Below are 255,586 nucleotides of genomic sequence, written 5' to 3' on the forward strand. Positions count from 1 at the left end.
CCTCATTTCCATAGCTGCCCTCACCCAAAATGATGCAAATGATAATGATGTCAGAGGAAATTCTACTATTTGTGGTAAGATTTCCAATTAACTAGAGAATAAGCAATGTCACAAAAGCACCAAATGCCAGCATCTAATCATAGTGGTTCCAAGTCTCAGCACATCTACTTTTTTTCTTCTCTTTCATACTTGTAAGAGATGTTATGTAAGGACTGTGAGTGGGTTTATGAAGTGGGCTTCTAAAGCAGTCTGTTTCACTGCCTTATACAGAATTTGTCCCCGGCCTTCAGCCTCCTCGCTCCTTTCTTTCAGAGCACCTTTTCTCTCAAAAAATGCTTGTATACAAAAAAGATGTGAGATTATCCGCACTCCTGGCTGCATGTTAGGAAGCTTCTCCACTTTGGTTGAGTTTTCAAAGGCTTCTGTATGATGACCACGTAATGTGGTCGTTTCTACACTCTCCTTGTGTTCCTGTCACCTTTCTAGAGGTATGATGATCTGATGATCTTGCCTGTCATCTGGAGGGCTCAGAACTTTCTGAAAAAGTTTGCTTCTCTGAAACCCTTCTACCCCACTGTGATTTGTTCCAGAGGTATTAACTGTTGTAATAATGAACAACTTGGTCACTTCTGTAGAACAGTTTTTGGTATTGTCCAACATAAATGGAGAAAAATAAAATAGTTCTCAGCCCCATACCACCTTCATTTAAAACCTAAATAACAGCAAAATAACATGGAAGGCATCAACTAATGGTGGTGAAAGCTCTTCAACGAAATACCACCATTGGTTACAGCCTTATTGCAGTGTCCAGGGTCAGATCTGTGCCGTCGTCACTCCAGGTGTAGACAAGCAATAACAGCAGTTGTCACTTGGTGGAGCCAGATCACTCCGCAACTGATATGTGCCTTAAAAATGTCTTGCAAAATGGTCTGGAAGTCAGGATTTGCTAAGAATGGTATGGAAAAAGAAAGCTGGGTATTCGGGGACTTAAATCTTTTGAGAAATAACGATATTTTGCATTTTTCCTTTTAGTTAGTGTGGCATAGGAGAAGTAAAGGTCTTACCAGCTGAGGGGATGTTGTTTGGCTGGAGAAGGGTAGAAGTGCAGTGGTAAATGGATGCATTTGGGAATCTATGTGCAAATGTGTGAGATGCAACCAAAGCTGTCACTTTTTGGTTTTGTACTCTTTGAAGGAGTTCAGGTGACTGTTGCTAAACTGTGCCACCTTTTTAATCAATTACGTGTCTTTAAAAACACTTGACTCTTTTTCTCATTTCTCTGTTACCTTTTCTTAATGAGGGAGAAATAACCAAATTTATTTATGGTGTTAAACAGTATCGTAAAAGGAAAAAATGAAAGGGTTCTAAACTATAAATACCTTCTTTCTACTCTTCTGATATGAACTTTTCCTCACAGTATGTTCCTTTCCTTTCCTGTACATATGTTTTTGGGTATTTTAATTAATGAGGTGTTATTATTAGAAGCTCCTCTGGCTTCTGTGCTATATTTACTGTAACTGCTGTAACAGAGCTCAGGCAATTTGCATCTCTTTATCTTCAATGAGCAGGAGGATGTACATTCTCTCTGCCATTTTTGTATCTTCTCATTACACAGCTTTTCCTTGTATTGAATTGCTCCAAACCAGACAGATAATGCTAGGAGGGTCTGCTTGTGAGGACGTGTGCTGACTGGCACTTACATGAAGTCGTACTTGTTCTTTCCATGTAGTTTTTTAGATCCATCAGATCTCACATACTGGGGAAAAGGCTGTTAGTTTCTCCAGCTAAGTACTTTTTTCAAAATATATTGAAAACAAAGGGAGAAGAGCTTTTTTTTATTTATTTATTTTTTTATTCAGTTACCTCACAAGCCAGAAGAGGCAGGTTGACTTAGTCTGATGCCAGCAACAAAATGCCCAGCATCCCAGTCCCACGTGTTTGGCTGGACTCAGCTCTCATGCCCCCCTGGAAGTGCATTTCCTTCCATGACACGCTGGATCAGATGGAAGCTGAGATTTTCATGTTCTCAAGATACTGGCAAGCCTGGCACTGAGTCTGGTTGTAACAGGTCCTATCCTATTATACAAAAGGATGAGAAATAATAGGAGCTATTTACAGATTTAAAGTATGAAAGTATATTAAGGATTTTATTAAATTCTACCTAAGCTTTCCCGATAGTTAATTTTTTCAATTATTTCTACATAAATCCCACTCTTCCTAGATGGATGAAAACATAATCATAAACGGTATGTGATGAACAATTTCTTGTGTTACTACAGGCAGTAACAGGATTTTTAATGTGGATTTAATGGCTTTAGCATTATGCCTGTCAAGGAAAGCACATATCATGGAAGTTAAACCTACATGTAAGGAATACATCACATGTAGAAAAGCAGAATAAGAGAGAATGAATTGACTAAGCAAAATAAAGATGTGATTTTGCCATGTCTAGAAGGGCAGCGTGGGCTCTCCAAATGCTGTGAGATAGAGTAGGGACAGGATGAAAATTGAACATTGGCCTCTACGATGGCAAAGTCAAGCTGAAAATCAGTATTCTCAGATAGCGTGTTGGTAGCTTGCTCCCTCTTGATGTGTAGCTTGGGCTGAGGACGGGGCTGGGACCTGGGCCTTGGGTGACAAGAGCAGTCCCTCAGCTAGCTGTGAGAGTAAGGAAGCTGGAGCTGGAGATGTCTCTTATTTGACCTGGGCCTGTTCAGCCTGCTCTGTTCTGAGGGAGGTGGTTGTGCCTTGGTGTCAATCTCAGTTGTAAATCTGGTAAAGTGTGATGAGCTATGTTTCTGTATGATCCCATGAAGTGAACACAGCAGGATGTAGTACAGGAGCTTCAGACTGTCTCTGCCTCTTTTTCCTAGGAGCAGTAATTGATGTGAAGCCAGGCTGCGCAGGATGTTGAGCTCTGAGCTCGGGTGGGCTTGTCAGTGAACAGTAGAGCTCAACATGGCTGTGCACCTCAGCTTTCCTACTGACTTTGGGGATCTTCTAGCACGAAGGATCCCTGTACACCAGCCCTTTTTCTTAGTTTCAGGAATGTAGTCTGAAGTGGCTCAGGGGTGACCTCATGGCTCTCTCAACTACATGAAGGAAGGTTCTGGTCAGGTAACAGTTGGCCTCTTCTTCCAGGTAACTAGCAATAGGACTGGAGGGAATGGCCTCAAGTTGTGCCAGGAGAGGTTGGACGTTAGGAAATAGTTCTTATCTGAGAGAGTGGTCAGGCACTGGGGTGGGCTGCTTGGGGAGGTGTTGGAGTCACCAGCCCTGGAGGTGTTCAAGGAACGTGTAGATGTTGTACTGAGGGACGTGGTTTAGTGGGAAACATTGGTGATGGGTGGACAGTTGGACTGGATGATCTTGGAGATATTCTCCAACCTTGGTGATTCTTTCCTATGATTCTACTCCATTCTATTCTATGTCCAGAGAGAACATAGCAATGACTGGAGCTGTGGCAGGCATTTGAGGTCTGTTCCTATTTCTGGAGAGCCTCTCTGGCACTTGAAGAGAATAATTTGACTTTTTTTTTTTGCTTTTATGGCCTGCTTTGCTGTTTTTCAAGCTTCAGCGGCCATCTGAAACTCAGTATTTAATCGAGTTCCTCAGTTTGAAGCTCTCATGATATATCAAGCTTTTTGCATAGTCACAGGATTTCAGATTTCCCCCAATGAAGGGCAGAACACACATTGAGCTGGATTGCTTCACTCTTTGTTTGAAAAAATTGATCTCGTGTCGTCTTCTTTTCTGAACTTTTATTATTTTTATAACCCTCAAGTCAATATTTAGCATTTTCCAATCAGTGAATCCTTTTTAAACTGAGCATTCAGGATTCCTGTGGTGTAAGAGTTTCCTGTTTTTCACTTTATGGAGTTTTCAGCTCTCCAGTCATTTTAGCTATTGGTTTGGGCAAAACTCGTCTGTAAAAATGACAGCATTCCTTGCAAAACTTGTGAAAAACCAAAGACTTTGCACAGGAGGGTAAGTTTGAGTAGTTAATTTCTAAATCCTGGTCAACGTATATTTTGGCATGCTCCTTGTCTGGGATTTGCTGCAGTTTCGGTTAGCTGGTTTTTTCCTCCTTCTGTGACTTTTGTAGTTTTGGCAAGACTTTGGGCAAAAAAAAAAGTGGCTGAGAAAAATCTTTCAATTCCCCTCTCTTCTACCGTTTCTCTCAGAAATGTCAGAGTGCTCCACCAGCATGTAGAGTGAGTGCTGTGTCCCTGTTCTCCTGCACAGGAGAACTGTTATGAAAACAGATCCAAGATTTGGGTCTTACTGTCAGTGATCAGTTACTTTATACAAAACTTACGCCTGATGCTCCAGCAGGCCTGAAGGGACAGAAAAAACAATGTAGAATTTAGTACAAACCACTCAGTATCCATTTTGGGGATGCCATGGAAGCTCAGAAGGAAGGCAACAAGCAGATTTCTCAATACAATAATATTACATCAATTTGTAAAATTAGGATCAAGCAAATTAAAGCACTGAATATGCTCTTGTGTTCAGTGCTCAACTACTTGAAATTTGGTCCAAGAATAATACAGTCTTGAGCCATCCCACAGTTTGCAACAAAAGCGGTTTTCCTAATTGTTTGTGAGCTTTTGCAATAGCAAAAGTCTCACCGTGCTTCTCTTCACCAAGAATGTAACTTCTTGTGGTGTAACACTCATCGAGGGCAGACGCACTGCAGAGAACTCCAGCATACCCTCAGAAGAGCCCCCACTCCAGGGAGGGGGTGCAGTCACAGTCCTTGGAGGCGTTCATGAACTGTGGAGATGTGGCACTGAGGGACGTGGTCAGTGGGCATGGTGGGGATGGGCTGATAGTTGGACTAGGTGATCTTAGAGCCCTTTTCCAACCTGGATGGTTCCATGATTCTGTGAGTCTATAAAACCTTGGTCCCTGGCCTCTGGTAAGGGCAGGAGTTACTGCTACCTGCAGGAAAAAGACAACCTTAAAGTTGCAGGAGCGATGGCCAACTGATCAGTGCAGGGAAGTGTTCCCTTAAATAACTGAACAACTGTGTGCTTGAAAAATGCCCCGACTGGGCATTGGGGAGACCTTTCTCTGTTAATAGATGCACCACAAAACAACAGCAGCTGAGAGGGGCTCACTAGTGGAAGTCAAGCATCTCCTGAGTCTCTTCTGAAGCCCAGAGAAAGGAAGAAAATCTTTTTTTCTTTATGTCAATAGCAAAAATGTTACTAGGGAGGGGTAAACATGCAGAAAGTAACTGAAAAACCTGGCTTATTTGTCCAGCCACTTGTCCCATCCCAGCAAGCAGGAGAGTCTTCATCTGTTTTATCAGTGTTGGCTGTTGGGGTGATGGATCAGCCAGTTTGGACTTTTAGGCCTATGCTCCATCTGAAGTTACCATGCAAACACAGTGCCTGCAGTGAGCTCAGAGCCCTCAGCCTCTGCTGGAATGGCTTCTTCCTTTGAACTGACACTGCGGGACTCATTGACAGGTCTTTAAACTAGGAATGAAGGGGGAAGGGGACAAAATAAGGGCTACTGGGGTTGAACGGGTCATTCGAGGGCTTGTACCAAACTCCATGGGCAATGACGGCAGAGTGCATAGGGAAGGACTAGGGCAGGGGGATGCTGGGGATGCTGCTGTTCTAGGGGATCCTAGATCCCTTATAAAGGTGGCGAGACGGATAGCCCGGCTGAAGTGCCTTTATACCAATGCACGCAGCCTGAGTAACAAGCAGGAGGAACTCGAAACTGTGATGCACTCAGAAAGTTATGACCTTGTTGCTATCACAGAAACATGGTGGGATGACTCCCACAATTGGGATACTGCCATCGACCGCTATAGACTCTTTAGGAGAGATAGGCAAGGTAGGAGGCGTGGGGGAGTTGCTCTCTATGTCAGAGATTGGATAAACTGTGAGGAGCTCCCTACGAGAAACAGTCAGGAACAGGTTGGGAGCCTGTGGGTTAGGATTAGAGATGGGACTAATATAGGTCAGCTGGTGTTAGGGGAATACTACAGACCACCTGATCAAGGGGAGGCTGTTGATGAGGCTTTCTTGCTCCAGATGCGTGAGATGTCTGGCTCACGGGCTCTTGTCCTGGTGGGGGACTTCAACCATCCGGACATCTGCTGGGAAAACCACACGGCAAGCTGCAAGAGCTCCAGAAGGCTCTTGGAATCCATTGACGATAGCTTTCTGGTTCAGGTATTGGACAGACCGACCAGAGGTGAAGCACTGCTAGACCTGCTGCTTACCAACGCCGAGGAGATCATCAAAGGCGTCAAGGTTGGAGGCTGCCTGGGCTCCAGCGACCACGCCCTGGTTGAGTTTGTGATCTCAAGCGATGTGGGCCTGGCAAAGAGCAGGATCAGGACACTGAACTTTAGAAAAGCAGACTTCAAGCTACTCAATGGATTGCTGGCCAAGATCCCCTGGCGCCCTGCCCTCAAAGACAGGGATGTTGAGGAGAGCTGGCGGCTCTTCAAAGATGCCCTCCTGGAAGCACAAGAGGTCTCCATTCCTCTGAATAAGAAAGTGGGCAGGCGAGGTAGGAAACCGGCATGGCTCAGCAAGGACCTGCTGAGAGAACTGAGGGTGAAGAAAGGGGTGTACAAGCTCTGGAAACAAGGCTGTGTCACCTGGGAAGAGTACAGGAACGCCGTCCGGACTTGCAGACGTGGGATCAGGGAAGCCAAGGCGCAGGCAGAACTGAACTTGGCAAGGGACGTGAAAAACAATAAGAAAACCTTCTACAGGTACATTGGCCAGAAGAGACAGGCCAAAACGGGCGTACCAACTTTGGTAAATTTAAAAGGAGAACTGGCTTCAACAGATGAAGAGAAAGCTGAGGTGCTGAATGAGTTCTTCACCTCGGTCTTCACTGGTGGCCAGGAATCTAGTCTTCTTCACGTCCCTGAACCCTGCATCCCCAAACCTCTATGTGGGGACCAAGGAGGTAAATCCCTCCCCAATGTAAGGGCAGAGCAAGTCCGAGAGTGCCTCCTTAGACTGAATGAATACAAGTCTATGGGGCCAGATGGCGTGCATCCCAGGGTCCTGAAGGAGCTGGCTGAGGTGGTTGCCGAGCCGCTCTCCATCATATTTGAGAAGTCGTGGCTGTCAGGTGAGGTCCCGGATGACTGGAGGAAGGGTCACATCACTCCCATATACAAGAAGGGGAGCAGGGAGGACCCGGGGAACTACAGGCCAGTGAGTCTCACCTCCGTGCCTGGGAAGATGATGGAACAGATCCTCCTGGACAACATGCTCGATCACATAAAGAATGAGCATGTGATCCGAGACAGCCAGCAAGGCTTCACCAAAGGAAGGTCATGCCTGACTAATCTTGTGGCCTTCTATGATGGAGTGACGGCATTGGTGGACGAAGGGAAGGCGACCGATGTCATTTACCTGGACCTGAGCAAGGCCTTTGACATGGTCTCCCACCACATCCTCATCTCCAAATTGGAGGGAAGTGGATTTGATGGGTGGACGACGCGATGGATAAGCAATTGGTTGAAAGGCCGCAGACAGAGGGTGGTGGTCAATGGCTCTATGTCCAGCTGGAGGCCGGTAACAAGTGGTGTCCCCCAAGGGTCTGTCTTGGGACCAGTGCTCTTTAACATCTTTATTAATGACATCGATGAGGGAATTGAGTGCACCCTCAGCAAGTTTGCTGACGACACCAAGCTGAGTGGTGCGGTTGATACGGTGGAAGGAAGGGATGCCATTCAGAGGGACCTCGACAGGCTGGAGGGCTGGGCTCGGGTGAACCTAATGAGGTTCAACACGGCAAAGTGCAAGGTTTTGCATTTGGGCCGGAAGAACCCCAGGCACCCGTACAGGCTGAGAGGAGTGGTCCTTGAGAGCAGCTCGGCAGAGAAGGACCTGGGGGTCCTGATGGACGAGAGACTGAACATGAGCCAGCAGTGCGCTCTGGCAGCTCGAAAGGAAAATGGGATCCTGGGCTCCATCAGGAGAGGGGTGGTCAGTAGGGAGAGGGAGGTGATTGTCCCTCTCTACTCGGCTCTTGTGAGGCCCCACCTGGAGTACTGTGTCCAGGTGTGGAGCCCTCAGTACAAGAAAGACATAGAGATCTTGGAAAGGGTCCAGAGGAGGGCGACTAAGATGATCAAGGGGCTGGAGCACCTCCTCTATGAGGACAGGCTGAGGGAGTTGGGCTTGTTCAGCCTGGAGAAGAGAAGGCTGCGGGGTGACCTCATGGCAGCCTATCAGTACCTGAAGGGAACCTACACCCAGGAGGGGAGTAAACTCTTCAGAAGGGCTGACAACAGCAGGACTAGGGGAAATGGATCCAAGTTGAAGGAGGAAAGATTTAGGTTGGATGTTAGGGGGAAGTTCTTTACAAGGAGAGTGGTTAGGCCCTGGAACGGGCTGCCCAGGGAGGTTGTGGATGCCCCGTCCTTGGACGTGTTCAAGGCCAGGTTGGACGGGGTCCTGGGCAACCTGATCTGAATGTGTACGTTTGGTGTCCCTGCTGGGCAGGGGGGTTGGAACTACATGATCCTTGAGGTCCCTTCCAACCCGGGTGATTCTGTGATTCTGTGATTCTGTGCCCACTGGGGGTTGGCAGCACTGCTCACACCTTGGGAGCCCTGGTGATAGGACAGCTCTGAGGAGCACAGACAAGTGAATAATGTGGACTTTTATAGCAGCCATTTACTCATTTTAACCCTAAAGTCCTGATAAACAGTACGTTGTGCCTGAGCTTTGCACACAGGGTTCAGAGGCAGCAGCTTTGTTCTTGTCACCATTCATTTCCTCTAGACTCATGTTAGTGATGGTGTCTCCAGCACTGTACCTGTAGAAGTCTGCTCTGGTGCCCCTTATTCCATCTTTGGTGTCAGCACGACTTCCAGGGATAGCTCATGCCTCTGGGCTGTGTTTATTCTGCATGTATACAGAGATGCTGGTAACTTCTCTGGCTCAGATACCTAGCAAGAGGGTGCTGATACACTTTCTGCCATCTTTGGACACTCCCTTGGAGCTTCCGGGCATCACGGCAGCTTCACAGGCATCCAGCACTCCTCTGTGTCTGTTGTATGCCTCACATCCCCAGTACCTCAAGGCACATGTGGAGCACAGAGCCCTGTCCCCATCCATTAGCACAGTGCAGGCCAAGGGCAGCCCCTCGGCCACTCATGTATTGATCCTCCCTTGCTACAGGCAGCCCCACATTGACTTTGTCGGAGCAACTAAGACTTGCTGAGCTGGATACTAGCCGTGCTCTGCTCTCGGGTCAGGCTGCATCTGTGTGGACATGAGCAGAAGAGCAAAGGCAAATTTGGTGCCTTGGGGAGCTCAGCAATGTGTCTGACATGTATAGCTTCACAGCCAAAGTGTCTGGTGAGGGGGATGTGATTCACATGGAGGAAACGCCAGACGTGGGGTAAGGAACAATCACCAGGCTTCAGCCTTGTAGGGTCTCCATTGCTCATGCTCACCATTCTAGGCGTGGAGTATATTCCTGCAGTAGAGCAGCAGAACACTTTCTTCTGTGTTTTGTGAAAGCAACTAATAGGATCTGTGAGCTCCTGTGCATTCCAGCAGCAAAGAACAACCTTACCATGCCCAGAACCTGGGCCTCAAATGGCCTCAGGCTGCACAAGATTTGTTCTCTGACACTGTAATGCACAAGTACTTCTGCAAAAGGTTTACCAACCCCAAGGAAAATAGGCACAGGCATTCAGTTTAACAAGCATTCACAAGCATTCAGTTTAATAGAGAGGTACTCAACGCTACTGCCTGGTCAGTCTCTGCCAGGTTCTTGGTACTGGTGGCATCTGACTGGTATAGTGTTTGCCCTGGGATTACCCCCAGTAGATAGCAGCAGCAGCAGGCTGGCAAGATGTCCATTTCACCCCCTTAACAGTGTGGCCATATATACCACAGCAGGAGTCTATAAAGCATCACATATCAGAATAACCAGTCATTCACAGAAAGCAAGGAGACTTAATTACAGAGCAGTTCTCAAAAACAAGTTACTTCTGCATGTAAAAGCTAAAGGCAGTTTACTTGTGCTCCCAAGTTAATATGAGCTCTTTTTCACAGGCTAGTCATCTGTTCAGGCTGTGATCTGTACTTTTTCCACACAGACACTCATCTGTCACTCCCCACTTTGTGACTGAATGAGGCCATGCAGCGTCTCAGCACAATTCAACCTCCTCAAGTGGGTTCCAGCCCGAAGCGCTCACCTGTAGCTGGGTGGTACAAAATCAGGCAGTGAGGGCCGACCCTTCAGCTTCTCCCTGCCTCACAGCTTTGCCTCATCAGCATTAGCTCTGCCCCTGGCTAACGAGGCTGCAGGCTGTGCTCAGAGCCACTGCCCAAGCTGCAAAGGACTTGTGTTGTCACAGATGGTCCTTTGCAGCGTGCTGAGCACTGAGCCACGATGTGATGTTAGCTTGCTCCAGATTCTAAGGATGGAGAAAATGACAGCCTAAAGCCACTATGTACACTTTCATCCAGAGCAAGCAAACCTAGGATTGCTTGGATCGCATCAAATCATTGTGCTGAATTGCTCTCCCAGGGTACGCACTTCGTCTGATCCCTGTGTTCTCCTAACAGTGCTCTTCCTCTTCCCTCACTGGTCTCCACTGTCTCTAGATAGATCTTCACTTGCCAGGACTTGCTGCAGCCTTAGATATTTTGTTTTATTTCTTTTTTTTCAGATCTTTGGCTCCTTATTTTCCTGTTTTCCTCCACCTTAGAGTGGAGTCTGTCTCTGAGGTTTCACTTGGGCGTGTTTTCAGCATTAGACAAATCCTTTGGTAACATTTAGACATACATTCAGGTATGCACAGACTCTTGTTTCCATATTGCCATTGCAGTAGCCAGCAAAGCTTGCTGCACTCATATTTATTCCAGCAAAGAAAACTTCTTCCCCTTTTGCTGCTACCTGTGAGCAGGGACATATCAAAGACCCTGCAGCTACAGAGCACCTGCAGTTCTTTTTCCCTTCATACATTGTTTTTCCGTGGAGTTTGCAACACTATTTTTTACTTCTTGCAACTCAGAATTTCTGTTCAGGTGGACACTGCTCTGAGCTACTCTTATTCCCCATCATCCATTCCCACCATCTCTTGCAAGTTCAGATTCCACTGGCATTTGGGGTAGCACTCATTCACGGCTTTTGCTGGAGTCCTTTTCTGTTGTTAGTTGTATTTTTTTTTTAACTGTGTTTTCCAAGCAAACCTCACTTACAGACTGGCGCGCTTTCCCTGTAACGTCCACCCTGGCTCTGTACAGCAGTGCTGAACTTGTAGTCCTTTCCAGGCCTGTGGTTTCCCAAAGCACTCAAAGGTCAGGGTGTTGCAGGCTTCCATCTCCTTTGGGGACCTCAGAAATATTTCACTGTTGCTTGTTCAAAGTCAGTGACTCTGCAGGCACTCTGTACGAACACTGTTAATTCTCCATCACTGATGCTATCGAGCATACCACACTGCACAAATGACCATGAGGGTAAGATTTGGGTATTTAATGTTAGACTCGTAAATCCATGCTGGGAAAGCATCCAAGACGTGGCCCATTTTTGAAGGCAGTCTCACCTGCTGCTCCCATGAGGCAGAACCTGGTGCAGCTGTGCACAGAATGGCTCAGAGTGCACAGGGTGGCTCGCACCAGCCTGCTCTGGTCACTCTCATTCTGGCAGTGCCCAATGCTCACCGTCTGTCTCAACCTTTGCAATGATGTAGACGTGCTGGAGCAAAGCAGCTGACAGACTTCTGCTCCTGTCCACAGACCTCAAACCACTTCTGGGTGAGCACGACCTTCATCACCGCTGCCAACAACAAGGCCTGAAGACGTCACCGCCAACACCGTGAGGTCTGCGGCAGCAGAATTCCTTCTTCCCTCCAGCCAACAACTGTGCTGCAGCAAATCTGTGCCTTGCTCCATGGTGGGACCAAGCAGCTCACAGCTCCCACATCCACTGCACAGCAACCTGCCCTCGGGCTGTGGCAGCACCTCCACAGTCGGAGGCCCAAAACCAGGTGCTTGAAAGGGATTTAATTTAGGGAGAACATGAATGCTTTCCCTCAGGATCCTCAGCTCCTCAGCATGAGCTTCGGCCCTGGAAGGCAGGCCCCATTCCCACAGGCAGCAGTGCCCAGTGCCTTCCCTTCGGGATGGTCCAAGTGACCACTGTGGACCTGGGCTCCAGGCTTTGCTTTACCTGCTGAGGAGGTGAAAGACCCCTTGAGACCATCACAAAGGAGCATGAGAGCAGAGGGAAGATTTGAACGAGGAGATCTCCGACAGATAGCTGACTGAGGTACGGAAAATGTGAGGAGACAAGACGACTATTGTCACAGCAGCCCCATCTAGACTGGGAACAAATACAGAAAGAAAGGGCGTTCCCTTGAAAACTGTAATTGAATGAGACATAAATCACAGCTCACCAAAGTGGGTTAGGTTTGGCCGATGTACAGAGCCGGGAAGTGAAAGTCACTGGCTGGGTGCCCAAGGGAGGGGAGGAGATTGGGCACGAGATAGGCAATGCAGGGTGCAGGCGGATAGAGGGCGAGCAGGTCAGTGCCAACACAACACATCGCTCTGGGCCCTACTTCTGCCATGCCAGCAGCGTGAGCTGTGCGGCAGAACTGCACAGCCTGGAACAAAGAGAAGGAGAGACCAGGACCACCATTCAGTTATAAGCTTTTTCTTTTTTAGAATTCAAGCTTACACAGTTATCTATGCCCACTATATTCATAATTACATTTTAATATCTGCATACAAAAGCTATGTAAAAATTATTTTCTTCCCCCAAATATACAAATTTTCTCTTTAGATAGTTTAAAACATTTGTGATCACAGATTTTTAATATATTTTAGGCTGAAAAAATATTACCAATCTAGCATAACTCTTAACACTGCTTGCAAAAAAATACATCATCCAAGGTAACTTTTTTTTTACTGTACTGCGTAACGTTTGCCTTACCCTCAGGGCACGAAACCGGTATAAAAAAATAAACCAAATAAGCAAAACCCACAAACCTCACAGACAAAGTAAGAAGTCCTCCCACCTAACTTCATAGAAACAAACAAACAACCCAAACCACCCTTCTCTTTAAAAAAAAAAAAAAAAAAAAAAAAAAAAAAAAAAAAGAATAACTAATCTGATGTATTCGTGAGCAAACTAAAACTGAAGAGTGCTAAGGAAGTAGGAAAAGAGAAAAAGAAATTACAGCATGTCAGCTAGTTCATGCCCTGATACTATCTTCACCAACATTAAATGTGTAATTAAATAAAGTGTCTTTTAATGTTTTACATTGTGCTCAGTAATTTACATGAATTTAATCTACACCCGGGTGTTGATGTAGATTTACATTTGATTGTCTTGTGCATAAACAAGGTTAGCTTTTGAAGAAGGTAAACTGTGCAATGGACAGTCACAAACAACTTATTACCTGCACAATATTGCTTTTTGAAGGCGACATCAGTCAATGTGGATACACACGAATAACGCATACTCTTTGCATTTGCTAACATCTATACGACACACTAAAACTTTGTGGTAAGGCCAAACCTTTTTTTTTTTTTTTTTTTTTGTTTTTAATTTTAAAGCAAAAATATACCGTAGTAAAAAAATGTGCTCACATCGCTTTGAGTCTTTAAGTGGAAAATAAATCTCTATCACACTAGAATAAAATTTCTCTCTATAAAATTTAAATACGGATCACTTCATCGCTATATCAAAAGGAAACGTCTGGCAATCATTTCCAGATGATCACAATAACAAGACACATCAAGAGGTCCTACTGCCTCTTCCTTTGAGAAAAGATAAAGGTTCAACTCTTTCAACTGCTCTCACAGTGAGAGGAGTACGTTCCTTGGTTGTGGATTTTGATTCAGTCAATGAAAAAGGTTTAGCCTTAGGAATGCTGGCTACATCTCAAAACCATAGGACTGATTTTTATAATTTATGATTCATGCAGCAAAAAGTCAATATGACACATACAGGTTAGAGTTCCATAGCATAAAAATGCATCGCTAGCAATGACATGCTCTGCTTGTGATCAACAGCCCTGTCTTGGCAGATTTCGGATACAGCTGATCATTCTGGACAGTTTTTTTTTTCACTTTCTGATGCCTGCCTCTGCAGAAGCAAGCATTTTGCTCAAGGATGGTTTTGGCTCTCGGAGGTCTAACTCTAACGCCTACATTTTGGCAGAATGTAAACAAAGATCATTATTATGCATGTTGTATGTCATTATGAATACCGTAACTTAACTGAGATGACACATGAAATGAGTATCTAAATGCGTGTTACTCGGGGCAAAACGATGACAATCAGGTTGATAGGAAGCATTTCTTATGCAAGACCCACGCATAGATCACAAAGCAAAAACAAAGGGTATGTGGCACATGAGAAACAAGACCCTGAACTGCAGTGAAAAGTGCCGTCTGTTGTTTCCCTCAGAAGGACAGGTGCTACAGACCCTGCAGACTGATGTCTGCCACTCAGATGGTAAATCCAGCAGCATCCTACAGTGACCCGAGTCATCGCAGGACTAAGTTCAGCATTCACCAGTAAGAGACTGCAAAAGCATCCTCACAGATTCTAGTTTTGCTCTTGTGATCATGTAAATCAGGAGGCAGACTGAGGAAGTCAACAAAGACACACAGAGTAAGACTGGTAGGAGATCAGAGGTCATTAGATACCAGACTAAGAGCTTGGTCTTAGTCTTCTGTTAAGGAATGCTACTAATCCCCCTTGGTTAATCAAAACCAGATTCCAACGTAATCTAAAAAGCTAGAAAAGTACAATGATGGTATCCTTAGTGCTTAAAGGACTGCTGAACTTTTCCAAGTTGGATGCCTAATGGCCCATCTGCAATCATCAAACAGAGGACGCTCGGTTTTCTGAATCCTGATTAGCTGCAACCCCAAACTGCTTCAGTATCAGGAAGTCAGGCCATGAGCTTGGATGCCTAAATGCAGTTTGACATGCTTGAATTCAGACATCCAGCTGTGCAGGCTGTGTTTTAAAACTTCTTGACCTGCTATAATAACCTTGTCAGACAAATTCCTGTCTGAGCAATGATTTTTACACCAGCCTGTGCGAAGCGTTTGTTCTCAGCACTACCTCAAGCTGCAGTTCTGTCAAGGTGTTGCAAGTTTCTTCATCTCTCGCTGCTTCCCCATGCCAATCCAGTAACTCTCACATTTTTTCTAACTTCTGACCTTTATTTTTTGATTAACTCAGTCCCAACACTCCCAAGTGTTCAAAAGCCAGCAGTCTGGGCCCCAGTAGTTAAAAGGCAGTAAGAAGTCTGAGTATTCACTGAGTATTGACTTCCAACCTCAACATTTAGGCTGCTGTTTTTCTTTATAACCCAGAGGATGAGAAACGTTGATCTTAATGACAGATTGAACCTCCCAGGCAGCAGTGTGACTCTAAGAAACTGAGGTTCTGAGAAATACATAAAATACTATGGAGCCTACAGTGAGGTCACTGTGAATGCTACCAGACGAAAGTGACTTTCCTTCTCCTTGATCTCATCTGCAGCACAGTTACAAGTTTTTACACTAACTCAAGCTCACATTTAGCAAGTAGATGAGATACTCAGGCTGGTTTCAGAAGGAACTCCATGATTCTGGGAGTACAAACCTCCAAAAGATAACTTCTTGAAAGCCATTTGGGTATAGGTGCTGGGTTTTTTTTTGCTTTCCCCATATACTATCAGTGCCCTACCAAGCCACCCTCAAATCACATATTTAATACTCTTCACTTACTGCAGATGCTGCTCATCTGAGACTGTACAGAACTGAAGACACGTAAGCTTTTCTTGTTGTGTGATCTCTTGTTCCAAAGGCTAGAACTTTTCCTGATTGTTGTCTCCAAGATGTAATGCTCTACACAGAATCTGTGCTGTTAGCACACCTTTTGAGATTGAGCAAATGGAGCCAGCCCACAACAGAGGTTCTTCAATTTCAGCAAGCATTTAAAGACTTCTTATTTCTGAAGGCCTGCCTCCTTGATTCCTGCAAAAAGCCCTGAACATCCCATTGTGTTTTATATTCTCATGGAATTATGGGCATAACTCCTAAGGAATAACATCAACACTCACCACAGGTGCATATGATATCAAAGAACAGGCACAACAAGATTCCATAACCCTGACGTAGAGCCAAAAGCACTCCAAACACTTCATCAATGTTAAAGGGAAATGGAGGTGAAAAGAATGTAATCCCTGGCACAAGATACTGTGCTCCACCTATGTATTTTCCTGAGTATCGTGATCTTATGAGGAGACAAATATATAACATATGGGTTTGGACATGGGGCATGAGCTTTGAAAATCAACACATCAGTTCTAACAGTGCCCACTGAGTTACCAGGCAGATGTATCAATGAATGGCAGAGACAGAAACTGGTACAAATGAATGCACAACACAAAAGAATGTGGGATATGAGGAAGTGCAAAACAGGTCTCTTGAGTTCCCAGGAAGAACAGAAGAATGCTTTTGATGTATCATACAAATTCAGAGAATGGTTTAATGTCAAGTTTGTAAAATCCAGGGACAACAGCCCTGAATGGTGATGGATAACAGAAAGGAATCACTCTCTACCAACAAAGCCCTCATTACCGGCTTCAAACAGTCCAGCATCACTGAGTACCGACTCGCAGATTTTGGCAGCTGGATTTCCTATCTTTCAGTTCAGTTTCTGCTAGTGCAGTTAGTGGAAATAAATTATGTGAAGGAATCAAGTGAGAAACTAGCCAAAAAAACCACATACACACACCGAGGAGGGGAGAACCTAGCTGATCAACGCACATACACACACAGGAGAGGGTAAGAGAAGGAATGAGAGAGAGATGATAAAAACACGGAAATACGTTTAAGACATCTGCTGAAGATTCATAATTATATATATATAAAATATTATATATATGTGCATATAAACTTTATATATATATAAAACAAAAGATTACTGCCAAGCAATACTATTTGTACTACTGGGACAAAGCTGGACAGTCTTGAGTGTCATCAATAACACAGCTGGTTTCTGTTCCCTCTGATGTTCATCCCATACGTTTCATTCATTCACATCCCTGAATAACTCATAGGAAATACTGCTATTCTGACAAACAGCCTACTCCTTCAGAGTGCTGAATTTACCACAAACCTCAGAAAAAGCAGACTTCCCTACTCAGGAAAAAGCGTATCAGAGAATCAAATCTCCCTCCTTCCCCCAACAGAACTTCCAGCGAAGTTACCTGGAGTAGTAAGAGCCAAACAACCTTACCTTCCGTACACATGGGAAAAAATGATTCCGTCCCTTCCCTCACTTTGCATACACTAATTACTTGATTTATGGGGCACTGTTAAACCACATCCATTGGAACAATCCTAAGATAATGATGGTATCATGACAATGATGAAGGTCCTAGATCATAAGGGTGATCGTTACAATAGAAACAACCATAAACATTAGAGATTTCATCTCATGAAATGGTCACTAGTACCCTGCAAAGTGAGGTAACAGCAGACAGGATTGCCAGGATCAAATTATAAATAGCTGTTTAACTTGGAGGCCAATTTATTTTCTGCCACTTCAATTTATCTCCCATACTTTCCAAGCAATGATGCACGTGAGCTGGTGACCACGCAAGTGCTGGTGAATGAAACTGGTCTGTTTCTATTTTCACTGTTAAGCTGTCAAAGCATTCACATCAAAGGACTGAAGAACAAATTGCAATAGTCACAAGTACCAGCAGAAAGGGATGTTTTCATCCATGTGTATACAACTGCCCCCAGCAACCCCAAAGAAAAACTCAAACAAAAGCCCAATCCCATCTCAAGAACCAGAAGAGAACAAAAGAAGAACAAACAGGTGTGAGAAGAGCTGGGCAATGGAATGAAATGACAGCCAGTAGTGCGACAGGGGTGCAGAGGACCGCTCCAGTCTCTCTAATCCTCAAACACCTCCAGGAACAACGGAGGGAAGAGTTCTGTGGGGCACTCCACCTTCATGTGCAGGAAGCGGCTGGCATGGCAGGCTCCAATCATTCGCAGATCTGTCACTTTCATCAGCAGTTTTGGCCAAAAATGTGCAACATGGTGTTTTCTGTAATTAATGTAGTGTTCAAATGCCAGGAGGAAACCCTCTTGACACTTTTCTATCCTCTCGACACAAACAAGGCCTGGGCGATCTGCAGATACAAAGAAACAGAATTATCTTTAAAATTCATTTACTTGACGGAATATCTGATCATAAATTAGGAAAAGCAGAATTATTCTGTTGTAAGAAAAGGAGCCAAGGAATCTGGCTCTGGCACAAACAATTTCTTTGACCCTGAGCATACTGTTTATTTGTGCCTCAGTATTATCCCTGATAAAACAAGGAAATAATCCCTTCCTTCTTCATTCTTTGTTTCTTTTGCCCATTTACAACATAGCTGTTTGGGAACTGTTCTTGCAGTGACTGGAGCAGCACATTCTCAATCTCAGTTGAGGCTTCTATCTATATCTTACTGTAAAAAACTAACAATTAGAAGACGTCCTTGTCAGTCATCTTGCAGTTCTTTCTTATCTGTTTCACTACAGCCTGACCAAGGCTTTGATCAGATTTTGATCCTAGAATACGCATCAAAGGAATGAATTTGTTACAGAGCACCATGGAACAACAAATGCCACAAGTTAGGCAGACTATCTGAAATAGGTCCCATGTGAGTGCTGGAAAAGCTCCTTTCATAGGTCACTCTTCAGGAGACGTTTCAGGACAGCTGATCACCTGAAATGCCTTCTGAGGCTCCCAGTTATGTATCACTGTGTGGGGAACCAAAAAAATCAGAATGTTTTGACTGAGAAAGCCAAGCACTGTGTTGTGATGAATGTGGAAACCTTCCTGTCACAGACACAGTTAATCCTTGTTAATCACTGTCTATGTACTGTTATCCAGTGCTCAATCTTTAAAATGGTCTTAAAACAAAACCCTTCTGAATCTGCCACTGCCCAAGAATGGAATTTCCTCTTCAGGCTGGCACAACCAGTAGTGCAAAGGACCAAGGGGCGAATGTGGTCACCCCTTCCTTTCTCTTATGGGCAAGATGTGACAAGCTGAAGCATATTTGAAAATATATATCATCTGAGAAGAAAAGAAACTGTTTGGAAATGATACAAAATAGTCTGTGCTGCTCCTGTGTGACATCACTGAGAGACCAGTTAAAACAGTCCCAGTGTAAGGCAGGTCTCAAACGCCACGTAGCAAGCAGTGGTTGTGTCAGTAGGAAAACAACAAAGGTTGAACTAAGCATGTGAGACTGCTGGAAACATGTATGAACTGTACTTCTCACCAGTGCATGACAGTATTTAGAGGAAACAGGAACTTAGTTGTAATGAAAAATGTACCTAAATTACTAGTTTTTCAGTCAAGGCAAACTGGCTCTAAACCAGATCTTCCTGATTTCTGTCTGATGATCAGCCCTCCTGAGTCACTAAACTGAGCAAGATGTGTTACCAATGCCACTTCTACATTTGCCTCTCTGATTTTTTCTCCTAGCACTCACCAAACTGATTTTCTGATGCATCAGGGTTTGAAAGAGAATTTCATTTGCATTACTCTGTTTAGCAATACAAGATCTAACATGCCCTATTTCTTCTAATGAGAGATTTCTGACAAAGAATGAAGTGTTTCAAAATGGCTGGAATGCCAATATATTTCTGTTCTCACCTGATGACATGAGCAGAACAGCCTGGAGAAGGGCAACCTCGGTGTCATCCAGGTTAAATGAAGAAAGAGACATGCCCAGGTCAAAAATGGCATCAGACACTACGCCAAGACCCCCATTTTTCAGCTGGCCCCTTGTCACCGCCATCTCCCCATTCAGTGTTAAAGTCTCACTCTCGGGGTCATAGCGAACTGCTGCTCGGAGGGACATTATCTCCATACAGCAGCCTTTCAGAAGGATGATCTGGTCTTCACATGGCAGCTGCAGAAATTATAAATGGTAAAGAAAAAGATGTGTTTTTCAAACTGACATGATTTACAACTACAGTAAATCCACGGTCATGAATTCACGGCGAACCCAGGACACTACCTAGCCAAGTACAGACATCCCGGAAACACGCTGCTTACCAACTAGCTTACCAGCTAGTTCTTGTGCACAGCAGAAAAGCCCAAGATTCATATTCCTGCTTTCAAAAAGTCCTAACAGGCTAACACCCCCACATGGAAATCTAGTGATGACACAGCTGTAGGAAGTGGCCCTGGGCAAGATATTCACAGCAAAGTGCAGGTGCTTAGGAGAAGTGGCTCAGCTTTCTGAAGCTCTCAATTCCACGGGATCTTTTTGTTCGTGGCAACATTATAGAATTAAGTCCAGTAAACCTAAAGGACATAGCTTCCTGTCTGCAAACATTTCACAAGGTGTGAAGGATGAGGCAGACCAGTCAGTTGCCAGGTTAGTGGTAACACAGATTGTCAGCTTTGTCTTGCATAAGGGTGAATCAAACTGACATGGCTGAAATGATCACTGTCCTCAGCTGTTTACCTTTCTCTCTTTCACTCTTGAGCTCTCTCAGCATACAGCTTGGCATTACCTGCAACTGGGGCTGGTAAAGGTATCAGCCATCCCAGTTAGATGCACTGTCAGCCATGCTTGATTTTCACCTGACCAAGCTGAAGAAAGACGTTTGAGAGAGTCCATCAGAGTAGACTGTTTTTTAAATAAACAGAATGAAATATATGTGTGTATATATATATATATTTATCTAAAAGACACATGTTAATCAGTTGAATTCTTTGTCCATTTTAAACAACAACTTATTAGGGTACGTGTAGCCTATTACAACTGATCTCCCTAGACTCTCTATATTACTGTTGGACAGACAAAAAAATCTATGGTATAGGTCCAGCTGTTATGCTGGTGCATAACTGTGATCCTCAGGGCATATAGCAAGACTCATCTCCTTCATACTTGAAAAAAAGTGGTAAGCTATCCAAATTGGAAGATGTAGGTTCTGTTTTCAGTAAAGCATATCTTCATGTTTACATAGGTAATCCAATGATAACAAAAGGAAAAAAAAAAAAATCACCAATGCTATTTTGAGACTGTCATTAAATGAACAGTAAAAACATCACATACATGGAAAAGTAATCCTAATTTCTATGGATTATTATTATACCTACCTGAATTGCAATTAGAAACGGAAAAAAAAAAAACAAACAAAACACCACAATACAAAAAACACTACAGGTTTATGTGGCAACTGTGCATTGACAAAGCACTTACACTTACTTGGTGTAAAACCGTGTAGAGTGGATACCATAAAATTACCTGACATGAATGGAAGGTCCTCTTGAAGAGAATGGAACTCTTCATGAAGAGAAGAGTTGTAAGTACAAAGCCAGCCACAGACAGCAAAAGCAGTTAAATCATGCCGCTATTTTTTCAGCAATGACAACTTCAACTTCAGGTGTAAAGTGTTTAATACACAAGAAAAATGAGTCATTCTGTTCAGGGCAATCACTCTGTTTGAAACTCATACTCAGCTCAGCAGTACCCTATGGAAGGCTACACAGCGTGGCAGTCTTGCCACCAGTGACAAAGCCACTGTGACTCTGAGACTGAAGTAAGAAAGGAATACAGTAAGAAAAAAGATGTCTAAGGGCAGCCATGAGAAATAAAGAAAAGGACATGACAGAGAAAAAGTGAACAGAAGAGAAAGAATCACAGAATCATTAAGAAATGAAAAAAGGGAGAAAAAAGGAAAGGTTCTGGAAGAACTAGCTGATGTGATTGCCAAGCCATGCCCTTTCATATCTGTAAAGGCATGGCTCTCAGGCAAAGTCCCCTGTGACTGGGAAAAAGGAGACATCATTCCAATTTACAAGAAAGGAAGGCCTGGGGAACTACAGGTCGGTAAGCCTCATGTCTGTTCTTTGGAAGATCATGGAACAAATGGAAGGGATATTAAAACACGCAAGAAGCAGTGATCCGAGGCAGCCAGCACAACTTCAGATCATGCCTGACCAATCCTGTGGCCTTCTACAGCACAGCAACAGCATCACTGGACAAGGGAAAAGCAAATCATGTCAACTGGCAGGACTTTTGCAAGGCCTTTGACATGGTCCCCCACCACATCCTTATCTCTAAATTGGAGAGAGACGGATTTGATACTGGACTATTTGGTGGATAAAGAATTGGTAGGAGGGCTGCAGTAAGAGAGTTGTGATCAACAGATCTGTGTTGACCATGTTGCTGAGGCTGATGACAAGTGTTGTTCCTCAGGGATCCATCTTGAGACATGTGCTATTCAACATCTTAATCAATGCTGAAGATAGTGAGGTTGAGTGTACACTCAGCAAATGTGCTGATGACAAAAAGCAGAGTGGTGCAGTTCACACAATGAAAAGGAAGCAATGCCACCCAAAGGGACCTGGACAGGCTCAAAAAGAGGGCCCACGTGAACCTAATAAGGCTCAACAAGGCCAAGTAAAAGGTGCTGCACATGGGTCAAGTCAATCCCAGATATATGTATAGACTGGGAGAAGAACTTGTTAAGAACAGCCCTGCAGAGAAGGATTTGGGGGTCCTGGTGGATGAAAGCTGGACATAAGCTAAACCTGCAGTCTGGAAAGCTGTTTCCCAGGCTGCATTAAAAGAGGGGTGACCAGAAGAGACAGGGAGATGATTGTATTCTACCCTCATGAAGCCCCATCTGGAATACTGCCTGGGACCCCCAACATAAGAAAGATATGGAGCTGCTGGAGAGGTTCCAGAGGAGGGCCAGGAAGACGACTAGAGGGCTGGAGCACCTCTTATAAACTCACATCAAACTCATTAAGTGCTGCTTAGTCGATCTCCTTCATAGAAACATACAGCACTCTCAGACTGAGCCTCCGTGGAAATTAAGAATTGAGATAATGTTTGAATGCTGTATAGGTCCCATGGGAGAAAGGAGTTTTTTTTGGTTCTTTTTTTTTCCTTATAAACACAGCCCATGCAGCATTCCTTCTAAGAAAAAGATATGGATTAGAAAACAAAGTTAACAAGACAGTGCTCCCTCAAAAAAGGAGCAAACATTTGTCATTTTCTTTATGCTTCAGCAGGAACTGCATGACACCTCGGGACAGCTGTCCTATCCCTTTCCATTCACTATGTGTCGTCCTTCTCTGCTGTCAAACCGTGCTGCACACAGTGTCAGGTTTACACAGTGATTCAGCTGTAAACAAAGCCCATCCTAGTTGAACTGTGCAGCCTACAAAGGTGATGCCAAACAACTCCTTGACTTCTTCAGCCTTGCTTCCTGTTCAGCTTTGACACAAGTGGGCTCATGGTAGCCAGGAGGGGTAGAAGATGTCAGATAGGCACTGCAGTCTGCGTGTGACTGGCAAAGCCTTCTAAATTGAAAAGACTACCTTATTACATCAGAGCAACTTCCCACCAACAAACACCAAATCAGAGGAGACAGCTTCCCTCAGACACTGGATGCTGCAGGGGCTTCCTGATCTATGGATACATTCCTTGTGTTTAAAGTCTTCATGCTTGGTCACTATTTCATGCTCTGATGGAGCCAATGTTAAGTAGCCAGCGAAAGCTATTTAAACTATGGCAACTATTGATATTTAACACTTCTTACTCTGCAGATGCTAAGGGATGTAAAGATCATTAGCTGACATAAATAATGCTCCTTGATTGACCTTAAAGAAAAGAACCACAGAAGAGGAAAATACTACTTAGACTTCTTTCCTGTCTGATTGTGTGTAAGAGAAAAAAGCAGTTCTCATCCTAGGGGACACAATGAACTCCCCCAACATGGTCACACTCCAGCAGAGGCAGGTGCTTCTCTGCAGTGTGGGAGGGAAGGCAAGTATACTTCCACAGCTGGGTTGAGGATATTTCTGTATTAAAACTCCAATGGTTGTGGATCCTAAGGAACTCACAAGACTTAAAATTATTAAAATTATCAAATCTGAGTTACTATTTCAGTTATATTCACGCTGCAGTTATGATAATGGTTTTTACTCTAGGAAAAAAAAATCATCAGCCATTGCATCTGCTCCTCCAATAAAAATGCTACTTTGCTGTAAATGAAATCAGCCTAGGGCCTCTCTACTCCTAATGTGCAGCCAAGCCTGTTTCAGTCTATTTACAGTATATTTTACATGTGAGTACCTACCTGGGATGACACTCTATTACTTAACTCTTTTATGCACTCCCTCCCTATTAAGGAAGAAAATGCCTAGGGAAAAAAAATGAAGCAAGCGTCACTCCTGGATAGGGATGTATTCCTGAATTTGGAGAATTTATTACTGCACACATCCAACTCCACAACAGTACACCTGTCAAGGAGCTGGAAAGCACAGAAGGAAGCCTGTGCTAAAATATCTGATTAAACGTATAAAACATAACTCTAGATGGTCTGTTTTTGTTCACTGCTTTGTTCAAGGCTACTTGTGAAGGCACATTCAGGTCTCCGGTGAATTGTGATGAATTCTAGATGAACAAAATCAGGAGTTCAGTAGTCATGGGAAAAAGAAAAGTCATAAAAATTCAAATTCAGTTTTGATTCTTTTGTTTTTTTTCTGATTTTAAACATAGTGATTTTTTTTTTTAAACTATAATCCTTCCTGTTACAGTTCTGTGCCAGTATTTTGCATACAGCATAACCATAGCTTTGTAAACGAGGGATGCAAGCAGTTTGTCTTACCTCACAAAACATAGGCAACTTTTTGGCAAAATCCACCACTCTTGTAATCGCTGGTGTGATTATTTTTGTAAACTGGCTGAAGGCTTCTAAATCCACTTTCCCCCCTTCTGGGGCATTAACTATTGGTGCTTGCCCAATGTCTTCTGGCTAAGGATATAAACAAAAATATTTAAAGGAACAATCTATCTTACAGTGAGCGTTTGATATTCTAAAATATTCTGTTTGGCAAACATTACAGTTATAAATGATACTATCCTTTTTTTAAGTGATGTCCCATTATGCCACAAAATGTGGATTCCGTGAGAGAAGACTGCACACAGAAATGGGGGTCTGGCACCACCGTGCTGTGCGGACAGCTGCATCAGAGGCACAAGTAGTTTCTTCCTTGTGCTTCCATCCAAATACTTTGTGGGTGTAGCTTGTGTGCTTTTTGATTAAAAATATAGGCATGATCTTGTTTCTCACAATGATGAGAACTCCCAAGCTGGTCTAAAAGCAAAGGGAGCTGAGATGACTTGCTACCCTTAGAATATTCTCAGAGCTTTGCAGGCAATTTAACCTACTCCAAGTTCTGAAATCTCCCCCAGAGCAGATTGCCTGGTATCACTGAGCTCCAGACAATTGCCAAGGAATGTTTCCAAAACTAGGCTAAAACAACAGATGACTAAGAACTGGCAACACAAAGCTTGTCTGGATAAAATGACTAGAATTTGAGCTTGTCAGGGTAAAATTCTTGTTGAAAATCACCTTCTGTGTGACTTCAAATCAAGGCTTCTCCAAGTGAGAAAAAAAAAAAAAAGCCAACAATTTTCAAGCTAACTACGGGAACACAGAATGCAGTAGGTATGATCAATATCCACAACGAGTAGTTCTTATTCCATTTGCATTTTTACTTGCTCACCTGATTCTATGACAGTTTGTCAATGTTACTGTGTGTTTTTAAAACACATATCAAAGTTGTTCCTCTGTTTGCTAAGTGCAGCTTTGCAGCTATAAAATACCTGCCAAAGAGTATGCAGAAATTCCATTTTGTTCGCGTTACATAGTTAAAAACTGGTTAAGACTTAGAGAAGAATGCCTTTAAAACTGATGGATTTCATGACATTTATGTAAGGGCACTTAAACAGGAGAGGTGCTGAAGCTGCTGTTGATAATGAAAACTTGTGCTCAACATTTTTTTAAAGCAACACATCATAGAAGAGCCTTCCTGATCCTTGTCAACAATCCGAATCCAAACCTAACTTCTTTCACAAAAAAACTCAGCAGTGAGCTAATAAAATAAGCATCAATTGTAGAAGAACAATGAAGAGGACTGGGTTCAATTATCTAGGAGTTCCTCCTGCTAAAAAGCTGAAATAATCCCAGTTTTAGGCTGACTCTCCCCATCTCTGAATCTTGGGAAACTAAACCACATTGTCTGTGTGCTCATGATAAACAATCTTCATCACTTTCAAGCACGAAGACCCAAAGCAAAAGCCACACATAACAGCAAGAAAAAGAGAGAACATAGCATTGCCACGGGAAAGCCAGAAGAATTCAGGATGACTAGCTAAAACCAACACACTCCAGAAAGGCAAGCTGCTGGAGAGCCCTTGCCACCTACCTCACCTCAATAGAAAAAAATGTCCAGACCTCCAGGGAGCTCCCACTGTTGAAGAACCAGCCTCAGCTGCCAGAGGGCTGACCCACTGCTGCTGGGGTGTGCAATCAGCTCCTCTTGCTCCCCAACAGCTTCTGGCAGGGAGCTTTCAAAGCCCTCTGCCTTTTGTCAAGCCATGTTGTCAAGCCATCCTGGACTTCTGTGCTCACTACAAGGTGTCAGTGAGCTCCCTACACTTACCTTGACACTGTAGGGCTTCAGCATGTGAGCCCTGAAAAAAACAAGGAGGCCCTGGAGCACTGGGAGTAGTTTGATCTGGCCTAGGAACCAGCTGTGGAAATCACAGCTAATTTGTGAGCTGCCTGTTACAGCTGTCATCCCTGCCTTTGCCCCATCTGACCTTTTTCCCACTAATCCTGTCCTCACATCACCTCATGCTCCCCTTTTTATTCTAAAGCAAGTGACACCAAAAAAACACTACTGTCTGAGTAATCAAATGTGATACCACAGCTGATGTTACAATTTCAGCTTCTTGGCCTGCTAAAAACAATGCAGGAAAACTGGAAATCTCTGTGTTGCTTCTTGCCAGCAACCACTGGCTGCATGTTCTTGACTGCACACTACCGTGAACATGTGGCCATTCGTATAGAAATTGCTACTAGAATTAACATAACTCTGTAAAAGGGATAAGCTGCTTTGAATCTAAAACTTATCTTAGCAATTTAACAGTGGGTCATGATTCTCATTGTGGATTAGGCAGTAGGAGCCTATGCTTGCAAAAAAAGAATATTTTCTACCTGATTTGGTATACACAGACTGTTAAACATGCCTGTGAATTCCTGACATTTAGTCTGTAATCCCTCTTTTGTACTGCCTAAACATTCTGTATTCTGCACAGTTTTTCCTTGAAATCTGAGTTAGAAAAAAAAACGACACACCCCACGCATTCTTTTTCTAAGCTTAAGCATCACAAATCACAGATTTTCCTCAGCAATACTCTGAAGATTCGTAATTTACAAACCTGCAATACTATAGTTCAAGTATCCTCCTGCTATCATTGAAATTTATTTTTCTTTGTCAAGTTTAATTAATGTATTCCCTTTGGAACAAGGAAACAAAAAGTACAACTTATTAATTAAAAATGTCAACTTCCATTTTAAATTTGCCACTGTTTTCAACATTTAAAATATTTTGCATGCTAGTCCCAAGACGATGACTACTATATGTAATAAATAAATAAAAGATGTATTATATATTATAGATGGATATTGCTGTTAATCAGAAGAGAATCATTTTTTTCACTTTTTCTTATCAAAGAACATTAAAAATATCCAGCTGGGTAAGCCTTAACTCATCAGAAAGCTATTTATCTATTAAATACACGGTCTGATCAAATACTGAGACTGAGCCAAGAATAAACAATCATCAGTTCTTCATATAAGTCAAAACACTGGCACATACAACAGTGGTTGCAATGCTGAGCAGGGATTTCAGAAGAAATAAAGGAACTTGACTTCAAGAGCAGTGTGAATGTCTGCAGTCCCTACCAGAAATTTCCTTTTCTGCTTCCAGTGGCTTCCTTGTGCATTGGTGGCCACGTGTGCTTCGGTGACAATTTTGATCAGCTCCCATTCCTCATCCGTTGGTTCTGGTTTGTGACCAATTGTTTTCTGCAGCTCCTCCCGACGCCTCTTCTCTCGATTTTCTTCTATCAGCTTCCTCTTGGCCAGACGCTTGCTGTCATCCAACACCACTAGCAGGGATAAAAGCATACAAGAATGGCAGGAGGTTATTAAAGTTGTCTGGACTTTGGTCTTTTCTATCTATAGCTGATGTACTAATTAGTTACCAACACCTTAATTAATGATAGAACGCTTTGAGTTGAAGGGATTTTAAAGATCATCTAGTGTACCTCTACCATGGGCAGGGCTGCCACCCACCAGCTCAGGCTGCCTGGGGCACCATCCAACCACTGTGCAATCTTGTGCCAGGGCCTCTCCACTCTCATACTGAAGAATTTATTCCTTGTATTCATTCTAAATCTCTTTCAGTCTGAAGTTAACATCCCTTGTAAAAAGTTGGTTTTCTTCTGTATATAAGCTCCTTTTAAGTACTGGAAGGCTGCAATGAGATCTCCTGGAAACCTTATTTTCTCCAGACAGAACAAGACCAGCTCCTCAAAATTTCTTCATAAGAGGTGCTCCAGCCCTCTGATCATCTTAGTGACCCTCCCTGGGATGTGCTTCAAAAGCTCAACATCTTCCCTGTGCTGGGGGCCCCAGGCCTGCAGATGGGGCCTCACGAGGGCAGAGCAAAGAGAGACAATCACCTCCCCCTCTGCGGGCCATTCCTCTTCTGATGGAACTCAGGATACAGCTGGCTTTCTGGGCTGCACGCACACACTATCAGCTCACATCCAATTTTTCATCCACCAGAATCCCTAAGTCCTTCTTGCAGTGTTGCCCTGAATCTATTCATTCTTCAGTCTGTACTGAAGTTCGGAGATTGCTGGCTTGTCTGCCACTGTTCCTCTGACACACCTGTATGTGCCTTCTACAAACGCCTCTCTATGGTACTGATAACTGCCAGTCAGAATTAGACTCAGACAAACTTCTCATTCTGCACAGCTCCTAAATGGCTGATGCTCAGTACTGTCTGATGTGTCCAAATGAGCTGGATTTGAAATGATGATCCAGAGTCATTCCGTTCTTTCTCCTTAAGTACCATCTGCCTTTGATGAAATTGCTTCACTTCTTCTGTTTCATTTTGTACAGAAAATGCCACACATTACATTATAACTGAAAAATGCTAAGTTGGAATATTTTTATTTTCCTTATTGGCTCTAGTTTTTTTGTTTGTTTTTGTTTTTGCAGAGGATTACAATGGCAACAACCATTAACAATAATGCATAGGGGGATTTACATGAGTTCCTCACATTGCACTAATTGAAGTTATTGGTGTAAATCCTTGTGCAGTGGCAGGAAAAGAAGATTCCTAAGGGTTAATCTTACAGCCATATGTTCTAGCTCTTTAGAATGAGAGTCAAATTATTTGCAGATAACTTCTTCGGGGCTAAAAATAAAACAAACAACTGCAGGATGACTCATACAACGACATTCAATTTCACATCCTCCAGAATTTTCTAAACAAGATGTTTTCTTCAAGCAAAGTGTCCATCCAGATGCATTTCTCCCTCTTTTCCTCCTAAGAGTTAACATTCCTATTGTTACTCAGTCCAGTAAGGCCAGAAGAAGGTGCAGTCTGGTGAAGCGTAAACAAAAAATTAGAGCATTCAGAAGTGGATTGCTGCAATGAGCATAATTCTCCAGAACAAATGATTAAAACCAAAAAATGTTGGCAGTTCCACTCTAGTTTAACAATCTTCACCAATTAACATACTTCAAGCAAATAAAAACATAAAAAAAAAAGAGAGAAAACGAAGAAAAAGAGAAAAAATATACTTACAATCTGTTGCCATGCCAACAAAGATGCATTTTTTGAAGCGACATTCCTGGCACTGATTTCTTGTTACTTTGTCTATCACACATTTTCCTTCATATTTACAGGAATAGGTTGGATGGAGGTTTTTCTGAATGGTTCTTCTGAAAAATCCCTAAGTGCAATAAATAAATACATTGGAAAACATAAGTACTGTGTAATTTTTTCAAATTGGTTTGGTAGAAATGTACCTATGGATGCAGCATAAAATGCTCCATTAAGCTCTCAAGGAGGAAGAGAACAAAACATTACTATAGATTATGGTATTTCTTTTCAGAGTTTCAAGAGACATCTCCTCCCTAAAAATTAAAACATACAGGCACCTGAGATATGTAAAAGCATAAGAAAAGTTCTCTTGAGGAAGAAGAGACTGATTACGTGTTTTCAAGTCCTGCATTTCCATGTGTAAATTTTATTGCTGATTTGAATTAGTTTTTATTTTGAGCCCCCTTCCAAATTACACAATGATTTCAAAGGATATTAGGAGACACATGCAATTAAAGGACAGCTTTTGCAAATAGCAAAAATGGTGGTGTATAAATAAGTGTAACTAGAGGACTAAGAATGAACAGTTTTACTCATGTCCTTCCAGTGAAGTAAAATAGCCAACCAACCAACCAAATCCGGGCAAGGCTATGAATTTTGCAGTCAAACACAATTCACTCAACCTTTGAATTAGGTCCTAAATAATGGATCCATAATTCTGAAATGATATGCATTTCTGAGAAAAGGAATTCATTCATATTTCCCACAGATGTCTGCATTCAAAACAAACATCACCAACAAAGACCTCCCTATGCATATTCTATCTATCTATAATAATATATGTACAGCCAATTGCAGTTGATAGGAGGTCAGATCCTCAGCTCACACGAAGTAATATAGCTCCAATGAAGTCTCTGATTTGAACATACCACACACCCTGGCCTTAGGTAAAGAAATCAGATACAACTTCTCTCCAAACATTGTAGACCTAATTTCAACATGAGTTTTCTCACAGACTTTGGCAAGAGCTGGATGAAGCATCCAAGAGCACAGTAGTATGGACCAGACAGACTGCTAAGGGCAGAAATTTACTTCACTTTCCACCACTGTTTGAGACTGTCTACACTTACCAACACAGTTTGGAACTGCCTTGACATAAAGAACACACTGAGATACTGGTCCAGTTTGACTGGGGCCACTGTGAATAGCTTCAGTTTCTTTGCAAACAATGGTGAAATCCAAGTGAGATGGGATTTTATCTAACATACAGTCTCTTCAGCTCAGATTTTAGTTACTGAACACCTTTTTACTTCACTAAGCAAAAAGCCTCTTTTTAATCATATTAAATAACACAAGGTAAAATCTTATAACAGTAATATCTTTTAACGCAGAACATTTAATTAAGACATACAGATAAATCTACATTTCAGCTTGAGCTCCCAACTCCTTCAAATACACTCTCATTAGAATTTTATCTTATGACAACCATCTTGAGCTAAGAGCAAAATTCTTTTTTTTCTTCATAACAAAAAGACCTAAAATCTCAATTAAATTGAGCTGCATAAAGCATAGATATTTGTCTTTCTAAGACTGGGATCTGCGGGGTTGAGTCGAAATCCAGGAAGTCAATAGTAAGATATTCTTATGTGAAGTCTGGATCTCAAATTCTCATCCTCCCAACTGGGCTTGGATCCACTCTCTACCCTGTGTCAAATTCCTAGAGATGGGGCCTGTTCCTCTTCTTCATGAAGATGGCTCTGAACACTCAGGTGCACTGGCTGACTTCTAGTTACAGCAAGAAATGGGGAAACCTCTGATGAATCTCTGAAAGTGGTACTGAACTTCTGTTTTCCAAACTTTCCATGAAACTTACTGTAGCTCAAGTTTAATGATTGTTAACACTTTTCATCACACATATGCTGTATGGAGTCCAGCTTTTTATTCTTCCATAGCTTTGCATTCCTTACATTTTTTTTGTTGTTAAAAAACATCTTTGACCATCACCAGATACAATGTGATAAGGAACTTGCTCTCCATATTGTCCAAACACATCAGATCACCATTTTTCTGCCTTGAATCACTTCCAGCCTTAGTGTTGGTGACTGCACACAAATTTATGTCACACTTGTTTCTTGCACTTTGCTCATATATGCACATGCATAAATAGGTGTGCATAGATCAGCTACGAGAAGACCTTAAAGACAGTCTACTATCTGTCCCCCTGCTATAGGCAGAGTTGTCACCCACTGGATCAGTGGCCAGGGCCCCATCCAACTTGGTCTTGAATTCATTCAGGGATGGGGTATCCACAACTTTTCTGGGCAACAACTTCCAGTGCTGCTTCACCCTCTGAGTAAAAAAAATTTCTACTGATATCTATGTCTCCTCTCTTTTAGTTTAAAGCCATTTCCCCATTGCCCTATCAATATCAGACAGTTGGTTCCTTTCTGTTTGTAAGCTCCCTTCAAATAGGAAGGCAGCAATGAGTCTCCCCAAAGCCATCTTCTTTCCAGACTGAATAAGATCAGCTTCCTGAACTTCCCCAGCTCCACAGGAGTTCTTTAATCATCTTCATGGCTCTCCTCTGCAACTGCTCCAACTGCTCCATGTCTTTCTGAAGATCACCATTCCCAAGACAGATACATGGAGGACACCAATTGTCGTTGGCCTCCACCAAGACACAGATTTGTTGACACAACCCTCTGGTTACAACCGTACAACCAATTCCTTCTCGACCAAATAACCCACCCTTCAAATCCATACCTTTCCAATTCAGAGATATAAATGTGATGTGGGACTGTATTAAAGCCATTGCAGAATTCTAGGTGGATGACATCAATCTCTTTTCCTTTATCTAGTGATGCTGTCATTCCATTGTGGAAGGCCACCAGATTGGTCAGGCATGATCTGGCTTTGGTGAAGCTGTGCTGACCGTCTCAGATCATCTCTGCTTCTTGCACGTGTCTTAACATCTCTTCCAGGAGAATGCGTTCCATGATCTTCTCAGGAACAAATGTGAGGCACACTGGCTTGCAGTTCCCTTGGTCTTCCTTTATCCCTTTCTTAAAAATTGGAGTGATACCTCTGTTTTCCACTTCAGGCACCAGGGATACTAGGGATGCAGGGATCACTAGGCCCCATAGACATGTCAGACATAGACTAGGCCCGTCAGTCTCATCAGGTGGTCTTGATCTTGCTCTCTTTTTACAGAGCGATGGATTTTTATACACTAACCCTTGCCTAGAGGTTCAGGGACCTCTCTTGAGAGAAGTGGGAAGTCTGACTGCCAATGAAGACTGGAGTCAAAGAACTTGCTGAGTATCTCTGCCTTCTCTATGTCTGCTGTTACCAGTTTTCCCTTCTCATTTAGCAGAGGAGGTCCTGGCCTGTCCTTGGACTGTTTCTGTTGACCAATGCACCTCTTCTAATTTTTCACATCCCTAGCCAGGTTCAGTTCCACCTGCGCCTTTGTTTTCCTGCTTCAATCTCTGTATGACCAGATTACATGCTTGCATCCTTCCCAGGCCACATATTCCTGCTTCCATTGATTGCGTACTTCCTACTTATCCCTCAGTTTAACCAGCAGGTCCATGCTCAGCCATGTAAGTTTCCTGTCTCCTCTGCTTGATTTCTTATGCTGGGGGATGGAGAGCTCTTGTGCTCTCAAACCGGCGTCCTGAAAGAGTTGACAGATCTGTTCCATTCCTTTGAGAGAGAGTTTCCCAGGGGATCTCATCTAACAGTTCCTTAAACAGCAAAAAGAGTTAGCTCTCCTGAAATTCAGGAGATCTTTGTCAGATCCATATTTTCCTTTCAATTTATTCTCTGCATGCACTTGCCAAAAGTAAATTTTTGGTTATCAGCCAAAATAAATTTTGCTACAAAATTAGTTTTCAGTGGAAGCAACTAGTAAATGTCAGATTTTTGAGAACTGATTACACGCAACTTTGCTGATAATTCATACAACTCAAAATGTGTATGTAGATCCTCCAAAATGTGAGTTGAAATTGTTCACACAAAATAGCTGTCAAACCATTTTGTACAGTTAATACATTTGCAAAAATAATAAAACAACGCAGTCTGGAAGCTAACTGTAAGTTGGAGAAAAAAATTAATTACTTGTTGCAAATTGTCAACTTGGCTCTTTGTGCATGAAAGCATTATTTTAAATTATACATCAGAAGATATAAGTAGATTTGTTACACTATATTTTACAATAGCTGGTGGGCATAAAAATAAATACTTCAGTTCAAATAACAAAGAAACCCTAGCAGGAAATATGGCAAGAAATACTGCTGTTCAGCTGGGAGCAGAAGCTATTTCACAATGCCACACCATTGCTTACTTGTCATTGTATCTGAATTAAGCCGTATTCCTGAGTTTTATGTGTTGTTATTGTCTGGTATATGTGATATAAATATGTAAAAATCACTTGACTGGTTCCACAATTTTTCTCACATATAAATATTTTTTAATAAATATGTGTATGTATAAAACTGATGAATATCACTACAAACCTCCTACACACAGGATATTTAAGTCTTTGCGCATTTCATAAATGTATCAAAGTGCAATGCTGTACAACAGAAGAAACTACTTCATTGCTGTTACTGTGATGTGGGGATATAATGCCAATCCAAACCCAACGTTTCATATTCAAATATTCCTGACTTTGGAGACTAACAAAACATGACTTCTGTGGTTCAGTCCCATGACACTAGTGCATGACATGTGTGGTTCCGTTTGTTTAGAAAAAAATTCTTTTTCTGTAGGAAAGAATAGCTTTCTTGCAGGATCTCAAGCCATCAGGCAAATTTATGGCAGTGAAATCATGCAAAATGTGCCCGATCATGTTATTCGTTTTTTTCATTTACTTGCCCAAAGCAATCTTTTTTTTTTGTTTTTTTTTCATTTTTCATGTAGCTTTAGAGATGAAAAAGACTGAAAGCATATTTTAATATGGTTAAGCTGAAGAAGTAAAAAAAAAATAAATTAAATCTGTTTTAACTTTGTGATGATGCTTCCTGAAGAGATGGATGTTACTGTCACATGAGCATGTGGAAGAGATTTTTGGTTTTTGTTCTTTGCAGTGATAATGAGATACACTGGAACACTGTTCATCACCACAGACTTGTCATGGCCATAGGCAGAATCTCAACTATTGCATAAAGAGTTTCATTGAAGTTCTTGTGAGGATGCTGATGTACACTGGCCAAGAACACGGTCAGAAAAAAAAACACTAAAAAAAGGGAAAAGAAAAAGCTAACAGTTAACAACAAAAGACCTAAATTCTCTGTCTTCTTTTCAGAAGCAAACACTGTTAAAATCAACTATATTCCTTATGTATATGCAGATCAGTAGCACAGCCAGATATGGCTTATCATCAGTACTGGATGTTCTTATTCGCTTCTAATCTGTCTTTGTTTTATTTGGTAGTACAGTTCAGGAAATCTGTATAAATGGAGAAGCTGGAGAGCTATTTCTGATTCCCACCTTCCCACCATGCCATTTACCTTGCAACCTTCACAAGTGATGCAGCGATAATGATATCCGGTGGCTTTGTCCCCACATACTACACATAGCTCATCCTTGTCTAAGTAACTGGGTATATACCCTGCAAAGAAAAAGAGGTTGTGGCATGTAAACTCTATATAAAATGATATGATACATTTGATATAAAAATATTGTATTAACATTCACCGCAGATATTATCTACTGGCCCCACACTTCTCAACTCACTGGATTTCCTGAATAAAAAGCTCATGCTAACAATATCACAGAAGTATTTAAACGTTGTATGCAGTATCTTCTACTTTTCAGATCGTTTCAGCACCCGCTGGTCAAGAGGGAAAAGGCATAACATAACTGCTCTCTCCTGAAATAAACAATAGCTCAGAAAAACAAATATATTCATTTTTATATCAAGGGCTTTGATGTGAAAAATTAAGTAACAGCAAAACATAGAGTCCACTTCTCTTTCTGCTTCTGAAAAACAACTGATGTGCTTGTATTCTGAGTTAAGATGCCAGGTTGCAAAGTGACTCAGGGACATGCTAGTAAGAAACATTTACTGACAGTGTATTTGTTTCAAAACAGCTCTGCAGGTGTGGTTGAGAAGTATCAGCAACAGATCGCAAAAGCTGCATAGATTATACCTTACCTGGGTGTGTTCCACTGTTGCATTTAACATAGCTTGAATTTAGGGCAAAATAGGTGGGCATTCAAATATGTGTGTGTGTACGTATATGTGTGGGAATGACGTTTTCTCTTCTGAAGTGGTTCATCAGACACCCAACGAGTGAAATCAAATATTACTACTACAAAAAACTGTTGGGAATGCTTGGTTCTTTTCCCAAAACATCATTAGTTTTGACAACATAAGCATATTTTTGCTCTTATGTAAAACAAACGAACAAAAAAAAACCAAACACAACAATTCTGATGTAATGTAATGTACTGTAATTCTGAACCAAAGAGAACTTTCAAATGTAGTAAAATACAAAGCTTTCAAAGTAAGTGTTTCCATAATTTATAATTCAGTGGAGTTATAGTACATATCTTTTCTTAATGAAAATCCTCTCTGTATGCAAAGGTCTAAGATTCATTTTGAGAGGAGAGAGGGAAATGCAGCTATTCATTTAACACTTGAAAATTACTGAGGTACAATAAGTTCTTCAGAGAATGACTGAGAGGCTGAGGCTGGAAGGCTCCTCTAGAGATCTCCTGCTCCAACCTCCCTGCTCCAGCAGGGACATCATAGGTCAGGGTCATGTCTGAGTTCTGACTGTCCATAATGATGGAGACTCTCTAACTCCTGTGAGCATTCTGTGCCCACAGTAAAATAAGATTATTTTATTACGCTTGTACGGAATTGCCTGTATGTTTATTTGTGCTCTTTAGCTCTTGTCTTGTCATTAGACAACACTGAGATGAGTTTGCTCTGTCTTTATCACTCAGCCCTGTCAAGTTCTTTTTTACACATGGATAGGATCCCAGTGAATGTTCTCTGTTCCAGGCCAACCAGTCCCAGCACTCCCAATCTCTCCTCCTATGTCACACTCTCCAGCCTCTTCTCTACCTTTGTGTTTTTACTGGACTTGTCCCACTGTCACCACATCTGTCTCAGACCTCAGAGTCTAGACTCGGTCCCAGCAATGCAGGCACATCTCAGCAGTGTAGAGCAGAGGGAAAGCTCACCTCCCTCATTCTGCTGGTGATGACCCTCCTAATTGAGACCAAGATGTTGCTGGCCTTCCTCACCTCAAGGGCACTCTGTTGGCTCACATTCAACTTGTTGCCCACCAGGAATTCCCAAGTACTTCTCTGCAAATCCCCTCCCAGCCAGCAGGCATTCAGCCTTTACTGCTGCATTTATTCCACCCCAGGCAGAGGAACTGCTATGTCCCTTTGATGGACCTCAACAGATCTCTTTGTCATTTCTACAAACTGTTTGGGTCCCTCTGAATGGCAGCACACCCATCTAGGACATCAGCCATCCTTCTCAGCATTGCATCACCTACAAACTAGCTGAGTGCAATTTATGAGTGCAACTGGGACAGTCCTTTGGACACAGCTGGCTGGGACATTATTCCCTCCATTGTCTTGCTGCAGCTATCAGCAGCATGAAACATTAAAGCAGACTCAAAGTTTGCTGCCCTGCTATCAGCACAGCTTGATGCAGCTTGGGGACTTGCATGGAGATCAACCAGCACTAGGACTCAGGCACCAGCAGGCTGTCAGAGAATGCTGCCATGGGGATGGCTGTCATCTTCCTATGACTAAAACTCAGAGTAAGCTCAGTAACAGGTGGCTTAAAGAAAGTGCTTTTTTAAGACTACACTTGCCACAGGTTCTACAGAAAGAAAAGTCCTCAACAGACAGCAAATACTTGAAATTACTTCAGCTTAAATTAAATGAACTTTCCAGGGCTGATTTGGAGAAAGGAAGAAGAAACAAGGCAGGAAGTAAGTGTAATGTCTACTTTATATTTTTGAGCATAATTCTGAGAACCTAAAATTACAGGAAACAAATACATCTCTTAGGTAACAATGTGAAACAGAGCCCAGTTGCCTGCATCATCGATTTACTAATACTCCTACCATATCAGTCTACAGTATGGCAAAATATTAGTTCACCTTTAAGTTACATTTCTATATTAAAAACTTGGGTAAAGACTGGTGGACACATGGCTCTGGTTCCTGACCTTGAGGGAAGAGAGACAGCAGGGTTTTGGTTCTAATTTGCATCATGACTGCTAACGGACATTATGCCAGTGGAGGATTAGCAGAGGCTATTATCCCCATCCCGCCCTCCTTTTGCTCACACAACACACACTGCGTGCAGCTGACACAGGAGGAAGCAGGCTCAGCAAAGGGATGCAGGATTTTCTACTAAATTTTTTGTAACAATCAATGTCTTCTCGTTACTGCTATTCATAAAAGGCAGACTTAGTTTAGCATTGACTATGCCCTCTAAAATTCAGTATCGCAAGCTTTTGCTTCCTCAAGAAATACTTCTAAATTAAATGCCTTGATATTTCATTAAGCATATAATCTGGTTAGCACTGCTCATGTAATGGCAGCTTTGTTCTATTGGAGCAGCAGGAGATGACTTGTTTAAACTGCTTCCTTAAATATATACAGCAGCCTGCACATGTGACTCATGATGTCCATTCTCGGAGTTTCAGGACTTTATCCTACTCAGGAAACAGTTCTCATTCTGGCTGGAAATAAATCCTCTACAGGCACTCTAAGTTAGAAATTAAAAATGGAATCACTACATGTAAGCACATTCCTAACTGTTCTTTTATCAGGAGTGTTAATTGCCTTCTAGTTAAATTACTTAAATCTAAGGTATCGTGTTCATCGTTTTTACAGGATTGTCCCTATGACACAAGAAAAACACATACCCTGCCCTCCTTCACTGACTCAGTGGAGAATGTGGATAGAAAAGCTTCATCCCAAGAAACCACTGGCAATAAAAGTACTCAACAAGCACCTTCTTTTTTTTCTGTTGAAAATCTGAGACCAATAGCCATATATATGTTCTTTTTTAGTGCTCCTTCCAACAGCTAATGGGGTCAGAAGTGACAGGAAAGTAAGAAAATTGGAGCTTCAGCAGTTTTTAAAAAGACTGATGCTTCAGACCAGCAGACCACACCCGAAGGGATAAGGGAAAATCAGTTCTTGCAAACTGTAACATCCACTGTAAATAATTCCTAGGAGTTGCAATTCCTGAGTAGTTAGCAATTAGCTAACACAATCATTAAAAAGCAACATAGATATCACTGAACTGTACGGTAATAGCCTGTTTTGTTGCCTTGTCTTTCAAGCCATAAGAAGGACATGGACCTGGAGTGAGTCTAGAGGAGGGATGTGAGGATGTTCATAGGGCTGAAGCAATCCTATGAAGAAAGGCTGTGGCAGCTGAGTTTGTTCAGCTTAGAGAAGAGAAGCTGCTGGGGAGACCTCATTGTGTCCTTCGGGGGGACACATAACAGGGGGCCACATGAAAGCCGGAGAAAGATGTTTTCTTTTTTCTTTTTTTTTTACAGACAACAGTCTGTAGAGATAGGGCAAAGTGTAATGGGTGTAAACTGAAATAGGGTAGACTTGAGTTAGATACTAGGAATAAATTATTTACTATGAGAGTAGTAAGGCATAGGGTGCTCAGAGAAGCTGTGGATGCTCCATTCCTGGAGGCTCTCAGGGTCAGGTTGGATGGGGCCATGTGCAGCCTGAGCTGGTGAGCAGTAGCCCTGTCCACAGCAGGGGTTGGAACTGGTTGGACTTTAATTTACCTTCCAAGCCAAGCCATTCTGTGGTTCTATCATACTATGCTGTGTTCAGATTTTCATTTGGTACATCCAGTACGATCCTCAAAGTTAAGCACTCAGATTGACTTGACATCATTGTTCATTGCTGATCTTTGATTTGAATGGAGATCACCGATGAACAACCTTGATTTGTCTTGTCTGCTGTTTCTTCTACAGTTAAGGCAGCTCCTTTGCTCTCCAGACTTCTACCTACCAGCCTGCCTAATCTTACCTTCTTGGCAAGGCTAAATGCCCAGCAGGACCAGCTGCCCCTATCCTGGAAGAGCATGTTGAGTATGTTGTATAATCCACTGAGTCTTGATGTTGAACTACGGTAACTTTTAAATTGCAGTTGCAGCTTGTAACATTCCTGGTACTGGTGTGGCAAGAAACAATTTTCTTCCACAGGAAAATGTTCTACAAATGCAAGGGCAGATGAAGATCTGCTAACCTAACCAGTTATTTGATGCAGTTTATACCTTTAACACCATATGCCTATGGTCTCATTTGTAAGAGTAACACATCAATGAGCACTGTAACAGATTGGTAGGACTTAGAAGAGACAATACAGAGGTATTCTTGCCCCCCTGCAGTAAAGCAAAGAAAAGCTATTTAAATGGAAACAACCCCTGAAAAACGGTAAAGCATTTTTTCTTTGTACCTTGCACATACTTAGACAACCACATTTTGAGAAAAGCAAATGTCAGTTTTGTTAAAGAACTGTTGCACGGACTTCTCACTTCCAGCTCTCTGTATGTATGTATGCACAATATAATATTAACTTAGGAATTAAACCATACCTTAAAAAATTTCTAGGATCAAACCGTGTTTGACTGTCCAACAGGGATATATGAGACGACACCAACAAACAGTGTTTATAAACCAGATGCTCATCGGCTTGCTCCTGATCCTTCATAGGCTTATTCCTTGCAAGCAGGGAAAGCCATTTTTGCTATTAGAGAACATTTTCAGACCATTACGCAGTATTTTGTTTTCACTGTGCATTGGCAGAGTCATGCAATAAATGTACTCCCTCAGATCTTTCTTCAAGCAAGCCGTGTGACTAGAGATCACTCAAGAAAATGAGGAGTTCAGACTTACTCCTAAGCTTGTATTCACTTACTGAGCACTGCAGTATGAAAATGAAAAAGAAGAAATTAATTACTACCTTGGGAGTCCCAAACTGTATCAGAACTGAAAAGAAAATTTATACTGCTGTAATGCTGATTTTATAGTCACATTGCAACTCCTTGCAAAGTATAAGAAAATTACAAGAACCATCCAGCTATCATCCTTGTGTAGAACTTGTGTACTTGTGTAGAAGTCTATTGAATGTTTATTGGACAAAGCACAGAGCTGAGTCAGAAAAATCACACTCCATTCCTGTTTGTATAATCATTGTTATTCATCTGAAAGGCTGTGCTGATACACTGATCTCTATTTGCCACCTTCTTTAATTCATTCCTCCTGATAAAAACTGCTGAACTCTCCACAGAGCATCTCTTTTCTTTCTGACTTTTCTTGTCAGCTAGCTGACTTTCTTGTCCACAATTTTATTACCACTCTTTGATTTATGGAATTAGTAAAATTTGGCAAGAGATTCTGCAAAGACGGTATGAGCAACATTTCCCACAGTCTCTTTTCTCTGAGTGACTTTCCTAAATATTAGCCCTTATCTTTGGGTTGAGTCTGAATCCTTGTCAATGAAGCCCAAACCCTGCTATTGCTTGAACTGCTGTGATCAGTACTGCAGTTGCACCCATTACCAGGTATAGGGACAAAATGCACTACTGTACATAATACTTGAGTGTTGGGCCATTCAACTTTTTTTCCCCCAAATTATTAAAATGGTTTCAGAGAACATGCCATAGTTATGATAAATAACTTACTTATGTAGAAATCTCAGTGAACATCAGTTGTACTGCAGATGCAAAAGCAAAGCATGACAGTTTATTCTCCCATCCTTCATTTTGTTGCACAAGGGTTACAGCAAATGAGATGAAAACACACTTTCCACTGACATTTTTCTTAAAAAAGAGATATAATTCCAACTGCATAATAATTTGCTGAAATGGATGCCAATTCTCTCATCATAGCTGCTTCTTTATTTGAGTGGTCAAAAGTGAAATTAACCATTCTTAAGCTCAAAGTGATTGTTAGGTTAGTTAGAGCTACTCAGCTACTCTCCTTTAGGAGCCAAAGATGAAAAGTGCTCAGTCTTTTTGTAACTTCATTATATGCACACATGCACCCTGTGCTGATAAGAAGACATTTTTACATAACCTCCATGTTGTGTTTTCTGAGGTATTCAAAGAGTAGCCCCGTGGTTTGGACTAATTCAGTAGCGTAAGCTAGCAGTCGTTTCGTCAGCTGCATACAAACTGCCTGAGAAAATACAAAGGGAAATCACAATGACAATTACAGTAACAACAATAACTTTCAAACCCTATCCGTCTCTATACCAAGGGCCCTTAAAAATATGTCATTAACCTCACCCGGGGAAAAAAAAGGTGACCAACAGGGCTAAGTACTGAAATTGCTATCGCATGACTCAAGAATCTGAGCCTGCAGATCAGTATTTTTCAGGGCAGCTTCCAGTTACTTCTGGCCTCCTCCACATCGCCTGAGGTTAAAGCCTAAATTCACAGACAGGAGCCGGCATCTTCTGTTAACTTTGCCTGTGAAATGACTGCGTGCAGAGGGAAGTGAAATCCAACCCTCAGCCCACATTCAACTTTGCAGACCTATTTTCCGTCTTGCCAAAATACTGCTCATGAAGCAAATATGGGGATACAGAGGACTCTGTAAACAGTTCTTTTGCACTTTCTGGACTACCCCTACCCTGGTGCTACCCCTGTGCTGTCCCAAAGTGTTCCTCCTTGCTGAACAGACCGTGGGAGGAGGCGTAGGGGTGTTCTGTGCAGCCCCTCAGCCTCAGGGCAGGGGTTGTTACATGGCATCGTACCCCAAAGGAGCCCCGTCTGCCCATTGTCAGCTCTGTTCTGCCCACTGGATATCACAGCCTTTCTTCCTTAGAAGTCACACCTTCCATCAAAGCCATCAGGAAAATATAGCTTTCAATGCACTGCAATAAGTGGAGCAGCTAGAATGTTTTATTTTCTTCTGGAACAGCTAGAAATACTTTCAAACTACTTACTTTTCCCCTTTTGTGACACCTTATTGGGGTCTTTTGTTCTTATTTTTTGAAGTTACTTTGTTACTTTTTTGGCTTTCTTTCAAAGTGACTAACACAGAGAAATAGTTAGATTCCCCTTTACAAACGTTAACTTTCTCAGCATGAAATGTTGGTGTTTCTTTCTGCTTCTCACATGGAAAGGAAGACTTCAAACATCTAAAAAACTAACAAAAGTTTTGATTTGAAAAGCCTCCATGTGTAAAGTAAAGTACATGTGTACTGTAAAGTACAATCTGATTTGAACAGCTGGAAATCTTACTGAGATTACTACAAATTTCATGGGACTAACAGAAATACCAACTGCAACAATCAGGACCCCTCATGGACACCTGCTTAGGGACTTAATTTTGCTTTAATGGGCTATTACCAAGGCTTCCCTTAACAAACTCCCTCTTCCCCCCTCAAAATCAATTCTGGATCAATACAGACACACATGCCCTGTGTGGAGCCTTCTGTTCTTACGACAGGATTAAAAGATTCGTTAGTTTTATGATAGCTTGGCTAAAAGATGGAAACTGTAACAACAACAGCAAAAAACAAAACAAAACAAAAAAGAGATAGAGAAGATGCACATGTCCCCACAGGGTTTATGTCTGTTCTGCTTAACAAACTCAGCGCTTGCAAAGGTCTGACAGAAGGTATGCAACTTCGTATTGTCACGGCAATGCGGCTCTAAGGAGTCCCAGAGAATGGTGCTCAATCTCTGTGGATGAGCAATTAAAAGCCTGCTTCCATCAAAATTCACTGCATTTTTAGGTAACATAAACTGAGCTAGCAGCAAACACGGGCAGACCAGCAGTTTTAGAAAAGAACTCCGTTCCTTTAACCAAACAAGTAAAAAACTTTAAGCAGAGCACGAACTGCATGAGATACCAGAGTACTGAAAGAACTTAATTAAAGCTCTGATATAGGTAAATTTAAGAACCTTTAGCACTATGAAAAATATGTTACTTAAATAACTTTGTAATAGTAAGACCATTTTCTTTTTGAACCAAATCCAAGACACGAAAAAAGTCCATAAAGAGTTGTAAGTTCATCAGTTATATCCCAATAGTAAGCAGCCTTAAAAAGCATTTTAAATGCTGAACAATACAAAAACATGCAGCATCCGCAGCTATTCAATCGATAATTCACTCACTTTCTTACAGTTTCCAGACATAAGATTGAAAAAAAAAAATATTTCCTGCATTATGAATTACAATGGTGTTCAAAGAATAAAACTTTTTCTACCAAATATGCAGATTTACTGCAATGAGCACAAATGAATATTACCTGCAAAAAGGAAAATACTTCAGATTTCTGTATTATTAATTAATATCAACCAGTCTACTTTTGACTAAAAAGCCACTATAAAAATAGTAAATAGTGTTTTATCTACCCAGCTAGTTACACTGCATTCATTTGGGTTTTGGATAACTGTGTACAGGAAATCTGGTCTTAATAGAAAAAGGGCATTATGTTGCTACTACAGACTGTGTATGTTTATTCTTTAATTATGAGACTGTAAAGAAACAAAAGGATGTATATTCTCTGTGCATCAATTTGCTTGTCTGACTTCAAAACAAACAACACTGAAAGGATTTTCAAGCGTTTGTTGGTATTTGGGGCTCTTCCTGAGAAGGGATACCTGCTCTGATTGCATGAAAGAAAAAGCAAATCTAAAAACAAGCAGTGATTTAATCTTAAGGGAGCTGATGCTGTATTGATTCTCTATCAGAAACATACTGATTGTATCAACTTTTTGGATGCAGAATAGTCTCTGTTACACAGAGATATGCTTGAATTTTCAGTCTTTTTTTTGCTTTGCACAATCAGAAAGTACATGGTTTTCATTTAAAAGAGTCACTCTACCAAATGCATTTATTTTTCCCACACGTATTTACAGTTCTATTTTCAAGATACTTTGCCTGAGTTGCTGAGTAAACAGAGTTCACATTTACTGGCAACAAGGACTCACACAAACCGTATCCAATTAGAAAACACAGCTTTAGATGAAGAATATACAGCGACGACATTTCAGATGAGAAACTTTCTTATCTAGCTCACTGCTGAATAGTACATGAACTTAATTGCCACAAAAAACAGAAAGCAAGCAATAGAATTGAAAATGTCTTTTACAGATAAAGAAAAAGTGCTTGGAAATCCTCATCGCTCAAAGAAAACCTTACAATCACCTAGCAACCTCTGTTACTGCTGCTTTCAATTTTGAACAGGCAGCCTTCACATTCAAAGATGTATCTGAGCCAACTGATGCAACTGTAAGTTTAAAGCAAAACAAAAACATAAACAGAGATTTTTTTTTGTTATTTAAATAAATTGCCCCTACCTTTCTTCTGAGAGTACGATGGCGACTGCACTTGAGAAAAAGTAGGTTTTTCTTCGGTGAAATATTCAGGTTGGTTGTACTGATTCAGGGCCATGTCCATGTCAGAGTACTCGCTTTTAAACACGTTTCCAGGGTAACTACAGGTATAAGGCTGATTCACCGCCCAGGCCTGTTCCATATATATGTTGTTACTGTGCAGGACCTGAGCATCGCAACTGCTGTAACCCTGATTATCTTCGATATATGTGCAATAATCAGTGGACTGCATGTAGCAATTGCTACCAGCAGCTGGGTGCACTTCATATATTTCTTGCATACAGTAGTTCATTTTGTTAGCCTATCTCAGCTCCTACTTTACGTACGCACACACACACACACAGGCATGCATACACATGGGACGGAAAGGAGCACTGAATATACAACACCGACAAAGTCGACAGCAAAGCAGCCCTTTTTACTTTGGAGCGGCACCCGATGTGCTAAAATCCTATTTATACTGGGATGGCTTCTGAACTCCCCTGCCAGTCAAACATATTGGGAAGCAGATTTATGACAGTCAAAGGTCTTAATCTGTGACTGTAAGTTAATTCCAAGGGAAGATGGCAGACAGGTAGCAATGAGCACCAGACAAAGAAGCGACGTCCCGACAACCCTCCTGTTCCACTGTTTGTCTGTAATAATCATTTTATAAACCGTTTTCAGCCCTTCACAATATGATTAGAAAATGATTACTAAGGCAAGGACACAGTTATGTCACTGTAGTTGTCAACTTAAGTGTGAAGCATTATAAAGACTGCTTAAGAACTCCCAGAGGGGACACGCTGAAAATCCTAAAATCAATAATCCTGTTTTTCAGCATTAAACCACAGAAAATCCAATAGTGCTGTACTGATGACCCAAACAGAAGTCTAGTTTTACAAAATTTAGCAACTTAATCTGTTATCAGCTTTATTGATTTTGTTTTACAGAATTACATGCATGAATCTCCCCAGCCTTCCACACACGCACAATCCTCCCTATTGCCTGCTAATGCATTTACAGGAAAGCAGCTTTTTTAAACTTCAGTGATTTGGGGAGGTAATTTCTATTGAGTTCAACAGGTGGGAAACTTCAAAATAATGTCAGTTAATCAGCAAAAGGAACCCTGCTTAAACATCATCAATAAGCTAATTGTTGGCTATTTTGCTTTGTTAACATTTACGTTTCAGTAATGAAGAGCTTTTAGAAACCCATCTTTGTGACAACGTACACAAGAGAGTAAGGAGAGATTCTCGCTTGTTTTAGCTCACGAATGAGCTATGAACCTTTTAATGCTACTACAACAAATACTATGTGTTCTTATAATTGCCAAACGTATCCCCAACATCATTGCAATTACTGTATCTTGTTTAAACAGCCTTTCTTTTTTCACCCAGAAGAAATTGCTTCTTTTTTAGCTTGAATTAGCTCCCTTTTTTTTTTTTTTTTTTTTTTTTTTCCACTAGGCAAAATGCTTTTTCTTTACAGCACAGCTGAAACATGGTAAAACTGGTGAAGTCAGAAAATAAGATGGCATCTCTTTTAAATGTCTGTACTTATTATTACAACGCAGAATTACTGATTTGACAATTGGGTCTTGGCTTTGCTATTTCACTCATTTTAAACAACGCGCAAGATTGCCAAAACAATCCTGTAGGTTGGCACTTTTCATATGCAACTTTAAGAACACATCTAACAACCTAAATCAACATACACCTTACATGTTCCTCACAAGTTTCTTAAATATGGAAGAATCGGGCATGACACATGCACATTTCTCCCCACCCAACACTGTTAAATGTTTCAGACTACTGCGAAGAGCCCACAGAGAAATGGTCTCCCTTCCAACACAAAAGCAAACTAACTCAGTTAAGAAAGAAGCGTTGCCAGTCAGTATGTAACATGTAGGCTGAACAGAACTCAAGCTTCTGAAGATGAGAGGAGTTACAGTTTACGCTCAGAATACTTCTAACTATAAAAGAAGCATTTCTCATTGACACATCCACAAAGAGTTCTACATTAAATAGGTTGAAACGTACTCTATCAAGATTAGTTCTACTGACGTCCAACTTCTAATGAAGCTGCTTCCAAAATGAACTTACTCTGATAAAACTGATAATTTAAAGTAACAATTCTCTTCACTAAAAGCAATAGTAGTTAGCAGAATCCTAGAAGTAAAACATCAGTGAACTCACATTCGCTGTACTCTTTTTAACTAACTCAACAAACAGCATTGTGAAACTGTGACGAAGCTCACACAGAAAATTTCATTTGAGCTCCAGTTCATGATCTAGATTTTACAAACAGTAAATTTGTCTACGATAAGAAGCATGTATGTATCTGGCAGGACCTGATTTTTCTAGAATGGATGTTCAGCACTTCCTCTAACAACATGCCTGTCTTTCCTAAGAAAATTTGTAATAGCTGTTTATACAGAAACCCTCAAACCATGCCCATTTATGTGATCGGCTGGTAATCCTGTACTACATAGAAATGTGATGCATACAACCTGCCAAACTTACTTCTCCACGTTTCCCAGAAAGAAAACATTCCACAAGTGAGACTGCACAAAGGTGAGGCTGTGTTTTACAGGACAGCAGAGCAGAACACTTAAGATATTTTTGCACCATCCAGAAAAACATTTTGAAGGCTGAACTTCAAGTTCTCAGTGGGTATTTCTTCCCTTGTGGATTTTTTCTGCCAGATAAAGCAAAATTTCTTCTCTCTTGTTCTTCCCGTTCATTGATATAGGTTTGTTACTGAAAAACTAAACAGAATTGAGACCATATGCAGACAGAGCCACCCCAGCCAGGATTAAACCTGAGGATATGGTATCATGATGTGACACAGTCTGTGAATTTCTTTCTATTCCAGGATCAATTCCTTAAAACATTTTTTGTTTTCTGTTGCTCTGTCAATAATATTTTGAAGTTTGTCATATGTACTACTTTTCACTGAATGACTGTGATATCAGAAGGAAATTAATTTACAAGATACTGCAAAGAATGAAGAGAAAAAGCAAAGGGGATGGTTGAGTCTTTCCTTACAGAAAACAAAACAAAACAAAACAAAACAAACAAAAAGATAAACATTGCCAGGGAATGAGTTTTCTACCTGTAAAATGCTAGCATTGAAAAGGTTGATAGCACTGTGGACTGCTGTTCCCTTGGAAACAAATCAATTCAAAGAACATTGTAAAGATTTAACTTCACTATTAAAACTGAAATATTCCTATAATATTTTCATGTGACTCTTTCAGAGTCCAATCCTGCAGGCCCCTTTCATGCATTACTTTGAATTAAATCATCTGATAAAAGGCAGTCAGACAGGTCGTTATCAAAAGTCTGAAAGTAGAGTAGAAAACAATATTTACAACTGTTCTTCATCTTGTATTCTGACTTGAACATCAGAGCCTTAAAACATGTCAAGTTGAGCTTTCACTGCTTTCAGCAATGTAGTATCATGTTTAGAATTTTCTTGGTTCACAAGTGTCTGCTTTTGGTAACGTGGAAATCGACTGCTAGTGGAACAAAACCACAGCTGCAGGCAGAGGCCAACGGTAGAACCTTTGACATCGTGGCAGAAGAGGATTCAAAGCATGAATCCTAGGAAGAAGTTGGAGGTGTCGGTTCATTGTATCCAAAGAGAAAAAAATTAATGCTAAACTCAAACCCTGAATCCCCAAACGTACTGAGATACTCACCTGATACAAATCAGAAGTTAGTGCAGTGCAGTCGGCGATGTTACTGTGGATGAACAGAACTACACAGCCTCGCTGCGTACGCCTGAGGGAGATTTCTGCAGCCAGATTGCCTTACAGTACATCACACTGCTCTCCACAGACTCGTGTTACAGTTGCAGCCTAAAACCTTTAATTATGAACAAATAAATGCCCCAGCAAGCTGCACTTCTCTTGTGACTTGACTCAGATATCAAAATATCAAAATGAACTCTTTGTTTTAAGGAAAAACTGTGTTCCTGTGGATGACTCTCACAATGGAGTACCCCAAACAGCTGAGACCTTGAACACAGAAAACACACCACTGTTCAACATAACCCACCCCACCTCGTAGCACTGCTACCTGTGGGACTGCGGCACGCTACCCACAAGAGTCACCTCCACCTCACGGCTCCTAAACTGCACTCCCTGCTGTATTGCAGGGCTATCTCAATGCAGGGCTGCTACGCTCCACTTCCAAATATTCTGCATATGTGGAAGGTATTGCACAGCATTCAGATTGTTCACGGTTCTGCAGGACCCAAGGATAGTACTGAGGCTCTGCTTACCCTTTATGCATACAGATGGAAAAAACTGAACTATTTAGTCGCAAGAGCTTTGCACATTGGAGTATGTTGTTGCAAGGATTAACCGTACCTTTCTAAATTCTGTTATCCATGTTCCTATTACCAGCACCTAGTTTTTAATATGCATCTTTACATGTTACAAAATAAATTGCATTTCCTATTTGTACTTCTTCGCCTTACCTGCATTCTCTCAGTTACTTCTAATGAAGGTTATGTGGGAAAAAAAATCAGATTGCTGCTTTTCAAAACAACTCAGGACTCCTAGCATTTAATGTGGAACACATCCCAGTCTGTATCTCTGCATATCAGGATAAGAATACACTGAAAAAAAACTTTTAAGCAGTGCTAATATGGCTTTTGCTACTCATCAACTGTCAAAGTTCAGCTATCTCCTTGCCCACAAGTTACAGCCATGAGTTAATGCATAGCTTTGCACTACTTTACAATTCATGCACTTTACGCTCTGTGACCAGAGAAGACTCAAAATGATGCTTCAAAAATACAGTGTGCAAACTTCTTGTTTGTGGAAGCCGGGTATCTGCTTATCACACCAGTTCTGACCCTCACAGATAGCATTACAAACTAAGAAAGAAAAGCTCAAACTTCAGAATCCAAAATGATACCAAGCACTCACAAGAACAGAAAAGGATCTCTATACAATATTCACCTTATTTTGAAAACTCTACTTTTGACTGAATTGAAAAGTATGTAAAACTAGGCAATTTTATTGCTGTAAAATTACAATTTGATGGTTCAGAGAGAGTGTCTCGATGGAATCAAAGACACTAAAATTGTCACTTTGTCTACCCTGAATTTGTAATATCAAGGAATGGAGCACAGGGAAAAAGAGCTGAAGCTTTCTGGCATAAAATCATTCCTTTGTTTGGAACAGATACAGCAAGTTTCAAACTAGCTGCCTCTGGTTTAAACCTGATGAAGCGCTTACTTACACAACATACGTCTCTTTTTCTCAACATGTGTCAGTTTGCTCCTCAGAACCTGCTTCTCTCACAAAAGCTGCTATACTTTGCTTATGACACGCCACCACATTTGTAGGTGACTCACAAAACGCCAGTGTGATATGCCTTTCATTGAAACACTTCAGATTCATTAGTCTGTATGGATAACAAAGAATGTAAGAGTTTGTATTTAAATTTCAGATTCACTACAACTCTCCCTTAAAATATTTGACATCTTGAATTTGACATCACATCAAGAGAACAGAGCACATGAAGAGAACAAGAATCTTCCAGGTTTTGTTCTTGCTTTTTCTTACGCTATGAATGGAGTAGAGTAGAATAGAATGGGGCAGAACAGAATTTCCTTGCACTCTTCATGACATGTGAAAATAGTATGCTGTCTTTCCAGAAAGAATTTGTTCCTCAAGATGTTTGCCAAAAAGCTGTCTAACAAAGTCCTTAAATAATGTTTGACAACTTTTAAGACAGTGTCTGAATAAATATTGCTAAAAGTAATCATAGGCCTGTGACCCAGACAACCCAATTTGTTAAGTCTCCCCGTATCTCATAATTGGAAGACCCTGTTAGCAGACATCACTTAATTACAGAGCTTATCTCGCGAGAAAGTAACTGCAAACACTTAAAATGCAAACCTTATCTGAGTCATTCCCTTCCCCAGCTCCACATGAAAACTTTAAATTAAAAAGCTTGGTTTGTTAAAAAATAGAACAGAAAAGCAGCTAATGCAGCTCCACACAACATGATTAGGAGACTCTCAGTTGGGACCGTCTGGGTTTGGCAGCCTCCTGACAGCCCCAAGTAAGACGTTAAAGCGATCAACACCTGACATCTGTTAGCAAGGAGGCATTCTGAGGTGAAGAGCAACTAAATCTAAAGAAATCAGGTACTTAGACCAGTTTAACTTTTTCATGAGGTGATATCCTTCCTGACACTTTAATCTTTCTTCCTGGAGTGACGCAAGACTTAAAACAAAACAACTTATAGTACCTCCCTTCCTCCCAGTATGCAGCATTTATCTCTTAGGCAAAGAAGAACAAAGAACGATTTATCCCAGTTTAAAAAGGAATAAAATTAACGTAAGCACTAAATTTGTGCTAATATCTAAACCGTGATTCTCAAAAGGAATTGCTTTGATGCTGCTCTAACCAACAAAAAAAGCTATCTGAAAGAGGATGGTGAATTTTTCTGATTACCAAATCAAAGAATATTCAGAACATAAAGCTGCATTTATCTGAGTTCTTAATGTGCAGTTACTGAAGCTTTGAGGGATGGTTAATAATGGGAAAGAAGAAAAGACAAACAGCGCAGTCACAGGTGAGAGATGAACACCCTCAAAGTAATAAACAAGTGCTTTACTTTGTCTACGCTTTTTTAAGGCACTAAGGGAATGCTTTATTCAAAAAGTCCACGTTCAAAAAAGATTTTTGATCTGCTTATCATGACCACAAAGAGAGAAATGAACTTCTAAAGGGCTAAAGGAATATAAATGATTTAAAATTAGATATTAAATTAGATAAAACCCCAGTAAGTTTTTATCACATTGTCATTAGAGCTCCCACAAAGCTAACAACTTATGTAAAAAGGAATACTAAAAATCACAATTATCTGTGATGCAAAACACGGCAAAACAGTAACAAGAAAACTCTCCCCACATAATAATGCTATTACCAATGGCAAATCCCATGAATGTAAACATAGATATAACAGACTTTTTCCTTTTAATACACTGCTTGCTATGCTTTGCATAGTAAAGTCAGTTACCTTTATATTTTTTTTCTTCTTTTTGATATTCCTGGGAACTTGACAAGACTTGAAAGTTTGCTTTCGCATGGCCTGGCTGGAAAACTGTGCTAGTCCAAGTTGGAGCATGCCGACACTGTGAGAGTTGCTGTCCATTCCTCTGGAGACCATCACTTCTGGAGAGTCTTTTCCTAAACAAATCACTTTCTGCTATGCCCACTACATTCCACTTCTGATTTCTTTCAGGAGGGTGAATCAGCCTGTGCCATGCCAAGAGGCCACTTTCTGGACGGCTGGCAAATACTGTCGGGCTACAAACAGTTGGCATTGCCAGAATCTTGCTCAGGTGTGGAGTTTTGGAAAGCAAGTGCTTCCCCAGCTCTCCTGCTGCCGCAGTGCTCCCATCCACTTGGCTGCACCGGTACGATGCAGAGCCTCTCAGCCATGCCCATTCAGCCACCATTGTTCCTCTCCGGTACAATTAAATATAAAACAATCCCATCTGTGAAGCCTAAACAAGCAGGCAGATCTATGTGGACTAACACCAGATGTAACTTTTACAACTCCACAACCATGACATGGGCCCCCGGGCAAGTTACCACCAATTTATTGCCCTGCCCATATGATCATTTGAGGTCTTGTAGGTCGAGGCTGGTCGTGAACAATTTTCAGATACTTAAAACACAAAACATCACGGATTCAGCCTTGTTTGACTTTGCTCTTATCGTAGGCTGACCTGAGGGACACTCTGTTACCTAAGTGTGACATTCTTATGTGGGCATGCTTAGCAGTTCCGCTTTTGCTACCTACTGCCTTTCTCTAGTTGTGGTCACACTGGAGTACCAGACACTAATTTTATCACAGGAGTTCAGACATGTGGGTCCAGTGTCAGTTAGAAAAGAGACTAAGGCAGCATGACTTGACCTAGTTGGTCAAAATACTTAGGTGAATTTATTTATCCCCTCATATAGAAGAAACCGAGATACCACTAATTGATAAATCTGCACAGATAAATACAAGCCATCTTCTATTTTAGGGAAGAAAAATTATATGCTATAGGAATTATACATTTAAAGAAATTATTTTATAGCACATGCATCAGAATTCAAATTCAAGATAGCTTTCTAACTTGCATCCTGGTAACAACGTTTACAAATAACTTTGGATTTCAGCTACCAGATCTATCATACCATCACTATTTTTGAAAGATCTGTCCTAAGAGTTAAGTCGAACGTTACTAATACAGGGCATATTTAGTTATGGTTAATATTAATTTCTGGTATTCTATATTAATCCTTGCTCACACTTACAGATTTGCTCACTGTGTTGGCTAGTTTAAGTGTATATTCATACTTTTTTTTCCTACTGGGAGCGTAAGCTCACCTGATATTTTAAGTTTAAGGTCTGCTCCTTCCACCCACTTTATCTCAGTTGGACTTTAACAGCATGAACTTGTCTGAGACACTATCTGGCATCATAGATCTCAGTGCATCAGACATGTCCAGACAATGACTGAATTTGACCATACCCACTTTCTTCAGACTTGTTTTTCTTAGCAAAATGAAAGACTGACTTTAAATGCAGGCAATATGTTAAGAGTATATCACTCGTAGGAGGATAACTAAATTTAAAATAGAATAGTGAACACAACCCAGAAAATAATAGGCAATTGAAAACAAATTAACATACTTCTTTTTTTTTTTTTTTCCCCATAGTTTTAACATTTTCTGTCTTCTAGACTCCATAATAAGCTCAGACTCAGACAGAGAGATTGGATTATTCTGGTAAAACCCTCCAGGAGCTGCAAGGAATTTCCCTGTAAGATCTGAATCAAACTTGGCCGTTCATTCTTCTTGGCACGGAGAAGAACCGTGCGCTGTAACCCAGCCTTCCACAGCCAATGGTAACCTCAGATAAGGGATCCCTCAACACAACTCTACTTTCCTCATTTTCCATCATATTCTAATTATCTCCCTGAAGAATTAATGCTGTACCTTTGTACATCTCAAATCTAGAAGTCAAGCAAGTGCACTATGTATGTAATAGATGTAGACAGTTCTATAATTCACTCGTAAATAGCTATTTCCATGTTTTGTGAGATTTCAAGAAGACCACTGACCCCACATAACCCCATGCCTTGTTAAAAAAAATAATTAGCTATATCCTCCGTTTCCCGGTTGTTGCTATTATTACTGGAAATGAGATCAATGGTTCGTAACCCAGGCTGTTCAATCTTGTTAAGCAAAACTTCCTACATCTTCTCCACTTCATCATTGTTATTAAAGGCCATCTTTGCTGTTTTTTAGCCTGTGCTATGAGTCTTTGCCTTACCTTTGATTTTAATTAAAAGACACACACACATCACAATGGTACGTCTTTCCTAAGGATTTAAAGAGGATGTCATACGAGTCTTATAGATTTTTAAATACAGCAAGAAACTCTAAAGCCCTCCTTATCTTAAAAAAGAACATCACAACAAATTTGCCAATTACTGTATTTTCAAGCATCTCTGAGATTTTTCAAACTGACACATTTCAGCTATGAGAATAAACCGATTATGTTACAGCTCCCATCATTCAGAATTTGCCCAGGCAGTTTCTCAAAGGCTAACCCATTTCAAGCTGCTTTGTCTATTCTTTTAGCTCCCTCTGAAATTTGTCTCACTATTTTGACTCCTGTCAGCTACAGTTTATTTAATTTTACAAGCCTCTATTGTATTTGTCAAATTCTCCCTGGTCATCAGGAATGTTCTACATTCAAACTTCACTAGATGAAGAGTAAGCAGTAAGGAACTAGCACTGAGGGATCTCATATTTTATCCCTTTTTCCTATACTTCTGTGATGCAGAAGATATGCATGCCTTAGTTTACCATTTAACTTATTATATTGTTAAATTACAATTTCACAAGAGGACTATATTATTTATTCTACTGCTTTTCCTTCCACATATCTCACTTCATTTTGTCTAAAGCTGTGTTTTGTTGGTTTTTTTTGTTTGTTTGTTTGTTGTTTTGCAACAGAGGGCAGTTTAACATCTGACCTTGATTTTGTCAAACCAAAACTCTTTATAAAGGATGATCATGTAATTTGTAAGAGCTCCCTAACTGCATGAGAATCATCTCTCTCCCCGCCCCTAGCCACTGTTAAAATGGCCCTGATCAAGGTAGGAAGCAGGACAGCCTATTGGGACAAATCATGACTGAAACCACAAGCTCTATATTTCAGAATGAAAGACAAACAAGAAGGGCCTAGAATTCTTCTTTCCTATGATAGTAAAGGAATCATCAAGTAATTTCAGAGGGAGAAAAGCAGCACACTGTAGGGATAACTGCCATACAAATAGTCAACAGTTCAAAAAAATTTCTCAAGATCCCATCAGTGTTTTTAAAGGTAAGCCTGTTCTAAGAAACAAAATTTTAACAGACGAAGGGCCTGCTGAGCTGAACAAGTACAGACTAGAAGAATTCCTCAGAAATTATTTACTACAGGCCAAGATAAAGACACCTTATGGATGAATGCAAAGGTTGGCCAGTTCACAGCTAGGCAATGTTGTCTGAATGACAGTACATAGTGCACTATGAAAACAGTGAAACAATTCATTTCTTTCCATCTATTTCTCTGCTAGTATCCGCTAAGAGTTATTTTCTATTCAAAAACTGCCTCAGCTTGTAAGCATTTCAACTTGTAGTTCATCAGAATTACAGCAACAGGTGAATATATAAGTTGCATCTGAATTGTCACTACCTTACCTGACTGGAAAACAAAAGATTGACAAAGGTTTACCTATTCTCATATCTGAAGTCTAATGAAAATGAGCAGCAAGTGCAACAGCATACTTGCTGGTTTTTTAAAACGTAGAAGTATACAAGCATCTAAGGACATGGAAGTGAGCTGGTTTCAGGGAGATCAACTAAGGCAAATGTAATCAGGATTAGGACTAAAGGATGCACAATAGGTTGATCAAGCAGCCTAGCTTTGTGTGGAGCCAGTCCAATAGCACTAAATGATATTTTTAACTGATGACTTAATACAAAAACAAAAAAAGCTATAATTAAAGGACACTACCCTTCCAGGCAAAATTAAAATGACATTCTTACTCTGTACAAGCATTTTAAAGCACACAGAGTAACAAAACCTAAAAGCATACAAACTTGCCATATGTTTGTGCTGGGAATGATAAAACTGTCTGTGCCAGACAGGGCGAAGGTTCCTCTTCCTCACGTTACTGTTGCATCAGTTTAGAGTTTCTTCCCTTTTTTCCCACTCATTCCCTTTCCTTCTCTTTTCTCCTAAATTACACCATAACATCTTATTTGCCCTTACAAACACCTGAACAATTCACAATGGAATTTCCCAACTTTCAAACCAGGTCCATTGCAACTCCTGAGTAAGAGGAAGGATGGGGCCAGATTTTTATTCATAAATCGCAATCCATGCTACCATACAATATGCTCAATAAATACGTGAGAACAAGAGATTTTATATTTATTTTAACATGTAAGAATAAAACCATAAGAGATAAGTGTACCATGAGCGACAAAGGGCTCTAAGCAGAAGGTGGAATTAGTGATGCCCACTGAAACCAGCAGGTGGTTTCACTATTTCAGATATGTTTGCATGTCTACTTGAACAGGGAAACAATGCAAGGATGATTTAATCCCAGACTGTTACGATGTCACTCCCTTTAGCAGTGACATTATAAAGTGCTTAAATGCTACAAGATAATATGAAGTATTGATACTACATAGTAAATACTAAAACATTTTGGAATGCGGTTTTGATTATGAAGTGTATTTCAAATATTTTCCAACAACCTTTTGGATGAATATTAAATCATTGTGCAAGAACAATGTAGAGATACTAACAGAACTGCTGCAATGTGCTCTTAGTGTGTAAGGACAGATAGTATTGAGGAACTTGCACTGTGAAGTGTAATAGCATTATCCTGGTTCTTGCTGCCAGCTGTCACAATGAGCTCTGCAGTGTGAACCACATTTTAAATAAGAACTGAACTTCTATTAACTATCAAAGTAAAACTAGGCATATACTTGTCTCATCAAGAACTTGGGCTTGAAGATACGCTTGGATACACAATGGAACTGGAAAACTGGCATCAAGCAACACAGTCATGCAGATGTTAAATGCATGTGACCCTCTCCTAGCTCTGTAGAACACAGGGAAGGTAGTTTTTCAGGGAACGGGGCGTATCAGAACATGCCAGCAAGTGCCTGGACCACAGGGCTTGTGGTGGTACTGCTCTCCAACAGCAGCCACAGGCAGACGGGTACCTGGGGCAGAACCATCCCTCTGTTTTGAACCAGGATTAATTTGTTATCAGAACAATGATCCAACTCTCCAGAACTCACCACTGATTGTGTGAATATGGGAATGTTGATGATTATTACCTTCTCCATATTATGCTGGGTAATTATTTTTGGTAATTCTCGTAATTGCCTGGAAATCTACTAATTCTCTTACTGCCCGAGAAAGGAAAATATCATTTACAGATTAGGGATAAAATAGCATAAAATATTTCTTTTTAAATGTACAATCGCAAAGGAACCACGTGGGAAACCAAACTGCCCTATAACTCACCCCCACACTTTAGGAAAATCTTGATATACTCAGTACTGCTTTGGCCACAAACCCTCAAATCCATTCACATGGTCTTTCCTCAGTCCCATGCTGAACCTTCCATCCCTGTCCACTGATGAATGGACACTGTTCACTAACGGCAAGTCCTGGGGATATGTGCACATGACTGAAGCTCTTTGGTGTTTTTTTTTTCACTATGAAGAAATAGTTGAAGTTATTTTACTTCTAGAACATTTAAAGAACTTTGTATCCTCAAATAGGACCTCATAAAACCAAACTAATAAAAAAACTAATAAACAAACTAGTAAAAGTTTGCCCAAATAATGCAAAGAAAGAAAGGCAAACAGGGATGTGAGGAGAGAATTCTTTAAAACCTAAAACAAACTCAAGTTTTGTAGAAGCCTAAAATAAATGATTTTCAAACAAGTGATCACATACACAATAAAACAGATCTGAAAGTTTGGCCTTCCTGTTTTGAAACCTGAACTCTTTAAACATTAATCTTAAATTATGTAGAAAGCTGTAGCAGATCTGTTTTACATCAGAAATGCATTTAGGGAAAGTAAAAGGTTGCTGGTTGTTTGTTTGTTTGTTTGTTTTTAACGTGGAAATAACTGGTAAATACCTGACAGGACAGGAGCTCCCCCATAGCTCACAAACAGCTTTAGACTTGGCATAACAAGACATATGCTCCTCTCTACATATCAGACTACGCATGGAGGGCAAGGAGCGTGAGCTCCCTGTTCTGACACAGTCAGAAGAAGTGAACAGCACTCTGTGGTCAGGCTAATGAAGAACATAAAACGGCAGGCCACTGCTCTGGCAGCAAGTACAGCAAACAAGTATTTTACTTTATAGGTTAGAGAAGAGTCAGGAAGAAAAAGACTTTTTTTTTAATAACTACTTTAGTAGGGCTCTTTTCTGCAAAATTAGCAAGTGTGTTATACACTGACAACATTATTCACCCCCTCTAACTGATGGCAGCAACACACAGTGATACACAGTCTAAGAATGATATTCAAAATTTTTAACAGTCTGCTGCCATCAGAAATACATTCAGAGAGATGAGTTAACAAAAAGAACCATCTCTGGTTAAAATGCAATTACTATAGAAATGGGCTAAGTATACTTGTGGATTATTTAAAAAATAGAAAAGGGAAAACCAGGGCTAACACAATGAAACATACTTAAGAAAATGGCTAGCAGATGTTGCAAAGCTAAAATAAATGCATGCTTGCTTTCTCTGTTTATTGTGAAATTTAACCAGACCTGAATGCTTTGAAAAATACATGGATCTTTTCCAGAAAATACAGCAGGTATCCATGAGTTGTAAGTAGCAAACTTAAATACCTTTAGAAACCCAGAAGTAAGATTTTCACATTAGCGTGAAGAAAAAACACTCCTTAAGAGAGCCATCCTTATGAAAACCCGAACACGTTATTAGGGATGAACATTCCTAATAACAATGTTTGAATGAACATCCAAACACTACAAAATGTCACACAGACTACTTGCCTTTTGAAACTTTTTAAAGCATATGAAACATTGAAGTTTAAAATGTAAAAGTTAAAATTAAGCCAGAATGTCTGCAACCCAGAACTTTCTAAGTGTGATATTTTTAACTGCATATTCAAAAATACGTTTCTAAGTAATAAGAGCCATCATGGAATGACTCATAACTTCATGCAAAAACATCCCACAATATAAATCTTGTTAACCTTTTGCAAATCCCCAAATGCTCATTACAAAGCTGCTGAATCCCAGTTTAACAAAACCTTATATTAAAGTATTTACTGTCCTTCTAAAAAGTCCACTGCTTAAAAGAAGCAGTACACTTGAGTTAGCAGGATTTTACTGTGGCCTGGTGGAAAAGAAGTGTCGGAGTCTTTTATCTTAAATTAAATTATTCTAGGAAAATCATTACGGAAGTTCAGAAGAAATCATTTCACAGCCGAGGTTACCCAATAAACTGCTGTCCTTCCAAATTAACAGCAAGTTTAAAGGATAATTAGCATTGCTGTGAAAAGATTCATGAAGAAAACATGCTGTATTTCCTACTCTATTATTTTTCCCAGTTCTCGGAAACTACGTACAACATCCTCGGAGGTACTGCTTTTCAAATAGATTTGTTTGCATCAGGGCTGGCTAATTTTCCTCTTTAAATGAGCAACCTGTTAGAAGAAATGTTGCATATTACATTCTGCTTATTGAAAACATTAATTTTTGACATTTAAATTATATTCCCTAATGTAAGCACTTAATTTTATCATAACTCCTATCTTGATCTAACTTTACAGCCATTACCAAATAGAACACTGTGCATATTTGAGAGTACAAGCACAATGTTTGGGTCTATTAAAGAAAACAAATCTCACTCCAAGTAAAATCAGGGGAAAATCCTGGCCTTGGTGAAGCTGGTACTTCAGACTTCATGAAGACCACAACCATGTTCATTATAATTTTTATCTACAACGAAGGGGAAATGAAAAAGATTTACAGTATTCAACAAATACTGCTTTCTGAATTTTAGACCCTGTTCTTGAACTCCTTCTTCAGTTGTCACTCTAATAAGAGGCAGATCTGACTCAGGGCCCATCCTGAATCCTGAGAGAAAATGGACAGAAAGCTGCCTTCAGGGACAGACTGTGAGTAAATAATAATACTACAGGCAAAAGCTTCACTGGAGTGTTTGGATAGCAACAACTTCGTTATGAATCATGCTGCATATTTATTTCAAACTCATCATACCAAGGGGAAAATATTATTTTCCAGCTTTAAAAATTTATTATTCTATTGTTCAAACAAATGGAAGAAAGAACAGTAGTTTTTGCTGAATTAAGACTGGTATTTAAAAACTTATAGCTTTTTTTTTTTCGGATGTTACTCCATGAACAGTAATTGCTCGTGTCATCTGTAAAGCTGCCGATGAACTCTGGGAGAGCTTCACGCAGGCATTTCCCAGTTACTTCCATTTTTTAAAAAGCACTTCAGTCTTTTAATTCTCAACATACATTACTTGTGGTCTTTAAAAGCATCACCTTCGCTACTGCATTCATCAGAAAGACCAGGAATGTTAAAAAAATAATTGTTTCAAAATAGGGAAACTAAACTTGCAGAATTTGCTTTGTTACATTCATGTATGTGACCACTTGTCGGAAAACTGCTTATTTTAGGGATTACCAAGCTTCAGTTTATGAGAACAGAATGTCTCTGTGTCTCATTTAGTGCTCAACTGCAAGATGTACATTATGTCCAGCTCTTCCCCGTCTCCAGTATAATCGTTTTATGTCAGTGTTTGGCCATCAGCACAGATACGTGTACATAAAACTGCTTAGGCAACTTCTGGCCCTCAGAACTGGCATAGCTGCAGAAATACACTGAGAAGCAGCGTTTACAAAACCTGCAGGTCCTGCTTGTCACTTCTGATGTCATCAAGTACACAACATTAAGTGCTCACTAACTCCAATTGAGTTTGTGTGAGCTCTAATTTGACTGCATTCTAAGAAAAAGCAAATGTAGTTCAGACTTCATTAACTATTTATTTTTCAGTTTATTTTTGCATGAAAAAAGGCACCCGCTACATTTTTTTTTCACTTTTTTCTATTTCATTCATTTTTAAGCAACTGCTCCTCTCTTCTGTAATCCTTCCACGTTATGTGTATCTTAAGTTCCCAAAATGATTTTGGAAAACTTGATCTGTCTCTTAACTTAACACCTTTAACACCCTCAGCACATACAAAATAATCAGACCAATAAATACTTCTAAAGTTGAGAAGTCAAAAATGCAAAATATTTTTCCTGTGGCAACTGGAAAAAGGAGCAAAGCTCAGCTTTATTACCGAGGGCCAAATTACACAATCTTCTATCAGAAAAAGTTCAGTATATTGCACAAGAAACTGGAGGCTTTGGGGCAGTGCCTACAAGAGAAAAATCCTTCCTGTAATAAAAAATATTACATGGGCAGAGCAATTGTCTGTCAAAAAATCAGAATAATACAGCCCATTATTTTATGCAACTAGTTTCACTCTGGATGTGATTTCTCTCATATTGCAGTAACAAAATCTAAGCTTTCCTTTTCATCCATTAGGGAAGGAGTCCCATGTGGCTTTGGAGGCTGGTATTTACGCAGTTTTTATAGTTTGAAAGCTTTTTTATTTCAACTATGCTTCTTTTCACATTCACTCTCATGTAGGAAATTTCATTTGTATAATGAAAAACAGGAAATATAAACTGCTTATAATGAAAAGTGCCAGGTATCAACAGCCACCTTCTACAATTAATCTTTTTTTTTTCCCCACACCATTATTATTTTCCTTGCACATATTGATTCTACTCACTTCCTTTCAATGAAATGAAGGCCCTTCCAATTACTGTCTGAGTTTCTTCCATGATCATAACAGACCTTCAATGGTGATGTCCAGAGGACAGAATTTGCTGCAAAGTCCCACCCAAAAAGAAGACATATCCCAAACTGCTAAGGTGAAGATAAAGAAGGTACACTGCATTTCCATCCGTGTCTTTTGCCATCACAAAGCATTAGATGCTAATTGTTCCCTCTAAAGCCACAGCAAAATTAAACCTTGTAGAAAAAGGTCAAAAAAACATAACATGGGACACAAGAGAGTACGTGACAGAACTGATGAGACTGAGTTACGTGTCAGTGCTGCACTCTGTTCCTGAAATAGGTATTTGCTAAATGAAATTGCTCTGACAGTAAGGATACCAATTTCCTCCAACCCTCCCGTGGTGCGATGCTAACCCAGAGCCTGACACACTACCACAGCTCAGGTAACTTTACTCCATCAAAAGCCTCAGCACCATCTGCTTCCAACTTACATTCATCCATGCCTAAATTCTGGTTCAGACAACAGCAAAGAAGCCATAAAAACAGAAGTCAAATATCATCTTTGCATGTTTTCAAATAATTCATTTTACTACGAAAACATCCATTTAAATAATACTTTGTTTTTGCCATAGACTTTACTCTCCTTCTCATACCTACAACCCAAAACCCAAAAGACCAACTCAGCTGATGAATAAAAGCTGTTACCATTTTATGGTCAGTACAAAAGGATGGGAATGGAAAGGATATTCCATCTACTCAGCCAGTAAAAATAAGCTATTCCTTGAATAGGAATTCAGCCTTGTTTGTGATGAGTTTCTCTATGTAGCACGTACTGCATTTCACAAAGAGGCTTTAGAGGTCCCAGTTATACATATTTCAAAAGATGAATACCATTGGCAAACAGTAGCAGCAGAACATTTTCTTTTCTTATGCAAATAATAAAACATAGCCTGGAAGTTTAAACTTCTCTGTGTGACCTCCATGTAATAACTGCATCTTTGCAGACGCACCGTTCCTGAATTAGAATACAGCATTTTTTTTTTAAACATGATTCATGCATAGCCTTCAAATGCTCTACAACTGACAGGGGTAAGAAGGTGAAGAGGACTTAAAATGGTTAATGGTCATCTCACTTTGGATCTTCTGCCTACCTGCAACCCTGATCAATCATTACCTAAAGAGTACTTGGCAATCTGTGTAAAAGGAATTGGATCGTCTCACTTCGAACGTCAGAAGATACATTCCTGTTACAAAATAACTTAAGCCAATACACTCAGCAGACACGGCCATTGTACTAGCGGTGGCAGGTGAACAAAAACAGAGGAGGATAAGAGTTGTGGGGCAAAGACGTTGGGGATGATCACTGTATGTCCCACAACTCTGTGCTCTGAATGGAGGATAAACCTTTCATTCTCAGCATTCCCAGTACTGCATTCAGAACTCGTGACACACTATTTCGCAGTAAATACTGAATAATAACAACTCCAACACAGAGGGAAATACTGTATATATGCTCTTATGGAATATAGTTACCTGACATACTGCTGAGAGTTACAGATGTGTAGTCATTCTTGTTCTTCTGTCACCAATGCCACCTGACAAGAAAAAAAATCCCACATGTAATACATCCATAAACGCGAATCTGCAGAACACAGTCAGTATTTAAACAGAATGGAATATTTTGGATCTTGAATACCATGCCAAAGCCCAGCAGACTGGAGGAGCTGTGGGCAACTGCGCTTCAGAAGCAAGGTCAGAATGCTGACAGCAGCAGAAAAAAATGCTTCTGCTCCTTTGTGGAACACTTTCCCCTGACTTTTTGTACAAGTTATTCAGGATTAATATGTAACTTTAGAAACTGTAAGAGAAAATATTGTGTTCCTGATGATACATGCAGATTATTTTCATGTTTAGTAACAATGGAGGAGTCAAAGGAATTACAAACTCTCTGCCGACAGTTATACTGATTCTTCCTCAAGTCACTTGAAACACAGAAACCATTAACTTTTACAAAGTCTTGAGATACACACCAGTCATTTTACTCATTCGGTAGAATGGTAGCTTACTTGTACTCCTGATGTTCTAACAATAGTTTTCGAGTGATTTTTAACTATGTCAGCTCTGCAGAGAAACAGTGTTTCTGAATGAAACATGCCGATGAGACAATACTTAAGCACTGCCCTCATAGCTGCTCTTTGGCGACAATGTATAGATCCAGGTTATCCTCAGAGGTATTTACTGACAACCAGAGATGAGAAATGTCTCCTTGGCAGGAATAAACACTGCTCTGTTTTTCCCTATCGATACATAAACCATCATCATTCAATACAGTGCTGCTGTTCTGAGAACCCTCTTGAGGTTTTACGTAGGTCAATCTGAAAGTAATGCTTCCCATCTATTTCCATGGAAACTACAACAAAGAGCACAATAACACTATTTGAAGGAACAGATTCTCAGCTACAAACCACTGTTTTTCAACACAGTCGCCACCATCAGCCAACTCACAGAGATGAGCTGATTGAAACGCTCTTCATCTCTTTGTGTGTCAGCTGTGCAAACAACACGTGTAAGGTGGCTTGTATATAGCAGCTGAAACACACCGCCCACCATCTCATTGTGTTCACATCCCTCCTTTGGTCTGAGCAAGTGTCGATGAACGCCAATTAGTACTATTTTCTTTCTCACGGAGGAATTCAGTTCCACATCTCTGCTTCATCTGCACTCCCATGTCAGACACCGTTGTGTCAGACTGCCCCTCTGCTGCCATCTGTCACACAGCAACAACATGTCACAGAATTCTGGTGGGAGGATTAAGCCACTACTGCCATACCACCACCATACGACCATTGACAGCATGGGCCAACATGACACAATGGCATTACTTTTGGAGCAGCCCTCAGAGGACTGAAGCAGCAAGGAACTGGATTTGTTCCTGAAAGTAATGGTTTTAATATTTAGAACTGTAAAATAGTTTGAATTGGAAGGGACCTTTAAATGTCATCTAGCACATCTCCCCTGCAATGAACAGGGACACCTACAGCTACAGCTACATAACGTTGCTCAGAGCCCTGTCCATCCTGACCTTGAATGTCTCCAGGGACAGGGCATCCACCACCTCTCTGGGCAATCTGTTCCAGTGCTTCACTACCCTTAGCATAAAAAACTTCTTCTTTATGTCCAATCTAAATCTCCCCTATTCTAGTTTTAAACCATTTCCCCTTGTCCTACCACAACAGGCCCTGAAAAAGAGTCCATTTCCTTCTTTCTTACAGCCCCAATTTAGATACGGATTATCACTCTCAAGTCTCCCCAGAGCCTTCTCTTCTCCAGGCTGAACAGCCCCAGCTCTCTCAGCCTGTCCTCCTTGTGGAGGATCATTTCTGTGGCCTACCTCTGGACACACTCCAACAGTCCACATCTCTCCTGTACTGAGGACTCCACATCTGGATGCAGTACTCTAGGTGAGGCCTCACCAGAGCGGAGTAGAAGGGCTGGATCACCTCCCTCGACCTACTGATCATGCATCTTTTGATACAGCCCAGGATACAGCTGGCTTTATGTGCCACAAGGATGCATTGCAGGCTCATGTCCAGCTTACCATCCATCAGTATATCAAAGTCTTTTCAGTAGGGCTGTTCTCTAGCCTTTCATCCCTCAGCTTGTATTTACAATGGGGAGTTGCTGTGACCCATCTGCAAGACCTACACTTCAATCTGCTGAATCTCATTATGTTCTCCTGCGCCCACTTCTCAAGCCTATCTAGATTCCTCTGAATTGCATCCTGTCTCTTGGGCATGTAGACCACACCACAGAGCTTGGTGTCATTCACAAACTTCGGAAGGGTGCATTCGATCCCACTGCTGATGTAACTGAGGAAGATACTAAATAGCATCAGCCCCAATACTGAATCCTCATGGACACCACTCATCACTGATATCCGAGATCTCCAATTTAGATTGTCTTTTCCTTTCCTACGTGCATATGAACATACCAAGAGTAATATTAACTATGCTCCCTTTCTGCTCGCTATCAAAGACCAAAAGCCCATGAGCTGATTTTTCTAACAGGAGAGAAAATCAGACAGCAGCCACAGCACCTTTATTTGCAGCACCTACGTTTACACCATCTACACCACTTTTCACAGGTTTCTCAGGCAGCACGTCCTCACTCAGACATCTCAGCCCCAAACAAACAGCCTCATTTGATTGTTCAAGAGAGGTACAGATGTGACATTGAGAGACATGGTTCAGTGGGCATGGCAGGAACGGGCCAATGGTTGAATTACATGATCTCAGCGATCATTTCCAACCTTAACTATTCTATGATTCTATAATTCCTGCTAGCTTTGTAGCTTTAGGATGATCCAGCCCCCACAGAGACAATACTCCAGGCATTACTCCAGAACAAAGGCAAGATCTCCTTAGATTTTTTTTAGTATGAAATCCTGGGCCCCAGCATGCAAAACTGACCCCACTAACACCAATTTAAAACTAGCAAGGTACGGCAGCCAGCTTCTTCTATCAGCAGAGAACGTATATCATGTTGGCATAGACGTGACATTTCATACAGGAATTAGAATCCTTCTTTGCTTGTCCTGATCAATACTTCAACGATCTGCTCTTTGGGCTTAATTTCTCTCTTCTCATTCAGCACCACCGTATTTCCTCTCGGCCACTGGCCCTTCACACCAGGAGTTTCCCTTCCTTGTCCCTGAAATAGTGTTCCACCAACAGCTGGCTGAAAGGACATCGAGTGCATCTGCTCTGCTTAGGCACGGACTACGAAACCAGAATTAGAAAGCAGGTGAACGACGGCGATCGCATGTACCACATAATTAATGTATCTGGGACGCAGCCTACCGGTTTCACCTCAGCACATCAGCCCTCCTGCGCAGCCCGAAAACCCTCCGACCAGCTCCGCCGCGCCCCGGACACCTGCGGCATTACAGCCGCTCGTACACGCCCCGAGAAACGGCAGAAGGCCGCCGTCGCACACCACGCTACTTCCCGACCCGCTCCTCGACGCGGGGGAAGGCCGCGTTCCGGAGGGGCCGGGGGCCAAGCGCCGAGCCTCCCGGCGGCGGGCTTCCTCACGCACCCTCTGCCGCCCCGGAGCGGGCCCGGCCCCGCGGCGCAGTACTGTGGTGCCCCCAGGCGGCCGCACGGGAGCGGCCCGCTACCCCTCCGTGCCGGCGGGCTCAGACATCGACCCGCGCCCCCCAGCCCCACCCTGCGCAACCTCGCCAGCTTTTCTTTATTATTATCATTTTTGTTTTTATTCCCTCTCCCCCACACCGTCCCATTCAACCCAGCCCTTTAAATTAACAGTTGTCTTCTCTGTAACGTTTTCCCTATCACTTCATGCCTCACTACATTAACTGGGCAGATCCGCTAAATCTTTAAGTTAAATTAATTGCTACTCCAAGATTCAACGTTGCTCCATGATTGGAAAAACAAAACAAAGCAAAAACAAAAAAATCCAACCCAAGCAACAACAACAAACAAACAAACAAAAAACCCACAAGCCTTGAAGTTCGCTGTGTTTGCAAAGCAAGTGCAAAGTGAAACCTATGGAAAGTTTACAGCAGAAAATGCCAAAATGTCCTCCAGCATACATGCTGTAATGTGTTTTTATCTCCTTGTCTTTTCTTCCACGGAAACTACTCAAGACTCCATCAGAGCTCTACTCAGAAAGACAGCATCTCTTTCAGCTCCTAGGGGAAAAGCAAATATTCTGCTTGGTATTTGCTGTGTACAAACAGCACCACCAGAGGCAATAAAACAAGTTTTCTTTGCTGCTGACACCTCATGGAACTTCACAATCCTTGACTGTCAAACAAAAGAGTAAGGGGATACAAATTTAGCTCAGCCCTCCAATTCTAATCAGCCTTTTCCCCATCCCGTGTCATGGGACCCCAGGAACCTCAACAATAAACCAGTTCCCAGAATTTAACTGTGGTTTAGTGACTCACTGACACATAAGAACTCTTGAAGTAAACAATTCAGTGTTTTATTCTGCCCCTCCTGTAAATAATTACCTACTAATCCTAAAATTATTAGTTTTGCACCAATCTATTAAAAAAAAAAAAAAAAAGAGAAATATAAAATTCCTCAGTGAATTCTGTACAAAGAGAAGAATTTGAGCCCTGCTGGGAGCTCTGCCATTTCCCTCACGGGACCAGGATTTGGCACAGAGGCAGCTGCCACTTGTGTAAAAAGTCTAATTAAGAAACTACTGTAGGAAAAGACAGCCCTTTGTTTAAAGCACTATACCAACACATCTGGTTTTGGCACAGTCTTCCCAAATCCCACAGCTCGAAATGGAGAGTGCAGATCTTTTTTTTTTTTTTTAAATCTACTGTTTATGATTAAAATAATGCTCCATTCCGGTACCCAAAACCTGGGCTACCCTCTGAGGGCTCTATGTCAGCAGGAGGAGTAGGTCACATCTCCGTTATAATTACAGCACTCGCCCCTTACAGGCATCAGTGTGGAAGGCAGTGTTGGAAATCATATTCTTTTTCAGTCTGCATGCGACTCAGGTGTCTGTGATGGGACACGAGTGGGAAGGAGGCAAATGAGTCACCACATCAGGCCAATAATATCTGGGAGTCTTTGCAAACTCTGGAGATCAAGTTTTTCTCTTGCCAGAAGTGACACAACTTTTATTTGGGAGCTTTGCTACATCTGAGCAGCATTCATTACATTATCCTTTATGTGTAGAGCACTTGCCTGCTCACAAGGAGCCAGCCAAGGTCTCATGGCTCTGAGTCATGGGCCCCAAGCAAGCAGGAGGAGCTCCAGAGGCTGCCTCATCACCCCATGAGCCCCGGAGGCCAAACAGCAGGGCCACAGGCCAGGCAGTGTGCTCCTGCTCAAACCCCAAATCAAAGAATGCCCATCTTTGGGATCTTCTCCTCTGGCCTGATAGGTCATACTTAGAATTAATTCTCAGGCTTTGGTCTCCAAGCCAGCAACAGTGTCAAGCAGTATTGCAAATTACTGCGCTTACTCTCTTCTCCTATAATGAAAGGTGATTAACCAATTAACACTAATCACTGTGGTTAAGCATTCTCCCACTCTCTCCAAGCACTACCTCCTCCATACAAACACTGCATTAACCAGTGAGCGCATAAAAGGACCGCATCCTTACTCCACCACTTCAGATGCAGATTGTGGCTGCCTCTGTTACGCCATAGGCACAGTAACACTGTGGTTTGAACCTTGGTCTCTGTGCACATCGCAAACCATGTGCTGCTTAGCAGGCCTCAGACTTCCTTTCCATGTGGTCCTTTCTATTTGGCCAAGGCTATAAAGGGAGACCAGCACTGTTTCTGCTCATCTCTTTTCAAGAGAGATAAGAGCAAAGGGTAGTTTTGCACCTCTGAGATGCACTGACAAGCCACCCAACTCCTAATCCTTAACTGCGCCATCCCTTGGTGTGTACCTTTTAAAAGACAAAGGGAGACATGTCAGACATGGTCTGACATGGCATATCCACACAGGTGCCTCCTGTTACTGTATTCATATCACTCTGTATAGCTCTTGCCAAAAAGTGAGGAATAAGGGTACAGAGTGGGACAACAGAGAGCATAAGCCCCAGGGTAATGAAAGATGAATGAAAGGGAATGTGAACATGGTAAACAGAATGATAAACAGTGCCAACTGCTGGGAGAGAAGATAGTGCAGAGGAATTGAGCACTACTCCCTTCTGGAGATCTATTGTTTTCTTCAACTGACCCTTGAATCTAGAAGTTCAAATTGAAGAAAATAAGAAAATTATAGGCAGGTGTGTTTCCTCCAAAGGTTAAAAAAAAAAAAAAAAAAAAAAAAAAAGAGAGAGAGAGAGAGAAAGAAAAGCAACTTTCTAATTTCTGTCATGTTCATCTAATATTTTGGAAGCCAGCTTTATTATTTTTTGCAGGCAGCACCAGTACAGTACCTGAGGGCACTGGGCTGATCACACAGACACAAAATCAGGCCTTACTTTTGGGAAGAACAGTGAGAACACCAGCCAGCAAAGGGAGAATAAAGTTCTTGCTAAACTTCAAATATCTAAGTAACATCACGAGTAATGGCCAAAGGCAGCAGTAGATTTAACATCCTGACCTGTATGAGGATATGACAAAGGATATCAGAGCCTTTGTGGGGCTGTGCCCAAGAAGTGCAAAAAACTAGCAATGCCACAATAGAGAAATGACCACATAACCTCTGGGCTGTGTTAGTACCAAACTGAACTTTTAAATGATTTCAGTATATAGCAGGAAAGCCAAATCACTATTTTGGAGCACATTAATATAGAGAATTTTTAATAATACATATTCATGGAGACCGTACTGGGCCATGACTTATAGAACATGATACATAATATAATGAGCAAGCTGTGTAAAATACACTGAACAACTGCATGTCACATGAAAAGTGAAAATCTATGTAGTATGAGATATGTTTAAAGAAAAGCCCCCATCAGAACTGGCTTGTAGGCACAGTCTCAGCAGCAGGCTCACTCATGTTTTTTATTGCTAGCTTAGTTCAACCCACAAAAACATAAAGTGCTACAAGGAACAAAATAAAAAATGAAGTACATTATCCATATAAATGTTTGCAGTCTATCCTGAAATGCTTAATCCAAAGGCAAAGAACTACTGACTTTTCTGATACGAACATTCAGTAGTTCTGTGTGATCCCTTTCTCATCACACAGACCTCACAGTGGCTCGGATTTGTTACCGTTCAGGCCCAGAAATTCCTGTTTTAACTTGCTTCTTGAACACTCCAAAAATTGCAGAGCACTAACAAGTCAAGATTATAATAGCTCTGCAACAGTCAGGATCAGACCATTATATGGTATGTGCTCCCTGCTGGGCAGGCTTCAGCAGCTATTTTACAGCATAAAAGCCAGAAAATTACTATATACAGGCAACGAGCATGATATGTTATAATTGTAACCTCAGTGTTTTACAGGTTTTTGAAAACACTTGGGCTTCAATGAGCAGAACATGTTAATTCAATGGATAAAATCATTCCTCCTGTAGTCCAGCACTGGTTGGACCCCAGGTGTGGCACACCCTTTGCAGACTGAACGACGAAGCCAATGTGCTGAACATTACCTGCAGGAAACGGAGGTGTTCCAGGCCAAGCTGGATGGGCCATGGGTAACTTGATCTAGCATCTGATCTAGAGGCTGGCAACCCTGCCCACGGCAGGGGGTAGATTATCTCTGAGGTCCCCTCCGGCCCAAGCCGATCTACAATTCTGCAGTTATGGAGGTAAATATTGTTTTTATGGCTTCAACATAACTTCAAGTCTTATTGTATTTAGTCAATGTATCTTTTTATAAAAAAACAGGAATTATTGTTGTCTTGGCAAAAAAAGAAAGCTGCAGAATGGTGTTAGCAACACAAGGAGCTCCCCAGCAGCCAGATCACAGCAGAAAAGCAGTTTCATAAGTCATCAAAACAAGCTAGGAGAATAGTGCAGTGTTACCTTTAACCCTCTTAGGCATCAAGCAGAAAACTGCATATGCAATGCTTCTCTCAATCTGTATTCATAGAAATGAAACATCATCTCACTCACTGTTTCTCCACCATTTATAATTGATGATCCCCACGTGGAGCCACTGCCTTTCCCTGAGATGCATACGCCCAAAGAAATCTGCGTGTAATCTGCTTAGGACTGTGTCAGAGCAAGGAGTGCAGCCTCCTCTTTGTTTTACAGCAAGCCTGGCAGAGATGTCAGCAATCTCACTACTTCACGCCGCTCTGGCCTACTGCATGTGTACACAGGAGGGCATGCGAGGAGCACAGAACTGGCAGCAGCTCTCTAGCCACTGGTCTGATAACCCATGCTGTGCTCTCATAAACCAGCTCTCTTACAGCTTAGCAGGAGCTCCATCTCTGATGAGGTTATCAGCAATGAAGTTGCACGACTGTCTTCATACGGCACACAGGAATTACACACAGCACAAACACCCTGCACTCACTTCTGCTGTTGCTTGCAGTGGGGGTGAAGAAGACCTAGTATGATAGGCAGTGAAGTGTGAAACTTCAAGGGAAGAAAGAATTTGGAGCATTAGTGCCAAATATTCCTTGTGGGGCTTCTTAATATGAAGCGGTACAGTGAAAGCTGTAACACAGTTGTTAAAGCTGATCCACAACTGCATGTTAGGAGATATTTATCAGGAGAGATTTAGCCTTAACTCAGAAAGACCTCTGCAAACTTGCCTAAACATCCAAGTGAGCAAGGATCCTGGAGGGCCATTGATGACAGAAAAGCAGAAGAGATTGCATAAACCGTCTCATAATCAAGTGATTATTCTGTGATTTTTGAAGAGCCTTACAGATATTTCATGGTTTATATACTCCTGTGCATGGGAGTATCATTCCGGCAACAGCTCTGACGTAAAGCTTTTCTTCTTTTTCTGTTTTGTTCTGTCAATTCAGGAAATTCTAGCTCTCACCGAAATTTCAACAAGGGATAATTTATCTTTGATGCTAATTTCTCTTATTATCCATTTTGAAGAGTGTATTACACAGTTGTCTTGAGTTACCCAGCAAACCTCCACAACCAATTAATTGAAGATAAGCCCAAAGATACTGAATTTTGAATACTTTTGTTGAAACTGGTGATTTTTCACCATCAACATGATGGTAGTTGAAAAAAATGTTTTCTGAACATCAGGAGGGAAAGTATACCTAAATGAATTTTGCTAACAATAATGAATTTTGCCAATGCACTATATGCACTGTGCCTAAAAAATAAAAAAATAAAATCAATGAAGCAGAAACGAGTACATTGCAAACACAAATGTCACTCTCCTGAATGGGGATAAGCATTATCCTCAAGATTAGTAACGGCATTTGCCTGCGCTATTTCAGGGGTTCAGATATGAACAGCAGAATTAATGCAGCTTTAGGCTCTCTTCTTCTTAGTTTCAAAAAGAAATTCTGAATACAGCAAAAATCATTGCCTCTATTGCAGTCCTTCAGTTACAGTGTGCACATATATAGAACTCTGCAGAAACCTTTGGAAAAATTGATCAGAGATGTGGTCACAGATATAGCTTTAGCTCTACTGGGGTTTGCATACTGTACTACTTGAGTTTCCAAACCCAAATCCATTTGTCCTAAAAGCTGATAGCTGATAAATGATAGCTAATAACTGCAAAATCATTGAGTTCTGAAATGTTCCACATGGTTTCCAGACATGAAATGTATGGCTTACATTCAATTATAAGTGGAAACCACCATAAAGAACCTTATTTCCAACAAAATTAAGGTAACAGATGAGAACAAGTTAGCTGTTTCCTTAAATACATAACCCTAACCAGCAAAGCCAATGCTAGGGAGAAAAGGACAAGCTGAACATCTACCCAGATCATTTCTCAATCTCTAAAGTCAACTCAGTGGTCCTGGAGTGTTCATCAGCCACTGCAGTAGGAGCTCAAAAGAAGCAGGCATTAGACATAAGCTCCAAGTACACTCTGCACCTGAAGAGGACCACGCATCTCTGGATCTGTGCACTAAGGCCCCATGTCAAGCAGCACAGTATGGCAGAGGCACAAAAAGTATCAGCTGCAGAAAAGGAGGGACAGACAAAGTTAAAAGACTGAAGGGTCGACAGACCCTTCATCAGTTCAGAGCTAACTACACCTTGGCAGGAAAGCAAGCAAACGATAACTCTGTTCAAAAGAGAGCAAGGACTGATGGAAGAACGAGACTTATGGGAAACTCAGTTAACTTATACTAATGGTTACTAGTGGACATGTAATTAGGTTAGGAGGCAGCTATATTTAAAAAGTATTCCTGTCTGGTTTTAATTGATATTTTGAAATGGAGAAGCCCATATTGCTATTTCTGAGGTTTACCCAAAGCTTATTTTTCAAAAGAAAAATTCCATGACTTCAGTAACAATTAGACTCAAGTTGGAGAAACTTTTCTGCACACGTTCTCTCTGAAATTTCAAAATACAAAACATATGTTTTATATATACATAAACGTATTTGTAATTATTATAGATAAATAAAGAGTTTTGAGTTACCTGGCAATAAGCTGGCGGTCACAAAATATGACTGTATTAAAACTATATCAGTGCCCATTTACTTATGGTTTTGGGCAGAGGAGAGTCATGGAGAGAAAGAATAATACTTATGAAAACGAAGCAAAAGCTCTTATTTTGCTGATTTTAACAGAATACTGCTTGCATCCTCTGTACTAGGGTGCAACACTGCATGAAGTTAACTGATTTCAACTGAGAATTTTCACAGGTCAGAAGTTGCCCTGTTCAAAGTTCTGTCCCTTTTTATCCTCACTTTTTGAGAACAAACACATTATGGCACCTTCCCAACTATATAATTCACTCACTTAAATCAGGCAGTTCCCTGGGAGGTGTGCTCTGATCTCCACTGCTCTTCATACCATTTTTATTGTCTTCACTGGTGCCTCGGTGTGGACGGTAGGGCTACCAATACCACTACACCTTTGAAAAGCGTATGTCCTAGCATGGCACAGAAGCTTATGGATGCAAACCTACTTTTTGGGGTACAGGCTGGAAACAAACTACCCAGCCTCAGTACTAACAATGGTCTTTCAGTACGTCTGACAAAACTGATATTTTTTTAAGCCTATATTCTTGTTTGCTGCCTCATTTACAGCTAACAATAGTAGAATCAGACCCAGAAATTAAAAGAAAAAGTTTAATTGCTGATGATTTCGCTATCTGTCCCAAGCAAACAACAAAAGTCCGCAACCTTTTAACCTTTTCCATCCTATTTGCTAATTACTTGTTTTGTAATTAACCCATTATGCATCTGTCATTGTATTTTAAATTAAATCACGTTAATTGCTAGTAAGTAGGGTCTATTTAGTTCCTGGTATGGTTGCATGGGGTCATGAATGGGGAGCTGTTGAACACTGAGTTACAGGTGGCTCTCCGCAAAACTGCTGAAGTTGCTTAAGATAGATGAGTTAAGCTGCTTTCCTTAGGTGATTTGATTTTAATGTCTAATGGCATATTTCTAAAGAAGAAGAGTTTACTGTGAATACAGCTTTTATTCCTCGTATGTCACATCGAGCACTTTATTTTTGTCTTGAAGAAAAAAAGGAAAAGTAAGTAAAATGAGATTCATGGCAACTCAAATGCCCAAGATTCTCAAATGCCCAAGAAAGACACTAAAGAATGCATGTGGTATGCTCTGTACAATGGTGATATCAGTAAGATCAGTCTTCCCTTTAATACTAACCAAAGTCAAGAACCTAGTACCAAATGCCTTGGACATGAGAGTATATTTCTAGCAAGAATTCAAGTCCACGCCTTTGCCAAGTAAGCATTTGTCTGACTTGTAGTTACATTTAGGTAAATTAAGTCCACATAAATGAAAGTTGGCTGATTTTTTAAGCTCCAAAACCCATGCAGACTTTGTTCTGAGAATTTATTAACAATGTTAGCATCCATGATTAGCCAAGATGTTAAACATTTGCTGGCTCCTACCATAATAAAGTGCATGAAAAGGAGTATAACCTGCATAATCCTTCCAAAAGGCAATCTCTGACCAATTCAACTTTTCAGCTTGCTAGGTCATCTCTGCATTTTTACACTGACTCTCCCAAAACATGGTGCATAGCATGGAGATGATTCTGGTACGTATGCAATACTTTGTTGCTGCCAAATGTGTACTGCCGCATCCATTCTGATGAGCAACTTCTCAGTGCAGCGGGCAGCACACAGGGCTTGCCTTGTCACAACCCTTTTCTCATCATTGTGCCGTACTTCAGCAGAGCAACCCATCTCAGCATTCCCATTGCTAGCTAGAACTGCAAGACCAGACTTATAGGTGCAGGGGAAGAAGGTTAGGAACAGCAGAATGATGCAGAGGGGAACGAGAAGCAAAGTGGTGACTTTCAGACTTGGAATTAGGAGCCTTTGGAGAAGCTTCAAGTCATCACAGCCTGTCAGAGGGACACCACCAAAGGCTCAATACATGGATAAACTTGTTGTACAGAGCCAAATGACGACATTAGAAAGCTTATAATTGATTAGAAAAGGGGAATAGGGGCAAAGATGCATCCATAGAATTAAATTACAAACCACATACACCTGACAGTTTTATTCTGAATATGCTTAGTACATTGTATGACTCATCTCGAGACTGAGGTGAGGATCTCAGCAGGCATTCTAGAAGTTCAGACCAATACAGAAAACCCAAATTATAGAAGACAACAACTTGAGAAGCACACAGCTCTGAGGGAGGCCTGTGTGTAGGTGCAGAGATAGACTCATGCTAAAAACAGGCCTAAGTCTACAGGAGAACAGCAGGGAAAGAATGAGGAAGGAGAAATGCAGTTGTAAAGCTGTATTCTGTACCACTTACTTTGCTTGAGGTTTGAGAGGGACATTTGTATCTCATTTTTTTTTGGTTTGCCAGCTGTTGGCTTGGTACCCTCAAATCCTTCCGGTTTCACCAAAACCTGCATTCAGCTTCCACAAGAGGTAACACGCTGGGACCTCAAAAACTTGTTCATCAAAGCACTAATATTAGAGTTCCTCAAAGGGGAGGAGGAGATGCACATAAAAACAACACTCTCCCAGTTATTCAGATGGACAACATTTTCTTATAAGGCACAGTTTCTTCTTCTGCCCCCTCCCTCCCTGCCTTTTTCTCCTGCTTTCCATTCTGCCCTCATCTCTTCCTGTTCTAGTTTCTAGCTGCGTTTGCATGAATGTGTAGATAGGAAAACTGCACGCTGCATTTCATTCCGAAGGAAATCAGACCTATGTGCTCTCTGACCCATTAAAATACCAAACACCAAAGTTACAGCCCTCATTATTCAATCTTTGTCTACTGCTCGTGTGTATCTGCCACGTGAAGAACAAAGCCTCAATGAACACAGCTGCTATAAAGGGCAACCAGTCAAAGAAAGCTCAACTTTATAACCTAAACTAACCTAGCTATATACATATATAACCCCAAATAAACCTAGCTGACTTCCAAAGGTTAGAAGGGAGACGCTGAATCTGATTCAGTCTAGAGCCTTGAGAGCTAGGCAGCAATAGAACAGGGTGTGTGAGAAGCATGTTGGTTAGACTGAAAACCCAGCAGAGTACTGAACAGATTAAAAAAAAAAAAAAACAACAAAAAAAAACCCAAACTATTTCAGAATTTTCTGTTATGAAGCTCCATGGAGGCCAGTAACAAGCAGCATCCCCCAGGGGCCTGTCTTGGGATCAGTGCTCTTTAACATTTTTATCAATGATGGAATCAAATGCACCCTCAGCAAGTTTGCTGATGACACCAAAGCTGAGCGGTATGGTTGACATGGTAGAAGGAAGGGGTGCCATTCAGAAGGAGCTTAACAGGCTTGAATGGTGGGCCAAAGTGAACCTGAGAGGTTCAACACAGCAAAGTGCAAAGTTTTGCACCTGGGTCGGAGGAATCCCAGGCATCCATACAGACTGGAAGGAGCAGTCCTTGAGAGCAGCCCTGCAGAGAAAGACCTGGGGGTCTTGATGGATGAAAAGCTTAACATGAGCCAGCAGTGTGCTCTTGAAGCTTGGAAAGCAAATGGTATCCTGAGCTCCATCAAAAGAGAGGTGGCCAGCAGAGACAGGGAAGTGACTGCCCCTCTCTACTCTGCCCTTGTAGGCTCCATCTGGAGTGCTGCATTCAGGTCTGTAGCCTCCCAGAAAGACAGGGAGCTGTTGTAGAGGGTCCAGAGGAGAGCCACAAAAATGGTCAGGGGTCTGGAGCACCTCCCCTATAAAGACAGGCTGAGGGAGCTGGGCTTGTTCAGCCTGGAGAAAAGAAGGCTGCAGGGTGACCTCATTGCAGCATTTCAATACCTAAAGGGAGCCTACAAACAGGAGGGGAATCAACTCTTTGAAAGGGTTGATAACTGCAGGACAAGGGGAAATGGTTTTAAGTTGAGGGAGGGGAGATTTAGCCTGGATGTTGGGGGAAATTCTTTACAGAGAGAGTGGTGAGGTGCTGGAACAGCTGCCCAGAGAGGTTGTGGATGCCCCGTCCCTGGAGGCCAGATTGGATGGGGCCCTGGGTAGCCTGGTCTACTATTAAATGTGGAGGTTGGTGGCCCTGCATGTGGCAGGGGGGTTGGAGATTCATGATCCTTGAGGTCTCTTCCAACCCTGGCCATTCTGTGATTCTGTGAAAATGTACTACACAAGACAAGGTAAAAATTGCTGCTTTTTCAATAGATTTTATTCCTCCAATTAGGGTCATCTCTGTTTAATGTGGAGTTCGATTTTAGCCAGGCACTCAGAGATTGCTTTTATACCACTTGTTTCAGATGCAGAATTGGATGTCATCCCTCCACTGCTGATAGTCTGGCTTCTCTGATTTATCTCAGCAGCATCACACGGATACTGAAAAGGACAGCAGAAATATACGATCCCACAAGTGATATGGCTGATGGAAAGCCTGTGGGTTACCTGGACTCATGCTAAAAAAAAAAGTATGAGAGACATCTTTTTCCTTTCACTTTCCACAGTGTCATAAGCAGTAAAATGTTGAAAGTATCAAATACGATGCAGCAATATAAATTAAGGATGTAGACATCCTCCCATCCTGTGACGGGAAGACGCTAATCTATCAGAACAGTTTTAGAGTGAATCAGTTTCATAATTATTAATATATGGATCTAATCTACATTCAATTCTGTCCAAATTACCTTCTGCTGAAAGAATAAGTCCTGTGTAATGAAGAGAAACAAATGAAGCTCAGAGAAAAATAATTAAAGCCAGGAGTTGGAACGGGAATTGGAATCAGCATGTCTTCATGCTCCCTGTTGAAAATTTATTCTTACAGTAACTCAGCTTCCTCATCCATAGGTGGAGATGATAATTCTCATCTAAGTTCCAAGAGTATGCCACGAAGATCTACAGATAAGCTATTAGAATTGCTACTATTAATACTATGTATAGCCAACACGCAAATTAGAAACAAACAAATAAATGAAAAACCCAACTTCAAAGCAGTTTCACAGACTGCATTTCTGGTGTACTCTCTTTTGGAGACTGCTCCCATAGGTTTCAGAAAAGGGAAAAGTTATTCTTAATTTATTTACTACATTTGAGCACATCTTTCACCATTGACTCCAATTCTATTTTACAGCTTATTAGTTTTACAGGACTTTGTTCCCTTTATGATGTGGAAACACAGTAGCACAGTGATTCAATGAACACCAGTTTTACCAACCTGCCAGATTTAACAGGCTATTTCTTGTTGTATCCTATAAACACAGGGAGCAGCCAATCTGATATTTAATGACACAAACCATAAGCAGAGGTACTGTTTTGTGCCAAGATACAGTATGTGGTGATTGCAAAAGTTTATAGAGAAATTTAGTTGAGGAAAAAAAAAAAAAAATACAGCATGTAGTTTCTGTGTTGTTCTTCCATGGGTATAAAAAAAATAAAAGCTATCTTTGGTATGAGAAGCAGATAAATTAGAAAGCTTCCAAAGGTTCTAGCAGAGAGAAAACTTCTTGTCCTCCTAATCTATGGAAAGTATTTGCAATCAACTGTACTTTTTATGGGAAAACTTTATCAGAAAAGGATTCATATTTTCATGTTCTGCCATCTGCTAGCTAAGAGACTTTGGTATGAACAATAAAGCAACTTGATTATAGGGTAAGACTAAATTTACTACCTTCTAAAAGGTATTTATAAAAGTATTTTTCAGATTCTTAAAGGTTCTTCAATAACTTCATGAAGTTCTTTATAATGACACAAAATAAGGATTTTCTTTAAGGCATCCTAGCCAAATTATAACCTACTCTGTTTCACAAGCCTTTTTTTGGTACCTCTTAGGAGAAGTTAGTTGTTGTCTCTTTTTCTCCTTAAAAACATCCCTGTACAACTCTCAGAAGTGAGATTTTTATACCATTAGGATTTTCTGAACTGGCATAAGAAGTACAACTTTATAGACTGGGGTGGGCACTGCAGTGCTGTTCTTGCTCATATACAGACAATAAAAAGAAACAACAGAAGTCCTAAAAATTCAAAATGAAAAGCAGAGTTGCCAGTAATGACCTGGTGTGTGCTAGAAGTTGGCAGCACTGGATCACTGGAAATGTTTTAATGATACAGAAATCTGTCCCCTCCTGCACAAACTGTTATCAACATCATCCATTAACTTGTTGGAATTCATGGATCTTTATTTCTGAGCTATTGTGTTAAAAAGCTATAGCCAAAATACATGTTTTCACTCAGTTCTCTTATTTCACTGATATCCTTTGACTACATTTTACGTTTCTTCATTTCAGTTTTATTCATCCCTGTGCTTTTTGTAGTCATGAACTATAACCCTACAGAGCTGTACAAACAAATACTCTTTCATGCTCCAGGACAGATTTAAGCTGTCACTGTCAGCACTAGGATATCTGTCAGTATTGCCATCCTGCCAGCTTTAAGGCAGTAAGAAAAATGATAAGGCCCACAGAAGCAGATTGAGTCTATTGATGTCAGCTATTTTGCACCATGTTCTTCTAGCCTGGATTAGGGCACAAAGAGTAGCTCCTCATGCCAAATTCTATACTTAATTTTTCACATGCACTCAGTTTTATTGAGCAGACTCAATAAAGTCTACCGAGACCACCATTCCTGCAACCTTTGTGCAACTTTTACCTTACTTCATGTATTCTCTCTGGGCAAGTAGCCAGGCCTTCATATTTTACAAAGCCTTTTTCTCCGCCACTCTGAGTTCATTCCTTTGCTTCATTCTTGTTTACCGTACTTCCATCACCAGGTTCAAAGAGGTTGGTTCTTTGTCAGACATTTACCCTTTGGAAACAATAAAACTGGCAGCAACGTGCCTTTGTCAAAATCGGGCCCAAAATATTTGTCCACAGGAATACATCATTAGAGACATTATCTCTGCGGACAAAGCAGCCTGCCTGCTGAGCACCACAGCCCAGCTCCCCTCTGACACCTTGCCAGCTGGGCTCATGCCTGCTTTCAGGCAGACTGCTGCCTCAGCCACGGGTCACATGGCAGCCAGCAATATTCCTCTGCTCTCCCAGTCCCATTGCCATGTCCAAGGATTGTCCAGAAAAACTACTGTTTTATGCTCCATACTGGAGATGTTCAGAGCCAGTCTGAATGGAGATCTGAGCACCTGGATCTATTGGGTGGCAGCCCTGCCCACGGCAGTGGGGTTGGAACTACATGATCTTTAAGGTCCCTCTTTACCCGTGCCATACTATGATTTTATGATAGAAGGCCACAGTTACATAAGTAAAGTGTCTGAAATATAAACTGAGAGCTGCCATGGTGCCCATGCCAGTGCTGACAGTACCAACCCCTCCCTGACCATTCCCAGGTGGGCACAAGAGCAGCAGCAGCCCTCTCCCATCAACCCTGCATTATTTTCCCAAATAGCTGCAGCTAAACCAACAGAAACAGTGGTACTTTGACACTGGCAGAGCTTCATACATATTAGCGACTGCCAGAATAATTTCACTGGCTAGATGGGGAAGATTATTTTTCTATGCCCCTACAGAACATATACATGCTGGCAAAATCATCAAAAGCCACTTCACTGCTTGCCCAGTCACAAAGGAGTTAGTACCTACAAATTAAGTAAGTGGCAGAGTTGAGGAATGAAACTGAATTGCACACATTTCTCCACAAAAACGCTGCATGAAACAACTGCATTCTTGTATTTCAAGCATTATATTTTTGTGGCAATAGGGAGCGAAGAAGAGAAGTCTCTTCCTTTCAAATGCTATTTTTTCCACCAGCACTTTTAAAATTAGATCTTTTTCCAGCTGGTTACATGCAGATACAGTTTGCCTTACAAGTATTAGTCTTTGCATACTGCACAAATTAAAAGAGTACACAGTGTATTATCCTCAGAGATAGACAAAACCCACCACCAAATCTGAGTGTTGGTCACTGATGCTGATCAGTGAAAACAACCATGGCTTAATATGCAGCTGAGTGCCAGCTAGGCTTCTGAGTTTTTTACTTCAAAGACAAAGTGAGATAACTGAGAAGAAAATGCATTTGTGTACAAGAGTCAACAATCTCCAAAATAAAAGGGAAGTCCTACAACTCTCAACCGAAGATAGGTAAGTGGAAGAAAAAGGGGCTGAGTAAGGAGAAGCCTTAATAAAATCCAGAGACCAGCACGCCGAATAACATCTGACTGGCTCCAAATCAAGACGTTAACACTGGATATAAACCCAGGGACTTCACTAAATAGACAGTCTCTTACTCACTATGGGGTGTTCACGCAAAGCAATTCCATTTTCCCAGAGACCATGACTGGGCAACATAGCACCTCCTGCATTCATATCACATTTACATTTCCAACAGAGCAAAGCAATGATGAATGCTACAGATGCACAGAGCTGCACAAAGCTGCACAAAGCCGTGCAGCACTGGAGAATCCAGCCACTCCTAAGAAGAATCTGGGATAAGGGATGTTCACAGTTGCCAGCATTTTTGTTTGGTTTAGCAGCCCACTAGAATATTTAACAATACAATACATTTCTTTTTTAAACACACTGTCATGAGGAGCAGTATTTTATACATAGTTCACTTGTAATAAGAATAAGATTCTGAATTGCAAAAGAAAAAATTCCATTTGCTGGGTTTTGTCAACAGTTTGGAAGCAGATCAGTGCAAACACAATGTGAAAAATCTCATTTACAAACTAAGTAAAGTAAGATTTATATGCAGTTTTTCATTGCTGCACTGTGAGGAAAACTTCTGACACACAGGTGGAACAATTTTTGTTTCTCATTAGAAACCACTGAATTCCAAACAGATTTTAAAAATTAAAGAAATTAGATGGGAAGAAGTTGCACTGACTCCAGTTCAAAAACCAACACGATGGCTGGTGCGACTGCTCACCAGAAGATGAGATTCACAACTGGAATACTCTGACTCTGCCAGAAGTACAAACTGACAAGCAGGCTGATCCTGTTCCCATTTATCTTGGGAGAACTTCTACTCACTGTTTATATTCTTTCGCAGAAAAGCAGAAAGCTCAAGGCAGCAGGCAAGGTAGGCAGCAGCCTCCAGCCGAAAGCTGCCTACACCCAGAAGATGGAGCAGGGCACTCATTTGCAATTCCATAGCCCTTCCTAGCTTGTCTCAAATGCACTGGCTGAAACAAAGACCTTCATCTAAAATTGGAAATGATAAGAACAGGCATCAATTACAAGTCTAAACTGTTCTGGAATTTGATAGCTGATTTCTGAAATATTCTTACAAATCTGCATTATTGTGTAATTTACCTCCTGAATAAATCTGTGCTTTCACAAAGTGATTGAATGAACCCTTACTTCAGGCAGGGGAATATTTGTTTCTCTCAGCATGCTTTCCATGCTGTCTTTTAAAATTCATGTAAGGCTCTAGGCTGACTTCTGTTCAATCCTGCACAGATTTCTCCCAGAAAAGACTGACATTTTTCTCTTTGTACAGAAGTTGTACGGAATATTTAATATATATAAAGAGAACAGCAGCTTCTGCTGAGATCCTGAGAGACCTTGCCCTGGACAATGCTATCTATCTGTTAAAGAGATGCAAAGCCAGAGCTCACATCAGGGAGGAGATGAGGGGCTACAGGCAGTGTCAGTGCTACCTCCACCCTGCAGTGCACAGGGCATTTCCTTCTGGTTTCGGGAGACAGCGTCTGACCTGACTTAGCTGGCCCCAGAAACAATGCTGTGGATCTGAATCCTGAGACACAGAAGGAGCAGTCCACTCAAATTCATTAGCCATGGAGCACGACTTGGCTTCAATTCCTTGCCAGTGTATTGCTCCTATGGGCAGTCAGACCAGATCTATGTCTAAGTGCCATAAACTGACCTTCAGACTCTGAGGAAAGAGTGCCATAAAGCAGAGCTTCCATGCCTTTACCTACAAAGGACTCTTGTACCATACTCAGCATTCTGAGCTCCAAACTTACTGCCCCCTCCTTGAAAGAATGTAGAATAAAGTCTATTTCAGTTTGATAAGAGTTGCTTCATTCCTCCCGTGTACAAACTCCTAAAACTTCAACTTTCTGGTCTTCCGTAAGAGCCAGAAAATACTAATAAAAAAAGAAATCAATGAGTGTTTTTAAACATTTTAGTTGCCAAAGTATGACTTGAATGGTTACAATCTGTGATTCAACCCAAATGAGCTTCTCTATGTTCTCAATGTTTAAAGATTACCCAAGAGACAGCTGTTTGTATCACCAAATCCAAGAAATCAAATGAATATCTGGCATAAGCAAATTCTTAGTCAGAAACCATAGCAAGTGTCATCAGCTTTCCAAAGAATGGCATACAGAAAGCAAAGTTCACCAGTAAGGAAGGAAACTTTAGAGGAATCCATTGACCAGAAAGCATTCATGTCACATTCAGCACTTACACGCAATAATATATTTTTGTTTGACAACAGCAGGAAAAAACCCCCACAAAAATAGCCCTGAAATAGAATGACAAAGATGTCACAAAAGTACCATCAAGGAGTCCAGCTAGGAAAAAGTATTCTTGAATGTTGCCAAGAGAACTGGGAACATTTTTAGAGGGAAACATTCTGGTCTGCTTTCCCAAATGTGAATACTTGCCCAAAATAAAGGCAATAGCAGATTTCCCCTTTGTGGCTTCAGTCTTTCAGCAGTGGTCAGTCCATCATCACTTGCACGAACACTGGCTTGCAAACAGAAACCTTAGATTTTTGCATATTTCCATAGCTGGTTGCAAAGGATTTCAGTACAATGCCACACTGAGAATGTGCTAACATGCTTCATCCTTCTCTATATTGCCATTACAAGTCAGCCTGCTGTTAAGGAAATCTGAGTTAATCTTGCCAATATTCTGTGCTGTGTCATGTGCTGCTTGTTAGGAACTGTGGACAATCAGACAGTCTCAGCTGGTCAGCTGCAGGAGCTGCAGAAGTCTTCCCCATCTCTCTGGTGGCAAAGATGCCAAGTCTGTCACTATCACAGTTCTCTTCAGGAGAAGCAATGCAGAAAGCACTAATTACGTAAGGTGCTATGGTAGGCAGCACAGCAAATGCCATTCAGAATGAACAGTCGAGTGTGAAGGACAGAAAGTTCGCTTTGTCTTTCCAAGAAACACCACAGAAAGTTGAACGCTGGATACCCTCTCTGAAATACTACAATCTGCTTGCATTTTTCCTAATTTATGCACTGCAATGAAACACTCTTAAGTCTTCCATTAGAAACTTATTTGCAACAGGCTCTCACTATTCCAACAAACCTGAAGATCCCCATGCAGACATCAGCTAACATCCAGCAGCAGATCTCCTTCACCTGGCCGTACGGACACAGTAGTGAGCTGGGTACCACTGCAACTAATTCATGAGCAGGGTTTGCAGTAAGTGGTTTTGGGGCCAGGCAAAGTAGTGGAGGACAGAAATGTTTTAAAAAAGGCTTTCACCTGACAAGGCTTTATATAAGTTCTGGTAGGCAGGTTACCTATCACGACTACAGGAAATGACTTACATGAGACAAATCACACACCTCACTGCATGGGACTAAAGGAGATTCACTTCTTGGTGGATATCTCTTGTAAGCCCGATGCCATTTATGTTAGCATCAAACTCCACACCTTAAGAAATCTCTTCTAATGCTCACTTCTTTTTTCAGTTACAGCCTTTCCTCCCTGATATGGAGTTCTCCTGCTGCAAATTCAACTCTTGGTATTCTGCTATATTTATGAACTGGCCTTTTCTCTCCTTCACAGCTAATTTTTATGCATTTCTAGAGAAATATCATGGTCTTTCAAACAGTCTTTCTGAGTAACTAGCAGCTGTGCTTCTCTAACTCTTTACTCAGAACTCCACTTTCCTAAACTTTCAGTATTTCTTGCTGCCACTCCTACTTCTCTCCCTGGTTCTCCAGCCAGGACATCAGCAGGGAAGCATCACGATGTGCATGTCTTCGAGCCATTAATAGAAGGAATCTATACATTAATCATTCCTCTGGAGTAAGTCTGTTCCTTCAGTTCAAATCAAACTATGCTGAGATTACCCCGAAAAAAGAATGAAAGCATCCCTTTATATAGTACCTCTGAAATAGCTACTCTGCCTCATGTATTTACTGACATTTCCAAATTAATTTCTGGTTGCACTCCTTAGTCAATACGTGCACATGCACCAATTTATTCATTCCTCCATTTTAGACTTGGTGCCTAGATCCACACTGTAATACATGGTTAGACTTCTAGCAGTTCTGCATTTAGTGACAGCTACTGAAGGCAGAAGGAGAATTTCAGTGAGAATTTCTGAAAGTAAAACCTAGCTTTGGATCATTCTTTTTCTGGCTACCTAGAAAGCAAATGACACATTTTTATTCTTCTAATGGATTGGATATCATTATGATATCATTATTGTTCAAGAAAGATCATACTTAAGTGAAGTCCTAAATGTGATTTTATGGGAATAACCAACACATCACAGCCCCAGTTTTCATTCACAGCACTGTAAAAGGCCAGCATGCAAATGCAGTGTACTAAAAAAGGATCTGCTCTGAGTAATACCCAATAAAGTTAATGAAACTAAATCCTGAAGACAAAGTTAATATTTTTGTTTTACCTCTGATATTTTGAATTTGTCCTACAGACTAAGGCTTGATTAAAATGTCAGAGGAAAAAAGAAGAGAAATTAAGTAATGCAAAAATAACATTTTCTTTCATTATGCATGATCTATTTATACAGTAGCTATCTCTGCACTACTTTTTCCAGGAAAAGCACCAAAATTATGAGCAAAGTTTATTCTGCTTTTTTTTTCCCCCCCAGCTTCAGTCTTGTTCTATTTCAAATTGAGTATTTATGCAACCCATTAAATGAACATTAAAACAATGTTGATATACCCTCCTTTCTGCCAGGCAAGAAATAAGCCATTAAGCCACCCAAAAGCAACAGGACTTTGAAGAGTAGCTCATCAGCATAACCTTCAGAGCTTTGTGGGTGACAGACCTAATTTTGCAATTTTATTTTTGGTGAAATGGGGCACGTCAAACGTGGAATAAAATATAAAGCCATAAATGAAATGATCCAAACACCAGAGAGTCACAAACACATGACTGAAATGTATTTTTTTCTATAAACACTTAAACTCTTCAGGAGAGAGGGGAGGGAAAAAGGGAAATAATTAAGCACAGTATGAATACCCAACTTAATGTGCAGGTTTGAAACTAGAACAACTGAGATATACACAGGATTTACAACAACTGCTGTATCTGAGAAGTACTTGCTACATCTCTGTGCTTAACACCTACAGGCATGAGTTCCGTTGGGTTATACTACTCCTCAGTTAAAGGAATAAATACAGGATTTGATCAGTGTAATAGCTGTATGCACATACATCTGAATACTCCTGTTCAAGAAGTCCTTCGAGACTACCACATCCTGGAATAAAACTTAATGGAAGACATGCTACAGTAAAGTACATACAACTGTAGCCAGCTAAACTATCCTTATTTACTAAGGATGGCTTCTGCTCTGCATGAAGTTATTTGTATCCATAATTCCTGTAATTCCATCTGTATGAGACTTCATAAAGATAAGGCTTGATTTTTTTTTTTCCAGATAGCTTTTTCATATTTTTCTTTGTTATTCACCAGTACGATTAACTGCCAGATCTTCCTTCAAAATGTAGCAATACTGACAAGCATTCATACTGGAAAAAGTAAAAAAGAATAAGATGCAGAGTCTACCTGAACCCTCTCTTCAGTATTACAGGAGTTTTAGGTTATGCGACACCAAGGTTCATCTATGGTTTGAAAATACTGTGTTCTCCAACACCCCTTTACAGAGGGTGCTTTACTGAAAGGTGCTGCGTGTGCCCTGATGTTACAGACAAAATTCCCATAGGTCAAAAGGGACAAAGATCCCATCCACTGAATGCAGTCATATGTGCACAGAAATATGGAGAATCTGGCACTTTCCTTCACTCTATTCCTAAAAATTTCCACTGCTTGTTTATGACCTTTGATAGGCACTCAGCTATAACTGTTAAACACTAGCACCTTTCCCTGACTGCTAGCTCATCAGCCATGACCCTAACTCTCCTCTGTGTAAAAATCTTATTTACTTTCACTGAGTTTCCTTTGCCATCTCAGTACGCAGTCACACTGCCAGATCCCTTTGCAACTCTTCCTGGCTGACTGTAGGGCTGTCGGAAGGTGTTACTCCTCTAATCTGACCCTTTCCCATACACCAAACACAGACTCTTGGACAGACGCCGTCAGGACTTCATTGGTGATTTCCCTCAATTGTAAACCTCAACCACTTACTCCCCTTTACTTCCTAATGTATAACCTGTTGTAAATTTGGGACAGGAGTTTCCCTTTCATTGCACGGCAGCTTTACTTCTGTATGAGCCTTAAAGAAACTTACTGAAAGCTTTTGGAAACTAAACAGATAAGTGGATCACATGATTTCCCCTCAAATCTTTTTCTCTCTTGGATAACCAAGACTTGATTGGCTGTTAGAGAAAAAATGGTTAAGAATTATGGAATTATTATTTTTTAAAGATCATTATTTCCCCTATCCACTTTTTACATGCTTCTTTCTCCAATGAAGTAGAAATTAACAGGGAAGGGAAAGAGGAGAAAGTCTTCCACCAAGTCTCCTTGGTGAAAGGAGCTTTCATGGAGATTGTGGGGAAAAAAGCCAATGAGCCACAAGCAGAGATGCCCAAAATGAAGGCTTCCAAGCCGATGGATTACATCAAACCTTTGAGGGACTGAGAAGGAAAACCGGATGTCTTCAGAAAAAAAGGCATTAGGGAACTCCCTCCCCGGGTCTAGCACAGACTTATCTCACTAGCAAAGCTTTGAATTGAACCTTTCATTCAGTAAATAGTAATTTTCCATTCAAAATTACAACCCAGGACTCATAGCTAGTTCAGATACTAGAGCTAAGGTGCTGCACTTTGTGCTCCTGCACAGCATTAAAGCTGTTTTGCCACGTTGCATGACACTGGGGCTGTAGGTATAGGCTGATGATTTAATATTGCATTTTAACTGTAATGTCTAAAGAATTTTGGCTGGCTGGTAAAGACGACAGTAGACAAAGGCCAAAGTACAGTTACTCACACCCTGTTTTATGGCTTGGTTTTCCTCATGTCATGACATGAGATGCAAGAAACATAGTACAGAGGTTTCTATCAGCTAGAACAGATAAATGCATGATCCCTTACAAAGTCTATAGCAATATCCTGACAAATATTACTGCATTTATCTTTGAGATGCATGTAAATGCTCAAATATATTCAGAGACACAGATAAATGCCTACACAGAGGAAAAACAGAAAACAAGCTTGTTAGTCTAGACAATAATTGCAACATACTGAAAATAGTTCAGTTGTAACATACCTTGTACAACTAGAATATCTTTTAAAAAGTGCTTACATTGTTATAGTTCAATGTTCATCCAAATTATATGCTAATCAGCTAGTGCTTACTTAGAAGGGTAATTTTCTCTCTACTGTTTATTGTTACAGATATTGCAAAAAAATTCTTACACATCAATCTTGCAAAAAATACTTGAAAGTAAGGAAATAGGAGCCGATGCTACTGTTTCCAGAGCTGTTTTCCAAGGAAAAGCCAGTTTCTTATTCCCCATGTTCTGATGCTGGCAGTCTGTTACTTTTCCTCTAACATCCCAAATCTGACAAAATTACCATGCTCTAAGAATATTCATGTCTAGAAACACAGGCTACACAAAACTTTTTAAGTGAGATAGCCTTCCTTAATATTCCTTAATATTACATATGTTTTCAAAGAAAGCAAAGGCAATATCCCAACAAATCAAAGCAGAATGCTGGAAGGACAGCAACAGAGGGAAAATCTTCCACAAATTAAACAACTGTACACTGCAGAGTTTTGCAAAAACCCATAAGTAGGTAAGACAGTGAACAAAAACACATGAAAGAGTTGAAAACTGAACAATGTAGTTGTTAAGAGCCAAAATTAATCGTCGCTCTTTCCTCTGAAAAAGAGCATTCCAAAAAAGCATCACCAAAATGTAAGTAAGACACCACAACAGAAAGACATATTATGTACCAACAAATACTGAGTGTTTGAAGAGGCATCACAAAAACTGCATTGCAGTCTTGAAATAGATATTTAATCCCACAGCAGACAATCCTTGGTTTAACTGGGTACAAAGAAGAGTGGCTTAGATGTCAGTCTGTCTATATTCAGCTCACAAAAACAAGCATTTGCTTTTATTTTAAATTTTTGCTGCTGCTGTTACCAAAAAAAACAAAACAAAAAAACAATACAGAAGAAATAGAGTTTTGCTCTTTCTGTACATCAGGGCATATCTTTGCTGTGTTAACTTGAAAGATCTTTTCACTCTAAATTTGAGTTTTCACTTAAATATCAGAGAGGCAATACAGATAAAAATGAACCTGGTTTAGTCCTGCCAGGGCACAGCACAGATAGGGAGTTAACTTTCCCCTTCCCAAATCACAACATATTCAGTTTTGTTGCATTCTTCAGAGCGTTAATTTTTAATTCCCTAGTTGCATCCTTTACTACTCTCACCTGATTTGAGGGCAATAGGTTACAGTAACTTTTATTGCTGCAGTGGACGTTTTTCTTTTTTGAGTGCGGGCTTTTATGTTACGCCAAAATTGCCTGAAGTGCATATGAATAAGTATGGTGGGTGGGTTTTTTTGTTGTTATTTTTTAAGAATGTGTGTACATCATTCAAATGAACAATTTTGCTTTTTGCTTGGATGCTCAACAGGCACGATTTCTGAGCATGTCAGCATCGCACTATTGTTCCTGTCTGCACCCACCGCATCTGTTCCACAGAAATCACACTTCTCCCTCTCTACATCAGGTTGGGTGTTACATGGAAACATCCCAAGGAGCTGAGGAGGGTCTAAGGGCCTGCTCTACTCATCCCATCGTAGAGCTGCGTCCCGTGCAGGAAGGCGGCAGCAGTGTGATCCCGGCTCGGCATGGGCTTTGCCTTTCCCTGCCTGGCTGGCTCTCGTTCTGGCAGAAGGGAGCCCACAAGAGAACTGCTGCCTTCCAACAAGTTTTCTGAATGCTGCATCTTGAAAAGCACAAAGAGCACGTTTAGGAACCAATCCATTGGCTGCTGCTGAGCCTGAAGAGGAGTGAGGGAGAAAAAGCAGAGAGGACTCACCAAGGCGCATCTTCACGTAGGGAGCACGGCTTTCGTAGCACCCATCAACAGTCTGAAGCCAATTTGCTTTTCCTCTGGTCTTTGACTTTCTCAGTCCCCCCCACTCCTAATTTCCCCATTTAAGGCAGAAAATAACAAGGCAGAAGATGCCAAGAGACTTTCATGACATAAACAATAAGGCCTTCCTGTGCCAACATTTCCTTTAAAAACACTTGCCAATAAAGCTCCTGGAGGCCAGCGAGAGAAAGAAATGCCGAAACAGCCGTGACATGAACTTGGCATATTTTCTGACTCACTCACTTCCCTTGAGACAATCCCGCCAAGAGAACGTTGAAGGATAATGGGAAAATTTCTTCCTCTGCAGAGGACCACGACTACCCATGCTGTAGAAGAAAACTGCCAATTAACTTTATTTCTGTTTACCTACAGGCGCGCTCACGCAGCCATCTCAGCTGGCATCTTTCCTGACTCACATGCTCGAGTTCATGCATTGATCTTGCAATTCTGACATCTGAAAAGAGAGGCTTCTTTTTTCCCTACAAATACTGGAGAACCCCTGACTCCACATAATTTCTGCAGAGCTGAAAAAGTGATCAATAATTTATAGATAGTCATCTGTTTCAAATATTGCACCCAGTTTTCCTTTTCCCTTATCCCTGCTACTTAGACTTCTGTAGAGAATCACAGAATAGTTTAAGTTGGAAGGGAACTTAAAGCCCACCCAGTTGCAACCCCCTGCTGTGGGCAGGGCTGCCACCCACCAGATCAGGCTGCCCAGAGTCCCATTCAACCTGGCCTTGAGCACCTCCAGGGACGGAGCAAGCACTCACTCACTGCTGGGGCGAGACTGTCCCTTGTCCAAAGCAGAAGTTTCTTGTCGCAGGGGGAGATGTTGATTATAGGTCTCAGCACTGCAGTGGCAACACAGCTATCTTCCTTTCATCAGACTCAGCGGCAGGCACGGAGTGAAGGTCCAGCCACCCCGTCACACAAACCTTGTGTCCTGTCGCCACGTGAGTTTGCACTCCGAAGAAGGCAGCCAGCACTGCCAGGCACTCCTCACTCAGTGGGGGTTGTTGCTGTTTCTGAGGTTTCTCTGGATTTGCATTCAACTTATTAGATTAGCATCAGAGTATCGCATATCAAAATAACCACTAGTGAGGATTTGCTGGCCCTTTCACAAATGAGAGTTCACCGTACCTACAGCTGCATAATTTCACTGCAATGTAGTCTGCACCTCCTACTTTCTAATTTCTAGTAACTTGCTTGCTTCTTTAGCATTTCATCTTGTATCGGGGCTCAGTAGCCTCCTGATGTTCCCTTAGGACCACTGAAGACTCTCAGCAATTACACCTGTGTTACCTTTCCTATCAGCACAAGGGAACCGCTTTTCTCATGGCACTGCTCTATCCACCCGAGAATCTGCTGATACAGCAACAGTGGCTGGTGGTCACTGTTGTATTGTTACTTTTTGTATTGCCAGCTGGAATGGCTCTTCTTGCTAAATACTATACCATGCTTTAATATATACAATCAACAGTACAACTACCTACTAGCTCACCTTTTCTCCTGCTAAGAGCCTTGTCAATGCACATATGTACTGCAAGCCTCTTTTTCCTCATTCATTTTTTCCTGTCCACTGGATAAGCTAACACTGGCTTGTTTTAGGTTTGTTTTCATCAAAACCTGAGAAAAGAGGTGTTTTTTTTTGTAGTGACACAGCAGCAAGCTGCTTGTGGTTGGTTGGCAAACTCTGAAATTCAGGGCTGGGGCAGAAATATTCAGGAGTCAAAAAAAGCTGACTTGCTCAAGAAATTAAAGCCCTTCTGACAATCTTCCAACGAACCCCTGAGGAAAAGGGAGGGAACCAGAGAGACTCAAGGAAAATGGATGGGAGCCCAGCATGGAGATTCAAGCCAGAGCAGTTCCCAGCCAAGAAGGAAGGTTGGCAAGTAGACAAATACAGGCTTTCATAGGCAGCATTGTAAACAAGACATTAAAAATATTAATCCATTTAGATTTCAAGCACCAAGATGAGATTTACTTAAAACGCAGAATTTTGCTGCTAATGGCTCCTCAAACATTTCAGCTGAATGTCAAAACTTTTGCTCAGCTGTATCAAGTGAAAACACAGAGTTGTTGACACTCTAATATTCAAACAGGCAGTCGTATGGTAGAGCTGGAAAAACACAGGGGATGGCAAAGAAACACTTCAGCCTTGGGCAAAAGCACAAGTCCTCACAAGGAAACTGCATTCACAAATTATTTTTACCTTCATTTCTGCATCAAAATAATAAACTGAAAGAGCGAGATGGTTTCTCAAAGCTAAACTTCCTTTCAGAAATCTTTGCAAATAAAGTGTAAATTACTTCTGACAAAATACTTTGTTTTCAAGTAGGAACAGTCACCTAGAACAGAATGTCTTTTTGTGTGAAAGAAAGTTCAAGCAGACTTTGAACACCTTGGACTTCTTCTCATTTTAAAAAGAAGTTTTTTCTCTCTGACAGGAGCCATTACGTCTTCTCCATTAGAAAAGACACAATCATTTGGAGTATTTCAATGTTTGTAATGCACTAGACATCTCCGTAGAAAATAAACCAGCATTCAGGATGATCCTGAATCCATGCTTCCTACTATTGTACAGGAGGCCTGAAATACAGAAGACATGTGCATGCTGTGGTTCAGTCAACTCAAGTCGGGCATGGCCAGAGGACCCATAAGTTGTCTTCCACAAGCTGGTGTACTGAGGGGTAAGCATGTCAGGGGAGATTACATGGCACAAAGCAAACGCCTTGACTCGAGAGAAAAATGGGGGCTGCAGTCGCTGTAGAAGGTAACTGAGAGACTCAGGAATGGTTAAAGGAGTGCCCAGTAATTCTTGACTCAACCAGGCTGCCCTTCATCCAAGCCTCTTCTCAAAGGAAGACCTCTTCCCTCCCAGAAGCACCAATGAACATTTTGAAGTGTCATGCACAGAGAGAACAAGGTATCTCAAAGCACTAAAAATATTCTAAAGGAGAAGCTAAAATTCTCCATTATGTTTAGTAGCTTAAAGAAACATTAACTTCGTAAAAAAGGATAGAAGAGAATCCCATCTCTTGCAAACTCAGACACAGCACACATTCCTCAGAATTCGACTTCTTATCAGGTTCCCTAAGAAGAACGAAATGAAAAAAATAAAGCCACTAAGCTCTTTTCCCTACTTATATCTTCAGCCAGCCACAAAACTTATCCCAAACTTTCCACAGCATCTGAAATGGAAGATCTGAGCAAAAGAAAACCTCAAAGCACAGAGTTGAAGGATCAATAGCTTCATTCTGGTTAGAAGTAAAAAAAAAAAAAAAAAAGTTTAAAGAACCTAAAATTTTATAACATTTTAAAGATTCAAAAGCAAATGTAAGTCACGATATATTAATTATAGAAATACTGTAGCACTGCTGATCTCATGAACCATACTATGAAGTCTGCTTTCTGCACCCTTAGTGCACTCTTAGTGCCAGAGTGAACTACTGGCATCTCAGATATCTTGCAGCAATACACAAATAGCCCATTTAATAAAATGCTTAGTTATTAAAATTAATACTCAGAGATATGTTTCAAAATGTTCTAGCTGAAGGTTGAGGCAGCAATTAAAGCTGCTTGCCCTTTACATACCACAACCAGCACAGCTTCACAGCTGGGGAGCCCCATTCATCCTACAAAAGGAGCAGCCCCAAGCAGAACGCTGCTTGGCAAACAGGAGCTCACACGCTGGAGCTGCAGTATTATCCTGGCTTCCCTACACATTAAGCATAGGACTACATTCAAAGTAAACATGTGGTTATAATTAAACAATAATTACGACTAACATTTGTGTAACACCACTCATCCACAGAGTTTAAAGCACTAGGTAAATCTGCAAACAATGGGCCTAATCCTGCACCCTTTACTCGCATAATGCCCTTCAGCCCAAATGGCCTACGTAGATCTTGTCTACACAGACTTAATTGCTCTCAATTAACTTCAGTTCATAACAGTCCTTCCAGCCTGTCTTGATCCCACTTAGCTTGATTCACCCACGGTCTACCACAGGTGAACGCTGTTCCTCTGTTCTCGCTGATTTGAAATCGCTATTACAGATCCTTTCCTTAACAGATCCTGCTGTGCTTTTCAAACTTCAGCACAGCCCTGCATCTCCCACATTTCTAATGAGACAAATTGTTTTTTGAATGTAAGGATACTCATTTCTTCACGGTATACTTAAAGGGCTGATCATCATCCAAGATTGCATCTGTAACCTCAAGATGTACCACTTCTATTCTCATACCTAAATTACACAAATAGCCTTCTTCATGCAACACACTTCAGAATAAAACCACAGGAAATGGTTAAGAGCAGGGGAAAATTCTGCAGTTTCTAAAAATATAACATATTTGGAAGCAGACAGACATACAACTACTTCTATGCATCTGTGATACAAATAATGTCTGTTTCAGAGAACCAAAGTTGCTAAATGAGTTAAAAATCAAGAAGAACTTGTAGACCTTCTGACATTTTGGTGTCAGTCTGCCATGACTGTCGGGGAACTGGAGAGCAGGAACACCACAGTCAGATCTCATTTTGGCTCTGCTATGGACAGTTACTGTTTTGCCTCCAGCTGCAGCGTTCATGAACCAAGCCTGGCCATGCCCCCTTCAGACAATTCTTCATGGCCCTTTGAAGACAAATACTGCTTACGAGTAGCTATTATTCACCTTTTATTATTTTTATTCCTTTTCTCCCTGTCTATCTTAAATTTTGCAAAGACGGTCACTGCTACATCTCACTCACACCTTGATTTAGTATGCTTTCCTGCCAATTCTCATCTCTTCTTGCAAGAAGTATGCTCTTATTTGTACTCCACGTAACTCTGGCATGGCATACATCTGAAAAGATTCATTCCAGCATTAGACAAAAACACTGACTGTCAGGAAAGCTCACAGTAGGGCAACAGTGAAATAAGGTTCTCCCCATAAAATCCTGTGATAGGATTCAGCATTTCTCTGCTTTCTTCATTCAGAGAAAACCTGCAGTAATTGTGTTAACAAGACATAAAGCAGTAAACAGTCCCTTCTTATTATAGTTGCACCTGCATCTCACTATCCCTCTCATCATTTATTTATTATATGATTCACTTATACACATACCTCGGTACTCAGTTTATCATAGCAGCACATAAAAGTTTAAAGTCAGTGATATTTTAAGACCCTTACTTACCCAAAAATGTAGTACTCCGAATCTCAGCGAGCACCATGGGTTCTGAACAACCCCACAGTATGAGTTTCTGACATCAAGTACATCCAGCGCACAGAAAAATGCAACATCAAAACTTTTTGTCAGATCTGACCAAAATGCTGACTGCATTTAACACTGTATAACAGAACAATGACTTCTATCTGTTTAAGAGAGAGGACTGTAAAACACAGGCCAGAATCTGCCGAGATCCTTCTGTTAGCACTCACTGTCTTGGACACTTTTTTTTTTTTTTTTCAGGATGAAATCACGTTGTGACAGAATTAAGAATTAAGATAAGAGTTCAATTCAGCTGTCCCCACAGGGCCTCAGGAATCCACAATAATCATGAGATGAACAAAGATCCTTTCGTATTACACAAACTTTTGAGTTTGTCCTCTTCCTGGGGTACACGCTGACAGCAATCAAGCTAAAAATTCCTCCAGAATCTTCAGGTAGTTTCCACCACACTAGAATCTAGAGGAAGGCACTGGCAATTCTTTGCTATCTGTCCTTGATCTGCTGCACCATGACATCTTAGGCCTTCAAACTCAGAACTTTTACTAAGGATAACCTGATGAGGCTCTTTCTCATTGGAGGGGTGTATTTCAACTTGAAGCTAAAAATAAACTTTCTTTCCACTGAGAATTTTTTTTTTTTCTTTAAACAAAATACATTTCCTTTTAGTAAAAAGGAAAAAATGAACTTCGGACTAAACTTCTATGTAAACTGTAAAATGTGATACAACTACATTACAGCTGCATCTTCTAACAAACGTAATGCAGCAGTGGGAGGGTGTTTTGTGAAGGGAGGAAAGTCCTAGGAAACAAAATGCTCTTAGTAGAATGCTGAATAGTTTCATTGAGTATTTTTAGTCTGGCCTCTTGAGATGCTCTGCAAACATTTGCAAAACTATAAAACAGAGCCAGGGTTATGTCACTGTCTTTGGTACAAATAATTTGTGAGGAACTACTTTGTTCTGGCAAAGGGATATATCAAGAGAGGATGCGTGAACTGGCTTGTTTTCTTTTGGATTAGTGTTGTTTGTCAACTGAAGGCTGTCTTTATGAGGAAAGAGCAAAGTGCCAAGAAGTACATTTCACCATGCCAAAATTAGAGGGAGGAGTTCAGAAACAGTCTTTTATCACCTAATTACTTTTATCAAATGACACAGATCAACTAACAGGAGATAACTAATAGGAAAAAAGGGTCTAATGAAAAAGTAAGTTATCAGCTGGATTCTCTCCAGAAAACAATTATCTCTAAGTAAACAAGTGCTGCGGCTGGGAGGTCAGACACACAGGGCAAGGAATGGAGGTCTTCTCAGGATACTGGCCTTCAGAGATGAAAAGGGGGGAGCTGAAGAAAGTCGTGGCACTAAGAAAAAGGGAAGACTTGTTACTGAAGAAGCTAGGATCCTTAGATCAATTTATTCCTATTTAGCCTGTAGATATCCTACAAGTCTGCTTTGTCAGTTTTTTTTTTTAAACCAATCAAATACAGCTTGTGAGATTAGTATCTCTATTCATAATGGACGCTCACGTATCTTTTTTTAATCTTCATTGTCCTTGTAATAATGGAAGGGGTGATAAAAAGAAAAGCAATACAGAATTTTAGATGATACTCAGCTTTACCTAGAACAGCTAGATGTGGTATCTGAAAGGTATTTCAAATACATATATGTTGCTTTCTCATCATTTTTTCATTGCGTGATGTAAATCAGTCAGACAATTCAAACTCAGGTGGCCCACATTCAGATTACATCAACTTTCAATTCTTAATCTGAACAATACATCTAGAAATATGCAAAACCTGCCTAATTATTTTAGCTAGTAAAATGACACTAGACACATGTAACAGCACAAAGGCATTTAATAAGTCTTGCAGGGAAAAAAAAAGTTCTCCCCAAATAAGGATTTAATTGACTAAAGATCTGTGCCCCCCAGCAGCTTGAAGAGAAGCAGCATCAATTTTTAAAAACATTCTTTGAGAATTATGAGTGATGCAACCAAAGAGTTTTATTATGCTATTCTTTCCCTGCACTCTCTTCCTTCATCCTCCATCATCAGTTAATCTGAAAACAGGGCACAGAAATTATGGAAAAATGCTCCATCTATTGGGATTTACAGCTTGCTGCAGAACAGTAGGGACCACAAGGAAGTGTACTGTAAGTAATACATGCAGTAACCTCTAACAAGGCATGATAGAAATAAAACTACTGAAGAAACCTAAAAAACTAGCCACTGTAATTGAAAATACCAACCACTGCCATCCCAAAACTATGCTGAGAACAGGCACGAGATATTTACAAGGCATATCCAGTGCAGGGCTGGGTAATACTGATGGGAAGTGCTGGTCCATTGCCAGCATGCCTTTCCCTTCACGGATGGACTGAGCTAGGTATGAAGTTCTCATTAGGACAAAGTTTCCACACAGCCCCACACCTTACTGACAGCATCTGCTGAGATACAGACCTCATCCTCAAGTGGCCTCATGGGTCCAGGGCATCATGGCCCTTCCATGGGAATACATCTCCATTTGGCTGCAAGTGGAAATGGGTATCACCACCCCACTATGTCTAAGTGGAATTAGAATCTGATAATGGATTCTGGGGGCTCTGCAATAAGAGTCATGGGAAAAAAATAAAGAGCACAGTATTGGAACACAAATGAATGATCTCACACAGGCACAAATAGAAAGCAGGTTTAGCCGTGGAATGAAATAACCAGAGAATGAACTTCATCCGTCTGCCATCTACCTTTAAAGCCCTGCAAATAAAAAGACTGCAAGATTCACAGTCTTTGTACGTCTCTAAGTGATTCCATGAGGAGCAAAATTCTCTGCCAAAAGCAGCCCCAGCCTTCATTTTCCTTCAGAGTCAACTCTTTGCTGGCAAACCTCAGCCACTTGTGCTCTCCTGACCTACACACAGATGAGGTCACTGACCACAACTGGCACATGTGGTGTAGATCTCAATTCATATGTCAGCTTTTCCCCACTGCATGATCCTCTGTTTCCACAGAACACTGCAGGGCTTCTTTTCCCCGTGCCTCACCACCTTCTTGTTCTTCCTTCTATCACTTCCCATCACACTAAGGCTGACTGCAAGGCATAGTGTCATTTTACTGGGGCAGAATGATCCTGAGCTCTGCCCACCTGGAAAGCCTATTGGGGAAGGAAAAGCTTGACAAAGCCACTACTCTGTGCTAAGACAGTAAGCAAAACCAGAAAAGTACCCACCATTTTCACTACAGCCACCTGAAAATCCAGAGACATGGCTTTCCTTTCCATACAGAAGTTCTGCAGCCAAACTACCATTTTAGCTGTGCATCCTTACAAAGGGTTTGATCATACGTGCTGTGCAATGACAATGAATTTCCAAACTTCAGCTAACTTTTCTTTTACTTCTTTCCATCATGTACCCTAAGCAGCAAATATCCACCTGAGAGCCAAGTAGCAGAGGCTTCTGGAATCGTCCCAGATCCATTTGTTTAATGCTGGGCAATGATTTACTGGGTTTGATCAGATCACCCAAATTATCCAGCCCTACTGATAACACTGCAAGAAAAGTCCCCATGAAGGTGTGTACATCCCAACTGCAGACAGGCACTTGGGAGGAGATTATCTGTACTCCAGATGCACCTAACACCCAGGTTCATATGCTACTTTCCAAAAGGAAAAGTTGTCATAAGGCAACAAATCGCTTTTCATTTAAGAAAAAAAACCAGTTTCTTATTGTTTAAGACACAGCCAAAAAAAAAAAAAAAGTACCAAGGGCTTTTTGCAATTAACAGTGAATGATTATGTGAGGCAAACATAAGAGACTCTGCTGTATTTTCATTATGTAGGGTAGATAATATTTAGCCAAAGCCTTCCTCTGCCTCCTGCTGAGAGCAGCACAATATGGAAATAACCAAATTATGCCATTAGAAGATTGAAGACAGAAGTCTTTCTGATAAGTTATTGTTTTCATGAATCACAAAATGCAATACAGCTTTCTATGTCATAATAACCTTTTACATGATAAATCCATGGTACATTTTTAAGGATGGACAAACATTTTATAATTATTCTATTATGTGTAGAAGTAACATCTATAAAGGACACTGAACATTTGGTCCTGATCTTTCCAGTACAAAACTTAAACTAGGCCAACAGCTGACAGCCAATTAACAGATTTAACAATGTGCAATTAGCTGTAGTCATATTATAACAGAGGGATTCTTGAGCAAAAGAAGACTATTGAATTAAGTGATATGAATTTCAGCAGAAGCTATTGGGTAAGGGTGTGTGCTATCTGCATGTAGGCTTAAAAGGTTTTCTTTCAAACTCAGCACACACAGATGCTAACTGTAATGCAGCCCGTTACCAAGGATTATCCAGTGGTTCTCGTAAGATCCAATTTTCACTTGCTTAGAATTTCACCTAATTGTTTGAGCTGAAACACTCCACACTGGATCTGTGTCTCAGGCTATTTTTTTTTTTCCTGACATCAGCCAAAACTGTTCAATGATTTCCAAGATAAAAGCCAGGAAAAAAAAAATACATATTTTTTACATTTGTTGAGAAAACAATATCTGGTAGCCCCACTCTTCAAGAACCCCAATATCCTCCTTGTTTTAAACAGGGAAAATATATTTTTTGGGCAGGGAAACATCTTTTGCCAGACCAGTTAAAGCCAGTTAAGACCTGGTCTTACTTCAAAGCTCCACAAAGTTGGTGAGAGATGCTGAGTCTATTTACAGAGAAAACCAAGATAAGGATCCGCTGAAGAGGTGGGTAGAATGAGAAGGTTTTGATTAGCTAACTGAAGGGACTTGCAGAGCTGCAGCCCACCACAGGCACTGCCACGATACAGTGGGCTGCAGCTCTGACCTCTGGCAGAGGAGCAGGGTGAGCCTTCAGCCTCCGCAATGAAGGGCTTCCGAAACTTTTCATCAATTCCTGCAATGATTTTTGTATTACAGCCAGACAGCAAGGGTTGGTTTACTATTTATCCCTCTGGCACTGCTTGCACAGTGCTCATGTACCTACACTGTGGTCCTGAAGTAAAACAGCACAAAATAGGGTAGATGAACACCTGTGGCTGTAGACTCAGAATGGTACCAGAACATTATACTTAGAAGTATGCACAAGAACGAATTAATTTTCACAAACTGTCATTGATAGTAACGTTTCTTCCCCCCTCTCATCTTCAGTTCATGTTCTACATCGCTTATTTCTTCTCTTTAAGCAGTGGAAACTGCATTGCACAACTAGCTGGTTATACAACAACTCAGTCTAAAGATCGGAGAATGCTGGATGAGAAGCTGCACCCCTTTTTCATTTCTACCCTGTCATCATTTATTCTGGCAGATATAAACTTCCATGTCCATTACAATACTGTTGTCACTGATTACATGCTTATTAATGTCAACTTTCCTGCAACAAAGGAAATCATATCCTCTCAGGAGAAAGATGATTTGCAATTTCAGAATAATTGCAGTGTCTCTTAAGTAGATTCAATTTTAAAAGGACAAAGTACATCTTGTTTCACAAGGATGGCAAAATCATTACACAGCACAGTGCTATGGACTTTGCAGAATACAAATATTTCCATAGAGACAGAAGAAAAGCAAATCTAATTCCCTGATTTTTTTTTTTTAATTTATTTTACTGAAGAAACATATTGAGACTCTAGATACTACACATCTCAGAAGACAAATACATAAAAACAAGAGATTCAGAAAAGGCCCCTGAATAACCTTCCTGTGTTGTTTTCCTACATTCCTTTCATATAAATAAATGATTTTAGGTATTTTGGTGGTGAAAAGGAACACACTGAGTGTTACACAAATTAATTTATCAAAGTGATGCATTCACCTAAGACAGACACCCTGTTCCCCAGCCTTGCTGCTCCAGTACAGAAATTCGCTCCAGGCAGTGCTGCCCAACATGGCACAAGCTTTCCATTATGGGGCAGCCAGTGGTACAGAGCCTTTTCTCAATTCCGGCTGCATTCAGTCCTAATACTTGTCACCGACATCTGCTTCTTCTCCATGAAACTAGCTCTAGAGCTAGCAGGGGAATCGAGTTAAAAAAAAAAAACTAACACAAAAAAATTCAATTGCACCATTACTATTTGAATCACAGCTGATGTAGTCGCTAAACACTCTACTAGAGATTCGCTAGATCTGGTCCAGAAGTTACCATGAACAAATTATGACAAAATATGTGTTGATACACATAAAGTGAAAGGAATTGCCTCAGAAAATCAACACAAAGCACCAAGTGAATTGGAAACAGTGAACTGAAAGGCAGAGGGCAGAGCACTGAAGCTCCTTCTTGCTCTTTCAAGCAGTACATGGTAACAACCAAAACATGCTGCCACAGAGCAAGCCCAAACTCCCCTCCAGCACAAAATCTACCCTCCTGTCTCCCCTCTGCTCCTCCTATCATTATAGGGATGAAAGAAATTCATAAACTGTAACTCCAAGTCTAGCACTGCTTTGGCCAGATTTCAAGCTCAATAATTAATTTCTTTCTGCTTCTCCAAATTCCCACAGTAGGTTGATGAAGGGAAATAATTCTTCTCCTCTCAGACAAAGTTCTTATATGGCTAATGGAGAAGATATTCTACCACGGATAGAGCTGGCAGGGGAACTGGAGGGAAATAAGATATATGTATAATACATATAATATGAGATGACAGCAGCAGATTAGAAGAGAATAATATTACATTAAGTTTGAAGATTATGTCAACCCAAGAGCAAAATCATTGCTACATTTTCTGTAAGGGAATAAAAGTGCAGATGATCACACAGGATGGGCAGCTGTCAGGACTTGGTGTCTTGGGACAGTAATACAGACTGAAAGACTTCAAATAGCAAGCTATTGAGACAACTCAGAAGGATGGTAAGTTCACGAGGTAAAACAGATTTAAACACAGCATTAGACTGTGACAAGGACAGAAAGCACCCAAACCACTTCTGCCTGAAGAACACAGAGAATTTAAACTAAGCTATGCCATTAGACAGCCGCAAAATGAAACCGCATATGTTAACAGACAGATGCTGCAGCCTTAAGTAGCGTTCTTGCAAGGTTTTATTTATAGTATATTGCATGTGTATTTCTAAAGGACTTCATTAGTTTCTTTCCCTTCCGGTACAACAACAAGCATGCATCAGCAATAAAATAAATAAGGAAATAAAACCAAAGGCAAGGCTACTGTGAAGGGTCTTGCTTATACTGTATTTATTTTATGGTGACAAGAACCAGTACATCTTCTTCTGAAAACTTCATCTGTCTTCAAAAAAAACTTGTGTTGCTCCTCCCTGACTCCAGTCTGTCATATCTGCTGCCTGTGCTGCCCTTTGAAGGATGGCCTGTACCTGCAGCCCAGAGGTTGTATGTGTGCAAGCAGTAACATATTAATAAATGGTGACAAACTACTTTTTGCATTAACCAGGTTACTACAGAAAAGATACACCCAAGATGTTGCCAAAACTACAGGATTGCTCCCCATAAACCAGACGGTAAATTTCAATCCTCTGTTTGTGTTTAGTTTCGGTGCCTTGAACCGCTCCAATTCCAAATCAAAAGCCAGGTGATGCAAGTCTTTCTTCCCTTGAAAGCCAGCGTTGGAACAATTAGTTCAACTCTGTTCCAGTTGTTCATTCATTCCACTCATTTCTGAGTGGAATTCTGCAAGGCTGAACACCTTCACATTTTTCTTCAAATAATGTCCAAGATGCTACAAGCACATCACCCAGTGCCTTCTGCAGATGTGTTCTTCTGGGCTCTCTGTGCACGGCACTCGGATTTACTGCAACAAACTCAAGGCTTGAATGAATTCAAGGCTGCAATGAATTCAACACATCTGGACTCTGTGTCACCTTCTCTATGTCAACAGCACATTGAGTAACCATGCAGAGACTCAGCAGAACTGCTCAGGTAGTACGATTAGTACTGTGAACTGCACTACAAATAAGTCATCTTTAGCAGCAAATATGTATATATTGGCTGAGAGAATTAATAAAGTTTCCTGAGCATGGAAACAGTAAACAATATTTTGGGAAATGCTTCTCTTATTCTGCGCTTTGACTTAGTATATAGGGTTTAACATTAATTCAGCAAAACAAATTAGAGTCATATCTTGATAATTCTCAGTTTTATATTTCATATGAAATAAACTTGTACATCATTTTCACATTATTTTACGTAAAAGCCTAAACCATCCCACCTATGAAATACATGTAAAAAACTATGACAACTGCCTGTCTGAATATACTACATTTGTCACCAGTTGCAAAGGACAGAGCCATGAGACATTTACCCCTATGCCAGCCTTTATTTCAAACAGAAACCTGTTCTCAGCACTCTCCCCCAGTCATGTCCCAAAACTGATATCCCCACAGCTCATAATGCAAGAACTTGACTCGCACTTCTCCTCCTGATCAGTTTTATAACTTATTTGTTCATTTTGGTTTCTTAACCATTCATATTAATGCCTGATAACAGTGAGACCACATACTGTGCCTTCAATATGTGAACTGGAAGTGTTCAGATCTCCAGTAACCAGCTAGAAAGAGTTAACCCCCACGTTTTGTAGAGTTGCAATATAGTTCCATCAACTTAGGTGCAAGCCAAAATACATGAAAAAGCACCATAAATCATGTTTATTTGCACTTCTTGGTCACAAGATGTAATTATAGTTGAATCTAAGCACAATGCATAAGTTTTTCCTCACAGTATTTTGATTCTAATGCTCCTTATAAGTCTGAATGTACATCTGCAGACTCCCCACAACACAGAGCTAAGAGAGCTACAAAAAAACCCAAAACCATCATCACACTAGGACACACAAAAGAGGTGCTTTATTTGAAATGGATTTCCTAGCTTGAAGAGGATTCACATCTATTTCAGACAATGCAATGAACAACTCCACACTCCCACCTGTAATCTCAAACACGCTCCATGAAATGTACACTTCTAAACTCAGCATGATCAAAGGAGTCTGAAAATAAAGTGAAAAGGCTGTTACCTACTGAGGATCTGGCTGGTTATCTCCATTAGGAGGGTGGCAGATCTCAGTAGCCACAACGTAACAAGGATATGCAGGAAAATATCTTTACTTGGAGAGTGACACGGCACCAGAAAATAGGGTGCCCACAGAGGTTGTGGAGTCTCCTTCTCTGGAGATGCTCAAAACTTGCCTGGGTGCTTTCCTGTGTGCCTACTGTAGGGAGCCTGCTTTCACAGCTGCTAGCTCTTCCCAACACTGGAGAAACCTCTGGAGCACCTCAGCTGCTCAGCAAGCAGAGTGCAAACTACCAAATACAAAAATAAGACTTAGAACTTTTGCTAACTAGCAAATGCAACATGAATGCTGTCAATTAATGCCTAATTTTTTAATTGAGCAGCAACAACCATGGAGGCTATTGCACTTGCCCAACATTTTTCGGCTGTTTGTGAGCTTCAGAAAATATCCAGCAAAAATCCTCTACCTTTCTCAGGAGGTCCTGGGACTCCAAATGAATATGATAATGAGATCAACTCAATCTAAAATAAGGAGAGTTCAAAAAATTTGTAAAAATATAAAAATGTCATAATCTATGAATGAAACACATTGCAGTAAAATGGCCAGTCCATTTCTCCAAGATTTGCACAGCACCTGAGACACCAGTGAACTTTAGAAATTTAACTAGCAATAGTTTCATGTAAGTGATATGTGTGGGTTTAAAAAGCTTTCTTGATCTTGAAGAGCAGACTGAAACATCACCTGGAAAAGTGACTCTTCAGTAATACAACTCTGCTGATTATTTCTGTTTACTATATTGTTTTTAATGTGTATGATTCACTCTGTTTCGTCATGGGGGTTATGGACAACAGGTATTTAACCTAACTGCTTGGTGTCACTGCGAAAAAGAGTGAGATTCGGAGATTTCAGCTGAAAGAGTGACCAAGAACACCTCAAACAGAAAATTCAAAGTGCCTCTCACAGTGGAGCCATTACTTTATGAAGTTACTGTACATTAGATACATAATGTAAGTGTTACTTACATTTTATTTTGTTGACATGGTAAATTGCCAGTCTTGCTCACTGTAACACATGCTTTTAAATCATCTGTTCAAATTTATCAGCAGAGCTACATTTGTTACACACACATAGACCTCTGCTTTATAAACCAGACAAACCATGCTGGAATGACCACATGGGAATCCTCTGGCTTTCATCCAAGAGGAAATGCATTACAAACTTCTCCGAAACTCCCAAAGAACATTCAATTTTATAACGAAGGGACCATCAGTCAAGCTAAAGACCATTTCAGCATTTGCTAGTTTGCATGGTAAATAGGATAGGCAAAAAAAAGTTTTGGTCATCTGAAAGACAAAATGAATGCCAAGTCTTCATCTGCACTGAAAAGAGGCTGATATTTGCTGTCTGTATGGTCCCCTCTAGAATAGATACACACGCCATATATAATGTTGGGAAAAGTCCAAAGCTCAAAGGTGAAAAAAAAAACAAAAACCCACCACACACACAAAAAAAAACCCCAACAAATAAAAAAAATGACACCAAGATACTAAGATAACTTCAAATGATGTCATGCCCTACTCTGCTCCTCATTTTCATACACCTTCTCAACACTCCCTAGTGGCTATCTTCCATACAAGACGATCTTTTGCAGCCACTGTCAGAGACCAAACGGGACCTTCTGTGACATTTTAAAGCATCACTGGCCATCAGTGTATTGGCAATTAAACTGAAACATTAGTTATATCCCAAAACATGAGACTGCTGTCACTCAGGCACTCTTCATGATTAAGATTTGTTGATCATAAGCCTTCTATATTAGGAGTCTAATAGAAAAAGTGTCAGAAAATAACCTCTGAGGAATTGCACACACCACACCACTCAATGAAAGGATGCTTCCAAAAGGTTTTTGCTGCTGTGCCTACCAAGGTACCTGCTTTGCCTGAGGCACACCTTGGTACTGCAGTAAATGGAGTGGCCAGTATCAATCCAAGTACAATAAAACAAATGACAATCACAAGTTCAAAAGTCTGTATTCAGTTTGCTTTTACTTACTGCTGTGAAAACTGCTAACAGGTAAAGCTTTCATTCAGGCCATCTCTACCATGTACAGATTTCCACCTGATAGATTTCAAGGTTCTCTTCAGCTCTGAAGGTTAGTAATTCCTGCACTACAGCTGACCTCTCAAACTAAGCCAAAGATTCCTTGTGAAATTTCCAGTGATTAAAAAGCATGCATATGTACAGAATAACTTCTAATGTTGTTTCCCAGCCAAACTAATTGGAAAAGCCTTTCTTTATACCCACAGCTTTAAGATTTCACAAATGTGATACAGAAGTATGGTACTATTACTTGTTCAAAGTCAGATGTCCAGAAAGGGGCACATAGGGAAGAGCATTGGTATAGTGTGGCGTAATGGACTTCATATGGTAATGGCAAACAAGGATGCCAGTTATCCAGACAGTGACACCGATACTCAGTACTGAGCAATCGTATTCCTCTGTAGCTCATTTCCATTCTGGTTAAGCAAGCTTTACTATTTTTAAAACTTAGTGCTAAGTAGAATAATAGACAAATTCGTTCTTAGAGAAAGAGTCACTTCCAGAGGATTTGAGAATAAACACATCAGTAGACTATGTTGATGTCTCTGTGCACAAGAGACATAATATACAGACAAAGGTAGGAAGGAAGTGAAGACACTCTGGAGATATTGTTATTGCAGGACAGTGACATAAAAAAATTAATAAATAACTAGAAAAATGAGAGGAAGATACCTCTGAGTAAAGTACTGCTTAAAGTATATTTGTAGTTGTGAATTAAGGAAGTTCTTAAAAGTTAATGAAAAAGAGTTTAGGGGTGGTTTTGTGCCTTTTATTTTACTTCATTATTATTACTATTTTTAAACAACACCACGTGACAGACATAATCCCTCTTCCCTCAACAGTCAGGAAGACCTCAGAAGTAAATTTTGATAAGCTACCTGCCATACAGCATAAGATGATGACTGGTACATATTGACTACTGAATGTTCCACAGATAGCAATGACTTCTCTCTAGTAATGAAATGCTTCAGCCTTAGGCAAACTGAGATTTTCTGCTTTACAGTGCTCAGAGGAAAGAGTTATCACACTTCAAGAGAAATATTTCCAAGTTCAGTCAAGAGCTTTACTCAGATTTTAGACTTAATGTTTTCTTTTACCTGAAGGGCTAATTTATCTTATTTTCCTCCATATGCTTTCCTGTTAAGGCTGTGTGTTTAGGTCTCAAGTCTTTCTTGTATGGGACTTAATAAAACAATGTTTTGATACTAAGAGTAAACAGATTTTGGAATGCTACAATGACAGAATAAAACAGTAGAGTTATTAATAGATTTAACAATTTATAGTCACAAGTTTAAGGATTATCACTGTTGGGTCAGCTTGAGCTAACAAGTAGGATAACGATCCATTTCATTTTTGAATGGCACTGTCAAGCAATTTTGAGAAAACATTTTTATGGGACTATTCATTTTTAAGAGTTTTGTGGAAACTAGAAATGGAAGGATTTTATTTTCAGCATTTCTGCTCTTGTTTTAAACATGTAGTAATTGTTTAGTGGCTCTGCTGTAAAGAGTTCAACATCTGGTATTTGCTGTAAAACTGTAAACACAAGAGAGCTATCTGGACTTCACAAAACTCAAAGAAAAATAAGAAAACTGAAATGGAACATGTTGCAGCTCCAAGGTGATTTTTTCCTAGCTCTCTGCTTACAGCTTTCACATATCATTAGAGTTGCAATATAAGTGTGACTCACATCACACTTTTACAAACAGAACAGAGTGTCAAAAATCAATGCTCAGTGTATTTTGTGGCATTGGTAATGGGCATAACCAACATCGAACTCTGGGCTTCCTCAAGCACAGCACAGGAAAAAAAAACTAACTAGGTAGGTAAGTTCTGATCACAAGAAAAGTTTAAAATGCTTTCACAGAAATTATTTCTCCAGAAAACAGTGGGAAAGACTGCTATAAAGAGGAGTGCAGCGAGAACACGATCCTGAAGCTTCTTATTTAGTGCAAAAGACTGATTTCTGATGGAAAGGAAAAAACAAGATAGCACTATAGTAACCTACACTCAGTTCATTTACTAAAGCCTGCTGAGCTATGTGCAGTGCACTAGATCTGCCTCTTAGCCATCCAGGAGAGGCACACAATTCTGACAAGCAAGAACAGTGAACTGTCTCTCCAAGATACTGGAAAATCAGCAAGAAGTACCACATTTCCAATGACATCTCCAATGAGAAATTTCACATGATCTTAGCCAGCTCACACACACTCATGGTCCGAATCTAGATGAAAAGTCTGCATTTAAACCGCCCTGATCTAGGTGTGAGAAGACAGTAATCTGTAAGCACCCATCTTTTCCCACTGTTTAGGGCAAACAATACTACAAAGTTCTTTCCCATTTAAAAATCATTTCCAAGTGCATGACTCAAGATTTATTCCTGTTTCAGTATATTAGATTTGATTTGCTAAGATGATAGTGAAAGCCCTTTTGCCAGCTGCAACTGAAATGGCTAAAATCCAAACACTTCTGGAGATCAATCTCACTGTAAAAAAAAAATTAAACAGTTATATTTGATTACCTCTCAAGTGTCTCAAGAGTAACAGTTGTTTATCATTCACTACAGGATACAAAACACTACACAAAATTACAACTTGCACAAGGCAGCGGGCTGCAGACCACTGTAATTTTTAATGAAAACTGTGAAATTGCTTGTAGAAGTGCAGACAGGTAGCATAATGTAACATCACCTCACTGATGTATAATTTGAACATTGTGCATTCCAAAGAGATCTGTCAGAACGCCTCATACCACCCAGAAGAGTCAAACACTTTATTCCTTCTGTCAAACAATTAACTGCCTCTTTTTCTTTCATCAAAAGTGAGTGCATAAATATTATGCTAACTCGTAGCAATATTACCTGCAATTCAGATTTATATTGAGCTGAAACTCCATACCTAAAATAGATATCCTGAACAGTGTCTTCCTTTAGAATACTTAACTGGGGAAAAAAAAACAAAAAACAACCAGCCATAGTACAGAGCTCCTGCAGTGCTTGAGCTGAGTTTATTTTGAGCCTTGCTTACCTTGCATGAAGCAGCGCAGTTTCAAATAAACCCATATGGAAATCTATGACTTCCAAGGATAAAATCTGTCGAGAAAGATTTGAAACCAAAAGGATGGTTTCAGTTGCAGAAATGCTTTTCAGGAATGGAACTGGATCTGTGTCATGGTTTTGTGATTTTTGGTTATCGGTATTCCACATCATAACACCATGTGAGGCACTAGGACTTTAACTATTAATGCTCAAGTCCTGGGTACCTGCCCGGAAGAGAAGAACTGCATTCCCCAGGGGACTTTGCTGTCACAGAGAGGAGACAGAACTCCTGGCAAAGTCACCTGATGCGCTCTTCCACATCCGATTTTCTCCGTTGGCGCTGCTTCCATCTCCCTGCTGCTCAACTGGACTGCACATCTCACCTCAGCTTTATGGTGAGGCCTATCCGCCTTTTGGACATTCCCTCTCCCATTATATTTGATTTATTAGCTTCAATTCTAATTAGATTGTATTATGGTGTGTTATCTTGCATTCCAATACCATACTTAGTAAATTAGTTCGTTTCTCCTCAGATCGTTGCCGCTTTTAATTATTTTGGGGTCCCCTGTTCCCTTTTTCCGGAGGTGCGGATTTTGCAAAATCCCTCCGCTCTGCTACTCACAGAACTGGGCCAAACCAGCCTGTAAACTGTTGACAATCTGCATTTTCACTGTGGGCTGCTGATGCCCTCTGAGGGAAACACAGTTGGTTATTCCAGGTCTGGGAGAGCAGAAAGCAGTGCCAAAGCTTGAAGCACCCCAGCTGTGGTCAGGCCATGAAGAGTCACCACCCTTCAGTGGGAGCGATCACCTTGTGACACAGGGACTCAATAGCAGAAACTTCATGGGAACAAGCATCAGGTTGTTAAAGAAATATAAGTTAAAAATTTAAGTACATGTCAGAGTTGAATCAAAACAAAATAATATTTTTTTTTTTCCTTCCTTCTCCTTAAGCAAAACTATGTATGCATAAAGAGCCACCACTATCAAGAGATAATACCTGTCAGATGGTCATGAATAACAAAATGCTCTTAGCAGGATTCACCCACATCTCCCTAGCAGAGAGAATAAAAAACAAGAACAGCAACAAAAAAAAATGACCGAACACTAAAAAAAAAAGCCCACAACAAAAACCATCTCAGGAACAACAGGAAGCAGTATCTTCCCAGTGGAAGTCATGATCAAAGCTTTTTACTTAATTATGAACCTTCCCCATCATTTCCAGCACTGAGTAACATCCGGAATGTAGCAGCTTCACTTTCTGCTCCCAGCTGCAATACTGTCTTCTAGCAGAGTAGCAGTCTGCAAATCAAAGTGTAACACACACCCAATGCAGACTTAAAAGAAATGGACACTGTCACCACAGTCACCTGTTATTGCAGTCAGGAGCAGCCTGACTCATGACAAGCCCAAAGGCTGCAATCACTTGCTTACACCTATTGTACACCTGGCTATTTTACCCACCAAATGCATGCTCACCAATGCCATATAGATCTATAAAGAGAAATCCTGCAGACAGGTGCTACCTTGGCTGCTGCGCCCAAAGCCCTCACAGCCCCTGGAAATAACCCAGTGCCAGGCTGGGCAAACCACTGGGAGCAGTGCCAGTTTCCATGTTCTATAGTCTTGGAAAGTGGAAGATGGACATGGCCAAGCCACTGAGCCCAGCAAGTTATTAAGTGACTACCCAAAAAAGTTATCAATTTAAAAAAAATAAAAATCTGAACCTAACAGAATACACAAGTATTCCTTAGTAAGGAAAATGAAGATTTGCTGTGAACACGTTCCCAAGCCAAGCACACATTTCGTCTTGAAACAGAGGAAAGGGTTTGCAAAACCGCTGTGTAGATGTGAAGCTGCTTGTATGAAACTCCATTTACAAGAGGAGCATGCAGTATCATGTTTCTTAAGTTCTACTAAGACAGAAGTACAATCGTTGAGATATTTGCATATTTTACAGTAAAATATAATTTATACTAACAGTCTGTTTGTTGTCACATTACATTCCAACAAGTAACCAGAGTTAGATTCATTACTCTATGTCTCAGGCTGTAGGATGGTACAACTTTAAATTTACGTCTGTAAAAGCAATGGAAAAAGCACTATAAATTTCTCAATTCAGGATAAATAAGCAGTAGGACACAGTGTGCTTCTGAAAAATCACAGATTAATTTACCTTATTTATTGTTCTAGTGAAATGACTTACGTGTATACTCCAAGTTTTTAAACCTACACTTCAAAGGAGTGCTGAAATGGTCAGGGTTGCCTCACAAAGAACAAAATGACCAGACCTGCAGCTGCACAACGCAGCAGCACCGCTGCCTCCTGTCCCCCAGTCACCCCTGCTCCTGCCCACCAGCCACATCCCAGAGCACCTTCAGTCTGATGCCTGACCCCACACAGTCTAACAGCTGTAACTGCTGTCTCCCAGTTTCCAGCCTCAAAACACAGCAGATCAGTCTGCACATCCTCCCATGCCTATGCTGGCCTCAGTCAGCCAAAACAAGCGGTGACTTCTCTCCTTCCCTCATGCCTCACTGCAAAAGGGAAGGTGGGGAAAGGCAGGAATAGGAAGGGGCAAATTAACTTCGGTGTGTACACACACATACAAGTATATTAACATCTACTTATGGGTACACGGTATACCTAAAATTAGGTTTACAAATATGAGGTGTCTATATAATTAGAAATGAAAGGAGGTATTACAAATCCACAGACTAAGCTGCTTTGCCTAATGGCTTCAAGTTTAGTTCCTATTCACATGAGGTAATCCTGGAGAAATGCAGCATATATTGAAGCTCAATGGCTGACTTGACCCAGTATGCTGGGTGAATCCAAGTATGCCCCTTTGAATCACCATCACCTGACACTCAAGAAGTAAAGAGAAGATGCTCTGCTGCAGAATTCAGTGCCATGGAACAAGTAAAAAGATGCACACAAAAAAAGCATCATATGCTTATATTTGTTTGTACTGGTAGTATCACAGAGTATTAAAAGGCTTCAAGAAATTAATTTTAAAATAGTTTGAGATTTTCTTCAGAGATGGCAAGTAGATAAGAAGAGTATTCATTTTGTTTCAGGTGGAGTAGCTAAGGTACTACAAATTCATGGGAAGGTACCTACCAGCGTGAGTGACCTGTTGCAGTCACAAAACCAAATTTAACCAAAAGAAGCCATTCTTAATGCTGTGCAGTACTGTCAGCATATTCCTTTCACAGGTGTTTTGGAGCAGTATAGACCAACCACAGAAAAATACAAAGGAACAACTCCAGACTACATAATTAATATATCTGTTTCTCATTCCCTCCCAATAATATTCTCCCACAAATCCTATGGGACCATAGCATCTTTCACTTCATCTTGCAAGTAACAGGGATGTTTCTGTATAATTCTGTAAAATAATACTTCCCCATGAAAGAATTAGTAGATTGGTGTTCTACATATGTCCAAGTTTAACAATGAAAATTTTAAAGAATTGTGGAAGTTTTAGACTAACATTTCTTTGTGTTGTGCTCCTAAAAAAGAAATTTTACAGTGGATGCATAACATCCAAATAAAATGGCTGACAAAGTCTTAAGTACCACAACGCAACAAAATGTCACCAAACTAAATTAAACAAAAATAAATATATTGACTTACAATGAGATTTCCTAACTCTAGTCATTAGCTGTGCTAAGATTTGTAGCATATTTTGGGTATTAAGTAGAAAACAGTTTTATTTACGTGCAAAAGTTTGGGACTTGCCTCATGTGACCTCCCTGGCACACCACCAAAGCTCTGCTCTTGCTGACATTTAATCTGAATGTAATCCCTGAAATCTCCATGCCATTGCTGGGCTGCGTGGGAATGATTCCCTGACAACATACACAGAACTGTAGTGCAAATTTTGTTTTCTGCTCATGCCTGTTCACTTTCCCTTCCAGCCACTGCAGATTATTTTTTCCTGAATATAAGCTAGTAAGATAGTCCCTTTACTTTTTACAGGGAACTAAAAAGAAAAGCAAGCCCAACCATTCTTATTTCAGTTGTTTTTCTACTGGTCTACCATATTTTTTTAAAAAAGAACAAGCCCTAAAAAGCAAATAAAATTCAGCAGCTGATGAACACCCCAGGCAATGAGCTGAAGTGGCTCAAACAGTTCTACCAGCTCTACACAGGAGCAGGACCACACTGCAGCAGAGGAATGAGGGCTCCAGCTGGGGGTACTTGCACTTGACTGTGGTCTTCTGAAAGAAGAACTGTCTTTACAAAAAAGCATACACTTAAAGAGCTTTTTCTTATTGAAGAATGCCTCTGATCTCTGAGGCCAACTTCATTTTTGTCATGAATGCTGTGGAAAAAAAAAAGTGTCCAAGATTTCCACATCTGTGACTTCTGGCATTTGTGCAAGGGTAGGGACTGAAAACCTCATGTTTAAACAACAGTAATGAAACTGAAGGAACACAGTAATCTGTAAAGTGTAGAAAAGCCCCACAGCCATTTCAACAAGATGAGTACGAATCTCTTTGTTTTCTGTGCGCTCAGCATTTCACAAGTATATTTCCCCTGATTTCAGAAATAAGGTAGGTAGCCAAAGTAGAGCTGACTTGATGCTTGTTAATGCAAGACTTCCCTACAAAGGAATTTGGTCTGTAAACCTCCCCACTGATTGGACCTTTACTTCAGTGACAGTTTAAGTGCCATTACAGTTCATCTGAACTAGTGGAGGTCTGTGTACTTTCACCATGGTCCAATTTCTGTCTGTAGAAGAGATTGGCTTGTATTGAGACTTTTTACTCTGAGTGATCCTGATATTTGCCCCCCCACGTAAAGTCAGTAAACACAATCACAGAATCATAGAATCATACAATATCCCAAGTTGGAAGGGACCCATACAGATCACTGAGCCCAATTCCTAGTTCCATGCAGGATCATCTCAAAATCAGATCATGTCCAGATGCTTCTTGAATTCTGGCAGGCTTGTGGATGTGACCACTGCCCTAGAGAGCAGCCGGTTCCAAGGCTTGATCACCACAGAATCACAAAGATTGGAAAAGACCTCTAAGACTCTCTAGTCCCACCATCAAGCTATCTTCACCATGCTCACTGTGTCCCTCAATGCCACATCTACACATTTCTTAAACACTTTCAGCTACAGCAATTCTATCACCTGCCTGAGCAGCCTGTTCCAGTGCCTTATCACTCCTTCTGAGAAGAAGAAGTTTTTCCTAATATCCAACGTGAATTTTCTCCAACATGAGGATGAGAGGTAATGGCCTATCACTAGTTACACAGGAGAAGTCAAATCCCACCTTGCTACACCTCCTTTTAGGCAGTTAGAGAGCAATCAGGTTTCCCTGGGCCTCCCCTTCTCCAGACCGAACAATCCCAGCTCCTTCACCTGCTCCCCATAAGACTTGGGCTCCAGTCCCTTCACCACTTCACTGCCTTTCTCCAGGGCCTCAATGTCTTTCTTGAAGTGAGGGGCCCAAAATTGAACAGAGTACTTAAAGCACGGCCTTACCAGGGCCAAGACAATCACATCCCTGATCCTGAAAACTTCCTGGTGAAGAGCCTTTTTCCAATATCCAACCTGAACCTCCCCTGTCTCAGCTTCACGCCTTTCCATCAGGTCCTATCACCAGTCACCAAAGACAGGACATCAGCGCCTGCCCCTCTGCTCCCCCTTTCAGTTAACAATAAAGATTAATTTCATCATTCATAAAGATTAAAGGGTACAAGGATGACACAAAGTAACTTTCATTTTTTAACTCTTAGTTTAGAGCAAAAAGCTTGCCATCATCAGCACAGCAGGCTCCTTGCCGGGTGCATTAACTTCTCACAAAGACATTTCCTACACAAAGGTGGCCAAGCCAGCAAAGGTCATAATTTCATGGGAAAAGAAAAAGTGCTCCAAAGCTTTCATAAAGACTTTAAAGTGTTATTACCTCTAAGTTATCCCAGTGCTGATCTCTTCATATATGCAAACATATATTCTATTTCAAAGGTACAGTTTTGGGTTGACATGCAGGAGACATCTCCATTCTTCTGCCATTAAGAAAGATAGCTCAATATAAAAAATAGAAGCTCCATTTCCTACAGCTGAGCAGCCTGATCCAACCAGTAACTACTTAAGTTGTTGGGGAGAGAAATTAAGAAACATGTTTCGAGATGGCTTCAGCCAGGTACACTGCCACTATTAACCAGTGGCTGCTCTATCAAGACCCTCTGAAATGTCCCATAGGAGATACAGGTCCTTGAGAACAATGCAAAGCCCTCAACCCAACCTCAAAGAAGGGAGAAATCACTGCAGCTTTATGACAAACCTGTTCAGGTGTTCCAGCATCAGCCTACCAGCAAAGAAGCCCACAGAGCAGGACAGGGTTGTTGCAGAGCTGGCCTTCCAGAGGCTGCTCCCAGCACAGTCTTCACAGCACTGCAGCTGCCCCATCAGCCTCACCACTGCAGCCAGGCTCATCTGGTTCTGCAACTGGCACCACCACAGACTACAAGAATGTATAGCTAGTACAGTCCCCTCCAGACTGACTTTTCAGTCTCTTCAGCTAATAAATACCAACAGCAGCACATACACTGGCACCAGCTGTGAACAGTTTATACATACCTGACTCTGCGCCTCTTTAAAGCTCTTCTTTCTTAAAAAATTCTGCATGACTGCTGCTGTAATGCCCTCACCAGCCTCTGAAGAAAACTGTTCACCAGACTAGCTTGCAAAAGCCTCATTTCACCTAGTACTGACACAGCAAAATCCTCCCCACAGTAACAGCGCTGTACACAAAGCATCACAATGAAGAGGAGCTCTGCTGGTTTGTCCACTGACTCAGCAGTGAGTTCCTGAATGGCTGTTCCAGAGGCACCAGAAACTAGCTCAGGAGCTTCAATCTTGATGCTAAATACATGCTCACTGTGCAGCCAGTCCTACTGGTTTCCAGACAACAGGCTCAGCTACCACTGATGCATAGCCTAGCAGTTAACATGCACTACCTAAATGAAAAATCATTTTCAACACTGACTGAGAGACAATCTGGTATTAGTAATTGCAATTAAAATGTCAGACAACAGAATAAATCAGAAAGAGAGCAACAGATAACTGTACAGACTATTGTATGTATAGGTATAGCCTACAGAAGCAATTTTTTGAGGAACATTTACCTATGGTGCTCAGAAATTAAATGATGCCTTCCAAAAGAGAATTGCAGAAGTCTTAACAAGCCAGAAATCCCAGAGGCAAGCTAACAATTCCTATTTTCATGTACACTGTCCCCATCTAAGCTTATAAGTGCAAAGTTCAAAAAAATCCAAGTATCCAAACAAACATGATCTGCACATGCAATTAACTATGGCCCTGTAGAGCAAGTAAATACAAACATACCAGAACAGGAATTATTTATCACACTTGCCACAGTGGGCCTGTGACAACACTGGCTTTGTGAGCTGCACTTGTACCTCCCCTGGCAAGTTAGCTGCATTACAGACGACCATGCTCTTGGAAATTCACTTTAACTCACAGGGCTTCTGCTGTGTTGCTGCTTAGACAAAAAGCCTGAGTTGTGCCCCTCATTTAACTTTTCTTCGAAGTAGTAAGATTTTAGTGCTGTGAAAGTGGTGAAAGCAGGCCTCAGCAGATGGCCCATGGAAGGAGGCAGCATGGGCCAATGCTGATGGCAGCACTAGCAGTGCAGCTAGGAAGTAGAAGCTTGCATTTTGCCATCCTTCTCCAGTGCTTACCATGAGGAGACAGCGGTCTCTTATATAAAATGCACCAAGATCCAGTAGTTCAGGGGACTCAACCAGCCCTACGCCTTAAGTCCGAGCTCTGGTGCCTGCCACAACATAATTGCTGTCGCCACAAATTCCACAGAGAACAGTCCCCCCTCCCACACCCAGAGGTGTCTTCTGTGAATATGCTAGCTGGTACGGGCCAAAACCTTGCCAAGGCACATGCTTGAAGTTAAACAATATGGATGATCACATTACAATACTCAAATACCATTCCTGTCCCTTTTCATTTACCAGTACAGACAAAGCCCCAGCAAAGTGGATCTTTTCAATCCCATTGCTGCAGTTAAAATACAAACATCAGGAACAGTGCTGTACAGTAGGAACAAAGCCCCAAATGTTCCTCCCATAGCCACAAGATGATCCCGTTACCACCAGAAGAAAGCAGGAAGCACAAATAAATAACTTCTGAACACAAAGTCAAATGTTTCTCAGAAAGTAAAGGAGCCAGAAGATGAGTGCTACAATAGATAGCACAGCACTGGCAAAGGAGAAGCGTGAAGTGGATAGTTTCCAGCATTCAGTTTAGGAAGACAAACATTGTTTCACAAATTCACTGTAGCCCTGCTTATGTTCCAAGCTCCTTAACTCATGCCAAAGGGCTTGGACTTTCTGAACATCCTGTTCTGTTTCCTCCACTACTGGTCTGAGTCTTCTGTGTTAAATGTCTTTATTTCAGAGTCCTATTTTCTATCATTTTACTCCAGACTCCTCATTCTGTAGGTTTTGCATTTTACCTCTGGGTAAGAGTGAAGACAAACAGATTAATGAGAAGTCTGAGCAGCACATTAAGCTATACCTATTTTAAGAGCCTTCTCCAGTTAGCATCCCAAGGCAAAGTATAAAAATAAAACTACACAAATCACATTTAAAACTAACAAAAAACTCACAGATGCCGGCACGCCTTGAAGCATAAATATAAAGACCAATGATTAAATGTTTCAATGATTCCCCGAAGTCTCAGAGCCACATGAACACAGACCATTTTACCTGTCACTACTAGGACACGTTAGCAACCAGATCAGATGTGAAGTCCAGGCATCTTTATGACAGCTCGCTGGCAGGAAAACACCCCCCTAACAAGGAAAGAGCTTTGGTGTAGGAGCAGCAGCTGGCTGTTCCAGGGATTTCCTGACTGACTGAAGGCAGCACACTCCACACCTCTCAGACACAGCTGCAGAATGTTTTCCCATTCTCTGCCCCACTACAGCTGCAAGGATTGAGTGGTCTCACGAAGGGAACTACAGTAGCAAAGGAAAAGTAATATTATCTCCCATCACAATGATGTATAAGCCCCAGATGCCTGCTCTTGGGACTTTGCAAACATCATAAGAAAAGGCCTCAGAACGCCTATCAGTGGCCTGAACTTATCTATTTATACAGGCACACACCTGGTGGCTAGGATGAGGTGGCATGGAACAAGGCCTTTCTCATGGTAAAAGAGAATCACTGCTGCTCTAAACTGCGAGAGAGACTGCTGCTGCCACTGCTGACGTGGACACAAAAGCAGCCCATTTACTAATGTTCTGCTGTAAGACTTCTGTACAATCAATAGGTATACAGACGTTAGGCTTAGTAAGACTATCACAGTGAAAAGACAATCAAAATAAATGGAAATGCTCACCAGCACCATAGGATCACAGCAAAACTCCACAAGGAACAACCTGCAGAAGAGATCCTTCCCTGGTGGCAGGCAGCCCTTAAATGGGGTCTAGGAGAGGTGCAGCCAGGCTCCACCCCTTCCATCACACAGCTGAATCGCCTTCACCTGTGCTCCATGGCTGACTCAGGGCTTGCCTCAGGTGGTCAATCAGAGGTTCAGGCCGTGATCAACAGTTGCCATACAGACTTCCCATCTTGCTTTCTTCCTCCCCACAGCAACACTTAGGCTGAGATCAAAGCACATAGCTGGAGATACAAAGAACCAACTGTGACCTCATTTCCCTTTATTAACTGCATTTCTACACCGTCCACCTATGGCACTCTCACAGCCACAGCACGTGGCAGAAGCTCCTGTAGGAACTTCAGACTTCATCAATTCCAGAAGCCACCTCCAGAACTTCCCATTAATGAACATAAGTGACTCTGCACGCAATCTCATACCACTAGGAGCTGTGGAAGATCATCCCTATCTGCATCTCAGAGCCCCCAGGCCCCTCTATATGACCCTCTGTAGGGTCACTGCAGGGTAGATCCTCACTCCCAGCTCCCATGATGTATACGCTGCTGTCTGGTAAACATGAATTCTGTGTGAAGTTGCCATATTAGCTACTTCATTTAACCGTGCTAGAGCTAGTACTAAAACTAGTGGGACGGTTTTATCTCAGAGGTTCCTCAGCAGCAGATGTGTCCATCAGTCTATTGCCTGGAGTTTATGCCAATCCCTAGCACTTAAGAAACTGGGATGGGCAGCTGGTGTTTTCAAGGACTATAAACACAACAGAGAGCTATTAGTAACTTTCCAAATTATTTTTTTCCAGTCTTAAAACTCATTCCCTCTTTACTGTCTCCTCTCAGTTTCTTGCTTGTCTCAAAGATCCATCTTGCACTGCAACCACATTCCCAGCCCTATGGGAAGCTCTTGAAGGAATGAGGAAGGATGCACAGTTTTGGAACAAGGCAACCTCAGTGCAAACACAGCAGTGCTTAAAGTAGTGCACAGACAACCAGCTGGTCCTTGGTCAGACTCACTTACCTTTCTCCATTCTGAACAAATAGTTCAGTATAAAAGAACAAAGTTTCTCAGCAGCCATCCCTTTAAGTAATGTTGGAAGATTGGCTCTGGCTTGCAACATTACCAAACAGCAGTGTAGTTCATGTAGATGAAAATCTACCTTAAAATCATGTCTATGTTAACACACAATCACACAAAAGAAAAATGATGTCAGGCCCAAGAGCCATTAAAACTTCAACAGGTTCAGATTATTTCATGAGCAGCTGAGCAGATCAGCAGAATCTAGAATTTGTGGAGTTCCAACCAAAAAAAAAAAAGCCTGCCATAGTGAAATTTGTGAAGAGTACTGATTTTGGTAAGTTAGAGAAAACCAGAGCCATAAACTTGTGAGAAGGACATGGAATAGTATTAGCATAAAAAGAACAAGAAGTTCTGAACAACGCTGGAATCACATTTTGAAACCAACTCAAGAATATATATGTGAAATCAACCAACCAGAAAAAGCTGGGACAAAATGAGTTTCATTTTACACCAATGCTTCAATAAAGGACACACTAGATTTCAATCTCACATTGCTCAAGCAAAGAACACTCTCCTTACCAGCTAGCTCAAAAATTACTTGGACTCTAGAGTGGCCTTCTAATCACCAACAGGAAAGCTGAAAAACTATTTTAAGAAAGCATCACTAAAAATAAAATGGGAGACGCAATGAAAGAAAAAAGAAAACAGTCAGTGATAAATACAGCATGAAGATTTCACTATTTATATTATTAAGGCTATTTATTTTTGAAAGCTTTCCCTTTGAAACACTGACAGGCAGGCTTCCACACTCATCAGTCTGGTACTCATTCAACTGACCAGTATATATAGAAACATGTAAAGGCCAACAGAAACAGAAAAGACATTCAAATTACTTTCTGTCACAATTTGGCATTGTTATTATCAGCTCATGTAGAAGTTCAGCCACATACAAACAAAACATTACACAACACTACACTGCTGCATGTTTCGAATGCTCTATATGAAACTCTGCTCCAGCAAATACTACACCATGAAAAAAAACAGCTATCATTTCAGCTTGACTCAGTCTTACATTGCCTGAAGGTAAGCTCTCGCAGATAGATTTGCTGTTTGGGCTTGATTTCTCAAAGACCTGAACACCTCATTCAGGATATCTGTGATGGTAAGACCATGATGCACCTATACAAAACCAGCTCACTGTAGCACAGATAGGAACAGCAGAGCTGAAGCAGAAAGGATCTGTGGGAGTAGGATGCCTGGTGAGAGGATGATGATGAAGAACCACTGAAATATCCCTCACCATCCATTTCCAAAGAAGTTGCATTTGGCTCCTTAGAAACTAAGATATTTGAAGAAAGTGCAGCTCCTCTTGTGTATCTCTGAAGTTCGTCAGACCTTACTGTAATTCAGTAATTCAGACCCTCCAGTAATTCAGATGACTGAATGTGTGAAGCTGCGAAATAACTACTTCATCTTACCCTGCTAGAGCTAGTACTAAAACTAGTGGGATGGTTTTATCACAGAGGTTCCTCAGCAACAGGAACTTAGTTTCAGACTCAACTGACTGCTTTCTGCTAGAAACTTGTTACTCTTTGATTTGTTCACGTGTCAGCACCATGCAGGTGTATCAGCTAGCCTTCCTCCCTAGCAGTCCCTTCCCTGACGTATTTATTAAGACCATCTCAGCATGTGTCAGCTTTCACTTTGCTAGTCTGTTCTGCTACAACAGCAGCTTTCAGAAATGCTCTTCTTTCTGCACCTGCTCTAGTTTTAAGTTGTCTTAACTGCAGACTCCAGAGTTACATACAATGAAACACCTGAAATTGCATTTTGTGCATTTTTTCTATAATGGCTGTAAAACTTCCACATCTCCACTACCTTCATGTTATCCTCACTCTGGTTTAGGTCTATATTTATATTTTCAGTGACCACATCTACTTCCGCCTGAACATTTCACTTATTTTTATACGTTTTGAATATTTTTAATAGATTTTTTTCTCCACTATTAAAGATTAAGGCTTTTTACTCCAGCCAATTAAACTACCTACCAACCTTATTAAATTGTTTAATTAATTTCATGCCTTGCTCTTCTGTAAGAAAGAGATTTATTCATGGACTTACTTTTGCTTTTACTAGCATTAATTTATATGGAAACAAATTCACACTTCATCCACTTATTTTCTATACTATCCTCTTGCTGTATCAGAATGAAATCAGAGAGAGCATTTCCACATCTCAGTTCTAAAGGAATCTTCTAAAACTTCTAAAGGAATCCTATTTATTCACTATCACAATTTGCACCTAAGGCAGTCTGTCCGAAGTTTCCAAAAACTGCATCTACTGAAGGGAGCCATTTACATCTCTATTTCTGCAAGCAAAACAAACATGCCCAAGGTGGCAGAGGCCAACTGGCACAGAAAGGTGCCATGCTATTAAATTCTCTCATCCTTCAAAACAAGGTGATTGCTTCCAAACTTCCTGTTTGGAATAATCCCAAGGTAACTTTCAAACTTTACCTGGGAATAATTCAGGTGAGTTCCTGTAGATAGAAACCAAAACTGTGCCAGGAACAGTTAACGGTAGATACAATTGATTTTCAGAGCCTGGGAATGCTTCCTAGCACCATTTAATTTACCAGTACAGACATGGCTGTTGTAGCTGCTGTATGATATTAATATGATATGATATATGATAAATGTAGATATTAAGGGGTTATTACCCATGACCCTAAGTTTTTCATAGCTGTTTGTAGATCTTCATTAGCTTGTTATTTTCTCACCTTTCTTCTTAGGGATCAAAATAATTTAGGTGATAATACACCAGCCACACCTTTTAAGAGAGTTTTTCTCTGGCTTGGCACATTAATCTTCATTCTGTTCTACTGAGATCTTTGTTTCAACATTCTTCTTTAGGACTATCTCAGCTTTAGGTTCATACAGTGTTTCTCTGCTCCCAGAAAACATCGCTCTTTCCTCTAGCTGAGCTCTGTTGACAGATCTTTCTTTCCACTAAAGAAAGAGAGTCTTCATAAATACACATCTGTGCCTTCCTCATACTGTTACAAATTACAGATAATCATGTTTCTATTTGTTTAGGTTTTTTCCTCCTTTTTCCCTGCTGCAACTATTTTTCTCACTATTCCTTCCCTACAGTTCTTTAATAGCATACTTGTTCCTCCTCAGCCTCAAGTCTCATCTCCATCTTGCCTTCTTTTTTTTCGTGGTGCCAGTCTTCTGCTTTGTAGTCACCAGCTTCTGACTTTTTCTGCTGAGTTCTCCATCATAACAAACATATTTCTCCATCACCAAATAGTGTCTGCCCCATCACTGCAAGGTCATCTTCCATGCAGACCTCTCACTTCCAACTGCTGCTTTTGTATACAGCTGTGCATTCAGACCATCTTGACTGCTTTTCCTCTTCCCTCATTTCTTCAGCTCCCTGTCTCTAGCTGCATCTAGACTACATGGATACTCCCTCTCCTGAGTTCTGTCAGCTGACATTTCCATGTAAAAATAGATCCTATAAGGTAACACTGAAGAGAGTTCATATCCTTCTGTTCCTGCATCCAGTCTCACTGTCTTCTCTGCTATTCTTCACTCAGTGCTGCATCACTGCACATCCTTCCTTGCCTCTGCCTTCAAGGAAAAAGAAATAGCCCAGAAAAAAATGATACAAACACTGAATTGTCATTAAGTGCCAGATGCTTTCTCTGGTCACTGACTTTCTAAACTTTCAGCCACATCTGAAAGGCAGGTAGGTGTCCAGCCTAAACTAAGCTTGCTTAAGTGAAAGGTTTTGGTTGTGGCCACGGGCAGAATATATCTTTCATGTCCTTCAGCTAAAACAAGTTTAATCCACTGACAACTGCAAATAGGTCCCACAAACTTCAAGACCAAATGTGTAAATAAAAGCAAAAGGAAAAGCAGGTAAAGTAATTGATACATAGGAAAAGAATTTCTGAATGTAAAACTTTACTACTACTTATAAAAAACCTGATCCCCCATCTGGAATCTATGCCCAGGCCTGGGATCCCCAGAACAGGAAAGATGTGGAGCCGTCAGAGCAGGTCCAGAGGAAGGCTGTGAATATGAGCAGAGGGTTGGGGCTCCTCTCCTATGAAGAAAGGTTGAGGGAGCTGAGCTTGTACAGACTGGAGAAGAGAAGGCTCAGTCATCCAGTACTTGAGAGGAGCTCAAAAGCAGGAGGGGAACCTATTTATTACATGGTCTGATAGTGATAAGACAAGGGACAATGGCTTTAAACTAAAGGAGGGGAAATTTAGGTTAGATGTTAGGAAGAAAGTCTTTACTCAGAGGTTGGTGAGGTCCTGGCACAAGCTGCCCAAAGAAGCTATGGATGCCCTGGCCCTAGAGGATTTCAAGGCCAGGTTGGATGGAGCCCTGGGCAGCCTGAGCTTGCGGGTGGCAGCCCTGCCCATGGCAGAGGTTGGGACTAGGTGGGCTTTAAGGTCCCCTACAACCTAAGCCATCTGTGATTCTATGATCCATCATAAACAGAAGAAGATGAAAGAAGCAGTAGTAGGAAAAGATTAAAAAAAGTCTGAGTAGTCTTCATTTTCTACTAAGGGGCCAGTTACTAATTGTTACCCCATCATGCTTGTGAAACGAAAAATAAAAGTTTCTGTGGACTTCAGATACAGATTCATTATTTGAATTTTCTGCAAAACTGGAAGTAATTGCAGAAGCACACAGCTAAAAATAAAATGCAATTTAAGAACTTAACAAGAATGTCTTTATGCAAACTGGAGTACTGACTACAATCCCTTATCACTCCTATCAGTGTGAAATCATACTAAGAAATGCACCATATAATCTCAACTGCCATTTACTGGCCTTTTCCCTTGAAACAATACAGAATTTGCAGAAAAACTAGTAAGGGCAGATTTTTAAAGGAAATGCAAATGTGGAAGAGAGAACTACAAAGCAGAATATCATCTTAAAATGTGGGCAACAAAGATGATAGAGGTCCTGGAGTGCTTCCCCTATGAGGAAAGACGGAGTAACCTGGGTCTGTTCAGCCTTGAGAAAAGAAGACTGAGAAGGGATTAATGTTTATGAATATCTTAAGTGTGGGAGACAAAGGGAGATGGCAAACCTCTTTTCAGTGGTCTGTGGGGACAGGACAAGGGAAAACAGCCATAAAATGGAGCGCGGAAAGTTCTGCACAAATACATGAAGGAACTTCACATATTCTTTGCAGTGAAGGTGATGGAGCATTTAAATGGCTGCCCAGGGAGGTTGTGGATTCTCCTCCTCTGGAGATATTCAAGATCTGTCTGGATGCCTACTGTGCAATCTGACAGGGGGGCCTGCTTTGGCAAGGGGGTTGGACCTGATGATCTCTGGAGGTCCCTTCCAACCCCTACAATCCTGTGATTCTGTGCTCTCATATGAACCTTATGACTGTATAATAAACACAGCACTTCTGTTTGAAAATTGAGAGTCTACCAGCTTCACTTTCAGCACAAGGCTTTCCTGCACATCCACATGTGTATGAGGAGAGAGTGAAATGAAGGAAAGCCTCCTGCCCATGGCACTTAGGTTCATCTCCAGACCTTAAAATCCAGCAATGCTGATAAATAAATAAGACACAGTGAGACACAAACAGAAAGCAAGTCCAGTTGCTTTCATGTAAACAAGCACCCAGGCATCAAATTTAATTGTTAGTAATTGAGAAGATTTTCAAAGACACAAATGGACAAGTTCAAAAGATTTTCAAGGCTGGCCTAAATCATCTATTTGCTTCTGTAAACCTGTAACTCCTGAAAATTACAAAATCTCCTTCAGTGCTGTTACAGATTTTGGAACACGTATTCACTATAAATACAATACTAATTATAATTAATTACATCCATTTCCTCTCGTGGATTATACTGCAATTTTCCTAAAACGTAGCAGGTCAAGAACTCATCCAAACACACACCTTGTCCACAAGGTCACCAAACACAGTGCTGTGTTCTGGCTTACTGGCCTCAGTAGGCTGCTGCCTGGAACCCATATAGGACACCATTAAAAGTGGGAGTGAAGAGGTTTTTTAAATTTTCTGTGGATTCATCATAAAACTGCCATGCAAGCTGAAGCTGCTAGATGTTCCTTGTCAGGAAACATCCCTGAGAACTGAGCAGTGCATGACCAGTCAGGCTGGAGGTGCAGCCAGTCTTACACTTCCCCTGACTGCACTGGCTTTGCTCCAATGGCTGGAGAAAGCCCATTAACACCTTTCCAGCAGATCACATTCGCTGGTGACCCCTACAACAAAGTGCAGTGTGGAGACTGACTCGTGGATCCTGGCCAAAAAGTAGAAGAAGGAATCTTTTAGTTGGCTTTAAATTGAAGCCATTCTTTCCATTAACAATGCAGACTGAGGTGCAGTCTTTGGCTCTGACCACTGCTACAGTGAATATTTTTTGAAAGATATTATTTCTAAACATATTTCTAAAGCGTATTTCTGAAAAAAGAAAAGGTATATCAGAGTGAAAGCCCACATCGTAATTCTATAATCAATATCAAATTGATGAATCAATGTGTAAGCCTTTCACAGCTCCTTCTAAAAATTCAGAAACCTTCCTCTGAATTCCCAGTGGCTTTGACTTGTTCTCTAGACTAGTTCTTTGCCAGAGGTGCTATATAATTGTTTATGGCTCATCTAACCTGAGGTGGAAACAGAAAATAAATAAATAAATATGCAAATAGCTGCTAGTGATTTGTACTTGCAAATTATAACACAAATATTTATTCCTGTCCTATTTAAGAAGTTCCCAGAGACATATTTTAAGCTGCAGATTAAATGCCAATAGGATTTTACTTCCTAAGAACCACCAGGGAAGCTCTGATAAACTGTGTAAAGAAGTTTCTGAACAAGATTCCAAAGATAAAACCTTTGTTATGAAAAATATTTGAAGAAGTATACTTAACAGGGCAACCTGATTGCCTATTTCAGTACTCAACTACTTGTGACATATTTACATCAAGGAAAAGCATTTTTCCCACCAGTGGAAGAACTCAATTGCATAGGGTGCAGGGAAAGGAAAAAATCCATTGTGAAAGGACTCCTTCACCATCCCAGTCAAAGTGATTGTCTGGTTGTCTCAAAATATGTCAGCTGGACAAAGAGAAAATACAGAAGAGGATTAAAGATAGTGTATCTTCACCTAGCAATTGGTATGTATGTGTTCCAGCTAGAGAAAACACCAGGGAAGCTACTGGAGGAGTTTTCCTTTGGCTCAGGGAACAGATGAGCAAGAGTTCTCCTAAGGCATTGCTTTACAAAGCCAAAAGCTGTTAAATTCAGTGGTGGCTAAAGCAAGTTTCAACTCAGTCAGCTCCAGCCTCTGTGGACAGAGCCAAGCTGCAGTATAATAACATTCAGGGGAAATGAGAGAGGTGAAGGGAGAAAACATACCTTACGATTTTGTCTGAAGGAAGCTCACAGAGCTGCCTCGACCAAGTCAGAAGACAGAGGTAAGGAGCTCAGACTGTGCTCACCTCCAGCAGCACAGATCTCAGAGTGGTATTTTCCAGGGTTTATTCAATTGAGTGTCCAATTCCAAAACACATGTGATGCTTTATTTGGAAAATCATAGCACTTAATGTCCCTGGGGATGGCTTTTCCAGTCCAATGAATCTACTCTCTCCTGACATGCATTCCTTCTCAGTTAATCTAATTTTTCCTATATTCCAGTTTACCATCTCAAGCAGCTCTAACTGGTGCATTTTGATCAAACAGCATTGCTTTCTTTGCGCTGTTATCCTACATGAAGTCTCTCTCAATCTGTCCTTGCACTGCCCTTCACATCCATGGTTCATTTCCTCAGAATTTCAGTTAAACCATATAAAATGATGCAAAGAGCAGGGGGAAGTTTAAAAAGCCACTGAAGTGAAAAACTTGCTCAAATTGAGAACAGAAGCTACAGACTGTTTTCTGGTCAGCTGTGCAGCTCTATCTCATTACATAAGCATGTGTGTAAAATTATTCTGCAACTTCAAATAACTCTGATTTGTTTAATTTCCACCTAATTTAAGAATAAGCTTGAGCAAAATGTACTGGCATTCTAGAGTTACGAGGACCTCAAAGGTCAATACAATGAGTGAGATGCTCTGTTAATCAATCAAATACAAAGAATTCATAAGGATGAATCAGTTCAGGTTCTGTTGTAGTTTAGCTTTCAAGAAGCAGGGAATAATAACATTCAAAGAGAACTATGAATGCTAGCACACTTCACAGCAGTCTCTTGTTTAACTTTCCCATCTTTTTATATATGAAGGCTTTACCTCTAAACAATCATCAGAAATGTACCAAATACACCCATGCAGGAGGGGAACCATCAGGGTCAGCCTGCTGCCACTTTCTCACCATGGACAGACTACTGAGTCAACTGAGCACTCCCTGCCATTTTCGCTTCTTTTTTATTCAGCCAGTCCAGCAGAAGCTCATCCCATCAATCCCAACAATTTCCCATCTGTTAATTTTCAGCAATTAGAATTTTGCCTTAAAAACACAATTTCCCACATCTCGAGAAGTTACATGCTAAAGAACATTTGCATTGTGGCTACTTATTAGGAAATCTCAACGTGCTCGTAGTGTCATTATATTTTAATGTGACTTTACAATGAATATTTTATTACCATACGTGCCTCTCCAACTGATAAACCCACTCTGCAATTGTCAGAAACAAGGTGCTCTGAATCAGCCACCATTAGGGGTGAGATGTATGGTGTGTGGTTAGTGTGTTAATACAAAGGAAGCCAAAAGTGTCAAAACTTGTCACAACTGCTCAATAGGATTCTCTTAGTACCACACACCTACCACCATTAAAGGACTAAGATGTTTTAATCCAGCTTCCTCACAGTCAGCAAAAATTCAGTTTTTCTTTTCTGTGGTAACAGTTAGATGTGGCAGAGTGTTCTCTTTGGTTTCTGGATGACCTTTATGAACATGAGCTGCCTTTCCATGACATGCACATGCATCTGAAGTGCAAGTTCAGAAAGTACAACTTCCCTCCTTGAAACTTTTTTTTTCTTCTGTGCTTATTAAATCAAAGAACGGATGTTTGGTTTTTAAATTAATTTGCTAAAGGACAATCAGTGAAAGATGCTGACTGGAAGGATGGGAGTGAGCTTCCAACAGATCAGAAGTGAGCAGTAATGGACAGATGGGTCTGGTTTTTTTAAATGCAAGCATGACAACTGCCTCAAGCCTGATTCATGACAAATACAGGCCTGCCTGTCACGTTCCGGCAGAAGAGCTGTTAGGCTTTGTTGAGTGTACTACAAACTACTGCTCTGCAGATGAAGGGAAAATGGCAGCAGTTCATGCTCATAGCAAAAATACAGAGCACTGTGTTCAGTTTTTCTCCCTTGGCAACAAAACCATCTCCAGTTAAAAAAAAAACAAAACAAAACAAAAAATCCCAACCAAAAAAAAAAAAAAAACAAATGGAGAAGGAACTTTAAATCTCTGTCTTCTGTTCTGCCCAATTAAAACCATGGGAGCTGAAGCTTTCATAGGAATCCATTTCCAATGCCTTTACCAGCACACAGAGCCCACATGAGCCCTTCTGGAGGCCAAACTTTACTCTTTGTGGAACAGCTGGGATCAGACACACTCTGCACACAATAACCTGCAAGTGGGGCCTCTGAATACAGAGCCCACTATATCATACGAGATCAAGGAAGCAGGAAGGAATCAATAAATGCAGCCCCCAAGAGTCCCTGGCCCCTCCACTTCAGGCATGCGGAGGTAGGTTGCAACTGAAAAGAAAAGCACTGGAGGCTGTATTTATGTTTGGGATTTTTGCAAAGCAATTTTAACTGATCCAGTTCATCACACAACCCAAATCAATCAAATAGGCATGCTGGCTTGCAACTTGGTTTACATTTATCTTTTCTTCTGGCTGGCTGCACCTAAATTTCATTTTCAGAAACTCTAGGATATGCACGCATTTTACTTTGAACTTCTTGCTAGACTGCATTTGCACTTACTTGAGTGAAAAGTCAGAACTTCCACATCTCTCACTGCCTGAGGGAACCAAAAATATTAGTGCTGATTAAATATTTATTTTGCAGAAACATGAAATCTATCATGCTACAGAAAACTATTTTGAATGATACTTCCTTGAGCAAGGCTGGGACTTATGGCTTTTTCTCTTACTATGTTACACACTTAGTAAAAATACAGCTGGGTCAAGAAAACTCTGTTTTGTTTTGGCAAAGCATCAGACAGTATCTTCTGGTTTGCCAACACAGGCAGAATCTTGTCTAGCTGTGGGATGCTCTTGGGTTTACTATTAGCAAAACTATTAAGAAGCACTGAGAGGTTCCAGTCCCTTTTACGTATCTTTAGTTGAATCTCATTAGTGTGCAAGCTCTCAATTTGCACCAAAAACACAGCAGTCTTTTCTCACCTCTCAGGGAAAATGTAATAGCAGTGTTAAGTCTCATGTTACTAGGACTCCATTACTTTTACGAGATTTGTTAAATAATTAAAATGCACTTGTCAAATAAGTGATTAGAGAACATTTTGTGCTGCAGCGTCATTTTTTTGTCTGTTTACCTCGACTGTCAAAACTGAATAATTCACACTGACTCTCCAACACAACACTATAAACAACCAAGACTAAAGCTGGAGAGGGGGAGAGCTGTGGGACTCAGAAAAAGTGTATATAAGATGTGATTGAAGAAAGAGCACTGGATTAAAGCTGCAGATGAGGAAACTGAAACAACAGAGACAAAGCTTGCTCCAAGGATGCTGCTGAACAAGAATGACCTAAAAGAAGATCTAGCCAACACCATTTACATCCGCAGTAGCTTCTATCAGGTTTTCTGAGGAGTCTCAGATCCTAAAAGTGGGCAGAAAGGCAGGGAATGGGTACATGCTGTGTAGAGGGAACAGAACTAATGATTTTCAGACAACATTGACTTTCTCTGCCTCTGATTTACCTTCTTAATCATCATTCTGTAATGAGTTGCACATTTGAATGGATATCACAGAGAACCGGTCACATTCTCATATACTTTTACAGTGATATATTTCTTCTGTGCTTTGCCTAGTGCCACTAAGCAGAATACAGTAATCTGAAATATCCTGTAATAAAAAAAACCCTCTGGGTTGAAGTAGAATGATAGAATCAAAGAATACCCCGAATCAGAAGGGATCCATAAGAATCATTGAGTACAACTGCTGGCTATACACAGGACCACACAAAAATCAGACCATACTGAGAGCACTCTGAGGGCAGCTCAGAGCTGTGCCCACTGCCCCAGGCAGCCCGTTCCACGCTCACCATCCTCTGGTGCAGATCCTTTCTCTGACCCCCAGCTGCCCTCCCCTCGCACAGCTCCATGCCGTTCCCTCGGCCCTGTCGCTGTCACACAGAGCAGAGCTCAGCGCTGCCCTCCGCTCCCTGTGAGGAGCTGCAGCAGCCATCAGGCCTCCCCTCAGCTCCTCTGCTCTGGACCGAACCAACCTAGGATTCTCAGCCACTCCTCATACACCTTGCCTTCCAGACCCTTTTCCATCTTGATAGCCCTCCTCTGGATGTCTCTTTATGTCCTTTGTCCTCTGGATGCTTTATGTCCTTTTTGCACAGTATGTGCATAGTGGGATAGTCACTTCACTTGACCTGCTAGAAGGCCATACTTGATGCACCTCAGGATACAACAAGTAGGGGGGCTGCTACAATGTGAAATAGCAAAGGTGGAAATATTAGATAAGCAATCTCTGGGAAAAAAGATAATGTCCATAATGTCACAAGACAGAAAGGATTTCTGACCAGTGCCCATTGCCCTACCTGTCCCTCTTCTCCACGGGCAGATTTTGGGAGATCACCCCCACTCAGCAGGATGACCCACAGGACCAAAAGGAGCAGCTGGATCCAAGTGGACTGCAGGACGGCTTTCCTGCTAGGGGACTTTATCTGCCTGGCCAGCTTTCCAGAAGCAGACTTCTAAAGGGTGCTCAAAATAAAGCACCTTCCAGATGCGGATCCCTTCCGCTAGCAGCTACACGTATGCTGTACCAGCCTGTCATCGCGGGAGCCACATCTGCCCTGCAGCAGCAACCAGCAGCAGGACCCGGTGCCTTGGGATTTTAACATCATCGCTGTGTTCACACTGTACTCCATCACTGACACAGTCACACAATCTGCTACTTTTAAATGCACTATTCACCAAAAGCCACGTTTCCATTAAGCAGGAGAGAACGTTCCCGATGTTCTCGCTCTCTCACGGCATCCGAATTTCCCTGAATCAACACTTTTGGCAGAGTTACGTAACAGCGAGCACAGCACTCTTAGCTCTGATCCAAGCAGACACTGCGAGCACAGTCTGAGCACCAGGGTACTTCTTTACACTGAACTGTGCTCTAACCCAGCATGGGAATTACAAATAAAAGGGGTACATTTACTTCTTGGAACAGAACATTAAGCTGCCCAGACAAAATCAGAGATTCTTGTACAGGGGTTATTAAGTAAACAAGGTACAGGACACAACATTCAATACTTTTTAAATGCAGTAAAACCGAGCTTTTAATGCAAGCACACTTATTCAAAATAAATAAAAAATTCTGGGCTAGCATCGCATTGGAAAGGAGCCAGAGGAACTCCCCAGGCCTCAACACAACTCCTCTTCTGTCATTTGGAGTGCTTCCATAGCACTGCCTGAACCAAAAGAAATGCCACAGAAGCTCTCAATGATATCCAAAATTAATTCTACAGCCTCATGTATCACTGTCCAGTTGAGGAATTTTTTCTGTGGTATAGAAGACTGTTTTCTTTTACACTAAATGACTTAGCCGTGAGCTTTCACACAGAAGAAAACAGCAGCAATTTGATGGCTCAAATCCGTTTGTTAGTGGAGACAGCAATTTTGTTCCATGGCACCACCTCTTCCTCCCCTCCTTTTCAGAACTGGGTATCCAGTAAGAGTGACTCTGTGGTAGCAAAAGAACATGAATAAAGACATCCTGAAGCTTGCTTTGAAATGCTCTCCATAGCCAGTATTGTGGCTATCAGGAATTTGTGAAAACCGTAGGTATGTAATAGATTTTCAAGACACACTGTGCACACTAAGAAAAATGTAACTCATTTGGCAGCAAGCAGCAAACCATTGTAGAGTCTTGACTAACAGTTTTCTTTCTTCTTCAACATTGCTGCAAAACCTTTACCTACCAGCAAGAATAATTCTTGAAAGCCCACATAAGCAAGCGTAGCCTCCATGTGCAGAGACACAGAGTTAATAATCCCAGCCACCTTATTTTGGGTTATCAAACAATATTTCTTCTCTATTTTTGCTCTTCTATGGTTTCAATCTAATAATATTCCAACTCTAGTTTAAACTGCAGGTGTTGAAGTCAGCCTCCACCAAACAGAGAGACACGAAGTATCAGATGGAGATACTTCAGGTCTTTGTGCTTTTCTCCTCAGTGTAACTGTAATCCAACAGCATTACCCCAGGCACCCATGTGCCAGCACTGCAGCAGACTGCTGTGTCTGCTTCCATTAAAAATAATAGAAGATGGTTGCCATCACTCTGACTGTTTCACAGCCACATACAGAACTTACAGAGATGTTATTCCAGGAAGGGAGAGCAGCAGGGATATTCAGAGTGCAGGAACAAATGAAGTATGTGGTGCCAACCACCCATCTGCAAGCCAGATATCACCTGTGTTGGAACACATATTCTGCTGTACCTGGCTTCACCCTTGAATCAGCCTGGTAAGCTCTAGTTTCTGAAGGTTTTATACAACAGCTTTTTTGCTAGTTTTTAAACAGAGACAGAAATACATGAAAATGAGCAATTATTCACAACCTCATATGGCCAACACAGTATTTAGTTATTCTGTCCTATCAGATTCTACATTCCATGCTATGCTATACAGGTGCAGTAGGACGACGCCATTCTGATCTCGACAATTTTTTCCATTTTAGTTATACGGCAGAAGGGATTCAATAATTGTCACATATAAATTACAGCTTTTTAGTGATCTTAACATAAATGCAATCTATTAAGGAAGTCTGGTAAAATTTAGAAGATATATGTAGAAAAACATGCCTGTGGATCAAGCAGTAACAGAAACTGGTTCATCACCAGCATGCATTAGTGCAGGCTAAAAACCTGCCAATTCAGTGGCGCTCTACTCAGTACCCTCTACTGAGCTTCTTCACCAACCTGCTCAAAGACTTTTCAGCCTTTTCAGGGTTCTTATAAGTCACCACTGAAACAAGAGAGAGCTGCTCCAGTGGTGATTTTGGAAATTCTGTGGGTGCCTGTACCACATCAGAGCCTTTGTTCATGGATATGTGGATTTAGAAGGCCTGAAGGAACTATTATGGTAATCTGGACTGACTTCCTGCTTGGCACAGGCCATAATACTTCACGCAGCAATTTCTTTACAAAGCGCAAGAACTTGTAACTCCTCTAGAAGATATCTCAGAAGGAGATCTAATCTTGATTTAATTACTCTAAGTGATCTACCACATTCCTTTCTAAGCATTTCCAATGGTTAATTACACCTACGGTATCATATTTCCAATGTGAACTTGCTTATCGTGCTGTGTGTCTATGTCTGTTGGAGCCCTATCCTATCTTCCTACATAGATATTTTTAGATGCTAACCACATCACACCTCAAAATTCTCTGACTTCAGATAAATAGTTTCCCTACTGCTTGGCAAATCAAAACAGAGATTCCTGAATCCAACGCACACAGCTGCTGGGGGTTAGTGTTCCTGGTGGTATTACAGAGAGCTTTCACTATATAGACTTGAGAAGTCAATTCAAGTACAAGGAGAAGGCATTGAAGATCTTTAACAAGCTTTCCCAGCTTTCATCGCAGGAACATGTTTGTAAAACCCAGAAATTTGGGACAAACAGCACTGCAATCTGGAGTGTTTCCTGTATCTCAATCGATAATTGCAAGCTCCAACCAGATCGCTAGTTACTGCAGCTAATTCATAAAGTAATTGATGGCTTGTGGCAGGTGGGTTCTCCTACTCATGTGTCAAAATCACATAAAAATTCTGTTAATGGAATGAACCAGTACTTCTGCAGGCATTGCCAAGGCAGAAATCTAGGAGTGAGCAATATGTACCCTGAACCACTTCCAGTTGTGACTCCGTGAAAGAAAACGCGTAAATTTCCACTACTGCTGTCATGCTGTATTACCTAGGCATATTACTTGGAAGTTTACATTACTGTAGCATACAGAGGCTCCTCATAAGGCTCTCTTGTGTTAGGTGATCAACTGAAAAAAGAGCAAGCTTAATTCACTTTTGCAACATTTGCTCAGCTCTCATATGGCTGAATCCAGGTAAGGAGATAGGAGGACTAGTGTCCTCTCTAGAACATAGAAATTGATGAGATCAGTGCACAGAGACTGCTCAGAACGAGAACTGCTTCTGGAATTTATTAAATCCCTGTACTACCCATGTGATTCTTAACACATGAAGTTCTGTAACTGTATGCCAGAAGGGCTTTCAGTCCTTTGCACAGATTTGGTGCAGAACAGAAGCATCTATCTTTCTGTCTCTCAGATGTATTATATATGCATACACCTTCATAACTGCAAATACATGCACACAGACATATACTCTATGCACTAATACAGAGCAGGAATATCCAAACCTAGGTTGTCTGCTATTTACAACACCACTTAAAAATTTTCCACAACAAAAAATGTGGTATGACACCTCATTATTTTTTCACAACACTTCTGTTTTTTCCCATTAATATTTCACATCTCTACTCACTTGTGGTTTCAAACAGTTTCCATTCCACATAGCCTAACTGTTTTCTAGTCTCCTTCTTCTCTATTCCAAGGATGCTCCTCTAGAAATCAGCAACACAGTTTATATGGATGTATCAAGTTTTACTGGTTTATGATTTCAGTGATTTAAAAATTCTTCCTTTTCATTGCACTTCTGTTAGGAAGGAATTTGACTTGAAATAGGTGCACAGAACCCAGATAAAAACTCCAAAAGCTTTTACTTCAACAACTGATAAAATCCAAATCTGGCAGATATGGGCAGAAAGGAAAACAATTGCAGATAAAACACTTTCCTTCCTCAGTATCCCATGAATGGCTACAGAAACTAAGAAATCACCTGAAAAACAGTGACTGAAAAGTAACTGTATATTTCTGTTATTCTCCAAAGGAGTTCATACTGCAGCGTGCCTGTCAGAACAGCCTGCTGTCACACACCTGATTATGTTATTTGACATTGCTGTTTCATGGTGTAAGCCTACAGTGTTCTGGATGAGGCAGCAGACGACTACTGGTGAAAGAAATGAAGATTAAAACTCCATTTTTTTAACACCTCTTCTAGTTAGTAATGTACAGGAAGAGCACTTTTAGCTTTTGCTTATCAGCAGGTGCATATAGTATCTTCTTTCAGAATGCAGCCTGAATTATGTTGCATAGAAGAAGATTAAAGAGAATCATAGAATCACAAGGCTAGAAACGACCTATAAGATCACCTAGTCCAGCCATCTTCTCATTACCACTGCTACCACAAGCTACTAAACCTACTAAACCATATCTTGCAGAAGATACTCCTAGAAGAGTTTGCTCCTTCTTTACAGACCCATTTATTTGACTGTAATACATAAGCTCTCAACACTACAACTCATAAACTAAAAATCTGGTGTGAAGTTACTTATTTTATCAGTATGTACACCAACGTTTCATTTTCAAACTGCAAGAAAGTTTCCCTTACAACATTCTAATTGACTGAGTAATGAAATCAATAGTCTGATGAAAAATAATAGCCTGTAAATTTTCCTAGCAAAAAGACATTTCCAAATCTATGCAGGTATTTTATTGTATTTATTATATTTAAAAGATGAAATATTGGCTCAGTAAGAGTGGTGAGGCACTGGAATGGGCTGCGCAGGGAGGTGACAGAGTTACCATCCCTGGAAGAGTTTAAGGAAAGGGTAAGTGCAGTGCTTAGGGACATGGTTTATAGTGGGCAATATTGGTGTTAGGTGGATGGCTGGGCAATATGGTTAAGATATGGTTAGGATGTCTTTTCCAACCTTAATGATTCTATGATTCTATGAAATACTGTTTGATTCATGCTGCAATGTTATCTTCTTTCCTTTTTAGTTTGTTTTAATATGCTGACCTGTGCCATATCTAGGATCTACTCGGAAACACTGAGCAAATGTGAAATTACCTGTGTTTGACTTGAGTATTTTACTGAAGTGGAATAAAGAAATCTTACCTTACTAGAGCTTCATTTCTGTTCTCTCACTGAAAAGAGTAAAGAAATCTGTATTAAAGATCTATGTGGTAAAAAGGTACTCTATTTCAGTTTCAATTAACACAAAAGCAGTGGGTGTCTTTTAATATAACAGAAATGAATTTCCATTTTTTTGGAATGTTTATCATTCTCAACGCTTTGGCAGGGAGGCATTTGTTTGTTTGTTTATTTGTTTGCAATCTTTGCTAGCCATTGTTTCTCAACAAGCATTTCAAATATTTGGGAAACAAAAATTCAAACAACTGATCTAGGCAATTCACTGCCTGAACTGCAGGTTAGGCATGTTTTGTAGGTTTATTTTCACTGCAAGCAGAACTTTATGATCAGTATTTGTATCGCTGCTACCTTCATTTAACAGTGAATATTGTTTCTTGTAAGACAAACATTCAAAGCCTGGAAATTGTTTAATTATTTTTTTTTTTAAATAAAGTAGGTTCTGTTCCATCCCAAAATAGGCACCAGTTGTAAAAGAATGAAAACATCAATCCAATTTCATTAACATCTGCTTCAGCTAATCCACTCTAAATGACACATGTGCCAACAGCTTCCCAATGTACATCATGAAATCCCAAAAGAGTAAGCTGTGACACTGTGCTGAAAAAGTTTCAGTATGACTCAGAACAACTGATGAATTTTGAGGCCTGCAAAAATAATACTTCATTTATTTGTGACTTGTTCCATCCTTTACAGCCAATGAGAACTACCTACAGGTATCAACAATATAGGTGGGAATTGGATTCTGGTAACTCTGGAGCAAATAGGAATTTCTGCCACAAATACGTATATACAAGAACTGAATCTCATCATCTGATTTCATTTTCTAAATTAGAACAATGTGCAGCATAAAGTAGAGAACAAAAAGTCGAGTCTAGGAAAATGACCAGTAAATGGTATTTGTAGAAAACAGAGAAAATCATCTAGTGCAAGGGTCTCAGCCTCTGGCACTTGCTATACAGTTCCCTATCCATCAAACAATACATCTGGAATTTCACAGATGAAGGAAAAATATGAAGAGAACTCATTAATCTATGTTAGTGACTAATTCAAAGCTTGGCCTTTAACTATGGGATCTGTGCAATGGTTGAAGATAAAATTCTCAGCTCTACAATCAAAATGCCACTCTGGAGGGAGAAAGAAATGTCAATAATGATGTCTTCTAAGAATGGCTGCTGATCTGTTAATCTAAGGCAAGTAAATCTTAGGTGAATTGTAGAATCCTCCTTCACTAACAGAGTATGTTCAGCCAGTACTTTAAGAGAGACCAAATATGAGCTTATTTCAGAAACAGCAGAGATAAAAAGAAACATTACTGAAGTGCACAAATTCATTAAACACCCATTTTGTGAAAAAGGCATGAAATCTCTGACTTCTAGGAATCAGCTCATCAGAGCTGATGTTTACGAAGTCTGATTTACCACAGCTGAGCATCTGCACATGTATATACCTTTAAAGGAAGAGGAATAACTGCAAGTTCATTTTATCACTTTGTGAAATACATAAAATCTCATAGGTTTAATTTTCTACATCTCTTTCTGATAATCAGCTAGTAAAACATGTAGATTACTTCATGCTTATCAATCTGGCTTCAGGTCACCATTAGAGATAACTTAAGAAAGGTTTTACATACATTACAGGAATAAAGGGACAGGACCAGTAGGTACTGTATCACTGGATAATACATAGGGTTTCAATAGGATTGAATGGGATTTATTACAGCACGAGCCAAGTCCTTCTTACCTTTTCTCACGCAGAACATCCATTGAAGCTAGACAGAGTGCAACTGAGGACATCTTACATCTGATTCATTACTCACCTGTCCCTAAACTACAGTGGTCCACAGCACAAAGTCTACGGGATCAGCACGTGATTTTTTGGGTAGGGAAAGGAATATCTTAAAGAATGGCCCAGAGGTCACAAAGCAGGCCCAGAGGCAAGTCTGAAGAAGACCAGAAGTCACTTTGGACCTGTGACAAGATCCACACCTTCTGAAGCAAAATATTTTTATGCCAGAAACACTTGCAGTGTGGACTGCTTTGAAGCATATTTAAGTTATCCTACTACTATACTATTTTTAGAAGAAGAATGAAATCTTACTCTGGTGAGTTTTATGACACCCAGAAGAAAAAAAATACATTCTAACATGCTTAATGAAAGATTTTGCATAAGATTATCTTATCTGATCTAGTTGCTGATAACAAGGCAACCTATAATGATGCCGTGAGCACCTCCCATCAGGTGTTCTCACGGGTCCCTGGTGGTTGTCAAGAAAAGTGTAGATGTGGTGCTGAGGAGATGGTTCTGTGGGCATGATGGTGATGGGTCGATGCTTAAACTAAATGATCTTTGTGGTCTTTTCCAACCTTAATTATTCTAAGATTCAATTATTCTGTGACCCACTGCCTTCCTAGCTTGATGATGTCAATAGACATTTGACCAAAAAGACCATGCCCTAGAGAAATAAAGGCATGATACTGCTCTTCCTCAGGTAGAAAGGAGCTTCTTTCCACCTTTATATGTTCTTTCTCTATCCAACCAGATAGAACCTTCCACTTAATGTGTCCCAAACCACCCTGGTGTTCCCTGCAGAAGACCTGTAGAGCTTCCTGCCTTATCTGCCCTTGATAGTGTGACAGAAGCCCATGTGGGCTCTCAGCATCCATGTTAAAAATACAACATATCCTGTCAAATGCCTACGCTGCTTTCATACTTAATGACTTGCTTGCTCAGATGAAGGGGAAGATCTCTACCAAAAAAAGACTTTCATTGCAATATTCATATGTCTCTTTTTTTTTAAGTGTGCCAATTTACAGTAAAAACTGTACTTGTTGCCTGTTACCAACTGGATTGACTTCAGATGCACTCTGAAGGGTTTCTAATATACTATCTCAAAAGAAAATCAATAACATGATGTCAAATAAAGCAGATAACAATCCATGCTCAGTGACAAAAGGCTCTATAATTTCAGCAATTCTTCAAAAGATCGACTCCGGTCAAAACTCAGAAAATTAATACTGCCAAACTGACTGAACAGTGGAATTAACATAGAGGAAAAATTCCTTCTTTACGTGAGGAAATACTTCTCCAAGAGAGTGGTCAGGCACTGGAATGGGCTGCCAGGCAGGTGGTAGAGTCACCATCCCTGGAGGTGTACAAGACATGTTTAGATGCTGTACTGAGGGACGTGGTTTAGTGGGAAATATTGGTGATGGGTGGACAGTTGAACTGGATGATCTTAGAAGTCTTTTCCAACCTTGGTGATTCTATGATTCTATGAAAACCTTTGACAGAATGGAGCAGTATGCCTAAAAGGGCTCCTTCTTGTTTCAATCGTTTTTATTTCACCTTTTCTGTTGCATATCCTTGAGTAGATATTGCAAAGCTGAAGCTATGGAAACATTTTACCATTAAGCAAAGCATAGTTTTGATCCCCATAAGGAATACACCCAAACACCTAAAACAAATTCTTTCCAAATGATTCAGCACTTATCCAATACACAGTAGGACAAAAGGCATCCAGGTGCATTTCACAAAATTTAGATATAAATGATATATTCTGCCTAAGTCTTTGAACAGGTATTCATTTATAGGGATAAGGCACTCCTTTTTCTCTTACATATTTATCCTTATCCAACAAAATCCCATTAATCCTATTACAAATTACTGTTAGGCTCCTGAAATCCTTCACAGATCTTTTCAATTACAGAGAAACACCTAGGTAAAAAATTCTTTAGTTACCCAAAGGTACAAGTACAAACTCACCATCACCCCAGACTTTGCTTCAGTTTACTTCTATGGTCCCTGCAGGATGGTTTGATGCTTAGAGCTCCACATGGAGACTGATTGAGCAAAGCATCTACCATTGCCTTTCTCGTGAAATACCCAAGGAAGCCAACTGAGCCTGGAAAAGCCACTGATTTCTCACTCCAAAACAAGAATTGAGGAAGAAAAAAAGAAAGTGGTGGGGGATGAAGAATCCTGAGCAGGAGATAAATTAATTCCCAAAGCCACTCCTTTAAGTTTAGCTTTCAGTTGTATACTTCAAGCAGCTCCCGCCGTGAATTAAAACACTTAAGAGTTAAAAAACAAATGACAACAACAACAACAAAAACCATGGATAATCTCATAGACCTCCCTCAGAAAAGTTCCTCCTCAACAGGCACAGAAAAGTAATGTAATCCTTACTGCCCACTGCTCCTGACTCAAGGCCATTTGATTTCACAGTTCTAACAGTCACAGCAGTTAGCAAGTTGTGCGTCCACTTTGCAGAGAGAAAAGCCATGACTTTGCCAAAGTCTGAACTGTGACAGGCACTTTCATCTCTGAAACTCTACACAACAGTTTGAATCGCTTGGTGTTTCCTCAGTGTGAGTCAGCCTCTGCGGGTATGGGAAGGCAGTAGATGTGCCTGTTTGCACAGCCTGCAACATACAGATGCATCCTGAGAATGTTTACTGCTAGTACAATGCTAATCATAATTACCATGCTGGTATACGTTATCTGCAGGATAAAAGGCTAGAAGAAAGCCCATGTTTAGGTTGGACAGCAAAGACAAGATCATAGCTGGAAGGCAGACAACACATAAAACAGCTCCATGTAAGGCATATGTATAGATTAAAAATTAACCATCGTTGCCAAAAAAACTGAACGCAACCCCACCCGTAGCTATAGATGGTTACACACAATCACCAACTGCAAGAGAAACACACAGTCCCTGTTCTGGCTCCCTAACAGCACAGACAGGTATGAAGCTACCACTTCAAGCTCGTCCCTCTCCCCAAGAAAGAGCTGAACACCAAGCACAAGCCTCTTTCTTCAGTCAGCATTTATTACTGCTTTTGATGACTGGCTGTCACCAAAATGATAGAAGTCAGTGATTTGCAAGCCTGAAGAAGACAACTCTAAGCCAGGTAGCTTATCCTAGTAGTTCAGAGGTGGAATAACAAGGAACCAAAAATGACCACTGCTGTTATCACTGTTACTGTCATTGCCTGAGAGCATCCTAAATAGCTGACATTTTCACAGGTACTTTACTGGTGAAGATATGGAAGTGCAATCCAGGTGCTGTTCAGAAGCTACTGTCCTCTCCAGTATGTGGTGAATCCATGACTGTAAAGTCCATAGTCCTGCTTTCACAGCATTTCAATTACAAATCTCTGTTTTAATGAGGAATTAACAAGATCAAAAGATATTCTGGCTAATAAGCATTCGAGTTCAGTTATAGTAAATTGTATTTATACTATAAATATAAACATCACAATGTTCCTAGACTTCAAAAGGACAAAGATAAATTGATTTATTTTTAGAATAAAAATTGTATTTAAATTAATTCTTTCAAATCCACAAATTTTTCTACTCTTTTTACAAATTCTATTATTTGTGTCACTTAAAAGAAAGGCTAACGTGTTACTCTTAGGCTGGGCTTTCATAAAATTCAACACAGCTAAGCAGATCTCAGAAAAAGGCAGCTGTTCTCTCTTTGCATAACTTAGTCATATGCCATAAAACCAACTCTCTTCTCCTCTGAAAGATACTTTTCCAAGGATGTCATCCCTTAGGGCCCAACCCAGGGCTACCAAAGTTAGGGCCATGATTCACACTGCACTCACTCAGAAACCTTCCATTCAGCCTAGGCTTGAAAACCTCAGCTCAAGAATCCCATTAAGAAATGCACGAAGGTGCTGAAAACAACCCTTTGTGCACATTTTTGAACTGTCAGTGTTCACTGCTTCTCTGAGTACTGCCCCAAATGTCACAGATCTGACTTCAGGCTTTCAATGCAATGCACGACAGTGGTGAAATGTAAAGTTTGAGAGACTGTACGGGTACCAATTCCACATGTATTTAACCGTGCACTGCAGCTACTGGTGGAAGTGGCCACTTCTGAGCCAGGAGGTGCACACAACAGCCTGGGATTCCATCATCAGCTTACTGAAGAGGAACCCAGAGAGCAGACAGGCTGAAACAGCCAGATCACGGTGAGGTGAATTTCATCCTTAGGTTCAAACTAGTTGCCTGATTTTAATCACTGTGAGTTTGGATAAAAATAAACTGCAGCAGAACTAAGACTGGGACCTTCAAAGCCTTGATCGGAAAGCACATACCTTTCTGCTTATAACCACCCCACTGTAATGAGAACAATTAAGGTTGGTTTATTTGTCCTTTGTTTGTCTCCTATGAAATGGCACAATGGAGAAGCCAGAACCTTCAAGAATGAACGTACAGTAAATTCTGCTGCCCAACATCCGCAGCCTGTGCAGGTCACTGCAGAGTCCCGGAATGAAACATGACGTGCCTCACCACAACATCTTCTCCAGGATGCCAGTCCCAATCCAAAACGTTACAAAGCCTAAAGCTTGGCAGCCCCCACCTACTCAATGTGCACTCAGGATATATCGTGTTTCCCACAGCGTTTTTCTAAAAACTAAGTCAGTGGTGACATGCACTCCCTGGAATGGCAGATGATATCCCTGACACCAGTACACTGGAATGCAGCTCTTACAGTAATTCCCATCCAAAATCAAAGCAAAAAAGTATTATGAAAGTAGAGGTTCAATATGTGTTTTTAATAAAAAGGAGAAAAAAAACACAAAGTATGATGAATTAGCCCATAGCACAATAACTGCTTTAGGATCCCAATGAAATTTTGGCTGATAAATTCTTTTTTTCAATTTTCTCTACTGGTATGGCACATGCCTTATTAATTGCCCTGTGTAGCACATGTCCCAGTGCAACTCAGAGCCATGGCCACAGGCTGCGTGACTTGAGCAGGTAACATGTCCCTTCAGCTTTGCTCATAGTTGGGAAGCTACAAAAAAACCCCTAGGACTAAATAAATAAAATGCTAATCTGTCATGTGAAAGCTCAAAGCAAGTTTAAAGTGGAGACCTATTTCTTCTCGTTTATGGCACACTAACGATTTTAAGAAGGCCAGCAATTCTGCTGGGATGTGTTTCTCAAAAGGTACATTGGCTGCCTTTGTAAGAAATAGATAATGAAACAGCCATTTCTCAAAAGTATTTTGGAAAACGTGCCCCTGTGCACAACATACACAGCACACACACACCTGCACTGAATGGCAACTCCACTTAGTCAGCTGCCTAACTTCATTTTTGGATAGCTGGTGGTAAGCACAGCTATGGAGAATAAAATCCTTTGCTAGAGATAACCAACTATGAGTAAATTCAAAATACTGTTTAGTTAAGACTTTCCGGCTAAGCTAACAGGATAAAAGCCTTAAGAAATGATACTTGCTTTATTCTCTGGAGTTAAGCTTAATCACAGTGAAGCTCCGTGTTTTTTCTAAAGGGTGGAACTAAACTAAGCTCTAATTAAGAGACAAACTGACAGATTTAAACATTTGTTTACAAAGTACATAGGCATGCATCAAAACCATTCTGTTGCAATAGTCCTTTGCGTTTATTTCTACCCAAGGAGATGAGGAGAAATTCCATCCAGGCACTCACGTTGAAAACTACAATCACTCACACTGAAAACTTCTAACTGCATGTACAGCAGAAAGAGGGAAAGTGCCAGTTTTCACATCACGGATACTCTGCAAAAAAATTAATTTACATTTCTGTGTTTTTAGAAAGACAATGGTATTGGAATGTTGATTTTTCTTTCCTCCAGCGTATCACAGTAATACCAGCTGCCAGGTTTATGAGGTATTTGCAGCTGTAACTCAACAGACAAATCCCTTGTTACTAATAAACAGTGGGGATTTACAAAGCCGTAATTACACTGACAGGGTTTATGCGCAAGGGTGTATTAAAGGAAATGTTATAAGCAAAATCATATCTTATAGAAATCCTCTGAGAATTATCATCATTTATGCTACAGACCCTTCTATGACATTGCCATAAAAGGGGTTTTCAGTGCGTGTCATCCTTTAAAGGATGCCTGCAGGCTCTTCCAATGTCTGTTAAGCAGGCTGGATTCGATACCGTGTACCTGTTTCAGTTAGCACTAAGTGACAGCAGAGCAGAGCAAACTTTCAAATCACAAAGTCAAGACAGTCTTAGAATACAGAATCATTAAGGTTGGAAAAGACCACTAAGACCATCTAGCCCAGCCGTGATGCATCCCCACCATGCCCACTAACCAAGTCCCTCAGTGCCATATCCCCATGGTTCTTGAACACCTCCAGGAAAGGTGACTTCACCATGTCCCTGGGCAGCCTGTGCCAGTGTCTCACCATACTTTCTGAGATGAAATTTTTCCAAATATCCAACTTGAGCCTCCTCTGGCACGACATAAAGCCATTATTTCTCATTCCATCCCAGTTACCTGGGAGAAGAAGCTGGCCTCCACCTTGCCACAATCTCCTTTCACATCATGGTCATTGTAGAGAGTGATAAGGTCTCTCCTGAGTCTCCTCCTCTCCAGAAATCTTACGAAATTTTAATAAAGTTACACTGAAATCCTTTTGATCCTACTGGCTTACTCCTAAAATTACTAAAAACAGAAGAATTTGACTGTCATTCAAGAAACAATATACTAACCTGAAGTCACTTCCCCAAACCTCAGTGATTCATCGCCATAGTTCAACTTTTGTAAATAATTAATTGCTGGGAGGCAATATCATGAAGACTTAGGCACGAGATTTTTACCCTTCAACACCCAAAATAATTGCTAATACTATATGTGATAAAAAAAAGTCCACCAGCTGATGATTAATTGCTTGGATGCAGAGAGTCACAACAGCAGTCAGAAAGTAAGCAGAAATTCAGTTCCAATGCAACAGATGCCAAATACTCTGAGTAATGTGTCCTACTAGAATGGCTTTTTAAAATAATTTTTTACTTCTGGCATAGATCCCTGAGCTGGACAGGCATGCACGAAGGCAGTGCAATGGGAAGCTGCAGGAAGAAGTGAAAAGGATGAGCAAGTGTAACAAACCACAGCACATAGGGGCAAGTGATCTGCATTTGCAGGCAGGGGAAGTGGGCAGCATCAACCTCCAGCCTCCTTCCAGCTCAACATGAAGCTGATGGGAAGAGGAGATTCTCATAACACACTAGTACAGAAAAGGGGCAGAGAAGCAACTGGAGAAAATATGGGGGAGGCATCCACAGGGAATGTTAGACACAAAATAACATATTTTTTTATTTCTCTAATTTGTTCAGAAAAGGTTCTCATACGATGTTTTGCTTCTTTTATAAGGAAGGAATTTTGTTCAGCAAATGCATCAGAAGAACAATATGACAAAGCAGCTGAATGTTACAGTTTAATTTCAACAGTGCAGAGATCCACATTTTTAATTTACAAACCAGAAGAGCTTTTCTTTCATACAACATTTCAATATTTTTTTTTTAATTTCAGGCTTAATTTAAAACATTGGTATTTGGGCTGGTTCATAAGGACTATGTAATGGAAAAACCCTATAACTTATCTGAATCATTATTTTATTTTGTCCTACTGTGGTTCCAATAGTTCATCATTAATTAGATCCAGTAACAACATCTCATTGTGCAGAAGACATATACTCTGTTTTAATCAAAATCTTGGACTGCATTTTGGATGGCATCTTTAGCAACTTGGACAGAATATTTGGTGGTTTCCTCACCGATGAAGAATCAAAACAATTAACCATGAACATGTCTTCCACTGAATGCTGACAGCTATAATCAGGTTATTCTGATGAACTTCTACATAGTACAAGGAATTATTTTAGATTTCTTTGTATTTTTTACATAATTTCTTCCTTCAAAACAATAATGAACTGTAAGCCTGTCACACAGGATGTATCCATGGTGAACTCCTAAATCATTTTTGAATTATTCATTTTATGCTATCTTGAAAGACATACTGTAAACACAGAAGATGACTGTATTGGCCCCATCTACTTGAAACCACATCTTTTCCTTTATGATTTTCAAAAGATTTGTAACCATTATTTTAGCACTGCAGAGAAATAGCGTTTCTGAATGAAACATGCCAACAAGACAATGCTTAAGGACTGCCCTATAGCTGCTCTTTGGTGACAATGTACAGATCCAGGTTATCTTGAGACATATTTACTGATGACATGACAAGAGAAATGTCTCCTTGGCAGAAATAAACACTGCTCTGCTTTTCCCTGTTGATACATAAATTGCTGTTTAATGACAATCATGGTTGCTGTGCTGCTGTTCTGAGAACTTTCCTGAGGTTTTATGTATTGCTCCGAAAGTAACACCTTCCTTTTATTGTCATGGAAACTACAACAGATACGAAGAGCACAATAACATTATTTGATAGAACAAATTCCCAGCTACAAAACATTATTTTTCAGGGCAGTCACCACCACTAGCTATGCATTTTGGCCAGCCACGAACAAGAGCCTGCATGCCGCACTCATAAAAACGTGCAGCAGTGGAGGAGATCCACTGTCGCTGCTGCAGCTGCTGAAACGCATCACCCACCACCTCACTGTGCTCACATCCACTGCCTGGTCTTCAGGAAAGTTCAGCGCTGGTGAAGTCCAGTGCTGGTGAATGTCAATGGGCGCCATCTTTTCCACACAGAGGAACTCAGCGCCACACCTCTGCTTCATCCGTATTCCACGTCACCACTGTGTCCCACTGCCCCTCTGCTGCCGTCAGTCACACAGCGACAGAATGGAACGGAATACTGTTGGGGAGGTTCAACCTCTACACCATACCACCAAGTGACATCGTGGGCCAACATAATAAAACAGGAGGTGCTACTTTCCATACAGCCCTACATGTTGCTCCCTGAGATGTACCCATTCCTCACACACTACTCTATTAGCATCCTTCCTCTTGCCTCCTCCCCTGCTGAATCTGCTGCTTCATGATCATGTGTAGCAGTGCCACCACTGACAGCCAAAGGAGGAAGAGCCACTACATCACTCAGTGCTGCCAGGCCTGCAGCCAGAATTGTCTGGAGTTTGGGAAACCAAGACCACAATAGCTTATGGCTGTGCAACTACACCATCTGTCAGACTGGATCATAAAAATGAGCTACATCTAATACACTGCCTAGCCATCAGTTACTCCTTTTGGCCTTCCCTGTATAACAATACAGACAGTAATGTAGTTGTTTTATAATGAAATACATAATAAGCTATAACACAATCACATCACATTGTGTTATGTAATTACAAGTATATGCACACATTTGTTTGTTTTTAATCTTTTTCAAATAATGAAAAGCATTCAACCACAGTCTGAAATTAAACCCAATAAGCTATATTTGCACATATCGTTAACAGTAGTGATTTTGGATGTCTGGGCATTTCACTGACAAACCAAAATATCTGTAGAAGAACCCTGTTTCCAGTAAGAACTGAATACCATCTTTCAGATGTTTTAGGTTATGCACTGTAAGATGGACTCGGGCCAAGTCATGACTCACTTTCAAAAATGTGAGATCCCGTATTTGGTGCTGAAAAACAGCAAAATAAAGTAATCCTGTAACTGTTATCAGAGTGGCATCATAATTCAGAGAAAAGGAAAAGCCCACTTTCCTTGCTCATTTTCCCTGAAACAAAACAAAATGACAGAAAAGATTTTCCCGACAAGGTAGGAAAGAAGTGAAGACGCAAACAGTAACATAAAAAACCAAGCCTCTGCCTTACTTAGGGAAACATTACAGATTTCTCACAATTAAATACTTTCTGCCTGTATTTTAGAAGAAAAAAAAGAAAAAAAAAAGCAAAACAGCAGTAATAAAAGCTCATCTACTTTTCAACAAGGTGGTACATATGCCTCATCGAGCACTGTGCCTCCGGGAGTTCAAAGCAAATATATTTTTACCACTGCATATCAATGCTGAGGGTCAAAATCTCTAAAGAGTACCCAGCAGTAGTATCACAAGGTGCAGTGTGTGCCATGAGAGGCTTCAAGGACTGACATTTCAAAACTCACCTTCTGCACTGCTCGAGTCTGCTTTCGTTGCACAGCACCAAATTTGCACTGATGCTCAAAGTAAAAAGGAAAAGCAGAGACCAAGAGGAAAGCAATACACATTTATGACTATATTAGTAATTTCCAGTGAATATCCTAAGTGACTGACAGTCATAGGCTTTCTGAAAACAAAAAAAGATATCAAGATGGCTGAAATTGGGTTGGTTTAATGCTACAGCACAGAAGACAGCAACTCTATATGCCACTACAGCAAAAAAATAAATTGCTTTTAATAGACAAGTGTTTAATGCAATTTTTATAATCTGCACTGACATTTCCTACTTTGTATTCTGTAAGACAACAGTTAAAGTTTCACTTTTATACAGTATACTGTGTGTCTCTGACAAAGTGGGCAGGGTGCCTTATTAACTTACACTCCATTTTTAAGCTATTTTAGCAGCAACAGAGGCAAGAATTATCAGATTCCTCATGCCCTTTCCAGAACTACTGTCTTCTGCTGTTCTGTGTTTGTGCTGCTATGCAGTCATTAACTCAATGGGTTTCAGCAGGGATTGTTATTCATTTATTTAGCAGGGCTCATATTTTAAGTCTCAGAACAACTTTGAGCAGTTTAATCCTCCATGTAGAATAGTTTAAGAAGTAAAGAAAAATACAGGAAATACTAAAGAGTTGGGATTTCAAAAACCAGGCAAGGTCAATACATTTTGCTTGTGTAATCCTACAATGCTTCTTTTTCTAAATTTAAGAAAAAGGGACAAAAAAACCAAGGAAATCAGTAGGACATGACAGCTCTTGCAACAAACCACATATCACAGCATCACAGAATTGCTCAGATTGGAAAAGACCTTAGAGATCACTGAGTCCAACCACGATCTAACCATTCTACCCTAACTCTAACAACCCTCTGCTAAATCATGTCCCTGAGCAACACATCAAAAAGGTTTTTAAACACATCAGGGATGGTGACTTAACCACCTCCCGGGGAGCCTATCCCAGTGCCGAATGTAAGAACATCCAGAGAATGCCAACGAATACATCTGAAGAAGCAATGTGCCCAGATTTCAGCGGGGTGCAATGCATAACTCTTGGGGGCACAATTAGAATTCTAACCATGACAATTTTCAACACTGTGGCTGCAAGGATAACTTCCCACCTGTGAAGGGACTGAGCCTTGATTCAGAGCCTTTAAAGAATCCCAAGGAAGCCCCATTCATGAGTGTGGAACCTTCACTGCCCCAGCTGCATGAAAGACTCAAAATGGCATACAGCAGTGGGTACAGAGAGGTCAGAAACAGCAAAACAGGTAAAGACAGACCTGTTTTGTTGGAAATTCAGCTTATAACCGTAAGATAAGTACATCAATAGTTAATTCCTTCCCAATCTTTCGGTCCATCTACCTACCATTATCCATCTCAGTGCTGCCCCAGGCTAAATCTGATAACTTAATTCTAACCCTTTCAAGATAGCCAGCTCTGACAGACTTACTTGTTTTTGATAGACAAATAAAGCTCTCTAAGTGCCAACAAGTCTGCACATTTCAGAGTTAGCACTCAAAGAAGCACATGATTAAAATGTAGAGATTTTGCAAGTTCATCAGGGCTACACATAGAGAACACAGCATCAAAAGATCTCATCAGTCAAAGACACCTGAGCATCAGAGAGAGACATGAAGCATAAAAGAAATGAAACCTTCAGAAACGACGAGCTCTGGACAAATTGATTAGGCAACACTGGATGAATGAGTTATACAGGAGATGCTTTATGGCGTAGATCTGCCCAGCATGTTTGGGATTTCTTTTAAAAAGAGCCATTCTCCACTGTCCTGCTAGTAGCAGACAGCTCATGCCACATCTGCCTTCCCACACAGTGTATTCCATCATGAACAACACTGCTGTTAGCAGACAGCTCAGTTCTCCCAGCACATCTCACCTCCATCGAGGTGCCCCACGCCAGGCCGCCAGCCTCCAGCCTGCTCAGCCCGAGGCCTGCCCACATCATACAAGCACAGATTGCACTGCATGGCTTGCCATGAGACCTGAGCCCATGGTACAGGCACCAGGCCGCCATTCAGCCTCAAACTCCTCTCTTGAGCGAGCACCAGGCCCCCTGAACCCCACTGCAAACCCCACTGAACCCCACTGCAAACACTGCCACGTGCTCTGCACGCAAACGACAAGATGCTCCCATCACAAAGTGCCACCATCTCCCCCTTTAATTACTTTTGCCCAGCTTGATATCCCAGATGTCAAACAGTGAGGAAGACGTTCATACGCTTAACTGGGATGTCTCCTAAAAAGAATTATACAGAAAAACTTCAGAATTAACAAAGCCTCCACTTCTTTGTACAGCGGCTTTCAGAGCGCTACAAACAGAAGAGAGTTTTCCATTTATCAGGCTGCACACAGGGAAGGGCTCCCCATGAGGTGATTTTGAAATTTGTGGTCAAAGGTTAACTTGGTTTGTAACTTCAAAGTGCAGAAAATAGTGGAGGCTGAAAGAATACAGGGGCAAGGGCTGCCCTAAACACAAAGCTCTGGGGGCACGCTGCAAACCTGAGCCTGGCCCACATATATCCACGAAGCTGCTCCCTGCACTTGCCCAGCTCTTTGTTTCACCAAGAAGTGAAAAGAAAAAGTCTTAAGAATTTAAAACACAACCACATTTTTCTGACTCACGGCACAGACAAAGGAAAGGTAGTTCCATTAATTAAGATCTGAACTCCTCTTCTGACTCGAGTTTTTCTTGATGTTGCTAGATATTTGAAAATGCAGTACTCACTCACTGGAGGGTGCAGCTCCCGCAGGGCAGTGAGTAATGGTTTTACTCTTGCTCCAGCACTGGCAGCAGCATGTTGGACTGGAAAACGAACCTCTATTCCTATCTATTTTCACAACCAGTTTATCCATCATCTCCTTGATTCTTACCCCCCTTATGTATGAAGAAGCAAAGCACTCTCAGTACTATGATGAAATACATTTGAGAGTCCCATTGACTCTGCCACCCAAGGATAGGATTTGTCCCTGAACAGCAACTCTGTTCCACAGGAAAAATTCATGAGTTAAATCTTTTCACTTCTCTTAAAATAGGAGACAAAATGAGAGAACATTGCAGGGAATGATTCAAAATCTAAACCTGGAGCCTTATTTTAAGGAAAGTAAGTGGTAATAGACACAAATTATCCCATCATTTTCTTTTTATTTTCTGTTTTGTTTGTGTGTGTGTTCATTAGCTGAACAAACTTTACCATACCAACTAAACACAGTACTGACATTTCAGACACAAAATATAAATCTGAACTATTACATGTCTGCATCTACTGGCTGCAGACCTGAAATCTTACATGTTATCGACTTGTTTTATTCACAAGCTTTCAGCTTTGTCTAAATACAATTGCTATTTTGGTGTCTTGCAACTAGCTCTGTATGATGAGGTGATGTGAGCTTTAGCAGTGATGGCTGGCAAGGACTTCTGAATGGAAGGGTCCCTAACTGATACACACACAGCTCTGTGTTAGCTCTCACAAGATGCACTATTTACTGAAGATGATTACCCACAAGTAAATAATGAGTCATGGTACTCTTAAAAAAAGCAAACACGCAGAGTTAAAGAATAATTTCCAACGTGGGTAAACAGACAGAGCTGCAAACTGAATCACTGCCATGCATTTTCACAATAAAGTGTTAAAAATTATAAAAGCTACAGAAAATAACCAAATTAGATGAAAATGAGATAGAACATCTTGGAAAGAATCTTTCCACATGTCTGTAAAGCATCATTTATGGACAAATGAAAACATAAATACAATCATAAACATATGCAGGAACCAATGGAAGAAAGGCTTTTATTTGGTTGACACAAGAGAAACACACCGTGACCATTTCATCACTCTCTGTGGGTTGCCATACTTATTAACAACAACGACCATTGCAACTCCACATGTATCAATGGAAAGCAGTAGAGTAAATCTAACACCATCATTACCACATGCAGTTAAACTTCTCCTCTTAACTACATATCATCAGATATGTCATATATATATGTATATACACTTCCTAGGATATTTCCTTTTTTATACTTCAAGAATCCACTGCCGGGGAATTAATCTCCAGATATTCACTGCCTGTGGTAAAATGCTCTCCCCTCCATTATCGCTACTTTGCACATGAGGCTTTTTTCTGATGCCACTGACAAATCTGTGTGTGTATATATCTATAAATAAGTATATATGTATATATAATATATATAGTATATATATTATAAGTACATAATATAAATATATAAATATGTGTATATATATATACACACACATAAGAATATGTACCAAATCTGACACAGATTTGTATGTGGTGCTTTTCCCCCTTTCTCCACTGTGTATTTCTCCTTGCACACTAGGCCTGAAAAGGACTCTCCCACACTGACCAATCTACAACCTACATATTGTTACCCACAGTCCAAGTTTTCAAAATGATGTGATTTTACGTCACAAGTTTTTTAACACTGCCTTAACATCTTAAATGACATTTTTTTAAGAAGAGAACCATACGGCTGGTGTGATGGGCAATCACAGGTGGTTGCCCAGCACAACCTGTCCTGCAAGTTTTTACTTCATTTTTACTTTTATTTTTACTAATTACCCACACTTGCACTTCTGAATCAGGGTCACGTGTGCATGTAACATACAGTTCTAAGAGGTATTTTTGTGGCTGACTGATGGTTGCTAAGACCACTGAATAGGCACCAAGTAGCTTTCACTGCCAACAATCTTAGCAGAAAAGATGACACTTCTTCCCCAACAGTCCTCAAAACTGAAAACACTGCCATAAAGAGAAGGAAAAGGAGGAAGAGATGAATGCAGGCTGAGCAGTTCAACTAGAAAAAAGACTCCTTTAGGGCACCTTAACTGTCACAGTTCAAAGCTCAAAGGGAAAATGAAATAACATCTAAAATGCCGCATAGTTCTTACAACATTACACGTATCTACATTATGCAAATACAACAGGAGAACTTTTATTTGTACTATTGCAAATGTTTTTTTGTTAAGAAAAATACAAAACTAGAAATAGGAAATACTTTACCATAATTTCTTTTGCTTCTTTTCATAATGTTTTCTCAGTGTTGCTATACTGCACTTAAATTAGGTCACAGGCATTGTCTTGCACTCAACAGACATAACTGAAACACATCACAACTATCAGAATAATCACACCAGAGGGAACTTCAGCAGCTGCTATCCCTCGTCCTATCAAAGCAGTTCATACCATACAACTGCTGCTGCTGCTGCTTTACACGGCTGAGATTTAAAGGCTTCATCAATCCCTGCCAAGGTAACAGCCATCACAGATCAAAGTTTTATTTCCAACAAGAGATCACAGTATGAAAACTAAAAAGCACTTTCACTTTTTACAGTTACTCTTTACAAATATTTGCAGCCAATTAAGACGTGTTGCGAATGTAATTGCACAGGTACCTTTTCATCTTTACCAGTGCCATTTTCCTTTCACTCCCTCTACTTCTCCAGCTCTTCCTTCAGCTCTCTATTTAATCTGTTCTGGTCAGAAAAAATAACAAATTGTGAGGAGCACGGAATAGGGAACATGGTGTTCTAAAACTGGTCCTGTGTAAGACACGGGGAAATGGTACAGAGCTGAGAAAAGCTATGATCTGCCCTGAGTGACGTCATGACCTCTATTTACAGCCACAAATCTTAGCACAGAGACAGTGTTATGCATGACAGTGCATTGCTTCATTTTCCTTTCCTTTCCTCTCCTTTCCTTTTTTCCTTTCTGTACTTTTACCATGCCAGATTTTGCTTTACTGAATCTAGTTATTTCCTCCACTTTGATACCTGGATGGATTTATCGTATCTTCCTAAGCAGAGGACCAGCTTTTACTGTCTACACAACCAATTCAAAGCAGCTAACCTGTTATGGAAACATCAAAGCCAGGGCGTACTCATAATCTTCCAATTTCCTATGCTAACCAAAGTGATAATACTATTCCTCTCTAACAAGAAGTAATTCAGCAAATATGTGAATTTCAAAATAACTTTGGGCAGAAAATGAAATGTATTGATTCAAAAATATAAGGCATTTACTAAGAAATTCAGCTACTGATCTATAAAATATTCAAAAGATTTTTTAAAAAGTGCAAAATAGTACAAGATGTTGATTTGCTAGTTTTTATTATGTTTGTTGGATTTCTTAATGTTTATTACAAGATACCAGCTTGGACTGAAAAGGGAGGAGCACGAGTTGCTCTCAGTGAGTGGCTAACTGACATGTGAAGGTACAAAAAAAGGACTCTTGAACACCGAGTTCTCACAAACTTTCACCAAGTTTTTCATAAAGATAGCAGCAAACAGGAAACACAACAAAATTCACTAACGAGATTCCACATTACATCATCAGAAAAAGCCACAAATGATATAGCAAAAGTCTGACCAAAAAAAAAAAACAACAAATGAGCTCAATGCAAATTTAATCCCTAAATCAAGATATTAGGCTCAACATATATACAGATGCAGATGGTGGGGTATAATGACTCCGGATTTAGTACTGCAGATAGAATGATTTCTATCTTAAATCACACTGTAGCAGATCATTTCCCTCACAAAACTGTTGAACTTTGGAAAACATTAAGCTTCCACTCAGCCTTGTCACCAACTTTTATTTTCACCTTTCTCAGTCTCCAGGCTGTAGGAACCACTGAAGCCAACCTCACCCCTAACTCTTAGACTGACTTTTGGTTTTGGGTCCCAACCCAATTTCAAACATTGCAGGAATTTGTGTATTTATTTAAAGATAATACATAAAGCAGATTCAAAAATCATTGTTATTTTTCCTGACAACACTTTGGGGCACTATTAGAGGTGGTGCTCTGTCTTCGATGCTCAATGAGATTTTTTCACTTTGAAATTAGATACGAATTTCATCCCACTGCCAACATTAGCAGTTAAACCACTCACTATTAGGAACATTATTGAAGAATGTACCTTAGGAGAATTAACAGTAAAATATCTCAAAGTCTGCTAGAATCTGCCGGATAGATCCTCATAACTTAGATTTATCATTCTGAAGTTGTGTACAACAGGCAAAGCGCCAGCCATCATTTTTTTCTGACCTAATCAAAAAGCATCTATCCAAAATTTTAAAAAGCACACAACAAACACGAAGCTTCAAGGATGATCCTCAGTAAGTGATAAGCTTTCTTAAAAACTCAGCTCATTAAAAGCAAGTGTTTAAACTATAACTTATGATCTGCCCATCTGCTTTTCCCACTTAGCCCTTCTCTCCAGATGGGAAAACAGGTGAGGTCTTCAATTACTCACACATCGCTCCATAGTTTTGCCCACACCCTTCTTTCTCTTGCACCATCACCCAAGTGTTGTGAAATTTGGATCTCCTAGCAGAGATTGCAGCTTTTAACCTCACACTGCAATAGGAAAATTTCAGACCTACTCTATCTGAAGCCTTGCAACATCTGATGAGCTGAATCTCTCCAATTCCTCTTGCATACTGCTCTGAGTTTAAATACTTTTTCTCAGAAAGAAGAAAAAATGATACTGAGGTTTTCATAAGCCTAATTTGCAAACTGTTTCACACTCTTTTAGATTAGATTACATTACTGAGCAAACAGTAATACTGTTATCACTATCATCCCCTAAAAATGGTTTGGCTTGGGACTGCACAGGGCTTATGGTGCATTTGCTGTTTTCCAGCCACCTGTGTTCACAAATGGCATTGATTTCAAGAGATCTTTGCAAAATTATGGGATGCTCCACTCACCAAAGGTATTTAAAGGAGCAAGACCTACAGAATTACTGGCAAGATTAGGCACGATATCAGGAAATCTTTAGCAACAAAACATTTACATAAAAAAAAATCAGACTGCAGATTTGATCTTGTAAGTCTGCACTTACACGAGTGGTAAAGGTCTTTCTTTACATACCTTTCTTGTACCATCAATTCATTAATTCAGCTGCAGAGCTATGATGATCAACACGGACTACACCTCTGTCTACACAGATACGTTCTGAAGAGATTGAATTCAAGTTATAACTTGGCATGGAGCTGAACACCATGCAGGGGGGCCTTACATCTTACTGCATGTTACACTTGCCCAGACAGCAAGCAACATCCTGTCAACAATCCATTTCCCCTTTGCCTTCCATCTCCAAGGTGAACGGCTGACAAGCCTTCCTTTTAGTCTCAGTGGGCTGAGAAAATAAAATGCGTAAAAAATATTGAGAAATAGAAAGCTTCTAGAAAAAAAAAAAAAATCTGCCAGCAGTATTGCTACAAAATGCAGTTAAACTAGTAAGAACTTACATTACCAGCATGAACTTTCAGCTGCTGCTTGTGGAAGATCTCAAGCTATACACAAAGCTAAGGAGATGTCTAGTAAATGCCCTGGCTGCCTGCCAGCATCCACATGGTCCCCACAGGTTTGCCTCACTAAAAGGTGTGGCAATAAGAGAGGGAAGATTGTCTACTTGATTTCAAGTTCTGCAGGTGCAATTCCACCACTTTTTTACTTTCAGAATTTGGATTTCTCACTGGAGGGAGACATGTAATCCAAGAAAAAAAACCTCTGGAAAAGTTCTGGACTCCAATCTGGACAGCAAAGGTCAAGGGAGAGGGGAGAGTAAGGGTTCACAGAGTAGTTTGCTTATGTAAATTTGGCTTTTTACACTTACTTACATTCCTGTGAGCAAAGCATGATCAGAAAACTATTCCCAAGCTCAGTCAAGTTCTGGCTACTTCTCATGCCAATATGACTCTTTATATGGGATCAAAGGCATTAATCTTGAGCATTGGCCCCATATGTGCAAAGGCCAGAATATTCTGGCTCCAAGTTTTGAATAAGCTGGCAACTTCTGCATGTGTGGAAAATGTGTGTAGGATACTTTTTACAATTATACAGCAGCTCGAGCTGTTTGCTTCAACAGAAGTGTTAAGATGTGCTGTTATTTTGTTATGAATTCATAAGATTTTTATTGACTCCCTGAATTTATTATAGGCAGGCCAGTAACGCTATAAGTTCTGTAAGTTCTATAAGTTCCATAAGTTCTATAAGTTCTATTTAAAATTATTTATTACTTAACTCATCTGTAACCATGTGATCTGAGCTTTCTCATATCAAACTGTCCATCTCAGTACAAAATGCTCAGACAGTTTCAGTCACAGAATGGCAGTAATGGGAAGGCACCTCTGCAGACCATTTAGTTAAGCACCCTTCTCACTTCCCTCATGTTCAGGACTACTTCCAGTTGGACTTTTTAATAACTTCAAGGATGGTGATAGCCCAACCTGTAGGAACTACCCGTGCCAGTCAAAGTGATTTTTGGTATTTCTGCAGAAGTAGCCAAATGAAACAGCTGGGATTCTGTTTTGATTTTTATCTATGTGAAGAACTGTAGACTCTTTCAGTCACTTTAGTTCTCCCATTCCTTGAAGCAGAACTTGTAATTTGGCAAACAAAGCCTTTATGTCAGCAATGAACCGCCTCTTGTCCCTGAGAAGATCTGGTCAGAATGGGAAAATGATGAAGGCAGGCTTGCCGAAGTTTGTGTTCCACAGGAACTCTTTCAGTATGTAAAAACAAACACCCATCTCATTCTTGAATTTAACAGCTACCTGGCATTTCAGAAGATCTGAAGGCATCAGCAAACAGAATAAAGTATGCTATTTCTTATACATATGTTTCTCCTCATACATAGCACCATGTAATGTCACAGGCACTGCAAGGACAGCCCGAGGCATGCCCTCAGTTGGGCCTGCCTCAGAAGAGGCTGGTGCCACCTGCGGAAGGCCAATGCCTCGACAGCTAGCCAGCCACATGCTTGCCCTATGAGGCCCTTCATGCAAACGTAAATGGACAGCAGGAAAGCGAGGCATAGCTTGGAGCAGAATGTAGAAAGCCTGCTTGTCTCCCCACTCTTGTCAGGCCAGAAGTGTGGCCCAGACACAATGCTTCATCCAATTCACGCTGTCTGGTTTGGAGTTATGGAAGCCCCTCGCCAAAAGAAGCACTGCCAAGGCCTGGACACGAGGCACCGAGCCTGTCTGTATCTCTTAAAAAAGGTAAAAGAAGGATTGAATAATGGAGGACAGAATTGATCACACCTGAGTTTGACCATAAATGCAGAACACTGGCAGCATGCAGAGCCGTGCCCCAGCCCACAGCATCTCACCCACACCTAACTGCCTAGCATAGGAAGCACTGCTGCAAAATCCAAGAGCTTTTTGATACAAAGCCTCTTGAAAGCATCGCAGCAGCAGATCTCTCTGTCTCTCAAAGCACAATCCCACCATCCACTGACCGAAAGGTACGGTCGGAGCAGCTGCAAGCACATTCCTTGCACCCTACCAAGAGAGTGGCAGCAGGAAGCATCCATCTTCCCCAGGCAGAGGATGTAAGCAAAAGTTCACTCCAGGAAGCAAGAGCCAGCACTGTGCTGACAGAGCCATGTCCAGGTTCAATCAGAGCTCAGTGCGAGGGAAGACAGATGCCACTGAGGCAGCATCTCATGCAGCAGCCAATCTGAAAAAGAGGATTCATGTATTTCTGAGAGAATCACCATTTTCACCAGTCTTATTTCATGTCCCAGTGGTCACATACACATACAGCATAACTGCAAAGTGTGGGGTCTGGTGACAAAAAGTGATAGGCCTGGGGACAAAAAATAGACACCAACAACAGAAACCTAATACATGGTAATGCAAAAAGATGAGAAAACAAAAGCTTAGGGTCTGGCCAGCACAAGCAGAAGTCCTGGCAACTTCATGCCTGTTAGTGGAAACAAGGCCCTGTCAGACAGAGCCAGGCAGCAGATGACTCCTGGAACAGTAACACCCCTCTGCCAACACCAAGAGCACGGCAGCTGCCCCCAGCACCCGGCAGATCCAGCAGCCACAGCAACTGACAGCACAGCCTATGGGGAAATAAGGGTGAGGGCGGCACGTCCCCGGATGGGACTCTTGAAGGAAGGGAAGCGTCTCTACAGAGTCTGTTGAATTTCTGGCAAAGGAAGATAATGAGGAGTATCCGTGGCAGGGGGCTTTGTGATGAAAAAAAGAGAAGTGGGCAGTTTATACCTGAATGCTGTACTGGAGAATAAGGTCTGATACTTTCATGGTGCACATTTCTCAAGTGATTTTCAACACAAAATTTACAATAATCAGTGACAAATTACAGTTATATGTTACAATTTGCAGTCACAGATCCCATGCTCATTGTATTCTCATCGTATTCTACTCAGTCAACTCCATTCCCTGGCATCCAATGTTGAGAACTTCGATAGTTTTAAACAAAGTTAATAGGATCTATAGTTTTCAAACACAACTATTTCTACATACTGATACGCATCCTGAATAATGAAGCTGTACTGTCCATGAACTATAAACCTTAATTTACCTGCATGTACTCAAAGATATCAGAATGAAGGCTATGTAATTAATCTTAATTCTGGTATTTCTTTTCCTCAGTGCTCGACATTATAACCTTAATAATCAGCAACTTATGCAGTTAAACAGATGATCCAAGTCATCTGGCTCAGACAAGCTGTTTTATTCTAGTCACATACAGCACTTCAATAACCCAAATCACTTCAGTAAGTCACGTCAGTCCAACGGTGCAACATAAATTAAATTACGTGCAATTCAACACTCAGTGTGAAGTACTTCATGTTCCAGTTACAATTTTCTCTATACTTGTAGAAATAAAACCATATACTAATATTTAATGAAAGCAGTTATTTTGGTTCAAAATGAAATTTGTCGTAAGTGTCATACAGACTAATACTCTTCTAATGTACATGTGTATGTATGCTTCTGCATTTACACAAATACGACTGTACAGAATCTTTCCTTTTTTATCTAGCCAGATGATGTGTATCACCTCATCTTCAGAGAACAAACACAGTATGGAAAGTAAGACATCTGACTTAAAGAAGGCTCAAGATAAACCATTCAATCTCCTGAAGCCATGAACAAAGTTACTCTAAGCCTTATACCGAAACACTGCAGCTCCTAACTATACCTGAAGCACCTTGTGCACAGACTCAACCCATTTTTTAAAAGATGCTTGACATATATAAATGAATATAAAAATAAAAAGAACCCAAAGTAAAACAATAAATCATGGAAATGAAATTATTTTAATATAAAGCTAGAAAACAGACAGTATGATGTCACACACGGTCAGTTTCCCCTACCAGAAATGGTAAGGGGGTAGGGAGATAGACAAGACATGACAAGTCTGTACATAAGGCCAGAAGAAAGAACAACACTAAAGGAGTATCTTCAATTTATTAGTGCTTATTCTTCTTCTAGGTAGGAAACCAAGCAGCAGTACTCTACACCTAATGATGTATAGCTTGGCTAGAACACATGGCAAGTAGCTGGCACAACTGAGTTAAAGGAAATGATGCAAAGTCATGGATGGGAGCTGCAGAGTTAACAAGGAGATGGAAGAAAGATGTGAAGATCTGCATGAGAAATGAAAAGGCTCAGAGTTCAAGAACCCTGTATAGCTGTAAGGACTGCAAGGAAACATGACATGCCACACAAGGAAGCAGTCTTGCAGTGGTGATGAAAGCAGCTTTTCTTACCCACAGAAATTCTTTTTTTGTTAGTGTTTCCAATATGGTTCACCCATATGCATGCCACTACGATGTGAATTATCGAGTGGTTGTCAGTAATCCAGGTACTTTTTTAATTGGAAAGCACTTCCAACTTTCCTCAACGAGTGCCTTCATTTTTCCACACCAAAGCTGTTCCAAAGCACATCCTACGGTTGGGTAATGGTGCCGTACCTGCGTGTTACAGCTCACTCCTACCAACTCCCATGAAGTAATCCAGAAGGCATTCAAACATCACTGTTAAAATAGGCAAAGATATTTAGTAGGTGAGGAGGATTAATGATCTTCTCTCCAAGATGAAAAAGTATGCAGTGTGAATGCATATATGTAAGTAATCTGGTTCTACGTGTGCTAAATTCACTCTCGCCTCATTCAGCACAACAAAGACTGGCACTTTGACTTTAAATTCACTTGAGAAGACATTGATCTCTTGCCCTGTTTTCTACCTTTTTACTACGCAGCTTGACAATCAGTCCTTTTATTTCTTCCAATGGAAAACAGAACTCTAATATATTGGGTTAGGTTCACCAGAGGACACAGAATGACTCCATAATCTAGAATGATTACACTGCTTTCATGAATATAATCTAATTATAGCATAAGAGTATTTGCCATTTTGGTTCATCAGTAAAAATTATTACAATTCTGTATATATAAGACACTTGAGGTTGTACAGTAATTTTTTAAACTGCAGTTTATTCCTTTATTCTTTGTCTATTTTATTGGTATATATTTCATAGGACCCTTAGTTTCTCATAAGCTACAACAGATCAGAAGAAAATGAGACTTTAATGATTAAAAGCATTCAGAATTGGATAGAAAATTTAATACTTAAGTTTAAAAAAAGCATTTCATATGCCCACAATTTCATCCTGCCTAGTTGTGTGCTATTATTACATGCATCTCGGTGATGTGACCATAAACTGAAAAGGTTAACAGCAGCACCACAGAGCTTTTTCAATCAATCCTTTTACTTGCACTGTATCCCTACCACAAAAATGATTAAAGCGAAGTAGTTGTGATGCGTAATGGAAACGATGTTGTTCACATGTTGTGAATTACATGAGAGAAACAACTTATGCAAGATTCATTTACTTCATTCAAAATGTCCTCTCAGACCACAAACAGCTGATGAAATAACAGAGAAAAAATACTATTCTTTAATCTTTGCACAGAAAGTAAGCTTATTTACAGCCTGCATTTCATTTTCATAACAAAGCTTCTTGTAATACATGTGTTACTTGTTTAGTTGTCCTTGTAAAATATGTAAAATCCCAACTCATCCCAGAAAAGACAGAGTACTTCTACTCAACACAGTGACAGGTTCAAAAAGCATCAAAAGCAGTACTACCACACTAATGGCCACGTTGATTACACTGCTCAGCTCTTTGATAGGTTAAATTAACCCAGGCAAACCGCCAAACTCACATACCTAAACTGCATTTCCTACTGAAGATTACCTCAAAGTCTCACAGGCCTCTCTTCAGGTAAGCAGATATAAGAAGGAATATTTATGTATCTGAATGGGGCCACATAGGAGAGAATCTAGGAGTGCGTACGCAACTCCTTCTAAAATCTGTAAAGGAGGGAATAAAGAAGAACAGCGTAAATAATAGGCAAATTTTTCCTGACTGATCCTATCTATAGAATTAGATGCTGATCGTACCCTCCAGAAGCCAGCACACGTGTGGCCAACACATGTGTGTTCCACCTCGCCTCACAAGGGCAGAAGGGCAGACAGCCCTCAGCAGTACCTCCTCCCTTCCTCCACCTGCCAGACCCTCACTCATTTTGGAAATCCAGCACACTAAAGGACAAGACAGAAGAAATCAGGTTGGATATTAGGAAAAAATTTATTCTCAGAAAGACAGGTGAGGCAGTGAAGTCACTGCCCTGAAGGTGTTCAAGAATGTAGATTCTTGATCACGTGTAGATGTGGCACTGAGGGACACGGTTCAGTGGGCATGCTGCAGTTAGGCCAATGGCTGCACTTGGTCATCTTAACTGTTTTTCCAACCTTAATGATTCTGTGATTCCAGGAAATGTAGCAATCTCTGCATTGCTACCCTGTGCCCTGCTGTACAGCTCTGCCCTATGCTGTGACAGAGATCTCCCATTAAATAGCAGCTTTGTTTCACTGAAAGAATTAGTGCTTCCCGAGTCCAACAAGGAAATGCAAGACAGAGGCATGCATAAAAATTGTGCTACCTTCCTTCTAATACTTCCCCTCATCCCACACTGTTTATCCGAGTTTCTTTCATATTCATGCCTCTTTTGCCTTCCTCCACTTTTAGTAATAAGCAAACCTCAGATCAGTAAACCAAAATATCATGGAGAAGAGATAACGAGCTCCAGAATTTCCATTCCCAGCAAGCCAAAATTCCTGGTCTCGCCCTTCCTGTAGCAAATGAGATTCTTGCTGGAGGATGTCCTGCTTCAAAATCAGGTGGCTTTGTTGAGGTTTCATCTCAACTCTCTTCCAAATAGAATCAAATTTCAAGACAGGCTACACTAAACAACAAACTGCCAACTTCCCTGATTTATGTTCAGTAATCCTCCTCCCTGCTTTTCTCGTGGCTTGGTTTTTACATATAGCCAAGAGGAAAAATCCTGCTCATCATCAACAACAGGGAAGCAAGAAGGATGTATGCCTACCACAGGTATGTGTTATTTTGCAAGCTTCTGTAAAGAGCACCCTATCTATTACTACCAACAACACTCTCCCTTTCACCTTAAAGAAATAAAAGAAAGAAAACAGCAAACAACAACATACTGAACAGGGGCAGTACAGCATGCACATCAGAGAAAGGACATCTCAGGTCTTCAGGTGCCTTATCGCCACAAACTCTTTGAAACATCCCTGAAAAAACTGTCCTCAGGGCAGGCAGCCATCAGTGCAAACAGATCTGCTTAGAAGTTCCCTGTTTGGGGGAGAATTTAGAAAAGGGATGCACTGTCCTCATGTGCATAGAGATGATCATATAATAAAACGATATTGTATCATTTGAAAAAGTGAAACAAATCACCAGCAAGAGCGCTATATAACAAATAAAACAGAGAGACCATTCCCACACAGGAAAAGGGAAAAGCACGGTAATTTTCTCATTACATAATGACTTTGATAAGCAAAGAATTCCAAAAGCACGGAAAGTTGAGAGTAGCCATGCTGTGCCTGTTCATACCGGCCGGATCCAAACCCACTGAAGTCTCCAGGGGTTTTCCATCGGCTCTAGCAGATGTTGGATCGAGCTGTCTCAGCTCCCCATTAGAAGCTGATGTGGACACAGTTAAATCCTCTCTCTTCTAGCAGAGTCGTCAAACACTTAAATTCCGCTGGGACCACTGTGTGGTGGAGACTTCAGTTTCACAATGGGTCTGTCAGGACCAGGTTGTTCCATCACTAATAGCACATAACAACCGAGAGCACAACCTCACCCAAAGGTCATCGACCGACAGAAAGCTGCGCCTGACTAAAGGGTCCGGCACTGATAGGAAGGGTGATGTGAGCCGGTTAGCAGGGAAAAAAAAGCCCGAGGAGGAAGGAAGTAGGCATATCCAGTTTCACAGAACGTTTGTTGTTGTCCCTCAACAGCTGTTTTGTGTGAAAACGAAAGGCTGTACTCTACAGTGACTTAGTGCAGCTCCTTCTCACCATCAGGTTACTTTTTAAGAGGCTACACATTTATGCATCCATTTCTGCACAGTAAGAGACAGAGCTCACACCACCCGTTGTATAGCAGTACTAACTAATAGGATTGCATCGATCGTAGCAAAGTCTCCTGAAAATTACCTCTTTGCCACAGAACAAGCCGCTGCTCTGTTTTTTCCCCTCAAATGTTTGTCTATTCAGAAGCTGGTGTGGGAAAGCAGGAACCAGAGAATCGAGCAAATTGCCTCAACAGACAAGTAGTACCGATACGTAAAAGGAAAACAAATCCCCTTATGAAAAGATGCAGCCTATCGATTATGCAGACACGTCTTTTTGACAATCCAGCGCTGCAGCCACGAGCCCAGCACGCTGCCTGGGCTGGCAGATGGCTCCGCTCGGATGTACGAGCCCTGAGCTCTGCGGCCGGAGCGGGGCGCGGACATTGCGGCTCTCCTCGAGATGAGCCGAGCCGAGCCGAGCCGAGTCGCCCCGCTGCCGGCAGCGCTCGCAGCGCAGGTGCTGCTCCGCCGCCGCCGCCGCCGCCCTCCCCGCACCGCGGCTCTCCTCTGCCCGCTCCGCGCGCCCACCGCAGCCCGCGCCCTCCCCTCCCCTCCCGCCCGTGGTTAACAATTAACGCGTCAGGCTCTGCGCTGCGCGGGCGCCCGTTTGTTGTTACGTTAGAAAGTCAAACGCAACTTCGGCAGATGAACTTCGGGAGCGAAGCGCGCCGCCGCCAACCCCCGCGCAGGAGCAGCGCACCGCGCCGGCCCCGACCCCGCCCGCCGCCCCCGCCGCCCGACGGGCGCTGCCGGACGGGCATCGGGGGCCGCCCGACGCGGCGCGGGTAAGCGCTGCCGGGCGGCGACTCACCGGGCGCGGAGCCTCCCGCCGCTCCCCGCCGCCAGCCGCCGTCTGCCTGCGGACGTGACCCGGATTCCCCCCCACCCGCGCCGCCTCCCGCGGGGCCGCGCACCACCGCGCTGCGCCCCCCGGCCCCACCCGCCGCCGCCGCCGCTCACCTCCGGCCGCGGCCACCGCCGCGCCTCGCCCGCCGCCGGCCCCGGCGCCGTGCGGAGCGCGTTACGCAACGCGGCCCCTCCGCGCCGCGGAGAGGGTCGCCGGGAGGCGGACGCGGGGCGGGGGGAAGCGCGGCCCGGCAGATAGCGGCCCCGGCCCCGCCGCCTCTTGCAGCGCCGGGCCGGGGCTGCCCCTGACGGGGCGGGGTCCGGGTCACCGCCCCGCCGGACGCGCTGCCGGGCTCGGCGGCTCGCGGGCTGCGGGGGTCTCGGTGCCGAAGGGGGGGAATCCCGCGCCCTGAGCTCGGCCGGGAGCCGTCCTCACGGCGCGGCACGGGGGGAGGAAGATCGCCGCGATCGGAGGCTGAAGCCGACCGCTGTCGGCGGCTTTCCCGCGGGCACCGACCCTGTGCCTCAACCGTGCCGCGGACCGGTGGACCGCAGCCGGCTCTTGCCCGCAGGCCTCGACCAGGGGAGCAGCGTGAGCAGATTGCTGCGGGATCCCCGTGTCCCCCGGCACTTGTTCTGGGGAGCCGTCCCTGGGCGAGCAGCGAGCAGCGGGCCCTGACCTGCACGGCTGGAGCTTAGAGGCGCACCGCTGAGGGCTCTCCTCGCTGGTCCTAGGGCACGTGCTGGATGGGTTTCAGTCACGCTGGGATGGATGGCAGCGCATCCCCATCGCCGCTCTAATGCTCTAACGCACAAGGCGGGAAGGGAAGAAGGATCACCTCGAGCCTCACAGACAGCTGTTGGCAAGGAAGATGGCGTCTGGAGGCAGAGGCGCGAAGGCAGTAGCTACCTGAAAGTACGATCGGATTGTTTTTCCTCCAGGAATTACAGGAACCATCCTTGCAGTTATAAGTCATTTAATGCAAATCATTTAATCCAAACAGAATTTTTACAGGCTCATGAGGCTCACTCATTTTGCCAAGAGTGAGTCATGTACAAATAAAATGAAACCAACAAAGAAAAGAACTCTCATACCATGTGTATGTGGGTGATCCTTTGAAAAACTGGTAATTATTTTTTTAACTCTGCTGCAGCCAGGAGGACAGACAGGTCTGTGAGAGAAGGGCGAGAGGATGCGGAGCTGCGGCCCCTCGGCACCTGGCTTCCCATCGCCCGGAGCGGCACATGGGGCCATGCTGGCCGGCAGCAACCATGGCCTCAGAAGCCTCCAGATGCCCCAACCTCAAACCAAACTGTGCACTGCCGTACTGCGCAATCAAAAGACTTCTAAAAAATGGAAATAATGTTAAGTGATTAATACTTAGCAGAAGAATGCAGTAGGCAGTTAATCCCTCACTTGAGGGTTAGTTAAGGACATGAGTTAAACTTCATTCTTCCCTCAGCATGTCATAAATATCTGCTGCTAAACACAGGGCACCCAACAAGCCAGCAGGGTAGTGATGCAAGGCTCTGAAATGACTAAAATGTGGGGACATGGGGTCATATGATGCTGAGAGTATCAGCTTCAAATGTGTCATCAAACCTGGCACACGGAACCACCCCCGCACCGCCGCACAGCAGAAGCGCAGGTACGTGCGGACACCTGATAGCTCAGTGCCGTAGGTCCTTGTGCCACTCCCCACCAAAGATGAGACAACATCAGGAAAGGACACATCACAGTGTCCCAAAGTGCCATCCAGCCACCAACTTCACATTCAACATGAGGAATGTGCCCACCACTGAGGCGGTGGAGTCACTGTCCCTGGAGGTGTTCAAGAAACATGTAGATATGGCACTTAGGGACATGGTTCGGTGGGCAAAGTGGTGATGGGTTGGCAGTTGAACTAGAGGATCTCAGTGGTCTTTTCCAACCATAGTGATTCTGCGAGTCTATGATACTGAACACTGCTGCTGTACCCAACCCCATTTGCTCCACTGTCCCTTCCTGATGTTCCAGCACCTGACTACAAGTACCCTTTAGGAACCTCTGCTTGCCCTCTCGCTAGCAGGGGGTCTCTTTGGATGGGCAAGCTGCACCAGCCATGCATTCATGTAGACTGAACATCCACACAGATGCTTTTCTTAGGCAGAGAACATTTGATGGGCATTTAACATAGCTGCAGCACACATCAAGGGCCTGCAGCAAGCACTACAGAGGGAGGAGGCAGAACCATGCAGCTCATGTGGCCAAGAAAGCAGTGACATTATCCTCCTCCCTTGGAACTGATTTGAGGTCATCTGCAGGCACTCCCACCGCATCAGCTGCCCATGGATCGTGGTTTGTTCACAAACACAAGAGTCATGAATTTCCTCCAATTTAAAAGTGAGCTAAAGCCAACCTTTTTACATGACCAGCAGCCAGAGAGCAAATAACATAATCCAGCTCCAAGGTGAACTAAAAGAGAATCCATAAATCTCTCAAGGCATTAGGCTCAGTATTTTTTTCATTTTAATTTTAACAAAAAGAGAGAACACGTTGGTGGATTTCAGATTTTTTTGTTGTTGTTCTCAATTTATTTTTCCTCATTAGTACTTTCTGCCTGGCTTCCAGCCAACAACATACCAACACACTGGGGTTGGTGGGCAGAGGAGAACAACAGTCCAGCTGATCTTCCCAATGGTAAGGGATGTCTTGCACCTACCATCAACTTACAGATTTCCTCCTTGCTGGTTATTTTCCTCGTTTTTCCCTATGGGTATTTGAATTCACACTGCCCGCTTAGCAAATCTGTTCATACACAAATGAATTTGTCTTTCTCAGAAATATTACAAACTTCATGTGTCTTGTTTTGATGTTTTTTGGGAGAGGAGCCACTCATTTGTTTATACACAGCAGGCAGGCAGATAGCACAGACCAATAAAGCATGAGGAAGCAGCTGAATCACATGGCTGCCTAGCACGCATCGTCTGGTGGGCAGAGGAGCCCCAGACCCATTGCTCAGGAAGGGTCTTACAAACGTGCAGTTTTTCCTACTGTTTGCAATTTCCCAAGCTCCTTATTTCCCCAAGCCTCTGAAATAGCATGTGTCACAGTGCACAAGAACATGGGGATTGAGGACAAGTAGAGTTACAGTAAAACAGCCCAAGGGTCAGTAATTTAAGATTGCTGTGGAGGCTCATGATTAAATGAGACCCACACCTTCTGGCAAAAAAAATAACAAAGTAATAATAATCCAAAATGTTTCACTTAAAAAACCTTACAGTAAATGTGGAAATCAGAGAAGAATACACATCCTTTTTCATGCTTTAGCAGCTGTGACTCAGCACAGCAGAAAGCATTCTGTGTGTGTCCCTCTTTACACCATAAATGACCAGTGTTTTTCCATACCTCAAAACTACTAGGCAGGATGCAAATAAATACAGTAACTGCAGAGTAACTTCATTTTATTATTAATGATAGCTGAGGCCAGCCTGTGCTAAACACCATGAAGGTCTCAAAGTTTTTTAGTGGCAATTGAAGGCATTTGGCCAACAATATATAGACTTTGTCTGGGGCAAATATCCGTTTACTGTAAAAATGTGATACTAAGTCACTAATACAATATATTATTTAATATTTTCCTTCTTCTCATACAATCTAATAATCTATGTCTGTTTCAAGACTTCTGGAGAACCTAAAAATACCCTAATGTAATACCCTTTTTTTTTTTTTTTTGCACAGACATCTAATTCCATTCTATTATCAGAATTGAGGGGGAATCACAGTGGATGTGTGAGAACAGAAGAGGCATGTATGAAAATCCAGGCAAACAGGAAAGAAAAATAAATAATGAAGAGGAAAGCAAGAGAGAGAAACAAACCTAGAGGCACAATCTAACCTCCAACGCACAGTTCATATCACCGCATATTTCAACAAATATCCATTTTTGATCTCGCATGAAAAATACAGCTCGGAATTTTTTCCAAGTTACGCAGGGATGCACATGGCACCACAGGACATTAATGCTTGGTCCACAAAACCCAATGAACGAGGGCCAAAAAGAAAAAAAAGGGAACGGAAAGAAAAACAGCAAGATTAAGTTATCAAAAAGAAAAAAAAAAAGAAGATCTGCATTTCTGAACTGCAATAACAAAGTCTTTGAGAAGACAGTCTGAGCCCTCCTACACTGAAGCAGGCTTCCAGACTAAATAGGGATTTGTGGATATTCTCCTTTTTATTGCAAAAGCAGTTTTAGTATAAAAGACTGTCTGGACTGTCATCAAAGGATGATGTGGAGGTTCAAGAAAGTTCAGAACGGATCAGACAATTTATGGTCGATAAGTCTATCAATGGCGAGTAAACATGATGATGCAATCCTGTGAAATCTCTGGCTCAGGAAATTCCCATAACCTCTGACTGCCAGAAGTTAGGAAATTCTACACTTATCCTATTGCTTCCAGTCTTTTGGTAAGCATCCTCTATTTGTCACCATCAGTCCAAGGCATCTGGGCTAGATGGGCTGCTGGAATAAATAAAAATGGTGATTCATACTTCTTATCTCCTGAAGAGATAATCAAGGTCATTCTTGTCATTTTCTGCTGCCGCCTGTGATGAAAATTTTTATGATCAGTGGCTCCAAATCTCATGAAAATGGCAGTGGGCCTAGTTTGGACTTCAAAAAATACACAACAGAGGCTGTAATGACATTAATGGAAAAAATAGATGATGAGTGACAGGTTCAGTTAGTTCAGATGTGTAGCTTTCCTTTCATACTGAAGAGAACAGAGAATGAGACTGAGACAGTAGTGAGGACATCCTGTCAGGCAAAAGAAAGCTCCATTTAGGAGACCTGCAGAAATGTCTCCAGTTTGGAACAGATGTGACACCACCACAGCTTTCCACGCAGCTCTGTTTTGCTGATGGATAAGAGACATCTCTTTCAGGAAGAATCAGAGTGAGCGTGAATGCAGCTCTGTAGGAGGCAGAGTGGGAAGACAGCCTGTAGTCCTACTGAGACCAGATCCTGTGTCCCAAACCACTGTGATTCCAGCTAAAAGATTAGGGCTTGGAAAGGCTCTGGCAGTTTTAATGATAGCTGGGTTACTCTGAAGGAACGCTAAAACCCACTGGGTAGAGATTTGATTTTGGAGGCCTGACAGAAGCAAGAGCTTAGCAATTCTTTTGCTCCTAATGGAGGGCTATACAGACCTCAAGTAGCAGGTGGATGGTAGGAGAATTAACTGAGGGAATGTGCAGCTCATTGTATTCTAGAACAACTTGTTAGTAATTAAGAACTACAATGGAAAACATACAGATGCCACAGATGCCATATAGTGTAAAAGTGATAGCAACTAGGAATATAGATTCTGTCCTACTAAACTCAGAACAAAACTTAGAAACCTCTTCCTTGAAGAAAATCATGACATCTGCTCATTTCAGTAACTGAAAACATGAAGTATCACACTATCACCTTTCTGTTTTGCTGTCTTTTGCTTCAGCCATATTTTATTAAGCTTTATCTTAGCAGGCCTGAACATGGAATGAATGAGCTCACTTTGTGTTTTTCATCCTGAATCCACTCTTCATTGGATATTTGGAATAACTTAGACATGTATAGTTTTCATCAAAGCATTTTCATTCCCAAGTTCTCTTCAAAGGTATGGAAGATAAATATTACCATGGCGCTAGCAGAAATGCTACAGTGGTGTAGTACTGTAATTCTATTACTGTAGAGTACATGTTGCCATTTTTTACTGCAGGCGTAGCACATAGCATAGCATGAGTATATATATACCTGATCATTGTGGTATGCAACATTTGTACAGTTCCAGCAGCCTTATTTCAGTAAAAAACAACTGAAGCAAGATTTGCCTCCTGATTTACAAAAGGAAAGTGTCTTCTGAGTGTGATTATGGACTTAATGTAGTGCTAATAGTCTTGAAAAAAGCAGCAGTTCCTTCCCCTAGAGTACCTGATCTGTTCAGAAATCCCCAGGAGGTGCTTTGGAGGCCAGTTTGAAAACTCTTGCTATAGAACCTGCCAAGGAGGAGTCCCATTTCAGTTAGACCTCTTGTTTTTTGTAGTGACCTTAAGCAATACAAGCTTGCTTACAGCATTTGCAACGTTATCAGGAGTGCATCAGTCTTTGAAGAGGGAAGTACTTCAGTAAAAGCACTTGTTTTACTTCTACAGAATAAGTACAGCAAGTCATCACACAGCAGTTTGTTTACTTGTCTATTGGTAGAAAGCACTGCCAGAACAGTGGCATTAAGGAGGCATGAGAAAATGACAGATGTAATCATTTGCACTCTGAATTCACTATGCAGAAAAGAGCATAAATGCAATTTGAGGACATACTTTTTATAGTTCCCTGGTTAGCCAAAGCACAAAATCATGAACATTAAAAAGCTACGTATGACCCAAATGCAAAGAGTGGTAGTGTATAACCACCTACAGACCCTACCTGGTGCGCTCAGACTCACGGCTACAGACTCCTGGAACAAATTAGAAACTGGAGCAACCGTAACAGCTGGAAATCTCATTTCTCTGGGATACACTGGAATGAGCAGAACATGAACAAACAAGCAGTGGATAATTCCAACATGTAGGAACCTCCTGCTTGTTAATGTATCCAGTAGAAAATCCAACCCTATTTCTTCAGAAGAAATTTTCTGTCAAATCTATACTTGTGTACCAAGGCTACAAACAAATTAGAAATGCACCTAAACAGGCTGAACAACTTGCACTTGGTTTTTTAATTATCTTTATGAAAGTGAGAACTCAGGGAGGAGTTGAGGATGATTAGAAACTGATGATGGCATGCGCTGCCTGCTTTTCCTCCCTCCCAACACATCACTTCATTTCTTCCCATTCACAAGTCTTTCAGACTACACAGCAGTGGTTACTTGTTCTTTCTGAAGACTTTAGAAAGCTGGTGCTTACACTTTTAGCACCAAGAACAGCAAACAAACTTCTTTGAAGTAATCTTACCTGCTAAAACCACTTCTCAATGGTCTAACAATCTTTTAAAAACAACATCTTGAATTTTGCCAACAATGTCATTGCAAAGCAAAACAGAGAAAGTGTTTCTCAATCCTGGCTATAGAATTCCCAGTACAATGTAAGAAGGGAGGAGATTCTCTAAAAATAAATATACATTTATTGTTCATTGCAGTGCCACATTTCATCACTCAATGCTGGAAATGCCCATTAATAAAATAGCACTCATTATAACAATTCCAGTTCAAAAATTTCTTTTTGGAACTCTAATTGATCCTCCAAATGAGCTTTATTAATCATTGATGGAAAACTGGCAAAATCCTGGTCTGTATTTTGGCAAACTTTCAAAATGTCCAATTAAGTCAAATCAGGAAGGCTCTAGAAACCAATTACAGAAGCACTTCAAAGCCAAAAAACAAAACAAAACAAAACAAAAAAAAACCAAAAACAAAAAAAAACCAACCAACAAACCACCAACAAAAAACACCTTATTGTATTCTGATACAACTGCAGCATTACAGGAATGAAAAAACAGCAACCCACCACCTCACTCATAAACTGTGTATGCACCTGAGGTACCACCTCCATAGAAATGTAAGAAACAGCCACTCCTTGAACCACATCAGTCAATCACATTTGCTCTCATTTTCTTTATTAGTGTCATAGATGCCACCGAGCAGTTCACCGTAAAGAACGGTGCCAGCCAGGGCCTCACAAGTCAAGCGAACACTGGTTCACCTTCAACATTTTTCTACACATCTCCTCTTCAGTGCTGCAATACCACAGGTATATGAAGTCTTCACCTTTTCATGAGTTTCATGAGTTGTGCATACTCCACCAACACGTTTGTACATTAACACGTATGTTGACGACATGATAAAAATAATCCTGGCACGAACAACAAAAGCCGCCTTTATCTAACTTCGCAAGAATTTGATCTTTGCTTCTGCAGGATTACTGCAGGTACAGCCATAGGTTCTGGTGGGCTGCGTGAGGTGAGTGTTGCTGCCAGCCCTAATCCCACCACCCACAGTTGTGAATTAATTAGGACTTGAAGATGCCAGAGGGAAGCAAACAAAACAAAAATAGCGTTGTAATTGACTGTAAACAATAATTAAAATTCTGCATTATGTTTAGCATCTGCACATTTCCAGACTTACTGCAGTGAGCGACTCCACATCTAACGAAAACATACAGCTCAATCCCAGAAGACTGGGCAGACCTCAGATCCTAAGTACATCTCCTACGATAACTCAGAATGGAAAGTAAGTCACGCATCCTTACTGCAAAAACTAATAATTAAAAATTCAAAAACTGACATGGTAAAGGAACCAAAGTCCTTCTACCCTGGCCGACCAAAGGAGAACAAAACATGCACCCACACAGTAAAAACTTCTGAATTTTCCATTCCAGATGTGGACCGTTCTGCAGTTTCACACCACAATGGCCCCACTTTAATATTATTTATTGTTTATTGCTTATCATTTAATGAGTTAGAAAGTTTATTATTCATTTATTTATGTGCAGTTCCTTTTCATTTTTTTACTAATCTTTTTAAATTAACTTACCATTATATTAACAAAATTAAGGTTAGTTCTCACATTACTTCTGACTCCAAACTCCATTAAATTACGACTCTGAACTTCTTATCAATTTCACTTTTCTCTGCCATCCAGTCTTCAGCTGGCTAGGTTACAGACTGGACCTCATCAGTCTGTCTCCACATCAAGTACTGCATTCCATGCATTCATGTTGGAAGCAGTCATTTGTCATTCAGAAGTCAAACTTCTTAACAAAAATCTCCTTACCTTTGTCAGGAGGACAGGTAAACTTCCTGAAGTTTTACTATGAGCTTGACCAAAGGTAATCAGAGGACCTCCAGTAACCTAAAGAAAAACATCTCTGAAATAACCACACGGCTTTGTATTCTGTCATTTCCCAGGAATGGTGAGACCAAACCTCTTAACATTTATTCAGCACAGCCAACATGTTAATTCACAAAAGAAAGATAATCACTTTCATAATTCCATTTACATAAGGCATTCAATTTTACAGCCCCCAATATCTCTTTAAAATTATAGCCAACGCATGGCAGACAATTTTGCAGTGTGCTAGCTAATATGCTGAAAGCTTTGTGTGGATCCTTTTTCTCCCTCCTGTTATTTGTTTACTAATCCGTTAATATAAAAATCACAGCGTGTTTGGAAGATATGATGTATTTCTAGCCCTCTTCCAGCTCAGGTTTCATAGGTTCCTCAGGTTTCATAGGTTTTTCCCTGACATGCTAACTGCTAGGTACAGAAGATTAACTGATTAGAAATTATGTAGTTAATGTTTTCAGTTGTAATGCATTTTTTTTTGAAATTCAAGTTGAAGAATTGTAATGGAAGTATCAGAAAAGCTGACTGCTATGTATTCAGGGAGCCAAGACTAAATGTAAGGCCACCGTAGGATGCACCCCGATGGAAGAACACCTTTTATTATCTAATGGCTGTTATTTTCTAGACTGATTGCCAGCACAGCTAAATTGCTTTGTCGACCTGGAAAGTATAGAAAGTTTTCTACAGACATCTTGTTTTTTTCATGTTATTTATTTCTGCCCTTTCTTTGTCCATTTATATTCATAACTTCCATGCTTCAGCACTTGGTTCTCTCCATAAAAGTTTTCCTCACGTTTTCCTTTTCTTTTGACACACCATTCAGTATCAGCAGGTTTTTTTGGCTTCATCATTTTCAGCTTCCTGGAAGAGCAGCCTTCTGTGCATTTCAGAATTTCTTAGGTTTCTCCAGTGCATCTTCCCTTGCACAGAAAATGAAAGAGGGAGATCTCAGGCCTTCCCCAGTGTCTACACACGAAGCCCACAGTTCCCAAGACAGGAGCTCTGCGGCCCTCTCTCCCAGCAGAAGTCTCAAGGCCTCCTGCAGCAGCGCAGCCACCTGCTGACGTTCTGCTCCTCACTCCCATTCCACCAGTCTTTTCTACAACTTTTCCATGAGCAGCCCCTCTTCTGGGGCATTACTGGGGCTGACCTCAGCTCTAGACAATTGCTGTGATGGAAGCAAACATCCCTCTTCTCCTTAGTCTCTGCGGCTTCTGAGTAATACGAACCTACCTCTGCTTTGTTTGACTTTTCTATTACTCTTCTATTGCCAGCCAACCAACTCAAATGCAACCTTATGAATACTTTCATCTTACACATGCACTTCAACTTTTTTTTAACAAAATGTTTCCATTACTGTCAGAGACACTTCTTTGGATTTCACTTTTTTAACCAACCCTTTTTCTCTGAAGTTCTACATTTCAGTTTCCTCCACAAACTCAAAGCAATGTTGCAGGTTCCCATTCCTTCTTTCTTTCCAGTAGGCCTCGTTTTTAAGAGATTTCCTCTTTATATCTGAGACAATTTTTTTTTCATTTCCCCAGTAACTCCTGATACATTTCACCAGTCTTTTTTTTTTTTTTTTTTTTAACTAACAATGTCTTATAGTTTGTCCTGCTAAAGGTTTTTGTCAACTGCTCAGTTTAAGCTCACATGAGAAGCTGTATATTTTCATCTTCATATTTGCCCCTCACTACGAGAAAGACATTGAGGCCCTGGAGCATGTCCAGAGAAGGGCAATGAAACTGGTGAGGGGTCTGGAGCACAAATCTTATGAGAAGTGGCTGAGGGAGCTGGGATTGTTCAGTCTGGAGAAGAGGAGGCTCAGGGGAGACCTCATTGCACTCTACGACTTCCTGAAGGGAGGTTGTGGTGAAGAGGGGTTTGGCCTCTTCTCCCAGGCAACAAACAGGACCCGAGGAAATGGCCGCAAGTTGTACCAGAGGAGGTTTAGGTCGGACACGAGGAAAAACTATTTCTCTCAGAGGGTGGTCAGGCACTGGAATGGCTGCACAGGGAGGCGGTGGAGCCACCATCCCTGTCAGTGTTCAAGAGGCACCTGGATGAGGAGCTGCGAGATATGGTTTAGTGTTTGTGGTAGCAGTGTAATGAGAAGACGGTTGGATTAGATGATCTTACAGGTCGTTTCCAACCTTGTGATTCTATGATTCTATGATCTTATCTGTACTGGCACAATGAAAGAGACCAAGACATTACATTTCTGCACATTCTATTCTGCTTTGAATTCCTAACCAAGTCTTGCTCTTTTTGGAAACCTTGCTTCCCCAGGCCCTGCTAACTTTTATTTAATGTCATCTTTCTGTTTCCTTTTGCTACTCATTCAGTCTCAGTGACCCCACACAGTCGTTTCTTTCAGGCACACTTTGTTTCTAGGGAAATGAGATCTCTGCTGGGTGAAACTGCTCCCTTTTCATCGGGACTTTCCCACCTCTTCCTGCCCCACATGCCACCAGCTGAGCACACCTTCCTCCTCAAAGGCAGCAGTCAGCCAAGCACACAGGATGGCATTCACGCCCCAGAATGGCACAACTTTCTCATGAGAGCACCACTCTCCAGGTCGTAGGGTTGAGGTGCAATATACATTTTTTCCCAGAGGTGCTTTCATAGTATCAGAATCATTAAGGTTGGGAAAAGGTTACTTAAGAACATCTATTCCAACTGTCAACCCACCCCACCATGCCCACTGACCACATCCCTCAATGCCACATCTACACATTTCTTGAACACCTCCAGGGAATGGTGACTCCACCACCTGTTCCAATGCCTTTGGAACACTCAGAAGAAATGTTTTTTAATATCCAACTTGAACCTCCCCTGGTGCAACGTAAGGCCATTCCCTCTCATCCTATTTCTAGTTACCTGAGAGAAGAGGTAAGGTCTCCCCCAAGCCTCCTCTAGACTGAGCGATCCCAGTTCCCTCAGCCACTCCCCGTAAGACTTGCTCTCCAGATCCCTCACAGCTTTGTTGCCCTTCTCTGGACACTCCAGGGCCACAGTGTCTTTCATGTAATGAAAGGATCAAAACTGAATTCAGTACTTGAAGTATGGCCTCACCACTGCCAAGCACAGAGGGACGATCACCTCCCTGCTCCTGTTGATTGCATTAATTCTGATACAAGCCAGGCTGCCATTGGCCTTCTTGGCCACCTGGACAATTGCTGGCTAAAAGTCTGATAAGATTAAATGGATCTCTGGGTTGCATCTCTGTAAGCAGGGCCAGCCCTGCCCTTCCTGCAGGCAGCAGCATTTTGCAGTGGTTTCACTGAGAAGAGGCCCTGCCCTGCAGGAGGAAGGCACAAGGCCAGCAGCCACCTGTTGCCCTGGGCCTCGGGTTGGGTTCATAGAGGAACTCTATGCTGTTGCACTCCCCCATCCCTCTCTGCCTTGAGGCTTGTCCCAGCACACGCTGACAACTGCGTGGCACTGCTACAAAGTGCTCAGCTGCCTTGATTAAGAGGTCAGTAGTGGACACTGGTTTTAAAACATTGGTCCATCTGCCTTTCCAGTCACACACACCGTGAACAGACACAGTTAGGGGACACACAAGGAGCCACTCACAACTTGTGTCCCCACGTGCATCTGCTGGCAGCTTGACAGCGCACAGCAACTCTGCGACCCGACTCCCGGGCTGTCAGGCAGCATCCCCATAGGCGCCAGGGCAGGGACAGCGGCCCGGAGCGCTCCCGCACGGCACCGGGATGGACCCGGCAGAAGCCCCGGGCGCGTCCTCGGGCAGTGCGCTGCCCGCAGACATCCATCTGGGAGGCGGAAGGGGGACCCGAAGCCTCGGGGAGCCCGCAGAGGAGAACGCGACCCGACAGCAGGAGGATGACACCGCGGCCCCGCGCGGCTCCGCGGTCCCCCCGCCCCGGCCCTCTCCGTCTCCCGGACGCGCTCGACCGCGGCCCCCGCCCGGCCCCTCCGCCCCGGGACTCCCACGGCCCCTCAGCCGCCGCCGCGAGCGGGAAGACGCGGGCAGTCTCACCTGCCACCGGCGAGCGCCGAGCGGGAGACGCCGGGGCGGCCGCGGCGCTTCCTGCGGCGGGAGGCGGGCGCTGTCCCCGGCTGACCCCGCGGAGGCGGCGCGGGGGGAGCGGAGCGGTAGGCGGCGCGGCGGACGGGCGGGGGGCGGACGGGCGGGGGGCAGGCGGGGCCGGGCGCCCGGTGGCTGTCATGGCAGCGCGGCCCGGCGCGGCGCCCCGCGAGGAGAAGGGCCAGCGGGGGGGGATCTCGGCCGGAGGAGCTCCCCAGGGGTGGCCGGCGCCGCGCCGGGCCTGGACCCGAGGCACCGCGGAGCGAGAGCGCCTCGCGACCGGGGACCGCGCGAGCGGCGGCGGAAGGGCTGCGGCTGTGAGAGACGCGCCAGTGCTGCACTGCGGGCCGCTGCCGGCTCCGCTGCACCGCGGGGCAGGATGGTTGCGTAAGAGCGGAGCCCGGTCCTTCGGCACGGAGCTCGCCGACGCGGCGCGTGCGGCCCGTCCCGCTTCGCACCGTTGCGCACCGGCCGAGCCCTGCCGCGGTCGAAATACGCGCACGTCGTGTTCACGGCTTCTAACCGGCTTTGGAAATTCGGCTTCTTTCTGTTCGCGACTTCCTTAGCAGTGTGCTTGGCATTTCACAAGAAATGAAAGAAAAAGAGAGAAGAGCAAAGCGGGCTGAGCTGTCACCGTGCTGCCTGCGCTGGGAGCGCACGCGGAGCGCCCACCTGCCTGCGGCAAAGGGATGCCACCAGCATGACCGGGAGGTGCGGGATGGGCACTGAGAGCAAAGCGCGTGGTAAAACGATTACAGTGCCATTCCAGTTAGTATCTGAACCTCCCGAGCACTGCTCCCTAATAGCACCATCCTGCTCTGACAGTGCAATCCATGTGCTTGCCGTGTTTGCAGCATCCCAGGCTCAGCTGACATGTAAAGATGTTGGCACTCAGTTACCATCCTGCAAAAACATTCATGCTGCTCAACTGTCGTAACAGTTACCTAAGTACAGCGTGCTGGAATACACTGAACTCTGGCTTCTCATATGCACCATTTAATTACTACTACACAAAAAGCATACAACATCTTCTCAATCCAGCTGAAAGTTAATATTCATTCTAAACTAGAATTAATCCAGTTATGTAACTGAATGAATGACAGCAAAACTCAACAAATGTCAGTTGATCTCAGCAGGAAAGGGGACAAGCAGGCAGCCAAGAGTCTCTGTTAAGATCAAAGAACCTTAGAATCACAGCACAGTTTGGGTCAGAAGGGACCTTAAAGCCCATCCAGTTCCACCTCCTGCCATGGGCAGGGCTGCCACCCACCAGCTCAGGCTGCCCAGGGCCCCATCCTTGAGCACTTCCAGGGATGGGGCACTCACAGCTCCTCTGGGCAGCTGTTCCAAGGCCTCACCGCCCTCTGAGTGAAAAAGTGCCCCCCGACATCCAATTATCTGATACTTTGGCCCTGACTCCAGGAGGCACATTGCAGAGGGCCTCCCTAACCATGCTGTTGGATCTATAGGATTTGAAAATCACCATACTCAGTAGTTGCCTGGAAAAGTTCCAATGTCTTCTAAAGCCACAAGGAAGGACTGTTCTTGCTCTAGCAAAATCCAAAATTGCACACTTTTAAATAGCTGAAGGTAATGAGCTGGATTAAATCCATTATTTTTAAAACAATTTTTCAGTTTTTCACCTAGTATAAATATGTAAGGTGTGAATGAACTGCCTGTATCTCTTAAACCATCACTTCCCATACCCAGGGGGGCTGGTTGCTCCATGCAGGAAAAGCTCTGTGGGACTGAAACAAGTCAGCAAAAGAACCAATGGCAAAAGACGAGGGGAGGGGTGATGCTAAGATTTAAAAAAATAATAATAATAATCAGTGATGAAGGAGCAAGGTGATGGAAAGTAAGGACATGAAGTCCATCTTGATGTAGGAAGGGAGGGGAAACAGCTGGCCACTGAGATGAGGTGAGTGAGCCAGGAGCAAGACTGGTGACCATCAGGGGAACAGATGACATTGTTTTCAGAGCCTCTCTGGAGATACATCCTAAAAGTTTTGGACTTTGTGGCATCTCTTGCTTCTACCCAGCAGCAAGTAAACACATCTAACCTCTGTATGGTTTCACCAGTGGGCAGTTTTGTGTTTCTGTACCAGAGGTTGATTCGGAGGGAGGAAGACAGTTGGCTGGAACTGGGAAGTACCTGGGAGTAGATGAGGCCCACTGTATTTGTAGGGAAAGGCAATAGCAGATAACCAGTTCTAAAGTACCCAAAAAAGGCTGGTGGTCATATTCCAGTTGAAGAAAGATCTGCCTACTCATTGCAAGGATCAGGGCTTGCCAAATACTCCAAGAGGAGGGAACTCCAGGTAGAGAACCTTCTGTTGTGGCAGCCAGCCCTTAAATGAGGTTAGGTGAATAGCTCTCACCTTTGCTCCCAGGGTTGGCTGCATCCCCTCAGCGGGTGCTCAGTCATCGGTTCAGGCCATGACTTAGCAACTCCCGTACAAGAAAAACAGTGTCTGGAGGAGAGTCTGAAGCTGTGCTGCTCACGCTTCCTTAGAGACTGTTGCAATACATTCTGTAGCGCCACAATGATTTTTTTAAAGCGTAGACATATAAATGACCAAAAGCCCATCTCTGTTTTTTGTGGGGGGGCGGGGGCGAAGGGCGGGAGGGGGAATACATATATATGTATATATACGGTATATATGTGGTTTTCTATTCATTAATATCACAGACGTTGAAGTAAGACCCGGCTCCGCGCTTCCCGGCAGCGCCCAGCAGCGGGCTGCAGCCGGCGGCGGAGCTGTCCGTGGTCACGGCCGCCAGCGGCGCCGAGGGGCGGCCCGGCCCGTGGGAGGGTCCCTTGCGACGCTCCCTTCCCACAAATACTTCTGAGTACGCTTTGACCGCTGTAATAACGCCTCTTTTCCTTTTCCTTTTTTAAGGGTGTTTCATCAGGTTTCCTGCACAACTGCCTGTACTTCTGATAGATTTCCAGCTTTCCCACCCATCTGTCAAGTTGAAAATAACATGAATTGAATATTCAGTTTGTTCTTGAAAGTGTAGACTTTCAGGGATTGAATCTTATTTAAGCAGATAAATGCGGTTGCTGCCTGGCCAATCTGTGACATTATTTCCTTTGAGATGTCCCCACTGGCTTGCACAGTACAGGCAAGGTATTTGGGTTGACTCATCTCTTACACTCCTTTACCTTGTAAAGCAGTGCTGGAATTTTAGAGTTCTCGCTGGAATGACTCTTTGCATATGACTGTTAACCCTATGTTTGCATGCTCAGTAGTCTTTTAGTTCACCTCTTCAGGCAGTTTTGTCTGAATGGACATTAAAGACCTATGTCACTGGCAAAATAAATTTGCAGCGTTCTGCTATTGAGCCATATGATGTCTGAGTTATCCGCACCTTCTGATAGTGAATAGGTGGAAAAGCCAAAGCATTTAATGGTTTGGCACTGTCAGTTTTTGTTGATCAGCCTTCATATGCAAGAACTTTGGCATCTCCTTGTTCACTGAAACCATGTTCAGTGTTTATTATCATCAAGCAGAGTATTTTGTCTCTTTTCACTCATGCTTAATCTTTGCATGCTGCACCTGGGTATAAAGCTGTGTTGATAGTAATTACTTGACAAAACACATCGCTTCAAGATTCAACAAAACAAATAATGGTAGAGACTGTCAAATGCTACAGAGATTTGTATGGCTCATAGTAGCAAGTTTTTGCTGTTCAGTCTTCCTCTCATGACTGCTATGCACTGTGAGAAGTCAGAGTAATGATAGATTATGGAGAAATGTTATGTGCCAGAAACTGAACAAGAGTAATGCCTCCTTGGCACTTTCAAAGCTCATATGCAGAAGGACACACTGTAGCTTGCTAGGGCCTTTACTGACCGGTTGCTGCAGATGCTGGTGTACAATGGCTACCAGAACTAGCTTTAAATACATCAGCTTTAAACCAGCAGTGACTGTCATGCAACAATCCTTTGAGAGAATTGAATTTACAGTCTAGTGGAACTTCATCCAGATCAAAGCTTCCTCCATGAGCTCTGCTTCAGCCAGCTCGCTATACAACAAGGTCTATCCACAAAGAAATAAAGGGACAGACAAACGGATCACTTAATGGATTATCCTGGCATCGATACTCTGAGAAAAAAAAAAAAAAAAAAAAAAAAAAGATTTTAAGAGCCGAACATTTCAGAAAGAGGAAAGCTCTCAACATTGCAGTCATTCCCATCGAGTGAAGAGACAGTGGTCTGTGTGGACAGTTCCTGTCTTCATAGGGCTGCACTGCTCCCTGATGTGTGACCTTCACTCTCTGCCAGCAGCATAGCTCTGCCGTAGCCATTCCTTCTGGCCCCAGCCCGGTACCTCTTGCCTTCCTACTTAATTCTTTGTGTGATCCCTGGGTGAGATCTGCAAAAAGAGCCATCATAAGGCTAAGCCCTAAGCGATCTCCTGTTTGTGCACATGGCTGCTCATGTATTGAAATGTGGATTTCAGAGAATAAAGAAATGTGATGTTTCTAATAGGAACGTTTCAAGCATAAGCAATTTAATTACTTCTTTCTGATCCAAAATGAACTGAAAAATTCCTTGGTTATCATTTCTGTCAGGGGGCATTACTGGCTTAAAATCGGTGCTAGACATGTGGTGGTTGAAATGGCAATTTTGTTCAAGATTTCTTCCATAGTAATATGCTGGCATACGTGTTCAGAGTGCCCATACAGCACACTTCCATATGCTGTCTCATTTTAACCAGAGCATAGATATATTTCTCCTTCTATTTCTGCAGAAACAATATGGCAGAAAGCCTTACAGAAGAAACTCATTTCACATATAGGTGAGGAATTCACTTCAGAGAAGACATTATTTTCTTGCTCACATAGGGGGCGGGAAGGGAATAGATTCTTCAGTAACAGGAAGGAAGAGAAAGAGAAAAGAAAAACAATAACAAAACAAAGAGACATCCTTTTGTTTGGTTCTATTCTCCAACTACATTAAATGACCCAAGTAATGAGTAGAGAATGATTTAGATCCAGTAGTACACAACCATGTTAGGTCAGTAACTGCTCGCTGCTGGCTGACAGTGTGAACTGGCCGTGAGCAAAAATGTGCTGTCATTTCAGAACATTTTTAGACTTAGCTATGGAAATATTTCCTAGAACAGATTCCTTTGCTACACAACAATTAACACCAAGAGCTTAAAAATGCAGAGAGGCCTGATGTGTTTTTTAACAGCCCAGATGCCTCCGGGGTTGGTCAATGAAGCATGAATGGCTAATATAAGATTCTGTGAATACTACTTGAAGATAACTTACAAACAAACAAACAAAAAACTACTTCTGAGAGCTTTCAAAATGTACTTCTGGCTAACGTAGTTTTCCTGAAGGTATATTTTTCTGTCCTACTTCTCCTATTTGCTGCCCTGATTTGCTGTGAGCTTTTAAATTAATTTGCAAATTGCAAAGAGCATGAACTATCATTGGGTTTGCATCGCATCCACCTCAGAAGAGTTAACTAGGACTGGAAAGCAGCACTTTTTATGGATAATGAAAAAGAAATGGGGGGGAAAAAAAGAGAGAGAGGAACTTGACTAATCACATCTTTAAACCTGGGACAAAGAATGGGTGGGTGTCCTGGTCCAGTGATCCCTGTGTTTTGAAGACTGGACTTTGAGCGGGCATCAAGGATCACGATGACACTGCACTTCTACAGGAGGAATGTGGTCCCATTTGGGCAAATGCCAAGGAAATCTCAGTGCAGTGTGCAAAGAGATACTCTGGAGACGAAAAGGTTTTTCTATAACACACTGCTCAGAACCCTTCTTCCAGTTTAGGTCACCTCTCACAAAGTGTCATTTCTTGACAAATCTACCTTTTGTGTTACTGTTTTTATGGGCTACATGGACAATTAGAAAATGTTTCCATGGCAATTCATAGACAGTTTCTCCAAGATAGATTTTAGCATTCATAGACAAAGACTCTGTTCCTCCTTTCTGTTTTTAAAGTATTTTTAAGGCTAACCAAGTAGGATCATGTAGGAGTATGTTCTGCTACAGTAACAATATCACTATGAGGATATGCAGGGATTTCCAAGTTAAAAGTATTCTATTAATATCTTAAACATGCATGTTAAAAGCACATTCAGATGAGACTGGGGCATACCTAAATCAGGTTAAATTTTGGAGTTTCAAAAAGGATTAACAGTGTGAACTGTGGCAGCTGGGATGGACTCAAACAGCTGAAGGTCTACAGATTGGTCATTTCATTCCTTCCATTTCAGACAGCCAACGTACAGCGAGCTGCTCTGCAAGTATACTTAGTTTTTTATTTTTGAAGTGCAGTTGGACAGTCTACAGGAAAAGTCTTGGAAATGAGAACTACAAAAACAAAGAAACAAACAAAGGAAACACATGCCAAGCAATTTAAGAGGGGTCAGAAGAAAAGAGCCTGCTCATTCCTCTTCCAGTGGAATGGACATCCCTTTGTGAAAGGAGAAAGGGAAGAACTGCTGATACTTACTGCAAAGTGAAATTCTGGCAGTCTAACCTGTGATTATGACCCACTAATAATTTTCTCTGTGAGCAACTCAGTAAAGGGAGCAAATAGCAGGGGGCAGCATAAAATGCCCAGTCTGACATTTTAACCAAAGTTTCAATCCTGTTCACAAATCATTTGAATATTAATATCTAAATTTACAAAGCTAGTTTACCATATTACCTTTCTAACCATTATATTACCTAAGCTTGCTTTTTTTTTTCCTTACAAATAAGATACAATATTTTGCAAATACTGTATATTATAAACAGTGCTCCTTGACCATCCTGCAAATATCAGTTCTTTCTGATCTCATAGTATGATGTGTTTTCCAGAACCACTGCATTCTTTTTACAATTCAGCGGACTCTGAAAACACTTCCACATCAGATCAGTTCATGCTGGCTCCGTAGGCACCAGCGCTCACTGTTCAGGGAAGCTGGAGCTCAGCAGAAGGCTATCAGGTGACAGATCCTGGTGTTCCCAAGAAAAACCTAATGTTGTTGAGCCTCAGAAGTAACTAAAACACATGTAAACCATTCCACATTTAAAAAAAAATAGAATCTTTTTATTCTCTGTGAAAGAATAACTTTGTTAAAGTTGCAAAACTGGTGATGCCACTTCTTGTTGGAACTGCTGCAGTGCAGACATTTGTGTAGCCTGAAGTCTTACAACAAAAACCTGGAGTCTTAGACTTATTTGCACAGCACATTTGTCTTCTCAGAACATCTGTTTGACTCTACATTTGCCCTTGTGAAACTTGATCAGGTTTCTCTCTGCCCAATTCTTCAGTCTGTCCGTGTCTCACTGAAAGGCAGCACAGCCTTCTGGTGTGTCAGCCACTCCCAGTTTTGTACCACCAACAAACTTGCTGACAGTGCATTCTAACCCTTTGTTCTGGTCACTGAAGATGCTGAACAAGACCAGACCCCATACTTACTCCTGGGGAATACCACTAGTTGTAGCTTCCAGCCAGACTCTGTGCCACTGCTCACAGCCCTCTGAGCTCTGCTGGTCAAACAGTTCTCAGTCCACCTCACCTTCCACTCATCTATCTCACATTTCTTAAGCTTACCTATGAAACATACACAGACATGCATATATGTATTTTTTTTTAAAGGGCATGTATGTTACCTCTTCTTCCCAAAAGAGTTTTGCTTGCTGTACAGGCAGACCACCGTACTGAAAAGATGTAAATAGTTTAGCCTTCTAGAAATGGAAATGAATGGTTATTGTAGGAGAATTACTGTTTGGCAGAATATTAGACTTCCAAGAGTATATTAAATTAAAGCAGCTTATGTACTGTTCAGCATCCACCTATGAATGTACAGGGACATTTACCTTGAAAGCTTGGTCTTCAGAATTGAAGACTAGCCCAGCTTATGTGGGGATGCCAGACAGTGTACCTGTGGTTCTGTTGGGTGATGCCAAAAGGTCGAACTGTAAAGGGCAGCTGCAGGAGGATAAGCATCAAGGGACTTAAGTTGTATTACTGGGACCGCCACCATCTTCTGCTTTGTTCTCACAGTGGATTTTAATTCTCTTTGTTTCTAAGACAATAAGCAGAGCTGAGACTGTTTATCACTTCAGCAGAACCATTTGAATGTAACAGATAAACAGTAAACAAAGCTAATTCAATAAATTGAAGTACGACTTCACTACACTGCTAAAGCCTAATAGACAAAGCAGAGGATTGAGAAAGCAACTTAATGTACTGCATTAGGTACATAAGAAAAACTGCTGGAACAATTTGAATTTCCTGAAGTCAAACCTACTTCCAAGAAGCTCAGAGTGGTAAGAAAGAGAAGCAAAGTCAGTACCAGTATCTGGTATCTCACTGCGCAGTAATAAAATAAATAATTGTAAACAGTCACGAACACCTTAAAACAAAATACACAAGTACAAACAGAGCATCTGACAGAGTGGAAACAAAAGAAATTACATAATAATTTCAACATGCAATTCTCAGATTAGATCTGCGTGATACACTGCTGTTATTTTTTCACAGTAATAAACAAAGGTTGGCACTGACAGCAGATGCTATTCCTCAGTATTCAATATAATACTGCAATATGCTGCTGCTGCATTTCCAAATTACTGAGGGTATTACCAAGAAAGCTGCTACAGAGGAATGAAAAAAGGATGGAGGAATATTACTGCTTCTATGCTAAGCTGCTGTGGAGGCAGCCTTCTTAGTGGTGACCAAAGATAAAAACAATTAGGTAGTTTTTGCCATTCAATTCCTGTGATGTTTATTTTAAATACATAACACTTCAGTGTCTGTGTATGTTTTCTTCTCAAGTGTGGGCTAAACAGAGGCGTAGTGAAAAAATAGACTGACTTCACATTGACATCAACAGAGTTGAATTTCACCCAAATGTTCTTAACTGTGTGCACCTCTTTTTAAGAGCACTACTGATCTTCCATTTCTTCCACTTAATATTGCAAGCAGAAGTGTGAAGAGCAGGATAAATTTCAATCCCATTAGAGTTAGCAACAAACCTTCTGCTAATTTACATGTACAGAGCACAAACATATGGCTGAGTTAGAAACAGAGGAAGATAAGAAAATGCTCTCTCTCTGGCTGGAATCAGGGTAGATGAGCAGTGCCCAACTTGCCCATGCTGTTCTCTGCTCTGATGCCACTGTGGTCCTTTCTCCACAAGAAGGGAACTGCTCCTTTCTTCACCAGAACCAGGGTTCCCACCTCACAGAGCTGGTGGTGCCAGCTTTGGGCACACAGATGAGGAGGGAGCTGAACAGCTCAAGGGTACCAAAGCAGGTACTGTTGAGTGCAGAGACGAGGAGGAGAGGAAGAGTGGCCTCTTTATCTCAGCAGGCTTGTAAGACACGTCTTGCACATAAACATGCTGGAAGAAGTCCAGTCGGAGAACGGCATGGATATATTTTAATATCACTATTTTTAGGTTATATGAGAGAAGGCTGCTGGGAGTCTAAGTTTAAAACAAATGGTAGGTTGCTTCTTTCTGTTACAGGCATAGAACTGTGTCACGACTGAAAAAGAAACACATGGCTGAGAGATTTCTTGAACTCCTGCATGGTGGTTAATTTTTCAGCAGTTCTTTTAATGGATATGAGAGCATAATACAGCAGAATTCACGAAGTCAGCTCTCACTGTCAGTTCCTCAGTATGATTCTGGACAAAATCCCATCTCTCTTACCAATGCTTTAATTTTTGGTTGTGTTCCTTCCCTATCTCTCTGGTCAGCTTTTGAATGAATTGCAGATTTTAAATCAGATTTTTGAAACAGTCTACAGAAGCACTGCTTTTTGAACCAGGCTTGTATAACTCTGCATCTGACTAAACTGCTAAATTCCTAGTCTCAACAGACATGCAGAAATGACCCACTTTCAGTGGTGCACTACCTTATATAAACAGAAGTCCTATTATATGTTATATATATTATTGTATGTCTATATTTACATACATAAGTTTGCATGACAGGACACAAGCAATCCTCAGCTGCCTCTTGATATCCCCCAATGATTTTGTTGTGCTGGAATGAAGCTTTTTTTTTATTTCACAGAGCAATGGGAAAAAAATACATATATATAATTGAAGTAGATTGGAATGATGCCTTGGGATTTAAAATCCAAAGCCAGCTCACTTACATGTAGCTAATCATTCCTGGTTTATGATGGACTATGGGAGACTATGGAAGACAATCAAGTTCTCGTACTGTTCCCAGTGGCCCGATATTCATATCCCAGCCCCAACAGCATATCTAGTTATTATCATGCATTTTGGCAATCAGCAAAGAAACACTGCAGGCTGAATGTGTGCCAGAATGTATGCATAATGTGAGCCAACACTGCAGGAAAATTCAGGTCCAGCCTTGCTGAGTGGACATCTAACTACAGAGTTTGAGGAGCAGTGAGGGGAGAGGGAGGGAGGGGTGGACTCTGACCTTTCAAGGCAGGACACCTTCCCATCGGAGCCTGCAGAAGTTTGGACATTATTTTTGCAGCCTTGGGTCAAGTGTCTTCTCAGATACTGATTTGTGAAGGTTCGGGAGTTATTTTTTATTCCTGTTAGCTCTGCATAGCTAAGCCAACCAGAGGAAGTAGAATAGATTCTGTTGTTTATTCTGTACAACATCAGACGTACATATCCTGTATGTGTGCCGAGCTACTGAACTCTATCTGATCACCAAGTGTTACTGATGGCAGAACCAGCCTGCTGGAGACAACGCACTGGAAAAACAAGAGAAAGAATCCAAACTGACACACAGCATCTAAGTAAGCTGACAGAGCCAAGTTTTGGCAACTTAATACATTAGGAGAAGGGAGATGGCTTTCTTTTCCACTTGTAAAATCGGATACATTTTGTCTGGAACAAATCAGAGCAACATAAAAACGTAACATGGTTGTGTCATTTTTCTAGCACCACTTTTTAGAAAATAGATTTGTAATTTAAGGCTCTATGTGCCTGGGACAAGCTCCATCCAAATCAACAGGAGCTTCTCGGATTTTTATGGAAATTAGTTCAGGATGCTAAAAATCCACTTCGCTGCCAACCACAAAATCTCAGGAGTACAAAGTCCTATTGATCTGGTTATCAGTTGAAGCTTTATTTATTAATCTCCTTACACAGATTTGTGGGAACACGGTGGAAGAAAGAGGTAGATGGGGAAGAAGCATTTAGCTGTGCAGTAAATACAAAGAAGAAGATAAACCTAAGCCTCTAAATGGGTCCTGCTGAGTGGGAGGGACACTGCACCGCTCCTCACGAACACAGCAGCTTGCGGTTGTTTCACTGAATAGAAGCCTTGTACCAGAAGGAAAAGTGGCTCTCAAAAGCAACTAGTCAGACCCAAATAAATTATGTTAGTAAACTGAGGTATTTTGTCCTTTGTATTCTGAGGGAAATGCATCTGCCATGGCTGTTTTTTATAAACCCGTTTCTCAATTAAAAAAACCATGTGAGCTGATAGATGTTACGATTTCATAACTTCTGCCACAAGGGTATTTTACTCTTTGGGACACTGAGCTCCTCAGCCTGCCAGCAGCACGCTGTGTTGGACAGACTACTGAACAGACTACTGACCCAAAGGAGAAATGTAACCGCGTTAATAAAGACAGTGGCTGAGGAGATCTGGCAATAATTTATCTGGCAAGAGTTTATTAATGGAAATACAAGCCACATCATCAGTGTTTCTGGACACTATTTTTCCAACAAGAAGATAGCAGAATTACATCAAACAAACAAAAAGCAAGATAAAACTTCAAAACTTCAACTTTCTTTGGAAAGATCATCTCTTTTACTTATTGTGCTTTTTGGGTTTAAAGAATTATACAATGAAGAATGAGGGTTATCCTTGGTAATGGCTTTTAAAATGTAACATTCTTAGAAGCAGACAATGTAAAATAGCTATTACAACAGCAAACATCAGAGAACACTTTGTACCAGAAGGAAATTTACAAGTCAGAGTTAAATTCAATAGAACATCCATACAGCCAATATCCAAATCACTCTTTGTTGTATAACAGGAATATAATTAAAGAGATGAAATCCCACAGATGTGCATTATCTTCCTTTGAAGCTGTTGCACTGCCAAAACCAGGCATCTCACAAAAAATACTTTAGTTCCATGTTAAATGTATTAAGGGCGTTTTTTACTGTTTTGCTTTTTTGTTTTGTTTTGTTTGTGTGCGGAGTTTCTTTCACTTTAAAATATATGGTAATTTTAAGCTTGAGTTGGGCTGGGATTTTTTCTGCAGGGACAGACCAGTGCCTGTGCCTAGTGAGCACACCTATGGCAATTTCAGCAGTGGGCAGCTGAAGCTGGGCACTCCTCCCCTGCCAGCTCCACACCTCAGCTTGCTTCCCATGAGGTGCTGGGAGCCTGGGCCACTGCATGTTCTCCATAGCTGTAGCAGATGACATAGGAAAAAGAGGAAAGTTTCCCTGATAAGCTCCATACCTGGAGGTGTTCAAGTAGCATACAGGTGTGGCACTGAGGGCCATGGTTCAGTGGGCATGATGGGGATGGGCTGATGGTTGGACTAAATGATCTTAGAGGTCTTTTCCAACTTTAATGGTTCTATGATTCTATGGTTTGCTGCTTTCCTCAATAATTCAGGCCAGATTTGGCCAGCCTGTTCTGTATGGCATATACTATAAGAAATGAGATTTCTCTCATGCTTAAACTACAATTTAGCCATTGAAGTAGGCACTAGGCATCACTAAAGGCTTGATCATTTCCAGTACTACATTATTATTCACAGGAGCAAGCCACTGAATTGGATTAGAATTAGTCTGTGTTCCTCATTTAGATCTGAAGATCTGCTATAAAGGGATTCTTGGAGTGTGCTGTATCTTGAAAAACAGAACAAATAGGATTTGGCTCTGACTACTTCAGAGCCAGTACTGAATTTGCAATTGAAGAGAAATCCAATGGCAATTACTGTCATTAACAACAACAACAAAAAGTTTACATTTTTATATTTGCCCGATGATATATTTAATTGCATTTCACCCATCAGAACATAAGAGGAAAGCCCACAAATGAACTCAACAATAAAAGGAACTGCAGAAAAAATATTTCAATGCATGCTTTTTCCCTTTGTAAACATTTGCAAAATAAATCTGTCCTAAGCTTCACTGTACCAAATTATTTTTATTTTTTCTTAAAGTTGTTTTATCCTTCCTGCTTCTGAAGCAAAAAATCTTTGTGATGCTCGGCAATGAGTTTGTATCTAGGGCCAAAAAGAATGATTTGGAAATCATCCAGAAAAGCACCTCCTTCCTCAAGATCTGGGTCAGAAATAATTACAAATTGCAATTATAATAACTTAGCATGGGCTATAACATTTATTATCTGTGTCATGCTACATTTGTGTGATTCCTACATTCTGTTTACAGGAAAGGTTGAAGAAATTATCTGCCCAAACTCATTAAACAGTAAACTTTTATTCTAATATATTCATTTTCTTCACCTACAACTATATATGTAGAAATCCAACCATCTGATTCCCCAGAAGCATGATTCATTTGACAGATCTAATAACTCGTAAGTGTAAGATTTCATCATACCTTGTAATTTTGTTCATGGGACTTGGCAGGGAGTTTTCATGCACTGAATTTGGAATGTATCAGTTCCAATTCAGTGTTTGTATGACAGAAGAGAAATAAAAAGCTGTGAGAGAGAAGCGCAAATGGAGACACTGACCAAGGAAGACCATGGTGGGTTTGCCAAGGAGACCAAGGGGGTTATGGCTTCTTCACAATGCTCCGTGCAGTAATCACTCTTGGATTGCTCACTGAGGGAGCGACCTTCAAGGCCCCTCTACCTGCTGGATTGCATACAGCCTCAATCAGATTCTTACAAGCAGCAGCCTGGGATTTTTCATGCCCGTGTCACTGTCCTAAGGGACAATCTGTGTGTATTAGGTGTTCACAGGATTTGATGAGGAATATAGCTTATTGATTTTCTTTCTTTTCCCTCCTATCATTAAAAAGAGCCTGTACTGACTTCTGTACTCATGAACGTTTTGCCTAAATAAGGTTTACATACCTCAGGTTTACAGAGGACAGCAAAACCCAATGCAAAAAAGTAAAACAAGTTTTTCTCAAGAATCATGATGAGATAGATCATCTCTGGCCAAGGAAAATAGAGAGAAATTAACTTGACTTAAATAGAAACAGGGTCAAGTCCTTTGTATCAGGGATTGATTCAGAGCCTAGAAAACAACTAGAGATTCTATTATTAATTGTAATATTTCTGTTGATATTTGTACTGATGCATACAGAGAGATATACAAGGAATTTAGTTACATAAATTAAAAACAGGTGGATCTTTTGTAAGTGCAAAAGGAGGTATAAGGTAATCCAATTATTGCATAAGAAAATCCAGCAGGAAATACTTAATCACCACAGAACATATTTCAAACAACCTGACTTGGCAACAGCACGAGAATTTAAAGAAACTGCACAAAGGAGAGAGAGGCATCTTTTCAGTGGAAGTATGTCTGAGCCCCAGAATTTAGGTGTTTCAGTCACCCAGGTCAGAGGTAGGACTCAGGAGCAAAGCAGTACTTCTCCATTTGATGATCTCCCATCTTGTTTTCACAGCAACCTCAGCACTCGGTCCAACAACCATGTGCCTGTATATCAACCACTTCTTTCTTCTGAAGATTATTCATGGGATATCCATGACCTATACGTAGATTCTGGAAACTGGAAGCTTTCCATCAGTATGGACGCAGTCAAGGAGCAAGAGATCCTTAAATTCTTTGGGGGAAAAAAATGTAGCCTGACTGCTTGTGAGCAGTTGTCCATGGATGCCAGTGACTGATCCAGCTCACCACACAACGTAAAAACTTAATCGCCACTCTAGCACTAGAAGCAGAAAAGTGATTTTCTCAATAGCATAGTCTGAGACTGATTTGTGAAAGCCAGCATCACTATAAGGTTTGTGAAATGTTTGATTTGAAATATTGCTAAGGAGGTAAGCACAATTGCTGAACTCTTGGATAATACCAGTTTGATCCAGGGCTTTGAAATATGCAGACACGTTTATTACTAGATGTTTCAATCTCACAGATAGTAACCTATCATTTGAATATTTACAAACTCTTGCAAAGCTGAGTAATATGATACTTAAAATTACATGGGTAATCAAGGGAGTTACTGTTTGATTTTTTTTTAAATTATGGGTAATATCCTGTCCCCATTGGAGTTGGAAGAAGGAATTCTGTGAAATTACTTTAACACTGTGCTACAGAATATGCAACTAAGTGTTTAATGCCAATGATGAACAGTAGCTAATGAGACATTTTGATAGCTGGTAGTGATTAAGTGCCCTACAAAGTCTAAATACATGGTCGGCAAGGTAAGGAGCTCTCTCTGTCTGACTTCACAGAATACGTGACACAGGGAACTGCCATTTCTGAGTCTACTTCATATTCATTCCATCATAATTCTCTAAAGTGTATGAAATAAAATTTTTTTTTTTTATTCCAGCAGGCAGAAGGATTCATTGCAATCAGCCAAGATTATGAATTTCTTAATTATAATGAAAGAATTTGTAGAGAAGACTAAGCTAGGTGTGATAGTATCAGAGTGAACTTCTCAAGACTCTGTGCAAAGTGAATATATTTTACAGGCTGGATGGGGACTGTTAGAATCCAGCAGGCTTAGTGTGGGAGGACAGTGACATTACAGATTGTTTAAGTCAACAACTTCAGAAGCTGTCAGAGCCTTACTCATTCTGAAGAGGACAGTTATTTTTCACTGTTGAGGGTTTAATCCTATCAGAAGATAGCCAAGAATTTCTTATTTAATGTACCAGAGTTATTGTTTCTAGCTCCTGTTTTCATAAATTCTAATCAAAAATAAGAAAAGGAAGACGTGGCTTGCAGCTATACACAATTCAAGGGTATGAAATTTCACTAGACAATCAGCAAAGAAAGCAATGTTTTTATATCCTTCCAAAGTAATTCAGAAATACCACGTATTTATGCAATTATGGGCCATCACATAACACAATCTGGAGCTGTTAAATACTGGGTGGCAAATCTTACATCTTTATAGGGCCACATTTGCAGATGGAAAATTGAAGGCTTAATTCAGCAAATCTTACTGATGGCAGTAATTCTGTTTTTTTACATGTCTTCTCATGGATTTCAAACTCCCTATTAACTTGAATGTTTCTATTGCCCTCTGTAGTACTAACTGTGAGAGTGGAGTTTCCAGTATCAGTCCAGATGTCATAGATTTGACTATGTAAATAAGCAGTTGTAGATTGCCTTAAGGATATGTGTTAAAAGATTGTTCATCAGCACCACAGTTATTCCTTATTGTTTTTTTTTTTCCTGTGACAAACCTTATGGGCAAAGTGGCTTTGTCTTCCTACCCTAAAGAGCTTAAAATTTATGTGTAGGAGAAAAAAAAAAAAAAGAACATTTGCCTAGAATAAACAGGATTAAATATAGTTACTACAAATGAAACAGAATAGACTAAGATACATAAAACTAAGTCAATCGAGACAGTATATCCAACACAAGCACCAGTGGTGGGATTTATCTCGCCTATCTTTAGATGTGTAGAAGTTAAGTATTCAGTTTCTGTCATTTAGGTTGTGCTATAGTCCAAGGAGAGAGAAGTTTAAGAAATGATCCATTCATCTGATGTATTTTAAGATGTGATGAATCACTTTCCGGATGTGGCAGCGTCCGTTGACCGTGAGAGGCACCTAGACAACTAGTCTACATTTACCACTGAAATGCCTTTTAGATGGCCAAATTAGGTGATAGAGCCCAGCCAAATTGCTTTGCAAATGTCACCTAACTGTGAAGGTGAGTTTTAAGGACAGTAAATTCAGTTAGACAAGAAACAAGTAATTCTTTGTGAATGTTGTATCACTGGTCAATAGGTCAGAGCTGAAATATACAGTGTGTTTCCACTATCTGATTCCCCATCCATTCTTGCAATTCCAGACATACTATTTTGGCCTTTAAAACTTGCTGCATGCAAGGAAAGAAAACTTGGGCCATTTAATGAAACAGTAAAACTGAAGTCAAGGTGCTGGCAAATGCTCAGCGCAGACCACTGAGAAAAAACTCTTTTCCTGTACAACTATATAGGAGACAGTGCATCATGAGTAGATATTAAAAATGGTTTAGGTGCAAATGAAAGCAGTTAAAGTCAGAAAATAGCAGAACTACAGTAAATAAACACTACTTCCAAAAAAGCAACAGTTTTCAGAAATGTCTATTCATTTCACAGGTCTCCACATGGCTATCAAAATAATCACTGTCTGCATGTGAAATTCTTTATCAAAAATAATTCTTGCATGAGGTCTTTGAGCCCTAGTAGTCATAACTTCCATGGAAAAAAAAATAGATAAACACAGGAAAGGTATGTGAAATCTGTATTATATTTAAAGGAAGAGAAAATAATTGCTTAAGTTATATATTGTTTTGTCAGCTGAGGCGTATTTATATCCCCATTACTTAGTTTAGTATTTTTGCAGTTTACTCGGTGCATTTCAAAAATCCTTAAAGGAGTAATTTAAATAAAGAAATGCAAGGTTTGATGTACTTTAAAGGAAATAGTAATTCATAACTATTATTATCATTTTTATTATATACATAATGATTTAATAATACCATTGTGTTTTATGAAAGCGTTACAGCAAGGAGCCAGTCCTGGAGGCTATGAACTCAGCAAGAGAGCAGATAAATCAAAGGAAGGAGGGCTGCCAAACTTGTATGTGACACTGAAATGATCCTGGACACTCTTCAGGTCTTAAATCTATTTTTGCATTTGCAGATGTATTTGATATTAAAATGGTTCCAATCAGTCTTTATCTTGATGTCAGCTTTTAATATTACTAAACAATAATAAACTTATGTCAATCCATAAAATGCTGCAGACACAAGCCTTGTAATTTTTTCCACTTTCACTTTTCCTCCTGAGCTGATAAAAAACATCTATCACACAAGCTCCAAAGCCTGGGTCGCTGGTAACAAATACTCAGACAGAAGTTGGTGTGGAAAGAAAAAATCTTTCAGTAGTCTGATGCCTTCTTAATCTAACGACACATTCAATTTGATTCTAGACACGTCTTCAAATTAGATGTAACAACTGCGTCTGCTATTAACAGTATTTGTTTATTCTGCTAAAATGTACTGACTGTTGCTACTGTCAAATTTGCCTGTCTAAATTAGTAGAGAAGTGCTTTGCCTTGCTGCAATTTCAGAACAGTGCTGGCCCAGCTTAGAAAAATGTACTATAATTATCCATGAGGAACAGTCTATTTTCTTGCACTTCAACTCTAGCCTATATACTCATGGCACAGATGAGGAACCTAAACTCTTTCTCCATCGTAATGGGATAAAAAAAAACAAAACAAATGAAGAACTCAGATGTTAGACAAAGGCATCTTTGGTCAGTTATGTGTATCATCACCTAAAAAAACTGGAACAAGACAAAAATGCAAAGTCCGTCCTTCTCCACAAAGTCATTGATTTGCTGACTTTTATTTTTTTCGAGATTAAAAAAACACTTAGAAAGAACTAATTTAATAAGCAGCCTTCTGATGCTCTCCTTCTAGCAACCTTGGGCACTTCAAGCAACTGGCTGGAAAGGCACAGAATCACAGAACTGTATGCATTGGAAGGACTTCTGGAGATCCCCCAGTCCAACTCCCTGCTAGAGCAGCTTCCTGATAGTAAGTTCCAGAGGAAAGCATGCAGGTGGGTTTTGAGTATTTCCAGAGAAGGAGACTCCAAGGATTCACTGGGCAGCCTGTTCCAATGTTCTGTCACACCCACAGTAAAGAAGATTTTCCTCATGTTTGTACAGAATTTCTGTGTCCACTGTCTGAATAGTCACAGGTCTCTCCTCAGCCCTTCCTCTTAAGAGAGATGCTCCAGGCCCCAGATCATCTTTGAGGCCCTCTGCTGGAGTCTCTCCAGTAGTTCCATTAGCAGGTTGCAGGGCTCAGTTGAGAGGCAGCATTACGCAAACTATATCAGGTGTCAGATGTAGCCTATGGTAACACAAAAGTAGTCAGCAGAGGCTGATTCCTTGTGGCAGTGGGATGGAACCTTGTCAGCAAGGTCCATGCAGTGCCTTCCTCATTGCCACCCCAGCCTTCTCTGTTTTCCCATTTGATCTCCAGCTGGCAGCTCTCCTCCTGAGGTAGTGGGCATGTACAGTGTTCAGAAGGAAAGAAGCCTGAACTATAACAGGAAAAGATTTATGTGAGCCACTGCTTGGGACTGGGCATAAGCAAACTGCACAAGGAGACAGGAGAGGAACAGGGGCATAGGTAGAAAGAGAAAGAAAGCCCAGAGAGGAGAAAGGCAACATGGTTACACAGTCCCTCAAACAGCACCAAAAAACAAGTGCAGATGACTGGACACAGCAAAAGAGGACTTCCTTCCCAGCTTCAGTGTCATTCACTTAGGGCAATTGCAACATGAGCTACAACCTACTGCCTGAACTTTCATACAAAAAAAGCCAGGGGAAAAAGCACAGGTAGAGCCCTGTGCACATCTGAACTTCCGTGCATGCTTTTGCTGTTTGTGAAGCAGATAAGATCTACAGTGGCTTTTAAAAATGATTATTTTTGATTTTTGATTTTGACTGTATTACAGATTGCTAAGTAGCAGGCACAGGTAAGCCCACAGATATGTTGTTCTTGCCTATCTGGCCTCACCTGTACCCTCTTTATCACAGAATTGATCACTACTATATCTATCACAGATAGATGAAAAGTTCCCCAGTTCAATATTAGCTCCACATGTAAGATCTTTTAAATTATCTTTTTTCCTGGGGTTCCTCTGCAGACCTGCACACATAGACTGAGAGAATATTCTGGGATGGGCACTGGTACCCTATGAGACTGCAGCATCACCAGATACTAAAGCAATACCACAATTGGGCCATGATCAGAGGGTTGGAGCACTTTTCCTCCAAAGACACGCTGAGACAGTTGGAATTGTTCAGCTGGAAGACAAAGCTCCAAGGAGACTATTTTGCAGTCTTCCAGTACTCATAAGAAAGATGGAGAGAGACTTTTCATTGAGGCATGTAGTGAACAAACAAGAGGAAGTGGTTTTAAGCTAAGAGAGGGTAGATGTAGTTTAAAGATAGGGAAGAACTTTCTCACTATGGCTGTGGTGAGCTGCTGGAACAGGTTGCCCAGCTAAGCACAGGTGTTCAAGACCAGGTTGGATGGGGCCTTAGAAAGCCTGAACTAATGTAGCAACTCTGACCATAGCATGGGAGTAGAACTGGATGGGCTGCTAAGTTCCTTTCAAACCAAGCTGTTCCCTTCCCTTCCCTTCCCTTCCCTTCCCTTCCCTTCCCTTCCCTTCCCTTCCCTTCCCTTCCCTTCCCTTCCCTTCCCTTCCCTTCCCTTCCCTTCCCTTCCCTTCCCTTCCCTTCCCTTCCCTTCCCTTCCCTTCCCTTCCCTTCCCTTCCCTTCCCTTCCCTTCCCTTCCCTTCCCTTCCCTTCCCTTCCCTTCCCTTCCCTTCCCTTCCCTTCCCTTCCCTTCCCTTCCCTTCCCTTCCCTTCCCTTCCCTTCCCTTCCCTTCCCTTCCCTTCCCTTCCCTTCCCTTCTCTTCTCTTCTCTTCTCTTCTCTCTCTTCTCTTCTCTTCCATTCCATTCCATTCCATTCCATTCCATTCCATTCCATTCCATTCCATTCTCTCCTATCCTATTCTGTTTTCTATTCCATTCCATGCCATTCCAATCATTTCACAAACTGTAGCAACAGCCAATGCAGTAATGGTAAAGTCTCCATTCACACTGTGCACTTAACATTACCATTCAATAAAACAGAAAAAAATGAATTCCCTGTTAGGAGTTTCATGGCTTGCTAACTTATGCACAAGTAACTATGAAACCATAATTTATTATAATTCATGAAAGGAAATGAAATACAAGTCTTAACATATTCCAAACATCAGTTCCTCCCTTCATATAGATAAAGAGTGAGACTATATTTAGCATTATTTATTTCCTTTCCAGATGATCCTTAGAGGGTCTCTAAGTTATTTTCCATACACTGAATCAGACTTGTCCCAAACAGCATTACAGGAATGATTAATCAGTTATAATCCTCTGCTATCACAGCTAACTACAGCTGATTAACATTTGCTTTTGAATCATTTGAAGTTTTTGGTCCCTCTCCCCGTAGAAGCCTGCTCTGAGAGTAATGCCTCCTGTTATGTCAGCCCACAACATCAGAGCTGGATGTTGTTGGTGTGGCTGTAGAGGCTGAACCATCCCACTGATGCTCTGTTACGTGCTGTTGCCATGTGGCAGATGGCAGCAAAGGGGCAGTCTGACAGAATGGCATCTAATGCGGAAGAGCGGATGAAGCAAAGAAAACTGAACTCCTCCATGCAGAAACAATTGCATCCATTGACATTCATACACTTGCTGAGCATTTATGGAGACCAAACAGTGGATGCGAGCACAGTGAGGCAGTGGGTGGTGCATTTCAACAGCAACACTGGGACACTTCTGCTGGTACAGATTTTCACTGGTGGCAAAAATGCATGGCTAATGGTGGTGACTATGTTGAAAAATAGTGTTCTGTAGCTGAGAAGTTTGTTTATCAAACAGTGTTATTTGACAGTGTTATTGCGCTCTTTGCATCTGTTGCAGTTTCCATGGAAATAAATAGGAGGCATTACTTTTGGAATGACCTATGTACATCTATGATGGCAAAGCTCTACTTTTTTGCATGCTGTTTCATTTCAGTATCTTACTCTGGAATGCTGTGGGTTAGGTACAAGTGCTCACAGAAAACATGACAAAAAAACCATATGTACTCATTAGTGAAAAAGATCATCGTGACAGATTGTAGTCCATATGTGGAAATTCTTTCTGGTAGTCTTGCTATTTACATGACACATGATAAATGCATCGTTTTCTAAAGACAAGTTTCATTTTATGTAATATCTTCTAAATCATAGAGACATGAAAAAAAAGGTTATTTTGTTTATATTTATTTCATTAGGAATGATCTGACAAACATGTACAGTGTTATATTTGCTGCTTCAGCTTTAGTGTATTTATTTATATCATAGTGAAACATAGATATTGCAATACTGCTTGGAACCAATAGAAGTTAAACAGGACAGAATAACTGATGCATCTAATTGATGTTCACAAGTTCAGAAAATTCACTATACTTCAGAAATTTGCCTCCAGCAGTTTTCTAATCTACTGTATGTGGGAAAAGGAAAGTATTTATTAATAAACCAAAGAAGCCAATTAAATCTCACAATGCAAATGCTAGAATTTACTTATATTTAATTAAACCTTACTGTATAATTTTAATTATTTATTTTCAAAATATTAGTAATATTGAAATATTAGTCAAATAATTCTTACTTGAGATTTGAATAGTTTAGAAGTTAAATATTTATAAAGAAAAGTTTAATTTAGGAGATTCAAACTGTAAGAAGATATAGCTGAAAAGTGTGCAGTCTGGAAAGCAGATGACTTTATCTCAGTGGGTTTTTTTGTTCCTTTTAAGTACTGGGATGTTCAACAAAAAATGTTAAATGGAAATTTCTTAAAATAGTCATTTTCTTAATTTCTTAAAATAGAATCATTTTCCTGTAATCTTTCCTTAGGCAGAACCTTAACTTGAAGACATGTACAATCTGTTCCAGAACTCATGTAATCAGTGGAAACACTTCCATTTACTTCAGTGAATTTTAGAGAAGGAAATGCTAAAAAGTAGTAGAGCACTCTGTCACGTATTTGGACAGCAAGCACATCACATCTTTGTGTCACAGCTATTCTGGACGCCAGCATAGATGATTGCACATATTCAGATACCCAAATTTCCTCTCTGGATGGAAACAATGCCTGAAGCAGATCATAAACAAAGATTTTTTCAAATATATTTACTGAAAAAAAAAGTAAATAAATTGAGTTTGTGTGGTTTTGTGGCAGTTTTATAGAACTGTTTATCTTATGGTAGTGCTTTTCTTTAGAGAGCTTGAAAGATAGTGTGCTGACATGAAAGAACATACCTGAATCCACACTGAAACGATTATTTACTAAGTATTTTCTGAAAAACAAACAAGCAAATAAACAAACAAACAGTCAAAAAAACCAGAACCACACAGAATACAATGGGCAGATTGCTGTATTGTTCCAGAGTGACAAATTCAGAAATGTGACTGCCCTATGTATTTGATTATCAATGAAAGTCTTTCAAAGACACAAACTATTTTTCTTCTAAATGGACAAGAATTTGGAGAAGCTTGATCCTTATTTTCTTTTGATTCAGTGTAGGTAGATAAATACATAGATAAACCAAGAGGTGATTTTATTTAACTTTCATTAAAGTTCTCAGAAAAACGCCTAAGCAATATCAAGGATAGTGTAACCACATCACTTAATCTTCTTTAACAGTGTGTTTCCAACACAAGAATTCATTGTTTTCTGGATGAGGGCATTTATCTGCTGCAATAAATCACTCTTTTTATATTACCAAATAAGCATTTATGGTGACATTAATTATGTACTTTGGCTGCAGGCATTTTTGCATGGGCTGTAGAGATCTGTGACAACAGCAAAGAATTATATTAATCATACATTCTTTGTTAGGCACCTGTTAGCATATCCACTTTTTTTATGCAGTACTCCAAAAGGACTTGATGCATACACCTCCATTTTTATGGAAAACTCTCTGCAAATAGCAGCTCACTGAATGAAGCAAAGCAAAATTCTCTGCCTGTTTGGGAATGGCTACACTCCGGTTGTCATTATGCCAGCAGAGTATTTTTACTGATATTTATTACTGGTTTAGAAACAGGGCTGGATTTTAGGAAAAATATCTTTCGTGAGCACAGTAATGGCAATAAATCCAGCAGAAGAAGACAAAAGGAATGTGACAGTTGACAGAATTTGGTCTCGTGTCACTTGAGTAGATCTTGTAGATTCGAAGACTCAGCTCGTGAATTATTATTTTTACTTTTAATTTTAATAATTTTAGGCTTTGGAGAGCCCCTGTATTTCAAGTTGAATTTTCAAACTTTGCCAGACAGTCGCCTGGCCAAAGTTGTCTTTGAGGAATTAGTGATAACTTACCAGATAGATACCATTGCTATCTTACCACTGATTGGCAAAAAATTACTAAGTAAGTATTTTCAAAAGACTTTTTGATCTTATTAGTTATGAAATAACCCCAAAGTTCTTTATATAGAATTACTGCAATTTATTGGAGTTTTATTTGAATAAGGACTGATGTCACATTTATTTCTCCCTTGGTGAAATAAATAGGGTGGGTTGTCGAATGTAATTTCCTCTGTATTGCCCTAAGAACTGCAAATACTTTGAGGAGGCAATCCTGAAACCACCCTCAGAAAGTCTCTACCACATAGAAATCAGAGCAAAGTATTAAAATATAAAAATAAACTTGTATAGAGCCTTATTTTTCCTGAAACATGCCAAAGAAATAATAAAAAGAAAAAAAGGGTCAGAGAGTCCATGGAGCCATTACTGCTGTTGTTTTAATGAGGAAATGCATGCTTGGATGAGAGGTGACCAAAACAGAGGCTCTGCCTGGAAGGGTTAGTGCTGCTAATCACTGTGACTCAGATTGCTCTGTGATGAGGGCAGCCTGTGATGTCTGCCTGGGAAAGCAGGCAGGCAGGAAGGGTAGGAGTATTTCACACAAGTTGGGTGTTTTTGCATTTCTTTTATCTTGTTCACGATCAGCTACTAAGTGACTGTAATGTATGTGTGGTTTTTTAAACATCCTATTTTGCAGGTAGTACTAATTCAGCCTTAGTAATGTTTTGTTTGGCTGTGATACACTTTGAACAAAGCCTTTCAGGAAACCCCTCCAAGCAGCTGTTCTGTTCTGAGGCCTTCTGGTACCAGACCCAAAATCTCAGGCAAGTTTCTTTAATTAAATTATTGAAAGATACTTATGAAATTCCAGTGTCTGACAAGGATGGGTACAGTGCAAGTTGGATAAGAGAAAACTAGATGATATGAGAAACTAGATGTTTCTATGATGTTCATCAGCAAAACTTGTAGTGAGAAGTGAATCCCTTGAGTAATCCCGAAGCTACAAAATGCACATTCCTTTTATCTCTCATCCCTTTTACTTGGTGTCACTGAACTCAGAACTTTCACTGAGCTTACTTGGCCCTATATGTTACAACAAGGACACAAGTGATGTTTTGATTTCAGTGCATTTGTGCGACTTAGGGCTCAAGATTTCTATGTGGAATCTCCATTATTGGGTTTTGCCTAATCAGTCTAGATCCCTAAAAATACTGGGGTTTTCCAGAAGGATTCCATTATTTTAAAGATGCTTATTATCCATTAATAAGAATATATATAAATCTAAGCAAATGTACGCTCTGATTAATGTGTGTCAATGTGTAACACAGAAAATATAGTGGGTGTCTCTTAGTGATAGGATAATACAGCTAATATTACTCACACTCACCACCAGACAGAGGAAAGAGTCTGTGTAACTTTGCCAAACTTGCATGAACTTAAGGAAATATCTGGGTTTAGATTTGCATAAAGAAAATTAAATTAAGAAAATTCACCAAGAATCCAATCAAAAAAAACCTATGTTGTATGCCTTATAAAAAGGAAGAGATTGTTATACAGACCTTAGAATTATCTCTTCAATGCTAGGGGGGTCTCTTTTCTAGGAGCTGCATCCTGACGCTTGTAAAGTTACAAGTAAAGTTTTCTCAGAGAGTTTCAGCAGTCTTTCCAGGGAAAAAACAAAACTGACATTTTCACACCTTTGTTTCTTTTTCATGAATAAGCGATTTTCAGACCCTATCTGGATGTGTCAAAATTCAGGGATTTTTTTTTTTCTCAAAACCCATAGGACTTTTCCACTGCTTTCAGACAAGATACAAACAACAAATTGTATTTACTTACTAATATCAACTACTCTGTGTATTTGTAACAGTCTTCACAGTCTTACGAAGACATGAGAAATTGAACAAAGCCTACACATAACTCCTGTTGACACAGTCTTATTTTGCCACCAGTTATACTTGAGCAAAAATTAATTTACCTTCTTAATCTGACCATTACGAAAAAGTAAGAGGTATCCCACCAGATTAGACTGCAGTGACTTTCCACTGTTGGTTGGAATTTGAAATCCATTCATATCCCTCTCCCTTTTTTCTGAAATTTTGGCTGCCTTATTTTATTTAAGGAACTGGGCTAGTATTTGAGGGCAAAAGTATTAGCTTCCCGCCTGGAAAAATTCAGACAAGGACCAGATCTTCATCTGGTGTTAATGAATCTTGAGGTTTCAGTTTCAGAGAAATAAAGTGATATTAACCAGATGAGGATTTGGCTCATGCACTTTTGTACATTAACTTGTCATCCATTATTTGAAACTTTCCCAAACATTTTTGTTGATTCACAATGGCTTCTTCTGTCATACTTGAATTTGTGTACTCCTTTGGCTTTGCTTAAAAGAAGGCTCTGTAATATGCTATATGCTAGGAAGATTACCCTTAGTTTGAGCAGTAAAATGAGCTGAAGAATCCTGAAAAGTGTTATTGGGCTTCTTAGTCTACACAATTGTCTATACAATGGGATTCTCTACTCTTACCAGCCTGAACTTAATGACCACGCAGTAGGAAAGAAGAAAATTGATATGCATCACCCTTGTGCCTCTTGTCATCTGAAGGCACCCTTATCACAGCCAAAGCCGCTATAAGGCTCTGTGGAGCACAGTAGTGCCCAGCCTCATCAACGTGCTTTGTGCTGCTAAGCCACAGGACAGAGGAGATGCCAGCAAATAAGGCTTCATGGACCAGTCTGAGAGCAGGCCAAGCCCCAGTTATCAGCCTTAGATGAATCATGCTTCTGAAGCAACATGAAGACCATGGATCACAGAAAATCCAGTTCACAAAGGTGGCAATGACAACAAATGGCAAATGGCAGCAAAAATTAGGTCACAAACCATCAAACCGCTTGGCAGTTATGAAACAACTCCTTACTGACTTTTTTATTTACAAGCTCAAGATCAAAGTTTTCTTTATGGATAACAACAATGTATTTAAGAATTTTATCATCACAAGATTAAATGCTGGTTTGTCACAATGCTTATTCAGATCATTTCCAGAAAAGATGGGGTCTTCTATTAGCCATAGAAATCAAAATCAGTAAGTGTATCATCTTCCTACTGTCAGATTCTAAAAAAATAGATGCACTCAGTTTGCAAGGTCCTTAATGATTTTCTGTATTGCATATTCTCTATGTCTTTATTAAGCATACTTAGAACTGTATGTAATACAGTTCTATGAAAATATACCATGTCTGCATAGTTTCTATGCAAAGCACAGGATTAGACAAATTTTTAAAACACTGACATTAATAATGCTATGAACAATTTGCAACCCATTCTGAGGCAAAATGTCACTTAGAGGAGGGTGGAGGATGTTCTAGATGCCAAGATACAGATAATTATTATTATTTTTTTTTCCCTAAACAATGGTGAGAGAAGACCAATGTACTGTCAGGTTTTTTGTGGTGTTTTTTTAATTTGGAGGGGAGGGGGAAGGAGGGGGGGCTTGGAGGGTAAGTACTGAAAAATTAGGAGAAAGCAAGCAAAAAGCAACTGTCTAGAGACTGGGGTAAAAAAAGCTTCCCATCTTCATCATGAAAAATAGAATAGCCACAGACAGGAACTGTCTGGGAGGAAGTAGGCATTTTCTTTTAAACAGCAAAAGAAAATAAGCTTGTTGAATAAAATAAACTGGCAAAATGCTGCATTCATGCCTTCCACTGGAGGCTTCTGTCAAACATACCAAAGATCTTTCCCAGGGACCATTTGTGTGAGCAAAACCAGACTTGCGGAGCACACATTGAAAAATCTGGTGGCCTACTGCTTTATAACATCGACAGCAGCAGCAGCAGAGTTGGCCCTGTAGTTTCTATGTGCAGATGGCAATCTGGATAACAGCTGGCTCCTGGGGTGCTTCTCTGCTGTTTGCTCCCCACGATGGGGACATGGCTCTGTGCTCCAGCTGGGAGCCCTGTGGCAGTGGGCGTGCAGCCACACAGGTGGCATTTCCTGGCCTGGGGAATGGATACCTCAGGTGCCACACTTTCTTCTAGTCATGGAGATTTAATGACAATGAGGCTTAAAAGGTTATATATTGTAACACAAAGTTGCAAGCAAATAAAAGCCCTTCTGCCCTACTCAACAGCATTATTTTAACCATGATTTTTGGTGTCTTGCCTATAGCTCTTTCCAAATGTCCTAGGTATAATATGTCCCAGATTTTGTAGCAAAATCATGCGCCCATCTGCCCTGAACTTTTGTTACTTCATTTTTCATTCACTTCCATTTACATTTCCTTGGATGCAGCCTTTGAGATACAAATGCAGCTTATTCTCTCGGGACAGCATGTTGAGCACATTACTGTTATTTCTCCTCAGTTCACCAAAACCACCAGTGGATATACAACCCATCTGAGTGATTGCCTTAGCACTATTGCTGCTTTTCCTAGGCCAGAGTCTTCAAGCTGCCTAAAGGCAACCAACCTGCTCTCCTCCTCTCAGGCCCACTGCTGGATAGTTCCCCTGTCCTCTTTTACAACTGAGATTCAGACAGAGCTGCTAGTACACTCAAAAGATTACACAAAACAAATGTTACATCTGTATTTTCACAAGAACATTTCATCATGCAGCTTTGTGTGGCTTTATGGTGAATGTCAGACTTGGTCACAGGGGCCAATTCAAGCATGAAGACTTCAGTCACTTTCTGGTCACTGCTTATCCCGAGGCCAAAGACAGCTACAAGCTCAGTGCACGCATGTTGGCTGGGCACCTGCAGTGAGACAGGATGGCTGCAAGCCTTGTCACTTAGGCTGCATGCATCTGCGACAGCAACTTCTCTCCTGCTTTTACCGCTGTTTCTGTTGGACTGTAAGGATCTCAAAACAAGCTAGTAAATTTGTTTTATGGCAGGAATAATATTGTAGACAGAAAATGGAAGTGAAATGTGGAATGTGAAAGCATGCAAGGGGCCTCTCTTCCACTCCCTTGTCTTATGCCTAAGAGGTGCTTTTTGCTGCCTCTTTGCAGAGAAGACCCCAAAGAAGGTGGCTGGCTGCTTTCCTACTGGGTTTTTTCAGAGCAGGGAACGGCTGTGCTGCGGTCAGTGCAGGGCTTCCCCCCTGCAGAAGGGGAAGTGCACATTATCTCCTGCCTTTGCTTCCTCTTGCACACAGAGGCCCTGCAAATGGCATCCTGGCTCACCTGCCTAAAGCTACTACAGATCCCAGGAGGCCACAAGATGGCTGGTGCCTGTGCAGAGAGATGGGGAAGCAAAGGAGGCTTGGCTCTGTTAGGTGAAGTGCTGGCTCAGTTCTGGTGACAGCAAATGTCTGCCTCTTATTCTAAACACTAGACATCACTGCTTTTGGCCAAGTGATTAAAAGAGCCAGAATCTTTAACCAAAACTCTTATTTCTTCCCAAAGTTTCCATTGGACTGGTTTACACATCTTTTGCTCATTTTTAAGGGTGGGGAAAATCCCTCAATGTAGTCAGTGATGACTGCTAGAGGAGACTGATGTTATTTTCATGCCTTATTGCCAACAGCAAGCACTGAAAGTCATGAATAAGAGCCCAAACATCACAAGCCTGCCTAAAAAGTTTAAAGTAATAATAAAATTTAAAATAATTTTATTTAAAAATTTAACATTTAAAAATTGCAAAGTGATGTTCTTCTCATTACACTTCAGCTATTGGAAATTTGGGTTCATTTTTTACTATTCCTTTTCCACCGTCTTGCAGCCTGGAAACATTTTGCAGAAATGAAAGCTGAGATTTACATACTTCTGACTGCTGATACATTGCAGCTTCTATTCAGTTTCATGATAAAGCCTTGAAAGCTGACAATGTAATGCAAATTACATTTTAAATAGTTACTTTAAGCTTACAAACAAAAACTGGGAAATAAATACAAGAGCGTCATTTCTTAGCATTTTTAAATAATGAAAATGTTTACCATACACAATAAACCATATATTCAGTGACAGAAGACTTGACGTGGAGTTTTATATTTCTATATACTGCCGTAGCCGTGGGAAGCAAAAACATGGGCTATTCAATCCTGAATTTGTCACCATAGGTGTGTTTACAAGAGACCAAAGAGGTATCCAAAACCTTGTTTTCACATGCAAAATAAAATGTATGCCCATAAAAGGCAGCAGCAGAGCAAGAGATATTTCCCAAAAAGGAGCTTGGTTTCCTCACTATTGTGAATACAATACTTAGAGCAAGAACTGGAACTTTTGCATTTCCTAACCAATGTATTCACATTTGTAAACAGTACGACATTCACAAGTTTTATTTTTCTTTAAGTAACAAATTCCAGAACTGAAAACTGTTGTTCATATTAGAAATGGTACTTTTAATATCTCAGTTTGATTATGTTTTTCTCTTCTCTCCATTTCACATTTTCTAAAATTCAGACTTCACTTCTCTGAATTTGCAATAGCACTCCATTCTTTCTAACTCCACCCTAGAAAACTCCAAGGAAATCTGGTTACAGATTTTTATTCATTCTAAACAATCTGATTCAGGATTGTCTATTAAGAATTACTAACTTCTCTTAAACTGCCAGTAGCAACACTGAATCTTCTTGCCTGTTCTACTGAAAGACTTGCCTAGGTGTTAAGAACCCCACTTAATTTTTAGTTTCCAGTTCCAAATGGCTCCACTGTGATTCTCATTTGGAACTTTGTCACCCTCTAGTGTCACGACAATGGAAGTGAGAAGAAAAAAGGTAAAGTGTGAAGATCATCTAAAAGGTAACCACAGTGACCTAGTGCTCTGGCTACAGAAATAACCAGGATTCAAACAATAGCTATATTGAGAGCAGACATCTTATTGCCTTGTACTTGTACAAGAGTCAGCTGCTGGTGTGGATTATAGGGCTGAAATCATCTGTCTTTACCAAGGCCATGAGGACTGAGCAGCAAGCCTTGGGCAGTACATCACAATGCACATGTGCCCTGGCCAAGCACAGAAGTCTGTCAAACCTCTCCTTGTGTTTACTTATCTGTGGCTCACAAAGATGTTTTTGAAAAGAAAATGTTTTTGCATTTGATTGACCAAACACTTGCCTTCTGGTACAGCATAATGCTGTTTAGTCCAGGTTAGGTGAAAGTAAATTGAACACAAGCCCTACTTTTTCCTTGGTCTCCCACAGTAACAAGTGACAAACAGACTTCCCAAGGTGCCTCAGCACATCTGTTTCCTTCTACGCTTCATCTCTGATCTCAGCAAAATCATCTGATCTCCTGGAACCCTACACCAACATTCACATCTTCTCTCAGGTCCTCAAACTCCACCTCTCCAATGCTCACTCCATACATATTCTTTGTGGTGTTGCCTTTTCTTGCTGTCATTTTTCACTATTGCTCCCGCTTCCTTTCATGCTGCAGTGAGATTGCTCATACACCTCTTTATTTTTTTCAGCATATATCCTCCATTCCTACCCTCAGAGAAGATTACGGGGTAAAGGCTGCACAGAGCAAGAAGATCTAAGCTGATGTCACTGTAGCTGTTGCAGAAAGAAAACCAAGAATCTGGAAGGGAGACTCATCTCTGTGAAAAAGAGATTTGGGGTTAGAAGGGTTTGGATGAAAGCTAGAACGAAGAAAACAAAGGCCTTTGTAGTACTTGCAAGCTTTGGTGACTGGAAGGATGGGAAGCTCAGGCGTTTTGGTCTGGAGACAAAGAGGATAGGAATGGAATTGCACCCCAGAGCTCATCTACTCAGGGTCAGTTCAGAAGCAGAGACCTGCACAAGGGCACCTTCTGCCAAACCGCCGGGTTCTACCAGAAAAGCGGCAGTCCTGCTGTACTGCCCTACGTTTGGAGCAGTTCCCATACCTTATCCACAGCGCAACGCTCACTGAAAGCATTTGCCTGAAAGCATTTTTTCAAAGTGCCTGGGCTGTTACAGACTGCCCCAGACAGCGGGAAATGTCTACCTTCATTACTGCTGGAACAATCAGATTTTTGAGCCCACTTAGCAATGAATGTACTTCAATGTCTACTTGGTGAAGCATCATTAAACATAGAATATTTTTAATTACAATCAATAATAATGCTGGTTTCAATGGAGTGTTTATTTGCATTGCAAAACTACCCAGAATTGTTTGTCTGCCAAAAATAGTACCAGAACTGGGAGGCAGTGGCAGAGCTCTGCAGCGATATTTGCACAGTCTGCATCTTCTCAGGTCATTGCCTGGCTTCCACAGTGCTGCCCTCTCCTTTTTGTAAGCAAACTAAGATCTTTAGTTAAAAGATCGCAGCTGCATAAGGTGAGCCAGAAGTTCAAATCCAGTGAGTTAATCATCCCAGAAGTTTCAGCCTGATCCTGGTCTGTCTTTTGTTGCTGTTGATTTGCTTTAATCTGTCTTTAATGGCATACGTATTTCCTGTTTGTCACTGAACGTTTGCCACATTTCACCATAGAAATGTTCCACTGCTCAACACAGTAGTTTTAGCACTTTGTGATGCTTCAGATGAAAGAAAAATTGAAATAATGTTTGCCATTGAGAGTAAGGACTTGGGAAAATCTCCAAATATCGATCATCTCCTACTGAATAATTCACTGTGTAAAACTGTTTCAGGCAAATGGTTGAGCAACAGGTCACATTTTTAAATATGCTTTTTGAATGATTGTGCTCAAAGTACGTTTTTGGATCTTGTTTTCTAGAAACACAAGCACCATTTACTTAATCCACATCTGGTATGCAGTATATAATGCTGAATGCTTTACTCAGAGTCATGCCAAAATTTTAAGTGATCAACAGAAACAGTGTCTGCAAAGTGAATATATGAGAACATAAATTATAGTGACAAAAGATTGGAAATTTAAGATGCCGAACACAGAATCCAAATAAAATTGATATATTGAGAATCTGCACTCCAGGGGCCAAGAAACCAATTCGCATAGTTTGACACACTAGGCAGAGGCTTCCTATAGAGGGCAATTGACACTTTGCAGGATCAGGCCCACAGAGAAAGAATTATCCGTGATTTTTAAACTGTAGATGAAACTCATGCATTTGGCAGTCTAACAGAACCTTGCGGGATGGATGGGTCAGAGTTTTTCACAGTGCTGTATTGATTCTACTGCTGTTTACACTGCACTAGTTTTAAAATGGTACACTCATATTTAAAAAGAGGTGATACTGATAGCATCAGCTGTGAGTAAGTTTGCTTGACACTTTCTGTGTCAGGCACCCCGTATTCCGTTGCTATAACTTAGCAGTAAGTTGACTGTTTGCTATTCTAATGTTGAAATTTCACATCTTATTTTATTCTGTGCAGTCACACCTGCTGGACTTTCCTCTCTCTCTCCTTTCCTTCCTTTTCCATTTACTCATTCCCTCTGTCTCTCCTCATATTCTCCAAAGTCAGGGCCAGATTACACTGCGTATTGTCTATTCACCACCTTTTCTATTTCTCTACCTTACACCTCAGGGAAGTGAACTGAGACTTGTAAGGGAACAGGTTTTGTGTCATGAATGTGCCCTTTCCTGCGTTCAGTGAGAAGCTTGGCAAGCTTAACCAGGGCCCAAGACTTCAAAAGATCTCTACATCAGTGCTCAGGAGGGATTGATTTGCTAGCACTTTGTGGCTGGAACTCCAAAAGGTGCAATGACACTCCCACCAGGAGTGACAGAGCTTTTCCTACCAATAGCTGCATTTCTACAATGTTACAGATTAAGACCGAGAACTTATTTTATCTGGGCCTTTATTACCCCTTCCCTTCCCTTCCCTTCCCTTCCCTTCCCTTCCCTTCCCTTCCCTTCCCTTCCCTTCCCTTCCCTTCCCTTCCCTTCCCTTCCCTTCCCTTCCCTTCCCTTCCCTTCCCTTCCCTTCCCTTCCCTTCCCTTCCCTTCCCTTCCCTTCCCTTCCCTTCCCTTCCCTTCCCTTCCCTTCCCTTCCCTTCCCTTCCCTTCCCTTCCCTTCCCTTCCCTTCCCTTCCCTTCCCTTCCATTTTCTCCTTTCTGTTACAGGTAGAGGATGAAGCTGCAAGTTACAAATGGATATGAATGCAATACATGAGGATAGTGCTGGGAAAACACAGTAGAAACAGGAACTGGAAGATTGTGGAAAGAAAGAAAAACTGGCTCAAGAATTTGTGATGGGAAGATGGTAGGAGTGAGGGTCAGGGATGAGAAAGGGAAGAACGAACAATAAAACAAGGAACTTAGTGGAGACATTGGGACTAGAGCCAGAATTCTGCATGGGAAATGCTGCAGAAACAATGGAACAAATTATAAATCTCTGGAAAACCATTATTTGCGAGTACATAGCAGTGCTTGTTAGTCACTTCCAAACTTCACAGATTGTATTAGTACTCATCACAGTCTCCCAAATTCTTGAATCACATGTTAGGTCATGTACTCAACACTAGAATTCAAGTAACCATGGACATGGTTAAGATTTTTCTTTCTGTTTTACCTTTGAATTTACCCTTTGGCACAAGGAAAGTACACTGAGTCAAGATCTGGGAACTGTAAGTTCTAGTTTCATATGTAAGTAATGTATGACTGTCGTTGTTACTGGGTCTTTTCTTCAGCAAACTAGCCACATTACAACTAACACTGCTTTGAATTTCTATTTTGTACAGAAATACCTTGCTGAGATATGTAACAAGATTTATACTGATGCAGCATGTAATTACAACACACAAAAAAAGCATAATCTCTTGAATGCCAGTTCTCAAAAAAAATACTTTTAAGATTTTCTGTGTGTGTATGTAACTCTTTTAACTCAGAAACACCGACCCAGCAAAAACTCTAGTTTGCAAGCCAGCAACATTTTGAACAGTACCTATAAGTTCAAATGTCTGGTTAAAAGCAGGTGAAAGATTCTGAATAGGCATGAACCTAAGAAAGAAGACATTTAGTACTTGGCAAGATTAAGTCCTCTGTGTGTAGTTTGGATGACACTGGAAATCAGTGCATCCTGGATCTCATCTCTCTGCAGTAACAACAAATTACATCACACTGCCTGTTCCATCATTTTACAGTGCAGCCCCCTTGCTAAACTAATTTTTGGTTTATGCAAGCACAGTTCCCAGCTTTAGCTGGCTTTCCACCACCTTCACACCACAGCTAAGTATCTCCCTCCACCACCAAGCATCACAGTAGTGCATGACACACGCCAGACTGTGCTCTCCCAGCTTTCTCCCCACTGGACATGCAATTAACATCCTTAAAACTTAGCATGTTTAAAATCCCATCAGCATTGCCTGAATTCTTTAGAAGCAGCCTAAGTTTAGAAAAGGACAAGTAAACTCATTTATACTAGTTAAATTAAAAATAGTGGTTGTGCTGTGACAATAGAAGCAGGGGAAATCCCAGTTGGTTTTTGGAACATTTCAGGCTTCCTGCTTTATTGCCTCTGCTCCAGAATACTCAGTTACATAACCCAGCAAACAGCACTGACATATTCATCTGAGTAGGAATGTCGCCAAAAATATTTGGTCTATTGAACATCCCTGGTATACAGCCTGAAGACTTTTGAGACTCTCCTCCATATGAACTTCAGCTTTAAATGGCAAAGAAGTGTTTGCGCTGCTCTCTCTTGAGAAAAATAGATTTACTTTTATGAAGCCATCAGTATTAATGTTCATGGAACATTAAGAAAAGCTGTTTTCTCCTTACAGTCCCAAACATGAATGACAAAGTAACTTTGTAATCAATATCTATTTAGAACTTCTTGTTTCTACCCCTTACTTTTCCCCATCTCTTTGTGGGGTACTCTTTTTTTGTTTGTTTGTTTGTTTGTTTATTGCTGGGCTCTATCTTCACTTTTCTTCTAATATTTCCCCTGTTTATTGATGTGGCCTTCTTAGCCTTAGGCTTACATCAAGTTCCTCTGCAGCGTGCAATCATATAGTTACACAAATTTCTCCAAAAAGAAAGCTGAAATTACCACATACTTTCCATGTGTGAAATTCAAAGTGCTTTGTTTTCTAAGAAAAACAGAGAAGGGAGAAGAAGTACACTTTGAAGCATATGCATTCAAGATCTTGGAAGGTGTACATTCCCTATCAAATCTTTGAGAACTACAACCATCACTCTGTCCTACACAGCTACTCACCAGAGCAGGGTCCCTGCAGACTTCCTTCTCTTCTGAGATGAAAAAGTATTTTTCAGAAAAGATCTCCTAAACTTCATCCAGCAGAGACTGCATTTCACTGGAGACTGACTGTTCTACAGGGCTAATGATAGAATTTTCTACATTTTCCTATATAAAGTTTAAGCTGCAATATTTTTGCAGACAGCTCCCATTTCAAAAAATAATCAAGCAGAGAAAGTTGTCATACTTTCACACAATACTTTCTAAGGAATCCAGAAAATTTAGAAACTAACCTATCTTTTTTTGAGTTCTACTAATGCCCACCTAATGACTTTCATGTAAATATTGTATTCAACTTGCTGTGGCAGCTAGGAATAAGTGCAGCTGACAGCCAGCTTGTGTCAGCAAGCTGGGGAAGGGCCTTGGTCCAAGCTATACGATGAAGGCATGTCTATGTAGTCAGGTGGAGACAGTTGTGGAACAGCTTAGCTCATTTTCTAAGCTGCAAAATGGAAGATACATTCAGTCCAAAGACTGTTTGGACATGCTAACGTGGAACTGTGCCCAAGCTAATAAGTTCTGCTCAGAGGCAGGTTATTCTTTTACATAAGTTGGCTGGTCCCTTATTTGGTGAGGTATATATGGGACAGCTTGAAATAACACAGTTCAGCCTTTATATGAATGTTAATTGCACGACAAAATCTGCTCAGAAAGCCAGAGCTTCTCCTTTTTCTTGTTCACCATTCTGAAGATCCCAGGAAATGTATCAACTAATATAGGGTATATTTTGCTTGCATGGCATGGCAGATGTTAAACTGAAATTAAGATGCTAAATCTCTTAAAGGTTTCTCTTTCATACTCTCAGTGTCTTCACTTAGTAGAACCAAGCAAAAGCAAAGAGAACTTCTAACTATTCTCACTTGTAACTATCTTCTATATACATTATGGTAGCAATGTACTTTGCAATACACTTGGAGTTTATCACTTTTAAGTTAAATATTACAGTCTTGAACTAAAGTGTCTAAAATGGTTTCTAGGCTATGCAGAACTTCATGACCTCATAGACATACATGTGTGCACATATATCCTGATTGAAACATCTTGCAGGCTGCATCTCACAGAGTCTAGTACTTTGTCTTCACAAAATATGTTTAGTACCTTAAAAAGTAAATGCATCCAGATACAGAGCCCTTGGTTGAGAAGAGATAGGGACTGGTTGGAGCATCCAGAGGAGAGCCACAAAAAATGATCCAAGGAACGAAGCACCTTTCCTATAAGGACAGGCTGAGAGAGCTGGGGCTCTTCAGAATGGAGAAGAGAACGGCTCCAGAGAGACCTGAGAGCGGCCTTTCAGTGTGTAAGGGGGGCTTTAAGAAGGAAGGGGACAGACTCTTTGGCAGGGTCTGTAGTGATAGGACAAGGAAAAATGGTTTCAGTTTAAAAGACGGAAGATCTAGACTGGATAAAAGAAAAAAAAAAATTTATGATAAAGAGGCATTCAAAGCAGACTGGATGGGGCTCTGAACAACCTGATCTAGCTGAATGTTCATTGCAGAGGGGTTGGACTAGATGACCTTTAAGGGTCCCTTCCAACTCAAACAATTCTATGATTCTATGCAGAGATATACTGTGGGAAAAGACTGATGCTGAAGTTCTAGAAGTTGTTTTCACTGCAGAGCTAAACTGCAATCCACACTGCATAACTGACTCTTGCACTCTCTTGAAAAAAATCTTTTGCATAAAAAAACACAGAAATACCACATAAACTCAGTGCTGTAGCACAGTGGACTCCGGACTGATGAGTATAATTGGGCACTGGCACACTGTAGATCTGGATTGTACTTAAAAATGGGAAAAATCCTATTGCAGGACCTAATTCTGTTCTGTATAGAAGGAATACAGGCAGCTCCCTTATACCAGATACCAGCTTACAGATCACAAATCTCAGCTGGGATGCATCCCATCCAGTAATAACAATATACATTTTAGTGAAAAAATTATTTGTGTTTACCTGGGACAGCTACAACTTTTGATTTAGATACAACTACTGCAAAAAGGAGTGGTAAAACTGAAAAGTGCAGCTAACAGAGAGAGACTCCTTCCTCGAGGGCACACAACTCACCATTTCCCTAGGAATCCCTATGGATTCCATTCCTCTCTCACAGCAGTGAGAAGCTGCTGTCTGTCTGTCATGAACAGCCGATGTCATGTTTGTTTATACTTGACTGACATACAGTTCAGCTGTGTATCTAATGTCCTTTTGTCCTTATTGCCTTTTTCAAACCTCCATGAAGTGGGAGTTGCTGCTGAGACAGTGATTGCTGTGCCACGGCAACCCTCATCAGAATAGATATTCTTCTGTCCTGAACGTATGAATTGGTTTTCTCTCCATTAAATATCCTCCTAAGATTACTTCTGTGTTTTTTTGTTTGTTTATTTGACTGATTTTTATAATCTATTTGACCTTTGCAGATCCAGATTATTCCACGGCAGTAAGTTCCACAGTTTTGTTACCACTGTATGAAAACCTACTTCCTTCTCTTGATTTTGATCCTATCACCTGTAAATGACATTTTGGGCAACCCAGCTTTTTAACTGTGAAAGACAGGAAAGAATCATTCCATATTTGTTCTTTCCATGCCATTACTGGTTTCATATTATATTGCCAGGAGTTTTTTTTTAACAAATTTAAGTAACCTGAACTTATCCATTTTCTTCTTCTGTGGAGCCTCTCCTTATTTTTGTTCTCATGCATTTTCATCATCACAACACTTCCCATTTCCACAGGTTTTTTTTAAGAGCATAATGCAGTTTTCAAAATACAAATCTGACCTATAAATCTGGGCCTAGAAACTGCATCATAGCTATAATCGCATCATGATTTCTGCGTTATTCTCCATTTCCTTCTCCTAATATTTTTCTCTGTTACTCTCCATTTCCTTCTTCTAATACTTTCTTTGTGATTGCTGAGCAGTAATCTAATATTTGCATACAGTATCACTCCAGGAACTCAGGCACCTCCTTCTGTAGTTGTTATGACTTATTCAGAGCTGCACTTGTATAATTAGAATGAGGATTTTTTTTCCCCCTTGGGCATTAGCTTGCATTTAACATTGAATTTCTTCTACCATTTATTGCCAAACTGCTCTGTATTGAAATAACTTTCTGCACCCCACTGTAACTGGCTCTTGATTCGCATCATCTGCTCATCTTAACTCCTCACCATTTACTTCTTTTCATTCATTTACTACTTTTAAAATCTGAAGTGTAAAATAACATAAGTCTGAGCATAAAACCTTGAGGAGAGCCTCAAAGTCAAGTGATTCCCCTGTGAAAATGGAACACAACCATTTCATTCTCTACCGTAATTTCTGAAGTTTATCTCTCAACTATATATTAATGCTTGAGAAAATGTATCTGATGCTTGCTTTCTATAGCACTTTGCTGAAGGACCTTGCTGAAGGCTTTTGGAAATGCATCAACACTGAATTAACCAAATAATTACAGTTTGCATTCTGATTCTTTCAAAGAACTCTGCTTATTTGTACATCATATTATATCTTTGCAAAAGCCTTATAAACTTTCTCTTCTCATATCATCGTTGGCTCTAAGTCTGCTCATTTTTCATCACAGTTGGTATCAACTTACTCTGTGCAAGGCTCAGGTTTATTGGTATATAATTCCTGAGATCGCCCTGAATTTAAAAACAAAAGCAATGTCATATTTGTCACATTCCATTCGTTTGGAACAGAGGCCAAACCAAGTGTTGAGTTACATCACAGTTAATAATTTGTCACATATATCAGGCTTCCTTTAGAAGTGTTTTGAGAACTTGATCTAATCTAGGTGATTTGTTACCATTTGGTTCTATCTAATCTGAAATTGCTTCTCTGACACTTCAATTTGAGATAATTTCTTTGACTTGGCCCCATAAAAAAGGTTTTGCTGTGGAGACCTGCCTAAGCTTGCCCATGGTGATCTTTAATGCGAAAAATTTATTTTGCATTTTTGCTCTAGGCTTATCTTCTTTAAACGCTCCTTTTATACTCCAAACATTAGAGAATGCCTATAAAGTGTCTGGCACAACTCACACTTCTGATGTGTTTAGAGAAAGTTTTCATATTCATTCTTATGCTTATCACAAGTTATTCCTGAAAATATTTTTTGGCCCGCTTTATAAGGAGTTTGTATTTAATGTGGAAGAGTTTCTGTTCTTTTCTGTTTTTCTCATTTCAACATAATTTCCACTTTTTGAAGACTGTCTTTTATTTCTAACAGCCTCTTTCACATTTCTGTTTAATCATGCCAGCTTTCTGTGTGCGTGTGGTCCTTTTAAAGTCTCTTCTGATAAAGAGTAAAGGTTTGCTCTCAGTCTTGAGACCGGTATCTTTAAACAATCAGTATGCCACCTGCAAACTTTTTACCCTTTTGGCTTTCCCTTTTAATTCTTCTATAATAGCCATGATTTGCATATTTCAGTAATACACTTGATAGCCTGATAATATACAGAAGACACATATGCTTTGATATTGTCTTTTGGTTTCTAGGCAAATCCTCATAAGGTAGGAATTTCTTTTATATTATGATTCCTAATAACATCTGCATGTTGTTAGTTTCCCTCGGCCCCCTGCTTTGTTTCTCAGAGGAATTCAAAAATTTGTCAATAAAACAAGTATCAATCAGATCTCAGATCATAAAGCACAGAGCAAACCTCCCTCCTGCCGCTCTGAGCCCCACTGAGTAGGTTGGCAGAGCCAGGCCTGATGTAGGCTTGCTCATAGGGCTCGCAGAGAGCACTGTGAATGCCACGTGGGGCACGCACAGGCCTGGAAAGCAAGGCAGGAGTTCCTGAGCCCCCACCTTCTACTGATGTCTGCCACTGGGGGCAGCTTTATACGACTGCATGTTTACAGTTAGCTGCATAGTGGGGTTTTTTTCGTGTACAGGAGGAAAATTACAAATGTTAGACAACTGAGTAGTGCTGGACCCCTGGCTTTACCAGCAAGTACAGTTCAGAGATGTTCATTTCAAGAAAAGTAGCAGCAGCTGTAGCAAATAAATAACAAGAAGGTGGGATCACAAAATTAACTAACACACGGTGAATTCTTACGGATTTGCTAAGCAAAGTCAAAAAACTTCAGTTCATGAAGTCTTACAAAGCACTTGTGTTGAATGTGAGTCACACCCAGATTTCAAGACATTTTTTTCTCTCCCAAATAAATTTCAAGACCAGTAAAATTAATAACTGATCATATAGACAGATAAAATTTCGATACGAGAGAGCTGCATGCATACTAGTAAGAAAGGGACGGAGGAAAATGGAAATGCAAACGAAAATTCAGCTACAGGAGCATTCATCACACTCATCGCGGGCATGTCAAACATTTTCTCTCCTGCACTGCCACCCGGTGGTACGCTATACAAAAAGCTGGTTCTCCTCCAATTGATTTTAGCAGCGTTTGTGCTAGGAAGGCTTCTAACCTCCAATTCTGTTTCTCACAGCTTACTGTGTTTAAGTTTTCGGAATGGCTTGATTGCTGTTTTTCTAGCCATAGGTGTTTTTAATTTTAGTGCACATTATATTTTAGTGATACCTACGTTTATTTTTAAAAGCCTTGCTTCCTGAGGCCTAGTCTTTACATGCACGCAATCACCAAATTAAACAATAAAGTTACGTACTTTTAAGAAAACAGGTAAAATCTTTTTTTCATTGTTAGTTACTAAACATTTTTTTCCATCCAACAAAAAAACTCTATAAAAAGGAAAAAAAAAATTGCACATTTCAATGTCTAGAAAATCACTTTTGTCATGATGAAACATTTTGGGAAAATGCATTTTTGGACGTAAGACCATAGCTCAGAAAGTTTTCTTGCCTTCTGGTGGAAACAGGAAAGGAAATGTTTGTCTTGCCTGCTGTAGAAGAAAATACATTACATCTCCGAGAGCAACTTACACCTGCCATCTTGTCACTGGCTGACTCTCACTCCAGATGTACAGCAGCAATCAAGAAGAGAGCTTGAGGAAGTCTCGGGAGACCTATAAAGTCAACAGAATGGCTTATGACCTCTTTTTTGTTCAATATTTCATGACGTATAAAGAAAATAACAAAGCACTGAGGTTTTCCATTTGATTTTCCATTTAAAAGATAGATACTGCAAGAGTGTAAGGTTTATCACATCAGGGAAATGGGAGAAGTGTAATTCAGTTGAGATGTTTTCCAGCTCAGGCTGTTTTCAACCCTTTAGATTGTTCCTTTATTTTTGTACAACTAATTCGTGTATCTGGAAAGGAAAGTCCAATATCCCCGTTCATCTCGGAGAGGAGAATAGAGAACACTCTCACCTCAGATCTCTGGGTAATCCACACATCCTCCATGACAACAAAGCAAAACAAGCCTTGAAATTTTAATGTAAATATTTAGGTAGGTGAGAGTATTTTAACAAAATGATACTGTTCAAATCAAAGCTTTTGTTGTTGCAGTGGAAATCCAAGTAGTTCAACTAATCACATTATTTTTATCACTGCCACATTTAGGGCCCTTATGTTATTATCAGTGAAAATGCTGTAGGGTAATACAGGGTTAGTACAGCCTCAGCCTAAATTGGCTTCTGTGTCAGATTAAGAATTATCTAGAAATAAGATGTCTCAGCCTCATCTTTCTCAATTCCTTACACTCCCATTTCATCCAGTTTATATTCTGAACAGGATATTCTGCTTCTGTCACTTGTATTCCTAATGCTTTTGAGTTCAAAATCTTTGTGTGGGAGTTGCTCGGTGTGTCTCTTCTGCCTAATTTAACAGTAGTTTATATGGCTATAAGATAAAGATATTTTATACCTCACTAGTCAACTGTAAACTATTACAGTAAATCGTGTTATTTTCACAAGTTTGGTAACAAGTGCTAGCTGGCATTATAAGTGTGGAAGTAACACTTTTATTTCCACTTTCCTGCTTTCATCATTCACATTTATATCTTCAGGGGAAGAAGGATACTTGATGTCACGTTGAGGAGTGTCTCTCTACTACATTTAATTCCTGGGCTGGGAAAAAAATATTGCCTAAATACAAAAGGTCACAATTAAAGTCTCCAGTATAAATGTACCACTCCCAATTCCTCTGTTTTATTAAGCCTTAACAGCATCTGACTGAAACAGAACACTGTCCTGAGGCCACAAGGAACATTTTCTCAAGCACTGCTTATGTCTGTTTTTCTTTGTTTTCCTTCAGTTGCTTTTTTGAGCTACTACAGCAATGAGGAGAGGAGCTGTGTGCTTGTACCTAGTGCTCACCTACTCACATTTACACCAGCAGCTAGTTCCAGAATGATTTAAGTGAAAGTTCTATAATTGCAACCAACTCACATTTAGACCTGGCTGTGTTTCTAGGTCAGAGAAGTATTTTTAAGTAAAAAAAAAGCAAAATGCAGATTCTAGTAAGGAAGAGAAATAGAGGACACACAGTGCAAGGAAAGGCAATTCCTTCTTGTTTCCTATCACATTCATGATACAATTTCTCCAGCAAAGAGTCACAACATTCATTTTAACATAAAAAGGACAAATTGCATTTTGTGTCTTAAACCTGCTTCCTCCGACTTCAGTGAGCCCAACTGTGTTTGGTATGCTAAGCTCCCTTTTTGCTGCTAAAAACCAAGAGCTGATCATTCTGCAGGTAGGATATTCTCCCACTTCTTGGGTGTTCAAGATTGCTCAGTGCCAAAGTTCTGCAAACGGTACTTCTGTGAATATCTGAAAATGTATCAATGATTCTGATTCATCTCGGTGGCATTTGGAGTATGCAGGCCTATAGTCAGAATAAAGGATAAACAGAATATAGACAGTTGTTTCACAGCAAAAAATTTGTTCTTGAAATAAGATCAAGGTTTGGAATTTGCTATGTTAGTATCACTCAGAAAAATATCTTCTAGAAATTAATCTCAGCAAAAACATTCCTGAATTTAATATCATTCTACTATTAAATTCCAAACAATATGCTCCATGTTTTCAAAGGTGCCAGAGCTCTGTTGCTCTCCAAACACAAAGAGAAAGCAACGCCCAAAAAGCTACCAGACTGAAGCACAGACGGTGAATGCAGCGTATTTGTGGGGTGCTTGGAGACAAATGAGATTTGGCGTAGTGGTGACTCATTTAATTGCACAGCTATCACAAGATAATGTGGTAGTATTAACATAAGTAACTATGTGCTACAATTATTCCTCTCATAGCATTATATGTTAGCATTTATGATAGCGTTCAGTGCTTCCAGCTCATAAAACAAATCCTGAAACTGTTCCCTGAGATTACTTTGGAAGTATTCTGAATGAGCTGTTAGGTTTTGTCTGTGCATGGTGCTGAGCTGGTGGTCACTCACAGGGGTAGGAGTGGGCAGCACGGTGCCCAGAGCTCGAGCAACGGCTCTGCAAGGCCACCAAGTGCAAAGTCTGAAAGCAGGCATTCCCAAGCAACAGCACACACCAACAGTGGAGCACTAATGCTGCCAGAATACAAAAACGTAAAAGGAGGTGTGCCGAATTGCAGCTCTTGGCCATACAGATTTTGAAAGCTGGGCTCTTTTAAAGAAGATAGGGAACATGTGACTACTGAATGCTGCTGGCATCTGTGGAATCTACACCTGTCAACTTTCTGGGGCAAATGAGGCACAGTTACATCCTGATTACAGAGCAGAGTGTGCAGGGTGGCAAATGCTGATGATGCATTAATTGCATTTTCTATGGATCTTGCAGTCTCTGCAGGAAAGTAACGGAACAAGGGCACAGAGAAAAGAGAAGTAGCAGAGCTGAAAAGAATTAGGACAAGCAGAGCAACAGCAAGTAACAGTAGGTGGCAACAAAGTATCTTCTCCATTTTCTTGGTTTTAACAGCAATCGTTGCCTTGATTTCTTATTTTCCCAAGACTTCAAGCACAGAATTCCTTTTATATCACTTGGTCAGTAGGTCTCATCTCCAAAGCCTAAATTCTGCTCAGCTCCATGCGCCAATTGGAAAGTACAGCACAGTGATGGAAATGATGAACACGGGGTACTTGCTACAGCAAGGAGGTAGGAGCCATTTGCTAATAAGGATGAAAGCTCATCTCCAGACGCAGACCCCTCTCAGCACCTGACCCATGCAGTGGCTGTGCCCTGTGATACAGCCCACAGGGAGGTGAGATGGACACAGCTATCACACTGGGACTGTGTCCCTGAGTTTTTAATACCAATTTTTATTGACTTCCCATTTGAAGTCAAGCACTCTCTCGAGCCTCCTGACAGTGACTTTTATTCACCAGTTATGGAGTTCAGACATATCTGATAGAGATGCAGAGGCTGTAAAGATGTTGTGTTCCTGCAGGTATCTAGAAAATAGGGGGCCACACACAGGAGCATCCCATCAGAGCCCTTAAGAGAGAATACATGGAGCACAAGTTTCTTCTTTATTACACACCAGTTAAATTGCATGGAAAGTCTGACTGCACAAAACCTTCACCTTGTCATGGGCACTGCAGAATCCAGGCAGGAGGCACAGCCAGAAGCCCTGAGCATCTCTCTGCCTACACAATTAGTCGTGCAAAGAGGCTGTTTTCAGCCCAGCAGGCTACACTATTTTGATCACTCACTGGCTGATGTCCCACTAATTGAGTAACAACAGATAGAGGATTCTCTGCTGACATTCATTGCATCCGACTCTATAATAGCCAAGGGCTCATCAAAATAGTCACTGTGAAGAACACCCAGGCAAATTGTTTCTAAGCTGGATAGGTGGCAAAGGATCTTGGATATAACAGAAAAACACAGTGGTGATGCCTGGGTTTGTCCTAATTCTGGCAACATATGTTTTTGGGTAACATTTTTTAAACATTCTTCCTTTACTCCTTGAATTATAGTGGGTTCTAACCCATGTCTTCACCTTCTTAAAATGACATCTGAATGGTGATATTACAAATTTAAACAGGCAGTCGTATGTAAATCAGTTAACAGAGCATTCCCTTTGGTAGTTTGGCATGCATTATTCAGCTCTGGGTATCTTCTTTTTCCCCTGCGGGCTGCAGCCATGATTAAAATGTTACTTCAAAATAATGTCTCCACAGAGACAAAGATGGATTTAATATATAATGGATTCTCTCTCACCAAGCTATTAAGCAAGAAAGTTACCTCAGCATGAAGATTTCATTACATCTCAACAAAGGTACTCCATTGCCATCTCAAAGATTCCAACAGGCCTAGATGGATTAAAACTCAGGATCTCTTCAGAGAATATTCTCTTTAAAAAAAAAATAGAATCCAAAGACATAACAAGGTGACTCCTTTTTGTTAAGGTTTCTTGTGGAGATGGCTGTCAGTGCACATACATACCAAGTTTTTAGAAAATACAGTTTATTAGTCTTAGGAACATCAGTTTGGTATGGTATAAAGCCTGCAAGACCACCATACACAGTGCAGTTCAACATGAAGTTCTCAACCATGTTTTATTAAAGAGGTCTCTGTGGTTCACTGGCACAGAGTCAGGCTCCCTTTTAGAGCACCAGATGACTCCAAGGCTTTGGGGTCATCACAGCACAGTACTTGGAAGAGGAATTTGGACCCATGGTTTCAGATCACAACTTGTGTTTTGGTACTTTCTGCACAAGTAATAAACTACTTTGCAGCAAAGCTGCCTATGGACGCTGCCTAGAGACATGCTTCAAACAGACTATGGTGCAATTAACTACAATCCAAACAGTGGGAGATGGTGGTTAAACAGAAATAAATCTCCATATTTTACCATTCAGGTTTAAGCATAGCTGTTTTCTTAATGTAACCAGAGGAAAAATAAGTCCATGGCCATGTTCCTTTCTTCTTTCCTAGAGCAACAGGCAACTGCAGTGAGCAGAGCAGCCTCAGGAAATGTCCTACACTGCAGAAACTCATCACCTCCTTGTCTCTAAAGAAAATCCTGCCTGCATTACTACTGCACACAAAAGAGACTGATTTTTCATCGCTGCAAGTAGAAGTCAAGGTCCTTCTCTCCACATCGCACAAATATAAACAGTCGTAGATTAGAGCAAGCAAATGCAAGTATGACTGTTTAATTCCTTGAATTCCAGTTTCCTTCCTAACTCTTCCATCAGTCCTTGCAGCAGCGCACTTACAGCAAATTCAGCATCTGCAGTTTTGACAGTAAATTATAACACAGCTGACTGCTAAGCACACATTTTTATGTGTGATGGTCACACAGAAATTCCCTGGGACTGCTCTTTAAATATCCTTAAATACTCCAGTCTCTGTCAGAATGGCTGACGTCTGTACAGATCATATATAAAGCATAAAAAATACACAAAAACAAAACAGTATTTAAGAAAAAAGCAACCGACTTGTATTTGTATTCACAAATAGAAATATGAAAACTCTGAAGAACATCTTGAATTATAATGGGGGAAGTTCTTTGAGCTTATAGCATGCAAGATCAAATCACTTCATTGCATTTTTCACAGCATCACGGAATCACAGAAACACCAAGGTTGGAGAAGATCTACAAGATCGTCCACCTATCACCAATAGTTCTCATAAAGCACATCCCTCAACTCAAAATCCAAACGTTCCTTGAACACTTCCAGGGTTGGTGACTCCACCACCTCCCTGGGCAGCCCATTCCAGTGCCTGACCACTAGTTCAGAAAAGTGGTATTTCCTAACGTCCAGCCTAAATCTCCTCTGGCGCAGCTTGAAGCTGAGAAAGAAAACTATGTAAGAAAAACAATCAATCTCAAAAATAGTACAGTTACATAATCAAGGTTTTAGGAGATTTTGCAACTGTAAATTACTTAGGGAAATAAAGGTGGTGGAATACAGCTGTGGTTGTTTTTATTTTCACTCTGTGTTAAACGTGAAACTTTTCGTTCTTAGATCTCAAGTTAAAAGGCTATGAGTGAAGCCAAACTAATATCTGAGACGATTTCTTTCAGTTACCAAATACACTTGATCTGGATTTGCTTTCCATTGGATTCTGTCAGTGCTTTACTGAACAGATGTACTAGCAGATCTTGGGGGAACATTCTGACCTCAAAATAACATAGAATTTGCATTTCTGCCTGGGTCCAAAAATTTCTACTTAGAAGAGACAATACAGAACCACATGAATGAAGCAGGTAATCAAAATAAGCAAAACCGACTCCAACTATATAAAATTCGATCTGCAGGTGAGGAAACGGTGAGCCTAACAATCCACAGTTCTTCTGGTCTACTTACACACAGTAAATGAGCACAGAGATGGAGACAAGGGCAAAGTTCAGTACTGCACAGTTGTAGAAATAGATCTGCAGAGAAAATGCATTAGTCAAAAGATTATGCTACTGATGAAATCCAGCTCAGTTATTTACCCAGATTTGTATTGCAAGCAGTGTTGCAGAGGCCCATGAGCAGTCCAGAAATAGTCCCTCAGCTAAACTGGGGAGAGATCCGGATTAGTGTGGCCACTACTCAGTTAGCAACCAGCATGTGTGATACAGCTGAAAGACAAACGGGTGAGAGTAGAACTAGCAGTCTGTGGGACAGCATGGGGCAGCTGTGGGCAAGTGAGCCAGGGTCTCTGGGGCTGAGGCAGACTGCACGATCTGGCAGGGAAAATGGATTAAATGTAAAGGTAGATGTGATCTAGGGTGGTATCAAGAGTCACAGAGCTCTCTGAATGACTACAGATAGAGATTTAAATACTAATGTATTCTTCATTCATTTTGTTCAGTTGTAAAACAAGAGTACCTACAGAGATAAATGTGTATTGTTCTTGCAAAACTTTCTAACTAAAACATTCTCTGTCTTGGCTGGAGAGAAAACAGATCAGTAGCCTTAAGTAATAATATCCTGAGCTCCAACAACATGGTTCCTTTCATAAAGAACGTAACCAGGATCCTTGCACAGTAACTAGGAACAGTTTGGTGACTCCTATAAACAATAAGCTCTGTTTCCACCTACAAAAAAAAAAGAACTCTTCATGTCAGTGGTAATATGATTGTCCAGAAATACCCTTGTTCTCATCTCATTTTGTTTTACTGTAAATGTTGCTAAAGAAAGAAGAAATCGAGTAATTTTTATCTGAAAGGATATTAAATGCATGATCTTTCATTTGTCAGAATTACTAATACCAACAGCAGCCCAGCTGGATTTCCTCTGTTCCCAGAGGAAGACTAAAATTAGGATGAATTAGATCTCTTCCATACCATTGTACCACTTCTGCTTGCAGGAGAACGTGGGAGGAAAACTGTTAATGCTGAGGCCAATTTATTGTTTATGTCATATATTTGCATGCTTAATTAATGTAAATTACCAGCAGCCACAGAAGTTTATACACAATCACAATACTGCCATTTCTGTAGCTAGAACCTCCAGGAGAAAAACATGGCCTGTTTATACCCTCACTATATCAACAATAGCAATTTCCAACTTTTATTAATTTATTCTACTTTTGGAATTAGGAACCAGGCAATAATTATTTAAATAGGGAAAAAAGAGATTATAATGAGGCTCAGACTCAGGCAGATGGAAAACAGTCCTTGTTCCCACTGAGCAAAACATGAGTAGGTCTGTTTTCTGGGCATGCCCTGGAAAACAATATTGCACTGTGCAAAGAAGCTGCTTTGGTGGTATTGGCTTTATTAAAAAAAAAAAAAAAAAAAAAAATCCTCATTTTCTAAAAACAACACGATGTGAAAGAATTTCCAAGTACAAAAACTCCCAGACAAAGACCCGATAATGGAAGCCGTGACAGCGCTTTGCAAAACAAGCCCAGTGTGCGCAGCACTAGAACGAAGCCCGAGATGATTAGACTTCTGAATAATCAGGCAAACAGCCTGCACTGTAACAAGCACTGTTTATGAGGCTGAAGCAAACACCGACGAGTTTCATTCACATGCCTCAGTAAGCGCAAAAACACTTGTAACAAGGAGCCTTGCAGACCGAGCAATTAGGGCTGTGGAAGCAGCCGCTGCCCTAGGAAGCTCACAAGCTCGGTGAGAGGCAGCGAGCGCTCAGCCAAGCCGGGACGCGCGAGGGATGGCTCCCAGCTCCCAGACAGGAACAATGGCAAGAGCGGCCCTGACTGCGGCCGCGGCTCCCATCCAGCTGCATCAGCAAAATGTGCCCCAAAGGGCTGAGCAGAGTTACATAAAAGTCATGCGAAAGAAAGCCCTACAAAAAGTAGCGCTGAACATCAGAGAGTTTCTAAAGCTGTTGCAGAAGGTATAATTTCAGTAAACAGCACTTTGTTGGCCTTATGACAAAACTGTAATATAAACTATCCCAGCTGCAGCAGCTGAGATGCAGGTTTGTGCTTGTAGTAAAAGTGGATGCACGGGGCATTACGTGGATCTAGAAGTATGCATATCATGTTGATCCCCTCGTAGATACGTTTACTCTGTGTAAATACAGACCCACTGCACTGCTCCTCAGACCCTTCTGTGCCACAGTTTTTTTAAGAACAAAATTCTCCTCAGCACAACCTCCTCAGGGCTTTGTTTTATGGAGGGCTACCATCTAATAGTGCTGTAGCCACGAAGGTGTTACCGTGGTATAGCTGCCAGAACCCTTCCCATTTCCTGGGGTCACTGCTGGTGCCTGGGTCTCTTTGTAGCCCCACAGAGTTTTCATGCTTCTGGCCATCTGGGCTTGGTCCCACCACACTCCAAGGAAAAGGCTCACCCTGGTCCCAGGACACACAGGTTCACATAGGTCCTGTGTTGGAGCACACGTGGGGTAGGAGCACTGAGCTGTCCAAGCATACAGCTCTCTTACGCAAGAAACACATCGTGCTCCCATGTTCAGCTAAAGGAAACCCTACAACCATTTCTGCTTCGATACTTCTGTCACGGCTGATTGCAGTAAAAAGCTCCTTTTCTAGGTCATGGACTTCATGGGCTGCAAATGACCTATAACCCTTTGCTAGGGCCACCTTCTTTGGATCACCTGCTCTCTTATTGTAAGATCTTTTTACAGAAGGGACGAGCTACACTAAGTACACTTGCAAAGCTTCAGACAGATTAAATTAATTGTCCTGAAATGCATGTAGCTGTTTACACCTTACATGCTGTAATAAAATTGATTGTTGCTATGGTGTACAGTGTCACGCTTTTACTACCAACTCCTTCTTTTTCTGAAGCCCCAGCTGCTCTGACATCTTCAGATCAGCCTGCAGCTTGTGGCTGACCTCCTTACACTTATGGCTTGGCGTCTTGTGTGAATTTGACTGTGTCAGAGATCACACGATACAGGAAGACACAAACAGCTGTGCAGAGACGCCTGCTCTTTGTTCCGTGTTTTAACATCGCTGAGTGCAAAAGGACTGGGAAATCCTGAATGAACACAGACTGCAGTTAGCTGGAACAACCATCACTATTGTGCTTGCTTCATCTTTGTGACAGAATCAGTGTCACGTGCCTCAGGAAGGTGCTCTGCTGAGCATCAGGCAATTGTGGGTCAAAAAAGATTGCTGCGTGTCAGAAGTAGGAGACCCCATGCCTGTAGACTAGACAAAATTGTTTACCACTTAAGAGATGCTACCAGAATTCAGCAATTGTTTCTGAAAGGCAATTGTATATTCTAAATACAACCAAATAAAATAAAACTGGTTAACAATTAACCCACTTTCTTTCTTTACCATCTATATATGTTTCTGTACTCAATTTCTGTGCTAGTCAAGACACGCCTCTCATGAAAATCACTGCACTTTGTGACTCCTGTTTCTTCTGTGTGTAATTACACAAGAATTCAAAGTTATGTTTACAACCCCCCTCTAGGGACCCAAAGCTAGAACTCTTTTTCCAACTGAACTGGTTGGTCCAAGAGAAAATTTAACCCCCTACCTGCAAACTGTCATTTCAATCATTCCAAAATATTTTCTATGTGGATTTATGTCTTCAAGCCTTTTAAATATTGTTCTTTACTACAAGGCTATTAGGAACTGTCAAGCAAAAAAACAGATGGTTCAGCTATGTTTCTGAACTGTTGATGATTTCTATTCAACATCAAGGATGTATTTTTTTCTTTCATGTTAACAATCATTACAAATATTTAACAATCAGCTCACTGTAGCTTACTGAACCTACATCGTCTGAGATTGGTGCTAATTTCCAAAAATGACATTGCCAGAAGATGGCACCTGCTATACATATTTGATGCTGCTACAACAACAGAAGTGTGTAGGCTGCTACAGAACAGAGAGGACACATAAATGATTTTGTCCCCTTTGTATTTCAGGGTTTAGAGAGTGGAGGACATATTCATGACACAGTGACAGACAGTGACCTTTATAAAAGCAGAATTTAGACACAGTCTTAAATACAACCACAATAAAAATCAAAGTCTGGTGCACGACTGTCAGGTATTACAGAACGATCATTTCCTTTAATCCATAGTTATTTGGAATTTCTATGGCCCCACTTGCAATTATCTGCTGACTTTTCCCTATTTACAAAGATGTACAAGTTTTGAACTATTTTTTTTTCCTCTTCAGAGCAGTTAGAGTGACAAAAGGAAGAAGAAATATGAAAAGATTAAAAGCGTCAGAAACATGATCATTTTTACTTCACTCAGTCACACAACTGGAAGAAGTGGAGGATTCTTCAGAATGGATCTTTCCATTGGTACCAAATACCCACGGATCACATTCAATTATTGCTGCAGGTGGGCTGCGACCATTGAAATCTATACAAATATTTTCATTTTGACACCAATTTTTTAACATTTAGGGGACGCTTAAACTTTGAGAGTGAAGCTTTTATTGCAAAGAGGATTAATTATTTCTGGAAAACTTTGAGTTAGCAGGGAGACAGAGAGGTTTCAAGATGTCAGCATCTATGAGATCTGAGGTAAAGCTCCAAGAATTAATGACTTCTCTGTTTGCTTGTGTATGCCCTGCATACTGGTAAGAGCTTTCAGTAAAAGAGAGGGCCATGGGCAGGTCAGGAGGCTTTGGGAAATACAGTTCTAAGTGCTATTGGGAGGGAAGAAGAGCTGTAAATCAATCTTTTGGGGATACCTTGAGATCTATGAGGTTTTTCTTGCAGAGATGCAAATGCTTGAATGACTCAGTCTGTAACTCACTTTCAGGGAAAGCAGAAATCCATTAGTAATATTTTCTAACCTATTTTTTCCCTAAATCTAAGTATTTTGTACACTGTTACTTTCAGAGGAAAAATATCAAATAGTGGTGGAGAGCAAGAAAGAAATTTTGGGGACTTGGTCGGATTGTACAATTTAAATGGCATGTCAACAGGCACGAGGTCTGGAAGGACTTGGGTTACACAGAAGGCTCAGGAATAAAGGAAAGTCAAAAACCTCTTTGCCAGCTGCAAATTTTTAAAAATAAGAGGAAGTCACAAGAAATGGTCCTTCACTGTCTGCTGCTGTTGCTGTCCAGAACCAGTAACTCAATCTCCCCAGTTCACAGAATAATAGAATCATAAATGTTAAAAAGACCACTAAGATCATCTATTCCAACCATCAAATAGTCCAAACTTCCAAACCGTTGTCCTCCCAGGTCCAGACATGAGGTTTTGTCCTACCACTGCCTCCAGGGCTCTGGAATCACCATATATATATACATATATATATTCTTGATTCTTACTTTCTGCTTATGTTCTAAGGTTTCACATGACCTCTTAGATTTGCTGGTTTTTGCAGTATTATTTCAAACGTTTTTGTACAGCCAGAATTAGTATTTTGTATTACTTTCATTAAAATAGTAATTTATTCTTTTTAAGTCACTACTTCCAGATGCTGGCATTTTCTCACTATATTAGGACAACTACTTCAATGGAAAAGACCTCAGGCTCTTTTTTAATGCAAGGAAAATCTGTGAACTTACAGTCAAAAGAGTTTTCATTAGAATCCATGTATATTAAGAGGCTAAAACATTCAAATTAGTAGACAAGGCAATCTTCCTAGGGGGGAAACAACAACACAAACATTCATGCTATGAGGAGTACTCAAACATGGGAAAACATTGGACATTTGGCTTTAACAATATACTGAAAATAAACTAGCTCAAAATGTCCAGTGGTGAATATCTGAAAATACTGAGCCATTTATGAGCTCTTCAGTAGCACTGTAGGCTTAGACACCACATCAGGAGAGTATAGAATGTGAAGTGGTGCAGTTTAACACTCTATTAGGAAGGTCTCACGCGTAATTCCTACCTGACATTGCTCAAGATAACACAGCCAATTAGCAATAAGGCCAAAAAAATAGTACAAATGTTTTGATTTCCTGTCCCCCAAGTCACCTATTAAATCACTGTTACTTCTCAGACTAATGGCATTTTGCTTTTATATCTTCCGTTCACAAGCCTTCGAGCACGGGCACCTGTCTATTATTTCTGCTTTGACCCTGGGGAAATTGAGATTTGTCTCAAGCAATGTAACCACTTCTGAGCAGTGTAAGAAGTAACATTGAATACCAATTTTCAGTCCAGTAATTGTTGCAATTAAATGATCATTGACACAGATAGGAATCCGAACAGGCCTGCCACTTAGGGCAGAATGAACAAATATTAGAGCAGATTCCTTTACATTTATATTTCATATGCAGATGTGCATTCATGTACTTTCTTTGGGCGTAAGGGTCAGTCTCCTTAAAAAAGTAGCTCCAATGCCCTTGATAGTAAAAAGATATTTAACTAGTCACTTCAAGTGCTAATCAGAATTCTTACGTGATAATTGATCATTAAAACCATAACCACATCTTTATTGTCATTGTAATTGACGGTTTCTTTCTATACCAAACAGACATATACAATTTGCATATTCATAAACTCAGTGGGTGCTCTTCTAGAAGTCAACCAAGTTTAATAAACATAACAAAAACTAGCTTATTAAATGCAAATTAAAGCTGGGCAACAACTGAAAATTCAGCCTGGTTCATGTTCTTGGGTTACTTCATCAAGGACTATTTTTCAAAACAAGTCTACAAGAAAGACTTTTAAACAACAGCCCCAGCATGTGACGGGGAAATACGAACACCAGAGTGATAATCACTGTGTCACTTACAAGTATTGCTCTGCAGAATAGCTCACTTATAACAAGCCAAGTGTTCCTGGAGACAGTGGAGTAACTACCTCCCAGTTTTGTAACACTTCAGGAGTTCCCAATAGGAATGTCATATTTTAAATGTAATAAATCTCTGCATTACTCTTTACTTATTGATGAGAGGAAAAGTCCTCTCATAGATGAAGGTCTAGATAAATACCTACCAAGACCAAGCATAAACTGCACATCTACAGTGGAAGAAGTCTACATGTGGGAGCTTCCTAAGGATCTGTACTTTTCATGATTTTTTTGGAAAGCAGTACAAATCTGAAATGAATAAAATTGCAGGTGATGCTACGTCATCTAAAATGGTTAAACATAATGCTGAATGTGAAATTTATAGAAAGTTATAGAAAGATTTTGCAGTCCTGAGTAACCAGATAACAAAACTGCAGATGAATCACAGTTTCTGACAATATGATAACTAGCAGGCATGGAATGAAATTACCAGGTGACAAACTAGACAAGTGAAATACTTTTTCACAAAGCATTTGAGTAAAATATGGAATGCACTCCTACGGTAAAATATAGACAGCAAAAATACAAAAGGCATCAAAGAGGGATATGTTAAATTCATGGAGGATAAGCACTTTGGTGCACAGGCTGCTAGGCTAACAGTGCATTGTGAAATAGAATGAAACACTCAGAGATCCAGAATCATGATGACTGCCACCATATCACTGAAGGTGTTTGAGTTATGGACCACACTGACAATGTAATGTCCCAGACTCCACAGAATACCATTATGGGTGTTGCTTTTGCTTAAAATATGAATGAATCAGTACTGCTCCTACCCATTTCTAGCTTAGACTGTAAAAAGGTAATCGTGTCCTTTACACCACAAAATGTTCATATTCCTCTCATACCTTGAAGATCAAGTGGAGGTGGACACTCTGGAATATAACGCTGCAACTCACTGGTTACAACAACTCATTGCATTTAACACCTCTGGGCTGAAGACCTGGCTCTGTAGGAGCCATGGCAGATTGACTCACATCAGACTCCTAAAACATAGGACCCTAAAAATAACATTCTGGCTGTTTACTTTTCACAGCCACATAAAATACACATTGGCTTTCATTATTCACTAGCACTTAGGTAGGATTTTATGCTAAAAGGTTTCCTACTTTCTGAAACGGCCTCTGTCTGGTCTGATTCACTGAGACCTTTTTCTTTCTCTCAATTCACGTTTCTGAGGTCTCTCCTACAGTTTTTATTTTCAGATGCACTGCAGGAGGGTAAGTTGTGGCACACAGTTTGTTGTGGATAGGGCTAGATGGAGGAAGTGAGTCCAACCCCTGGGAGGGGCTTCTTGCCTGTCTTGGGAGCATGAGCTGGAGCCTCAGCCTGTTACACAGCTGCTCCAATGCCACACTGTTCTTGGAGCCATCACACTGGCCTGTGGGGTAGCTTTAAACATGAGAGCATTGCACAACCTTGTGATGTGACATACTAAGAAGCTATAATTTTCATATTGTATCTCCTTACCAATTGTAAATCAGTCATTTTAAGGATGCTTTCCATTCTTGCTTCCCTTCAGGCATCTCTTATTTCTCTCCGGAAAAAGAAAAGATGTAGTTTATAGCTAACTGCAGGACTGAAATGACATATATAATAGCAACAGCAGGCAACAAATGTGTCCCTAAAGTGGCAATATGGTGCCTTTTGTTTTGTTTTAAGACTTTGAAGTGATAGGCAATTTATCTTTCTGAGCCTTCACTTGAATAGTTACAGGGAATTTAGAAGATGATGTTATGCATGTTCAGTAATGAGGATAGCATGGTCTGACCTAGGCCCTTTAAAAACTGAATGATAGAACGAGACAATCAAGAAAAAATACTGATTACTATGCATAGGGTTATTGGCATTAGACGTTAAGAATAGTTTTTACTATAATTTTCTTCCTGCAATCCTATCCTTTCAATTAAGGAAGACAAAACAAACACATTCTGATGACCAGATATTGTAAACAAATCTCCATTCTGCCACACCATGTGGAAAAACCACAGCCTGAGTGTAACCACTTTTTGCTGTTGGGAAAAAAAGGTGATTTACAATTTCTAAATATAATGGTTTATATATATGATAAAATCCAACTCTTTCGTGTAGCTCTTTAAAGAACTGGAGTTGCCCTCTGTCCACATAAGTAACACACCTCATTTCTTCATATCTCTAAAGGGTTGCTGAGGATGCAGTAAGAACCTGACAACATCTCAGTGCTCAGACAGAAGGTACACATCTGTCAAAGTGTGCTGAGGTGCAAGGATGCAGCAAGCAGGAGATGGAAGAGACACAATGCGTGTTTGATGCTCCCAAGATCTCTCTTCCCTTCCCTTTTACTGAACTCTGAGAGCCCCTCGCATGGACAGGTGTGTGGAAGAGGATAGGGGACAGGACAGCTGAGCACCTGCAGCACTCACTGACTTCAGCTGCAGTTGCATGAGCTCACATTTCTAACACTGCGGTGCCAGGAAAACCGATGCCACAGCACAGATCTCACTGGCAGCTGATCTGAAGAAGGGATGTCTGTCTGCATACCTTCCTGCTGGGAATTTAAGGAGAGGCACACCAGGACCCTGGCAGAGATCTCCTGGCAAGGGATGGGGTAAGAGGTGCAGTGAGCAGCATTGGTAGCTGTGAGCCACCCTTTGTAGCTTTGGCTCACGGCTCACTTGGCAGCCTCTCCGCTGCTTACTCCTCTCAATGCCTCCAATTTCACTTTGTTTTCTGCCTTGTTCTTTCTTTTTTTCCCAAACTTCTAAATGCCTCCTTACACCACCCTTTGCTTCTTGAAAGAAAAATCTGGAGTGATCAAGCTGGGTTTAATGTGCTATTTTTAAACATACACCAAAGCTTCAGCAGTGTCATGAGTGATGTTTTATTAAAATTATTTAGTAAGCTGATTTGGTTTTATTTGTAAATGTTTTCTTAAGGGGACAACTCTCATTAACCAAAGTGCAAAAATTGAAATTAAAACAATAAAATAAATATGAAAGCCTCATTAAAATTAATCCCTGAATGCAGTATTTTGTGATACAAGACCATTTCAACATTCATCATTATTCTAGGCTTCATGTGTTTTCAGTACTAAACTTCACTAAGATGCACTCGAATTTAAGAATACACATCAGCATCTTAGATTAAGATGATTTAGGTAGATGATGCTACTCCTGAGCTGAATGTTCTAAGTGAAAGAAATTACAGGTAAGGGTTATACTCTATATATTTTAAAGGTGAAAATGTCTGTGCATTTAAACCACTTTACTTCTGTCCTCCTTTTATGACACAAAGCTACTCAGTCTTCCATCAAATATTGTGGTCTAAATTAGATTAAACTGGCATATGCTGGAGGGAGTAGCCTAAAAACCATCACAGCTTGGTGTCTTTAGAGATCTCAGTTCTTTTAAGATACGTTGGGTGGAGGTTCTCACTGCCACAAGGCTGGAGGCAACAAGGCAGCAGGAAACCAAGTATGTCGAGCAGAGGGCAAAGAGGGAGATCTCCTCTGGTGGTTTCCATGGCAATCAGACAAGCAGAGCAGTCTGCACACCCGGCTCTGGTAAGGGGAGCATCTCCTGCTGAGCCTGCACTTCACACCTTTGCTCGGCGCTCCTTCAGCAGAGTATCGCTTGCTTAGGATACAGCTGCTAGAGGCATCTCCCCCACATCCTAAGTCTCTTGCATGAATCATTTTATTGTGTTCACCTGTCACAGTGACATCTAGAGCCCCCCATTAGGATTCACACAGATCTAGACATCCATGATTGCCCAAATTCTCACATCTGTCTGCAGCTCACATAGCACTGCAAAATTCAAAACTGTAACAAATAGCCTTAGAAAAAGTACTGTGGCTCTTCTGTTTCCATTCAAATTACACAAGCAGTTTGCCAAGAAACGCATTTTTTATTTTCTTCTGGAACAAAGTTCAAGCATTTTGACTACCTGCATGCAACATAAATCATGTTGTCAGCGGTTATACAAGTTTTGGATACAATTTTAAGCAATCTTTTTATTTAAAATTACTTCAGTAGGTTCTATGACTATCAGTTCTCTACATGAGCTTTCTCACAGGCTCAAGAAGATGATTCTAGTATTCTGACATAGATGTACTGGTAATATATTAATGCTTTGCTGTTATTTCACTCAAGAGTGTAAACTACTTTTGTAATACAAATAAATGAAAGCAAATTATGATAGTTTGGATTTCTTGGGACAGCATTCTGTGGAAAACATACCAGTGAATCATTTAGTTTGTAGAATATGTACTGCTCCTTGCATAAGAAATCACAGAATATTAATGTAAAACTACTGCTGAGTTTCTTCGTGTATTACCATATTACAAGGCTTTCAATAGATGATCTTTCCCATGTTCTTAGACAACCTTGACCTTCAGTTCTTAGTGAGGTGAATAATATTACATCACATCTAAAGAGAACAGTGTAATCATCTTTTCTATTTGCAGCACTAAGACAGTCAACAGTATTTGATACAATCAGCATGTGTCTTGATACTGAAGGCACATGGTGACAAGTCTAACTGAATGTAGTTATTTGGCTGTCATGAAATGCACCTTATGGTGATAAACTTCAGCCATAAAATTGGAAGACTATCACATAAACATGTTTCATGAAGAAATACACTAGCAGAATTCACTCCTAGTTTATAGTTGGAAAACTGTGTTCTATTTATTATGCTGCAATTTTTACAGTACGTCAGGTTGGAAAACTCATTACATTTTACAATGAAGTAATTACTGTGTGTTGATTCTTCTCCTTCAACCAACGGGTCTATCTAATTAGTGTACAATAAATTGAAATACTGCGATTAAGATGTGTGAAAGTATGCTACAATTGGATGCAGCTTCAGTGTGCTTAGAAGCTGGGGGAATTCAACAGCTGTCCCCGCATTGTGCGCCTAGGGCAGGTGCCTCTTGGGGCAGAGCTCATGGGGAAACTTCCTCTGCTTTGCACCCTCTCCTCCGTAAACATGTCCTAACAGTCACTACAGTAAGCACATGAAGGCAGTTCATTTCACACTTGTGCGTATTAAAACTTAAACTTGATAGAGGAACGATGTTTTCTTTTCATTACTTATCAGATTTTTTATCTTTTAGATAAATTTATTCTCCCTGTAGTCTTAAAGGATATGTTGTTCATAGCACTCAAGCTATAAAACTACCCAAAACAATAGCTTCAATAAACTCAGAGACATTGTCTTATCTTCATCATAAGTCAGCCTCACTGCTGTGCAAATGTTTCCAGCTTGGTATTTTATTGGTTATGGGAGATGTTCTGAGGCACAAGGAGCAGGAAGGTTTCTCAGTGCTACTGAAACTCACCAAGAATTGGAGGCTTCCCTCCATCTGCATTTTTGAAGATTCCTACTGTGTGTTCGATCAGCTGCCTGCGAATGAGTCTGAAATACAGCGTTACACTACCACTGGATTAGCCATCCTGCCATTAGCAGAAATGGGATGTGGATATAACTACGCTTGTGAAATATTCCCCGAAAGAAATGTGGCCATCTATACAGGCTGTGTTCATCTGATCTTTTTGCCTAGGTGAACAGTGCAGCAGAAATGGTCTCCAGGGAATATTCCAATGCAATGGGTTAGAACTCATTTGCTCTGCTCTACCTTGAAATCTGTAAACTGGGCAGCATTACAGCAGAGATATTCTGGAATGGCAGCAGAAGAAAAAGACTGATGCAAGCTTTACTTTAACTATTCAAGAACCAAAGTAGCCCCCTTTGGGCCATTGTAGCTCAACGTAAATAAATCTCAGCATAAATAAATCTCAACTGCTGTTCACATATCTTCTAGAAGAAGAGAAAACAAATAGGTAATCCTGGTTGTTTTTTTTTTCAGATCAGAAAGGTTGTCTTTCTCTCAAAGTTATTTAATCTTTTCAGAACTCTTGCCACCATTCACAGCATTCGGATAATACCAGTTCCTCACCTTTAAGTCAGAATTATCCAATATTAACATTGCAATATTGCTTGGTTAATTCAACAGGCAAAGAAAAGTAATTGCCAAGTTTGAAAGAAGCAGGGAATGTTTTTATAGGCCTACTAGATCTACACATTCGCTGACCCCACTGGAGCTACTGAAGCTCAACAAATGTGATTAACACAACTAAAATAAGGTTTCTCCAGCCTAAGCTTTGACGTTGTTTTGCAATTCCTTGCTAAAAAACAGATGTTATTAAATGAATAAAAATTATCTTTCTGATTTCAGAGAGCCCAAGCAGGGTTTTCTGTTGCCAAGTAAAGAAAAAATGAAACTTCATGTTGGCGATACATTCGAATATTTAATGAATTTTAATGAAGAACTGTTAAAAAAAAAAATGTCATTTCAAAACTGCTAAGATTATTTTTTCCACAGGCATTTTCTTCTCCTTATTATTGATTCATATCTTGTTATTAGCATGCCAACATCCCTTCCCATTTTGTACAGATAACTATTGAGATAATGTACCTATGTTGAAGTGCAGTTCTGTCTTTTGACTGCTTGTATTTGAAAAATGTGTATCAGCCTTCGTTCAGAAAAATAGAAAATTGGATGTACCATTGGTCACGAAGTGGGCAAAATCTTCTGTTTTATTTATGTTCTATAATACATATCAAAAAATTAGACTGAAAAAGTGTAAGAAAAATTACACTACAAGACTATAGATAAGAGTTTCAAAAATACACTATTGCCCTTACAGAACTGCACATATTCACATGGAGTAGGTCATTAGAAAATGACAGATAAACATCAGGACAGAGATCACTGGGGAATTATGGTAAATTTCTTGTTCTCCTGATTGTTAATCAAGAGATACAGATGTTGTAGATCTCCACAGATAGGGGAATCCTGGGTTGATGCCTCTGTTCCGCAAATTATTTATGTGTTCTTGTGCTACAAACCTTTCAATTCTGCTTTAGATTTGAAGCATTCCCTATGGTTAGTTAGAATAAATGAAACATCAATAGAGAGAAAAATCTGCACATATTTAAACAGTGGTTGGACAAGGCGATGTAAGACCATACATCTGCTAAGAGAACACGATAAGCATCAGAAAGTATTTTTTGTGTGCTCCCTACCAAGCCAAGTGAAAGGTTTTCCTAGGTAATGATATAGCAGCTTGGCAGGGCTTTTTTTAAGTGGGCTTTAATATTTCAGAAAGATTTTTGAATTTTGGCTTTCAATTAATCCATAGTCCTAGGGGCATTAATTATAAATATGAAATGAACATACATTTAACAGATAGGTCAGGACACAGTTTGAACATTTTAAATTTGAAATTTTAAGATTAAGTCTAGACCTGATTAGAGATAAAAAACAAATAAGATTAAATGACCAAATCCCATCATGGTGGTAGATTAACTGCCCCAGGGGTTTCTTATGATGTGCCATGATGCTAAATGAGTTCATTAATAATTTGAAAAGGGGAAAGGATAGCATGGCAACAAAGACTTAGCTGTATAGGTATACAAGGACCTGAGATGACTGTAGAGAATACTGAAGAAACTTAAATAAGATAGGTGAAAAGTCAGCATGATAACAAAGAGATTCAAAATCAGGCTTAAAAGATAAATAACCTGTTCCACTTGGAAAGCTCTAAGCTGATTATAACATCTAAAGGAGACCTAGGACATCACTGTATACAGATCAATGTGCAAATGCAGTCCAAAAAGACAAATCAGATATGGACTGTGCAAAGGGATGGGATAATCAAGGAAGTGGAGATCACTGTAATGGCAGCGTAGAACCAGCACTACAGCATGGGGTACTACATGTCTAAAAGGGCGCTGAATGGGAAAGGAAATAATTTTCCTGGAGAGGTAGAGTATAGTGATAGAAATTGTTACCTTACAAACAGAAATCTGTGCAATACTGTGTGTTCCAGACCAGGCAGTTAGTGACCCTCACCTTTTTCTTTTTTTCTGAAGTGAAAGAGGCATTCAGCATAATCAATAAACAGAAAGTTCAATACATTTTTAGGCCATTTCAGCTGTGAAATTCCCTGACATAGAATATCACTGACACTAAGAGTTCAGTACAATAAAACGACTGAATAATCATATAGATATCAAGAACATATGGACCTATCATAATTATTGATTAAAAAGAACAGATAAATAGCTACTGTACAGCACTTGCTAGCTGTGAGGTTTTTATAGCTTCCCCTGAAACTCAGTGTGGTAGGCATATCATTTGGACAACAGATGTTGAAGAGTCACTTGCGTCTCTGAGGTTGACACAGAAAAAACACATTTAGTCATGACAAAACATAGCAACAGTAGCAACAGAAATGTACCAAGCTACACAATTTCACCTTTAAAACTAACTTTTGTGCTTATGCCTAGCTAAACACAGACGTCATCATAAATAAACAGAATGCCACCTCCTTTCAGTAGAAATACCGCCAGCTACAAATTCAGTCAATAACCAAGCCAATCCTGTAGTTTTTTCTTTTCTGAATTTACAACATCTAGGTTTGTTCTTGCAGGCACCCATGCAGGTGTTCTTGCGCACGAGCCCATGTGTGCACTCATGTGTTCTCATCATGCTCACCTTGCACGGTGGAGGCTAACGGGGCTGCACCTGCAGGGTCAGAGGACAGACAGACAGGAGGTCTTCCGCATGTCTGCAAAGCCTCCCTGTGCAAATGAGCCTGAGGGGAAATCCCCAGGTGGGATGTGGCCCTCAGCCTACCTATGGAGAGCGGGCAGCCGGCCAGCAGGATCAGCATCTCCCCAGTAAGCTGGCAGCTGGGCTGGGGAGAAAGGCTGACAGAAAAGCTCTTAATTCTCTGGTGCAGTGTGTGACTTCTCATATACTGAGGTATTGAGGTGCTCAACATTAACCAAATGCTTTTACGTGAGTATAATTAGCATGTTGCTGGCCTGCGGGAGGCAGAAGCCTTCCCCGCCACAGCTGGCATTGCTGTTTTTTCATATTAAAAAAAAGTTTCAAGTGACATTTTGTTGAACATACGTTTCACATAAACCAAAGTGGGGACCGATGACAGCGTTAGGTGGGGAAGCAATATTTCCTCAATGTTGTACTTCGTGGGTTTTTTTGACATAGCTACTTCCTTGAGAGGCTCCAACCTGTCAGCAGTGTGAAAATGTCTTCTGTTCACATCTCAGAAAAAGATGCACAGCTGAATCAAGGAATGGCTGCGTAAGTAATTTTATTTTTTATGATTTGAGCCCCAAAAGGTCTTAAACTGTCAGATTTACTGTCTATCCAACTTTATGACTTTCAGTTGCATTTATTCTCTGATATTTACCATCAAATGTATCTACGTGAGCTCCAGTTTGTAGGCTTTCATATTGCTAAATCATTCCTTAAGCTTTAGATGTAGTTTCTGCTCAGCATCAATCCCCTGAGATATACCATTAACATGAATCATTTCTGAAAGTACGTCGTGCAATATGAACTTCTTGTTGAGTCAATCATTCACTCTGATTGAAAGAAGTGATGACCTTCACAGAAGAAGCGTAACACAGCTACATATCCCAGGACCCTCTTCACTGCTGTCAGTCGTGTCTGCTTTTGGAGCTCATGCAGACTTAATCATGGCACAAAAATAGGCTGAAGATTATTTTCCTTTATGTGGTTAGGTCAGCAGAGCTTTAAATAAAGGACTGAATACAAAACCCCACTACTGAGTCACAGAGACCACTTTATTTCCTGAACGTTGTTTCTGCAGTGGACTTCAAGAAAAATTTAAGTTATACTTTGGCCAGTTTGTTTCATTTTCCTCAATGCCCATCAAATGAAATCTTTTTTTAGGCATTAGAGCAGATAATTTTTAGTCCTTTTATGGAACAGGTGTAGATTTACAGTAGTACTCGGGTGTATCTCTCCACTGACTCTGTGAATCTGGACCTAAAGCCTGGATGCCACAGATCTGAACTTGCAACCTGGGGTATAAGCATAACACGATCAGCTGATTACTTTGATGACTGTTTGACTTATGCTTTAGCAGAACTGCCTTTGTAGCAGCAGATGCTTTCTTAATTTAGCACCCTATTCCTATAAGACTACTTGAAAGTTAGAATATTGAGTTAAAAAAAAAAAAAAAGTTTTGCTGTTAAAAGACATGGACTTTCATAACTACTTTCATATTGGATGTCCTTTGGGATCTTGGATTTATCATTCAACCTTCCAGTACATTAGCTCTTTCTTCTGTAAGTTACCCTAATTATATGTTCGTGCTTTATAAAATCAATGGGAGGCCTGATTCAGCTTCGTTCAGCCTGGTTCATTCATTAATGATTTAAAGTGCTTGGAAATTACTGAGTGTAAAGGAGCATAAAAGGAAGAGTAAATTAAATAAAGATACTCTAGTAAAAGGAAATAAAAAGATAGCAGTGACAGTTCCACACATTCACAAAGTTATATGTTCCCGCTCCTTGTGTGCTGCATTCTTCAATATAAGATATTGCAGATATTCTCATTTTCGTTTGGCAAGCAGCCAAAGTTTGGGGACTCTCTTTTCCATTTGTGAATATATAATTTTCTTCTTAAGATAATCTGATTTATAAGAGCAATTATCTGCTTCCTAAGCAGAATTTCTGCTGATAAAATACTTAATTTCAACAAACATAAATAGTTCAGTAAGACTAAATATTCAGATCATATTTGTGTAAGTTCACATTTGCCCTTAACTTCAAATTTTATCAGACACGGCAATAATTTCTAGATTTGCATCTCTGAAAGAAGAAATCAACCTCTTTCTTTCTGAGATTTACCCGCTGCATACAGGATAGGCTTGACAGAAATAAGGCAAAAGCGACTCATGGCATAATGGCCCTACGTAGAATTTCTGTTAATTTTGTCTCCTAATATGATATTTTGTCCACCTCATTTGAAATTATTTTGAGGAAGACACAAAAAAACTCAAAAATGGCAATTATCGAGTACCTATTCGCAGTTTCTTCTGTTGAGTAATGTAACACAACACAAGAGTTCTAAGTTCAAATTTTGAGAAAATATGTTATTAATGGGACTGCATAATTCTATCAGTTGCATAGTTGGAAAAGCTGGTAATATTCATGCAAATTCCTGCTACTGACAATTAAACACTAATATTCTACAACTGGATTTGGAAGCATATTTTGTATTGTAAGTCAGATTCACTAGAGAAAAAAAATAAGATGGATGATAAAGAAAAGTAATTGACACAGTATTTAAAAAGTAATGAATCGATTGAAGTTTCCAGTAGGAAATACCATGCCCAAAGGTAAAGATTTAGAATTGAGAATGTTAATCCTGTTTATTCCTCACTGTGCAAAGCGAGACATTCTATAGATATGTCCGCTATCATACACACAATTTATATTCATAAGCAATTTGATTTTTTTCTAGTACATATTAAAATGAAGGAATATTCTTTCTACATATTCACTTACGACTATGGCATTTAAAGGTCACCATGGAAAGTATCTTTCAGGCACCTGCTATCAACAGCAGCCTCTCAGAATATTGACTGATAATGATTATGTATTGTTAAAAGTATTTTCTGTCAAATAGAAATAAATGTTTTTCATATTGTTCCCTGCAACTTGGACAAATAGAAAAAGATAAGATTTTCAGTATTTATTCTACCATCTGCTCATTTATGTGAGCAGCCCCTTTAGAGTTTAATCTCTACAGCAATATTTTCTTTATAGATATTACAACCTTGAGTTGAGATTTTAACATCAAAACCAGTAAATTCTAGTGTTCAAAACTGACAACAGTGATAATAACAAAACATCCCTAAGGCTGTGTGGCAGCTAAGACTTTTGAAAGTAACAGAGTACATAACAAATCGTCATAGACAATTGTCTCCTTCAATTTCTTGAGCTTCGGTTATCATATTTTGTTGAAACGAATAGGAAGCACAATAGAGCTAACTGATAGTGGCTAGTTTGGGGTGAAAAGGAAAACCGAAGCATAATCCAACAAGTGTAGGAAGATGCTGATTTACTGTTATGCTGGAGGTTGGCTGGTTCCCAGAGAATGTCTTTGATCTTCTGGCGATTGCAAACCTTATGGAACCTGTAGGTGTAATTGCTACTTTCAAGTCAGGCTAAATCAGGAAACAGCCACGTTCTTCTTTATTTTGGAATAATATCAGTCTGTGTCCAAACCGCAAAGTTGCACACAAGGCTTGGCTAAGCACCAAGCTGTGAGGGTTGAGGGCTTGCTTTTTTCTTTTGTAGTAAAAAGTAAAGGGTGATTAGCTCCGAGCATGTCAGTGATCAAGGTTACTTGTAATCCCACAAACATTTGCACTGGCAGCTCAGAGTGGGCTAACTGCATCATAGGCCGAACTGAAGCAGGCCACAGAAACAAGTGGAAAGGAGCAGAAAGTGGAAGGATGCTTTTAAGCTGGCATTGCTTCTGGAGATAACATCCATGGAAATAAAGACTTAGTTTTCCTGAGAGTCTGAACAGAAATACAGAGACTGGGCTGTTCTAATGTATTTGTAAATATCTGTGAGTCAGACATCTCCACTACAAAGGCAGCAGGAAGACCAGAGGGTAGCAAAGGAATCACAGCAACATGGCTAAAGGACAGTATTTTGGGGCTAGGTACTGAGTAGAAAGATCTGGAATTATGATTAGGGATTATGCACTGTCTCCTGTTGACTGTCTCCTAATGTGTTCAGGCAAGCAAGAATTGATGTCTATTCTCTGAGGATAAACAGAAATATGAGGCAAATTTCTAATTATATTTCGTTTCTCTTGCAGCTGGAAACAACTCATAAAACTGAAAGAATGTAATAGCTACTTAGCCTAAAAGATTTCCATTATTACATACAGCAGAACTGACAAAGAAAGTACGGTTAGCCCAAGGAAGCGGCTTCATTATTAATTACAGTAATTATTTATGATGTTTTTGTTAAGCAGCGACAGCGCACTTAGGACTGCATATAGCCGAACCCAATGCCCGAAGGATGCTACGATGGAAAGCAGGTGCTGACCATATGCATCTCATGTCTTTGGTGGGTACTGAAAGTGTTGACAACGGACCCTGAGCTGAAAAGGAAGCTATTCATACAATGATAGAAGATGCTTAATACCCTGAAATACTTATACCGTTATAATATCTAATTGTTACAAAGTCTGAATAGTTCATAATCATGTATTCTTACAAACAGTAAGCAAAACAGTAGTAGCTGTATTAATAAATGGGTGACTAATCTGTGATTTATTTAGAGACCCGAGGTTTAAACCCAACTCCCCACAGTCCCAACAGATTCAGCACATTTTTAGGTCAGATATGCTCACTCTTGTTTCTTCCCCAGTACTGTAACCTCCCCTTCTCATCTTATCCTTTCCCAAACCCTTTCAATAGGCTGCCTAGCTACTTGTCCAGGACTCTCGTTGCTGCTGTGCTGTAACTCAATGCTAGAACTGATGTCTAGTGAACTGTTCTTCATGTATTGGGAAGCAGTGGAACACCCAATCAATTTACTGATCTACTCCTCATCTAAAAGTGTTACATGGATTTTTCTAAATGCTGGGGTTGTGACAGTGTTTCTTATCTCAGTGAATTAACAAAGTGAAGTTTCTGGAAGACTTGAAGAATCAATTCGAATTATTAGAGGATCACAACTGGAAGGAAATTCCACATAAAATGGGTTGGTAGGAGAAATAAAGTATAACTACAGATACTGGAAAAGACTGCAAAAGTTGTATTTAGGATACCTGAGAAGTGCGAAGGTAATAAGATCATATTCATTTTCTACAGGCAATGAAAGAAGGACAGACAAGAAAAATTGGTAAAATGGCAAGCTAATACAATAAATAGCTTTTTCACAGGCTCAGATGCACAGCTGAATTACCCCAGCTGATTGAGATACTTTATCTCAGCTGAGCTATGATAACTGACTACATGCATACTTTTCACTCATGGGAAGCATAAAGTAGAATGAGCTAATATGTTCAACCCTTTTTAAGACCTCTGATACAGACTTTCCGCAGGGTAGGGATATGCTTATGGTCATATAATCAGCAGTTCTTTAAGCCATCATAAATCCGCTGTCGGTCCACTTCTAACACACAAGGATACGGGCACACCCAGTTCTGCTGCTTGCTCTCTTCAGAACATGGGGCTTTGCAGCCTCGCTGTTCTTTAGCATAAGCATTGAAAAGGAACATTTTGATCAATGCTTTATAAAAAGAAACCTACTTCATGCATCCAGAGAAAAACAGGTGGAGTGGAATCAAATGTAATGAGTTCTAAACGGAGAGCTCCCTGATGCATAGGCCTTTAACTGCCCTGGAGAGGCAAAATGCTTCTGAGCTTTTCTGCTCGGTAGTCTGTGATGTTGAACACAGTCAAACTAACCCAGGGAGGAGCAAGCTCCAATACGTTCAATGGCACTGGTGCATTCCACATGCACATTGACAGTGACTGTCATCATATCAAACGTAAATCCAGCATCAATATTGCTCTTTTGAAAGGCTACTGGACAAGATGAATTAAATACACTCTGCAGCATTCTTTCTGAATTCACATAATGGGGGAATTTCAAAAACTGTAACAGTGCCTCTGTTACCAAGGATTTGTAACCCATAATTATATTGATACATGTGCCATGCCAGCAACAGCAGTGAAATTCACAGTATTTTTTATGTGAAATGTACTGTTTTATTGCATTAATTCACATTTAATGTGTACACAGTAATAACCATAAAGTATGATAACCAAAGTTATATATTTTCTTCAGAACCTTCATTTAGAGAGCTTTCAAAAGAGTCCAAGGAAATTAAAATATCAGCCAGTTTACCTGCAGGATATAGAGCCAAAGCAGAAAGCACTATAATTTCTTTTACAAGCCGCCCCTTACTCACAAAATGCCCCTACCTCTGACTGATAAAATACAAGAGTCATAATGTTTGCACATATTGTTAAAACTGCTGTGCACAAAACCAAGATTTTAGAACGAAAGAAAAATGCATCACCAGAGTAACCGTGTTACTCATAGCGGGCTGAGGAACGGAGAGATGTAACGAAGGTATGAAATTCAAGAATTCCTTCTCAACAGCATACAGAGATGGCACCCATAAAGCAGGGATGTCACACTCAGAGAACACTGCTCTCCTCAATAGGAAGGAGCTTAAGCAAAAGCATAGGCACTAAATGGAGCCAAAGTCCTGAAATCCATTCTCTTGAGAAGAGAAACAGCAGTAAGAGTGGCTTTGGATGATTTAAAAAGAAAGGATATGATATTTTAATCTTTTATGTAATTCTGCTAGCTGTCAGAGCTATATTACACTAGTACTGATCTAAGCTCAACCACAAACCTATTTTCATTATTAAAAAAAAAGTAGGACTACAATACAGTTTAAGGACTGTACATTCATTAAGCAAAGAAACAAAATCAACCACAGCTTGTCCAGACATTGGACAAAACTTTTGGTAGAAATAGCACAGTAATAAGCACTTCCCTACAGACATAAAATGAATTTTTAGGGATTTCCTTGTCATTTAAATTTAATTGCACATGTAAAAAAAACCAAAGAAGTGAGAAGTTAAATTGTGCAGTAATAATTCAACCTAAGATTTATAGTAGGTGTAGGATCAGGAAGCTAAAGAACAGAATAGATACCACTGGAATTTGAAAGATAAAAGAAACCTTGATAGATTATGATTCATGAGTTGGATGGATTTACTTAAAATGACAGAAGCACACAAAACTTGATGGCAAGAAACAGGCATAATCAGAGCAGGCTTTTATCAGCTTTGGCTTGCCAGAACTTTGTGCCAGTAGCTGTCACAGATCAGAAATAAGAGTTCAGATTTCTCTCTATTGCAACAAAATATTCAGTAGAAACAGTGCCTTTTTGCCTTCCAGTACCTCAGCATTTAAGACTGGCATAAATAGAGGAGCTGACTTGGCATAGAAGTAGAGTAGCTTCCCTCCTGACTGCGAAAAAGACCGCATCTGGTACAAGAAAAGGGTTCCACAGCAACCTCCTTCTAGGTTTTTAGATTTATATCTAAAAAGGTACTTAGCTGTATCAGAGAATCACCTTTACATCACATGAGTGGCCAAGTGTCAGAGACTGTCCCAGAATTAAATATGCATTTCATTCGGAACAATTTCCATGATCTGTTAGTATTCTCAACTTCTGTTATCCCTCTCTCTCTCTCTTTCTCTTTCTCTCTGCTTATCATAACCAGCCCTTAAAAGAGAGATTTAATTTGAAATTTCTCAGATAACTGCCAGGCTCAAAGCTTTTTCTGTGCAGCAGTACGTGGTACTGTGATGTCTGTGATGACTGAATGGGATTTTTGGTAAAATAAGCCAGTCAAGATTTATGTCCATTGGCACAAAACATCAGCAGGAAGCACTTAGTACAAGGCTGTAGGGCAATGACATGGGTAAACTCCTGAGCAGAGCACTGAGATCTCTTCTGCTTTCAGAGCAGACTCTTGATTCTCTTCAGAGTTTGTTAGTCACCCTTGTGTTCAGCTGATTAAATTTGTTAGTAGATGTCTTGCAGATTATATTGACAGCTATTCCTGCTTACATCTTAAAAGGCAAAAGGTTGAAGAGTCTGAGTTGACATGATATGACAAATGGAAAAATTAAATGCACCTCTGTGCAGGACTTACATTCATCTCCTGTTCACCCTTTGGCATTTTGACTGTGCTCGAGACCAGAAGTCGAACGAACGGATGACATTTGATTTTGCTAAGATAGCTGTGTTATTGGTGATTTATAGCTGAATTCCTTCATAAGCACACAAATTAGCAGGGAAGGTGGAAGTTAGCAAGTCCGAAGATTTGTAGAGTTCTTGATTCTCAGTGGTAATTTCATTGAAAAGTGAATCATAGAAGCCATAAATTTAAAACAACTATGAAGGGGGGAAGCAGACGAAATAAAAGATTGTTTGAAAATGACCACACTGAGCACATATCTGCAGCCGGAGCAACAGACACTACCTAAGTGTATCCGCAGATTTAGGACCTGATTCTCATATTACTCCTACTACAGTATAAATCAGATAAACAGATCAATTGAACTTACCAAAGTTAGGTTAAAAATATTGCAGAGTAAACCAAGCTTAGAATTTCAATATCGATATGTATATAGTCAATTTCATACAAAGTTATTGGAGTTTTAGGCAGTAACAGTCAATATTTACGTATATTGCTTTTTTTAATAGACTTTCTATTGCAAATGGTAGCATGTAGACTTTTTGAAAACATGTTCATTTACCTAAACACTGTTAGCTCTGGGCACATTATTTTTAGGTATCAGAAATAACTGGAGTAACTACACTGAGAACAATATATTCCTACACAGAATACTCTAAAATTGTTCACATTTGTTATCCTTCTAGAAAGGGAAAATGACACAGATTTGCCACAGTGACAAAGTATTTAAAGATAAAAGCAACATAAACTGATGAACCAGTGAAAGAAAAACTGAAACGAGTAATTAGTAATTAGGGGTAAAATACTTGTAAGTTACAAGGGAGATCATCTAGAGCATTTTCATGTTAGAGATACAGAAAAAAACATATGCAAACATTAAAAGCGGAAATTAGAAAGAAAAGCACCTGATCCATGCTACTGGGGAGAAAAACTGGGGGTTATATCCAAGCAAACAGAATTGAAAGGAATAAAAGCAGTAGCCACCTAAGTGTAAAGACACCATATGACAGGCCAGAAGGGATTTGAACGAGTAACAGTAAGGACAAGTAACCTATTAATAAAACTTTTCTCAAACACACAGTTACCAGAGAGCCTGACAGAGAGTCAGATGGGACCAATAGTCAATTAAGGTATGAAAGGAACATTCGAGGAAGATGAGGCTATTGCAGGAAAGCTAAATTAATTTATTGCATCAGTGTTCATTACAGAAGAGAATGAGGTTTTGATATCAGTCATTCCTTATGGGAGATAAGGCTGAAGAACTGGCTCAAATTCAAGTGTCAACAGAAAAGGCTTTAGAGCAAATTGACATACAGAACAGTAAGAAATCTCCGGGAACAGATGGTATTCACTGAAGATTTATAACAAATATAAAATTGCTAAACTGCTAACTGTAGTGTCTAACCTATTGCCAGAGGAACAGAAGGTGGGAAATGTGACACCAGTCTTTATGAAGGACTCCAGAGAGCTCTCAGGCCTATAGACAGTAAGTCCGATTTCTGTACAGGCAAAATGGCAAAACTCTGATAAAGGATGAGATTAACAGAGGCCTGGACAAACACAAAATTATTGCATAAAGCAGAATTTCTGCTGGAGGACGATATTCCTTAGAAAGGGAATTGAATGTTTTTTAAACTGTCAAGAAACATGGATTATAGTGACCCCAGTGCTATAAGGTACCTGGATTTCTAAAAGGCTTTTGACACATTTCCTCATTGTAGGCTTCTACAAAATAAATTACCATGAAATTAATGGAGAACTGTTGCCATAGGTTAGTAATGACTTAAAGGCAGATGACAAAGCATAGCTGTAAGTGCAGCTTTCTCAACTAACAGGTTTCCTAAATACCAGTAGTGGGATTTACGCTGTTCACTGTTCACCTGCACTGCCTGGGAGAGAAGCTCCCTGGGATACAAGACAGCAAGAACTTCTAGATCTCACTGGAAAGGACAGTGGAATAAAACGCAAAGAAAATTCAGTATCAGTAAGGTTAGAATAATGCATTTAAAGTAAATCATTCCTAATTGTAAAAATATGGACTCCAAATGAACAAGGCATGTTCTGGATGGCGAGTTGAGGCTACTGGGGCTCATTCTGTAACATCACCAATCAGAGGTTCACAGCTGTAAACTGGAGTGTTAGGACTTAGAAAAGGAACTGAGAAGAAGGAAGAAAATTTCTTAATAAAACTCAGATGTAACAGGTTAAACACTGCAAACAGCTCTGGCGACCCCGTTTCAAAAACCTTTCAGAAGAACTACAGGTAAAGACAGCAATAATCTTGGTCTTGTATACTTAGGAATTAATTGGCAGTATTAGCACTAAAATTTTTGTGCTATACTGTTAGCAGTGTGACTTTAACAGTGAATTGAGGTGTAACTTTGAATCCTGAGTACCTGCCTTTTATCTGCTGCTTTCAACATTTAAATTTATTATGCTCCCAACTGAAGACAGGTTTCATCATGTTTTTACTTTTACTACTCACTCTCATTTCCTCAAAGGTGTTGAGTGAGAAGAGCCCTTCTGAATATCTTTTAGTATCAAATGGGTTCAGCAACTCTTCGATTGAGCGCATACAGTTTGTATGTCTACAAGCCATATAAATGTTTAAAGTAAGTTAAAGAGCTGAAGAGCACTTTGAAAGTTAGAGACTTAGAAAGGCCTGAAACAGGTTACAGGAGCTAATCAGGCAGGAGCTGTATCTACTAACCACAGACATGATGCAACCAGAGATGCCAACACAAGAGAGAGAAGGTACCAATGAATTTGCTGCAACTCCTTGGGACTTAAATGGCTAAGAAACTGTATCTTTCACATTTGGTAATGGTTAATTCCAATGAGCAAGAAACAACATTAGCAAATTTGTTTTCTTATCTGACTCTTATTCCCAAATTCATGTATGATAAATGAGAATTGTTTAGTTTTTGACAATTTGTCTCACAAGTACAGTTTCTCCCTCAGCCCAAGGCTCCTCTCTTAATTTGGCTTCACACAGATTTCTTTGCAGCTTCTCCTTTGTTTGGATCCTCTACTTAAGTTCTGCCTCTGTAAAAAAATAAAAGATACGCTCCAGCTTTTCCTCTATTCAGGGTGGAGATAAGAGGATATAAAGAGAATCCTTAACATTTGTCAAAAACTGTAGAAGTTTTGGCATAACACAGACACAAATGCAGAGGTACAGAGACCACAAATCCCATTAAGGGAATATTGTGAATGCAAGCAAGTAGTCAAAGCCCCTTTCATGCAGCATCTTCCTGAAACAGCTTCAGATCTTGTAGGGTTGTTCTGAAAACAAAAATTTCCTATCACTTCATGTACCTCAAATGAAAGCTATTTGCCTGCTCATGGATTAATTTCTTAATTATAGGCTGACACAACAGACCAAGAAAATTAAGCTGCCTTCCTGAACT

At 40.7% G+C, this 255,586-nt stretch overlaps 1 protein-coding gene and 1 long non-coding RNA gene across 10 annotated transcripts; one reads left to right on the plus strand and one right to left on the minus strand.

The window, feature by feature from the left end:
* Window positions 1–12,653: 12,653 nt before the first annotated feature.
* Window positions 12,654–180,395, minus strand: THRB (thyroid hormone receptor beta). 9 transcript variants are annotated; one of them, XM_052692243.1, is made up of 10 exons: window positions 180,299–180,395; window positions 176,221–176,298; window positions 138,331–138,359; window positions 63,607–63,668; window positions 35,268–35,368; window positions 29,737–29,884; window positions 27,819–28,024; window positions 24,672–24,818; window positions 19,690–19,948; window positions 12,654–18,169 (listed from the first exon to the last, which is right to left on the minus strand). In XM_052692243.1, the coding sequence occupies exons 4-10, from the start codon at window positions 63,611–63,613 to the stop codon at window positions 17,928–17,930; spliced, it is 1,110 nt and encodes a 369-aa protein (XP_052548203.1). In that variant the 5' UTR covers window positions 63,614–63,668; window positions 138,331–138,359; window positions 176,221–176,298; window positions 180,299–180,395; the 3' UTR covers window positions 12,654–17,927. The 9 variants fall into 9 exon arrangements, with proteins under 9 accessions (XP_052548203.1, XP_052548202.1, XP_052548205.1 ...); XM_052692242.1 differs by lacking the exon at window positions 138,331–138,359; XM_052692245.1 differs by lacking the exons at window positions 138,331–138,359; window positions 176,221–176,298; window positions 180,299–180,395 and adding an exon at window positions 167,548–167,593.
* Window positions 167,336–171,963, plus strand: LOC128085200 (uncharacterized). The gene is made up of 2 exons (XR_008208839.1): window positions 167,336–167,372; window positions 168,169–171,963. It is a non-coding gene; the product is annotated as an uncharacterized LOC128085200 (long non-coding RNA).
* Window positions 180,396–255,586: the final 75,191 nt, after the last annotated feature.

The sequence above is a fragment of the Tympanuchus pallidicinctus genome, unplaced genomic scaffold (assembly GCF_026119805.1).
Source record: "Tympanuchus pallidicinctus isolate F22 unplaced genomic scaffold, pur_lepc_1.0 scaffold3, whole genome shotgun sequence".
Classification (NCBI taxonomy): domain Eukaryota; kingdom Metazoa; phylum Chordata; class Aves; order Galliformes; family Phasianidae; genus Tympanuchus; species Tympanuchus pallidicinctus.

Excerpts from the sequence above, each read along its gene's own strand:
- THRB (XM_052692241.1), bottom strand. The coding sequence starts at position 45,418 with ATGAACTACTGTATGCAAGAAATATATGAAGTGCACCCAGCTGCTGGT. Across the intron at positions 35,369-45,090 it reads ATCGTACTCTCAGAAGAAAG|GGTATATACCCAGTTACTTA; the intron begins GTAGGGGCAATT and ends TTTTCTTTGCAG. Across the intron at positions 24,819-27,818 it reads AGCAGAAAAGGAAATTTCTG|CCAGAAGACATTGGGCAAGC; the intron begins GTAGGGACTGCA and ends TTATATCCTTAG.